This window comes from Lynx canadensis, chromosome C1 (assembly GCF_007474595.2).
Source record: "Lynx canadensis isolate LIC74 chromosome C1, mLynCan4.pri.v2, whole genome shotgun sequence".
Lineage (NCBI taxonomy): Eukaryota > Metazoa > Chordata > Mammalia > Carnivora > Felidae > Lynx > Lynx canadensis.
The window spans coordinates 114,613,827-114,902,184 of record NC_044310.1 but is presented as its reverse complement, the minus strand read 5'-3'; positions in this window follow the sequence as shown (position 1 = coordinate 114,902,184).

Below are 288,358 nucleotides of genomic sequence, written 5' to 3'. Positions count from 1 at the left end.
GAGAAAAAGAAAGGGGAATCATCATGTTTGCACATGACATTGTTCAATGCTCAAAACAATGCTCTGAATTAGTTACCTGCTGTTCACAGCATACACATGGATTTAAGAAAAGTGTCCAAGGACGCAGAACCTGGAGTCAACCAAAGCTTTCTTTCATTTTAAAACCTGTGCCGTTATGAATTCACCATTATTCCTGCTATCAGTATGATGGAGTGGAACATATCAAGCAGAAACAAAAAGGTATGAACAGTCTTGATTCTGAAGTGTTATCGGTTTTAAAGTTTACCAATATTCTGGCAACATTACAACAGAGGTTAAATGATTTGGTAAAAGTACCCATTGACGGGAAGAGCCCCCATAGATTTAAAAATATATAAACATGAAAATACACCTTGGGGCACCTGGATGGCTCAGTTGTTAGCAGCCAACTTCCACTGAGGTCATGATCTAATGGTTTGTGAGTTCGAGCCCCACGTCAGGCTCTGTGCTGACAGCTCGGAGCTTGGGCCCTGCTTTGGATTCTGTGTCTCCCTCTTTCTCTACCCCTCCCCCACTGGTTCTCTGTCTCTCAAAAATATTTAAATGTAAAAAAAAATTAAAGAAAAAGAAAAGAGAAAATACACCTTAGAATGGTAAATTTCCCATTGCGGAAACATCATTGACATCAGACCACTAGTAAAAACAAAATATGCAGTAGTTAGAGTGAAACATATGTTTTCTATGACTCTAGAGCAGGGGAATCAAGGAATGATGAGTGCTTGGAGATGAGTTTAATTCAAGAGGCAATACTGGAGTTAAGTTAATTTAGGACCAGAACTTGACTATGGTGTGACAACACATGGTTCTAAAGATGAAATACCGTTGCCATTAATCAGAAAAAACCCATAGATTTTCATGTCCATGGTTATCTCCTAATCCTTGGGTCAAGAGAAAGGGCAAGGTCAAAGAGGCTCTGGAGGAGGCTCTGGAGGACATTTTTAGATGGCCAGGCCTCTATTTTCAAATGACGGTGACTTTGAAAATGATCTGTGGGATGTCTCCCTGATCCTTATAAATGGATCCATTCAAGGTGAGGATATTTGCTACTGGGGATGTTTGCCAGATGGCAACAGAACACAGATGCTCATATGCATGCTTTCACCCCTCCCTCACACCACCACACATACTGCTCTCAGAGGCCATCAGTAGAATTTCTGATTTGCTGCACAGATAGTAGAAACTCATGAATCAGTGAAGGTCAAAAGGCTAGACATTACACAAGTGGGATTATTTTAACAAGGCACACTAAAGCTGGGAAAGATCTTCAGATACTTCCCAAATATACTCCAACATCGTGGGTATAGGAAGAAGCTTTACCCAAATGACAGAATGTGTCAAGCAAACTGCAACTTAGAATCAGTGGAGCAAATGGTAACTTTCAATTATCTGCTAGTTTTCAATGGATCAAAACCAGCAATCCAACATTCTCACTGATGATTTTCTGGAAACCGATCCTTTGGGGTGATATTTTCCTCTCTTTTTAGTAGAGATATCACAGCCAAGGTTTTGGACCTGCATATTTGAACATGTGGGAAGTCCATACTTTAGGTGCTGAAAACAGATTTTCCTGTCCTGGAGAGAGGAGATTTAACTATTCACCAGGCAACAGAGCAGATGTTATTGTGTGTTTCAACTGATAGATCAGGAATAACAACTGATTAAAAGAAGAAAAAAAAAAGAAAGAAAGAAAAGAAAACAAAGTGGTACCCTCCTTTGTGGTTGAGCCATCTTACGTCACAGTGGCAAAAAATGAAGCAATCATGAGGCATTATGGCAAATGGAGAGCACTTTATTCTGAGGTAAGAAAAGTCTGCCAAAGTCGAGGCACCCACTTAGAAAGGCCAACACAATCTGATTCATTTTATGGAAGTTTTAAGTCTTTTATTGTGTGTAGGGGGGAAAAGTTAATATTTTAATTTAGAATCACTTTTACAGCTACTGCTAGCATAGATAAAAATTTATAGTTTCACAGCTGTAGAGTTTTTAGATTTAATTAGAGAAACTGTTCCCTTTATGCAACAACTTTCTCACAGAGGTAGGCTGTGCTGATTTGAATTAATGTGCTTTAAATAATTTTTACTGAGTTTCCTGCTGTGAATAGCTAAATAGAAGTTTTGTGGTGCGTGATTTTAAAAGAATTTCCCCCCCCCCCCCCGCCTTAACTGAGTTTGGGATATTTTCCTGCCCTTAGCAACAACAGTTTATAAACAAACACTTTTATAAGGAGAAGAGGGGTCAATATGACCCTGTTGGTTAGTCAGTTCTTGGTTTTTTGAGATATGTGTGTTTCGTAATTGAAAACTAAAAAGAGAAATGTCTTATGAGGCCGCACCGTTGTCTTTATGAATTTCACAGGTTAACTATAAAAACAAAGGAAGGGAAGAAAAATAGATGATGCATGTTTGCATGCCAGACTTTGTCAAGAATCCAGAGTTCCATAAATTAGAAGCTGAAGAGATGACCATGAGATGGAGGAATCAAGAAGCCAGAAACCCACTTGGAAATAGCACCAGGGGTACACGAAAGCCATCCCAACAATGGCGGACTTAGAGGGTGCCCCAGTCCATCTGTGCATGGGAACCGGTTAGGCTTGGACTTCACCGAAACATCACTTTCAGATTCACATCTTTAATTTTTTTTTGTGTTCATTCATTTTTGAAAGACAGAGAGAGACAGAGCACAAGCATGAACCGCGAGATCAAGACCTGAGCCGAAGTCGGATGCTCAACTGACTGAGCCACCCAGGCGCCCCTCAGATTCACATCTTTAAATGTGAAATGCAACTAAGCAACTCTTGTGTACAGTTTCTTTGGGTCTAAAGTTTTACACGTAAAACTGAATTTCAACCCAACAGTATGAGCAAGAGGAAATAGAACCTTTTTTGGTAATTTGACATTATGGAGAATACAAGGTTGAAAGTAAACCATTTACTTTAGCCCAGTTAACTGGCACACCTAGATATACTACAAAAAGAGGAATTTAAAAGAACACAACCGAGCATAGGAATGTTTTGCTATTGCTTCCAGCAAGCCTACCCCTCTCTCATTTCCCGAGATGACTATTTCAAACTTTCTTCTTCGTCCTAGTTAACCTATACTTTTCTCTTCAATCCTTCCTCTCAGCTGGAGCGTCAGTTGCCATCTCGAAGAGAAAACAGAAACCTGAAGGGGGAAATTCCACAAGTTTCTACCCCCACATTCATCCATCTGCATGCACTAGGCCCATGTTCTCTGTCTTCCCTCCAATTATTGTGTTTATCTTCGTGTGTTTAAATAACACACTGATGTCGCTATAGTTGATTTGTAGGCTTCACTAATTGGTTTTCTTCCCAATGCAAAAAGCTAGGCATTTTTATGCCTCCTTATACATACAGTTTATATTCGTCCCCATAGTCCCCTAAATGTCATATTGCTAATTGGGTACAAAGGTAAATACTCTAGAATCATAATATTTAAAATTTTTTAAATGTTTATGTATTTTTGAAAGAGAAAGTACAAGTGGGGGAGGGCAGTGAGAGAGGGAGACACAGAATCTGAAGCAGGCTCCAGGCTCTGAGCTGTCAGCACAGAGCCCGACATGGGGCACGAACCCACAAACCATGAGATTATGACCTGAGTTGAAGTTGGATGCCCAACCGACTGAGCCATCCAGGTGTCCCTCTAATTGTAATATTTTATATCTATTATATTCTCCTTGCCACTGGGATTAAAATTAAACTATGATTACTTTTGATTTCTTTAATTTGTATGGAGGTGGATTTATTTTATGTTGTTTCATCATTTAGATTTCTACATGCACAAATTCAACGTGACTTCTTTGCCAAATACTGGGATCCTCAAAAGACTTTCAAATGCTTCAGATATTACATTCACTTTGTCTTTCTGAAGAAATGTACCCCATAATTTCTGACTTTCTTCAACCATGCAGGGTGTCCTTCACTCTGTGTCCACAGCAGGCTTGCAGAAATGTGTCTTTACTGCCCTCCAGAACATTTCCTCTCTCTGATGCCTATGTTGGTTTTTCAGCTTCCAGGATTTCATGTCTTCCATTTTCCTAGTTTACTCCCTTTAAAATTTTTTTGAAGAATAACCCTCCAATGACTTGCTAGAAAAGAATGCATTACAAGGAGATGTTTTGTGTGTGTGTGTGTGTGTGCCTTGCATATTAATTTTATGTTTATTGGAACTTCACACTTGATTACTTCTGTACTCATTAAATACTAACTCCTCCTTCCCTGTTTCCCCAGGCCCTGGCAACTACCATTCTATTCTCTGTCTCTATGGATTTCATTACAACTTTTTATAAGTGGAATCATGCAATACTGGTTCTTTTCTGAGTGTCTTATTTCATGTAAGAGAATGTGTGCAAGGTTCATCCATGTAGCATGTATCAGAATTATGTTTATCTATTATCTATCAATGGGCACTTAGGTTGCTTCTACTTTCTGGCTACTGTGAATAATGCTGTTAGGAACATGGACGGACAAATATCTGTCACGTCCTTTCTTTCATTCCTTTGGGTATATTTCCAGAAGTGGAGCTGCTGGATCATATAGCAATCCCATGTTTAAGTTCTTCTACAAAGTGCCATTTTCCTTAGTGGTTGCACCATTTGACATTCCCACTGGCAATGCCCAAGGACTCCAATTTTTCTTCAACCTCATTGACGTTTATTTCTGCTTTTTGTTTGTTTTTTCTCTGTTTCATGATAGCTATCCTAATGGGTGTGAAGTGGTCTCTCATTGTGGTTTTGCATTTTCCTAATAATTAGTGATTTTGAACATCTTTTTATGAGCTTATTGTCAACTTGTACATCTTTAATGATATGTCTGTTAAAGTTCTCTGGTAAAGGCAAGCGTTTGGGCAAATATTAAAAAAAAAATGGAACATTGTAATTTTGACTGTTAACTCCACTTTTTATCAAGCAAGGTTTAAAAGATAATTGAATAAAAATAATTATAAATTTATGTTCATGTGTACACAATATATAAAGATGCAATCTGTGACATTAATAAATAAGGAAAAAGCATAAAGGTGTAGAGTTTTTGTATGTGACTGAAGTTAAGCCAGTATCAATTTAAGATAGATTATTACAACTTTTAGATGTACAAAATGAGATATATACAAAATGTGACAAAATGTGTAACTACAAAAAAATCAAATAAACACAGCTAATGCAATGTAATACAGTGTTAATGAGGGACAAAAGGGTGTAACACATATAGAAAACAACAAAATGGTAAAAGTTTGTGCTTCTCTATTCATAATCACTTAAACATAAATGGATTAAACTTCGGAAACCAAAGGCACTGATCAGCAGAATAGATTCAAAAACAAAAAAAAACAGGATCCAAGCTTTATGCTATTAAAAGGACAGACTTCAGATCTAAAGACACGCATAGGTTGAAGGTGAAAGAAAGGGAAAAGATACTTCATGCAAGAAGTAACCACAAAAAACAGTGACCAAACAGAATTATATATAAGGCTACACTAATATCAAGTAAAGTAGACTTTATATCAAACATCTTTACAAAAGATAAATAAGATATACAATGGTTAGAGAGTCCATTCATCAAGAAAATATAACAATTATAAAAATATATGTATCAAACTTCAGAACCCCAAAATATAAGAAATATTGACAGAATTAAAAGAAGAAAGAGATAGCTCCATAATAATAGTAGGAGACTTGAATGCCCCACTTTGAATAATGGGTAGAACAACAGACAGAAGATCAATAAGGAGAAAGAGGATATAACAACCAGATAGAACATTCTCCCAAATCACAGCATGGTGCACATTTTTCTAAGAGCATATAGAAGTTCTCCAGGACAGTTCATGTGTTAGGCACCGAAAGAGGTCATAATGCATTTTATTCTCTTGTTTTAAAGATTTTATTTTTAAGTAATTTCCACATCCAACTTGCAACTCTAACTCGCAATCCTAAGGGCAAGAGTCTCATGCTCTACTGACTGAGCCAGCCAGGCATTCCTCATAATGCATTTTTAAAGATTGAATTCATAGAATATATTTCCAATCATGATAGTAGAAATGATAGTAGAAATCGGCAGAAGAAAGAAAACTAGAAAATTCCAAACATGTAGAAATTGAACAACACGTTCTTGAACAACCAGTGGGTCAAAGAAGAAATCAAAAGGGAAACCAGTAAACATCTAATGCCAAATGAAAATACAACAAACCAAAGCATATGAGATGCAACAAAATGGTCGCTAAGAGTTTATGGTTGTAAAATCTTACATTGTATATAAAAAATACAGCTCTCAAACTAAAGAGGTAAACTTTACTCATTAAGGAACTGGAAGGAAGAACAAATTAAACCCACAGTTAGCAGAGGGAAGGTATCAATAAAATTATAAGAGGGATAAATAAAATAGAATCTACAAAACAATTAAAAGAAACAACAACGAACGGGTTTGAAAAGATCAACAAAATGGGAACATCATTAGCTAGATGGACTAAGAAAAATCCTAAATACTCAAATAATTAAAATTGGAAACGATAGAGGGAACCATACTACTGAATTTACAGAAATGGAAAGGGTTACAAAAGAGAAGTATAAACATTTCTATGCCAACACACTGAACAACTTAGATGAGTGGACACATTTCTAAAAACACACAATCTCTCAAGCCTGAATTGTAAAGTAATAGAAAATCTGATTAAAACTGTAACTGGTAAGAAGATCACACTAGTACTCAATTATCTCCCACGAAAGAAAAACCTAGGACCAGATTGCTGTACTGGTGTGTTGTAGCAAACATTAAAAGAAGACCTAGTCCTCATTCTTATCAAGTTCTTCGAGATAACAGAGGGAGGGAACATTTTCAAATCCATTCAATGAGGCCAATATTGCCCCGATAACAAAGATGTTACAAAGAAAGAAAACTAACAAATCAATGACCACTACGAATACTGATGGAAAAATCCTAAACAAAATACTGAGAAACCAAATTCAACCACAAATTAAAAGTATTATATACCATGCACAAATGATCTTCTTAGGACACCATCTTGCTGACCTGATTTTCTCCCTTCATTTTTGAAGGATCACTCTAGATTCTGGTGTTTTGACAATATTGAGATCTATCTAATTCCTGTTAAAATTGCTGTTATAATTGTTATAGTTGCTATTTAATATTTATTTTTGTTTTATTCTGAAAAGATTAACATTTTATTTTTGTTACCTAGTATTAGAAACTTTCAGAATGATAATCACTGGGGTGTGGAGCTATGAATCAACCATGCTGAATACTTTGTACATTTTTTAGTCCATAAACATATGTTTCAATTACCAATAATCTCCAAATATTTTGTTAATAACCCACTCTGCTCTTTGTTTCTAATCTTTCTTTCTAGAACTCCTGTTATATAGAGTTTGATTTCCTAGATACTTCGATGGTTTCTTTAAATATACATATAATCTCTTTGTTTCTTTCATTTTCCATTTTTCTTTTCTTTTTAAATTTGCCCTCATTTTCAGGGGACATAAAATTTATCTTCCAATTTTCCAAAATGTGTTTTCATTTTATTCTACCATATTTTTTAATTTTTATAAACTATTTTCCTGTTTTCTAGACCTTTAATTTTCTTATTTAGCCGTTCATTTGTCATAGTTTCATATTGTTTCCTATCTATTTAAAAATAGTAATTTTGAGGGACACCTGAGTGGCTCAGTCAGTCAACCATCTAACTCTTAATTTCACCTCAGGTCAGGATCTCCCTGTTCATGAGTTTGAGCCCCTCATCTGGCTCTCCACTGACAGCACTGGGCCTGCTTGGGATTTTCTCTCCAATCTCTCTACCCCTCCCCCACTGTCTCTGTCTCTCTGCCTCAAAATAAATACATAAAGTTAAAAGAAATAGTAATTTTTTAAAGCTCTTCTTCCTCTGAGACAGTGGAAATTGCATTTATTTCGTTTCTTTCATCTTTCACATTAGGGGGTATTCATTTTATATCTGTCAAGTTACACCTATACCAAAATGAGATAAGTGAAATGGTACACTGGCTGGTCAGAACCGTGAGAGGAAATTTTTATAGCTTCCTGCTGGCATTGTCATCAACATTTTGAAGCCAAAGGAAGGTGAGCACTCTTTCCAAATAGCACCACTACCCTCAATCATATATGGAGTTACATGTCTGGACACACTCGTAAAGAATGAATCTCTATCTGAATGGATCTGTTATTAAGGAACATTTCAACTAAATCCCCTTCTTTTTACCCACCTCTTTCCTATACTTCTAGCATTACATGGCAGAGTATCTTATCACTGCCTTTTCTAAAGAGAATGACACATAAGTTATTTCTCAGTTATCCCTTAGGGTTTAAGGTTCCATTTCGTATGTATCTGTTCAATCTTTCACCACCAGTTCATTTACTTTTCAGATTAACTGTTGTTCGAGACCTGTTGCTACCCCTTCAGTTCTTATCTTTGTGTGGTTGTGTCTTTTAAAAAATCCCTTTACTGCCATTAGTGATGCTTTGGGAGATTATGATCATAGATAAATGTTTTCTATCTACAATCTCTAAACAAGAGACTTCCTTCTATTTTTTTTTTTTCGCTTATACACTGCAACCAGGCTTTCGTCCCTGTAACTCCATCAGAATTTTCACCCGCACAACTCCACAAGGTTACCAAAGACCTTTACCTTGTCAAAACCAAGGGTTAATATAATGTCCTTCAAAAGCAGTGACTTGCTAGACTCACTTCTGAAGTGTAAGTTTGGCACAACTTTGGGCCTTAAGAACTGGAAAGTATTATGCTGAGTGAAATAAGTCAGTCAGATAAAGAGAGATATTTGTTTTCACTCATATGTGGATCTTGAGAAAATTAACAGAAGACTATGGTGGAAGGGAAGCAGAGGGAAGGTGGTTACAAACAGAGAAGAGGAAAGCAAACCATAAGAGACTCTTAAATACAAAGAACAAACTGAGTGTTGATGGGGGTTTGGGGGAGAGGGGAAAATAGGTGATGGGCATTGAGGAGGGCACTTGTCGGGATGAGCACTGGATGTTGTATGTAAGCAACGAACTACAGAATCTACCCTAAAAACCAAGAGCACACTTTACATGCTGTATGTTAGCCAATTTGACAATAAATTATATTTGAAAGAAAGAATGTAACACAAGAACACATTGTGGACCTTTGGGGTTCATTATGAACACACAAAATTGCAAACATCAGATGTACCATGTTTGGAGTTGCACAATAAAAAGAAAATGGCAAATTCATTCAATTTTATAAACAATCCCTACGAGCCCATTATTTCAGATAAGCAGCTCTATGTTAATGATACACAGATGAACATTCCTGGAATTCACAACCTTGATAAAAAACACCTCCAAAAATATAAAATGGATACTCTCATTGGGACCCGGAAAACATGTCAAAAAATCAAAATTCCAGAAGAATTTAGCATTACCTGGAAATTAAAGAAGACCTCAAGATGATTCTGGGAATGAGTCTTGAAGCAAGAGAGGCCATTTGTTGGGTAGACAAGAAGGAAGGAAAGCATGTAAGCATTAGCATGAACTGTAAGTAGAGGGAGCATTTATTGTACGGTAGTGTGGCATCACACAAATTACCCTGCGAGCTGACACCAGGCAAAGGGATCTTAGTACTCAGTGGGGAAATGTATTAATCTTATATAGCTCTTAAAAATGCTTTGTCAAAAGGTTGTAAACTTTACTATTAGTTATAAATGCAAAGGGGGCTTTAAAAAATACTAAAATTAATATTCACTTAGTACATTGATCTAAAACATTAGAAACATTGTGAATTAAGTGGTTTATTTCTTTATAAAATATTTATAAATAGTACTTGCCTTCTGTTAGTCATATAACTTAGGCTACAGAATAAGCATCTTTTCTGTGCCTGTGAAAATTTTTATATATCTTCTATGTTTGGATCAGCTTCCAGCACTTTACCCTCCATTCTTTAATTTTGTGAAATAACTCTGAGAGTTCCTTCCCTGTGAAGTTTTTGGCATCACCACTTTCTCTGAGATATCTTCATCCTTTTCATTATAACCACTTTCCTCGTTTATGTTGGTAAATGCATCTTAGCTAAATTCCTCTAGCTGAATTTCTAGACTCTCTCAAATGGCAGCATTGCGGACAACGTTATTGTCAGCTATTTCTTCCGTGATGGATTTTATATTTGGTTCAAATTTCTGTTCTAACATTATCCTTTTTTTTTTTTTTTTTTTTTTTTTTTTGCTGCACTTTCCTCTTTATCGGTCACTTTTTTTTTTCTTTCAATGATCTATTTTTGTAAAATATCACGAGGTCATCCCCAAGAGACCAAGAAGCGACACAATGACATACCTTGCTGTACATTCATGAACTGAGGAACAGATGTGTAGCAACCAACCCCCACAGGCTTTAACAGTGGTTACATGATGGGTCATGGATTGGGACGTGGGATTGTAGTTGGGGACTGATGTTGTTTGAGTACACTATGGTAACTAAAATTCATTCACATCAGTGCTACACCAAATATGGACAGCCTTTGAGAACAGTCAAATGGTGGGTGCCTGGGTGGCTCAGTTGGTTTAAGCGTCTCACCTCAGCTCAGGTCATGATGTCATGGTTCATGGGTTCGAGCCCCACGTCGGGATCTGTGTTGACAGCTTGGAGCCTGGAGCCTGCTTCAGATTCTGTGTCTCCCTCCCTCTCTGTTCCTCCCCTGCCTGTGTCACTCTGTCTCTCAAAAAAAAAAAAAAAAAAAAAACATTAAAAAAATGTTAATAACAGTCAAATGAATGATATGTAAGTATAGGACAGAATATATTGGATGAAAAAGAGCATAGTTACATAGGTATCAGTCCTCTGCTTAGGTTATAACGTTTTCAGTTACATTCAATAGCTCTTATCCTTACATGTAGATACATATCCTCTCATTGTACCTTGGGATATACATTTCCTATGATGTCCTGGGAGATATAATCTATATTATTTCAGAACTTTTTGTTTGCTATTAAATACAGGCCTCCACAACTAACTCTTCTCTAAATGACAGTTGCTATTTATTTTTTCTGTTTTATTTTTTAGAGAGAGAGAGAATCTTAAGCAGCCTCCATGCTGACATAGGGCTTTATCCTGCGACCCCAGGATGATAACCTGAGCCAAAATCAAGATCCAGACACTCAACAGACTTGAGCCTCCCAGGCAACTCAATTAATGGCTTGAACGAGTAAACATTTTTAACACTTTAGAATAGTTATAAAACTATAATACTGTCAGCTATAAAAAATATCATTTTTTTATGTTCAACGATGTTCCTTTAAATATTTGGTATATTTATCTGTCAGAGAGAAAGCATAGGTAGGAAACTTCCTGGTTCGCAACTGACATCCCTCACAATTGACACCCCATAGCTACTCCTTACATTCTACCGGCCGTTGGCACTCCCTTCTAATTTCTTGCCTTTAAGGGGCTTCCGCTTATGAAAGAGTCAGAGGACCACCTGAAGGAATATGCCTTTTACCTGGGCTTCTTCCTTCAATAGACAGTGATACTTTTCTGTGGTTGCTATTGTTGTTGCTGATTTAGGTCTTTTGAGCCGAGGGTTTTGAAGCTCTGCGGGATATATATGCTCGTCTAAGGAGCTCGACAGGCTTCTTGAATTCCAAGCAAGGCGAAGCATGGAAAGATAGATATATGAGACCAAGAGTTTGCCCATCAGTCAGAAGATCCAGCCCGAAGCGCACGCAAAAGCAAGTGAGAGAGAGAAGGGAGCCTGTGGATGTTTCTGTGTCTCCTGTCAATCATCGGAAGCCATGATCCAGCTCAGCCAGTGAGGTGAGGGTCAGAGAAAAAACCCAGAGTCGGTACTCTTAATGATTCTGAATTTATAGTTCAGAAAGCAAATGGTTCCTTTACTCCTACTATATTAAAAGGGAAAGAGGATGAACTCAAAGGGAAAGAGGATGAACTCAGGAAAGACACAGATTAGATCAATATATTGTGCATTTTAGTATTTGTTCACTGACCTACGTGGCTTAGAAATAGCATCTAGAGAAACAGACGAAACAAAACAAAGCAAAGCAGAAACTGAAAAGAAAAGAAGCCCTAAGGGCAATGGTAAAATGAATGGGTTATGATGGACTCTTCACAAACGAGTGTAATTTTATGATTTTTCATTAGTCACACTATTTTTCATATCATTCTTAAACTGTGTCTAGATACTTAATAGTTGCATGTTCCTGATCTGAATCTTCATGCAGGTTTAAAGAAGGAAAGGAGTAAAATGATAACATTTGCCTAACCAATGGCCTGGAAACCTTCGCCTTGGCCAGACTGTGAAAATTATCAAGTAAATGATGTGTTTTATATTTCCGTTCATATGTGCAGTGTCCTGTCAGATTTTCTCATCATAGGCTCTTTAAGTAGCTATTTCTGGCCTTTCTATATATCTTCTTACTAAATGAGCATTCAGCTTTTTGCATCACTTGAAAGAAGGTGACAAATCAGCATTTCTCTCTAAATAAATTGTAGCTAAGGATGTAAAACAGTGTTGCTGTTGTTTTTTTTTTTTTTTCCTTCTCTCTTCCATTTCCTTATTGTGATAGTGCCTAATAGATACCTTCTTGTGGAAACTTTTCAGTGTTATTTTTAAGAGTTAATTTTTAGTTAACATTTTCTATGACTGTCAAAGACTGTTGTATACATTAGGACATTACTAAAACTTAGACTGGCATCCCTTCCTATCTTTTTCTAATGTGTTCTACAAGCATGTATTTTACCTAAAATTTAAATCTTATTTCCAAGGCTAGGTGGTTACGCAAGACAATTGCTAGGAGATCATTACGTGTTTAGGCGTCTTCCTGCCCTAGATGTTATGCTTTTCCCATTTATTGCAGTAATGAAATGGGGGCATTTTGTGATTTTTCCTTTCACATCTATGTAGAATATTTCTATTGTGACATGGATATGCCCCTTGAGATGATTCCAATGGATCATGGCCATTAGTGAAGGAACAAAAGTATATTCCAAGTACAATGACTTCTCAAGCACTCTTCCTTGCTTGCTAAAGGAAGGGTAGACTGGAAATGATTCCCTGAAAATGTTGCAACCAACCTCAATGAGAATGGGATTTCAGTTTGATACCATAGACCCTAAGTTGTAAACAACGAGGCTTGAGAGAAAATTCCTGGAGATTAGAAGGTAAGTAGGACAGTTTTACCTGTTCTGGAACTTCATGGAAATAGAAACATAACACAGGATGAACTCTGGTTCCTAGCTTATTGTGCAGCACATAGTGATTCATGTTATTGTGGATATATCCACATGTTATGGATATATGGATATCCATATATATGATTATATAGATATGGATATGGATATATATGAATATATGGATATATTCATGTTATTGTGGGTATATCATTAAAACCTGGCTCCTTTTCACTCATGAGTAGTTTATCCACTTCCCCTTGCTTCATACTTTGGTTGTTTCTAGTTTGGGTCCAAGAATTGCAGAACTCTTGGCTCATAATGACTTCATCCAAACCTTTGCAGTAAGAGATGACCATTTCCCTCATGGCTTCAAGCATCATAAGGTAGTCATCCCTAGAATGGCCCTAGTTCCCCTATCAAAATGCCTACCTGAGAAAGCTGAAAACAGCAGAATTTACTGTTCCTTCTAGCCAACACCTGACAATAGCCCCCCGACTTCCCTTTCCTAAAGCGTTTAGTAAATTACAATTGTAAATCCTTCCTCTGTCCCTTTGAGGAGTGTATGTGCCTTTTACCATTCTGGCGTGTCTTCTCAAGGAGCTGAAAGCCATTCTTTTAAAATGTAATCATCATACAGGTGTATGAAAGGCAATCAATCATATAAGCATAGAGTCATTTCTAGCTCTTCTACTATGCTCCAATGGTCTACTAATTTACCTGCCTTTAAAATAACACCATACTGCATTGATTACTATAGCTCTATAACAAGTATAGAAATCTGGTTGTGTAGTTCCTCTAAATTTGTTCCCCCCCCCACCAAGATTAGTTTGATAACACAAGGTCTTCTGCATTTCCATATAAATTTAACAATTAGCTTCTATTTTTCTAAATATTCCCACTGGGATTTTTATTGTGATGTCATAGAAGATAGTGGATGTGTTAATAAGACTGAAGTTTCTAACCCATGTCACAAATTACGAAATGCCTGAAGACTTAGAAGCATTCTGTTCAGGAGCTAGAGGAGGCAGAAAGAATTCTTCCCTAGGGTCTCCTAAGGGCTTCCAACAAGTTGATTTCAGATTTATAGCCCCCAGCATTAGGGCAGAATAATTTTCTGCTGTGTTGAGCCACAAAGCTTGGGGTAATTTCTTTTGGTGGTCCTAGGATATTAATACAGAGCATAATCCTAAGAAATAGGGCAGCCAAAAAAATAGTTTCACACAGAGAGGGAGGCTAAGCATAAGAAACTCTTAAATACAGAGAACAAACCGAGGGTTGATGGGGGTGAGGGGGGGGAGGGGAAATGGGTGATGGGCATTGAGGGGGGCGCTTGTTGGGATGAGCACTGGGTGTTGTATGTAAGTGATGAATCACAGGAATCTACTCCTGAAGCCAAGAACACACTGTATTCACTGTATGTTAGCTAACTTGACAATAAATTATATTAAAAAATAAAATAAGGGGCGCCTGGGTGGCGCAGTTGGTTAAGTGTCCGACTTCAGCCAGGTCACGATCTCGCAGTCCGGGAGTTCGAGCCCCGCGTCGGGCTCTGGGCTGATGGCTCAGAGCCTGGAGCCTGTTTCCGATTCTGTGTCTCCCTCTCTCTCTGCCCCTCCCCCGTTCATGCTCTGTCTCTCTCTGTCCCAAAAATAAATAAACGTTGAAAAAAAATTAAAAAAAATAAATAAAATAAAATAAAATAAAATATTGAACAGAGCACCTGGGTGGCTCAGTCGGTTAAGTGGTTGACTTTGGCTCAGGTCATGATCTCGTGGTTTGTGAGTTTGAATCCTGTGTCGGGCTCTTTGCTAACAGCTCAGAGCCTGGAGCCTGCTTCGGATTCTGTGTCTCCCCCTCTGTCTGCCCCTCCCCTGTTCACACTCTGTCTCTCTCAAAAATAAATAAACCTTAAAAATCTTTATTAAAAAAATAAAAATAAATTTTGAAAAAATATTGAAGAAAAAAATAGGAAAGCCAAAAAAAACCCCAAAAAACAAAAAAACCCAACAGTTAAATGTGTAATGTGTCTTCCTTTTTAGGTATCAATTTCCTCATTTGTAAAATGAGAGCATGACTAGATAATATCTAATGTGCTCTGGCATATTCTCTAATTTCCCAGCATAATGGTGAAGCTGTGATTTCAGTTCTGCATCAAGTGTAACCCGAATAATTCTCATTAGAATTTCAATTACAGTCTTGTTTTTTCCTGATTTTGAGAATGAAGGGATCCCATCCTTTGTCTTGTACCCAATCATATGACCAGACACGAGATTTCCTTCCAGCGCAATTATTTCCATTTGTGTTTGTGTCATTTCATTCCAATGAGCAGGTAGCAAGGACATCTTAAATTATACATATTTTGTATATTTGCTAATCCAGGATCAAGGTCATTTCTATGAGTCATAGTTCTGCAAAGGAAATCAAAGCCCATGAATAACAAAGAAAATTACTAAACTGAATTCACTTTGGTGAACATTCTTAGTGCCAAATGTTCAGATTGTTTTGTATGGTACAATGATGGGGAGATGCCCTTGGTGGAACTTTCTCTTTATCTCCTATAAAACTACCACCAGCAACACTTGTACACAAAAAGAAGTATATTAAAGATCATGGACTGCTCTTTTAAGAAACACATTCAATCATGCTCATCTAGAAACGTCTGTTATCCTATGTAAATGGTTCTCATAACAACACATTTTTTGCTTTTTTAAAAAAATGATTGCCTTTCAGAGTCGCACTGTCAGCTAATCATCATCAATAAAGTGAGTAATTTTAATTTCTATTGTTTATGTGAGTTTGGGCATAAGTGTATATATGCACTTACATATTTTGAAACTGACCTTTTAGAATTTGTACTGAGAAACAATAATATTGCTCTACAATAGAGCAATATTCAAGGGGCTTTGAAATTATGTTCATTGGAATTCAAAGTTTCTATTTTTGTCTTTACTGCAAGCTGCTTAGTTGGTTCGAGAGAAAACTATAAGCATGGGTAGAAGTTCAAACCCAGTTCCTCAGGCTGAGCCAACACAGAATAAAAGAGAAAATTAGTTTCAATCTTCATTGTACGACAAAATCTCCTGAGGACTTGTTAAAACACCGATTGCCAAGCCCCACCTCTAGACTCTCTGAAGTCTAGGGACAGATCCAAGAGTCTGTATTTCTTTTTTTTTATTTTTTTTCAATTTTTTTTAACGTTTTATTTATTTTTGAGACAGAGAGAGACAGAGCATGAACAGGGGAGGGTCAGCGAGAGGGAGACACAGAATCTGAAACAGGCTCCAGGCTCTGAGCTGTCAGCACAGAGCCCGATGCGGGGCTCGAACTCACGGACCGCAAGATCATGACCTGAGCCGAAGTCGACGCCCAGCCGACTGAGCCACCCAGGCGCCCCCAAGAGTCTGTGTTTCTAACAAGTGTCTAACTCCAGTTGGTGTTGATGGCCTGGGTGCTATCCTCTGACAACTACTGGGCATGTTCGAGAGCCTAAGACATCAAGATGCTAGTACCTTTAGTTGGACATGGCATCCAAACTGTAAGTAAGTGCTGACTCTTACCCAGCTGGAAGGTAGAAGTGAGCCAGTTGATAACTCCCTGTTTCTGTCAGGTTCCGGCAGAAGGAGCTGGGATTAGACGTCATCTGGAAAGCAGCAGGGTGACAGGCTGATTTGATTTGAAATCCAGCTGCAGGATCTCGCAGAGGCAAGAGATGTTTGAAGCAAGCCCCGTGGTTTGAAAGATTGCACTCCTTCCATGTCGGGAGGGAGTGACACAGAATCCATTGAAAATACAAATGACAGAAACACTGCCAAAACAGGAACTTGAAGACTCACTACAGCCAGAGAGAATAACTACAGCAAATGAACTGTGCAATTTGAAAGCACAACATTCCTATGAATGATGTAACAGGAAGGATTCACTTGCAGGGGTGTATCCTGATGTTTTTGTGAAGAAGCTGGGGCTTAGAGACAGAAGGCGGGTTACCAGGTCAGTATCTCCACTCTACCGATTGGGTGGTCTCGGATGAGTGGCTTGATCTCTCTAGTCTTTCAATGATAAATGAAAACTCTTTGTACAATGTATTTTATGGATTATAGGAAGAATAAAACATAGCAAAGAACATGAAGATAGTTTTTAAAGTTCAGTAGGAGTAACTACACTTTTGCCTTAGTCTTTGCCCGTATTGTTAGGTAGGTATTTTGAAATGTCAGGAGTTGGGGTAAGTAACCATAGCTACAACCATCCTGAAACTATATTAGTTCTTTGTAGCTTCTTAACACTGAGAAGAAAGAAGATTAAGGGCAGACATTTTATAGTTTATTTTCCTTCATTCCCAATTTTCACAAGGAGTCAATACCATCTTTTAGTGGAGTAATAAAAAGAAAATCAACATGACATCCACGATTTACTAGGCAAGCCAAAACACCTTCCCAGGGGGGTTTCGATGATGAAATACTGTCATTCACTTCATCCAATTCGAAATCAAATGGAAGGCCTGAGGGAACATCTCCCTGAAGAATTAACATTTTTTCATGTTGCATAAACGTATAATACAATAATTTTTAGAGTGGAAGCAATTTTTTCCTGAGTGTCATAAAAAGGGGAAGAGGGTAAAATGGTAAATTGGAATGAGACTGAAGAGACCCATGCTCAAATTTACATTTTCTAAGGTATATTTACAATGGTTAGTAATCCCTCTGCAAGATGATTGGCTTTTCTTTTTTCTCATATGGTGGTTGCTGTTTCTTCCAGATGATTCTCATCTTGTTGAAAATAGGCTCAGAAATAGGTGCTTTCATTTTTTCTTCTTCATATGATTAAGATCCATGGAATCCTATACATAGTAGACATTTGATACATATCAGCCCAAACCACAAAACTAGCAACAACAGCAGACAACAAATGAATGTTCTGTACTATTTCGTTCAATCTGTTTCGTGAAGGGTTCTGATCAAATAACGGTGCCTCTTAAATAGCCTGTCCTCATATTCTTTAGAAGAGGGGAAATCTCTTGGTTCGTTAAAAGTCCAAAATTATGGCGAGTGATGTTGGAGTGCCTGATACTAGCATAGAGAAGACAGGAGACTGCTATATTTTTTTTTTCTTTTCTGGATTTGTCCACAACTGATTTTTGAAGAAAGTTTCCATTTCAGAAACGTTAGTGGTCATAGAGTGTCATGAAAGAAAAAAAGACGTGGCATCTGCCCATGAGAAGCTTGCAGATATGATGAAATCATCTGGGAAATCCATTGGTTATGCTATAGCATCACACACACACACACACACAGGTATAAGAAGACATGATTCAGAGGGGAAGAAGTGTTTTCGACTGTGAGGTTCTTTCAAGGGGAGGTTATAGATAACACCATAAAAGTTGATTGAAAAAAAAAGTGATAATTGTAATTTGTATTTTAGAGAAAATATGTTCTCTTTCCACACGATAGAAAGTAGTACTCAGTAGACTCCTTTTCATCTCTACAGTCAGAGAAATTCTCTTCTCCATTTAAAAGACTCCTTCCTGCTCACATTTTAGTGGTAAAAAATTAAGCAATAAGAACAGACTACAATGAAAGGCAGTCCCCTTTTTCATCAATCTGGTCTCCCAGTCCTGCCTGCCCCCAGGAGAAGCCAGTTTTTAATTTTTGAACATTCAATAAATATTTATTAACTGTATCCTGTTCGAGACATTCCTTCCTTCATTTATTCACTTAAAAGATTACTTGCATCACAGGTATAGGGCAGCCATCATTCTAAGCACAAGTGACTTGAACTTGACAAAGACCAAATACAGATGGTGACTTTATGCTGCAAAGCAGTGCTTTTGAAATTGCCTATGATGAGAGACAAGATCTTTTCCTCCCAATTCATCATAGATTGATATTTCTATGTACTATAGCACTAGAAAGATCAATGAAAACATAACAATTACAAACAAAAGTTTCATTATTTCATTCAACAAACACAAACTCGCTCTGTCAAATTGCTATGCAAGAATTTAAACTCTTATTCTCCAGTTCTTCAAAGACATCAACTTCCCATTTGATAACTGGCAAAGTAATTCTCTTGAATGGAAGAAGCCTTTGTATTGATTATGGGACAGAAACACAGCAGGGACCAATTTTCCTCGAATTCCTCTTACCCACTAGCTCCAAGGATATTTCTTCCACCACCCTCCAGGGTGTTCAGGGCCCCTTCTCTGTCAGGGATAAGCTTCCCTGTGATTGTCCTGGGTCATTAAAGAGAAGGGTATATTCAGGAGTACCTGGGTGACTCAGTCAGTTAAGCGTTTGACTCCCATTCAGGTCACGATCTCACAATTGTGGGTTCATGATCTCACAATTCGTGGGTTCGAGCCCCACGTTGGGCTCTGTGCTGACAGCTAAGAGCCTGGAGCCTGCTGCGGATTCCGTGTCTCCCTTTCTCTTTTTGTCTCTCCCTTGCTTGTTGTTCTCTCTCTCAAAAATAAATGAATAAACATTAAAAAAAATTTAAAGAGGAGACTATATTCAATTGGAGTGTTTCAGACGGAATTCACAAAGTCCTTAGCAGAGCTTGCAATTCTTCTAGGGATTCACAGGCAATGGATCAGCGTCTTTTAATTAACTGCCAATAATATCTTTGGTGACTTTTTAAAATTCATTAACCTTAAGTTACTTATGGCTTTTCATATGAAAGTTGAAAACATAACTTGCTAAAATGTCCTCACCCCCTTTTCTCTACTTTCCAAATGTGTGGTAATATCTCTAACCTTTTTTTTTTTTTTTTTTTTGGCTGTCATCGTTATGTAGCACACACACATACACACACACTCTAATTGCACACATACACACACCTATATTTCTCATTGCTTCACTTTTATCTCTTAACTTCTTCCATTATAAATTGACATATTAGCATCCTGACATACATAAAGATGTCTCATTCTCTGTTTCTCATTGTGTACTTGTTAGTTTCCCTCTGAGTTTTCTAAAATTATTTTTTGCTTTGATTATTATTTTTTTTTGTACTCACCTTATTAAGGATGTTTTACAACACTGTTGATGTTATATACCTTACTGAAACCATTCCATTTTTATCCTAAAAAAACATGTGTCACGGAGGCCTCCGAAATGGTATTCTAATTCAGACCAAATAAAATACTTGCCAGAATTATTGACAGTGGCTACCCTGAGATTTCTCCCCTGAACTGTTATTATAACCCACGTGTTTCACTTTTGTGACAGCTGCTCTTAGTTAGCTGAAGCGTATCTTCAAGTGTCCTGTGAAAGGGTGTATGAAACTGAAAAGCATTGATTCTTTATGATAACAACATCTTGAATACCTAGTTTAGTAATGCTTAAGCTGAAGCACATGTTCAAAACTATTTTTCCTCAGAAACTTGTGTGCCCTTTTCTGCTGGTGGATCATGGGCAGTGGAGACAGACACTTTGAGCTAACTCGAAATATTAGCTTAATACCAGCTTCAATGTTACTGTAAGACATTTTTTAACAAACACATTTGCATTCTCATTTTATCCTATTTTATCTAGAAGCCTTTGGGACATTGTTTTATTGTGCTAAATTTCATAACAATATGTCTGAGTGTGGCCCATTAAAATATTTTTTTTTTTGCATATCCTCGTTGTTATTCAGTCCTTTCCATTTGAAGGGCCATACCTCTTTCCAGTTGATAAAAACTTACTTGTACCCACATATAAGTTATTACTACATGTGACTTATTTTAACCACACAGGAATTATTGTTACTGTATATTAACTATTTCTTCTAGGTCTTTTCTGTTATCATCACCTCTCCGTTTAAATTCACATGCTAGAATCATTCCTGGCCCTGGAGTCTTCCCTTTTCTCTCATATCCTGTCCCATTCTCTTCTTTCTTTCTTTCTTTCTTTCTTTCTTTCTTTCTTTCTTGGAAACAATGTTCTTTGTTGTGTGTCCTTACTGAAGTCTCTGTGCCTTTGGCTTGTGTTCAGGTAATATTTCAACAGAAACTTTATCTGTTGTGCTATAAAGTTCAATGAGTGTCAGTCAGTGGATAATGCCAGATACCCACAATTACAAACTGTATACAAATATACTGAAGCCTACATTTCCTAATTGCCATATCATACAGAGGAGTTCCACCACCCTAAAAATGCTTTGCATAGTCATGTTTTTTAACGCTCTGTGCCGCTTCAGTGCTCCCTGACCTCTGGTACAAGTTTTACATTCTTTTACCTTAATATTTTCTCTTTAATGATTTCCTTCAAATATATGTTACACTTTGGGTGTCCCCTTGTATTTTACAATGAGGGAATGAATGGGAGTCCTATGCCTAGAAGTTCCGGATATGACAGAATTATAGAGCTTATGAGCTATCTAGCTTTGCATGAGGGGACGAGTGTGAAGATACCCTGGAGTTGCCAGAAGGAGGATTCATTCAATCTAGGATTCCAAAATCCACGGCACCCATTTCATTTTAGGCAGGACAGATCAACTACCTTCTCAGGTATCGTCCAACGCATTAGCAAACCGGGGCTTTTGCTTCAAAACTTTGTTGAAATCTCTCATCTAATGAAGGATTACCTTCCCATTATATTTCATATATGTGAATTTAGAATTATCACTTATTTTTCCATGATTTCAGGATCTTGGTAGCCATGAGACTCAGGCTTGTGTGCAAAGTCTGATGCAAGGAAAGTAACATAATATTTTCTCTACCAGTATACATGGTACTTAGCACTCAACGTATGCTGTCCTGTCTTGTAAATATTTTTTGCTATCTTCTATTTTCTATATTAATTTAAGAATAAAAGCTCTCAGCGTGCCTGGGTGGCTCAGTTGGTTAAGTGTCTGACTCTTGATTTCAGCTCAGGTCATGATCTCACTGTTGTGGGGTCGAGCCCCATGTCAGGTTCAGCGTACAGCATGGAGCCTGCTTGGGATTCTCTCTCTCTCTCCCTCTTTCTCTGTCCCTCCTTCCCTCTCTTAAATAAGCAAATAAAACTTAAAAAAAAAAAGTGGATAACTTGGCAAGAGCAAGGTGTTGCCTATCTCTAATGCTTCCTCCAGTCTCAGAGGGGACTTCTTACTTCTATCTTTTCCCTAGTTCTCTCTACTAAACTTCGAGTTGGTCTATTGTTCTTCTTGTTGCAAGTGCTACCATTAGGCTACTAGCCTCCTTATTTGCTTACTGTCAGGGTGTTCTTTAGGCATAAATTTTGCCTGCTCTGTGCCAGATAAAGTCAGTGCCCTTAGAGAGAGCTCCAGAAATCTCTGTTCTTACAGCGTGGCATACCTATGGGTAGAACATCTATGCCATTGCACTGGACCTGGGCACGATGGCCTTCTTCCAGGCAGATACACCTGCTCTATGGGTTGAGGGTCCTGTGGGGATGGTAGCCCTTGGTCTTTGTGATTTGACTCTTTCATCATTCAGCCAGCAGTCTATTAGCAAGCTGGGGCAAAACCTATGAATTCCCAGTATTCTCAGCCTTCTGTGGCTGGGGTACAGCTTCTGTTTCACGAATGGGGGTTTGGCGGAGGAAGAAACGCCAGTCCTCTCGGCCACAGGTACCTGGAATAGAACTTCTGTAACATATGGTTAAGGAGGAGGATGAGACATACTGGCTACCTACCTCCCCTAGAGTAAAACCATAGCTTTACATTGGGTATTGGGAGAAGAAAGTATTCCTTGTCTTGGCCACAGGCACGTAGCGTGGAGTTTGCTTCACACTGAGCTGGGTATGAAGGTGGAGGCAGCACAGATCTCGTGTCCTATGTTACAAACACAGACACACACACACATACATACACATACACATATGCTCATGAGAAGATTCTTGTTGTTCTTACTAATATTTACTAGATTTTCTTAATTTTTTTACATGTATTTATTTTTGATAGACAGAGACAGAATACAAGTGGGGGAGGGGCAGAGAGAGAAGGAGACACAGAATCAGAAGCAGGCTCCAGGCTCTGAGCTGTCAGCACAGAGCCGGGCATGGGGCTTGAACTCACAAACCGCCAGATCATGACCTGAGCCGAAGTGGGTCGCTTCACCGACTGAGCCATCCAGGTGCCCAATTTAATAGATTTTCTTAAATAAACCTTCCTTCATTTTATATGTACTTTTAGGAAAAATTCCAGAGAATTTTATTTTTTAATATAATTTTAATTTTACCAGTGAAATGGTTGCTTCATGGGGGAGAGGGTCTGCTGAAATCCTTACATGGCCATTCTGGAAGTGAGAAAGTAAATTTTTGAATGTGTAAAATTTATTCTAAGGGCAGAGAGACTTCAGAAAAAAAAGTAAAACCAGTCTTTGCAGGCTTTACCAGCAGCATGAAGCAACAAAATGCTTTATAAAGGCCTTAGGACTGGTGCAGGGCTTTGAAATATGAGTGAGATTGTGATATAAAGATGCCTATGGCATCAATGCATGTGAGGGGTCATTAAAACACGGAGTAGAGTTTGTAAACCTTTGTCTCTTATTGGAAAACATTTATTTAATTTATCCTGTAATACATCCAGAAGTCATACTTAATAATACTCCTAGAAATTTCAGGAGGACATTAGCTGTAATTATTTTTCTAGGGTATGAGCAAAAAAGACATATCATATTTAAACGATAAAGAATGGGTAAGTACATAGTTCATTCACACTGGTGCCTGAGGATGTTTCATTTAAACAAAAATAGATGACCATGTCTGATCACAATCCTCAGAGCTTTTTGCATTGTGTAGAGGGCATAAAAGACAATCTCTTGGATAAAAATGAACGTAGACTAATTCATTAACACTTGATGATAAAATGTGTAAAATAAACTCATAGTCTTTCCTTTCCTTTGGTTTTCAGTTCCTAGGATGCAGTCATCTGTTGTTTCAGATATGCAAGTGCTTTCCCTCCAGTTTTGTAGTTTGAGTTTATTGCTTGGAATCCCAGTAATCTTTTTTTTTTTTTTTTAGCAGTTTGATAGACTATTTTCTCAAGATTTCTCTTCTCTAATTATTACCACTGATTTAACACAATGAAAACTGGTTTTTCCATTGTCATGATCTCTCCTCCATTTTTCTGGTAGCCTAGCCATCGACATTGCCATCTTTGTGACAGCTGAAACTGGAAAAACTCTCAGGTGACAATTATCCAGGAAATTGGATTCGGGTTCCTTGTGGCTAAGTCATGACATTTTTAGAGCCCCCACTCTGCTTCCTCAAGCCCTGCTCCCTTAGGCAGTCCCGGTTATTGATTCCAAATTACCCACTTTTATGGATTAAGATCAATACCTGATTCTTCATCACAAACTCTGCCTACTGACTACTGCCTTCACTTGCCACTATCCTAACAACAATAACAAAAATCTTGTCTCTTGTAGCTACCTTTGAACACACTGAAAATTGGATAAGTAAATGTGTTCTTTTTGTAGTTTCTTTGCCTACTCTCGATAGAATTCTCCATCATGTTCTAGCTATAACTTGTCTGAATTTATTGAAACTGTGAGGTGGAAATTAGGCAACTATAACCACTCAAAGAATCATTCCCTTTAGATTCATGACAATTGGAGAAAATATTTCTTTCTACACTGTGAGATACAGATGACGGATAAGGCTTAAGGTCCTCATAAGTCCCTAATTGATCAGAGGAAAGGCTTGAAGATTAAGTGGTTCTGAAGTATATATTCTGATAGGTCATATTAAAATTCATTTCATCTCTGGAGGAATTTTTGTCATACCTTCAACAGTGAGGTCAAGGCAATGACTAGACTGGTTATCTTTGCTATATAAACTGTATTACTCTAAATTAAATTGACTTTTGGATAACCCTCTTTAATAATTACTTTACTCTGTACTATCTGTCCTTTTTCTTACCTGGATTCCTGTGTGAGACTGTTTTTTTTTTTCTTTTTTCTTTTTTTCTTTTTTTCATGTTAGGAGGCAGTGTAACTGGCCTGCTCACAGCTCCACTGGAAAACCTCTTCCCAGTCTTCACGATTTTAGACTACCTAATATTTCCTACTGATATCTTATTGTCTCTTGATCATTTGGTATATTCGGTATAAAACCCAGCTCATAGAAACTCTACAGGCTTCTCAAACAAAACAAAGATGGCATGAACACAGGACTGAACCAGGATAATTTTCTACTAAGAAGTGAATTTATTTTCCAGTTACAGAAATGGGTGCACTGAGAAAAAGCAAACATGTACATTTCTAGGTATCCCAGTAAAGAACTGACCTCCCAGTCTTAATCCTAAACTTGACAGTGTTTCTGACAACAGTGAGAATTTGTCAGCCAACAAACCACCGTCCTCTAACTGAATTCACAGGATTAGCAGACAAGGAAGTCTCTTTTAGATTCATTGATATTCTGGAAAGGCTTCACAACCTCCTACTGGAACCATTCACAACACGCTTTAGAAGGTCAAATCTTCTGCCCGAGGCAAAATTTCACCCCCCATACTTGCAAGAAACAGGCCTCACATTCAATCTCTGGCTGGGCTGTCACTTAGCCATTCTAAAGAGTTGTGTCAGGAGTCACTTCGAACCTCTCTTCTTTGGGACTGCACTGGTCAGCTCAGGCTGTCATAACAAAATACCGCACGATACCATGCTGCGACTTAAAAAACAGAAATTTACTTCTCACAGTTCTGAAGGCTGGAAGTTCAACCTGAAGGTACAGTCAGGGTTGGTTTGGGTGATCTATTCCTGGTTTGCAGATGGCTTTCCCCTTGCTTTATCCTCACATGATTTTCCTCTGTGCTCAGGCGGAAAGAGAGAATCTCTGGTGGGTCTTCTTCTTAAAAGGACACCAATCACATCAGATTGGGCCCCCACCTTAATGACCTCATTTAACCTTAATTACCTCTTCCAAGCCTCATCTCCAAGGACAATCCCAATGGAGGTTGTAGCTTCAACGTGTGGACCTGGGGGGCATAGAACTCAGTTGTTAGTAGGATCCCTGGCTGTACATGGAGAACGGCTCACTTCCTTACTTCTCTCATTTCTGGCCAGGTAGAACATCACGTAAATTCATTTTCTCTGATTTGTCAAACAATTAAATGACCCCAAACTAGCCTTACATTCTCCTTCTCCAACCTTTATCTGATTTCTATTGCTGGGGGCTCAGTAAGCAAGTGGAGAAGGCTGGGGGAGCCAACCAATTAACAACAGCATGGTAACCTATTTGCAATCTGTAGTTAAACTCAGTCACACAGGTATATCTTGAAACGATGTATGCCAACATCTCACACTGTATTACAAACAGATTGATTGCATCAGCTGCCATTACATGTAGGGTCTACATGATCTCAAAACATATGTGACCAAAGGACGATGGTAATAGTACCAAAGGCTCTTTGTTTCGGAGGACTGCCGAGGGATCACCACCAGGAAAAACGGGAGGTGCTCTTGGTGAGAATAGAGCATCCCATTACAGTATCTGTGGTGTAGAAAGAAAAACTGCAGTTCACATGTCTGTGGTTTGGGGCAATTAAATTGGGATACACCAATCATTCCTTCATTCAGATGTTTATTCAACATGTGGGATTGGGTTTTATTCCATCCACGAAATATGCCTATGTAGTATCACATATAGATGGGAATACAGTTTATTACTTGAGGCCATTTGTATTGCTTTATAAATTGTTTTTATCCTCTGCTTTAAATTTGCTCTAAAGTCCATAAGAGTTCAGTGATTAAAGATGGGAGGTTTCAGTAATACAAATGCAAGAAATCAAAGACGAGCATAAAGTTTATCATTGTGCAAACTTGCCTCAAGTTATTCTAAAGATAATCTAAAGATTCATTTGATCAAAGTAATTTATTATGCAGGGTGATTCTCGTACAACAAAGACCTGTACTAAATAGTGGACATATACAGATAGTTACAGCTAATTTTTTAGTGAGAATACAATTACCAAACACATAATATGTTATTTTTAAGTAACTGCTTATAAAAATTAATCAGAAAAGATTTATTATTCATTTTCATGATTTATAAAGAGAGCTCAAAAAGTTAAGAGAAAATAACTCAAAAACTGAAGGCAGTTTTTGCCTACTGGGTTAACGTTTAATCTAAAGGTTAACATAAATTTTGGATCTGCATGACAAGATAACATTTTATAGTTAAACTTATTTCTTGACAATATAGAACAAGAAATAATTTAAAGTAGTACTTATAACTAAATAGCATGTGCTACTTTATAAAAGGGGAGTATATATTTTTTTCTTTGCATTAAGCATATTATAAAGAATTGTATTTGAGATTTCTAGAAAAATCGTTGGTCATATATTTAGCTTAAGTGCTTTTATTTTTTTAACTCTGACTACATGACAGATAATATATAAAATGCTTAAAGTTTTTTTTTAATGTTTATTTATTTTTGAGAGAGAGAGAGAAACAGAGCACGAGTGGGGGAGGGGCAGAGCTAGAGAGAAACACGGAATTCGAAGCAGGGTCCAGGCTTGGAGCTGTTATCAGAGATAGAGGGAGACACAGAATCCAAAGCAGGATCCAGGATCTGAGCTTTTAGCATAGAGCCTGATGTGGGGCTTGAACTCATGAACTGCGAGGTCAAGCCAAAGTTAGATGCTTAACCAACCGAGCCACCCAGGTGCCCCACAAATACCTTGAAATTTATCAAAATGAGTACACTTAATGATATTGTAAGATCCTCATTTTTACAGTTGAAAAAAAAGAGAGTTTTAAAAACTCAATCATTTCTGTATCTTGCGATGATAATAATACTGTTAAATGCATGAGATATTTATAAATAAGACGTTACAGTGACAAGGGTTTGGGAGACAAAATTATTAGGGAAAGTTGGATTTAGATGATCTGAAATGCCCATTTATGCCAGAAAATTTCATTATCCATGGATTCTCTGAACTTCTCAGTCCCAGACAAAGTAATGGGGAAAAAATAAAATACTTAGATATGGCCTTCCCTGCTTTCTTTTTGAATGTTAGATTATAGATGGAGAGTACCTTGTTTGTAGAAAGAGTTTTCTGTCCTTTATTTTTGATAGACAGCCATTAGATGTGTTAAGTATTATGTTTAACTGAAAGAAAGATTTGTGAATTTCCCATGAAGAAAAGGACTAACTGTCATGTTACTCTAGTGGGGGTGGATGCACACACAGCATCCATATCTAATGAAAGCCCTGAAAGTTGAGATCCAAGGAATTAAATATAATAGCATACACACAAATACATCCACATACAGAAAAATACAGATGGCACTTATCCTTAGAGGACAGCAGTCCAAAGTTTTAGTTCTCCACTGTCATAAGAGGATTGGTTTTCCACTAAACCCGTCATCTAGTTTCAATGTTTCAAAAGGGAGACACTTTTGGGGTGCCTGGCTGGCTCAGTTGGTTAAGTGACCGACTTCAGCTTGGGTCATGATCTCATGATTTGTAGGTTTGAGCCCCACATCAGGCTCTGGGCTGATAGCTCAGAACCTAGAGCCTGCTTTGGATTCTATGCTTCCCTCTCTCTGCCCCTCCGCAGCTCATGCTCTGTCAAAAATAAACATTAAAAAATACAAAAAAAGAGAGACACATTTTTTAAAGCTTTATTTATTTATTTTTGAGAGAGAGAGAGAGAGAGAGAGTTGGGGAGGGACAGAGAAAAAGTGAGAGAATCCCAAGCAGTCTTCCCACTGTCATTGCAGAGCTCAAAGTGGGGCTTGAACTCACAAACCATGAGATCATGATCAAAATCAGACACTTAACCAACTGAACCACCCCGGCACTCCAAATGAGAGAGACATTTTTTGCCACCACCACCACCAACAACAACCAACAACAGCAGCCACCACCAACAAAGAGCAAAACAAAGCCAAGAGAACAAATATCTATTTGGGTTTTAATTTGTGGTTCATTTGACTCAAGGACAATAAACAGCACACATGGTTATTCATGTATAGAGTTAGTAGTAAGTGATAAGATGCTTCATAATTGTGTTTGATCTTTTTTCTATATCTTCCATTGGCTAACTGCTGTTTTGAAGATACTATTTAACTTCACAGTCGTGGTTTCTATGTTCCACAAAATTGTATGAAAAATTTACCTGTCTACTTTTTGGTGATTTTATGTGGATAAACAACAATTCGGAAATTGCTGTGTCAAATTAAAACAAAACAAAACAAAACAAAAGAACTTAACAAAGAATATCACTTATAAGTACAAACACTAATTTCTCTTCAGGCTTATTACATTAACTTATTAAATTAATTATTAACTTTTGTTCTGATTGGAACTTGTTTGGAACTAGTTGAAATTTGTACAGGGACAGACATGTTTTTGTGTTGCAATGTGTAATAAACCACCATAGCATGTGAGATATATATAGGAAATATTTTAAAACTCCTATCTACAAACATGAGTCTCCTTATATTTACCTATTTTGAACTAATAGTTCAATTTTTTTGCACTATTCCTAGTCAAATGAGAAGGCCCCCAGCTTCTGAGAATTTACAGTCAAACGTGGAAATCACAGAGATGATTCACTCTAGTGTGGGTCAGCATATAGCAGGTAATATATGATGCACAGAAGACCTGTATCATCACTGTCATAAATAGTAGTTAAATTATGACCACAAATACACCTAGTGATCCAGAGTCACTGGAGAAGAAATTTGGGGATTTTGAAAATCCTCTTGAAAAAGGTGAATATTGAGCTGTAGAACTGTTCCTTGAAGGATGGGGAAAATTTGAGGGAAGACACTGGCATACATGTAACATTACAATGTTATCTCTGAATTTTCCTTTAAATAGCTAGGGCTTTCTCTCTCTTTCTCCAACTGTCTCTCTTTCCCTCTCTGCCTCTCTCTGTGAATATATGTTTGTGGGTCTGTGTCTTTGAATTTGTCATAAATCACTCATGGTAGAACACGATTTATGTTAGTGTCCACTATTCAATTTGACTGTCAAAGCATAAGATTCTCAGAATCCTTCGAAGTAAGTTTCTTGTCTGCTTCATCTTCGTAACCTGTATCAGCTATACACGAACTTCAAAGGGAGTTGTTTCTCTAAGAAAATGATATGTAGACCTGACAAGACTTAAACTGGATCCACCATGTGGAGTGGAGATTCTGAATGAATATCAGCATTGGCATCAGTATATGTAAGCTTTTTCTGAGAAGTGTTAAGAAAGTATAAGATCAGTTAATTTAGAAAATCATATTTATTGGGGCGCCTGGGTGGCTCAGTCTGTTGAGCGGCTGACTTCGGCTCAGGTCATGGTCTCACAGCTCATGAGTTCGAGCCCCGCGTCAGGCTCTGTGCAGACAGCTCAGAGCCTGGAACCTGCTTCAGATTCTGTGTCTGCTTCTCTCTCTCTGCCCCTAACCCACTCGCATTCTGCCTCTGTCTCTTTCAAAAATAAATAAACATTAAAAAAAAAGAAAATCATATTTATTAACTAATGCTACATCTGAATGCTACATATTATTTTTATACATAAAAACATTTTAGCAACTGGCTTACTTTTTTTTTTTTTTTATTTTTAAAAATTTTTTTTTTTCAATGTTTATTTATTTTTGGGACAGAGAGAGACAGAGCATGAACAGGAGAGGGGCAGAGAGAGAGGGAGACACAGAATCGGAAACAGGCTCCAGGCTCTGAGCCATCAGCCCAGAGCCTGACGCGGGGCTCGAACTCCCGAACCGCGAGATCGTGACCTGGTTGAAGTCGGACGCTTAACCGACTGCGCCACCCAGGCGCCCCTGGCTTACTTTTTTTAAGAATTTAGTTCCTATTCCTTCCAGCATCTAGGCATGTAGCTGTCAGAAACCAAGATAATATTGTATTTCTTTGCTAATACACATCAATTTATTTTTCTGTAAATGATGCCATAGATAATAAAAATTGTTATCTAGGAGTTGCTCATAGTATGTGGAGGAGAAATTCTAGAAGTCTCTAATGGCTCACTGAAGAATTAAAAGTTAATAGCATGGATTTGCTATGCTATCCTGAGTTTAAATTTTTGTTCTGATAAATTCTAACTATGTGACATTGGGTAACTTCATTTTACTTATCTCAGTTTCCATATTGAATTCCCATCTGAAATGAGAATTTTTGTGGCACTTGAATAGAATTCTGGAGATGTATGAAAACTTTGGCTTGAAACCTGTATAAGGTAGAGACTTCAAACGCTGTGGGCTGTGGCTGTGGCTGTGGCCTGTGTGGATGTGTGCGCACACACACATACATGTTATCGTCATCCATAATATATTTAGGACATAAAGAAGTGAGGAAAAGTAGAGAGAAGAACACAAGCTAGGTCCTGACAAAGAAATTGCTAAATATATAGAGAATGAATGAAAAATTGAGTATGTGTCTACAAACAACATAAGCAAAATAAATGTGAAAAAAAAATAAATGCATTAGTGTCCTATAAAGAGAGATGGCAGGATCCCCATCTATTGTAATCTGTGTGCCCTCTTTTTCTTTTGTTGACTTTCCTTTTAATCTCACTAATCAAAACTCCACAATCAACATTATCATTCATGCAAAGAAAGTCTCACTAAAAATTGCAATAAATAAGAAACTATGAGGAATAATTAGGCAAATGTAGGTTGGCATTATAAGCTTTGTTCAGTTCATTAAAAACTTTGAAATTTTGAGTTACATGTGGTTTCTTAGTTAACAGTTGAAACTTTATTGTTACCACATTATTCCATTAATCGGAATATCTAGATATGGCCAGGGAATTTTTTAAAAAAAAATTAATGTTTATTTATTGTGAGAGAGAGACAGACAGAGCATGAACAGTGGAGGGGCAGAGAGTAAGGGCGACACAGAATCCGATGCAGTCTCCAGTCTCTGAGCTGTAGGCACAGAGCCCGATGTGGGGCTCAAACTCAAGAACTGCGAGGTCATGACCTGAGCCGAAGTCAGATGTTCAACCGACTGAGCCACCCAGGTGCCCCACAGGAAATCTAGTTTTAAGAATTTTTCCAAAGGATTCAATACAAATCACCAAAGGACTACATTGAAAACAATGATGTAAATCTCATCCAGAAAAGGCATCTGTAATATAAGATCCAAGTACTACTGAGAAAAATGATTTTCCCAGTGCATTTGTGCTTGTTTGGTGACAGACTCTGTGCATCACCTGACAGAGTTTATTAGATGCGAGTTGTAATAAAATAAATTTACAGATATCTGAGCTGATCTGTTGTAATAGAGAACAATTTAAAAATCCTGAAACTAGGACAGGGACTGAGACAGACACATTAAGGAGTACATAATGAAAGAAATACTAAAAATTATAAAAACATAATTCAATAGGAATATTCATTGCAGGGAAAAAACATTTTGTATAAATTTGGAACACTTGAGCGTCTTATGGGATATAGATTTGAGCAAGCATGCTTTATTTTTTAAAACAGTAGCAACTGTGGTGTTTGGGTGGCTCAGTTGGTTAAGCCTCTGGCTCTGAAGTTCAGCTCAGGTCATGATCTCACAGTTTCGTGGGTTCAGGCTCCAAGTCAGGTCCTGTGCTGAAAATGTGGAGATTGCTAGGGACTCTCTTTCTGTCCCTCCCTCGCTTGTACGTGCTCTGTCTCTGTCTCTCTCAAAATAAATAAATTTTTAAAAATTAAAAAAAAAAACATAGCAGCAACTTTCTTATATTTGCTAAAACTTTGTTGGACAAAATCTTAGAGACAGCCCCCACTTTCAAGGTACTTACGAATTGAGAGGCAAAGAGAATTATCAATGGTTAATTTGAAAATCAAGCTGCTGATTAGCAGTACAAGAAAACAAGAGATGTCATAAGGTAGTAAGTGATTAATTGCCACTTGAATTACATTGACAGTAATTGATAGAGGACTTCAAAGAAAGGAGAGATTATCTGATGACCCTGAGTGATCCAAAGGTGAACCTGTACCAGGTGTCCCTTAGTTAAAAAAAAATAAAAAAATTAAAAAATTAAAAAGCAGGCAAAATGATAAAGCATCACAAAGGCCCTTTGGAAGCTTTTATAAGATGAAGTAGACAAAGAAAGTTGATCCTTTCATGCAATTAAAAATGTAGTAGTTGTTCTATATACGTTATTATGTTTTTAATCTTCATACCTTGGGGATTAGGGTGTCAGTAACCGTTTTCCAGATGAGAAAACCAAGGGAGTAAATAATTGATCTAAAATCATGTAACAACTGAAGACAGGATTTAAATCATGGTTGATGATTACAAATCTTGTTCCTGTTATATTGCATCGTACTAATATCTGGTATACTTGCTTATTTGATAGAAATGATACTGTAAAACAGGTGATGATGTCAGACCAATACATTTTAAACATAAGCAGTTGCAGTTGTGATGCATTTTCACGCTATCAGTTTCAATACTTTACAAGTTTGGATTTTTCTCTGTCCACACTCTGTCCTCAACTGACTGACTTAATTTTCCTTTCGGTCACCAGTTTAAGTATTGTGGCGATTGCTCACAAGTTCTACTCTGATTTTAATCCTATTGAGATGCTTAAGAATGTTTTTCAGTTTGGTTCATTTTCCTGTTGTGCCATTGTTCACTATGATTAAGGAGACAAGAGTGTATTTTCCTTCGAGGTTTTATTTACCTTCTAAGGTTACAAGCAATGTTTAGGTTTAGCAAGCACATTTCCTCTGGTGTAAGATTGATGGACATTTTGTCATTACTAGAACTGGGGATTGAGATCAAAAGTTAAAAATAATGGGTTCAAGTGTCATTCATGTTGAGGACATTATGTTAATTGACATAAACCAGTCACAGAAGGACAACTATGTATGATTCACTTATGTGAGGTATCAGAAGTCATCAAACTCATGCAAACAGAAAATAGAAGGGTGGTTTCCCAGAGACAGATACGAAGGGAAATAAGGAGTTGCTTTCCAATTGGGTAGGGAGTTCCAGTCATGGCAATATAAGAAAAAACTTTTAGAAATCTGCGGTAAAACACCACGCTTGTAGTTAGCAATAATGTACAGTACTCTTAAACATTTGTTAAAAGGGTAAATGTCTTTCTACGTATTTCTATCAATCTAAAAAGAAAGTTACAAATAGAAATTCACATAAGAAAAGTATTCCCTTCGAGAACTTACATGGCAAACAGGATTGTCGGAGTAGACTTTAAAGCCTTGCTTATTATTTTTGCAAGTTAACGGGCCTGATGAGTGTTTGAAAGCAATTTCATGGAAACAAGCAGGATGCTCCTTCTCAATTGGTTCAACTTAGAAAAATGCCAGTTATGCTTGTCCTGTAATGTTACTGACTGCAAAAGACAGCAGCTCACCTGAAACATAAATCCGGAAATGAATAAATAGCGCATATTGCCAACTTCCGTTTCTTTGTTTATGATGTAGATATTTTAGAGGTTAAAAATCTATCTATTTTACTTCCTGAAATTTACATTTTAAACCTTCAATATAGATTTCCACTTATGCTTATAATCTAGAAATGCACAGTGCTGCTTCTACCCTATCCATGAGAAAATCTTCATTTATCTTAAGTCCCCTTGAAAGTTGAGCCTGTAAGGCAACCAATTGAATTGACTCCTGAAGAGTGAGGACTCTAGAAGGAGATATGGGATATGAAATATCTAAACATTATATGCCAGCAGCCCACTGCTGGAGATGTTTGAAGTCTGTGCTCTCCTGAACGTAACTATAGCAAAAACAAATCCAGAAACCAGCTAAAATACTGACTAGAGAAGCTCAGATTCAATTGCCCATGCAGAAGAAACATGCCTATTTCCAAGTGTGAAACAGTTTACTTCCATCTTTACTATTCTTCTAAACACAAAGTCCAAAATTCAATAAAAAATGACAAGAAAAAAAAAAAGACCCAAATGTCATTTAAACTATCAGATATAACCTTTAAAATACCTAGTATGTTAAAAGCTTTAATGTAGAAAGTAGAAAATGCATGAATAGATAGGGAATTTTATCAGTAAACAGAATAGACAACTGTGGAAAGAATCAGAGAACATAAAGACAGGTCATGTTTATTATTGAGCTTTAAGCACATGTGCACAAAAAGAGTGGAAAAGGCATCCAAGTGCTGTGGGATATTATCAAATGGACTAATATACTTTAATTGAATTCCCAGAAAAAGAGAAAAAAAAAAAACCAAGGAAAAATAAAGATTTAAGGTAGTAATGGCCAAGATTTTTTTTCTTACTTTAAAATATACTTTAATTGAATTCCCAGAAAAAGAGAAAAAAAAAAAAAAAAACAAGGAAAAATAAAGATTTGAGGTAGTAATGGCCAAGATTTTTTTCTTACTTTTCTTTTTTTTTAATTAAAAAAGAATTCAATGTTTTTTTTTGTTTTTGTTTTTTTTATCTTTCAGGGAAAGAGAGAGACAGAGTGTGAGCAGGGGAGGGTCAGAGAGAGAGGGTGACATAGAAGCTGAAGAAGGCTGTAGGCTGTGAGTTGTCAGCACAGAACCTGACACGGGGCTTGAACTCACAAACCACAAGATCATGACCTGAGCTGAAGTTGGACACTTAAGTGACTGAGCCACCCAGGTGCCCCAAGATTTTTTTTCAAATTTAATAAAAGGGAAACTATATATAAGCATAAAGGAAATGTAACTAATAACTCTAGGGTGAAGATGAGCTAAACACTATAAGTATACACAATTAAGAAAAAAATACAATAGAAAAAAGAAAGAAAACAACAGATGGACAAATAGAAAACACCTAGAAAGATCATTTAAATACAAACAGATCAATAATTACATTAAATGTAATTTACATACATTCTAATTAAAATAATAAACGTTTCAGCTTGAATTTTAAAAAGTCAAAATCCGGTGATAATGGTCTTTACAAGAATCTCACTTTTTGGAAGTTCATTTATTTATTTTGAGAGAGAGAGAAAGAAAGAGAAAGAGAGAGAGATTAGTGATGGGGTAGGGGCAGAGAGAGAGAGAGAGAGAATCCCAAACAGGTTGTGCCCTATTAGCACAGAGAGCACAGAGCCCAACGCGGGTCTTGATCTCATGGTTTGTGAGATCATGACCAGCGCTGAAATCAAGAGTTCATCACTTAACTGACTGAGCCACTCAGGTGCCTCAAGAGTCTCATTTAAAATTTTTCTACCGGTAAAGTAGATAAAAGAGGATATACCATGAAAACTATAATCGAAAGAGAGATGGAATGACTATGTCAGCTTTAGACAAAGTAGAATTCAGAACAAGAAATATTACAAAGAATGAAAAGAAATATTATAGAATAATAATGGCAAATTCTCCCAGTAGACATAACAATTATCAATGTGTCTGATCCTTCAGGAGAGCCTCAAAATAATTGATGCAGAAATTGATAGGAACTAGATATAGGAACATGTGAAAAAACTTTATTAAACAACTGACCTAATTTATATTTATATTTATATAATATATTTATACTGTATATATTTATACTGATATTTGTAAAACACTTCACAAAATAGCAATGGAATGCATATTCACATGTACATGTTATATTCACCATCAGACTGTACCCTCAAGTCATAAAACAAACCTGAATAAACTTAAGACGATTGATATCATGCAAATTATGTTTTAGAACAAGACAAAGTTAACTGGAAATCATAAGCAAAATAGTACCTTTAAAATATTCAAAGACTTACAAGACAAGCAATATATTTATTTTTTAGATGTATTTATCTCCAATTTTTACTGAGATATAATTGATATAACGTTGTGTAAGTTTAAAGTACACAATGTGATAATCTGATACACGTATAGATTGCAAAATTGTTAACATCATGAATTTAGCTAACACATCCTTCTCCTCATAGAATTGCCATTTATCATTTTTGCTGCTTGGTGAGGACATTTAAGATATACTCGTTTAGTACTTTCAATGATTCAATATAGTACTGCTAATTATGGTCGCCATCATGTACATTAAGTCCCCAGAACTTATTCCTCTTAAAATTGGAAGTGTGCACTCTTTGACCAACATCTCATTTTCCCATACCCCAGCCTGGCCAATCACCAATCTTCTCTCTGTTTCTATGAGTTTGGCTTGGCTTTTTTAGATTCCTTATGTAAGTGAGCTCATATAGTATTTGTCTTTTTCTATCTGACATTTCACTTAGCATAACACCCTCAAGGAATATGTTTATTATCATAAATGACAGGATTTCCTTCTTTAAAAAAAATTTAACATTTATTCATTTTTTGAGAGACAGAGAGGGACAGAGCATGAGCGGGAAAAGGGCAGAGAAGGGGAGACACAGAATCCGAAGCAGGCTTCAGAGCCTGATGCGGGGCTCGAACTCACAAACCATGAGATCATGACCTGAGAGGAAGTCAGAAGCTTAACCAACTGAGCCACCCAGGTGTCCCATCCAAGCACTTTTTCATGTAATTATTGACCCATTTATGTATTTTCTTTGGAAAAATATTTTTTTAAGATCTTTGCCCATTTTCTAATGGGATTGTATAGTGGTTTTGTTTTATTTTTTATTTTGTTTTATTTTAATTTAGTTTAATTTTGTTATTGTGCTGTCTGAGCTCCTTATATGTTTTGGATATTACCATTTATCAGTTCTAGATTTGCAGATGTTTTCTCTCATCTGAAGGTTGCCTTACTCTATTGATTATTTCTTTTACTGTTCAGAAGCTTTTTAGTTTGATGTAGTCCCAGTTTATATTTTGTGTGGTTGCCAGGGCTTTTGTTATCAGATCTAAAAAAATATCAATGTCAAAGGTTTTTCCCCCCTATTTTTAAAGGAATTTTATGATTATAGGTCTTACATTTAAGTCCTTCCTCCATTTTAAATTAATTTTTTTTGACTAGTGTAAGACAGGGATCCGATTTCATTCTTTTGCATTCTAAAAGAATGGAAAAATTGGAAAATATCCAATTTTCCTGTTATGCATGAGTTTATTTCTGGGTTCTCAATTTTATTCTATTAGTTTATATGATTGTTTTTCATGCTATTATCATATTGTTTTGCTGACTTAGCTTTGTAATAGTTGAAGTCAGGACATGTGATGAACTTTTTTCTTACTCAATTACTTTTGTTATTCAGTGTCTTTAAGGTCTATATGAACATAAAGCCTGTTGGGGCTCCTGGGTGACTCAGTTGGTGAACATCCAACTCTTCATATCGCTCAGGTCATGATCTCACTGTGCTGGGATGGGTGCTTAGCATGATGCCTAGTTGGGATTCTCTCCCTTCCTCTCCCCCATGTTCTCTTGTGCTGTCCTCTCTCAAAATAAATTAATTTATTTAAAAAATAAGTGTGAATAGGGGCGCCTGGGTGGCGCAGTCGGTTAAGCGTCCGACTTCAGCCAGGTCACGATCTCGCGGTCCGTGAGTTCGAGCCCCGCGTCAGGCTCTGGGTGGATGGCTCGGAGCCTGGAGCCTGTTTCCGATTCTGTGTCTCCCTCTCTCTCTGCCCCTCCCCCGTTCATGCTCTGTCTCTCTCTGTCCCAAAAATAAATAAAAACGTTGAAAAAAAAATTAAAAAAAAATAAGTGTGAATGTAAGCTTATTTTTTTTTCCATTTCTGTTAAAAATGCCATTGGAATTTCAATCAATATTGCATTACACCTATAGATTGCTTTGGATTGTATGAATATTTTAACATTATTTTCTATTCTAATTAATGAACTTGGGGTATCTATTTGTGTATTCTCCAATTCCTTTTATCAATGTCATCTATTTTTCAGTGTATAGGTCTATTACTTTCTTGGTTACATTATTACTAGGAATTTTATTGTTTTGGATGCTATTGTAAATATTCTTTTATTTATTTATCCTTCAGGTAGTTCATTGTTAGTGTATAGAAACACAACTGATTGTTTATGTTGATATTATTCCTGAAACTTATCTGAATTTGTACATTGGTTCTAGGAGGTTTTTGGTAGTCTTTATTTAGGGTTTTCAATGTATAAAATCATGTCATTTGAAAACAGAGATGATTTTACTTCCTCCCTACTGATTTAGATGTCTTTTATTTCTTTTTCTTGCCTAGGACTTGCCACACTGTGTGGAATCATAGTGAGAGTGGGTGTTCTTGTCTTCTTCCTAATTTTAGAGGAAAAGCTTTCAGTGTTTTACTGTTAAGTATGATGATAGTTGTGAATTTGTTATATATGGTCATAATTATGTTGAGGTTGTTTCTTCTATACCTAATTTGTGGAGACCTTTGATCATGAAAGGGTGTTGCTTTATCAAGCACTTTTTCTTCATCTATTGAGATGATCACCTGAATATAATCCATTCTTTTAATGTGATCCATCATGTTTATTAATTTATGTATGTTAAAGTGCCCTTGCATCTCAGGTATAAATCCAATATGATCATGTTATATGAACCTTTTAATTGTACTGTTAAAATCAACATGCCCAATTTTGTTGAAAATTTTAACATTGTATATTTCACAGGGATATTGTCCTTTGGCTTTTGTTGTTTTGTTGTTGTTGTTGTTGTTGTTTTCCTTTTTCTTTTGCAGTGAACTTATTTGGATTTTGAATCAAACTGATGCTGACTTTGTAAAATTGGTTTTGGAATGTTTGTTCCTTTTCAATTTTTGGAAGAGTTTGGGAAGAACTGGTGTGAAATTTTCTTTAAATGTTTGTTAGTTTGTCCATGAACCCTCTAGCCCTGGGCTTTTCTTTGTTGAGAATTACTTGGTTACTTGTTTTGAGTCTGTTCAGATTTTATTTTTCATGATTCTGTCTTAGGAAGCTCTTTGTTTTAGAAAATTTTCCATTTCTTCTAGGTTTTCCAAATTGTCATATAATGGTTCATAGTAGTCTCTTACGATTCTGTGTATATCTGTGCTATTGTTTTCATTTATAATTTTTTGAATCTCTCTCATTTTTTTCTTTGTAAGCCTAGTTAAAGTTTTTTCCATTTTAGCTTTTCAATAAACCAACTCTTTCTTTTGCAGATCATTTCTATTGATTTCCTATTCTTAACTTCGTATATTTCTGCTCTGATCTTTGTTATTTCCTTCCTTTTGCAAATTTGGGCTTCATGTTTTCTTTTTTTAGTTCTTTGAGGAGTAATCTTCGGTTATTTGAGAGCTTTCTGTTTTCTAATTGTAGGCATTTATCACTATGTACTTTCCCTTACAATTGTTTTTGCTGCAACTCATTACTTTGGGTATGATGTGTTTCTATTTTCATTTGTTTCAAGATACTTTTTGATTTTTTGATCACGATTCTTTTTTGCTTTCTCCTTTGACTCATTTTTTGTTCAGGTGTGTGTTTTGTGATTTCCTCATGTTTCAGTGTTTCAATTTTCCTACAGCTGTTCATTTCTAGTTTCATACAGTTTTGATCTGAAAAGATCACTGGTATGATTTCAACCTTTTTAAATGCACTAAGACTTCCTTTGTGGCTACCCTGTGATACAACACGGAGAACATAAAATATGTGTTTGAGAAGAATGTGTATTCTGCTGCTATTGTATAAAAGTTTCTGTATATATGTCTGTTAGGTTTATTTGGTCTGAAGTTCTTATCTGATATTTCCTTATTTATTTTCTTTCTGAGTGATCTATCTATGATTGAAAGTTAAGCATTGAAGTCTCCTACTATTATGGTCTATTTCTTCCCTCAGATTTGTTTGTTTTTGCTTAATATGTTTTAGTGCTCTGATATAGGGTGTACATATATTTACAGTTGTTATATCCTCTTGATAAATTTACCCCTTGATCATTATACAGTGGCTTTATTTGCCTCATATTACAGTTTTTGAGTTAAATTCTGTTTTTTCCTGATACATACATAGCTACCCCTGCTCTCTTTCTCTTTTTTGGTAAATTTTCCATTGGCATTAAATATCCTTTTCCTTACTTTCACTTTCTCTCTACCTTTGTTCCTAAAGTTGAAGTGCATCTCTTGTTGGAAGCAATAGTTGGGCCATGTTTTTCTAATCCATTCAATTATCCTATGCTTTTTGATTGGATAATTTAATCAATTTACACTTAAATTAACTATTGATAAGTAAGGACTTACTAATTTCATCTAATAATTATTTCTACCTTTTTCTAGTTTCTTTGTTCCTTTCTTCTTTTGAAGTCTTTCTTTGTGAATTAATGATTTTCTCTCTACCAGTATGTTTTGATTCTTTTGTTTTTATTCTATGTGTATCTACTGTTGGTTTTGTATTGTGATTACCCTGAGTCTTACATAAAACATCTTATAAATATAGTAGTCTATTCTGACCTGATAGTAACTTAACTTCAATCACATATGTAGTCTCTACCATTTTATCCCCTCCATGTTTTATGATTTGGTATCACAATTTACAATTTTTATATTGTGTATTCAATAACAAGTTGTAGCTGTAGGTCTTTTTACTATTTATGTCACTTAACCTTTATAATAGACTTAGTGGTTTGCCCAACACCACATTACAGTATTAGAGTATTCTGAATTTGACTATATATTTACCTTTATTGATTGATTTAATATTTTCAGTTTTTATGTTTTTAATTGGCATCCTTTCAATTCAGCTTAAAGAACTTTCAGCATTTTTTATAAGGCAGGTTTAGTAGTGATGGACTTCTTAGCTTTTTTGTGTCTGGGAAAGTTTTTATTTCTCCTCTATTTCTGGAAAATGACTTTGCCAGATAAAGTATTCCTAGTTGGCAGTTTTTTGTTTTTGTTTTTTCATAATATTGAATATATCATTCATTCCCCCTTTGACCTGTAAAGTTTCTGCTGAGAAATCACCTAATAGCCCTTATAAGTGACAAGCTTCTTTACTCTTGCTGCTTTCAAGATTCTTTCTTTGCCTTTCGTCATTTACATTTTATTATATTGTTTCTTGGAGAAAATCTATGGGTTTAATTTGTTTGGGGACCTGTGAGATTTATGAAGTTGGATAACCACATCTATACTCATATTTGGGAAGTTATTAAATAAGGTTTCTGGCTATTTTTCCTCTTTCTTTTTCTGGGATTCGAATAGTGTGTAAATTCTTTCTCCAAATGGCATTCTGTGAGTCACATAGGCTTTCTTCATTCCTTTTTATTCTTTGTTTTTCTTTTATTTTTTCCTCTAACTGGTTAATTTCAAATGATCAGACTTCAAGTTCACTGATTCTGTCTTCTGCTTGATCCAGTCACATATTGAAGATTTCTCCTGAATTATTCAATTCAATTGTTATTCTTCAGCTGCAAAATTTTGTTTGCTTCTTCAGTGTTTTCTCTTTGTTGACATCTCATTTTGTTCTTGCGTTGTTTTCCTGATTTCATTATATACATATTTTTATCTGTGTTTTCCGGTTGTTCTGTGATTATCTTTAGAATAATTATTTTGAATTAGTCATCAGGCAATTCATATGTCATCACTTCTTTGTGTTTAGGTATAGGGAGTTTACTGTTTCCTTTGGTGGTGTTACTTTCCACTGGTTCTTCATGATCTCTGCAGCCTTGTGTAAGCATCTGTGCCTTTGCCGATGCAGTCATCTGTTTCACTTCATGAACTGATTTTAGTAAGGAAAGATCTTTGTCTGTGGGTGGGACATGCTAGAAAGTGCTGTGATTCCAATTGTAGTGGTGTTGGGTACCACGTGTATGGGTCTGTGTTAGCTGTGGGTACAGGGCCTTGATGTCTCATTGGCTCAGGCTGCTAGAATCCATGACATCAACTGTATGATTCTTGGTAAGAGCTGTGGGGGATCTGTAGTAGCAGCAAAGGCCACAGATGGCTTCAGTTGCACCTCCTGCTCCAGTGACTGGGGGCCAGGGCAGGCAGCGGTGGTAGACAGATCATGCGAGATCATGCTTGACTGCAGGAGCTGGCTTTACGTGCATATGTAGTGTCAGGGGCTAGCTGCAGACACAGTATAACAGTGAGAGCTGGGACAGCCAAGTCCAATCGCGGGTGCATTAGCAGCTGTAGAGTTCCTGGATGTTGGTGTGCACTCCTGTGGCTTCCGGGGCCAGCCACTAGCACACACACATCAATGGAGGCTGGTGATGGGAGTCACGTGATGGTGTTTATACTACTGACACATTCAAAGCTAATGGAACCATCCAACTAAAACCTGGTGTATTTTTCTGAAAGTAGGGTGTATCTCAGTAAACAATAGAAAAAAATGATACAAGACTCTCATGCTCAGAGCCTCTATTGTGGCCCAGCTACTCCTTCTTCCAAGGTTCCTGAGGGAGACTGCTTATTTACCAACTAGCATTTATTAGAAATGAATAAGTCTTCCAAGGGAATTGATATTAATATATGCAGAGATATCATAATAGAATTTGCATAAACTTTGGGGTTCCCAAAATGACCTACCTAATAATTGCATGTGTTACACTTGAACCTAGGAAAAAAAGCTCAACATCATTCCCTTCTTAAGATGCCTTAATATCTATGCAAATTATTTATATTAATTACTATCTCATTTCTCTGTCCTCGCAGCTGCCATTTTCAAACACACTAGTTCACAAAATGCTCATCTCTTGCAATTTCATGACCTGGTTTTTAGTCACTACTAAATGATGCTTCATATTTGTGTTGGTCTGATCTGTGTGTATGGCTTTTTTAACTGTAGTCTAAGCTAGTAACAGGGCAGAGTGTAAGTAGAATATCTTTTTTTTTAAAGTTTATTTTAGAGAGAGAGAGAGAGAAAGTGTGAGTGGGAGAGGAGCAGAGGGAGAGAGAATCTTCAGTAGGCTCCAGGTTGAGCATGGGGCCCAACACAGGGCTCTATCCCACAATCCTGAGATCATATTAAAAAAAAAAAATATATATATATATATATATACACACACACACATATATATATATAAATATATATACAAATATATATATATTTGTAGGTATATGAGTGTATATATATGTATGTGTATGTATATGCATGTATGTGTGTGTGTATTTAAAACTGCCTTGTTTTCTTGGAGGAATAAAAACTAAACAATGTATTTAATTATTTGTGCAGATAGGAAAATTAACTCTCATTTCTATTGCATTTTATTACACACACATGTCTCCCCACTCATCTGCTTCCCTAATGCCCATATCTCAACCAGGCTTTTACAAATTAGAGATGTGTTACTGTGATTTCTCAGCCAGCCCTGCATTACTGAGTAGTCTATTCAGCTTTGTTGCATATCCGTTGTTCTCTTTGGATATAAGTGTTTTTTCTTTTCTTTCTCTATTTTCTGCAGTTTTGGAAATAGATTTTCAGTGCTCCTGACTCCTTAAAATGCTTTTGTCAGAATGCCATTTTTCGTTTTGACTTAAAAGCTCTTCTGATCTGAAAATGTGAAGCCAAGAATCATAAAATATACACCAAACACAGTCCATATAATCACACACATACACACGTTAAAAAGTGAAATTATTTTCTATGCCACCTTAATTTCTCAAAACCAAAATTTTTTCCAGACGCTAACACACTGATTTAGAAAACAAATTTACTTCTACTCACACTTTTGTGAACAAAGGCTCGAAATTAAGTAAGCATTGCTAAGAGAGTTACTCAAAATGGAGTCTAAAGGACATTGAGGAAGTAAGGCCTACACAACCATCCTGTTTCAATTCTCAGAACACTGTGAGCTTTTGACTTTCTCAGTTGCCAGTGGATCTCATCCTGGAACACATCTTTCTACTTTGGGCTGAAATAGAAAGTAATACCTATTAGCTAAGGTATGCATTAGCTAAGTTAGCTAAATTAGCTATGTTAGCTATGTTAGCTAAGTCAAGCATGTATTAGTCAATTTAAAGTCTGCTAGAACTGATCATATTTTTTTCAGAACAAGTTAGGTACCCTTGGGTTTTTTGCCTTTATAAGCCTCCACTCCCCACTGCAATTCAGAGCACACTGATTCCCATCAGCTCTGTGTCTCCTGGACTGAACGCCTTTGAGTACAGATAAATGCTTTGGTTGTTTTACAACCTCTTGATTAACCCTTTCAAAAGGAAATAAGTAATGGCAGAAATAGAGTAATACTAAATCCACTAAAGTTTAACCATACTTGGGTTATGTAGGAAGTGTGTTATAGGGTTAAGAGGTAAAACAGTAAAACCTATGGAAACAAAACACAAGTTTACTATTTTTCTAATTTGTGGTAGCTGATTTAAACTGAAGATTTTTGACCCTTCTAAAATTTTAGAGATGATACAAAAAGTTAAGAGAAATCACAGTATTTATATTGATATGAGAGTCATACAAATGACTATTTTGTGTTGGGGCTAGCATATCTTCACACGTTTTTGCCATTTAAATGTGTTTCCTATAAAATTCCCATTCATTAAGAAAATATTTTGTAACTGAGCTGATTATGTGAAATAATTTGTGACACTGCAAAAATTATAAGGATATGTGTTATCAAAATATTTTTTATTTCTAGAAACTTTGCTATTGAGATTTATATTTTTATAAATATGTATAGTCCATTTCTTTCTCAGTCTCCTATTTTAAGTGAAATGTTCTTAACACCTATTTTAACTTCCATATTTTTTATTTAATTAATTTTCACATGTTTTTATTCCTAATTTTTAAGTGAAATGGATTTTATGGTTTAACTAACATAGTAAAATCATCTTCCTCTCTCTGCTAATCTCTAACCCCCTTCTTCAAGAGTGGCATATCTGACTTTGGCCAATCACCTTATATCTACCAATTATTCAACTCAACTAAATAAGTGTAGAGGTACCAAACTCTTAACCCATACTCCAATGGGAGCAATTTTAACAACTGGACTACAGTGTTTAACATTTTCTTTTGCCTTCAGTCTTGTGGATGCCTCTCATTTCCAAAGTTATTCATAAGGTCAGCACTCTTTTCCATCATTCCCTTTATAAATTTGTGGATAACATTGATTCTCTTGTGTTGCATTATGCATTTTGTACTGGAATTCCCTAACCTCTTAGATAACTTTATTTTAAGTTTGCACATATTAAGTTTTACTCATTTTGTTGTATAGTTCTATGGGATTTGAGAAATACATTTCATGTGTCTATCATAATCATACAAAATATTTTCACCACCCTAAATATTCCCTGTGTGCTATCAATTCTTCATCAAATTATCTTCCTAAGCCTGGCCAATGATTATTTCTTGAATCTTTATAGTTTTGTCTTGCAGAATTTCATATATATGTATATGCTTATACAGCATATAGTCTTTATGAACTAACTACCTTCATGAAGAAATATGCATTTATTTATTTATTTATTTATTTATTTATTTATTTATTTATATAAAATTTAGTGCCAAATTGGTTTCCATACAACACCCAGTGCCCTCCTCAATGCCCTCCTCAATGCCCATCATCCACCCACCCCTCCCTCCGACTCCCCATCAACCCTCAGTTTAAAACCTGATAAATATGCATTTAACTCTGTGTCTTTTCGTGGTTTGAGAGCTCCTTTCATTTCAATGCTGAATAGTACTCCTTCATATGGAAGTACCACAGTTTCTTCATTCACCTCTTGAAGGCCATCTTTGTTGTTTCCATTTTTTGTGGGTAGATGTGATCATAAATAAATCTGCTGTGAACATTTGTGTGCAGGTTTTTAGGCAGACATATATTTCCAACCAATAGAGTAAATATCTAGGAGCATAATTGTTGTATCATATGGTAATATGATGCATAGCTTTGTAGGAAACTGACGAATTGCTTTTCTAAGAGGTAATGTTGCATTTTGCACAGTCCATCAACAATGGATTGCAGCTTCTGTTGCTTTTCATTCTCAGAACAATTTTGTAATGTCAGTTTTGAGGATTTGAGCTATTCTAATATGTATGTAGTGTATTTCATAATCATTTCATTTACTAATTCCCTAATGTCAAATACCATTGTGTCAAATACTATTTAATATGCTTATGTGCCACCTGTATATCTTCTTTCTTTAGGTATCTGCTCAGATATTTTCCTATATTTATTGGGTGTATGTCTTCCTATCATTGGGTTTTAGGATTCCATTGGATACTTTAGATACCAGTCTTTTATCAGATATACATTCTGGAAGGATTTTTCTCCCACACTATGGATTTTTCTTTTCATTCTCTTATCATTATCTTTAGTGGAGCAGAAATTTTTGTATTAATATAACCCAACTCATCAATTTCTTCACTCATGGGTCTTGGTTTGGTATCGTGTCTAAAAACATGTTGCCAAACCTAAAGTCCCCTAAATTTTCTGTTATCTTCTAGAAGTTTTAAGTTTTGTATTTTACATTTAAGCCTCCAGTCCACTTTTCAGTTAATTTTTGTGAACAGTATAAGTTCTTTGTGTAAATTCATTGGTGTGAATATGGATGCCCATATTTTTCCCAGAACCATTTGTTGAAAAAGCCTCTCCTTTCTTCATTGAATTATCCTTGCTTCTTTGTCTAAGATGAGTTAACGATATTTTTGCGAATCTGTTTCTGGACTTCGTATTCTATTCCCTTAATCTATGTGTTTCTTTCACTAATACAAGGTGGTCTTAATGACAGTAGCTTTATAGTAAATATTTAAGTCCAATAGTGTCAGTCCTTCAATTATTTTAATCAATACTGTGTTTGCTTTTTATGAGACTACATATAGAACCTGTACATACTTAGCTGGATTTCCTCCCTCCCTTCTTTCTTTTCTTTTTTCTTTTCTTTTCCTTTCCTTTCCTTTCTTTTCTTTTCTTTTCTTTTCTTTCTTTTGTCTGTCTTTCTTTCTTTCTTTCTTTCTTTCTTTCTTTCTTTCTTTCTTTCTTTCTTCTCTTTCTCTCTTTCTTTTTTTTCCATTTTTTTGGTGCTGATATAAATAGCATTGTGTTTTTAACTTTAAATTTAAAATTTTCATTATTAGTATACATGAAAGCAACTAGTTTTTTTTTTAAATTTTTTTTTTTTCAACGTTTATTTATTTTTGGGACAGAGAGAGACAGAGCATGAACGGGGGAGGGGCAGAGAGAGAAGGAGACACAGAATCGGAAACAGGCTCCAGGCTCTGAGCCATCAGCCCAGAGCCTGACGCGGGGCTCGAACTCACAGACCGCGAGATCGTGACCTGGCTGAAGTCGGACGCTTAACCGACTGCGCCACCCAGGCGCCCCAGCAACTAGTTTTTATATGTTAACCTCTTACCTGCAACCTTGCTATAATTGTTTATTAGTTAAAGGAGTTTTTTGTTGTTGCTGTTTCTTTCTCTGTGAAAACTTTTATTTCTTTTTGACTTTTGAAGGGTAATTTTCCTGGATATAGAATTCTGGTTTTGCTTTATTTTACTTGTTCTAAACTATAAACATTTTTCTCTATTTTCTTGTTTGCATGGTTACTGACAAGAAGTCTTATGTAACTGTTCTTGTTCTTCTATAGGTGTGGTATTTCTCCTTCACCTCATTCCTGTGTTTTTTTGTTTCTTTGTTTGTTTGTTTTGTTTTGTTTTTGACAATTTTCTGTTTAGCTTCGGTTTTCTGCAATTTGAATATGATAGGTCCAGGTGTAGATTCTTTAGTATTTGTCTTGCTTAGTATTCTCTGGACTTCCTGGATCTATGGCTGTTGTTTATCATTACTTTTTCAAATTCTCAGGCAATGTTATTCTAAATATATCTTCTGTTTTTTTCTTATCCTTCTTGGATTCCCATTACATATATACCACATCTTTTGTAACTATCCCAGGTTTGGGCTATTTTGTTCTATTTTTATTTTCATTCTGTTTTCTCCCTTTCAGTTTGTGGCATTTCTATTGACACATCCTTAAGCTTATTAATTTTTTTCCTTGCCTGTGTCCAGTTTATTGATGAGCTTACGAATAATGTTCTTCATTTTCATTAGTTTTATTTCTAATATTTCCATTTGATTCTTTCTCAGTTGCCCTTTCTCTGCTTACATTATTCATCTGATTTTGAGTGTTACCCACTTTTTCCATTACAGTATTTAGCATATTAATCATGGTATTTCAATTTTCCTGTCTAATGATTCCAATGTCTGTATCACATCTGAGTCTGATCCTGATACCCATTTTGTCTCTTTCAGACTTGTTTCCTTGCTTTTAGATTGCCTTGTACTTTTTGTTTAGACATAGATATGATAAAATGAGAAACTGAATCAAAGGTTAATAGGTATTTAGCATGAAGTTTTATAGGAATCTGGCTAGAATCTGGGTTTAGTATTTGCTGTAGCTGTGAGTGCAAGAGACTTAATTTTCCTATAGTATCTTTTCACTCCCCCTCTTATTATTTTGGGTTTCCTTAACTCTTTCTTAAATAAAGTTTACCTTGTAGCACTTTTAGTTATAATCCACTATGATCATACATGTGCCCCACTGATATGATAGTAAGGTGTTGGGGGAAGGAAAGTGGTCAATAATTTTATGAGTAAGGCTCAATCTTTTAGTGAGTCTGAGTCCTTCACCTGTGTCCTTCAGAAGTGATCCTTGATCTTCATTTCTCCCCATCGGTCAAGACAGGAAAGCTGGGATGGGGGAGGGAGAGTTGGAAAATTGCCTTTCCTCAGATATATAAGCTCTGATAAAGTACTTTCTTTTGTAAAGCAGGCCGTTGTTATGGAAAACACTTCAGACATTTTTAATGGTGATTTTTTTCCTTTTCCCTAACAAGAGATAAAAGATTTTTCTCAGAACTTTAATATAAGAATCTGAAGTAACTATGGAAATGAGAGGAATCTGCTAAGACTGGATTTCTAGAATATTTTACTCTCAAGCTAGTCTACACTCAGCCTCCAGTAATTCATTATGTCTCCAGTGGCTTCTGCTTGAGGTAAATGAATTTCAGTTGTCTTTCTCTTCAGATTTTGAAATATGATCCATTCTCTGATAAATCTAATAAAAGTCCTTCTTTCTCAGGAGACCCCCACCCTTTTTTTTTGGCTTTGAGGAAGTCAGCAATATCTTGCAGACTCTTTACCTGTCAGAATTCAGTAATTACTGATATTGATTTTGCATCTTGCAAAATGTTACATTCTCACAGTAAAATTAATAACTGATCTTTAAATTAATTTGAAGTTCCTTTATGTATGATCATATAAATTGTGAATGATGGTGAGTAAAATTAGCGATTGCATTAGCTTTCTATTGCTACTAGAACAGATTATCACAAATTTAGTGGCTTCAAAGCAAAAATTTATTATCTTATTTTTCTGTAGGTCAAAGGTCAAGTGCAGACCTCACTGGGTTGAAATGAAGATTTTGGAACATTATGTTCCCTTCTGGGATCTCTAGGGAGAGAATCCATATCTACATTGGGCTATTGATAGAATTCAGTCTCTTGTGGTTGTAGAAATGGTTTCCATTTTCTTACAGGCTATTGAACGAGAGCTGTTTTCAGCTCCTAGAGGCTTCTAAATTCCTTGTCTAAGGCTGCCTTCTTCCATATTTAAAGCCAGGAAGGATGGGTCCAGTTCTCCTGTCGATTTCTGACTCATTCTTTTTGTTTTAAGGAATCATTACTGATTACTTTGGGTTTACCCATATACTCCAGAATAATCTCCCCATCTCAAAATCCTCAAACTTAATCAACCCTTTTGTCATATAAATTTTTTTTTAATGTTTATTTTATTTTTGACAGAGAGAGACAGAGCATAAGCGGGGGAGGGGCAGAGAGAGAGGGAGACACAGAATCCAAAGCCAGTTCCAGTCTCCGAGCTGTCAGCACAGAGCCTGACGCGGGGCTCAAGCTCACAGACTACGAGATCATGACCTGAGCGAAGTTGGAAGCTCAACCGACTGAGCCACCCAGGGGCCCCAAACCTTTTGCCTTGTAAAGTAAAATATTCACAGGTTCACATAATCAGTACGTGGAAATCTTTGGAGGCACATTATTCTGCCTACCACAGTGATAATGGTCATTCTTCTTTTACTGCAAGTATCAAAGGAAATGGTTTCTGTTGTTGCTTTTTCTAATATTTTTTAAATGCTCTTCTTAATATTGAATAAGTCTTTCAATTCCTGTTTGCTATATATTATTTTATCACAAATGAATGCTTACTTATGTCGCATAGTATTTTTGGTATTTATTGAGAAAACTAAGGTAGTTTTCTATTAATCTGTCATTATGATGAATGTTCTTGAATTGTTTTTCTAATATGAGAATAGTGTATTATATTTTTATACACAGTGCACTCTTCTTCTAAATATGTATTTATTTACTCTGAGAGAGAGTGTGTGTGAGCAGAGGAGAGGCAGAGAGAGAGGGAGGGAGAGAATCGCAAACAGGCTCCACCCTCAGCACAGAGCATGAGGTGGGGCTCAATCCCCCAACCATGAGATTATGACTTGAGCTAAAATCAAGTGCGATGCTTAACCAACTGAGCCATCCAGGCACCCCTATACAGAGTGTACTTTTAAGGAGTTAAGAGTACAACTATTTACATTAGCTTTTTTTTTATTCCTTTTCTTTTTCTTTTTTCAAATTTTTGTTTAAATTGCAGTTCATTAGCATACACTGTAATATTAGTTTCAGGTGTAAAATTTAGTGATTCATCACTCACATACAACACCCAGTGCTCATCACAAGCGCCCTCCTTAGTACCTGTCATCCATCTAGCCCATCCCCCACCCACCTCTTTTCCAGCAACCTTCAGTTTATTCTCTATCCTAAAAGGCCTGTTTCATGGTTTGCCTCTCTCTTTGTCCCTCCATGTTCAACGGTTTTGTTTCTTAAATTCTTCAAAATAGTTTCAACATGTTTTGCAACCATCAGCAATTTCTGTGCACTCTCCTTACTTCACATTCTCTCAAAAAATTAGCATTGTCAATCTTTTTGATTTTAGACATCTTAGTGAGTGCTGTTTTATTTTACCTTAACTAACTGATAGAATGTGAACTGGTTTTCACATTAGAAAATTTGCTCTTTTCGGGGCGCCTGGGTGCCTCAGTCGGTTAAGTGTCCGACTTCGGCTCAGGTCATGATCTCGTGGTTTGTGAGTTCGAGCCCCCACATCGGGCTCTGTGCTGACAACTCAGAGCCTGCAGCCCATTTTGGATTCTGTGTCTCCTTCTCTCTCTGTTCCTCCCCTGTTCACGCTCTGTCTCTCTCTCAAAGATGAATAAAGATTAAAAAAATTTTTTTTAAAAAAAGAAAATTTGCTCTTTTCAAGTAAAATGTATTTTTAAAAATGTCTCCATTTTTATTGAGTTGTCTTTTTTTTTAAGTTGTAAATGTTGTCTGTAAATTTTTCCTAGGATGACGTTTGCTGTTTATTTTCGTAGTAGTATTTTCTGAGTTACAGTTTCTATTTTTGGTAAAGCCCGGTTCACCATGTTTTTTCTTGTATGGCAAGGTTTATACTTTTTGCATGCACTTTAAGAAATCTTTCCCTACTGCAAGGAAATAACGCAAGCCAACACTTGGTATTACTGTCTTTTTTTTATTAGAGCCATTCCAGTGGGAGTGTAGTGATACCTTATTTTGATTTTTATCTGTATTTTTCTGCTAATTAATTATATTAGGCTTTTTATATGTTTATTAAACACTTTTATGTCTTCCCTGGTGATCTATATATTCAAATCTTTGTCTATTTTTGATTGGGTTATTATGCTGCTTAACATTGAGGTTTAAGAGTTCTGTGTATTTGTTGTAAAAAAGCTCTTTATCTTCTAAAATGTGTGTTGTAAATATTTCTCTCCAGTCTGTGACTTGTTTTTATATTTTAATAATATCTTTAAATAGGAAACTATCCTACTTCTTTGGTTAGGTTTATTCCTAGGCATCTTATGTTTTTTGTTGCAATTTTAAATGGGATTGATGCCTTGATTTCTCTTCCTGTTGCTTCATTATAGGTGTATAGAAATGCAACCCATTTCTGTATGTCGATTTTATATACTGTGACTTTGCTGAGTTCTTCTAAAAGCAGTTCTAGAAATTTTTTGTTTTGATGCACCTGGATGCAAAAATTCTCAGCAAGATACTAGCAAAGTTTTCCATGTACAGTAGTATCATGTCATCTGTGAAGAGTGAAAGTTTGACTTCTTCCTTGCCAATTTGTATGTGTTTTATTTCTTTTTGTTGTCCGATTGCTGAGGCTAGGACTTCCAGTACTAAGCTGACCAATAGTGAGAGGGGACATCCTTGTCATGTTCTTTCTTTTAAGTGGCAAGCTGTCAGTTTTTTCCCATTGAGTATAAAGTTAGCTATGGGTCTTTCATATATGGATTTTATGATGTCAAGTTATGTTCCTTCTATCCCTACTTTCCTGAGGGTTTTTATAAAGAAAGGATGCTGTATTTTGTCAAATGTTTTCTCTGCATCTATTGAAAGGATCATATGGTTCTTATCCTTTCTTTTATTAATGAGGAGTATAACGTTGATTGATTTGTGAATATTGAACCAGGTCTGCAGCCCAGAAATAAATCCCACCTGATCATGGTGAGTAATTCTATTAATATACTGTAGAATTCTCTTTGCTAGTATCTTGCTGAGAAGTTTTGCATCCAGGTACATCAGGGATATTGGCCTGTGATTCTCCTTTTTAGTGGGGTCTTTGTCTGGTTTTGGAATCAATGTAACGCTGGCTTCATAGAATGAGTTAGGAAGCTTTTCTTCCATTTCTATGTTTTTGGCACAGTTTGAGAATAAGTATAAACTCTTTTTTAAATGTCTGGTAGAATTCCCCTGGGAAGCCATCTGGCCCAGGACTTTTGTTAAGAATTTTCTGATTACTGATTTAATTTCTTTGTTGCTTATGGGTCTGTTCACATTTTCGGTTTCTTCCTGTTTCAGTTTTGGTAATGTGTAAGTTTCTAGGAGTTTGTGCATTTCTTCCAGACAGCCAGCTTGTTAACATAACATTTTTCATAGTATTTTTTTATAATTATTCCTTTTTTTAACATTTTTTTAACATTTATTCATTTTTTGAGAGACAGAGCATGAGTGGGGGAGGGGCAGAGAGACAGAGAGGGAGACACAGAATCCGAAGCAGGCTCCGGGCTCTGAACTGACACACAAACTGTGAGATCACGACCTGCGCTGAAGCCAGACGCCCAACCAACCGACTGAGCCACCCCGATGCCCCCTTCTATAATTATTTCTATTTCTGTGGTGTTTGTTGTGATCTCTCCTCTTTCATTCATGATTTCATTTCATTGGGTCCTCTCTCTTTTCTTTTTGTTAAGTCTCACTGGGAGTTTTTCAATTTGTTTTGTTCTTTCAAAGAACCAGTGTCTAGTTTCTCTGGTCTGTTCTACCGTTTCTTGCTTGTTTGTTTGTTTCTATATCACTTACTTCTCCTCTAATCTTTATTATTTCCATTCCTCTGGATTTTGGCTTTATTTACTGCTCCTTTTCAAGCTCCTTTAGAAAATTATAGAAAGCTTATGAAAGAAATTAAAGAAGACACAAAGAAATGGAAAAAACATCCCACGCTCGTGGATTGGAAAAACAAATATTGTTAAAATGTTGATACTACCCAAAGCAATCTACACACTCAATGCAATTCTTATAAAATTAACACCAACATTCTTCACAGAGCTAGAACAAACCATTCTAAAATTTGTGTGCAACCATACAAGATAAGAAATAGCTAAAATAATGTTGAAAAAGAAACCAAAGCTGGAGGTATCACAATTCAGGGCTTCAGGTGTTACAAAGCTGTAATCCTCAAACAAGCATGGTACTGGCACTAAAACAGACATATAGATGAAGGAACAAAAAGGAGAACTCAGAAATGGACTCACAAGTGTATGGCCGACTAATCTTCAACAAAGCAGAAAAGAATATCCAATGGAAAAAGATAGTTCCTTCAGCAAATGGTGTTGGAAAAATCTGACAGCGACATGCAGAAGAATGAACCTTCCATACACCACACACAAAAATAAATTCAAACTGGATGAAAGACCTAAATGTGAGACAGGAAACCATCAAAACCCTGGAATAGAACACAGGCTGCAACCTCTTGTCCTCAGCCATAGCAACTTTTTACTAGACATGTCTCCAGAGGCAAGGGAAATAAAAGCAAAAATGAACTATTGACACCTCATTAAGATAAAGAACTTTTGCATGGCAAAGGAAACAAACAATAAAACTAAAAAGCAACCAACAGAATGGGAGAAGATATTTGCAAATGGCATATAAGGTAAAGGGTTAGTGTCCAAAATCTATAAAGAATATGTCAAACTCAACACCCAAGAAACCAAATAATCCAGTGAAGAAATGGGCAAAAGACATGAATAGACACTTCTTCGAAGAAGACATCCAGATGGCCAACTGACACATGAAAAAATGCTCAACATGACTAATCCTCAGAAAAATACAAATCAAAACCATGATGAGATACCACCTCACATCTGTCAGAATGACTAAAATTAACAACTCAGGAAACATCGGCTATTGTTGAAGATACAGAGAAAGGGGAACCCTTTTGCACTGTTGGTGGACACGCAAACTGGTGCAGCCACTCTGGAAAACAGTACAGAAGTTCCTCAAAAAATTAAAAGTAGAACTATTCTACCACCCTGCAAGTCTACTACAAGTATCAAAAATGCTAAGACAAAGAGGCACATGCACCCCAATGTTTATAGCAGTGCTATCAACAATAGCCAAATTATGGAAAGATCACAAATGTCCATTGACTAATGAATGGGTAAGGAAAATGTGGTATATATACACAATGGAATATTACTTGGAGATCAAAAAGATGAAATCTTGCTAGTTTGAAGTATCCCGGATATCCTATGACCTAGACCTTAGGGAGTGGGAGGTAGAGGTTGGGGATGAGGCTTATGTTCGTGCTGCCTGCTCTTGTTGCAACAGTGACAATCATGAAACAGGAAACAAAACGGACTGAATACAGCACTATATTGTGTTTTGCAGAAATTGATCTGTTTTTCTCTCCTGTGGTAAATTTTGAATTTTTTGACAAAATATTCGGATAGGAGAGGGCAAATGATAACAAATATTAATAATAATACTGAGGGGCGCCTGGGTGGCTCAGTCGGCTAAGCCTCCAACTTTGGCTCAGTTCATGATCTCACGGTTTGTGAGTTTGAGCCCAGCATCGGGCTCTGTGTTGACAGCTCAGAGCCTGGAGCCTGCTTCAGATTCTGTCTCTTTCTCTCTCTGCCCCTCCACCCTTCTGCTCTGTCTCTCTGTCTCTCAAAAACAAATAAATGTAAATGTAAAATAAAAAAGTTAAAAAATTAACTGTACTGAGAACAGCTAACATTTATTGAACATTTCTCAGAGGAGAGGATTTTCTTTCCTCTTTATGCTCCTTTTATACTCTCTTCACTCACCCTTGGTTTCATTACTTAGATCTTCTCAGAAAATAAGAGACATCAGGAAGTTTGTGACACTGATGTTACATGAACATTACTCAGAAAAATGTGATTGTTGCATTAATTCAGAGTAGGTGCAAAACAAGGCTTTCCACAAGAACACAGTAGATGATTCACCTTTGTACTTACTTTTACCGAAAAAAGTCCCACTTGTCTTGGATGAATGTCTCTATTACATAATGACAGAATCCAATGACAGCAATATATCTCTTTTCCTTCCTGTACTAGAGAAAGGGGAATAGTATGAGGCAATGCCAGAAAGCATCTAGCTCCCTCCTATTTGATGCAGCAATTTCCTCTGCAATCAGTTGCTTCTTAAAGTTAACTATGATTATTTATTTTCCCTTCTTTATATTGTTAAATGCTGAAAAAGCACCTCTATCTGAGTTCCCAAGAACGAACAAACAAGCAAAAAACCAAAACCAAAATGAACAAACAAAAAAACAAAAAAGAAAAATGCCTTTCTTCCTTGCATCTTCTCTTTGAAGCCAGTAAGAGTGTTGCAAAAAAAGAAAACAATAAAAAGAATATGAGCTTTGGGCTCAGAGAAAAAGTACAGACTCAGTGGCTTAATAATGAAGTTGATGGTTTTAGGTAAAAAAGAAAATCCCATGTGGCAGATCCACATGTGGCAAAACCTTCCCAAGGTAGACGTAAACTGTTTCTGGAGTTCTTCCACATGTTGATTTAAAAAGGGACTTCATCTATTTTCATTTTAATATAAAAATGCACTTTTGTGTACCTAGTGGATCATTACAAGAAAGTAGGAAAGAAAACCTGACTCAGGGAAACATCTGAAGATAAAATATCTTTCTTCTTGATAGAAAAAATAACGTAAAAGAAAATGCATAAACTCATTACATTTGTGAAACTTATTCAGAGTGGGCGGGGGACACATAAGACAATGAATGATTAGCCTACTCTTTTAATGAGTTTATCTTTAAGATGCTTTCTGATTTACCACTTCCCTATTTCCAGAATATATTTTTTCAAGTTACAATCATGTAAAAAGGAAGCATCATTTATTTTTTAATGTTTATTTATTTTTGAGAGAGAGACAGAGTGCAAGCAGGAGAGGGACAGAGAGAGAATCTGAAGCAGGTTCCAGAGTCTGAGCTGTCAGCACAGAGCCCCACACGGGGCTCGAACTCACAAACCCCAAGATCGTGATCTCAGCTGAAGTTGGACTCTTAACTAACTGAGCCACCTAGGTACTCCTAAAATGAAGCATCCTAAGCCATCCTGGAACACAAACAAGAAGTGGAAAGTTTTCTTCTCTACAACTGATTGGAGGCTTATATTTCAAGTGCTAATAACTACTCATGAAGATTTTCTTTAAATAAAGGTGAGGATATCCTTGGGGAATTTTCAAATACCATGATGAATTGTATTTGATTATGTGTGTGATGGTTAATTTGATATGTCAAATTGATTGGGCCACAGTGGGCCAAGACTTTTGCTCAAACATTTGGATGTCACTGTTAGGGTGTTTCTGGATGAGATTAACGTTTTGATTCAGCCGACTGAGTTAAGGACATTGCCCTTCCCCATGTCAATGATCCACATCTGATCAACCGAAGACCTGAATAGAACAAAAAAGCTGACTTAGGAAGGGACTTCTCCCGCCTGACTTCGTGGAATTGCAAATCTGGTCCTTTCCAGCCTTTGGATTTGGACTAAAGCACTGACTCTTCTCTTGTTGGATCTCCAGCTTGTCAACTTTCGTACAGAAACCCACACCATCAGCTATCCTGGTTCCCCAGCTTGGTAACTGAAAATCTGGGTATTTCTCAGCTTCCATATTCATGTGAAGCAACTCATAATTATATGTGTATACATATATATACATATGTGTATACACGTATACACACACATATATATATACATATATATATGCATATATGTATATACTATATGAACTATAAATATAACTTACTTTGTTATTAATTACATATAATATAATAATATAATAAATAATATTATATTATGTAACTTATAATACAATAATTATAAATATAATTATTTTATATAATAATATAATATAATATAATATATATTTTATATTATAATAAACTATATTTATTTTATTTCTATAATTTATATATAATTAATATATTAATTTAGTATATTTATAAATATAATATAAACATATAATTTATATACAATATATAGTCTATTGCAATATAATTAATAAATATAATTATAAATTATGATGTTATTAATAAATATAATATGGATATATAATATTGGTATATATGTCATTCATGTGTAATTTATATAATATATATTTGTATATAAATTTATATATTTTTTATATATAGACGCTGACTAATACATGTGTGGATTCACTTAAAATGAAATAAATTTATTTAAGTGCATACAGATATTTAGTTAGACATGTTCATATATAGTGTTTTATGCATACTGTAATAAATATTCAAATTAGATTATGTATCATGTGTAGAGGACAAAGCAATAGAGAAAAGAAGAGGCATTAACCGGTGATGACTAAAAAGTCATCAGAAGTTACAGGGAAAAGTAGATAAGGAGCATAAATTTTGGAAAGTCACAATTCTGGATTCCATTAGTGATTTAAAATTTAGTAATAATCCAATCTGGTATATGTTGCAGGAAGGATGGGTAGCGTATACAGAGTATTCATTCCTTTCAATTTTGTACCAAAGTAGGACATTAGAGGAATTCAAGCTGCTGGATGGTGCCAGCATTGGGAAACTGAGCAGTGAGAGCGTCTTGGACCGTCAAGGTCAGTAATCATTTTCCATTAGTGGTAGGACCCAGGTGGAAACCCACAAAAAAAATAAGGGAAGCACAAGAATAACCAGACTGCAAGGCCTCACCATCACTCACGGACTAAGGCTTTGTTACAACAGGAAACCAAGTTGACCAGAAAGGTTTTCGTAATTTAATTGTGCTACCTCATAAGAAGGCCCTTCCTGAAACCTGGAGTTCACATTTGACTGGGAGCATATTCAAAAAGTCACAGATCACCAGAGCCCTGGTGTGGCTAATTCCAGGTCGTGATTTGGCTCTTAATTATCACCTTTTCCATGAAGAAATCTTCTTTCCTTCTAGTTAGAATTGATTATTTCTTCTTATTTTTATTAAAAATATTTTCAATTACTTATTTTATTCTTACTTAAGATATACATAACTTAAAATCCATAGGTATGGATGTTATACTATATAGTAGACTATGTGATATCAGTATGCATGAATTCCACTCCATTTCTCATGACTCTGTCTCTGGAAATTTTATTTTATTTTGTACTTGCTTTCCTACCTTTTGCTATAAGTCACAAATAATAAAAGTTACTATATATATATATATAAGCATAGGTTGCTGAGGAAAGATGGGGATAGGGTATGTGAATATTTATCACAAGACGTTCTACATGTTTTGCAACATGTGCATGTAGTTTTTATTTATAAAAATACAAAAAGAGATACAACCAAACACATTGGACATACATAAATAATTATGTCAATTTCACTACTTTGGAGGTTCCATGATCACTTTCTTTTATTATTTATTTATTTTTGTTTGTTTATATAATTAACTTTGAGAGAGAGAGACAGAGAAAGACAGAGAGAGAGAGTGTAGGGAAGGGGCAGAAAGACAGAGAGAGAGAGAGAGAGAGAGAGAGAGAGAGCCCCAAACAGGCTCCATGCTATCAAGTGAGAGGCCCAATGCGGGGCGCTAACCCACAAACCATGAGATGGTGACCTGAGCTGAAATGTAGAGTCCCAAGCTTAACTGACAGAGCCACCCAGGCACCCCATGACCACTTTTTTGTGTGTGTGTGTGTGGAAAAGAGAGAGAGAGAGAGAGGGAATGGGAAAGGAGCAGAGGGAGAGATTCTTTTTTTTTTTTTTTAATTTTTTTTTCAACGTTTATTTATTTTTTTGGGGGGACAGAGAGAGACAGAGCATGAACGGGGGAGGGGCAGAGAGAGAGGGAGACACAGAATCGGAAACAGGCTCCAGGCTCCGAGCCATCAGCCCAGAGCCTGACGCGGGGCTCGAACTCACGGACCGCGAGATCGTGACCTGGCTGAAGTCGGACGCTTAACCGACTGCGCCACCCAGGTGCCCCGAGATTCTTAAGCAGGCTCTACACTCAGCGTCGAGACTGACCAGACCAAGGCTCAATTTCATGACTGTGAGATCAGGACCTTGAGCTGAAATCAAGAGTCAGACGCTTAACCGACTGAGCCAGGCGTCCCTCCTCATGTGCCTTTTAAGAATAATTTCCTACATAACTATAACAGCATTATACCTCTGCCATTGCAATTAAATTCTGTTATCACCAAATATAAAGTTCATGTTCAAATCTTCTCAATTATTGTCTTTTTTATTTTCAAATTCAGGGTCCAGTAAGGCGTATATATTGTATTTGAATACTCCTCATAATCCTTCTCTTAGTATTGACTCTTATAAGGTATCAAATAGCCATTATTTTGTGTAATCGATCATATTCTGAATTTACCACGGTGTTTATTCATAATCATTTCACATTAAACATTTTTTGTCCAGGAAGCTATACAGATGATAGAGTACCCTTTTTGCTTTGTATCAGGAAGCATATAATTTGAAAAAGTCCCGAAACTGTGATGTTAAATTTGATAAGATGGTTAGGCTGGTAAACATCAAACATCTCTGTTTTAAAATAATGTTGTCTCTTTATCATACAATTTGGAAGCAATTTGTGAGTTGACATTTGAGACAATGTAATGTTTTATTCCCCATTTTCACCAATGGTTTTGCATATATGATGATTCTCACCAAAGTATTCCTTCAGTGGTCAAAAAATGAGAGTTTTCTTATCATTTTTCCTCTTTTTCATAACATTAGGAGTCTTTGAGAACCTCTTTGCTTTCTGGTAAAACAAAGTGCTTTAAGCTGCCACTGTATTTTTCTTAATGCAGACTCAAGCTACTTTTGTAATGGTTCAGTGACTTTTAGAAGGGAATGGTATTTAGAAAAAATATCTTTGCTAAATGATTATTCTAGGGTGTTTCATTAGGAAAAAAATATGTATTTAGGGCACCTGGGTAGCTGAGTAGGTAAGCGTCCAACTTCTGCTCAGGTCATGATCTCACCGTTCACGGGTTTGAGCCCCGCCTCAGGCTCCATGCTGACAGCTCAGAACCTGGATCCTGCTTTGGATTCTGTGTCTCCCTCTCTCTCTGCCCCTCCCCTGCTTGTGCTCTGTCTCTCTCAAAAAGAAATAAGCATTAAAAAAATTTAAAAAAGAAAAATATATATTTATATTTATACTTATAAATATTTGAGTTCATGTTGACATTTGCAATTCAGATTTATCATTGAAAGATAGAGGTTCTTCCTTTCTTCACATTTTAAAATTATTTGTAATAATTTTCTCTTACAAAGGAAATCCTGTTCCTACTAATATTTTCACTTACTTATTTTACATTCTGAAGCTCATAAAATAATTTCAGAATTACAATACAGTATTCTAAAAATAAACCAACTAATTAAAGTTTAAGATTTCTTTGTAATTATGTTTGCCCTTGGAGTATATCCCTCTAAGGATATGAAATCATTCTGCTATTTTAAAAATTTAGTCGAGAGGATGTTTTCACCTCAGAGATGTAGAAAGAGCAAGCAAAAGCATTGCCCTCACCTTAGAATGAGTAGAAAAAGCTGGACAAAATGCAAATCAAGTCCCTTTCTGGAATCCATCAGAAAGCCGAAGTTGAAGGGTAAACAACTAACATGAAATCTGGGAAGAGGCAGGCACCTGTAGGGAGATATCAGGCCCAAGGACTTGTTTGTTGGGGCAGATGCTGCCAGAATTACTAAATTAATAAGAAGATTGAGCAGCACTTTTTAATGAATTGCTAAAGGCCCGTTATTGGCTGGCTGGAAACCTTAACTATAGATGATTCTGACTTTCTTGAGGTTTACCTCACAGGAGAGATCAGCAAAAATGTTGAGATAACCTATCACATGATGATGGCTGGAAGAGGATTATGGCCCCAAGGGATTATCCCTCTTTGATCTATGAAGCAGAAGCCTTATGTTGCAGAGGAAAGAAACAAAAGTGATTTGGAATTTGGTGCAAACCCACTGCAATCAAGGGATGAGCCTAGGGAAATAAAAATGTGAAGAACTCTACCCATGGGAGCTGCAAGAATATATGCTAAGACCAGCACTCCAACAGAAGGAGGAGAGGAACACACTGGAAGGCCACAGCCCCAAGCGTCTGCTTCATTCTAAGACATGATCCAGGTCCCTAAGAATGCTTCCCTGTGCCAACCACCATGCAACAAGGCAATGAGAAGAAATATGATATAGATCAGAAACTTGGATTCATACAATGGAATGAAATGAAATGGAATGAACATATTGAAAAAGAGGTTAGTTCTCCAATCATATATGAAAACACTAAGTTCTTCTCTGTACCTAATAGCAGGGCTTCATATATGAGACACACAGATCTGAAAGGTGGTATAGATATATGCACAGTTATGTTGGAGATTTCTATACTCTTCCCTCTGTAATTGATAGGACAGCTAGGGAGAAATGCAGCTGGATATAGAGACCTAAACAAAACGGTTGGCAAAACTGACAGGTAGGAACACACTACAGATAACAGAACGTAAAATTTTCTTAACTGTACAAGGAGCCTTGACCCAATAGTCCAAAATGTGCACCATAAAACAGATCTTAGCAGATTTTAAAGGAATTAAATCATATTCATTAATTTTCAGTTCAGAACAATATTAAAATAGAAATCATAACAGAAACATTTTTAGAAAATCCCCAAATAGCTGAAAGTTAAGTTACAGTACTTCAGAGTAACTCCTAGGTCAAAGGGAATGTGTAAGGAAATAAAATTTAGTTTGAACTGAATGAAAATAAAAATGCAACATATCTAACTTCTTAAGCTTCAGGTAAAGAAGTGCTTAGAGGAAACGTAATGGCACTAAACTGTCATGTAAAAAAGGACAATTTAAAATTAAAAAAAAACCTGAGCCTTTAATTTAATAAACAAGTGAGAGAAGAACAAATTAAACTCAGAAAAAGTAAACAATAAAGGCAAAAGCATAAGCAAATAAAACTCAAAACAAATCAATATGTAAAACCAGTGAAACAAAGATTTATTTCTTAATACAAGGTCCAGCATGGAAAATATAGTCAATGGTATTGTTGTAGCCCTGTGTGGTAATAGGTAGGTAGATGGTAGCGACATATATGTTGAATACAGCATGATGTATAGAGTTGTTGAATCACTGTGCTGTATACCTGAAACTAATGTAACATTGTGTGTCAACTGTGCTAAAAAAAAAATACAGTTATTTGAAAGAACCAATACAATGTATGAACTCCTACCAATATTAACCAAAAAGAAAGGTAAAGACACACATTTCAAATATCAGGAAGAAAAGAAGTGCTATCACTACTGACCCAACAGACATTCAAAGAATAAGAAGTGAATAGTAAAACAACTCTATATCCATAAATACTAAAGTAATTCTATGTCTGTAAGTTTCATGAAATGGAACTTAATGGTTCATACAATATTTGAAAATAACTCAAAGAAGGTTTTTCAAAAGGGAGAAATGTACCATATCTGTGGCACGGGAAACACAATATTATTAACTGGTGACTTATCTCCAATTTGATCTAGAGGATTAATAGATTCCTATTTAAATTCTTACAATTTGTGCATGTGTGTGTCTGTATGTGCATTTCAACAACATATTCTAAAATATAAACAGGAAGGCAAATAAACTATAATAACCAAATAATTCTGTAAAGAAAAATAAATATAAATAAATATTTAGGACCCACACTATCCTTCCACAGTTCTTAATGTAAAGCAACCATTTTTAAGACTGTGGTCTTAATAAGCCCAGAAACCTACCCATGCAAATATGGTGAAAATTTATGACAAAGGTACACAGATAATGTAACAAAGATCCTATTTTTGACAACTAGAATAGAATAATCAAACATCTATCGGCAATGAGCTAATATAAATAAAACAAATATTATTGGCTTATATCTCACACCTGTGCAAAACTTAACTCATAAATGATCATAGACACATGCAGAATATAGCTATAAAAACTCTACATGAAATTATAAGAGATAGTTTTATGATCTTGAGTTTGACAATAAATTATCACACTAAAGGCATTATCCATAGAGAAAAAAATGTAAGCTAGATTTATTAAACCAGGAGATTTACTGCTTAAAAGAAATTGCTACGATTGAAAAAGAAAAGTCACAGAATGAGAGGAGATGTTTGCCAATTCCATATCTTCTCAAAGACATTATACAGAAAAGTTTTAATCCCTTAAATTCCAATAGGAAAGTAAACAACACAATAATAAATACAGCATCAGAACAATTTACCAAAAATAATATTTATGTGGAATATAAGTATGTTAAATGATTCTCAGCATCATCTGTCACCAGAGAAATGCAAATTTAAACCATAATAAGATGCCATAGACATATATTAAGATGGCATAAACAAAAGAAAATAAAGCAAATGACAACGACAACAAAACACTGACAATATCAAATGTTTATGAGAAGGCAAAGCAGAATAAACTCTCATTCATTTCTGATTCCAGTGAAAAATGTCACTGTCAATTTAGAAAATGATTTGGCAATTGCTTATGTATACACTTACCAGAGGGCTCAGTAATACCATCACTAAAGTGAACAAAAGTTCACCTGATGTAAAACCATCACAAGTGAACTGAAACCAGAGGTACACCAAAACCTATATGAAAATAGATATAGTAGTCGTGATCAAAAACTGGAAACAGCTTAAGATGTCCTTCAACAACTGAACACATAAATAAACTGTGGTCCACCCAGGCAATGCAACATCACTTGGCAATAAAAAGGAACATACGGTTGATTTTTTTATTCATTCACATGGGTAGATTATAAATGCATTTTAGGGGGTGCCTGGGTGACTCAGTCTATTAAGCATCTGACTTTGGCTCAAATCATGATCTCACTTTTCCTGGATTCAAGCCCCACATTGGGCTCTGTGCTGACAGCTCAGAGCCTGAAGACTGATATGGATTCCATATCTCCCTCTCTTTGCCCTTTCTTCACTTGTTCTCTCTCTCTCTCTACCTCTCTCTCTCTCTCTCTTAAAAATAAATAGATAACTTAAAAAATAAATAAATGCATTTTGACAAGTGAGAGAGCAAGACTCAAATGCTGTTTACTGTGTGACCCCTTTTATCTCACATTCTGAAAAGGTAAAACCATCAACAACAGACGCAAAGGTCAGTTGTCACCCAGGGTTGGGGCACCGGAAGGAGGCTGACCACAAGGAAGGGGGTCACATAAGGAGATTTTAGTACTGATAGAACCATTTTTATATACCATGGAGGAGGATACATGACTGTACTTTTCAAACCCATAGAACTGTATATCGAAAGGTGCAGAAAATGAATTCAGAACATGTTTTTAAGTTTATTTATTTTGAGAGAGAAGGGGGGGAAAGGAGAGAGAGAGTACGTGAACAGGGGTGGGGCAGAGAAAGAGGGAGAGAGAGAATCCCAAGCAGGCGCTGCACTGTCAGCACAGAGCCCCACGTTGGGCTCAAACTCATGAACTGTGGGATCATGACCTGAGTCAAAACCAAGAGGCAGTTGCTTAATCAACTGAGCCACCCAGATGTCCCAGGCACGCAGAAAAGTTTTAAAAATGAGGGTGCTGTGGACTCCCAGAATGTGATGTGAACTGTGCCAAAAGGAATGCACTCTTTTGCAAATGTATGACTTAGGAAAAGTGTGTGCTGACTGTTTCCTGTAAGGCTAACAACAACAACAAAAAAGTACATGAACTCTCTGCTTAATTGATAGCTTTGTTTCTCTCTGGGGGATACGGATTAGCGATTTTGGAAATGCTTTGCCTGTATGCTAGAATTGAACAAACAAGCAAATAGATTACAGAGGAAAAAAAAAAAAGCCAGGTTTCTCACTACATACAAAGAAGTTATAAATGATCCTGGGGGAGGAGGTTAGAATAAATACTGTGGTACTGGATTGGAGTTAGACACCAGTATGCGCTCCGGTTTATATTGTACATACAGGTAGGGAAAAAAATATACGTGAGTGTCCACATGGGTTATGATACACACATATATTTCACGGCTCTCTCTGCTCAGGTAAACTAGAAACAAGGATACCACTGGTAATAATGAGTAACGCCTAGTGCGCAGATTTGGTTCTTAAACACTATTCAGCTTAAAAGGAACCTGATTCATTGGAGAAATGGTTGGCTGTAGAGACGGAGCACGGAAAAATAGGAGTCTGATGCATCCAGAAAATAAAGAATTAGAAAAAAAAAAAAAAAAAAGGTTGGGGGGAATATGTGAAGCCCCAGAGAAGGGCACAGAAGCCAGGCTAAAAATGGCCAAAATGGAAAAATTGAAGTCATAATATAAATAATGATAGACTTATGATCAAAATAAGAAAATAAGTACCAGGGAGTTCATACTGACCTAAATAAATGGCAGCGCAAACGAATAAATGAATGGCGAGAAAAGTCCAATTTACAGGCATAGAAGAAACGAGAGATACTGAAAATCGCCATGAGAACGTCAGTGTAATAACTGCCGGAGGCAAAATGCACTCATGAATGCGATAACTAGGGGGGTCGGAATCCTTTTGGAGAAAACTGTTGTTCGAGTGGAATCAAAATATCCCCTTGAATTATTTATTAATTAACGGGTTGCTTTTAAGCTATGTCCATAAATTGTTTGGCAACCCGCCCTCCAGGAGGTGGAGTTTAATTCTCTCCCCCTAAGTGGGGAAGGAACTTAGTATCTCACTTCTAACACGTAGCTTCTGGCAAAAGAAAACCAACCGTTTTTCAGCCGAGAAGCTTGGCACACACCGCCTTCACCGAGCGGGTCAATGCTCGCATCACCAGCCATGACTCGTACTCATCTATGCCCCCTATTTGGTACACTGAGAAGGGTGTCTCACACTTGTGGAACTCTTCCCAAATCCCTACTCCCAGTTAAAACTTCAGACGAATCCAGATTGAGGGATCTTGTAAGAAACAGCCGAGTGTTGAGCGTGGACTGTAAAGAGTAACTGCAATGGCATCATGGATTGGATTTTGACCCCAAAAGGAACGTTAGCAGGAAAACCTAGGAAGTTGGGGTAAACGTGTTAACAGTATTGTGCTACTGTTAATTTCGTGGTGTTTATACATCTACCACCATTATGTAACACTAGGGAAAGTGAGGGAAAATCAGTATTGTCTTTCCAACTTTTCAGGATCTAAAATTATTTTTTTGGAGGGGCTCCTGGGTGGCTCCATGGGTTAAGCATCAGAGCCTGGAGCCTGCTTCGGATTCTGTGTCTCCCTCTCTCTCTCTCTCTCTCTGCCCCTCCCCCACTCATGTTCGGTCTGTTTCTGCCCCTCCCCCCCCCCACACACATACATATACATACACGTATATATGTATATATATACACACATATATAAGTATATATATACATATATGTGAATAAAATAAAATTATTTTTTAAGTTTATTTATTTTGAGAGAAAGAGAAGGAATGAGCAGGGGAGGAGGAAGAGAGAGAATACCAAGCAAGCTCTGCACTGTCAGTTCAGAGCTGGATTCAGGGCTTGATCCCATGAACCATAAGATCATGACCTGAGCGGAAGTTACACACTTAACCAGCTGAGCCCCCCAGGCATCCCCTAAAATTGTTTTAATTTGTATGTTTAAAATACCAGGGAGATAATTCTGTTGAACTACTTTTATAGTCTGTATTGTATTGTCAGTCTTACATATACAGATAACCATTTGTTTCTTTTTAACTGAAGACTCATTGTTTTTCATCTTCACGATTTAATTTTCTTTTTGAAGTTATAATTAATATCCTTCAAAACTCAAAGCTATAAAGAGTAATATCAGACAAATCTTATGTCTCGTTCTCTTTTACCTTGTTTCTACCCATCCTCTTGATGTAAAGATTTTTATTAATTTACAGTTGATCCTTGAAGTACTACTTAAAAAAAATACTATTTGCTTTTCTGGTGTTTATTTTGCTATTTAGAAATCTAATTTCACAGACTCATGTTTAATTTTATCCTGAAATCCTAATATTATAAAACAAAAGTTTCCTTTGGCCCTCTCCTGATGGAAAAGGCCTCTTCTGTTATATTTCTCAGAATGGGTTAATAAATAGAATATTCCACAATTTCTTCCATGTTTGAAATTGTTTTTCTATAACCTGGATTATTTCAATCAATTTTCCTGAATATGACGTGTATTTTTAATTAACTTCCTTTCTTATTCATCTTTTCCCCCAATTTCTTCTTGTCTCTCTAATAGGCACATCATAATGTGGCAAAGGGCAGAGCAATCACTTTCTCCCTGAAAATTATTGAACTGATTGTCTGCATTTCATTTTTGTTGTACTGAATCATGTACTATGGGATGGAGCTGTTACATTATTACATGAAAGCATTAAGTTATGCAAGAGTTGTTATAGATGACTATTGTGAGGGTAGGCATTGTATCATGTGTCTGCCACTCTGCCTCATATATTTGTTTCTTTTCCTTCTTTACCTCCATTTCTTCACATTCTTACTTTAAAAATATAGAAATATGCCTTTTGTGTCATCCTCAGTTTTACTTCCTAAACTCCAGGGTTAGAAATTTATGTCACATGGCTTTTTTATGAATTATCATGCTCAGAATATGTTGTTATTTGGTTAATCAGAGTCACGTGTCTGATGAATATTTACCATAGGAGTCAAGCAAATGGACAATGACTCAGTTAATTCTTCAACAAATTACTAATTAAAAAAAAAAAACAATGTGGTGGTGAAATCATTCACTTTGCTTTTTCTGTAGCATATGGATATCTTCCACAGACACCCAGTATACAGCATCTTACATTTCATTGGTAGCTGTCAAAAATGCCTAGCTAATCCCTTAGTTGATGCATATTTATTCATCCAGTCCATGACAACTTTATTTTGATCTCTTAATATGTTCTAGACCCAAGAGGTACAGCAGTGAACAAGAAGAAGAAGAAGAAGAAGAAGAAGAAGAAGAAGAAGAAAAGAAGAAGGAGAAGGAGAAGAAGGAGAAGAAGAAGAAAAAAAAACTATTACTCTATGTAGAGAAACAGTACATCTCAAGAATGGAGTCAGGTGAAGTTAGCATTGAAAAGAGATCATATTAGAGGCACAGACTATGTATTAAGTTCCAATGCAGACTCTTATACACAAAAAAAGTGCGGACGAGAAATCTCAGAAGGAAAGGACTGGGCTTCTGCAATCTGAATGTGTAAAGAAAGTAAATGCCATATATTATCAGACCTTAAGAAGGGGTGTGGACACCATGAAGAATCTTTACATGCACTGATGCACTTATTGGATAATAAACAAATATCTAAGTACACACTCTTATATTTTTATTGCTAAACCAATGTACTTTACGTGGGTCCACTGGATCTAATCATATATATATAAAATATTATAATACCATACATATATATTCATAAAATTATGTGAATTATAACAAGTTGCTAGAAAGTTATAAATACAGTGGGGAGAGGTCTCATGTACCCTTAACCCAATCTCCCCCAAAGGTTACATCTTGTATAAGTACAGTACAACTTCAAGTCCAGGAATTTCACTTTGGTATATTGTGTACACTTAATTCTATAGTTTTATTACATGTGTATATTTATGTAATCCCCCACCATACTCTGTAAAGATGCAGAACTATTTTATCACCAGAAATGTCTCCCTCATGCTATCTCTTTTTTCTTTAAGTTTATTTATTTATTTATTTTGAAAGAGAGAGAGCAAGCACGAGTGGGGGAGGGTCAGAGAGAGAGGGTGAGAGAGAGAATCCCAAGCAGGCTCCACACTATCAACAAGGAGCCTGATGTGGGACTTGAACTCACAAACCATGAGATCGTGACCTGAGGCAAAACGAAGAGCTGGATGTTCAACTGACTGAGACACTCAGGCATCCCAACCTGTCTCTTTATTGTTATATGCACACCCCTCCCCAAACTATCCCATAGCTTCTGACAACCACTAATGTGTTTTCCATACTTATAATTTTGTTTTATTGGGGCTGTTATACAAAGTGAAACATGCAGTTTGTGACCATTTTGAGACTGGCTTTTTTCACTATTCACAATATCCTTCTATGTTGATGGGTGCATTGGTAGTTCAGTCCATTTTACTTCTAGTTAGAATTCCATAGTATGGATGTACCGTAATTGTTTAAGCATTCACTTATTGATTGTTTCCAGCTTTGGCTCTTCCAAATAACCCTGCTATGAACATCCATGTACAGGTTTTTGTGTGGACATATGGATTCATTTCTCTGAGATAACTGCCCAGGAGTACAATTGTTAGATCATATGTGAAGCATGCATTTAATTTTTTTTTTTAAGAAACCACCAAACTTTTTCCAGAGTGGTTGTAATATTTCACATTTCCACCACCAGCAATGTATAAGAAATCCAGTGTCTCTGTACCCTTGCCAGCATTTGGTATAAACTGTTTTTAGTTTTAGCTGTTGTAATAGGTGTGCGGTGATATCTCATGGTGTTAGATTTGCAGTTTTCCTATGGAGAGTGATGTTAAGCGATTATCAGTGTTCATTAATCATCTGTACATCATCCTAATGAAATGTTTCTTCATTTTCCCCCATTTTCTAGTTGGATTAAGTTTGAAATTTTGATAAAGCTAGATGAACATCCATTTTTTTCTTTAATGGATTGTGTTTTTAATGTCATGTCTAAGAATGCTTCGCCAAACCTTGGGTTCAGAATATTTTTCCTCTTTTTTTTTTCTAAAAGAGTTATATATTTAAATTTTTACCTTTAAAGCTGAAATCCATTTTTGTATGAATTTTGGGGCTTAGGTCAAGGTTTAATTTTTGCCTAAAGATAGACATGGTTCAAGCACAATTTGTTGAAATGACTTTTCACCTTTGTCAAAGTCTGTTGGCCATACTTGGGTGGAGTTATTTCTGAATTATCTATTCTACTCAATTAGATGTGTCTATCTAATTATGCATACTACACATGCTTGACTACTGAAACTATACAATCAGTCTTGAAATTGTTTAGAGTTATCCCATGTTATTCCATTTTTTTTTAAGAATGTTGGCTTTACCAGTTCCTTTGACTTTGTATAGAAATTCTACACTGTTCTATACACACACATATACACACACACAGACACGCACACAATCTTGCTCAGGTGTTAATAAGAATTGCATTAAACCTGTAGTATATCAATTTGCAGAAAATTGACATCTTTACTATGTTGAATCCTTCAATCCATGGTATGTCATCACTTATTAGATCTATTTTGAAGCATGATACGTCTCATCATTTAGACTTTATTTCCTTCACCAACATCTTATCATTTTCAGCATACAAGTACCATAGATGATTTGTTGGATTTAAACTTCTTATCCTCCTTCTCTTTCTTCTTCTTTCCCTTCTTCTTCCCCTTCTCCTCCTCCTCCTCCTTCTTCTTCTTCTTCTTCTTCTTCTTCTTCTTCTTCTTCTTCTTTCTTCTTCTTCTCCTCCTCCTCCTTATTCTTCCTCTGTCTTCCCCTTTCTTCTTCTTCTTCTTCTTCTTCTTCTTCTTCTTCTTGAATGGATGCAAGTGGTATTGCATTTTTATTTATCTTATTATTATTTTTTGTTTTTTTTGTTAGTTATAAAATGTAGCATCCAGCTGGTGGTTAGTAGTCAAACCAGTCCATATTAGTAGCTTTGAAGTGTGCACATGATAGATTTTAAATAAAGGTGATAAGTACCAATCAAATTCTAACACTGATCTAAATAAATGTGGTTTTGGATATAATTCAATCCAAAAGGCTAATCAGATGATAGTGCCATCATCAATAGTTAAACCAAAGGCATAATTTTCCAAATCACTTTTAGTTAAATGGAATAAATTCTAGCTTTTTAAAGTTTAAATCTACATAAAACTGAAAGCAATCTAGCAATGTTTCTACCTGAGATAAAAACGAATTTGTTTTTTTCTATCTATACATAATTCTCGGCATTGAGGTAAATCAGAATTCACATGATGTGCTTTGTCAAACTTTTCCAAAAAACTGTAAGCCCTGTTCAGAGAGAAATTCTCATGTTACACATACATATTTACATAATTTTTCTTCAAAGACTAATGACAAATTGTGAGGTTAATAGGCACGTAATAGGACCAGGATACCACTAATAACGTGGGGGAAAAAAGCCATTCATTTACGCAACATGAAATGCGATCACAGAACCTATGTACACACATGAATCACCAAAAGTGCAGAAACTCAGCTCACTTTGAGAAAATTCATTCTATTATTTGGAGCAGAGGTTGCCAAGTTGTGATGTATAACCAAAACATTGTGCATAAAAGCTCCAAGGCCAAGTGTTAGCTTAAATTGGCAATAACTGCAACTTATGTTAAAAACTAAACCCAACTAAACGTTTACTGTGACCATGCAACTCTGCTTTGTGGCCTGCAGGCTTTACTGGGGAACGGCCTCTTCTCTCTTGTCTCCCCTCTTTGGGCTCCTCTTGCCCCTAGCTTCTTTTTTCACGGCTGTCTTTGGCAATGCTTCCAAATCTTGAAAGCGAAAATAAACCCCAAACAAACAAACAAAACAAATAAACAACAACAAAAAACCTGCTAAAGAGAATGTGGAGGGTGAAAAATAATACTATATATGATGTGCAAAAACCAAGCTAAAGGTAGGAACTGAGGAAACAAAATACTGGAAGGAAGGCTGAGCAGTAGTCTACCCTCAAGGGAAAAGAGAACATAAAAAATCGGGGGTCTGTACCCCTAGTCCTTCCTGCACATCATCTCCTGATTAGAAGAGTGTGGGACCGAACATCAAACTCTGGAAAGGTAATCAGTTTGAAGGAGGAGCTGAAGAAGTGGATAACTGATAACAAAGTACAGCAGCACCTTTAGCTGTCCATGAGTTTCTTTTCTCAGGCTTTGCCAACGTCAGTATGAACATTGTTGATGTCAGCCTTCTCTGCGATCCCATGTATTTGTGGATCTGGAGCCTCGATCTCATTGCCCGTGTTCAGGGCCATGTTTTTTAGATTCCCTAGGATACTTCCCACTTGAGTCAGGTTCTCTTCCATTTCCTCTTCTCTCGTCTCATTATTAGTGCTACATTTAATGTATCCACTGCTGGCTGCTGCAGTGGTTGCTTGTTGAGGCTGACCGTTTGTCCCTCGGCCTGGCTGCTTAGATACTACATTACTAGATTTGTCTCTGCCATCCCCCCATGTTACTCTGTAGGTTAGTTGGACTCAAAGTTCTTTGTCCAAGCAGTTCCAGCCACTCTACTCCTGCCCCAGCAGCTGGGACACCCCCAGACTCGACCAGGGGCTATGTCCTCCTAGCACCTGCGTGCGCTCTGGTATTGCTTTTTTAAGTTTGGGTTCCATACGTTCATTGCTAGTATATAGAAATACAATTAATGTTTGTATATTTATCTTCTATCCTGGGGTTTTGCTGGACCCCATTATTAATACTTGATGGTTTTTTAAAAAATAAATTCCTTAGGGATTCTTGTATAGACCAGTTTCCCATGTTGGGTCACCACGGAGACCATCCTGGCTAGGAAGCAGAGAGACTTCGCATCACCACTCCCAGCGTGGCCTCCATGGATACCGTGGAGAAAGTAGCATTGTTCCCACGAAGCATTAGTGAAAATTTTGACTCTTCGCTAGCTCTGCCCTGACACCTCTGTGACCACACAGGATAGGAGTGAAGTGTAGGACCCTCACCATGGTATCCCCTTCTCTGAACAGAGGGGCGGGCGCCTAACTACTCATTGGTGATGAGTGTGCTGAGTCCTTAGGAGGCCTTCTCTGACCTTGCCCTGACCATGAGTTTGGGGAGCCTTGCTGCATCCTGCTAAGTGTGCACTTTCGGGTCTCTAGTTTTAGCTGGTGGAATTGAGAGTAGGACCTCACTTTTTTTCTGTGGTGTTTGAAACAGAGTGGTTATTTCCAATAGTTTCTATCCTGCTAGGCTGCTTCCTTCTTCACCCTTTGGATAAAACAAAAACAAAAACAAAAATAGCCTTTTATTATTGTTCATTTTTATTTATTTTTGCTTGTATCTGTGCCCGCTGATGTATCCAGGTTGCTGGCATCTCCAGCATTTAGTCTGAGACATATGAGACAAAAAGAAAACCCATTACTACCATGCCATTCCTCAGTGACCAATGTCCTTAGCCAGGCTGTCAACTTTTCCTCACCATGTAGAGTTTGTAAATATCTACGTAAATATCTGAGATGTCTATCTGTCTTTTGAGAAATAAGGAGAAATACAGGAAATAAGGAGAAATAAGGAAAAACATGCCTAATGCATCTCACCAGAAGTAGAAGTCTCTGTAATAAATTTTTATCAAACTATTTACACAGACAGAGATCCCAGAAAAATATTTGCCTGGAGCCCTGAACAAAATGAGGGATAGGCCTGTCCAGAACTGTGTAACACGGCCATACCCAGTAGCCATGTGGGCTGGAAGAAGCCGTATTTTTAGCAGAGCATAATGCCACCTCAATTAGAACTGGGGCTCTCTTAGTACGTACAAAGAGAAAATGGGATTTTAATAGGCAACCTGCTGTGTCTGCCACATATTCCTATTGCTTAACAACTTATTTTAAAATAATAAGTGCTGTGGGAGGCCCCAGTGAGCTTTCAGTTAAAATTAAAAAATAAATTTATATTTGTGAGTAAATATGCATGATTCAAAATGGGTTAATGACATGTTATAATGTGGAGGAAGCCAAACCAAAACGTTGGAAACATTCAAAAGACCAAATCTATATTTCGTACAGCAACCAGAATGCAAAAGATGATCCCAGTCCCAGAGTCCCAGAGTCCAGAGGATGTGCTCTGTGCAAGGTTAACTGGCCTGACGAGCCTCAGAAATCCCTACTTCGTTCAGGTTCAGGAGAGTCACAAAAGAAGCAGATAATGTCATTCGGGGCTTAGCGAACTATGGGGGAAAAAGGAAAGAATGTTAGAAATGTCAGAAAGTTGGAGAGCACTTGATAATATATTTGGCTTGTATGTAGGTCAATGAATATTTGTGCAGCCCTAAGAAAGTTCTGGAAATTCACAAGAATTGTGGAAGCCTGATGACAATAAATATAAAGATTTATTGATCAACTGATCTTTAGAAGGACCTCCTCAACTAAATGGTAGTAACAGTCAAATACACTGCTTAAAAAAAAAAAAAAAAAAAAAACATTTATTGAATTTACTTTTATATTACATTTTACATCAAAATCCTCTTGTCAATAACATTTTCCTATATTATACTTTCAATTCCTAAATTTGTTATAAAATTCTAAATAGAAAATATTTTAAAAGATTTACAACCAAAAAGCAGATTTCCCTTTCATTTCTGTACCCTGGCAACTCATATCTTTCCTCAAGGATATTATATGTGTTACAAATGTGTATTTCATTTTACTCAAATAGCATAATCGGTAAAATCATTTGTATCTCTATCACTTCAAAAAATAATATATCCTGAAGGTTTTCTCTTACCCTGACAATGAGAAGGCCTCATTTTTTACGCAAATTTAAGATAAACTTGATGTAGACAGTGGAAGAAAACATCATAGGAAAATTGCATTTCCTCTCTACCTTTACAGTTAGTTGCTTGTGTTATCATATTCATGATTTTACAACTGTTGTGTTATAATTATAATTCAACAAGCTGGTTATAATGTGGTTTCATACTGTTTTTCCACTAGACTATTTTCCCATCCAGTTCTTTGGGAGTTGGTACAGTGCTTTCATTGTGGTCCATTTCCCTGTCATCTGACACAAAACCTAGACTACAACAAGGACATTAATTGCCATTTATTGAACACCATGCACGAGAAACATGGTTATATGCTTTGTAAACGTTATTGTATGTAACTTGCTGAATAAATCTAACAGAAAGGTATAGTTATCATCCTGCTTTTAAAGCTGATGAAAATAAGGTTTACATATGTCAGATTTTTTTTTTTTTGTATAAATAATGAGTGTTTGCATCATGTACCTCTCTTCCTCAAAAGTTAATCCTAAACCCTGATCTGTCTGGAATGTGTATGCGCTCCATGCCTCACTTAAAACACAAATTAATAGAATGTGGAAGGGCCAGAATCAGTTCTTATCAAATCATGAACATACCATTTAAACATGGCCTTCTTTATCATGTGCACTTTTTAGTAAAGGTAATTTATTTTTTTTTAACGTTTATTTATTTTTGAGACAGAGAGAGACAGAGCATGCACGAACGGAGAGCATGAACGGGGAAGGGGCAGAGAGAGAGGGAGACACAGAATCGGAAGCAGGCTCCAGGCTCTAAGCTGTCAGCCCAGAGCCCGCCGCGGGGCTCGAACTGACGCGGGGCTCGAACTGACGCGGGGCTCGAACTGACGCGGGGCTCGAACTGACGCGGGGCTCGAACTGACGCGGGGCTCGAACTCACTGACCGTGAGATCGTGACGTTGAGCTGAAGTCGGACGCTTAACCGACTGAGCCACCCAGGCGCCCCTTTAGTAAAGGTAATTTAAACCACTACATAGGTGTTAAATATTATAATAGTAAAATTTACCCAGAAAGTTCAAGTTCTATACATTCACATAGTATCCAGTTTATCTGAGCCCTAATATTTCCCCACACAATATATTTTAATTTAAATCTCACGGTTTACATTAAATTTATGTAAAGATTATATATTTAGTTTGCTGCATAAATCCAAAGTCTTGTATGGAATCAAACTGGCATGGGCGTGAGTCCATAGTTTTTCATTTTGTTGCAAGCTTCCTTATCACTACCAGGAAAATGCATAGAATCATGTTCCTTTCAGCCAAGTATACCCTCTTTTGCCATCTCTTCTGCTAAAACTCTAAACAAGATGCAACAAATGAACTATTTGAGGATCCTTCAAAGTAAGTTGTAGGGAAGACCAAAAGCTCAGAGAACCAACCTGGATGTGGGTAAGGTCTTCACATTTTGTTTCTTTGTTTCTCTTATAGCTTTACCTTGAGAAAAACTCAAGACGTGAACCTATGTGAGCTGTAGTTACCACTGAAATACCAACTTCCTAGACACAGGAATCTAGCCAAATGAGACTGCTTATTCCAAAGGGGCAGGGAGGCATCCGTGTTTGTTCTCTTTCTCCTCTTGTGGCATTTCCAGTGGCGAGACTCAGCTCTATGACTCGGGTGGCACATGTCTGAGTAAATCTAAAACAGTATTGTTTTCCCAGGTCCTTAAACATGTACATGAATATTAACAGGAAAAATTGTCACCTTGTCAGTAGGGTTCATATTATATGTAGATGTAATATATATGCCAACTACATAATAAAGGAGAGCAGGGATGGTGAAGACTCTTAAATATTTTAAAGACAGGTTCAATAAAGTGATTAAACATTGAACCAAGGAGGCTATAATAGACAAGGCATATGCATATTACAATCCTGAGAGAGACCACTAAGATCATAACACAAAGGAAATAGCCAAAAAATAGCATATAAATTAAAAAATTAAAACTTATTTATATAAAGAAAGAGGGGATAGAGGGACAAAAAGCATAATAAAATGATAGATCTAAATACAACTATATACATAACTGAATTTATGTAAATTATCAAAACAGCATTCTAAAGACAGGTATCTGGTTGGATAAAGAGTAAAAACAATTCAACAGTATGCTGTATAAAACCTCAATTATAATATAAAGACATACAAAGGTTAGGAGTAAAAAAATTGTAAAAATATATACCATCCACACAATAATCAAAAGAAATCTAGAATGACTATATTAATATGAAGCAAAGTAGCTTCAGAATAATGAATATTACCCAGGGTAACAAAAGACATTACACAATAATGAAAGAATCACTTGTCCAATGAGTGTTACCATTCCTAAATGTATAACAGAACCCTAAAATAAGTGAAAGAAAAACTGATAGAACTAAAATTAAAAATAAACAATTCTACAGCATAGATGAATACTTTGATACATTTTTCCATTAGCAATAGAACAAGTAGACAGAAAATTAGTAAAGGTGTAGAAGATCTAAATAACAGTCAACCACCTATACTAAATTGATAATTATATAAGATGACAATGACAAAAATAAAAAATAATTATTTTCTAATGTGCATGGGAAATGCACCAAGGTAGATCATATTCTGCACCATAACACAAACGCTAATAAATTTTAAAGACTAGAAACTATACAAATTCTTTTATCATACCATAAATACATTAATATAAAAATCAATAACAAATGATATCTGCTATATCCTAGAATGGGAATTAATCAAGTCACATCTAAATCACTACAAGTTAAAAGGGAGGTCACAAGAGAAATTATAAAGCTTTTTACAATGAATAAAAAATGGGGGCGCCTGGGTGGCTCAGTCAGTTAAGCATCCGACTTCGGCTCAGGTCATGATCTTGCGGTCCGTGAGTTCAAGCCCTGCATCAGGCTCTGTGCTGACTGCTCAGAGCCTGGAACCTGTTTCAGATTCTGTGTCTCCCTCTCTCTCTGCCCCTTCCCTGTTCATGCTCTGTCTCTCTCTGTCTCAAAAATAAATAAACGTTAAAAAAAATTAAAAAAAAAGAAAATTCCATATATCAAAACCAAAGAACATAACAAGAGATCAAAGGGAAATTGATAGCATTAAATGCTTAACTTAGAAAAGAAAAATGAAGTTAAATCAATGATCTAAGCTCTCACTTTAAGAAACTAAGAAACAGATAACAACAACAACAAAACTAAATACAAAGAACACAGAAAAAATATTAAATTAATAGAAAGCAATGAAGTTAAAAGAAAAATAGAGAAAATCAATGAAAATTGGGATAAACTAATTTTTTTAGTTTTATTATATGACACACACTTTAAATCCATTGTTCTTCCAACTATTATCGGTTGAAAAATGTAGAATATTTTTAAAAGCTATACTTACCAATGGTTAATATTTTGCTCATTTTGCTCATAGTCTCTCATCTCTTTCTTCCACACACATACACACGTGCACACACACACACACACACGCACAAATATACACATATCCACCATTCATTCATTCCTCTTTGCTGAACCACTGGAAGTAAGTTGCATGCATCAGGATGCTTAAAAATGAAACACATCACTATATGTCTACTGAGTATAAGGATATTCTTCTACATAACTGTAGTAACATCATGACACTAAAAATTAATTTTTACACAAAATATTTATCTGTGTTTAGATTTATGTATGTATGTATTGTGTATGTATGCATGTATTTATATTTGAGAGAGAGAGAGAGAGAGAGAGCACCGGATAAGGGCAGAGGGAGGGGGAGAGAGAATCTTAAGTAAGCTCCATGCCCAGAAGAGAGATCCACACAGGGCTGGATCCCACAATTGTGAGATTATGACCTGAGCTGAAATCAAGAGTTAGATACCTAACAGACTTAGCCACCCAGGCACCCGGTTAGATTTTCACATTTATATAAAATCTTATATATGTATAACCCATATTCAAATATCTCTAATCTCTAATCCTGTCCTTTATAACTAATTTAAGTTCAAAATCTAACCAAGCTCTCTGCCCCATATGGTTAATAAGGTTGAGACTAACAGGAAATTTAAAGCTGATTTTTCAGAGACCTGTTCTCCCTACCCAGGTATTATTTCTCTTCAGACTCCATTAAAAACTCCACTAGCCATCTCCCCAGAGGGCTAGACCTACACAAAAGGAGATCACTAATATGGTTCCAGTATATAAAGAAGCAAGGCCCTACATTCCTAAAACAAGATAACCCTAAGACCGCATCCAGTTTATAGGGATTCTTGGAGCATATGCATGACCCTCTTCCTTGTCCTACAAATGACCTCCTGATGTCAGGGGAGAAGTCAGCCTCATTTTGATGTTGAGTCTCCACCCCAAAGCAAACATGGGATATATGCTACATATATGTTTGCTCTGTGTACACGCTCCCATCTTTTCTCATGAATAGTCATAAGCTGCTCCGCCTTTTTCTTCAATATGTGTTTAATGCCCCCCTTATGATCATACAAACTGGTAAACTCATTTGGGTGAGGCATATTTGAGGTCTGCCCTCCAAGGTCCTCCTTTGGCTGCCTCTTGAATACATCCTTTTCTTGCTGCATTCTCCTTGTCTCAGTGGTTGGCTTTGCTCCACATTGGGCATACGTACTTGGGCTTAGTTATAACTATATGAATGCATCATCGTTTATATGGTCTCCTTTACATAGCTATTTAGCTTGTTTCCAATATGTTGGGTATTTTTTATGGGTATATATTCATGGTAAATTCCAAAAAGTGGATATGCTAAGCCAAAAGAGCCTTTGTAAGTGAAGTATTGTTAGATTTTGGTCAAATTCCACTCAAGTGTATTGTATCCCTTTGGACAGCCACCAGCAATGCAGAAGAGTGTTTCTTCATGGATTTGCCAAAAGAATGTATGGTCAAAGATTTGATTGGTGAGAAAGGGTCTCAAATTATAGTTTTAGTTTATAATTTTCTTGTTATCAATAAAGTTCAGTAATGTTTCATATTTTTAAGATTCACTGGCTATTAGTTTTTAAGAAACTTGGGGCGCCTGGGTGGCTCAGTTGGTTGAGCGTCCGACTTCAGCTCAGGTCACGATCTCGCGGTCCGTGAGTTCGAGCCCCGTGTCGGGCTCTGGGCTGATGGCTCAGAGCCTGGAGCCTGCTTCCATTCTGTGTCTCCCCCTCTCTCCGCCCCTCCCCCGTTCATGCTCTGTCTCTCTCTGTCTCAAAAATAAATAAAACGTTAAAAAAATTAAAAAAAAAAAGAAGCTCTTCATGCATTTTGCCCATTTTTCTAATGTTTTTTTTTCTCTGTTGGTTAATAATTTATTGTATTTAAAACATTATCTTTTTTATATAATATAACTGTAACAAATATTTATTTCTGACTTTTCTTTGGTCTTTGATTTTACTTAAACGTGTTCTTTATGTAGTGCATTCAAAATCTAATTAAACTTATCAATTTTTACTTTCCTTGCCCTTGTATTTTGAGTTGTAGGTAAAGACTTTTCTATACCCAAATAATGAAATAATTAATTTATCTTTTCTTTTATTGTTTGTGTTGCATCATTTTTTTCTACATTTGTATCTTTTACATTTGAACTTTATTATGATGTATGATGTGAGTTATGGATCCAATTTTACCTTTCTCTAAATGACTATCCAAATATTCTAACACCATGTATTAAAAGTCCAATCTTTCCTCCAGTGCTTTGAAATGCGATATTTTGTCTTATGAGAAATTTGTAACATTTTGCATCTAATTCTAGATTTTTTATTCTGCTCACCATTCTCTTTCTCTATGTGCACTACCAGGGTTTTAATGGTGGAGATTCCTTAATATGTTTATTGGCTGATTGGGTAGGTCTATTCTACTTCCAGGGGTTTTGTAGATATTGTTAAAACTTGATTCCTCTGAATGAATTGTAGAACATTTTGTCTCTAGAAACAAACAAACATAAAAAGCTCTCATTAAACACATATTTTATTTTAATTTAGAGAGAAATGGCATTTATGTAATATATACTTATCCTATTCAAGATTAAAATAATGCCTTTTCCTCTTTTTGAGTCTCCTTTTGTGTCTTTCAGTAAAGAATGTTTTAAAGTTTTCCTCATACAAATTTAGCATATTTCTTGTTCAATTTATTCTAAAATGCATTTATATTTTTCTTTTGATGTAGCTATCTTAAATGACATTTAATGTTTAATTATGTTCTTTAACTGATTGTATACATGAATTATATTGATTCTTGTTAGTTAATTTTATGTTCTGTTATCCAACTGAATTGTCTCCTCATTGATATCTTTGCAAATAGAAATCATTTTATTTATCCTTTCCACATTTTAATGACTCTAATTGTTTTCTCTGGTTTAATTGTCTGATACTTCCAAGATAAAATTAAATAGTAATGGCAATGTGTGCATCCTTATCATTTTCTTAACTTTGGTGGGCTTTGGGGATTCCACATTGGTTAAGATAAATGCTGCATCTTTTTAATGACTGCTTAGTATGATGATGGAGATATCACATAATTTAATAATCATATCCTTATAGAATCTTAAGAAATTTTTATCATTAGATATAGTAGAAACTGTTGAAAGGAAATATCTGCTCATAAGCCATTGCACATTTTATGAATATATATGTAGAAGATACAGCTGAACTGCTGGGTCAAGCAGTGTCTTTTAAATTTGGACAGAGGATGGGGTAACTGGGTGGCTCAGTTGGTTAAGCATCTGACTCTTGGATTCAGTTCAGGTTCTCATGGTTTCATGGGTTCGAGCCCCATGTCGGGCTCTGCGCTGATGGTGAGGAGCCTGCTTGGGATTCTCTCTCTCTCCCTCTATCTCTGCCCCTCCCCTGCTCATGCTGTCTCCTTCTCTCTCACAATAAATAAATAAACTTACATAAATAGATAGATAGATGAAAATTATTTGTTTAAAAAGAGATAGATGATAGATAGATAGATAGATAGATAGATAAAAGTCATTTGTTTAAAAAAATTTGGACAGAGTTTTCAAAATTTTCCTCAATATAATTTACATTATTCAAGCACTGTGTGTGATTCCCTGTTTTGTCATCTTTGCCTACATGTTGTATTATCCAATGTTTTATCTTTGACTAAGTGATAGGCAAAAAAATATGGTATTTTGTTGTATTTTCAATTTTAATGTAATAGGAAATGTGCAAATAATATGTACAGTTGACCATAAAAGGAATTGACATGGAGCTAATACCATCAAAGCATAATCAATATCCTTCATTAAAAAAAGGGGAAATGCTTACTTATTTGAGGAAGCACTATATTTATTCGATACTTTTTGCGCTTCGCAAAACATTATCAGTTTTAAACATTTTTTAAATTTTTTTTGGGGTGATTGTGTGATGCATTTTTTATTGTGTAATAGACTTTTATGGCTGGTTGTTATGGCATCAGGGGAACTGCCTTCTACATCCCAAATTTATTAAAAATAAATAAATAATTCAAATCTATCCACCTAGGATATTTATGATTTACAAACCTTTATTTTTCTGTCTATAGGGTCCAATAATTTAAACCATGGGATAATGATCTGTTCAGAAAGAAAGTAATAGGTAACCAATGTGTAACTCACTGGGTGCCATAGACTCTTCTAAGATCTCTCATCCAAACACTCATTCCAACAAGCTCTGTTATTATCCTTGTTTCACAGATGAGGAAAGTTGGGCACAGAGTGGTTCATAATGTGTCCGTGTTCATACACTCAGTAGGATGGTGTTGGGATGCAAACCCAGTTATTCCAAGCCTTTGTAACATCTCTGAGCTTTTTAGTACAAGATAATCACTGGAAGATTTCCCGTATAAATTTGCTAATTTTTTTCCATGAAAATGTGCTACTTATTTTGGAAAGTTGTGTTATATGGCCTTTACTTGTGATTGGTTGCTGCAGGGTCATCTTACAGAACTTTTCTTACGCTGCTTGAACACTACCTCATTTAGAGGCTCTCCAAACATCTTATCAGGGCTGATGTTACAAGTACTATGCCTGTCCCTGAGCTTAAAAGGGTTTGGTGTTTGGTTTAGTGCTATGCTGTCATGGCACTGATAATTTTTTTTTGTATGTTTATTTATTTTTAAAAAAATTTTTTTTTCAACGTTTATTTATTTTTGGGACAGAGAGAGACAGAGCATGAACAGGGGAGGGGCAGAGATAGAGGGAGACACAGAATCGGAAACAGGCTCCAGGCTCTGAGCCATCAGCCCAGAGCCCGACGCGGGGCTTGAACTCACGGACCGTGAGATCGTGACCTGGCTGAAGTCGGACGCTTAACCGACTGCGCCACCCAGGCGCCCCAGTTTATTTTTGAGAGCCAGAGAGACAGAGCGTGAGCAGGGGAGTGGCAGAGAGAGAGGGAGACACAGAATCCGAAGCAGGCTCCAGGCTCTGAGCTGTCAGCACAGAGCCTGATGAGGGGCTCAAACCCACTGACCGTGAGATCATGACCTGAGCCGAAGTCAGATGCTCAACTGACTGAGCCACCCAGGTGCCCCCACTGATAATCATTTAAAAAAAAACAGTCTGACATTTCTATTTTGCACTGGACCCCACAAATTACATAACTGGTCCTGCATATTATGTCTCATGCGTACTCCCATCTCTTTGTTTTATCGACACAAGGAATCCATTTTTCCACTTTTCTTGTTTCTTTTATATAATTACAGAGACAAAAGAAAAATTGGTATTCTGCTTTGCTATTTTTTTTATTTAAAAAAAAATTTAACGTTTATTTATTTTTGAGACAGAGAGAGACAAAGCATGAATGGGGGAGGGGCAGAGAGAGAGGGAGACACAGAATGGAAGCAGCCTCCAGGCTCCGAGCGGTCAGCCCAGAGCCCGACCTTGGGCTCAAACTCACGGACCGCGAGATCGTGACCTGAGCTGAAGTCGGACGCTTGGACTGAGCCACCCAGGCGCCCCTCCTTTGCTATTTTAAATCAAATCCAAAAAGTGTAAACAGTGCCCTTGCAGTGACAAAATCATAAGTTAGAATTCAAGCCAGAGTGCTTTATCCCAGAAGCCTTTCTCTTTCCCCTTTACCATGATGTTGTCCTAAGAATAGAGACCTCATAGAATTTTAGTAATTGGCTTTTGGGAAACAGAACCAAATCAAAATAATATATAAAATGGAGTCATGATTTTGGGTCACATGACAGACTGAATAAACATAGATGACCTTCCACCCCACCACACCGAAATCTTGAGTACATTAAAAACACACAAATGATTACACTGTTGAGCTTGAAAGATAAACAGGCACAATCTTCCTATATTAGAGAATATAATAACTAACAGCTATGGATGTAAGTGATACCTGACATTACCCAGGCTCAAGATGTTTACAGACTACATGTTGAGCCCAGGGAGGGAGACTGGGGTCCTAATGCTGGGACAGGAGTCCCAGGTGGATTATTTGACATGAGGAAGCTATACCTCAGGTGCCTTCTCAGAACCTGGAGCTTCAAATGATATTCAGTCCTCAGAGAATACAAAATTCTCAACTCAAAGGTAGGGAAACGGTGAGGAATCTTGAGAATGTTCTAGAGCTTCGTGTAGAAAAACAAGATGTTACCACCAGTCAGAAACTGAAACCCCGAGCAGCACTTCATTAAGTTTTATAATCCAAACTTACAATGATTTTATTATGCATGAATCCCCAGGTCTCCAAATTAAATGGAAACTGATCCTCAATTATCGCAATCTCTGGACCCTGGAGTTGGAATAAACTTAAAGTTGCTTTATATTAAGTTGTTTATTTTCCAGACTTTGCAAGACTCCGAGGAGTTACGAAATCCTAGTGAATAAAAAGAAGATCATAAATATAAATGAAATTCTATTTGGGAGAGTTAGTGGGTAAAATACACAGCAGAATTAATGCCCTGAGAATGAGAAGTAATGAAATCATCTGGAGGATGCTACAGAATCACTGCTTCAATGATTAAATAGGTAAAAGAAAAAAATAGTATTCATAATGAAGGAATAGGATGATGTGCAAAAGAAAAGTTGAACGGGAGGTGAATCAACTAGAAAAATTACAAAATGAAAGTTTAGCAGCTGAATATGTAAAGATATTATAAGTGATCTAACAGCTTTTCATACTCAAATAATTTAAGAATGGACTAATAGATTTAAATAAATTATTGCACATAGTTAGAAAATGTCATTTATGAAAAAAGGGAGTTAAGAGACATGAAGGACGGAAGCAGTAGGACGAGGAAAACTAGGGTTCCAGAGGAGCGATCAAAAGAGTAAACCAAATAAATGTAATATGTAAAGAGCTAAAGCTAGAGATAATCAATAATTCAAGAGAGAGATAAATATTTAGGTTAAAGATGTACATCACATCCCCAGCAGAATCAATAAAACCAAATGTATACCTAAACACACCTCACTGAAACTGCAGAGCATCGCAGACAAAGGTAAAATACTTACATGAAACTACCAGGTTATGCTTTCTAGTCTGACATGGAAAGAGCTTAGAAGTCATCAGTCCCATAGCCAAAACAAGAACGAAGGTGGAAAACACTAAAAATCAACAACTCTTAGATTTTTCAGAGAATTGAAGTCACAGGACAAACCATCACCTCAAAATCTACTGACTACTTTGCTAGAGATTAAGGATGCACTAATTAAAGAGACTAAGACTTCTGGGGGTTCGGCCTTAAGAGGACCCTCTCTCACTCTAATAAGTTTTACCCTCAGCAGCCCTACTAGGTTCTCAGGGAGAGGATCAGAGAAAAATTCCCACCAGAATTTGAAATACACTGAGAGCACTCTGTTCTCCTTAACAAAGGTCTGCCTTCGAAGAAAACTATTTTATCAGAGCCTGATTGATCTGGAAGAACAGATATACCCAACGCTAGCCACTTTTAGCCTTCTTTTCTCACCTCAGGAGGGGAGGAAGCTCTTTTGAAGGTCACAGCCCCATAGTCCCAGGCTTACAAAAAGATTTATACTCAATCATAACACTAGAACATGCTTCTTTCTCTTCCTTCAGTATCTTACCACTACATCAACAGGATTCCTGTATAATAACAAGAAATGACAGCTGAAAGAATTGTAAATCTCAGACCTTATTTAACAGAGTCTCTGGGAATGTCTAAAGAAAACAGAGGAGACACACAAAAAAGTGCATTAGAGGTAATTTAAACCTGGGACAGAACACCTCTAGCAAACAATAAACACTGTCAGGTTCCTAGCCAGATAAACATAAAACCTCGCACTGAAGATTGACTTACCTCAGTATCTTTTATTTGATATATAATTCCTAACTTTCAAAAATATTATAAAGCAGAAAAAATGCAAATGAAAATGCAATGTATATATTTTTTTTTCAAAAGGCTAGAAGATAGGTCATTTATCTCTATCTCTATCATCTATTGCCTTTTGTAAAGAAGTGTTTGAAGAAACAGAACAATTAGAGCCAAATAATGGTAGAGCTTTTGGAATTATCATGTCAGGAATTGAAAATAATTATAATTAACATGCTGTAATAGAAAAAGTGGACAAAAAAGCAAGAATAGGTGGGTAATGGAAGCAGATGAGCAATAGAATCTCTAAGAAAGAATCAAAATGAAATTTAAAAAAAAATCATAACAGAAATAAGTAATGTCTTCCACGGCTTATCATTATAATGGAGGAAAAAGGAGGTAGAATTAAGGAGCTTAAAAACATATTAAGAGAAATTTCTCAAGCTGAAAGGCAAATGTAAAGAAATAGGAAAAGATATTCAGGAAAGATGGGGCAATTACAGAAGGTATAAGAGACCTGTAATGGGATTCAAGGAAAGAGAGGAGCAGGGGAATTATTTGAAAGAAAAATGGCTGAGAATTTTCTAAGTTGATGTCAGAACCAAACCCCATCTGAGAAGTTCAGAGAACACAAAGCAGGATAAATAAATAAAATAAATAACAACTATACTTTGGTTTAACATTTCAAACTGGAGAAACCCAAGGACACAGGGGAAAACCTAGAGAGAAGTCAGAGAAATTAAAACCCCTTGGCTAGGAACAACGATAAGAATTACATCAGAGTTTATTTTAAAAAATGCACAAGCAGAGTGAGATCAGCGTCATGGTGGCTTGAGTTACTCCTTTTTTCTCCCATTTGATTTACAATTAATCAGATATCCATAACTGATAAAAAGTGTCTCTGCACAGCACACCGGGACACCTAGAAGATCCATCCAGCAGCAGTTGGAAACCTTATTCTCTCAAAAAGAATCTGAGTTCTTTGAAAATATAAACAAAATGGGAAAATTATTAGTTAGACTAATAGAGAAGAAAAAGAGGAAAGACTCAAATCAAAAAATTAAAAGTGAGAATGGAGATGTTACAACTCATAGTACAGAAATACATAGAATTATGAGACTACTACAATTATGAGCCAACAAGTTATGTAACCTAACAGCAATAGATGCATTTCTAGAAACACACAACCTACCAAGACTAAATCAGGAAGAAATAGAAAATACTATCAGACCAGTAACAAGTAAAGAGATTGAATCAGTAATCAGAAAATTCCTAACACAGAAAACTCCAGGGCCAGAGAGTTTCACTGGAGAACTCTATCAAATAATAAAGAAGAATTAACACCAATCCTTCTCACAGTCTTCTAAAGTATCAAAAAGGAGGGAACACTCTTGAACTCATTCACTGAAACCACATTACCTCGCTGCCAAGATTAGAAAAGGGTACCCCAAGAAAAGAAAACAGTAGACTAATATCTCTGACGAATACAGATACAAAAAATCTCAGCAGAGTATTAGCAAACCAAGTTCAAGCATGTATTAAAAGGATTATATACCATGGCCAGATGGGCTCATCCCTGGGTTGTGAAGATGATTCAACATGTCCGCATTAATAAATGTAATGCATCACATCAATAAAATGAAGGATGAAAAATTAACATAATCATCTGAGGAGAAACGGAAAAAAATTGGGGAAATGCATCCTTTCATGATTAAAATCCCTTAATGGATTGGGTATAGAAGGAGCCTACCCCAACATAATAAAGGCTATATATGACAAAACCACAGCTAACACTATACTTGATGGAGAAAAATGTTTTCTCTATAATCAGGAACGAGATAGGATCCTTACTCTCACCCCTCCTACTCAATGTAGTAGTGGCAGTCCCAGCTACCGCAATTAGGCAAGACAAAGAAATAAAAGGCATCCAAATTGCAAAAGAAGTAAAATTGTCACCACTTGCTTATAATTGGATCCTATATAGAGAAAATCCCAATGAATTGGTCAAAAAAAAAAAAAACAAGAAACAAACAAACAAACAAACAAAAAACAAAATGGTTGGGATTAATCAACATTTTTAGTGAAATGTCAGGACACACACAAAAGTAGAGAAATACAGGCGGAACAAGAAAATTGGACCCCTGTCTCACACTGCTCACAAAATTTAACTTGGAATAGATAGAAGCCTTAACTGTAAGAGCTGACAAACAAAACAAAACACGAACTTAGAATTTTGTATCCAAGACTCATCCTCATTTGCGAAAGAAACATAAAGATATCCTGAAAAATTAACAAAAAACAAATTGAGAGAATTTGGTGCCAGGGGAGATTTTCCCTAAGAAATATTAAAAGAAGTTCTTAGAATCCTGAGAAACTTGTATATATACAAAAAATGGAGAAGCATCAGAGAAGGAATAAAGGTAAAATAAAATCTTATTTTTCTTATTCTTTATTAATCTAGAAATAAAGTTTGTTCAAATAACAAAAGCAATGATGTGTTTGGTGATTATGGCTTGTGGGCAAGCAAAGGGATTGACAGCAGTGTAATCAAGGATGGAAGAGAGAAATTGGGAATACCATGGCAGAAATCAAGAGTCAGATGCTTAACCCACTGAGCCGCCCAGGTGCCTCTAAACAATTTTTTTTTAAAAATAAGAATAATTTTTATGGCAGGAAAGAATATTAAATTATATTAAATGGTCACGTAAAACTATACATGAGGTAGGGGGTGCCTGAGTGGCTCAGGCAGTTAAGCATCTGACTTCGCTCGGGTCATGATCTCGCGGTTTGTGGGTTCAAGCCCTACGTGGGGCTCTGTGCTGACAGCTCAGAGCCTGTAGTCTGTTTAGATTTTCTGTCTCCTTCTCTTTCTCTATCCCTCCCCCCACTCAAAAATAAACAAACATTAAAAAAAAACTATAGATGACGTAAAAAATGGAAAATTAAAAAAAAAGAGTAAAAAAATACTTATAAACCTGATAGATGTTAATTTAACTATATCAATAGTTACTTGAATGTGCGGACCTAAATACCTGAATTAAAAGACAGAAACAATTAGGGTGCCTCCTGGCTGTATCAGGTAAGTGTCTGACTTTTGCTTAGGTCATGAACTCAGGCTCATGAATTGGAGCACTGTGTCGGGCTCTGTGCTGACAGCTCAGAGTCTAGAACCTGCTTTGGATTCTGTGTCTCCCCCTCTCTCTCTGTCCCTTTCCTGCTCTTGCTCTCTGTCTCTGTCTCTCAAAAATACGTAAACAATTTTTTTAAAAATACAGAAACAAAGTGGATACCAAAAATACAAGTTTAACTTTTTCCAGTTTGAAGATAAAGACACAGAAAAATTAAAAATAAAAGTATGTAGAAAGATATACTATCCCAGCACTAACTAAAAGAAAATTGGAATTATTATTTCAGAAAAAAATGGGTTTATTTATGTTAATTTAAATTTTAGTCAACATACAGTGCAATGTTGGTTTCAGGAGTAGAATTCAGTGATTCATCAATGACACACAACACGCAATGCTCATCCGCAGTGCCCTTCTTAGTTCCCATCATCCATTTAGCCCATCGCCCTGCCCACCTCCCTCCATCAACCCTCTGTTCTCTATCTTTAAGAGTCTCTTGTGGTTTGTTTCCCTCTCTCCTTTTCCCTCAACCCCTCCCCATGTGTTCACATGTTTTGTTTCTTAAATTCCACATAGGAATGAAATCTTATGTTATTTGTCTTTCTCTGGTTGACTTTTTTCACTGAGCATTATAGCTCCATCTACATCATTCTGAATAGCAAGATTTCATTTGTTTTGATGGCTGACTAATATTCCACTGTGTGTGTGTGTGTGTGTGTGTGTGTGTGTGTATATATATATACTTCTTCTTTATCCATTCATCAGTTGATGGACACTTGGGATCTTTCCATTGTTTGGCTCTTGTTGATAATGGTGCTATAAACATTGGGAAGCATGTAGTCTTCAAATTTGGATTTTTGTATCCTTTGGATTCATACCTAATAGTGCAATTACTGGATCGTAGGGTAGTTCTGTTCTCCATTTTAGTGGGGTCTTTAACTGGTTTTGGAATCAAGGTAATGCTGACTTTGTAGAATAAGTTTGGAAGTTTTCCTTCCATTTCTAGGCTTTTTGGAACAGGTTGAGAAGAATAGGTATTAACTCTTCTTTAAATGTCATAGAATCCACCTGGGAAGCCATTTGGTCAGGACTCTTGATTGTTGGGAGATTGCTTTTTAATTTTTTAATGTTTTTCATTTATTTTTGAGAGAGAGAGGGAGAGAGAGTACAAGTGGGGGAGGGGAAGAGAAAGAGATGGAGACACAAAATCTGAAGTAGGCTCCAGGCTCCCAGCTGACAGCACAGAGCCTGATGTGGGACTTGAACTCATGAACTGCGAGATCATGACCTGAGCTGAAGTTGGACACTTAACTGACTAAGCCATCCAGGAGTTTGCTGGGAGATTTTTGATAACTGCTTCAATTTCTTTGCTGGTTATGAACCTATTCAAATTTTCTATGTCTTCCTGTTTCTAGGAATGTGTGTACGTTTCTAGGAATTTTCCATTTCTTTAAGTTTGCCCAGCTTGTTGGCATATAATTTTTCATAGTATTCTATTATAATTGTATTTTGGTGGTGCTGGTTGTGATCTCTCCTCTTTCCTTTGTGATTTTATGTAATTGGGTCGTCTCTCTTTTCTTTTTGATAAGCCTGACTAGGGGTTTATCAACTCTGTTTACTCTCCAAGAACTAGCTCTTGGTTTCGTTGATCTGTTCTGCTGTTTTTATTTCCCTTCTGCCAGATTTAGGCTTTATTTGTAGTTCCTTTTCTAGCTCCTTTAAGGTGTAAGGTGTAAGGTTGTGTATTTAGGACCTTTCTTGCTTCTTGAGATAGGTCTGAATTGCAATATAATTCCCTCTTAGGATACCTTTTCTGCATCCCAAAGTGTTTGGACTACTGTGTTTCCATTTTCACTTGCTTCTATGTATTTTTTTAATTCTTCTTTAATTTCTTGGTTAACACATTCTTTCTTTAGTAAGATGTTCTTTAACAGAATCTGTGTGTATGAGGGCTCCCTAAATATTTTCTTGTGGTTGACTTCAAGTTTCATAGTTTTGTGTTCTGAAAAGACGTATGGCATGACCTGCATCTTTTTGTGCTTGGTGAGGGCTGATTTGTGACCCAGTATGTGATCTGTTCTGGAGAATGTTCCATATGAACTCAAAAAGAATGTGTATTCTGCTGCTTTAGGATAAAATGTTCTGTACGTATCTGTCAAGTCCATCTGGTCCAGTGTGTCATTCACAGCCAATGTTTCCTTGATGACTTTCTGCTTAGATGATCTGTCCACTACTATAAATGGAATGTTAAAGTCCCCTACTCTTACTGTATTATTATCAATGATTTTTTTATGTTTGTTATTAATTGATTTATATCTTTGGGTTCTTCCAAGTAGGGGACATAAATATTTACAGTTGTTAGATCTTGATGGATAGACTCCTTAATTATGATATAATGCCCTTCATTTCTTGTTACCATCTTTGTTTTAAAATCTAGTTTGTCTAAGTATAGCTCCCCTGGTTTTCTTTTGATGTCCATTATCATGATAGATGGTTCCCCATCTTCACATTTTCAATCTGCAGGCGTCTTTAGGTCTAAAATGAGTCTCTTGTAGGCAACATATAGATGGATCTTTTTTTAATCCATTCTGATATCCTATGTCTTTTGATTAAAGCATATAGTCCATTTATATTAAGTGACTATTGAAAGATATGAATTTAGTGCCATTGTGTTACTTATAGAGTTGTTTCTGGTGATGCTCTCTCGTCCTTTCTGATACTTTTTGCTTTTGGTCTTTTTTGTTATTTTTCCTCCTCTCAGTGAATCCCCCTTAAAATTTCCTGTGGTTGCTCATAGAGCCTGGTTAGCTAAGGTGTAAATAAGGAATGTTTTCAGCATGGGAAATGGCTGGTTGAGAATCGGCAAAGCAGACTGGGAAAACCAGGTTTCCTCTGAAATGTCAAGGCTGAAGACAGCATGACATTACCTGTGGATCAACATGTTTTCCCACTCTGTAAACATTTAATCTAAACTAGTAAAACAAACCCCTTCCTATGACATATACACTGCCTCTGTGGTGTATGCCTGCATGCCACCACCCGAATGTACTGTTCCCTATAACCTATGAGTATGCTTTGTTCCTGCTTTTGAAACCACACATTCCTTTCCCCTGCACCCCTTGAAATGTACTGATAAGATTCTCAATAAAAACTGGGGAAGAGCTTTGCTGTGGGCCATTGCCACTAGAGCTCTTGACCTCCTTGCCCTCTTCTTTCTCTGATTCAGAAGTTTGGGGTAATTTGTCATCTGCTATGAGGATTCTTTCCTTGTCTGTGTATTTTGTGAATTTGACTATCATATGCCTTGGCAATGGTCATCTTTTCTTGAATTTAATGAGAGTTCTCTGAGATTCTAGGATTTTGACGTCAGATCATTTCCCAGATTAGGGAAGTTTTCAGCTATAATTTGTTCCAATAAACCTCCTGCCCCTTTTTCTTTGTCTTCATTCTGGGACTCCTATGATATGAAAGTTATTACATTTTGGTAAGTGCTGAGTTCCCTAGCCTTCCTTTGTGATCCATGACCTTGTTTCCCTCTTCTTTCCAGCTTCATTATTTTCCATAGTTTTGTCTTCTGTATCACTAATTCATTCTGCTGCTTCATCCATCCTCTTTGTCACAGCAACCATTCAGGTTTGCATCTCATTTATAGCATTCTGAATTTTGGCCTGAGTAGATTTTAGTTCTTTTATCTCTGCAGAATCAGATTCTCTGTTGTCCTCAGTGCTTTTTCAAGCCCAACTAGTATTCTTATAATCGTTGTTTTAAATTCTAGTTCAGACATCTTACTTATATGTCTATTAATTAAATCACTGGTCATTTTTGTACTTCCTGTTCTTTCTTTTGGGGTGAATTTCTCCATCTTGTAATTTTGTCCAGAAAAGAAAAGAAGAAAGGAAAACAAACAAAATCCCCAAAGCAAGAAAACATAAGAGAAACACACACACACACATACACACACACACACACAATTAAATCCTGTGTGTGTTTTAGTCTGCTCTTAAAAGAATCTTGATCCAAAAATAAAAATTAAGTAAAATAAAATGAAAACAAACATATATATATACACATATGCATAATTTCTATTGTTTATGTTATTTATTATTTTTATTTTATTATTTATAATATAAAATAAAAAATAATAAGAAATAAATTAAAAAAAGAAGAAACAAAATGGAAAATAATAATAAAAATAAAGAATAAAAGTAAATAACAAACTAGATCCTATTTCCCCTGGAGCTGCAGCTTTGTAGCACTCTTTGATCAATAACTTGGTGCAGGTGAGACGTTTGTGCAGGTCCTTTGGGAAAAGGTCCCGCTGAGAGCATTGAGATGATTCCCATGCTGACTTGTTTGAGAGGAAAGCCGCCTTTAGGGTGGAGCTTGGTGTACGTGGCTCTGGCCTCCAGTAGGTGGCACTGTTTTGCCCTCTGAAGGCTTTCAGAGCTGCCTAGTGGATGAATAGCCCCAGAGCTCTACATCATGACCCCCACTCTTATGGGAACACTCACAGAACAATCAATCACCCCTCTTGTGTCCCTAGTCTTGTCAGAACACTGCATTCACCCTGAATGTATCTAAGCTCTTTTCTGTCAGGTGGGAGCCTGAGTTTCAAAACTCCACATTTTAGGGACTCTTGCAGTGTAGATCTCCTCTGTTCCTCTGAGGAAGGGGTCTCACCTTCTTTTGCTGGCTGGATGAGGAAAGTGGACTCAGGACTGCACAGCCACTCAGTTTGTGTCAAAACAGAGCAGAAAATCAGCACCCAGCTTACTGCGCTCAGCCTCGGTCCTCAATTCTATGCCTGGAAGCAGCATAGCTTGTTGGAGCCACCTGTCCTTCTTGCAACCAGAGGACCCTCAGACCACACTGTCAATCCTCGATTCTGCCCCACTTCACCACTGGCGTGCCTTTAACCAGGCACATCTTCCACCGCACAAACCTCTCTTCTAAAAGTTTAGATTTTGTGCTTTGTTGCCTATAATACTTGGCATCAGTAAGCAGGCTCCCACCACACACATGTACCCGCTGCTATGTCCCTGCAAGTCAACTCTCTGCACCCCCTACCTTCCAGAAGGTGGGCACTTTTCTACTTGGCGATTTACAGGTTTTGTTCTCCTCCGATTGAATTCTTGGGTGTTCAGATGATGTGATAACTAATATCTAGCTGTGTTTGAGGGATGAGACAAGCTTAGGGTCTCCCTGCTCCTCTCCCATCTTAACTCCCTCCTTTTCCCCAGACAAAGCTGACTTCTGAGCCAGAATAATTATCATGGATAAGGATAGGGCATTATGTGGGGTGCCTGGGTGGCTCAGTCAGTTAAGCCTCCAACTCTTGGTTTTGGCTCAGGTCATGATCTCATGGTTTCCTGAGTTCAAGCCCGCATCAGCTTCTGTGTTGACAGTAAGCAGCCTGCTTGGGATTCTCTGTCTTCCTCTCTCTGCCCCTCCCCCATGCTCACTGTCCCTGTCTCTCTCAAAATAAATAAATAAACTTAAAAAAAAAGAGGAGCATTATGTAATGATGATGGGGTCAATTCTCCATGAAAGTACACATCTTTAATATATATGTGCCAAACATATACGTGTGTCAAACACGTGAGACAAAAAGATATAACTTCAAGATGAAATACACAAAATAATATTATAATTAGAGACTTCAAAACCCTTCTGTCATTAATAAATCCAGCAGTCAGCTGGGAGAAAATCAATAAGGATATAGTTAACTGAATGGCACCCTCAATGAATTGAATCTAATTAACATTCATGATATACTTCATCCAGTAACAGTGAATACATATTCTTATACTCATCAAGATAGAATATATTCTGGTCATTAAGAACAACAATGAAAAGACGTTAACAAATTTAAAAGAATAGACTTTGTGAAAGTACTCTTAGACTGCAATGGAATTAAACTATAAATCAGTAACAGAAAGATAACTGGAAATGTATCAAATATTTAGAAGTTAGACAACACATTTATAAATAATAACACATGGGTGGATCAAGAAAGACGTTTCAAAGATCATTTAAAAATTTTACAGCTTAATGAAAATGAAAATACAATACATGAAAATCTGTGGGATGTAGTGAAAGAAATGCTTAGAGGAAAATGTAGGGTATAGATACAGATATTAGAAAAGAAGAGAGATCTAAAATGAATAATCTTAGCTTTAATTTTGGGAAACTAGACAAAGTATAGCAAACTAATCCAAAGGAAGTGGAAGAAAGACAATAATACAGATTAGTCAAGAAATTAATCAAATGAAAAATAGAAAACAATGGAAAAAAAGCATCAAAATAAAACCTGGTTCTCAAAAAATCAATAAAATTGATAATTTTCTAATCAGCCTAACCAAGGAAAAGAGAGAGAACACAAAAATTAATATCATCACTGAAAGAAGTCCTTCTTTTCAGATCAATACTGCTCTCATGGACCTTAAATGATAATAAAAATTCAACATTTAAGAACAATTAATTTCACCTATCAAATAAACAGGTTAAAGAAGAAAAATCATATGAGCATATCATTAGGTGCAGAAAAAGCATTTGAAAAAATCTAGCATCAATTCATGATGAAAAAAAAAACTCTCAGTAAACTAGAAATAGAGGGGAAATTCCTCAACTTTACACAAAACATCTCAAAAAATCATCAATGACAATACCAACAATGACTCCTGGAACTATTACCGATCACAGTAAGTAAGCTTAAAAGATAAAAGGTTAATATATAAAAATTGGTTGTTCTTCTCTATGTACTAGCAATAGGTAATTGGAATTTGAAATTAAAAGCACAAAACCATTTACATTAGCACCAACAAATGAAATACTTAGGTATAAATCTAACAAAACTTGTATAAGAGCCATATGAGGAACATTTCATATGAAAAAAAGAAAGCAAAGAAGACCTAAATAAATAGGTAGCCCATGTTCAGTGATAGGGAGACTCAAAATTGTTTAGTTGTCTGTCTCTCCCAATTTGAGCAATAAATTCAACCCAATCCCAATCAAAGCCAGAAAGTTATTTTGTGAATACTGACAAACTAAATCTAAATGCTATACATAGATGCAAAAACCTTAAATAACTAACATAATATCAAAGGAGAACAATGTTGAAGAACAGCCAAAACAATATACATGGAAGAAGAAAGAAAATAGTAAGTTGGATTTAATTAAAATTAAAATCTTCTGCTCCACAAATGTCACTGCTAATGCAATGAAAAGACAAAAAATAGACATGGGAAAGTGTATGCAAAATACATACCTGATAAAGGTTTTATATCTAAAATAGCAAAGCACACACACACACACACACACGCACGCACACACACAAACAAGAAAACAGACCTCTTAGAATACATCAATAAGAAAACCTGATTAAAAAATGGACAAAAGATCTAAACAGTCATTTCACCAAAGGAGAGAGATCGATTGTAAGTAAACATAAAAAGCAGCTAAACTATGTATGCCATTAGAGAATTGCCAATTATAACAAAAATTTGATGCTACTTCACATCTATTAAGATGCCTCAATCCAAAAACACTGACATAACCAAATGCTCGAGAGGATGTGGAAACACAAGAACTCTCATCATTGCTGATGGGATTACAAAATGGTACAGCCACTTTGGAAGGGAGTTTGCTAAACAGTCTAAATATATGTTATGCATTTTATCGCACCCTTCCACCGAAATTACATTTAAGTCTGAACACTCGGTACCTCAGAATGTGGCTTATTAGGAAATACAGTGTTTTTAGAGGTAATAAAGGTGAAACAAGTTCATCAGAGTGGGACCTAATCCAATATAACTAGTGTCTTTACAAAAAGGGGAAATTTGGACCTAGAAACAGAAAATACATCAGGAGGACAGTGAAGCTGGAAGATTGGAGTGACTCATTTTCAAGCCAAGGAGCACCAAAGATTACTGGCAAACCACTGGAAATTCAGAAGAGGCAACAATGGATGCTTCCCCTACCAATTTCAGAGAGAGCATGTCTCTACCCACACCATGCTTTCAGTCTTGGAGCTCCCTGAATTGGGTAGTAATAAATTTCTATTATTCCAAACCATCTCATTTGTTAACTTTGTTGTAACAACAAAGTAATACACCATAAATTCAAACAGTCAAAACCTAAGAATTTTTCAAAGTGAGCCGAGAAGGTATGTCCACACAAAACCTGCACATGAATATTTATAACTGCTTTATTAGTGATTACCAAAAGTGGAAGCAACCAAGATACTTTTCCATAGGTGAATGGATAAATAAACTACTCAGACAATGAAGTACTGTTCAGTGATAAAGAGAAATGTGCTATTGAGCCAAGAAACATAGAAGAACTTTAAATGTGTATTGCTATGTGAGCTAAACCAGTCTGAAAAGGCTACATGCGTGATTCCATCTATTTGACATTGTGGAAAAGAAAAACATATAGACAGTAAAAAGATCAGTGGTTGCCCAGGGTTCAAGTGGAAAGGAGAAAGGGGTGAATAGGCAGAGTATAGGGGATTTGGGGGCAGTGAACCTGTTTTGTGTGCCACTTGAATGGTGAATACATGAAATTATGGATTTGTCAAAACCGATAGAACTGTACCACACAGACAGTAAATTCGAATATACATAGACTGTGGTTAATAATCATATGTCAATATTAGTTCACCGATTACAACAAATGTAGAACACTAATGGAAAATGTTGATAATAGGGGAAGTTACCAGGTTGGGGAATAGTATATGAGTTCTGTGTGTACTTTCTTCTTAATTTTTATGTAAACCTACAACTGCTCTAAAAAAGAAAATCTATTGATTTTAAAAACAAAATGAATAAAGCTGTCAGAGAGAAAATATAAATTACATAAAAAAGTGTGTTCGTGGGGCGCCTGGGTGGCGCAGTCGGTTAAGCGTCCGACTTCAGCCAGGTCACGATCTCGCGGTCTGTGAGTTTGAGCCCCGCGTCAGGCTCTGGGCTGATGGCTCAGAGCCTGGAGCCTGTTTCCGATTCTGTGTCTCTCTCTCTCTCTCTGCCCCTCCCCCGTTCGTGCTCTGTCTCTCTCTGTCCCAAAAATAAAAAAAACGTTGAAAAAAAAAATATTTAAAAAAAAAAAAAGTGTGTTGGCATTATGATGCTCTTTTTCAGTTCTGTGGGTTTTGACAAATCCATAATTTCATGTATTCACCATTCAAGCGTCACACAAAACAGGTTTACTGCCCCCAAATCCCCTGTACTCTGCTTTTTCATCCCTTTCTCCTTCCCACTTGAACCCTGGGCGATATACTGGAATGATCCCTTTAAAATACTCAGGAAAACCATGGGCCCCAAATTCCCCATTTTATTGAAATAAGTATAATTCAAGAGCAGGTCTGAATAAAGATATAATCTGGAAACTACGCCAGGTTTACTACACATAACCTTTCCTGAAAGAAATGCTAAAGGATATATTTCAAAATTTGATTATGTCTAGAATATATTAGTCTTTGGATGGGTGAATATACAAACTTGATACACTAGTGGTTAATTTCCTATATCACTAAATGCTACCAAGTTTATATTAAACTTCTGTGAAAAGTAGAAACTACCCAGGATATTTTGAGAAGTTTCATGAATCCCAACACTAATGTCTCATCTTGTGATAAATATCAGTTGCATTAGATTTAATCCAGGACAGGAAGACATATAACAGGGAAAAATATCACTCAAATATGTATATTTTTTTCCCAGTGTCACGTCATGCCTGAGATTTCTGTCCCTCCTGGCTAAATGTGACAAACTAAGGACGGGTCCTGATTATCTGGGCATACGAATGATAGTAGACAAGGTACTCAAGTTGGGTCAATCGGGCAGCAACTCATTTTCTTTGGCACAACAAAAGACATGTCAAGAATACACAGAAGGCAGTCATACAGAGACTTCTTCACAGCTGTGCTCGCATATGGGTTGAGCAGCACATATTTAAATGCTTTAATTATTATCTAGCTCAGCGAATTAATTGCTCTGCAGCCATGAGGACATCTTGGAGGCAGAAAATGCACGGTGGATAGTAAAATAATTTTGCAGTCTCCCCCAGCGCTTCCCTAATGAAGATGCTGTTATAGGTGCCCAGATAAACCTCCACTGCCCCTAGGAGTCAGCTCTGGTCTGAATACTGTCATATGCTCATGGGCCAGAGATTTGTTTTTAATCTAATTTTTTTTAAACCAGTTTGGCCATGGTAAGCGCACATTACTGAGACTTATCTTCAAATTCTGAATGAGGCACTATAAATTATCTTTTAAAGGTCTGGGAAGAAAAAACTATCAAGAAGAAAAACATGAGAAAAAGTAAGAAAAGACAAATATGATGGGGGTTACGAAGGTCTCCTGTTTGGAGGCATGATTACTTCTGGCTCCGCTATTAAGTCTATAAGGGTTCCTTGGCCATTCCAAAGCGTGGGCTGGGAGGCCAATTAGTAATCAAAGAAAAACACTCTGAAAGGACAAAGTGTCATATGAATTTCATCATCATAATTATTTTACAACTAATGTGTCTCAGAAATATTAAAATTTTCCAATGGCTTAGTAGCAGTGACAGCCACCATGTTTCATTACCTGATTTTATTTTTTACATATTATTTTTATTATTTACGTATTTGTGTATTTATTTAAATTCAAGTTAGTTAACACACAGTGTTGTCGTGGCTTCAAGAGTAGAACCCAATGATTCATCTCTTACATGACATCCCCAAAAGTTCCCTCCTTAATGCCCATCATCCATTTAACCTATCTCCCCACCCACTTGCCCTCCAGAAACCCTGAGTTAGTTCTCTGTATTTAAGAGGCTCTTCTTCAGGGGCACTTGGGTGGCTCAGTTGGTTAAGCTTCCGACTTCAATTCAGGTCATGGCAGTTCATGAGTCAGAGCCCGGTGTTGGGCTCTGTGCTGACAGCTCAGAGCCTGGAGCCTGCTTCAAATTCTGTGTCTCCCTCTCTCTCTCTCTGCCCCTCCCCTGCTTCCACTAGTTCTCTCCTTCTCTATCTCAAAAATAAATAAACATTAAAAAATGTGTAAGAAAATAACAATTAAGAGTCTCTTATGGTTTGCCTCCCTCTGTGTTTTTATCTTATTTTTCCTTCCGTTCCCCTATGTTCATCTGCTGTATTTCTCAAATTCCATATATGAGTAAATCATATGATATTTGTCTTTCTCTGCCTGACTTATTTCACTTAGCATAATACCCTCTAGTTTCTTCCACGTAGTTGCAAATGGCAAGATTCCATTCTTTTTCACTGCTGAGTAGTATTCCATCATATATATATATATATATATATATATATATATATATATACACACACACACACACACACCACATCTCCTATACCATTCATCAGTAGATGGACATTTGGACTCTTTCCATAGTGTGGCTATTGTTGATAAAGTTGCTGTTAACATTGGGGTGCATGTACCCCTCCCAATCAGCATTTTGTATCCTTTGGATTTTCATTATTTGATTTTGGTGAATGACTTCCTGTATTTTGCACAAGGGATCACAAACAAACACAAACATGCAACACACACAAGAATATGCACACTAGCTTCTCCACTCTCACCTACCTGTTAATCCTTCTTCTAGTTTGCTCTGAAGACAAAGTTGGTATTTAGAAGACCAGAAAGCTAAAGCAAATGGGAAAAGGTGGACTTAGAAAACAGCTCTATACAAAGTAGAAGAAAGTAGTAGAAAAAGAGAAGCAGAAAATCTAACAGTATCTGATAAAGAGTTGTCTGATTTCTTTGCTCCAAAATCAGAAAGAATTTGTAGATTAGAAGTCACGATTCAAAAGCCAGAAAAACTAGCCTCTACCGACTTATTCTTGGCCTTCAAAGGTTCAGAAAAATAGAACTCTACCAGATCCTAGCAAAGTACTTAGGAAGCGAACCATGGCAGTGGGCAATACTAGATGCAGAATTTCTGGAAGAGTGTGAGGTTTGGATGTTGGAGAATGTAGTTGTGGCATGGGGCTTTGAGAGTAGGAGTTGACACAGTTTTAATTAGAATATTACATAAGGTTTAGAAAATACTAGCTGTCTATGTCAAAGAAAAGATACATCTCAGAGTCAGAGATTATAGGTGTGGGGCAAGGGGATCTGGGGGGTGGAGAAAATGTCACTGGTACGATCAGGGCCCTGAAGCCCTACAACAGACCCATATCTGTGTTTCCCTCTAGTTTGGGTGTTTCACTTCTGGCAAAATAATTAATGAAGGCAATTTAGGTGATACAAACTTCAATGCTTCATGAAGTGGACAGTCTCCACACAGAGAAACGAGGCAGGGAGAGACAGTGGTAAGCCTTTCTGGAGGAAAGAATAAGGATTAAGGAATAAGGGGGAAAAACGGAAAATGAATAAGACACAAGGAAGAGAAAAAACACAAAATCAATAAGGGACAGGGAAATAAATATGGCGCTGAGGGTCAGCATGGCCTTTGGGGATTGGCTGATGGGATGCATGGATTGTCAAGTGTAGCAGAGCATTTGTAGAGGGTGCCAGAATTATTCAAGTTTCAATTTGCTGGTGTGATACACTGGCTGGAAGAGGCTCCCTCGAGGGCCTGGAAGTTTATTTCAACACTCCCAAAGACCCCTCACTTGCAATTCTTCTTTAGAGAAAGCTTGGGCTAAGGAGGCCTCTGCCAATGAGTACGGAGATCTGAGAGTAACCAAGAGTATATGTCCCCTGGGAGCTGCCCTTAGCCAGTGACTCTGCTCAGCAGTGAGAAAGAAAGCCCAGCGCCCGTGCTTTACATGAGGTCACACACAGCATAACTGGAGCTACCTCTGTGACCCCATCAACCAACATGCACCCTGGCTTGACTTCTTTCCCTTCCCCATCCTGCTCACTCAGTCTTTCCAGTTCCTCTCTCAAAAATGTCTCCGATGAATCACTTGCCTAAGGATGGTCCTTCTGAGCATCTCCTTCTAGATATCGGTACCCAAGACAGAGGTGACATTGCTGTTTCTCTTCTTGGAGCCTCTATTGTTCCACGCAGGGGATGTTCTGACCATCTCCAAGATCTGGGACCTCTGTGTGCAAGGCACACTAGTGTCATCTGTGGAACAGGCCCTAGGCAGGGCGGACAATGGTAAACTTTATGCGTCAGCTTGGCTGGGCCACAGTATCCAGATATGTGGTCACATGTTACTATGCATGTTTCCACGAGAGCCTTGTAGGGGAGTTTAAGATTTAAATCGAGGGACTTTGAGTAAAGCAGATTTCTCTCCACAATGTGGGTGGGCCTTATCCAATTGGTTGAAACCCTGAATAGAACAAAGCCTGACCTCCCTAAAGAAACAAAACAAAACAAAACAAAACAAAATAAAACTTTTTTTTAAAGTTGATTTATTTGCACACACATTAGGAGGGGAGGGAGAATCTGAAGCAGACTCCATGCTGTCAGCTCAGGGTTTGATCATGACTTGAGCTGAAATCAAGAGACTTACGCTTACCTGACCGAGCCACCCAGGGGCCCAAGAAAAAATTTTGATGCCAGACTGCCTTTGGGTTTAAACCACAAAATTGCCTCTTCCCTGGGGCTACAAATTGCCAAACTGCTCCGCAGATTTTGGGCTCTGAATTTTGGACTTATGTATATCTAAAGAGCCCCACCCTAATACAGAGCATGTAAGATAACTGTACAGTAACTTTGACATTTGGTGATGCCTCATGGATTCCTTCCAGCTGGAAATACATTAATAATAGGGAACACAACCAGTATTTTCTACTAGACAATGTAATCTGACCTCCTGTAGAGAATCCTTATTTTGTATTTTAAATATTTTGAAGAATTTCAGAAACTAAGAAATCAGCAGCCATGGGTCTGGTTGTCTCTGGGAAATTCATGAAGATTAAGTAAGAGCTTGTACCTGTATTTGTATCTTCTCAACTATGAGATTGGATTTTCAAATATTTTTTGAAACTTATTCTATGGCTATCTTAAATATCTTAACGTCTCAGGTATATGAGAATATAAGATTTCTCTTCTTGGGGATTCCCCTGAAATTGTTACTAAATTGGGGAAATCTTCCATAGCCTTATCGCTTCTTCTCAACCTCTTTCAAAACCCACTACCTTCTGGAAGCACCTAGGGCCAGATCCCACCCAGGGGATGTCCACTGTAAGGCAGCACACAGGTTAAAGAAAAGTCTGAGCTTCTGTTCCTGCAAGGATTTCTTTGCCTCTTATTCAGTTATACAGAATCATTCATTTTAGATCATCAGCATTTATCTTAAAACAAATGCAAATCAACCTATCTATGAGTGATCATTAAATTTCTAATGTGCTCTTCCTTCTATTCCACACCACACTTCCCACATACAAACACCACCATTGTTTTCTTGAGTAGGATTTATAAAATCCTTGAACTGCAATCTTTGAAAGGTCACTAAATATCATTAAGCTTGACTCTTTCATTAAAAAATGAGGCTCAGAGATGTTCCCTGACTTTTAGAAGTTACCTAGCTAATAAGTGGAAAAACCAGAAGCAAACACTTAACTCATGTTTTCACTCTTATGTGGATCCTGAGAAACTTAACAGAAGACCATGGGGAAGGGGTAGGAAAAAAAAAGTTAGAGAGGGAGGGAGCCAAACCATAAGAGACTCAAAAACTGAGAACAATCTGACGGTTGATGGGGGTTGGAGGGAGGGGAGGGTGGGTTATGGGTATTGAGGAGGGCACCTGTTGGGATGAGCGCTGGGTGTTGTATGGAAACCAATTTGACAATAAATTTCATAATAAAAATAAAATAAAATAAAATAAAATAAAATAAAATAAAATAAAATAAAATAAAATAAATGATTGTCTTTCCCAGAAAAAATTCTTACTTTAAAAAAAAATAATGTCTGACTTACTGAGGTATAGTCAATAAATAACAGAGAATTCCACTGTCATAATCTACCAGAAAGTCAACTATGCTTGTACGATTTTCTTTTAAATGTATTCTATTCTTCCATAAAAATATACTTATATTAGATCGAATAGTGGGGACATTCTAGGCCTCCCGTTTGTATCTGCACCCCTCCATTACAATCATCAAAAACCTTCACGTTTCTGCTTGATATTTTATAGCAAGAAATAGAAATGAAATGCCTCAGATCAAAATTTTTTTCAAGGATTCACTTTTGCTGATTAAAAAAAACCCCAAAAACTTAATTTCTGGCAGTTTAAATACCTTAAAAATGCAATTAAATGAATGATAGGCATTATGGCAATTAACTGTTTGTAGACATGTAGGCAAATTGCCGTTTCAACCACTTTCAATTGTTAATACATAGTCACCAACCCCATGTACACACAGAAACCATGGTGATCAAGCCTATTTCAGTATTTTGGACAGTCTTCCTCTTTAAGAATGGTTAGATCTTCAAAAAGAAGTGAAAAATTTATCTCACTGTTTTGTTTTCCAGGCATAGCCCTCTGTCTGATGTCTTATGTGCTTAGGTGACAGCCACCCAGGAAACACGTAGATGAATGATTGATTAGCTATAGAGACTGCTCCCCAGAGTGAATTAGGCAGCTAAAGAAACTGAAGTAGACAGGATCCGTGATGAATGCCAGACATTAAAAATATTCATATCTCTTTCCTAGTTGACAAATCCAAAAACTGTCCACAGTAAAAAAAAAAAAAAGTGCAAAGATTAAAAAAATAATAAAAAGTCTTAAGAATGCAAATGTATAAGAAGATAAATACTACCATGAAATTGAATTTATTAATTTCATTTCATTCCTGCATATCCACCTGCATTTTTTTATAGTGACTTGACGATATCCTCCACAGCCCCTGGGTATCACAGATAATAATGGGAAGAGATTTTATTATGCAGCACTCCCATGGAAGCTCCATGTTTGGTGAATATCTATTTTCTTTCACACGATGGAGGTAAAGATTTAGGCAGAAAGATGTTTCATTTTGATCATCAACACTGGCGTTGTGGGTATAATGACATCCAACCAGACCTACCTGAAACTGTGATAGACCTGATAAGTGAATCCTTTGTACTTTTAAAATCATAATTTGGGGGAGATTTAAAAATTAATATTCATGGGGCGCCTGGGTGGTTCAGTCGGTTAAACGTCCAACTTCCGCTCAGGTCTGATTTCAGCGCTGATGAGTTCGAGCCCCGCATGGGGCTCTGTGCTGACAGCTCAGAGCCTGCAGCCTGCTTTGGATTCTGTGTCTCTCTCTCTGCCCCTCTCCTGCTCACACTCTGTCTGTCTGTCTGTCTGTCTCTCTCTCTCTCCCTCTCTCAAACATAAATAAACATTAAAAAATTATTAAAAAAATTACTATTCACTACACTGCAAAGATGGACCCATACCGATGTAGCAAGCAAGGGCCCCCAAATCAACTGTTCCCAGTTAATATTTAATCTGATTTTATCATCTAAGGCCTATGTGAAAAAAAGCATACTGAAAGGATACCATTAATTTGGCATTTTCTTATGAGACCCTATTGTTTCTTCCTACAGAACACATATTTCAGCTATCACTTATATATATTATAGGTCTAGACAACAAAGATATTAATAAAACCCAGGGCTACTAAGTACCTCTTCTAAGTCCTTTCCATACTGGTTCCAAAAGACATATAACAACAAGCTACATCTAAAAGGGGACTTTCCAAAAATATTGCATTAATAGGAGAAAATTCTCAAAAAGCTCATCGGTATAAATTTGCAACTTTCTACAAGTACTTGTATATTTATTCAAACCCAGACCTCATTAATTTATCACATTCACTCAAATCTTTAAGGTTAAATATGGTAGACCTAAGAACAGAAGCAAGTGGAATATTTTCCTAAGGATTGTCATTATTAAAGCAATATTTTTACTGAAGCAAAATTCATTTAAATAACCAGGGCCTGGATTATCTTCATAGTTTTATGCTACTGGAGAATCATAAAGTAATGTAATTAACAAATATACACTTAAAGAAGGCAACTTCATTAATAGACTTGTTATCCTTAAATCTTTCATAGCACTGCATAGTTTTCTGAGTGCTAATATACATGACTACCTTTACTCTTAGGACTTCTGCTGTGTGGTCGAGAGACATATTTCACAAGCTGTATAGAATATTGTCAAATGAGGGGGAAACATTGACTTGAGAGAGCAGAAATGAGTGTGCAGTCCTAGCCAGAGGATATAATATACGCCCTATGGACAAGACATAATTTGAGTTGGGTTAGATCCCTCAGGTTACAATTGAAATAGCTATTAGGAAATAAAGGGAAATTGGACAATATTCCATAAATTAAGATATGAAAATATATTTCACGTTTATTCATTCATACATATAAATGCTTAGAAATAACTGTTTAATTAAAAATGCTTCCTAGAAATTCACACACTGGTATGTATATATAAACACATTAAATTACATCTGTGAAATGTAAAAGAATAATATCGTGCTGTAGCTTTCCTCTGAATACACTTTCATTTTTCCACAAATAATACCCTGAATGAATGTAAATAAATGACACTTTCCTCCATCTGTTAATTTGAGCATTCACAGAAAAAGGAAAGAAATTAAATTTTATGGAAATAGTGCCAATGAATTTCTGTTGCACTTCTCATTTCAGTGGATGACTGAGAATCCTCTCAGCCCCGCTCCACGAGGCAGGATACAATCCCCTAAACACCTGCATTTTTCACACTTAAGTTAACTGACACCTAATTCTGAAAATTATTATTACTGAACAGAGAAAATATTATTTATCTATTTTAAAAGTTAATGCTTTTTTAGAGGTAAGGTATGTGGTCACTGTCTTTTCAACTGCCCTTACATTTGATGCTGACCCTATATTTACCTAATAAATAAAAGACATTCATTTAGTAGCTGAGCTGATGGCCCCTGAATCATGGTTGATAACATGTGCAAACATCATCATTGATACAGCCTCAGTTATAGCACCAGCTGGGGCTGAATTGCAAATAAAATGTTCCGAATTTAGAAGATCTTAACTGCCCCTCACAAAACACACTAATATATCCAATTCAGTGTAATGTTATTAATACCTACTATATGCCTGAACCACGAAAATTCTGGGGCAATGGAAGGTCACAACACAGGCCTGGTGAATTTCACATTTATAGAGAAATGCTGAACTTAGGAGAGAAATGCATATCTTCTGTTGTTCTATCCTTCACCACACACATGGCATCTGTTAAGTATGGAAATGGTGCTTGTCACAATACTGCAAAATAATATATATATATATATATGTGTGTGTGTGTGTGTGTATATGCATATATGTATATACTATGTCCATTAAATAGGTATTAAATAATGTGTATGTATATATACACACATATGTATATATACACACATATACATACATATATACACATATAGACATACAAATATGTAGACATTTATATTACATATATATATGCATATATAAATATACACATATACATATACATATACACCTTCTCACCTATTATTTATTCCCCTGGACCCTGCTGCCCTCCCAACCTAGGCTTCAGATGAGCTGAATAGCATGTAGTTTTTGAAAGTGCAGTTTTCTATGTGTTCTGACTTTGGCATGAACCGGCGTTTCGTAGGAGCAGCAGGAGCAGAAGAAGTGTTTATTGACACCCCTCTCCACTCTCTCCTCCTCACTTGGATAACTGCTGCTCTCATCTTTAGATTAAGTTAAGGTATAGGCTCTATTTTTGTCCGATGTGATTCTTACCCAGAAGCAGTTAAGCATCCTTAATGGGGCATGTGAAAATTCAAGGGTATGTTATTTGTTGGCCCAATGATTGGGAAATGCTACTGCCATTTAGTAAGCACAGAGAAGAGCTGCTAAATGCATTGTACGGTCCCGAACAAAAATGAACGGCCGCATCCCGAGTGCTGCTGTTGTGCCTTTGGAAACCTCTGAGGAATTGGGGAGGCCATTCCGCAAGGATGGACCAGCATCCATCAGGCCTCTCTGTGGCTAAGATATCAAAATGAATTTATCCTGAGATGCTTTACTTCCTGGCATAGAGTAGACTTTCACTAAGTGCACGTCGAATAACCAAGTGAACGAAGGTACTTCCTGGCCAACCCAGTGTGCAAGATGTTCTACACTCTACAGGTACTAGGTGCTTACCCTTGAAGTTATTTTTTTTTTCTTTTAAAGTAAGTACACTCAGGTACCTATAGTGCTTTTTTTTTTTAAGTGGTACAAAGCAGGATGGTAGAAGTACAAATATCTAAATATCTATCTATCATCTCTATCTAACTATCTATCTATCCATCCATCCATCCATCCATCCATCCACCTCGTCGTCCACCTATCTATTTACCTATCTATGAAGCTAGCCAACCATCCATCCATCCATCACCTGTATCTATGTATGTATGTATGTATGTATGTATCTATCTATCTATCTATCTATGTATCTATCTATCATATATTTTCTCTGTCTCTCATCTGTTGGGAAAGACTCCAGAGGAAAAGAAGATAAGAAGATGTATTCAGGGATGCATTTACTTTGTACCTTAAATTCAGAAATGTGTCTGGAGCCCTGAATCTGAGACAGATGCCTTTTCTAAGTGTCTGGGAGAGTCAATGATAAAGCAGACACCATTGGAAATGGATATTTATGCAGCTTTTTTGATTGTTGGGCACCATAAAGAACCAGATATTAATTCACAATACTTCCTGAGCTGCACTGAACAAGGACATCTGTTCTAATTATTCAGTTTGATGTAAATGTCTCACCTTTGAGTGCCCACAGCACCTCCTGCAACTTTCTGTCACAGAATTGTTGTGTTTAAACTGTTTTTTTTTTAAAGCAGGACTTCACCAGGTTTCTTTATTTAATGAAATCCATCCTTACATCTTGCTGTGTTAAACCAATCCTCAGACATATCAAGCAGTGGTAGAATCATGAGTTTTTTAAATATGTCAAGGACGACAGGGGAAAAAGAGGTTTGGTTCCAGCTTATAAAATTGACTGCCACTGAATTGAAGAAATCTTCACATTTGTGAAGGCAATACATACTTGGGATCCCATCAATGACATAATTAAACTGGCTTTTGCCCCTATTTTTCAAGGGAATAATTGGATGTTAATATCATTTCAAGAAGATTTCTGGATTAGTAGACTTTCAAGTTTCCCAAACATGTCTTCTGATATAGTCTTTAGAATTTAGAATTTAGAGTCAAGCAGACTTGGGTGTGAATTATGATTATGATCTTAGCTTTGTGATCTGGGATGCAAAATTCAATCAAACCAATAAATTTATGCTTATTTATATAAATATATAATAATGCCTCATAATTGAAGTTGACTGGAGGTATTTCTCAGCTTTGGTTTGCAGTCAAGCTAAGACTTCACAGAAGGCATAAACTTGTATATTAATCTCTGACATGCCACCTTATTCTTAAGACTGTGCTTGATTGATAGAAATAACAATGAGACCCCTTGAAATTCTAAAATACATAAAATTAGCAAATGATATTAGCATTATATTTAAGCCATCCTGTGGAATAAGTCATGAAATAAATATTTATGAGGTAAATCTCCTCCTACAACTTTACTTTTATGAAACACTACAAGATCAGTATCTTTTTTTAAATATTTTTTTGGGGAGCACCTAAGTGGCTCAGTCGGTTAAGCCTTCGACTTCAACTCAGGTCATGATCTCATGGTTCGTGGGTTCGAGCCCCACACTGGGCTCAGTACTGACAGCTCAGAGCTTGGAGCCTGCTTCAGATTCTGTGTCTTGTTCTCTCTCTGCCCCTCCACTGCTTGTGTTCTGCCTCTCTCTGCCTCTCAAAAATGAATATATGTTAAAAAAATGTTTTAAGTTTATTTATTTATTTTGAGGTAGAGAAAGAGAGAGAGAGAGAGCACAAGCAGGGGAGGGTCAAGAGAGAGAGAATCCCAAGGAATCTTCACACTGCCAGCATACATCCTGATGCAGGGCTTGAGTTTATGATCTGAGATCATGACCTGAGCTGAAACCAGGAGTTAGACGCTTAACCTACTGAGCCACCAGGCATGCCAACAAGATCAGTTTCTTAAACAGCTCTGAAATACACAATGGCAATAACTGTTGACTTCCATGACCAGTAGAAAACACATTCAATAAAATATGACTATTAAAGTATCCTAGTGGCGCAACTGGGTGACTTGGTTGGGCTTCCAACTCTTGATTTTGGCTCAGGTCACAATCCCACAGTTGGTGAGATCCAGTCCCACACCAAGCTCTGTGCTAATAGTGTTTGGGATTCTGTCTGGCCCCTCACTCTGCCCCTCCCCCTACCTGTGCACATTCTCTGTCTCTCCCTCTCTATCAAAATAAATAAACGTTAATAAAATAAAGTATCCTAGTACCTGAGTTAACACCTTCTTCATGAAAAATGGCAGTGACTGCAATTCGTTTTTAAAAATTTTTACACATATCCTCAACCCAGTCTGGCCAAGTTTGAGTCATGGTTCTCTTAATACTAGTTGTTAGACGCTGAGAAAGACATTAAAAAAAAAATCTCTCTGTGCCTCAGTTTCCCTCTCTGCAAATTGAGGTAATGACAGTAAGTAGCTAAATCATACCTTGCTATAAGCATAAATTATAGAGTCCTTAGAAGAGTATCTGACACATAGTGAATGCTCATAACTTTCTAATGACACCTAATTTTGTGGTCTTTCTGCAAATGTTTCAAAATGACCCACAGATGCATCCTGGAAACTCACAATCCCTATAGCCTTTGCTATGCCTTGATCTGACTTCCTTTGTTCTGGGCGCTAGTGCTTTTCACCAGAAGTAAAGAGGATGTGCTTCATTTGTGTTTTCAAGTCCAGATAAAAACATGTTATGTGAAGCACATAACATAGTGCTTCATACATAAGGAATGTACATTAAAAAGAATTAAAAAAGAAATAACAAAAAACCAGTTTCTTTCTTTCTTTCTTTCTTTCTTTCTTTCTTTCTTTCTTTCTTTCTGGATTTTCCCATTAGACTGGCACAGCCTCACTACAGAACGTTGGTCCATTTTTCTATTACTCATTTTTGACCATGTCCAATAGCAAATATTGATATCTCCTCAGTTTATTTAAGAAAGGAGGTATAATTCAGGAATTGGCTCTGCTCAGAAGCATGGCTGGAAAGCAAGAGGGCCTGCCAGCACCCAGCTGTTTTTAGGAGATATGGTTTCTCTCCACCTACAGGCTCACTCTTCGTCTTTCTCAATGACAGCAAGAAAAAAAAAAGTGGGAGGGGAAGGGGCTGGGTGATAAACAGCAGGAACAGATGGGCACATGTTCCTCTGGCAAAAGATTCTGTTATCACACTGCTTTCGCCTTGGTTGAATTTCAGGGTTCCAGATCTTGAAGTCCTTGGGTCAAAGTTTTCATTTAGGTCAATGAAAAAAAAACAATTACATTGGATGACTTCACCCTCTCACTGCGCCTGCCTACAAGACTGATGGGGAGTGGGATGAACGGAACGCAGGACGCTCTGGCAAACCTATACAGGTGTGTTTTCAAGTTCAGAGTAGGGAAGCTACAAGATTGACTTCCACTAGCAATTCATATGGTGGAGGAGTGGGTTGATTTGCTGTGATGTAGTCAAATAAAACATGTGTGATTTAGGTAGGCAGACCTGTCAAGGGAGAAAACTAGTTTGGAGAGATTTAATTGCTGTCAGGATTGAGTGATAGAACAGAAATGAGCAGGTGTTTCACTCGCTTAGAGAATGTTTTAAGACACGCTACCTTTGCTGCCTGTTTTCTGGCAAGAGTGGAGTGGGTCCCATGGGTTAATTGACGGGCTAATCTATCAGCCACTAATCCCACTTCTTTTATCACCACCCTTTCGCGTAAGTCCTGGGTTAGAGATAATTGAAGTGGACCAGATGGACACTTGATGAAAACTAGAAAGGAACATCCCAAGTCCATTAGTCAGGACTGTTCTAGTTTGCAAATGATAGAAACCCAACTTGCACTAATGTAAGCAAAAGGGAAATTTACTGGCTCATTGGCTCTGTGCTGGGCATCTTACCTTTGTCACACGTGATTCATTCCTGCTCTTTTCTATCTGCTTTGTCTTAAGGACGCTGACCCACATGAATTATACCAATGGGATCCCGTGTACGTTGGCATCTTGTTTTGGCACTGGTAGGATATTACAAAGATGAAGAGAGTGAGGTCAGAATATTCCATCTTTTTGCATCACTTGGTTTTGGCTACATTCTTCTATCCAAAGGTTGCAGTTACTGCCATAAAGTTCTCTCTATAGAATTTTCTTTCTGCTTTCTGGTGATCTTTCCCTGCCTTCTACTCCTTCAGGGCCAGTTAGGAGAGGCAACGGCTTTCCCCACTTACTAACCTGTGCCTTGTGCTTTTTCCTGGTTCCGTCTTTGTAAATTGTCTCTTGATTAAAATGTCCTCAGTTACCTATCTTGAAGAAAGTGTGTCTGACCCATTTGTATCTTGATTAGCATTAACTTCATGTGAGAACTGAACGACCCAAACTATGCAAGTCAAGGATGTAGTTGTGCTTTGGAGTAACTACAGCCAGAGACCAAAAGTCACCAAAAATTATTGGTTGAAATTATGTTATTTCTCTCTGGGGTGCAGGCTTCATTTTTTTGCACTGCAAAAAATTAAAACTGGGCTCCCCCCCCCCCAAGAAGGAGAAAAAAGAAATACCAGTGTTAATCCTGGGGTCCCACCGTCCTGCAGCTTCCCTAACTAATGTGAGTGGCTCTATTTCTGAGCTCCTTTTTATAAAATCCTGAGTGGCCAAGTGTGAGATGACCTCTCTGCCTTCCTTGATGAATCAAATTGGACAAGGGGCCGAGTTAGATGCAAATAAGACAGCTCTTCCCAGATCTCATGACTGACATAGTGGGAAAAGCAATTCTCAAAAGAAGGTAGATGTTTTTCACAAAATAAATCGGATATAGTATATGAAACGAGAGACAACCACTATATCAAGGGTATATAGTTTTGTCTTATGTGGAGGATAAGTCAAATAAACATAATAAATAAACTTCACTAACCAGCAAAAGATTTACAGGGAAAGTTGTATCATGCGTCAAGTTGCAGGGCCTTTTTGAAATGCTCAGTGTTTGTGTTGCCAATGAGACCTACCATGTACACGTGCACACACAGACACACAAGAGTGAGATCTGTTCTTATGAAATCCTAGTCTGAAACCTGCCCTCTCATAATGATCGAATAAATATAAATATTTCAAATCATGGTTTATTCTTGGGCCAATACATAAATAACTAAATAAATCTTATCTTTCCACAACTATATCTATTTATAATGCCAAAGGTACAGTGGCAACAATCAGTATCAAAGTTTTCCACATGCCCAGAGTCCAGCTAATAGGTGGCTTTACTCTCCTTTTTCCTTACAACTATTACAGAAGGTGATATCTACACTAGCCAATGAATAGAAGGCTAGAGGCCATTTTGAATTATAGCACACAAGTGCAGAAAATACAAACCAGTAAGAGTGCGTTGACGGATTGTATTCTCACCGGAGCATACAAATTCTTGAGATTTCATCATTGGCTATACTTACATGGTCGTGGTCTGCACTTCTGACTAGTGTAGTAAGAGTGGCCATTGGTAGGTATTTGATGAGACCTGAGAATCTGCCGAAACAACACCTCAAGATCTCATATCCACTGGCCAGACACCAGTGCTATTATGAAGGGTAATATATACCCTCTTCTTTTATGGGGTAGTAATATTTGCTTTTAGCAAAAGCATAAAGCATAAAGGAGAGAAGTGATCCTACCATGTATACATATATACATATATGTATATGTATATGTATACATATATACACACATATGTATATATGACATATACAACAGGAGAGAAATGATGACATTTGTCTTATTGAATAATGATGGAACCCTGTGCTAACACACATGAAGATTCTGAAATCTGTACTAAAGCTCAAAAACTCAACATTACCATTCTGGTAAGTCCCTGCTACCAAGCTGGGTCTGGAGCTCATCTTAGAAATGCAATAGGGAAGATTGATGAGCTGACATTTAGTGAAGACCAACCAGGTGTCAGTCCGTCTTTTGAGAACTTATAGGAGACATCTCATTAGTCCTTATAATAGCCCTAGAATTTGAGCATTTGTAACTATGTCCATTTTCTTTATGGGGAAACTGAGGCTTAGAAAAATTAAGTAATTAGTCAAATTCATATAGACGGTGGTGGAGCTGGGTTTTGATTCATTCTTTTTAATTACAGAATCTCTGTGTGCTACATTGTTTGAGTTGTACCACTTGAATGCTATATATGATTCACCAAATGCATAGCAAAATAGTGTTAAGGTAAAATTACCAAGGTGATGCCTCTCTTGGGACGCTTCATGGTAGATAGACAACACACTCATCTAAAGCTTATATATGAAGCCTCAGAGATCTTGCTTTGCTCATTCATCTAGCACAAATGCATCTTTCTCTGTTATACTAACAGTATCTTAGATTCTGTGATTAATGTAAAAAGTCAGAGTGCCAATATGGCCATTTACAATGAAAAACGTATTACGTTACCTAACCTTAAGGATACACAGCCAAATAGCAATCAGAAAGTTGATGTTGACTGTGGAATTGTAATTAAATAAATTAAAATGAAAACAGAATGCTTAATGATATACAGATAACATAGTCTGATGAAGCTATTTACCCAGTAAGGATAATTTTTCCAATGTTTTTTTCTAAGGGCTTCTTGCATAGGTTTGGTCAATGTTCATATGTGTGACTCTTTTTCACAGTTTCTATGGTTAAACAATCCCCTACTATTGATCTATTTTCTTTTACACTATATTAACCAATATTTAATCAATCATAGAGATTAAACTATTCCATCTCTTTAAGAATTCTAAGCAATTGCATTCTCCACCTTTCTTGCAGTGTGTGTCTTAACATTTCAAGTTCCAGATACAAATTTATTGTTAAAATCAGGTGATTGGGAAGACGAGTGTAGAACATAGCCTCCATGTAAACCTGTAAGTGGAAATTAACTGTTTTAGACTCCAAGAGTCTTAGGAGTTTTAAATTTTTTTTTTTAATTTTTTTTTCAACGTTTATTTATTTATTTATTTTTTTGGGACAGAGAGACAGAGCATGAATGGGGGAGGGGCAGAGAGAGAGGGAGACACAGAATAGGAAACAGGCTCCAGGCTCTGAGCCGTCAGCCCAGAGCTTGACGCAGGGCTCGAACTCACGGACCGCGAGATCGTGACCGGGCTGAAGTCGGACGCTTAACCGACTGCGCCTCCCAGGCGCCCCTTAGGAGTTTTGAAATGAAAGGACTGAGGGCCGTAAATGAATTTTTTGACACATATGGAGTTTTTTTTTTGTTTTTGTTTTTTTTTTTTAATTTGAGACATGAAGTTTGGCTAAATCTCAGAAAACAGAGACTTACTGTTACACAATTTGCATTCCGCATTCCCCACTCGGTTACTCAACCTTTATTTATCAACACTTACTATGTTCTGGGCGCTGTGCCAGGAATGGGGAAATGTAGTCCTGTGGCTTCATGGTTCACAGAGGCAGATACAAAAGAGTCAAGCGTTAACGATAAGTCAATACAGTAAATGTAGTGATAAAGATACACCGAGTATGTTTCGGGATATGAAGAAAGCACTGAATGTAGGCTAGGGCACGAAGAAAGGATTAGTAGAGAAACTCAGGCTCCAGAAAATGGCAAATGGGCAGATTCAACATAAGAAAATCAATCAATGAAGTATACCGTAACAATGAAATGGAGGGTGAAAAAACAAATACACGGTCATCTTAATTGGCATAGGAAATGTACTTGACAACATCCAACACTCATCTATCTAGGAAAAGATGTCCTAATCCTGGATATCTGTGAATGTGAACTTATTTGAAAATAAGGTCTTTGAAAATGTGATTATTTAGGTCATAATGAATTGGAGTGAGGCCTAAATTCAATGACTAGTGTCCTTGTGAGGAGGTCATGTGAAGACACAGACAAAAGAAGAGGGTACAACGCAGGCCACGTGATGGCAGAGGCAGAAATTGCAGTGATACAGCTATACGCCCAAGAATGCTAAGGATGGCCAGAAACCACCAGACGCCAGAAAGAGGCAAAATAGGATGCTTCCCTGGAGTCTTTGGAAGGAGTACGGTCTTGCCGAAACTTTGATATGGAGCTTCTAGCTTCCAGAGCTGTCAGAGAAGAAATTAATGCTATTTCATACCAGGTTGTGGTATTTCGTTATGGCAACCCCAGGACACTAATACACATGCAATGGTAGATTACTGAGCCATAAAAGGAAGGAATTTCTGATATATGTATGCTACAATGTGAATGAGCCCCAAAACCATTACACTAAGTGAAAGAAACCAGATATCAAAGGTCATATATTGCAAGGTTTCATTTACATGAAATATCCACAGAAAGTGAATCTATAGGGACAAAACAAAGTTTTGGTGATTGCCAGTGCCTGGGGGGATAGGAACTATGAGAGGTAGCCGCTTAATGGGTACAAGGTTTTATTTTGAGTGATGCAATAATTTGCCCAATGTTGTAAATGCCAGTGGATTGTTTGCCTTAAAGTGATTAATTTGACATTTTGTGAATGTCACTTCAATAAAAATAAAAACATTGGTTCTACATTGCAACCACAAGGAGTTAAAGGAGAACAAGCAAATCACAGATGAAAGTTCATCGGTAGATGAGTTACCAAGTGCACACGCGTTCTCTCTGGACTGCCTCAATTTCTTGAGTCTTCTCATGTGATATATTTTCTCCTATATTTAATTTGGACACATCTAAAAGCATTCCTCTTTTAAAAAATAGATGAATACTTGGAGATGTTACAAATGATCGTTAAGCTTTAACCAATACCTAGAGACAGATGTCACTTGCAAATTTAGACTCTACTCTTTGGTGGAATAGGTCAGATTATGATACAGCATGGATTCACAGACTGACAGTGTGTATCTTTATAGCCTGTGATAAATGATCATTCTATGTTTTGAAGTGAAAGTTTTCTGAAATGTATCAAATTATTGATCTGAGCCTAAAGTGACAAAACTCACTGATGGAAATGTCTATGTTTGCTTTAGTTCAATAACTTATACATGTGAGCTCATGTTGATTATTGATGAACATTAAACAGCTTAAAAAAAAAGGTTTAGTATAGAGGAATAAATTTCAGCATATCCATTATGATTGACTTGATTCCTTCCAAAAGCCCTAATGGATAAGTTTTGTCTCTTCTCTTTTATTCTGACAACAAATTTGCAGTGGGCAAGGATTCACAGGTAGCTGTATTTCCAGCTATGAGAAGGGATCTTCAGATATGGAGGTAATCTTTCCTAACTCCAGTGGTAGATGTGGTCAAGAGCACAGGATTTTAGACTTCTCACCAAGAGCACTTACTCTTAGATAATATTTTGGATATTTGGTATTCTATGCACCCAACCTCAACAACTAAATATATATATGATCTATATCTATATATCTATATCTATATCTATATCTATATCTATGTCATATATATATCATATATATCATATATGATATATCAGGAGGAGATAAAAGCTTGACATTTGATGCCTTTGTCATATCTGATTTCATGTAATTAAACAGAAATTTCTGGGTGAATGGAAAAATAATTTGGAACTTTGAAACCTCAAGCCTTTTATATTTTCTTTAAAGGGATATAAAACTTACCTCCATTAACAAACGATCTTTTTGTATGTGTGTTGAAACAGTAAAAAAAAAAAAAGAATAACTGTAACAATCATATGAATCCCTCTCTGGGTAGAAACTCATTATACCAATGAACACTTCAATATTCAAAGATCAAATGTTTTCACCTACGTATAATGTACCAGAGCTGAGAACTACCAAGGGAACATCTTCTGAGATGAGACAATCAAGTGTGATATCAAATCAAAGCCAAGGAAGCCAGAAGGAGACACACAGGGATTCGATGGTTGCTTTACCATTGCAGAGAGTGAGTGACCTCAGGTTAGGGACCGTCTAAAGGAAACTAAACTTTTGGCTATGTTTTGATGTGTATCCACTCAGAAAGGATGTCTGTTTTTGCTGTCCTTGCTTTTATGGCTTCACCTATGTGCCTTTGGAAAGATGTTCTCTGTGCCCCTCACGTGCCTCCACGGATTTATTTTATCAGAAAATCTTGGGGCTTTTTAAATTATAGCATCTTATTTGTGAGTAGACTTTGTTGTCAAGTCAATGAGTTACAGCATATGAAACATTAAGAGAAGTAAGAGCATAAACATATACTCAAGAGATGCTAGTTATTTAATAGTAACTCATGAATTATTATCCAGGGCTTCATGATCAGTAAGAAAGTGACCCAATGCCTGCATCTGTCATTCAAAACTAATATCAAATCCCATTCTGTTTTTCCAAATTATTCCTCATAGGTTAATCTCATCAGCCATATTTGTTTATAAGAAAGCAGAAACACATAGCGTCCTTCACAGCCTCACTTTTGCCTATGTCATTGTCCCTGCCTCTGTGACTCTGTGTCCTTCAACACTGCTTAATAAATGTTAGCTACTGTCCTTGGGCTGGGTCAGAGCCAGCCTCTCCCTGACCACTCAAATCACACTTCTCTCTGGCTGAGATTTTAGTATGCTTGCTATGCAGATTGGTAAATTTCTGCTAATACTATGCTTTGAATTATGAATCTTTTCATTTTCATCTCTAAAGCTACATATCTAGATCTTTGAGTAGAAACTTATTTATATTTTTCTCATATTGCATCTTTCTAATATTGTCCTCTCTCAATATCTATTGATATACATTAGTTTTCTAAAATATTTATTTGTTGAGAGAGAGAGAGAGAGAGAGAGTGAGAGTAAGTGAGGGGAGGGGAAGAGAGAGAGGAATCCCAAGTAGGTTCCGCGCTGTCAGCTCAGAGCCCCATGGGGGGCTCGATGTCACAAACTGTGGACAAGGATCAAGAGTCGGACACTTCACTGAACCACCCAGTTGCCCCTATACATTGGTGATCCATCAGTATTTACTGATATGACTTGGAAAATTAATGCATGGGATAGAAAATCATGTGTGGGAACCTAATTTATGCATGGCCCAAGATTCTCAGTCAAAAGCTTTGGGTGCTGCCGATCTTCCCCACTCCCCTCTCTACGTCATCAAAGTCAACTCACTCAACCTTTCTTCTAGGACCTCCCTTTCTTCAGTCAACTAGCACAGACTCCCCCATTCTCATCCTCGGCTGATGACCTTGTTCTTATTTCCAAATGGAAACAGTCTGAAAACGTCCCACAAGTCCTCACAAGCACACCTACCCAATTTCTCAAAGGAACGCCCCCCCCCCCACCAAAGCTCCATTTGAGGCAAGAGCTTGAGCAGTTGCAGAAATAGGGACATTCTGGCTTCTCAGATAAGGCAGGTGCCACAGATAAAACTATGGCCTTGGGATCTTTCTGGAAGGTATCTAAAAGGAGTGGGTGACCCACCCTAACAGTGTGGGGGCATCAATCTCTTGGGAATGAGATCAAATGAAACATAGGAGGTGTGGGGGAGCCACCAGATGCGTCCTGATCCTGTCCTTTCTTTCAACAGCTGTTACTAGTCACAGTGGCTTCACGGGGCTTGTTTGCAGGACATGCCATGGACACAAGCAAAGGTTAGGGCTTTCTCAAGACTGTGTACCCAAATTGCTTGTGAACCACTTTGCATCTGAATTTGCTTTTTTTTTTCCCTTGCTGGGCTTCATGTCCCATTTTCCCTTCCGGTTTGCTACCCTGAGATTGCTGTAGTCGAAAAGCGTTGGCATGAAGGACATACCTCCAGCTCTATTTTCTAGGACTCCTGCTCTATGACTTTCTAGTCGATTACCAGCATTACTGGGACATGAAATGGAAAAGCGAAAATAAGTAACTTTAATAGAGAATCAACAGTACCACAGGTTGTTCTGTGCATTGACAGAACTAAATGTTTGCAGTACTCTCTACAACGTTATTGCCTCTCATAGATGAGGAAAATGAGCCACAGAGAGTTACAGGGAGTTCTTCAAAGCACCGTTGTTTGAATCCAGGACTCACCAGCATCGACATACTTTACCACAAACAGTATTTCCATGACTTAAGAGATAAAACTTCCTCTTACTACTTGCCCATCACCACCGATGGCATTTTTAGGACACCTAGTTCTCACATTCTTTCCATGAGGCAGGCCTCCTGGATTAGTTTCTTTCCTACAGGCAACACAGACCATTTCATACAGCCTTCCACGCTTAACCATTGTTCAACATTTGGGGAGGGTATCTTGATATTTCCTTTTACGTCTCTGTAGGTCTCCACAAACCAGTCAGTATGTGTGCTTCATAGCCGATCTAGAGATTTGCAAAAATATTAAATAAAAATCTGGATATAATCTGGCATACAGTTTAAGAGTTCTCTCCTCTCTCCCCTCCAGACAGTTAAAAATTTTCCTAAATGGTCATAAGCATACTTAGCCTTTTATGTAAGATCTCAAGGGAAGATCACTTCAAAGCTTTTTCAGTAGCTAATTCAGAGGCTAATAACTTTTTCTAGTCAGTTTTTCTTGAAGCTGAAACAGAATTTCTGTAACAATCCAAACTCATTTCTCTTCAGCATCTCTGCTGGGACACAACATGCACTTGCAAAGTATTATGATAGATTATCTGCAGATGAATTTCAAAAACACCAATGGTAATAGACTTATAATTTAATAATAAGGTCAAGAAAAAAGCACTTGAAGCAATAGTTTACGAAAAGCTGCTAATTGAAGCTAGTGCCCCAGAAGGCACCCATCAAAATGGAAAATGTCACCATTTGCTACCATTGCATACAAGGAACAAGGTATGAGAGAGAGGGAAAAAAAATATTGCTACAAATAACAAGAGTTCATAGCTGTGCTGGGGCTGACACAAGATCATAGAGAGTAAATGAATTGTTCAAGATCACTCTGCTATACATATACAAAACCAATATCTAAAACCCTCTTCCCAGAAAGAGTGTCGAGGTGAGGCACTCCATGACTATTCCCTCAGCAATTCATAATGAAGAGAAAAAATCTAGAAAATGAATCAGGTCATTGGGAAACTTGGGGTCAGTTTATGGCTTCTGTGATATATGCCACTCCAGACATGACAGGACCATGGCAGACAGTATTGGGTACCTGGGCAATAGGTATTTCCCCTTCTTCCTTTGAAACAGAACCATAATTATTTACAAGTATTGGGGAGAGAATGTATGTGCTTCAGGTAAGGCTGTATCTATGCCCAGCCCCAGGAGGTAAACTTAGATTAATCTAAGACAACACTGGTAATTCTACCTCTCATGACAGTGAAAGTCCTGGCCAGTAAGATAAAAAGTGCAGTCCCCTGGAAACATTTCTATCTCTCTTCAAAGCCAGTTGAGGAGACACTTGCTTTTCCTTATCTTGTCCCTGTACTTGGTTTTATGAGGGTATGATTCCTGGAAGAGTAACAGCAATCATGAAACCATAAGAATACATATCTGAATTCCAACAAGCTAAGTAGGCAGGATGGAAATATGGTAGCATACTTTCAGCTTTATGAATTAACTACCCTAGAGATCACTGACCTCCAAACTGAGGGAAAACTTCATTGAGTGTTGGGTCTCTGACACATGGCTTTGATAAGCAGAGCTAGTGAGAAAATTAGCTAACTTTTTGTATTGTCTTTCCTACAAGAAAGGTACTCCAGGAACGAAAGGAAGAAAGAAAGAAAGGAAGGAGGGAGGGAGGAGGGCAGTCAGTAGGCAGGAAGGAATTAAGCAGCCACTTTAACCTCATCCTCTTATTCTTTCCTTCTTTCTTTCCTGACTTCCTTCCTTCCTTCCTTCCTTCCTTTCCCCCTCCCTCCCTCCCTTCCTCCCTCCCTATCTTCCTTCCTTCCTTCCTTCCTTCCTTCCTTCCTTCCTTCCTTCCTTCCATCCTTTCAGTGGAGGAGAAGTGGTAGGACAATGAATGTGAATCTATTGCTGTGACACATCCAAGACTATTTATACTTTCTAATCAAGAGGGTTAGAAAGAGAGATGATGTTCACAAAGGAAGCAGAAAGCAAAAGTTAGCCAAGGGCTGAGCATCAGTGGAGTAGAAGAAAGAGTCTAGATGAATGAACACCTTTTGGATGGGATTTATGCTCACTGACATGGAGGTCTGGGAATCCATGAAGAACACACAAAAGCACATCCAATGAGATAGTAACATAATTCACTTAGTAATCAATTTGTAGGAAGAAAGAAAAATGGGGAGAGAAAAAGAACCAAACCAGGAGGAAGGAGTGATCCACCTTGTCTTGTTTTATTCACGCAATCGTAATACAAGGAGGACAGAAGCTCCTCTCTGCACACAGGGATAATAATGCATATTGTAGTTATTCTTAAAGCATTCTTGGTGTTAAAATAATGCATGGAAAATGCTTCAAAAAGCATAAAATAAATCATCATCATCATCATCATCATCATTACATGGTTATAACCAGAAGTATATTCCATTTATGAAACACTTACTTAGCTCATGACATTTGAAACTTACATTCCTGCAAAGAAAACATTATGGACATCATTTCAGATAATAAAACTGAGGCTTAGACAAATTCTTATTTATTTAAATGTGCATATCTAATCAATGGGAGAACTATTTCCAACCCACAATTTCATATATACACAAACTTAGTGATATCATCTTTCTTTTTATTCACTCTCTCCTTTTACATAGGGCTTGTCCCGAATTGCTGCCTTTTTTTTTCCCCATTTACAATAAGGTAAAAATTGGACTACAGAATCTATTTCAACCTATCTCTTGCTAAATTCAAGAGCGGTTGACTCAATGGAAGTTTATAATAGCAAGTGTTTTTCAAGAGCAGTTGACTCAATGGAGGTTTATAATAAACAGGTGTTTATTCTTTTATCCCTCAAAAGCAGTGAGAGATTAGAACTTCCAAACACTCTGGACACATTTCATGTGTAACTAGATCAGAGTGAGCTTCTGCACGAACTCCTCCATACATTTGTAGGAATGCAAGTCTGTTCATTATTAATCTTATGATATGGAAAGTAGTTCATTTGTATGGAAATAGGTGCATTTGGATGATGTGTTCCATGTTCCAAATGAAACACAGATTTCTGATTAAAAGCCAAATCATTCTTTGAAAAGGTCGAAAACGGTGGCTTCAAATGAAATTATTTCAGCTCTATTTTATGTGGGTCACTGATGAAATGCCCTGCCAAAATATGAACACTAGTTTTCTGGTGTTTCTACGTGATTGCAAATTAAGAAAATCCCCTTCCACTTAAAAGTTTTAAATGTAGATACATGTTGAATGCTAGGTACATTTTAAATGCATATATTTTGTTTTTTTATAAATGTATATAAATGTTATATATATGTATACACACACATATATATAATTGAAATGCATCAAATAGTAAAAAAATAAATTACATATGAAATTGTGATCACAAACTATCAACACTATAGAATAAATGATTATGTATTTCAGAGTCCTAGTGGGCAGTAAAATACACTACTTAGTAAGGATGAACATAAGTTACTTTATAATCCAGCATTTCTTCTCAAAATATATGGGTACATATCTATAAAAATGGATATACACACACTGAAAAACATGAACAAAAATGCATATGGAAACAATTTTCATAGCTAAAACCTGAAAACAACCCAAATGCCCATTAGCAGTAGATTGGAAACATGAAGATGGACCTCATAGGCACCGTACTGTCCAAAGAAGCCAAATACATAAAAGGTATATATGTATATATATATATGTATATATATATATGTATATATATACATATATATATATATATGATTTCATTTATATAAAGTTTAAAAACAGACCATTTTTACCTATCGTGTTAGAAATTAGCATGTATTTTAGGGGAGGCTTTGGAAATATTACCTGATGGGGTAATGAGGAAATGTCTGGGCTGCCAGAAATGCTCTTTTGTTGTTCTCTGTACTGCGCATATTTGTACAAATTCACAACATCGTACACTGGATTTGTGTGTATTACTGTATTTGTGTGTATTACAGTATTAACCGGATACCTAATGAAAATGACTCAACCAGAACTCCTGATTTCACAATTCTATATTTGAGAGAAAAATTGCACGACTTTTGTCTTAACTAGATCTTTCAAAAAGCTGGTGAATGGGCGATCCTGACTGGTCTGGTTTAGTTTCTCAGGACCAGCTCTGCAGTGACTAGTAGCTGGAGTTTTAGCTTCTCATAAGTTGCAATAGCTAGCCAGCAGTACATTTGAAACCGGTGTTTATGCAGATTTATAATAATGAGCTTTTTTTTACATTTCACTTCAATAGTTTTCCTATTGGACCAAATGTACATTTACCATCGTCTTTATTAGAAAAGCACTCTCAGGTTATTTCTGTTAATATAGGTCTTCTGTATCTGGAATGGACTTCCAATCTACAATTACACTGCCGCCATAATAATGATTAAAATAAGACTATTTATGTATAATCGGTGTTACATTGTGGGCTGCTTTTCTTAATTTTACAGAAAGAAAAACAGGAATCCTTTATAATCATTAAGGAGACACTGGTTCTTATGTATATTATTTTGTATTCTTCGTTTGTCATGCACAATGTGCAGAGAGGTCTTTGAACCAAGCAGTGTTTCACAGTTTTCTTTAAATAGCTATGCTTTGAAGGATAATGGTTTTATTTAGGAAGCTATTTTTAAATTATTCCTTTTATTTTCACACCAACGTCCTTAACTGGTTTTTTAATGATTTTGATTTCCAGATAATGATATTCATTCTCATAGACCACAGAGCTCCAATTTCAACCAAATATTTTATTCATTCGTGGTTTCTCATTGCATTATCTTTTGATTTAGAAAAGTTTTCTGTTGTTGTCGCTCTTGTTGTTTGTTTGTTTGTTTGTTTGTTTGTTTTTTAAGCCAAAGAACATTGACTGTTGATTATCTAAGGGTTGTTGAGTTAGCTTAGTTGAGTGGAATGTGTACTAATGAAGTCAAGGTTTGAGGTTCCATAACTGAAGAGGAAATAGACTTTCCCCACAAGTCAGATGAGTTGTCCTGTCAATACCTCTCAGGAGCCCAGGGACTAGATGTCAGATTCCTTCATCTACAAACAAATGAATAGATGGATAGATAGGTAAAATTCAAGTTATCTCTTAATTGATGAGAGGCCTCACTGCAAATATCTCACTTTTCAGAATTCCGACAGCATTGACAATAAATGTCTTGCCATTCAGTATGTGTTATATACTCTTCAATTTATCATTCCAAAAAGAAATCACAAATTAAGAGCCTAAAATATGGCAGGCACTATGCACGGTGCTTAACATGTAAGGGCAAATATGACACAGTCGAATACCTCAGGTAATTCATAGCTAATTGAGGGAGGGGGCTGTGTGTGAAGACGCATTAATCTAGAATTAGCATTTAGAGTGCACTAGAAAAAATTGCATGCAAGAAGAGAGGACAGAAAGGAGGAAGTGAGTAACTTTATAGGTATATGTATGGGCAGGTGGGGAAGTCAGACAAAGCTTTTTGAGAAAATCGGTCTTTTTCTGACACAACACCTTCCAATTTCTCTACTTACCCTTTCCATACTTATTTCTGCACTGCAATAAGTATTGTTTTACATTCTTCCCACATTCTTTAGTGTCTCCTCCTTTCACAGGCCTCCAGCCCTTCTGTGTCCACCCTCTCTCTTTAGATGTAATATTTTCCCCTTAATCCTGAAAATTCTCAGTTCTCTCATATTTTTCTTTAAAACAACAATGGCAAAACACTTCCTGATGCCCACTCTGGACCCCGCCCTTTGTTCTATTTAATTATTTCCTTACTTAGTAAGCTGAAAATTAGCCTATGTACCCAGGTTCTGTACCTGCATTCTGTGCAGACGTTGCTTTCACGAAGGTCACCAATACACTGCATTTTCAAAGTACCTTGAGACGTTTTGGCATTTTTTGAACCTCCCTATTCTGCTCGTGCTGGATCATCCCTCTTTCTTCAAAGGGTCCCTTCCTTCAGCTTCTGGGCCAGGAAATGTCCTGGGTTTTTTTCTTGTGTTTGAGAAATGCCTCTCATTTTCTCCTACCAATCTTTCTTTGTTGCTTCCTAAATATTAGTAAAACACTTTGTCCTTATCCATTCCAAGTCTGTACATTCTCCACTTAAATTACTATCCCTATGAGTAATTTCCCTATGAGTAATTGAAGATGGTCTTCAATTTATGCAGCTCCACTGATCTCAGACTTACTCTGCAAAATGTTTTTGATACTCGTGCCTGCGCGTGCGTGCAGACAGACAGACACACACACACACACACACACACACATACACACTTGATGGAGGAACGTTGGAACCAGCTTTTGAAAGGTAAATGAGAAGTGGCGAATGGAATGGGGAAAGCGAAGTATACTTAGCAGAGAATATGAAAATCGAGTCAGTCTAGAAGCACGAAATGGCATTTGGATTGGACAACCACAGTTTGCTTTTTAGTGTCAAAAAAAAAAAAATTAGGGACATGGCAAGCAAAATGCAAGCAAGATAAGGAGAACCAAAACAAAAACAAAACCAAAAAAAATGTGTATAACATTCTTAAGAGTTTGGAGTTTTTGTTGTTGTTGTTTGTTTGTTTGTTTGTTTTGTGCTGCAGGGGACACCATTTGTGAATGCAGTTTTAGGAAGAAAAGAAGTAAAATCTGCTCCCTTAGACTATGTGAGGCAGGAGGTAAGGTGTGTGATAGGTGGAAGAAAGTCAAGTCTGAGTGAGTCTAGAAACAGTTGTAAGGTGCTTTGCCTCCAATGCTATCTTGTCCTGTCCATCAACATCCCCTGTGAGGACCATGGTGTTACATCCTGAGTCTTCTGTAACGTTTTAGGAAGATCCAGTCCATACAGGGTTTCAAGCTCAGCAGTCTTTTCCCTATTTTGAGAATAGCTACTCATCCCCGAGAGAGAAATGGTCTCCAAACTTTTCCCTAGTGTGCTTGTCAGTAGAGCAAACCAACAGACACAACTTTAGAGTATTCCAACAGATGCATATTCATGTACATATTCCATTGTGAAAGAAGGTTCCAAAATGCAGTAAGAATCGCTAAGAGAGTCATTCAAAATAGCATCAGGAGGATATGGAGAAAGCAGGTTTTCTGCATGTCTCCTGTTTCAATTCTCAGAACACCATGAACTTTTTTGGCTTTTGTCAATTGCAACCGCCTCCTTGAACACATGCTTCTACTTTGGACCAAATAGAGCTAATGTAACATCTGTTCATTGCATAGCTAATCCTGTATTAGATAGTTTAACTTTGCTAGCACCAATCATAAGTCTTTCTAAACAATTCATGTAACCTTGCGATTTTCGCCTCTGTGAGGCTCCACTCTACACTTGGAATTCAGAGCACACTTCCCATTTCAATGAAGTCTGTCTCCTGGATTGTAATCCTTAAAACCTCAAGTAAACGTTTTTGGTGGCTTTACAGCCTTGCAGTCTTCTTGGTCGGCAATGTGCATGTCCTTTTAAACTAATACACAGCAAAACTGACAAAGTATGCAAGAGAAATTTTAAAATGATAAAATAAAGCCAAAATTAAGTGTTTTCAAATGATTAATATCTTGTAGTTCAAAAGTCTTTTTAGCTGAAATGTATGTATGTATATACATTGATTTCATATATATTTGAATATGTGTAATTGCTTCATACACATGTGATGCACACTTGTCTATGTACATATATATGGTTGTTTATGCTTAAGTTTTTTAAATATTAGTTTATCATTTACAACATATTTCAAGGAGCTGGTTCTAAGTTTATTTTGTATTGTTTTAATGATTGTCAATATGAAAAATACATCTCACCAAGGCACAATTTACACAATATCTTCTTAGATGAATCTTGTTAAAAATGGTGGCTATAGGGGTGCCTGAGTAGCTCAGTCAGTTGGGCATCCGACTTCGGCTCACGTCATGATCTCGCTCACATTTGTGGGTTCGAGCCCTGCTTTCAACCCTGTGCTGACAGCTCAGAGCCTGGAGCCTGCTTGGGATTCTGTGTCTCCCTCTCTCTCTGTCCCTCCCCTCCCCCCTTAAAAAAAAAAACCCTCTCTATTTATTTAAATAAATAAACATGAAAAAAAATTAAAAATGATAATGATGCCTAAGGATTTGTATCCATCTTTCAAGTCAATTGTATTATTTTTAAATACTTTTGCTGAGTTGCTGTATACATGATTAGATCCTCATTTTTTTAGCCTCCGTGTTTCAAGTGGAGAGTTTACAATTAGAAGTGTCAGCTTGGCCAATTTTTATTGTTGGCTTAGCTTATGTTATTATTATGGTCTTTAACTTATAATTTACTTTCAGGTATCTTTTGCAGCCACATGTTTATTTTTTAAGAGTTATTTTAGTTGCGATTAGACTCTATAATTATAAATTTATTTAACCAGGCACTTAAAAGCCACAATATGTTAAAAGTAGATGAAAGAATGAGCATGCCATTCTGAACCTTTTGCCCTTCTGACCAATAGACCCCAAGCAAAATGAGATTTTTAAAATTATTTTTGAGAGAGAGAGAGAGCACGAGTTGGGAAGGGGCAGAGAGAATGGGGGACAGAAGCGGGCTCTGCACTGACAGCTGTGAGCCCCATGCGGGATTCAAACCCACAAACCGTGAGATGGGGACCTGAGCTGAAGTCAGACATTCAAACGACTGAACCACCCAAGTGCCCCAAAATGAGGAGTTTTAAAATATAATTTCAAAAATAAAAAAAAGTGTCTCCGAACATTGCAAAATAAAAATGTGTCAAAGATGCTATTCAAATCATTAATTAATTATTGTAAAAGGGGAAAGGTGGTTCAAAGAGTAGTTAAGGAGCTAAATATTTATAGCCAATGTAATAAAGGATGTGAGAATAAGATAAGATTACTAACCATATTCCTCAGAATTACCTCCTTTGCCTGGCATCTGTCTTTGTACTAGAAAGAGTGGACCTATATGAACATGAAATTTCACTAAGTTTTGGACTTCTAATGAAAACCGGTAATTTGAACAGAGCACTTTCCAGGAAATGATAATTCTTACGTGTACCTATGCTCCATGTTGATCCCCTTTAGGCAAATCTCCAAGTTATAAATTACTTTCTCTTACCACTTTGAAATGTGTTATTTTAAACATTCATAATATGGATAAAAATGCATGAATACAACTGACCTAATCTAAAATACCAATGCACAGAATGGCACAATCAGAACCAGTAACGATCAGTGTTCTATTTCCCTGTTACCTGAATCTGCATGATCACAAAAGATACTCTGTAGCTTATTCTTGAGACAAACAGAGAAAGAAAGGCAATGTGCAATTGTTTTTATTATTTGGGTCATCAGATTTAGTTGTGTGTCCTCTGAGAGCAAGACCTCTATCTTATGTACAGAAATATCAAGACAACAGAAAATCAAGCGAACGAAAGAAACCCCACATAACTCCATGGAAGACACAGCAGGGGGCACAGCAAAGAAAAGTTGAAGCAGAATTCTGTCTTTCCGGTTTCTATTATTTTGTCAACAATTTATTGTAGAACTGTTTTGGTTTTGTTTAAGAAACATATTTCTCTGTGCCTGTAATATGTGTCATTACTAATCTTATTTATATTAGACAGAGAGAGAGAGAGAGAGAGAGGCCGAGGCATAGAAGTCTGGAAGTTTCCAGTGTGGCACACAGTAGAATATGGGTAAATATTCCTGGGTATGTGTTAGGAATAGGTTCATAAGGGAGGGGACAATTAAGCTCTAAATCTAGAAAGGTTAGAAAACATTTTATAGGTGGACAAGATGGAAAGAGGCATGCCAACTGGACCTGGCAGTGTAGACACGTATGAGATTGAAAACATTCTGAGTTTGGGGAAATGGATGTGGGATCTAGGTGTGAGATGGAGAAGTTCACAGAGGACATGACAATGAGGATTTTCTAAACCACATCAAATATTTTGTACTGTGTCAATGACACAGTTCAGGCTCTGGTTGGGAAAAATGGAGAAGTAAAGTAGCTACTTCCGTTAGAATCACGGGTAGATTTCCGTTATAAGTCTCTCATTGACCTTTGGCATATGGGTTACTGCCAACGCTACTACTTTGGCTCCTTCTACCTTCCTATCAATTTTTATCAGTAATGATCTTCATTATTGCTAAGCTACTGGGCAGGTTAAAAATTGAGCTCAGCAATTTATACATTTTATGCCCTTAATAGCTGAAAATTGGTATTACATGTTCTCAAAGGGCTGCTATGGGACAGTGTGAGAATAGTGCTTAAAAAAGCATTGTTTTAAAAACGCTGGATTCTACTCCACACTTAATCACTTTGCATGAATCATTCCATCTCCTCTTGTAGTCAGCGTCTTCACCAATGAAATGGAAGTTAGCAGCTGTACATGGAGAACACCATTTGAAGCCCAGAAGAGTTAAGCTCCAATGGCTACATACGTGTGAAGGGAACGTGCCTTGTCAGAGTCAGGGTGACTTATTTTATTTTATTATTTTATTTTATTTTATTTTGGGTGGACTTTCACTTAGTGGATAACAGCTATTTAGCTAAAAGCAAAACCATTTCAAAATAAAAGGGATAGGCAAACAAAGGGCAAATAAATCTGTAAGAGCCTAGTTGGCCTGTATCTCTCCAAAGGTCATCCAAGGAGAGATTAGGTCTCCCAGAGTGAGTGGAGGTATCACTGCTGACCTTGAAGAAGGCACATATTTTAAATATATATCTATTAGCTTTTGTTCCAAAGCCTCTCTTACACAGCAACTTTGAATTGTAATATAACTTCTCAATTCTCTTTCTCTACATGGAGAGGAAAATTAGGAGCCCAGGGATAGACTTCCACATTTTCACACAGCTACATTGCTTATATGTTGTGACAAAACTGGCAGTCTGAACTTGAATCTTGGCCCCTTGTAAGTCGAGCTATGTTTACTCTTCTTTGGATGTACCGTTGTGAAACTGATCTCATGTTGCTATATTAATTAATGTGACATATTTGTGCCTGTTATTGAAGACTAGACCATTCATGGTAAATGAAATACATAAATTTTGCAGTGAATTACCTTGGTGGCAGACTTACCCCAAAGACTATAGATGTTTTCTTTCATATTTCAGAGGCTATTACATCTGTGTTCATTATTCCACATGATTGATTTGAGGGACAAGTATATTGAAGGGTAACATGAAAGTGAAGTATTACTCCCACTGTTTTTCCAATTTCATCTAAGGTGTTAAAAATTAGTGAATTCCAGTTAGTACATTTATTGCCTGTAACATCTAGACCACCATTATTCACAATTTAAAAGAGTGGATGATTGTTCTACTACTCTAATGAGTATGTGCTTATTAAAGATGTTTCCAGAAACTTAAAATACTGAAATAAAAATAATAAATCTTGTTGTGCAGTAGTAATCACCATTTTGGTGAACTGATAGGAGAAAAATGAGTCACAAGTTCAGATACTGACTTGATTTACTTAACAGTTGAACCCAGATTCCATGCAAGTTCTGCAATCTTTCAATTATACCTAAGAAGAATATACCTTTTTGTAGAACTTTGTGAGTAACAGAAAATGCATAGTAATCATCATTACATTTTTAAATTCTTAAGAAATATTATCTTAAATTTGGAAATAAAGTGGATGGATAGGTTTTCACTTTAAACATCAGATGGTTTTCACTTAGCATAATATTCTCTGGCTCCGTCCATATCATTGCACATGACAAATTCTCATTCTTTTTTAGGGCTGAGTAATATTCCATCACACAAACACACACACACACACACACACACACACACACACCCCACACCTTCTTTATCCATTCATCAGTTAATGTACATTTGGGGAGGGGGATGGGTTAAATAGGTGATGGGGATTAAGGGGGGCTCTTGTGATGAGCACCAGGTGTTATATGAAGTGTTGATTCACTATATTGTATACCTGAAACTCATGTTGCACTGTATGTTAACTAAATGAAATCTAAACAAAAACTTGGAAAGAAAAAATATATATATCAGATGGTTTTCTGTTTAGCAGGCTAAACAAAAGATTATTTCTTTGTGTAGAAGAATGTACCTGGGTCAGATTTTGTAATTTACTGTCTGATTAGAGCTCAACATTGTGAAGTCGCATCATAACTTACAAACTTCAGTCATAAATGTAAGCCCCAAGTTTATATTTTATATGGGACTATCCAGTTTTATTCTAACATTCTTTTATTTATTTATTTATTTATTTATTTATTTGGAGCACTGCAAATCTCCAGTTCCTCCTCAAATGCTCTTGGAGCCAGCTCTATTATTTTTATTACTATTTTTATTGGTTGCTTCACTAATAATTTGAATAATTAAAATTATGAGTTAATATATGTAAACCACTTATAACGGTATTTGGCACACAAAAATATTAACTATTAATATATCCTTTTGGTAACATAATTTAGGAATGCAGGATTTGGATTTTAGAGTGAGATAGATTGGATAAAAATCCAAGCTTGGGTCATTTTAATTATGTAAATTTGGGCAGTTCCCTTAATTTCTGCAAAGTCCCACACCTATATATGACACATAGTAATAGCAATTAACTCCTTTTTTTATGGAAAAAAATTTTTGTGTCAATTTTTTATTTACACTGCAGTCAATCGATGTATGGTGTAATATTGGTTTCAGGAGTAGAATTCAGTGATTCATCACTTACGTATAACACCCAGTGTTGATCACAGCAAGTGCCCTCCTTAATACCCATCACCCATTTAACACACCCCCCATTCAGCTCCCCTCCAGCAACCCTTAAATTGTTCTGCACAGTTAAGGGTCTCTTTTTTTCCATCCCCTATGTTCATCCGGTTTGTTGCTTCCATTCCACATATGAGTGAAATCATATGGTACTTTTCTTTCTCTGATGGACTTACTTTGCTTAGCATAATATATTCTAGCTCCATTCACGTCATGGCAAATGCAAGATTTCATTTTTTAGGGCTAAATAATATTCCATGACATATATACATAACCCTTCTTCTTTATCCATGCATAGTTGATGGACATTTGGGCTTTCCATAATTTGGTTTTTGTTGATAATGTTGCTATAGACATCAGGGAACATGTGCCCCTTTGAATAAGTGTTTTTCTATCCTTTAGGCAAATACCTAGTAGTGCAATTTCTGGGTCATAGGGTAGTTCTATTTTTTATTTTTTGAGGAACCTCCATACTCTTCCCCAGGGTGGCTGCACCAGTTTGCATCCCCAGAAACAATGTAAGAGGGTTGCCCTGTCTCCACATCCTCGTCAACATCCGTTGTTTCCTGCATTATTAATTTTAGCTATTCTGAAAGGTGTGAGGTGGTATCTAATTGTAGTTTTGATTGTATTTCCCTGATGATGCATGATGTAGAAAACTCAAAAGACTCTACACAAAAATTGCTAGAGCTTATACATGAATTCAGCAATGTCATAGATACAAAATCAACTTACAGAAATCTGTGGCATTTCTATACACCAGTAATGAAACAGCAGAAAGAGAGATCAAGGAATCGATCCCATTTAAAATTGCACCGAAACCCATAAGATACCTAGGAATAAATCCAGCCGAAGTGGTAAAATATCTGTACTCTGAAAACTATAGAACACTTATGAAAGAAATTGAAACAAAGAAATGGAAAAATACTCCATGCTTATGATGGAAGAACAAGTGTTTGTAAAATAACTATACTTACTACCCCAAGCAATCTACACATTTAATATAATCCTTATCAAAATTAGAAGAACAAATATTTGTAAAAAGGCTATACTACACAAAGACATCTACACATTTAATGCAATCCTTATCAAAATACCACCGGCATTTTTCACAGAGCTAGAACAAACAATCCTAAAGTTTGTTTGGACCACAAAGACCCTGAATAGCCAAAGCAATCTTGACAAAGAAAAGCAAAGCTGGAGGCATCATAATTCTGGACTTCAAGCTATGTTACAAAGCTGGAGTCACAAAAACAGACACATATATCAATGGAACAGAATAGAAAACCCAGAAATGGACACACAGCTACACGGTCAACTAATCTTTGACAAAGCAAGAAAAGATATTCAACAGAAAAAAAGTCTCTTCCACAAAATGCTGGGAAAACTGGACAGCGACATGCAGAAGAATGAAAATGGACCACTTTCTTACACCGTACCCAAAAATAAATTTAAAATGGATGAAAGACCTAAATGTGAGATGGGAAACCATCAAAACCTTAGAGGAGAACTCAGGCAGCAACTACTTTGACCTCCGCCACAGCAATTTCTTATTAGACACATCTCTGGAGGCAAGGGAAACAAAAGCAAAAATGAACTATGGGGACCTCATTAAGAAAATAAAAATCTGCTCAGCAAGGAAAACAATCAACAAAACTAAAAGGCAGCCTATGGAATAGGAGAAGATATTTGAAAATGACATATCTGATAAGGGGTTGGTATCAAAATCTATAAAACCTTAACAAACACAATACCCAAAAAACAAATAATCCAGTGAAGAAATGGGCAGAAGACATGAATAGGTATTTCTCCAAAGAAGACATCCAGATGGCACATGAAAAGATGCTCAACATCATGCAACTACCTCCTTTGTTTGTTGTAAGGATGAAATAACTTGAAGCATTTTAAAGCTCTTAGCAAACTCTCACTAAGTGCTCAGTAGGCATTGGCTACTGTTATTCAATAAAAGAAACTTGTTCTTGGAATGCACATGCAATAAACAATAGCTATGATGGATTGTGCAGTTCCATAATTACAAGAGGATGGGGGAGGACAAAGCACCCACTTATACATCCAGTGCTGTAATAACTAGAATAAAATTGCCTGTGTTTTACTGGAGGATTCCCCTCTCCAATGGCAATGAAATTGGTAAGGAAACATTTCCCGTTTCCTTAATGTGCGAATTGCTGAAATGGATTTTCTTAAGTGAAAGATTTCTGCTCCTAAATCCTTTTAAGTGTGTCCCAGTTCCCAGAAGACTAGGTGGAAATTGCTCCCAGGCACCAGCCACACATTTCAAAGTGCAATATTCAGTGAACCCTTCAGAATCTGCTTAATAATGAACCCTTGTGTGTTGACATGAGGCTAATATAGGTGATATATTGATTATAGTCCTGCTGAAATATGAACTTTTTCTGCATAACCAAGTGTCCTCAAGTAAGAAATGTAGACTCTCTGCCTGGACCAATTAGCAGGTGCATGAATTTGACTTGTCCTATTACCTCCCAGAGTTAATATTAATAAAGGAACTAGAGACGCTCACTGAATTTTCCCTTTTTTTTTTTTTTTTTGCTTTGCCCTTGTGAAAAACAAGTAAAGAATAAGTGGCCAAGGACCAGCAGCCCTGCTTGTGATTAACTGGTGACCAATAAGGGCAGTGCTAATCAAGGTAGGGGCAGAGTTCAAATAAATGATTTAGTTTTGACCCAGCATAGAAAAGATTATAGTCAGGAAGAGGGGCAGAATGAAGAAAGAAAGACCAAAGAGTCATTTATACAGTGTATCATCTCCATGCTTGGAGAGATTTTAAACCTAAAATGTTTTCCATTTACCGCCCAGAATGTTCCTAGGTTTCCTCCTTTTACTACCAGCCGGTGTGTGCAAATATTGCTAACTCTAGCATTACCCTACCATGAGAGCGATTAGAGAGGTAGCCTACCATCGGACATGTGCATGTGTGGGAGTGAGGGCATATACCACTAAAGGTACTCCAGTCAAGAAAGGGCTGTTTGATATCATAAAAAAAATGAATGGGATTTTGAAGGAGAAAGACTCTCTTTTCCAACAGGTGCTGTCCTGTATCCTCTATATGCTCTGTCCCATGTTAGGGATCTCTTTAGACTATCAAAGCACAATTCCCTTACCTGTGAAATGTGAGTAATACTAGCAAAATGTACAGGGATGTTGTTGGGACTGAATGAGAGCAGAAGTATTGAGATGATTCAGTGAGATAATGGAGAGGATAGCACAGTTCCTGACACTGAGTATATAGCTAATTGATGTCGCTTTCCATTCATTAATCTATGTGAGTGCTCCCTATTAATTAACCCTAATTATTGTTCCTTAATAATTAGCATAGACCTTATTGCAGTCTTTTGCTGCACACTTGCTCCTTGAAAAATGTGTTCCAAGATGTTTGGCTATCTAAAATATTTAACTCTGCCTTAGGACTCTGAACAAGGAAATACCTCGCAAGGCAGTAATGAGCCTCCCTAATATTGATGGCATTGTTGGCTTATCTAGAACAAAAATGTTTCTGGAAGCACCATTATCAAGTTTGTAACAGGTGTAGTTTCTAAAATCTATAGCCTCAGATGGATATCGTTTTTGCTTTTAAGGAAACATTTTAAGCTCAGTGTTACATAAAGAGTAGAGGGCCAAGACACCTGGGTGGCTCAGTCAGATAAGTGTCTGACTCCTGATTTTGGGTCAGAATCTGATCTCACCGTTTATGAGTTTGAGCCTCATGTGGGGCTCTGTGTTGGTGGTACGGAGTCTGCTTAGGATTCTCTATCTCCCCCTCTCTCTGTCCTTCCCCCTCCTCTCTCACTATCTCTCATTCTCTCAAAAAACTTAAAAATAAATAAATAAAAACTTAAAAAAAGAGTTGAGGACGAAGTAGGAGATGGCCCATTGGAGAATGCCCCACCATGCAAATTCCCTGCCTCTGTAATGAAAAAGGAAGAGTATATTTTATAAAGTCTTCTGCTAGACTCACAGAACGCGGCATAAAGATTATGGGTTCTGCTAGAATATATCTAGTATGAATTAGAAAACAGATCCCTTTCCTCTAGAGGCAGAATTAGACTGATGCCAAGGCACAAGACTTAGTGAACAGAACCTAGACTGATTTTAGTGCCCATGTGCCCTATCTTGGCATGTGTGCAGAGCAGGATGTACAAATCATTTGGGACAGAGTCTCTTGTCTGGTGTTACTGTTTCCAAAGAGGCTACTTATTTGACTACAGACCCCTTTCTTTTGAAGCGTTTGTATTAGATGCCTGGAGAGTAATAACACAAAATAATTTTCAGGTTGGCAGGAACTCCATTTCCAATTAATGCCATTTTTTTTTCCCACGGGTATAATGCAATCAACATATCTTTAAGTTACACGAGTGAGCTTCTCTTTGGAGGGAGCTCAACGTTTATTGTTTTTCTATTTCTTCTGTTACGCTCACTTATGGCATTGAAAGTGAAACTCTTCTTACTGAAATTTAACTTTCCTTCAAAAATTTGTTTACATCATAATTGCAAGTATCAATGAACTTCACTAAGTGACCACACCTGTAACCAGCTCCCCCTCCCCCAGACAGATCAGTCATTTCTTGAGTAAATAATGTGTGCCTTGATGCAGGCCTGAGGGATTTTTGGTTTATTTGTTTCACAGTTTTATTACAGAAAACAGTGACTAACCCACTAGTTAGAGAATACGGAAGTCCTGTCTGTATGAAATGTTGACAGCAGCTAGAAGAGTGTATCCTCTGCATGTCTAAAGCTTCATTCATGGATGGGATTCGAGGATAGTAATGAGAGAATGTCCACCCACTGAATGGAAATTAAGGCAGCACATCTATTTGTCCACTTTGTGTGGAAGGAGGTAAGGTCTGGGTGAATGGATTACTCTGATTAATAGTTGTCCACTGATTCAGAAAAGAACAAGATCGGAATATAGTTGACAAGGGGATCTGAAGGAAGAGTACATAAAGCGACTACTTAGAGTGGACACAGTTTCTAACGATACGCAAGCTTCTTATAAGTGTCCACTGGAAGACATTCACTGTAGCAAAGGGTCTTGGAGAAGATGAGCCATCTTGTGAATGTCTTTGGCATTTATTTATTTATTTACTTACTTATTTGTTTCCAATTTTATTGAGATATAATTGACAGACAACATCATGCAAGTTTTAGCTGTACAACGTGTTGATTTGATACGCTGATCTATTGCCAAGTAGTTTCCACTCTAGCATTAGCTACCGCCTCCATAACATCACATGATTACTATTTCCTTTTTTTGTGAGGACATCTAAGATCTACTCTCGCAGCACTTTCGAGTGTAGAGTTGAGTGTTATTAACTATAAATGAATACCTTGGTTCTTGCTGACAGGGTCCATGGAAAAAACGGTCATGGCATGTAAAACAGAGTCATGCATGAACTCAACAGCTTGGAATTGCCCATAAGGCAGTTGCTTTGGGAGGCTCTAGTACTGAGTGCTTTCACTTGGAGCAACAGAGGCCACCACTGAGCCCCCAGTTTATCCTATACTATTATAAATTATAAAAACCATTTGATATAAGTTGATTATTTTGGTCCTTTTATTTATGGAGAAAACGTTGATTTGTCCTTAGGAGAATATGAACTTATTTTAAAAGTGATTTCTGTTTTCATAATACAGGACTTCTGCCAGTGCTAACATTCTGCTTCATGAATTGTCATTGAATTCCATATATAATCACCTCTTTTTAAAGTATTCATTTTATGGACAAAAAGACTTAGGAATGGGCTCAAATCTTTGGAATTCTCTGTCATGAACAGATCAGTGAATAGAAAACAGATCGGGGCTCCTGGGTGGTTCAGTCGGTTAAGCATCCGATTCTTGATGTCAGCTCAGGTCATGATCTCACGGTCGTGGGTTCAAGCCTCGCATCAGGCTTTGTGCTGACGGCATGGAGCCTGCTTGAGATTCTCTCTCTCTCTCTCTCTCTCTCTCTCTCTCTCTGCTCCTCTCTCTCTCTCAAAAATAAATAAATAAACTTAAAAAAAAAAAGGAATCAGGTTGGAAGGAAACATCTGAAATGGTAAAGAATTTTCCCCTGAGATACAATATAAATCTTAAATTAGCATCCAGAGTCTGGTAATGTTTCCTCCACACATCAAAGGGTGCGGGTGGGAATTCTACCTCTCACTATTACATATGATACAACATGTTAGAAACTGTTTCGTTTCTTGTTTCCCCAGTCATTGGCTTTATGAGTTTGAAGTCCTTGTCACAGAATCCTGCCACCACTGAACACAGTTATGGTTTCAATAAATTGAATTTTAGGAATGAGCAATGACCGTTTGGAGTTCTTCATGTCACTGAACTGAGAAGTGAGAGAAGGAAGCCTCTGCAGTGGCTGAAATGATTGATCATAATTATCGTGGAGAAACTGATTGGGTGCTACACAGTGGGTACAAGAAGGAATATGTGCATATCCTGAAGGATTTATTTCGGTGCCTTTGAGTGCACTCATATTAGTAATAAAGGTCTATTGTGAGAACAATAACGAAACGCTTCTGAGAACTGGGATCCTACCAAAATAGAATCATAAGTATAAAGGTTTGGAAGAGGGTAACACTAGAGGTTATTCAGTTAAATTACGGGGAAGTATTATCAGATATCTATATATAAGCTATGTACTCACATTAATAAGACTGACCTGACTCTGTATGTGCCAGTGTGAGTGTGTCTATGTGGATGTGTTTGTACCTCAGATTGTATTTAAAGATCAAGAGAGTCGGGGCGCCTGGGTGGCTCAGTTGGTTGAGAGTCCGACTTCGGCTCAGGTCACGATCTCACAGTTTGTGAGTTCGAGCCCCACATCAGGCTCTGTGCTGACCACTTGCTCAGAGCCTGGAACCTGCTTCAGATTCTGTGTCTCCTTCTCTCTCTGCCCCTTCCCCACTCATGCTCTGTTTCTCTCTGTCTCTCAAAAATAAATAAATGTTAAAAAAATTTTTTTAAATAAATAAAATATAAAGATCAAGAGAGTCTTGATTTTTCTCTTTCGAACACTGTCTAAATGCCTAGGAAAAATTCTGTCGCAAGTCGTTAACATTTAAAGAAAAGGCAAATCCCCCACCCTTTTTTCACGAGATGGAATCGTGAGTTGCTCTCAGTTATTAAACACATTAGCCATCACTCTCTTCACAGCATGGTACTAAGCCGTAGTGAGAGATAAACTCACATTCTCCCACATTTGAGAGGACAAAGAAGTGATTCAGCTGATCAGCTGTAACAGAAGATCAACTATCACAGAACACTTTGGTGGCAGTCCTCATACAAACAATGAGTGCTTCATGTTGGCTAAAGAATATTTTCCTAATAGAGGAGTATATCACTAGAGACTTCACAGCTGTATCTAAGGCACATCATGAAAGAGGAAGTAATAGGAAAGGAGTCTAGAAAGAAGGGCCAACAACAGCTCAGAGGGAAAGGGCAGGGAGTGGCCTAGAACAGTGAAGAAGCCTGAGTCTGCAGCCTGACAGGATGTGTGGAGCGGACTGGAGAAGCCAATGACAGAGTTCTGGAGAACTCTGTTTTTTCAAAAGAGTGGTTCTGGTGGGGCACCTGAGTGGCTCAGTTGGTTAAGCATCTGATTTTGGCTCAGGTCATTATTTCACGGTTCATGAGTTTGAGCCCCACATTGGGCTCTCTGCTGTTGGCACAGAGCCTGGAAACTGCTTCATATCCTCTGGTTCCCTCTCTGTCTGCCCCTCCCCAACTCACTTACACACACACACACACACACACACACACACACACACTTTCTCTCTCTCAAAAGTAAATAAACATTAAAAAAACTGTTGTGGTTGTTAGAGTTAAAGCAGCAAAGACAAGAGAGAAACAATAGTAGACAAATGACATGCAACGAGGGAAAACACAATTATCTGTCTATTATAAATGTGGATTCTGAAAGAGGAGAGGTATTTACCAACAGCTATGTTCTGAAATTCTAGTGTTCAAAAGCAATTATAATTATTGCTGTTATTTTGCAGTCTTATAGCCGTATTTTATTGATAAGAGCTTTACAACTGTGTCTGCAGGTGTCTTTCTATTTTCTTTCTTGCTCATCAGCCCTGCAAAGTATGTCAGGGTTATTGGCCTTATTGTGTAGATTAAATATCTGAAGCAATTAAGATTTGAAGGGAGTTTCAATTTATTTTTGGCTTTGCAAGAACAGTTCACAGGTAACGAGAGGTCCATCGAAAAGTGAAAAGGGTGGATTTACAGAAAAGAAAAACAAATACAGTTTGCTTCGAGTAAATTGGGATAAGCCCATTTCACCTTAAAAGCCTTTCTAAACTCTGAAGCTTCTGTTCTGTCAATCGCAAGGATATAATGAACTTGTGCAGGCCAAAAACTTTTGATGCCAGAAGATGTGCTCAAATTCTAACCCGTTTTTTAGCTGTGGAGTTTTGGGAAATTCCTTAATTTCACTGAGTGTCAAAGGATAAAGCATAAATAATAATATATTTAGCTGACTTTTCTTAACATTAACATCTTGTTTACACAATATCTGACAGGTGTACAGAACATTGTGAAGGAAAAATGCATAGCATTCATTACTAACATCATTGTCCTCGTGACCAAAATTTATTCAAAATTCAGTTAAAAGAGTTTAGCTTTAGTTTCCTTATCAGAATAACACAGTTATGCACCAAAATATGCTACAGCATTTTCAAAGGTGACGTGATATCCTTTTATTTAAGATTTTTTCAACAGCTAAGATATCTTAACAATGTGCACATAAATACGCATGTATTATGTACAGTTGTCTCATCCTTAAGAGTTGACTTATCGAAACTTCAAACCATAATTTAATGATGCACACCGAAGTATAGCAATGTGTGTAACAAATACGATAAAAATCTACTAAGAAATTATTTTTTTTCTAATCAAGAAAAGCCTCAGAAGTCCCAATTTTAGGAAAATAGTATTATTAAAGAGCTCATTCTCAGAAGAAATGCAAATATCCGTAACATGAATAGTGTGGAAAATAAGACTATAGATTGAGTGTTTAAGTATCAGACTTTCTCATGTCCCTGAACTGTAATGTTAGAGAAACAAGCACAGATGGTAAGTGTCCTGTCATCACATGTGTCACGTGCCAAGATTGAAGAGTGTCTTTGATACCTGAGCAAATCCTTCACTGCTTGCCCAAACTGACATGGGCACACGGGCAGCCCAGGAGAAGCAGCTGAGACCACTTTGAGGAAATGAGACTTCATGACGCCAGAAAGGAGTTAATACCAGGTAAGCGACCTGCACCCAAACTTCCGAACACCTTCTTTACAAACCAAACAGATCATAAGGGACAGAAAATAAAACTGCAGATACCCCACCCCTAGAACTAAACTAGGAGACTTTAATTCACTTGCAGAGGGGTAAATGAAAATCTGAAGTTACTAGAATCAGGCCGGGAGAGTGGAAAAAAGACTGCACTGAGCCAGGAATGTGCTGTGGGGTCTGGGAGGTGCCCTGAGACACATAACCTCACACGCAAGAGAGGGCCCACTTTGAGTGGGAGACTAACCGAACCCATCTCTGAGACCTGATAGATGAAGCCACACCTACAGAGGGTTAGAAAGTGTAAGGGATAGAGCAGGCCCTCTTGGAAGGCAGAGCCTCTGGGAGAAAGGGATACAACTCAGGAGAAAGCTATGCCCCCAGGATTAGCAGGAAAGGAATAAAAGAAAACAAGAGATAGGAACTGAATGATCTGCAAAAAATGAACAAACAACAACAGCAACAACAACAACAACAACAAATGTGAGCCCCTCGCCCATGGGAAAAAAATCACAAAACCCCACGTCGCTCCAAAAGCAACACAAAAAGTAGTTTAATACATAAACTCTACTTCACATTTCCGACACAAGAGGTTGGATTTTAGCTACACAAAAAATAAGCCAACTCCTATTTTTACCAGTTGCCATAAATACATCAGATATTGATAGCCCAGAAAACCTTAAACGTCTATGAAAACAGATAGACAAAGACAGGCAAATTTGATACATTGCCTTTCCTAAAGACAAAAAAAGAAAATGAGGAACAAAGTTTTCACAGATGAAAATACTATTTGCAATGATCAACCACAAACCACACAAAACGTAATAAAACGGGAATCATATGCCATTAAAAAGCCAATGGAAATGTATAAATGTAATATATATTTAACATAATTTACTACAAATAAAATTTAAAGCATATATAACTTTAGAAATTCAAAATCTCACAATAGAAACGAACAAAGAAAATTATAACATAAAATTGATGGAACCAAGAAAAATTGAAGAAAAGGCTAAATTATCTGAGACATAAAGTCTGAATTACAAAGTGTTAAAACAAAGAATAGCTTTGAGTGAAAGCATAAACTGAGATTGAGAGGATAAATGAAAGCATTCAAGGATTTAAAAACAAAAACTGGGGAGGGTGCCTGGATGGCTCAGTTGGTTAAGCAACTGACTTTGGCTCAGGTCATGATCTCACATCTCCATGAGTTCAAGCCCCGCACCCAGCTCTGTGCTGACAGCTCAGAGCCTGGAGCCTGCTTCAGATTCTCTGTCTCGGCCTCTCTCTGTCCCTCTCTTGCTCACAATCCGTTTGTCCCTCTATCAAAAAAATGAATAAACATTTAAAAAATTTAACAAAAATAGGAGCACCAGCGTGGCTCAGTTGATTAAGCATCTGACTCTTGATCTCAGTTTAGATCTCTTGACCTCTCGGTTTGTGAGTTTCAGCCCCTCATCAGGCTCTGTGCTGATGTTGCACAGCCTGCTTGGGATTCTCTCTCCCTCTGTCTCTGCCCCTTCCCCACTCGCAGGTATGCTCTTACTTTCTCAAAATAAATTAATACACTTAAAAAATAAAAATAAAAACAAAATTATAGGAGAAGTAATAGAGGAATTGAAGGGAATATGAAAGAGAGAAAATGGGCATGAACATATACAAAAAGAAATAAAAGTACCTGGAGAAGGACAGAAAAACAATATATGTGTAGAACCTTATTTAAAATTTTAACATAAAACTAAACTCTCTGGAAAGAAGAGGCAGGTGGATTCAGACCTATGTAGGAAAGGGCTCTACAATTTACCTGAGAACGGACCTGGACTGGTCAACTCTAAAACACATTTTCAAAGAACTAACAGACTTTGAAAAAATATTTTTTTAAATATCTAGGACCCCACACAAAAGGAACGAGTTACATATGAGTGAAAGAAAATACAGAAGAGGTAATCTTGCAAGAGCATCACAGGAAGCAAGATAAGAGTAGAAACATAGTTTTAAGAAACTCAAAGAAAAGTGTGACGCAAAGAGCTCACCGATCTAGAAATACAGTGACCGGGTCATGGGTTCCTCCTCCCAGGTATTACCCCTGCCAAAGTTAAGCACCATCTTGATTTCTATCCCCAGAGATTACTTTTGCATTTTTTGAGTTTGCTATAAATGGAACCATGCAGTAAGCAACCTTTTATTTTTGTTTTCTCTTGCTCGGCCCCATGTTTGCCAGACTCACTTATGGTTTGGGGTAGCAATCATTTATTCCATTCTCTTTGCTGTGTAGTAACAACTGTGTGGTATCATAATAATTGATTGGTTCTATGGCTTATGAGTGTTTAGTTTCAAGGTTTGGGGTATTATGAATACGGCTATCATCCTTGTATGTGTCGTTTGATGAACGTGTACATCCATTTCTGCTGGGATACGCTTAGAATGGAATTGGTGAGTCACAGAAGATCGTGCCAGGTAATTTTGCACAGGTGTTTGACCATTTGTTCACTCCCACCAGCGGAGCGTGAGAGTTCTGCTTCCCCCACTTTCTCGCCCAAGTTTGGTATTTTATTTTGGCCATTTTGATGATTGTGCCAGTTATAGCTTACTCAAGTTTTCCTTTGCGTCTCGCTGATGACTAAGGAGACTGAGCACCTCTTCGTGCATACTTGTCATTTTGATTTCTTCTTTTTGAGGAAGCTGATTGAAACTTACTCATTTTCAACTTAGTTGTCTGCTTTTTTCTTTTCTTTTTTGTTTTTAATTTAGGAGTTACTTATATATTTATATATAGCACCTATTATATATTTAGGAGTTAGTTAAATTTGTATGCTTATATATTTATCTATATTTATGAGTTATTTATATAATATAATATGTATTTGTATTAACATACACAATATTAACAGAAATGTTTATCACAGATATATTTATTTTAAACCACATGTGCCTGTATGTAGTTCAGAAACCCCTTGCTTGCCAGTCTGTGGCTTAGGTTTTTACAATCTTCATTTTTTTAATGTTTGTATGTTCTTAATGTTAATAAAGTAATATCCACATTATTTTTTCCTTTTAGTTAGTTTTATTAAAAAATTGGTTAACTCATGGTCATGATGATTTGCTCCCTATGTTTGCATCTAAGATTTTTTCTTACTTTCCGTTCACATTTAGACTTAAAGTTTTTAAAACACTTTTTAAAAACATGCTGTGTAAAATAAAATTTCCATATGATGAACTTCAATCCTAAGTATACATGCAAAAATTGGAAAGAGCAACTCAAGTAGACATTTGTACACAAATGTTCATTGTAACTTTATTCACAATAGTCAAAGGTAGAAACAATTTATGTGTTCTTCAACAGATGAGTAGATAAGCAAAATGTGGTGTATTCACACAATGCAATATTATTCAGCTATAAAAAGAAATGGAATTCTGATAGATACTACAAAATGGAGGGAGCTGGGAAACATTATGCTAACTGAAATAAGCCGGATCACAAAATAACACGTATTGTAGGATCCTACTCTGTTTGAAATATACAGTATAGTAAATTCTTAAAAGTGAATAATAAATTAGAAGTATCAGGGATGGGAGAAAATGGAGAGTTATTGCTTAATGGGTACAGAATTTCTGTTTAGAGTGAAAACAGTGTCTAAGAAGTAGAAAATGGCAATGATTGCCCAATATTGTGAACATCAGTACTACTGAATCATACGCTTAAATGTGGTTAAAATGGAAAATTGTGTATGTATTCTCAAAAAAATTGTACAGAAGTGACTATTTGCTTTGAAAATGTAACAACAGGCGTATCCCAACACTAAAATATTCCATGCTTAGCAGGTAATAAAATCTATATTGACAATTGCACTGTTTTTTCCCTTTATTTCCCCCTTTTTGGGGGTTGCCACTGAAACTCTTTGTTATTTGCATTTGCTTTTTATATTTAAAATTAAACAAGAAAGTACAATTATGTGTGAGGTATAATTGACTGATAAAACTGTAAGATGTTTAAAGTATGCACAGTGATAATTTGATATACATTGAATTGTAAAAAGGAGTCTTCCCATGAAGTGAATTATCGAGTTCATCACCTCACATACTTCACTTTTCTGAGTGCGAGAACATTTAAATTCTACTCTAGTAAAAAGTTTCAATTATGCAATACAGTGCTATTAACTAATGTCACATCCTATAGATTAGATCCTCATACCATATTCATTTTATATCTGAAAGTTTGTACCTTTTCCTAATGTCTCCCAATTTTCACCATCTCCCAGTGCCTGGTAATCACTTTTCTCCTCTATGATTCTGAGTTCACTAAGAGTTTTACTTTCTATTTAGATTCCATATGTGATACCATACAGTATTTAGCTGTCTCTGTTGGCCTTATTTTACTTAGTATATTGCCCTCAAGGTCCATTCGTGTTTTCACAAATGGCAGAATTTCCTTCTTTCTAATGACTGAATAATATTCCATTGGGTGTATTCCATACACACACAAGTATGTATCATGACTTCTTTATCCATTCATCTGTCGATGGACTCTTAGGCTCTTTCATGTCTTGGCTATTGTAAATAATGCTACAATGAGCATGGGAGTGAGATATTTCTTGAATAACTTATTTTTGCTTTTCTTTGGATAGACAAACAAAAATGGGATTCCTGGATCATGTGGCAGTTCTATTTGTAAATGTTTGGGGAACTTCCATACTCTTTTCCACAGTGGTTGCACCAATTTACATTCTCATAAAGAAGACGAAAGTATTCCCTTATCTCCATATCCCCATCTACACTTGCCATCTCTTAACTTTTTTATAACAGCTTTTAACAGGTGTGAGATGGTATTTCATTGTGGTTTTGATTTGCATTTCCCAGATGATTAGTGATGTTGGGCACCTTTCAGTACCTGTTGGCCATCTGTATGTCTTCTTTGACATAAGGACTATTCAGTTTCTCTACCCATTTTTAAATCTGATTGTATTTTTTATTATCGAGTTGTGTGAGTTCTTTATACATTTTGGATATGAACTTCTTATCAGATTAATGATTTACAAATATTTTCTCCAACTCCTTAGGATGCTTTTTTATTTTGTTGGTTTTTTTTTTTTTTTTTTTTTTTGTACAGAAGCTTTCACTTGATGTAGTTCTGCTTTTTATTTTTGCATTTGTTACCTTGGCTTTTGGTGTCAAATCCAAAAGATCATTGTCAAGATCAATGTCCAGGACCTTACCCCATGTTTTCTTCTAAGAGTTTTATATTGTGAGGTCTTAACTTTAAGTCTTTAATTTATTTTTTTTAATTTTTTGTATGGTGTAATATAGAATTCCAGTTTTATTATTTTGCATGCAGCTGTTCAGTTTCTCCAGCATCATTTGTGGAAGAGACTAATCTTTCCCCATTGTATTGTCTTGCCTCCTTTGTCATAAATAAATTGGCCATGTAGACTAAATAAAAAAAATTGTAAGTAAAAAAGGTATTACAACTGATACCACAGGATTACAAAGAATCATAGGAGACTATAATGAACAATGATACACCAAGAAATTAAACAACCTACAATAAATGGATACATTCTTAGAAATATACAACCTACCAGAACTGAATCATTAAGAGACAATCTGAACAGACCAATTGCTAATAAGGGGATTGAAGCAGTAACCAAAAACCTCCTGACAAAGTTAAGTCCAGGATCATGGTGCATGTTACCAAGTATTTAAAGATAAATTCATACCAATCATTTTCAACCCTTCCAAAGAGAAGAAGAGAGGGAACTCTTCTAAACTTGTTTTCCTGTGTCAGCATTACACTGTCAAAACCAGACAGGGGTACTACAGAAGAGAAAATTACACACCAAGTGCCCTGATGAGCAAGCATGCAAAAATCCCAGCAAAACATTGGCAAATTGAATTAAACAATATGTTCAAAGGATCATATGCCATGATCAAGTGGAATTTATCCCATGATTGCAAGAACGGTTTAATCTTCACAAATCTGTCAATACCATTCACCACATTAACAAAAGGAAAGATAAAAATCACATGACCATTTCAATAAGAAGAAGTATTTGAAAAATTCACCATCCATTTACAATAAACACTCTCAGCAAAGTGGGTATATAGAGGACATACCACATACGACAATGCACAAACTATCATGGCTTTATGTGGAAGATGTTAAATAAAAGTTAGTTTATTTGCTTTTTCTTCACATATTACTGTGTAAGATGAGTACCCAAGACATATTTTTAAATGACTTATATGTCTTCCTCATATAAGTTTATCGTTACAAAAATTTTATTTTAAAAGTTGACTTCTGGGGCGCCTGGGTGGCGCAGTCGGTTAGGCGTCCGACTTCAGCCGGGTCGCGATCTCGCGGTCCGTGGGTTCGAGCCCCGCGCGGGGCTCTGGGCTGATGGCTCGGAGCCTGGAGCCTGGAGCCTGTTTCCGATTCTGTGTCTCCCTCTCTCTCTGCCCCTCGCCCGTTCATGCTCTGTCTCTCTCTGTCCCAAAAATGAATAAACGTTGAAAAAAAAAATTAAAAAAAAAAAAAAGTTGACTTCAAAAATGGTGATTAAGTAGGTTTTTAAAAAGCATTTACTGAAGGAGTTTAAAACATTATCATGGATCTTGGAAATTCACTTTTCTTAATTAGGATTTTGTAAGTAATAAATTTCTGTTTTTGGACACATTTTATAGAAAGTTCATATTCCACCTCAAAGTAAATTATAAATTTTCAGCCGTTTACAATTGCTCAAAGAAATTCAATTTGGGATCATATTAATTGCATTAATTAATTATAATACAATTAAAAATGTAGATCAAATAATAACTGCATTTTAAACTCATCCTTAAGTAGCCAATAAGTTAATTGAACCATGCAACTTTTAAAAGGAGAATATCATATCAGCTTAGATATTGTAATGAAATAAAGGAATGAACAGAAATCACACAATCACCAATATCACACAGAAAAATGAATTTAGGAATGTGGAAACAAGAGAAGTACACTCCGCTTTGGGGGACTCATTTGTTCTCATTTTTCATTTAAATGGGAAAATTTAACATTATTAACATTATCTAACGAGCATTTCGTACTATATACCAGGTATTGTACACAGGATTACTTCAATATGAAAAGTAACATTCAAAAGTGAGTATTCTTATCTTCATTTTACATGTGAGGAAACGAAAACTTGAGGAAGTTAAATTGCCAAGTTCACACAGATGGAAAGTGGCAGAGCAAAAAATTCCAACAGTATTTGATTTCCCTCAAACTTGTGTTTTCTCCATTCTACTTCACTGCCATTCTTTTTCTTTTTTTTTCTTTTTTTCTTTTCTTTCTTTTCTTTTCTTTTTTTTACTTTTCTTTTCTTTCTTCTCTTTTCTTCTTTTCTTTCTTCTTTTCTTTTTTCTCTTTTCTTTTTCTCTTCTCTTCTCTTTTCTTTTCTTTTTTCTCTTTCCTTTTTTTAAGAGAGACATAGCACACAAGAGCAGGATAGTGGCAAGGAGAGAGAGAGAGAATCCCAAGTAGCTCCACGCTGAGCATGGCGATGACACAGGGCTCAAGCCCATGACCCTGAGGTCATGACCTGAGCTGAAATCAAGAGTCAAGTGCTCACCTGACTGAACCACCCAGATGCCCTGCCATTCATTATTAAAATTTGAGAAAAAAAAGATAAGCTGAATCTTTCAATCAGAAAAAAATAAATAAGGTTTATATCCATATATTATTTTAAAAGGAAAAAAGAATTTCTGTTTATGGGAACAGTGAGTCGATATATGTTTGCTTATTTTTCCCACAAAGTGCAACTTAAAATCCTGAACATTATACATAATGTACATATAAGAAGGCTGAAAGGTAGAGATAAGAAAACACGTAAATACACTGTGAAGAGCTGGAATTCTCCCCCTCCTTGCATTAATGAGATACACCTTTCTTCTTAGAAGGGGTAGTATCATAAGAAGTCTGGTTAACTTTTTCACAATTGCTCAATGATAGCAAGGCCATTCTTACCACTGTGTCAGTGGCAACCACATGGAGGGCCAGAAGTCCAAACTCAGCCAAGAAGTAACCTGGAACATCCTCCTTGGTTATCAGCAAAGACTGAACCTAGACTTCTAACTCTTTTCCCCTTCCATAATGGTGTCACTGAAGCCAATTAAAAGAGAAGATCTAAACAAGACTTAGAATTTAATAATATTATACAAAATGTCCATGTTTCAATAGAAAATCCTTTTTCATGCCAAGAACTTGGAATTTCTCAAACCAGATGAAAAAAAGGCAATCAACAAATGTCAACACAAAGATGATAGCGATATTAGAATTATCTAATATACATTTTAAAGCAGCCATGATAACAATATTCAATGAGAAAATGTGAACAAGATTGAAACAAATAAAAAAATAGAAAGCTTAAGCAAAGAGACAGAAGATGAAAAGAACTTCATGGGAATGTTAGAACTAAAAATGACCAAAAGAAAGGGCTCTGTGGATGGGTTCAATAGCAGCATGAAAGAAGAAAGCTTTAACAAAAGAAATAAAAAGCCCCAGGGAAAAATAGAAGATAAAGAGAACAACCAAGTGGAGAATTTAAAACTTAAAAAAAAGCGTAACTAAATATAAAGCATAATGGCTAAGCGCAAGCGACAGCAGGAGTAATAAATGCACACAATCAGCGAGATTGGAGATAGAACAAAAATTGCACAAGCTGACCGACAGAGATCTGTCAGACTAAACCAAAACACAGAGTCACAAAGACCTGTTCCGTTTGTACTTTAGGATCCTAAAGAATAAAAGAAAGAGGGTAAGGCTAAATATGTACTGAAAGAAATAATGACTAACACCATTGACAACTTGGAAAGACATGGTGTTAGGGTTCTGCAAAGAAACAGAACTAAGAAGATAGATTAGATAGATGATAGCTAGCTAGCTAGACAGACAGACACATACAAATGGAGATTTATTATGGGAATAGTCTGCCATGGTTATGGATACTGAGAAGTTTTACATTTGCTTTATGAAAATTGGAAACCAAGAATGATGGCGGTGTAATTTAGTCCAATGGACTGAGACCAATGGCCCGAGATCCAAGGAAAAAATGGTGGGAATCCCTGAGAACTGGAGACCTAACATCTAGCAGGTCACTGGTGTAAGACCTAAAGACTGAAGGCCTATGCATAAGGAATGTTGATGTCCAAGGGCAGAAGAAGATGTATGTCCTAGCTCAAGAAGAGATGAAGTGATTTTTTGCCCTTCCTTTAACTTTTTCTTTTATTTGGGTGCTTAATTGATTGGATGATGCCTACTCACATTGGAGCAGGTATTTCTTCCTTACTTAGTTTACTGATTCAAATGTTAATCTCTTCTGGAGACACTCTCACAGACACACCTACAAATAATATTGTACCAGTTACCTGGGCATTCCTTAGCCCAGTCAAGTGGACACATAAATTAACCATCACAGACATGAACATACAGATTCAAGAAACTAAGTAAATTCTAAATGAAAAACTCCAACAAATTCATATTAAGACACATCATAACTTTTGACTGCTACAGAGAAAGACAAAACACCTTGAAAGCAGCCAGAGAAAAATGACACAGGAAAACGTTATAGAAAAGAAAATAAGAAAAGAGGTTTTCTTATCAGAAACCATGTAAACCAGAATGAAGTGGAACTATATATTTCAGGTGCTGAAAGAAAAGGACTGTTAACTTAAATTCTATATACCTAGGAACATATGTTTCAGAAATGAATTTAAGAATTCTAAGGAAAACTAAAAGATTTTGTCTTTAGCAGATTTGTCTTTAAATATTGGATAAAGAAAGTAGCAGAATAGACATTCTCCTCAAGTGCACATGGAACATTCTCCAGGACAGATCATGTGTAAGGCCTCACAAAAAAGTCTCAATAAATAAAGGAAGATTGAAATTATATCTAACATCTTTTCTGACTATAATGATATGAAACTAGAAATCAGTTATAAGGAGAAAACTCAAAATCTCACAAGTATGTGGATATTAAACACCATATTACTGAACAACCAATGGGCCAATAAAGAAATCGGGAGAAATTGAAAAATAACTTGAGACAGATGAAAACAGAAATTCGATATATATAAAAATCTATGAGATACAGCAAAAGCAGTTCTAAGAGGGAAGTTTATAGTGATGATGGCTTATCTCAAGAAGCAAACAGAACATCTCAAATAAACGAGCTAACTGTACGCCTCAAGGAAGTACAAAAAATGAACAGAGCCTAAAGTTAGCAGAAGGAAAGAGACACTGAAGACCAGAGAGGAAATAAATAAAATAGAAACTAGAAGGACTATAGGATCAATGGGGTTCTTTGAAAAGATAAAACAAAATTGACAAACTTTAGGTAGACTCATTAAGAAAACACAAAAGAGAAGGCTCAAATAAATAAAATCAGAAATAAAAGAGAAGGTACAGCTGATATGAAAGAAATACAAATGATCATAAGGGATTACTATGAACAATTACAAGCCAAAAAATTGGGCAACCTAGAAAAAATTGGACATTGGTCGGCAAAACCCTAAAGCTTGATCTAAGGGCAAAATGCTTAAATAAAACAATTCAAGATGAATCAAGGATTAAAATGTAAAATATAAAACCATAAATCTTCTAGGATATAAATTGGATAAATCTTCTAAAATATGGCTAGGCAAAGAATTCTCAGACTTGTCACCAAGTCCTTTCATGATCCATAAATGGAAAATTGACAAATTGAACATCATAAAAATTAAAAAACTGTTGCCCTACAAAATATCTTGCTATGAGAATGAAAAGGCAAGTTACAAAATGAGAGAAAATTTTTGTGAACTACATATCAGAAAAGGCATATTATCTAGCTTATATAAAAACCTCGAAATTCAAAAAAATATTGAACTGGAAAATGGACAGGAGACCTGAAGGGACATTTCCTTAAAGAGAACATACAGTTAGCCAACAATCACATGAGAGATGTTCAACCTCATTAGGCATTAGGGAAATGCAAATTAAACCATAATGAGATATAACTACACACTTATCAGAATGGTTAAAATAAAAATAGTGACAGCACTCTTCATTGGGAATTTATTACGTTCCGCCCCTCTGTAAAACACTTGACAGTTTCTTAAGAAAAGCTAAACATGTCGCTATAATCCTACCCGTCAATTATACCCCTAGGAGCTTATTGAAATTAATGAAGACATAGCCACACTAAAACCTGCATATGAATGTTTATAGCTGATTTATTCATAAAAGGCCCAAACTGGATACCACCCAGTTCTTTAATGGGTAAATGACTAAACTGCAATGCAATCATACCAAGGGATACCATTCAGCATTAAAAAGGGATAAACTACAGATACGCGGAACGATCTGGCAAATCTGGGAATTATGAGTGAAACAAGCAAAGACAAAAATATTACATATTCTGTGATTTCTTTTACGTAACATCATGAAACAACAAAATTGTAGCAATGAGGAACTGATTGTGAGTTTCCAGGGGTTAAGGAGGTGGAGTATGGGATCGGAGGGAGACAGTTAAGGCTATTAAAAATTGACACAGCATTTATTTTTGTAATGTAAATGTTCCATATGGAGGCTGTGTTGAAGTCAGCATTCTGGTGGTGATATTGTACAATAGCTTTACAACCCGTTACCACGGGCGGAAACTGGGTAAGGGACACACAAGATCTCTGTATTATTTCTTACAATTGCATGTGAATCTAAAAGCATCTGACAAAATTTCAGGGAACAGACTTAAAAAAAAAAGGAATGCAACAAATTAAGAAGTTTCCAAGGGAGCCTAGGGAGGTGACGTAACTGGCGGAAGTCAAAGTCTAACAATCATGTTATGAATTAGAGAAGAATCCCCGTAATCTCAAATCCCTCCAAAAGCAAAAGTGAAGCAAATTTATCCCAAGTTGAGTTGCAGTTAATCAACACATCATCATCAAATGGAACCTAAGTGTGCTGTGGCAGAAGCACAGAGAAAACCATATCCTTTCATTTTGCTCACTCTTGAGCTCAATGAATTAATGAGTGTAGCTCTCGTGTGACAGTCATCCTGAGATTACATCTCTGAGAACTCTCAGCAGAGAGAAAGGAGAGAGAAGTGTAAGCCTCAACTTTGCCGACAGTCCCTTCAGCTCTGAAACTCTGCTATATCTCATGTGTCAAATGCGGAAGAAAACAGTACTTTTCATAAAGAAATGTGAAATTACCTGTAAAAGATAAAATTATTGAGGTAGATGAAATTTATAGGTGTGAAAATCATTAAAGCATGGAAGCAAAGTGATATATTATAAACATCTAAATTTTTGCACCATGTATTTTTTTAAGTTTTTTAATTTATTTGGAGAGAGAGAAAGAGAGAGCCTACGTGGTGGGTGGGGCGGAGGAAGAGGGAGAGAGACAGAATCCCAAGCAGGCGCCACACTGTCAGCACAGAGCCCCACGCAGGGATCAAACTCATGAACCCATGAGAACCATGACCTGAGCCAAAATTAAGAGTCAGCTGCTTAACTGGCTGAGCCATCCAGGTGCCCCCATAGATTATATACTTCCATATATATACTTCACATATATATATGTACTTCATATATATACTTCATATATATACATATATGTATATATATGTGTATATGTGTATATATTTGTGTGTATATATGTGTATATATATATGTGTATGTATATATACGTATATATATACATGTATATATATTATTTGATTATTATAGATATTATATATCAATTATTTTAACACTATCACCAAAGAAACAGTCATTATATATATTATATATATGTAATTATATATATAATAGTCATATATATATTATATATATGTAGTCATTATATATATTATATCTATAATTATAAATATAATAGTCATATATATAATTACAGATATAATATATATAATGACTGTTTCTTTGGTGATGGTGTTAAAATAATTGAAGAAATTATCACATTTGCACCTGAATCTGTTTTATTCTACATCACCATGACAATTGAGAGCAAATTGTATTGACAGGCCCTTCTCAAACAGAATTATGCAAAAAAGTACCATCCAGAATCAATTAATATTGGATATCATATTCAATTTTATGGAAATCCAGAACTCAGTAAAACATGTATTCAAGCTACCCAGAGGATAAAGCTAGTTGTAGTAACAGGCAATGTTTTCTTGCTTGCTTATATTTATGGTTAAAGGGTAGAAAGTCTGTAAAGATTTGAAGATTGCTCATAGAATATTGGTAGCATAGAATTTAAATATAACTGCCTGTGTGTGTGTGTGTGTGTGTGTATGTGTGTGTGTGTCATAGTAATGGCTACACAAGGAATGTATACTTTGAGAGATCCAAACAGAAACACTGACAAAACAAGAAAGAACTTTTCCTTGGTAGCATACACACAAATACCCTGTAAAAATAAGGACATTATTTTAACAATATCAAATAAAATATATGGCATAACATTTCTCCAACGAGAAAGTAGTAACAGTCCCAAAGGCCAATTTCAAACGTATATACCGTGTGTGTGCATGTGTGTGAGAATTAATTAAGGTACAGAAGAGCCTAAACTTTATTCTAGGGCTTCCAGTTTATGCATTAGCAAATTTAGGCAAAGTTTCCAATATTCTAATTCTTTGCTACTTATTGTAACTTGGCAATAACTTGTTCCTATTCATATTTTGAATAGTTACACCTACACTATAAACTCTAATCCTCTGTGTCCAATCTTCTGCATCTTAAACTACATCTGTTTCTACACATTTGAAAGTTATATATTCTGAACGTAAATAGTAAACTGTTAAAATCTGATTAACAAGTGTGGTTTCTATTTTATGCTCTCAAATTCTCTAAACGGAATTTTAGAATGTTGAGATTTGTTTTGTTCAGTTCTTTGGGTTTCTTTCTCGCAAGATTTCTTATAACATTATTATAGGTATAATATTATTTGACTGGGTATATTCAAGAGAACAAAACATGATATGCATATAATACATAAGTCTCCACTCCCTTTTTCTGAGTTTTAAAAGTCACAGAGGATCCACTATTATAATTCTATTTCCACTGCCTTTTACTTATCACATATCCCTGTCTCCAGTCTCCTACAATTTCTGGTCATATTATACAAAGTCACAGGAATCATCTTCCTTAAACCCTGTCTTCATATTGACAGTTTCATGCCCAAGGGCCTCTAGTATTTTCACAGCCTCAGACGTAGACATCAGTGTTATTCTTGTGCGGTTCAATTAGCTAATGTGGAGGAAATTTTGATTAACCCAAAGATTCATATTGTTTTGTTGAATATTCTTAATGCTGAAATTGAAAGTAGATAATTTTTCTTATATTTCTGCTGATCTGTCCTGTTTGAAGAGGAATTCAAATTTAGTTGAAATGAGAAATCGTCCTTGAGTTTTGTCTCAGTTTTAGATAACCTTTGCCATACCATACCCATTCTGTTATTTCTCTTTCTGTCTTTACTGTAATTGTTGTTAAAACCCACCTCGGGGTATATTTATCATATATACCATTGTCTTCCTCTTCTTTTATGCTATTAGAGTCTGGCAAGCAGCGGTTATGTACGAGCTATTGAAATAACCTTTTTGAATGTCAGATAGACAAGGGCTAATAGCGTATTTGTTTCTGGCTCACCCGGTTCAGCCCCAAAGCCCGAAGTGTACCAAGGAGAGATTCCAGATCATTTGTGCGTGCCCCTTTGCAAAGAGAGTGAAGAAATTCTTATTTGGAAGAGAGTTTATTATGTTAGCTGTAGTGATAGAAAACAAATCTCAGAAGTAGGTTGAAAAGAGAGTAAGAAAAGTCAGCTGCGATAACTTGTGGCTGATAGGACATCACTGACTTGAAGGGCAGGCATGAGGATATGTATAAATAGTGGTGGCCAAATGCATTGTCCTCTCTTGTACTTGGTCAAGCAGCTTAGGCTGACTGAAGACCCCATGGCACTTGGAATCAAAGAAAGCCATCCATTTGTGACTGGCACACATTCAACAGCAATCACCCGATGATTAATTTTCTGTAATCTTTATCGATCATTTGATATAGTGGTTTGGCTATTACTGTATTGAATAAGGACATGGTCAAGATCTCATGTGGACAGAAGATCTACCTTACAACATCTCACTGAGTAAGGAGTCACAGTCTTTCCAGACAATAGGTTCTCAAAAATATGAAATATAATTAACGTTTGGATTTCCAATATTGCATATCAGCTGTCTCTTTCTATCCCAATTTGCCATTTAGAGAATCTTTGAAAATATAGGCAATTCTACACAAATTTTGCACACAGTAAGACTTTTTCATCTGTTAATTATATGTGCAGAATATTATAATATGTTACCTTTTGCTTTCAAAAGTGTTTTCTATCTCTTTATAATGCACATAGACATTTGAAGCTAATTATTTTGGGAATGTAAGCCATTATTTTTTTATTTTCAAATGAAAAAACTGGCCCAGTGTCATGGACTTTGTCTGTTGCTAATAACAAAAATGAGTAGAACTATTTTCTCCTTCTGAGTTCTATTTTCTTTCATATTTGGCTATTTGAAAACAGGGTTTCATTTTTTTACATAGAAGTGCTTTATATATTTTTTTAAAGTTTACTTATTTATTGAGAGAGAGAGAGAGAGAGAGAGAGAGAGAGAGAGAGAGCACAAGCAGGGGAAGAGCAAAGAGAGAGGGAGAGAGAGCGAATCCCAAGCGGGCTCCATGCTGCCAGTGCAGAGCATGACAAAAGGCTTGAACTCACAAGCCCCTTGACTCATGACCTGGTCAAAACCAAGTGTCAGATGCTTAACCTACTGAGCCATCCAGGCACCCCTAAAAAGGGTTTTAGAAGAAACTTTAATAACATTCTTAATATTATACTATCACCTTAAGAATTTGTATTTATTTGAATTTTCTTCTACATGAAAAATCAGAACCAAATGTTATATGAGGATAATGAGCCACTTTTTATTATACTATAATGTAATAATCAGTATTTCTAAGTTTTCAAATAAAAAAATGCACTGAAAATTCAAATGAAAAGCTAGGGGAAAATGTGCTTGTTTCTAATACATATTACCCCCAAAAAAGCCAAATATATTTACAAGCACCTTGGGAAATGGTGAAGCTTTTATCAAGCAAAGGATAGGAAATAGGAAGTAATCTACACTATTGCTTATTACTAATCCAAGATGTATAATTGTGCTTGAAATTCTCTATATGGTGTTGTCTTCATTGATTTACTACACATTAAACAAAAATGGAATATTCATAATTTCATTACTTACCAGTGACCACCCCCCTCTTATTTAGCTTGTAGCAGTTTAAGTTTCTCATTTGTTATAGAAACATAATAAATACACCTCAAGCAAGAATAGCTTACTTCCAAAATGGTAGACGTGCCTTTGAGTAAACAAGGAAACCTGCACTCACAATTTGGCCGCATATTTGAATTGTCTCAGTCAGTAACTATGTAATTCACTAACATCCTCCTGCCAATATGTGCTTGGGACAAAATGTCAGCTAGTAGTGACCTGCCTTTTAAGTGGTAGATGTGTTGTTTGACCTTGTTATTTTTCTGTATTTTTATCCATGTTTAAAAATAATAAATACAAATTAAGAAAATAATTCCAACAAAGTTATCATAATGTTGATAATGTTCCAATAATGTTCCAATAAACATTATTCCAATTAATGAAAATATACAAACATCGTTCTACTTACTCTTTCTACCCATTTAGCAACTTTTATGATAGTATTTGTTCGGCATTTCTGAATTTATCCTGGCAGCTCAGCATATATGACTTTTTTTCTGAGTAAAGGATCAGATTGTTATGGCCGAGGGCTGAGTATTGGAGCGGCTGACACGAGACAGTTGGAATTGGCTGTGAAAGGTAAATGACTCATGAAAAGAACGAAATAACAAGAGCAATAAACTCTGCCAAAGTTACTTTGACCGCCCATCAGATACAAAATTAGTCTGAGTATACTCATCTTAATTATGTAAAAAGCCTGTTTTTCTCAGTTCATGCCAGCCTGGAGGCAAAAGTAGTGTCACAAGAAGTTTTTTTTTTTTAATGTTTTCATAACAAAAATACGTGTTATATAATATTAAAAAAAAAAGTCTTAAAAAGTAACAGGAAAAAAATACCTCTAAAACCTGGGCAGAAGATATAAGCAATTCATTCATAGAAGAGTAAGGCAAGTGTCTAATAAATATATTTAATTTATTTTCAATCTGATTGATAATCATACAAATAAAATGAGGTGCACTCATAATGTGAGGGTGATATCAGAATGTCGCCGGGAGTTCTGGAAACTACTCCATACGTGACTGGTGGCATTCGGAAAACACAAACAAATCAAAGGGCTGAAGTTTGCACACCCTGACTTTGTAATTATATTTTTTTATATTTATTATAATCAAGTAATCATAGCTGTACCCAAAGACTTATTTAAATTTATACATATACTTTCTTTTTTTTAATGTTTATTTATTTTTGAGACAGAGAGAGACAGAGCATGAACGGGGGGGGGGGGTCAGAGAGAGGGAGACACAGAATCTGAAATACGCTCCAGGCTCTGAGCTGTCAGCACAAAGCCGGACGCGGGACTCGAACTCACTGACGACGAGATCACGACCTGAGCTGAAGTCAGACGCTTAACCGACTGAGCCACCCAGGCGCCCCTATACATATACTTTCTTGAGATAATGACGACATCTCTAAATGTCTGGCAGCAGATAATGGGTTACATAGATTATGGCATATACTTATTAGTAAATTGTTAAACTCCTATGCAAAGAACTATTTACTGGCATGTTGAAATGCTTTCAGTAAATATAGCTAATTTTTTAGAAAGGTCACAGATGTCATATACAATATGGCCTATTAAGTCAGTAGACTTAATTGAGGTTTAAAGAAGTGACTGCAGCAAAAGTCAGTTCTAGATTTGACAAAGGAAAACGTATATTATATGTCATATGTCAAAAAACATAAGTCATAAAACACAAACATCATAAAAATTCCAGGAATTTTATTGAATATTTTAATTTTTTTCAGGGACTTTTAAGAAATTCACTTTAGAAAAATTTTAGAATAATTTTAAATTTACACAAAAATTACAAGGACAGTATAGAGAGTCCGAATATCCCCCAAGCCCAGTTTCTCCTATTAACAACTTCCCATAGTAAGATTCATTAGCTACAATTAATGAGTCAATAGCGATACATAATTATTGACTCAGGCCCAGAGTTTATTCAGATTTTGTTATTTTTTACCTGTCTTTTTTTTTCCTTCTGTTCTAAGATCCCATCCTGGATACCAAATTACACTTGGTTGTCATTTCTCTTTAGGCTTCTGTCTGCTCTAATAGTTTCTGAGATTTTCCCTGTTTTTGATGAGCGTGACAGTTTTAAGGTGTGCTTATCAGGTATTTTATAGAATGTTTTGAATTGGGATTTGTCTCAGTTTTTTCTCATGATTAGACTGGGGTTATAGGTTTTGAGAGGAAGATCACAGAGGTAAAGGGCCAATTGCATCATATCATATCAAGGGTACACACAATCAGCATGATTAATGACTTGATGCTGACCTTCATCACCTGACTGAGGTGGTGTTTGTCAGGTTCTAGAAAGCACCTACATTTTCTCCCTTTCCATGCTGTGCACTTTGGAATGAAGTCAGTAAGTCCAGCCTTATGCTTGAAGAGGGAGGGTTCTGTCTCTTCCACCTCATTTATTCAATCATTTATATCAGAATGAACTCATGGGTATTTATTTTACACTTTGGATTATAATAAAACAAAACACCACATATATCACTCAAATTCTTCCAGCTTTGGCCTTGGTTGTCTCCTATGTACTTCAGACACACCCTTCATCAACATCGGCTCTTTTTTTTTTTTTTCCTTTCCTCCCAGCATTTCTTTACTTTCTGGAAGGCACTTTAAGATGCTCCAGGGTCATCTTACATATTTCCCACCCCAGTCCTAGAATTAGCAATTTCTCTAAGGAGGCTTGGTTCTTGTTATTGGAGAATGAGAAACCACAATCCGGGTACTAGGAGTGCCTGTTGTATTTGAGGCATCATTGTTTCTAGATCCTCCAGCTGGCAGAACAAAGAAATGAGTGTGTGTGACCCAACTCATCTATATAATCAGATCTAGAAATATCTTTATATTTATATATCTCTATATAATGGAAAATGAGTTCATAATGGTATTTCTAACACTAATCCATTACGATAGATATTCTATGTAAACTCCTGCTCCAACAGTAAGAAACCTGTCTCTCTCCTCCGGCATCCATTTACTTAATTGTTCAATTCCAACATGCAGTGGTATCAGAATTATTAACTTGTAATTTCATGACAAATGTCTTTATTGACTCTATACAATTTTGTTTGTCTTTAGGCTTGCAGACTCTACTCATTTCCAGTTACTTAGGTCTCCATCAATGAGACCTAAGTATGAGAACCCTTCAATGAGATTGGTTTCTACATCTATAATACTATTAGATTGTTTTGTCATACTCTGCTTTCCATCCTGGAATGCTCTGACCTCCTAGGGATATATGATTTAAATTTTCTTACATTAAGATTCATTGTCTTAGCTGTAAAAAGTTCTGTGGATTAAAAAAAAAAAAACATAGTGTCATGGACCTACCATCACAATATTAAATAGACTACTTTCATCCCCCTATAAAATCCCCTGTATTTCAACTAGTAGGTCCTCTCTCTTCCACCCAAAGACCTAGAAACTGCTGATGTAGATGATCGATATAGATATATAGATAGGTAGGTAGGTAGATAGATAGATAGATAGATAGATTACCATCCCTATAGTTTTTCTTTCCAGAATGTCATAACTCGGTGAGATTTCTGGACATAAAATCCATGAAAGTGTTGGTGCCACCCAAATCTGCAGACCTCAGAAGCTTCTTCATCCCAAGGTAGTGCAAGTGGAACCTCCAAAAATTTGCCAAAATTGCCATTAAAGTATTAATATCAGTTTATGGTTCCAGCACCTTGTCTCCAGGTAAGTGGAACGCCACTGTGACTCTCTGGCTTTGCCTAACAGTCCAGATTTGGGGGGCAGAAATTTGCCTTGAAACTTCAGTTTTCTCAAGATTCTAAGAATAGTTATCAATTTCATGTTTGATTGACTTTTTCTTGTTATAAGCAGGGGGGTGAAGACTTCCAAACTCTTTACATGTTGGAATTTAAGCCATAAGTATTAAGGAGCTTTTCAAACATTAAAGGAAAAATATAGGCTTATTAAGATATGTGGATTTGGAACTTTTGAAGAGATCTGAATTATTGATACATTCATGTGTCCCTGGTACGTGGGTGGTGATTAAAAATAATGGCATGGGTAGGATTGTCTTAGGGAGAACTGTAAGAATTGGAACCAGATTCAAGCCTGACCAGTGTCAACATTTAATAGCCAAGTAGAAAATGAACCAGCAGTGGTGCTGGGGTAGGAAGAGTGTTAGAAGGAAATATAGGACATTGTGATAATACAAAGGGCAGTGTTTCTGTACAAATCAAGTGAGGACTAAAAAATTAGCCATTTGATTGGTAACATAGTGATTATTGGTGATATTAGAATTATTCAATAATGTGCAGTGCTGGTTAATTTTTCAGGGTTAATCAATGCACAATAATAAATGAAAAAATTGTTGAACTAGACCACATTTTAAAGACTGAAGACCATTTATATATTTGAATTTGTGGGAAAAAGATATAGTTGAGAAATAAAGATTTGATGGAAGAGACACAGAAGAAAAAAATTGTTGTCAATAATTTAGGCAGGTACTGATAAAAGTATTTGTAAAATTAGGCCTATAAAATCACAGATAATAAGGGAGAAATGTATAAATGGGATATATTCCTGTTGGTGAGGTTATACTATTTTTTTCTAGAGTTACCCCCCCAAGATTATCTGGCATTGATCATATTTTATAGTTAGAGGGAAAAATTGATAAAAACAACAATAATGAAAACAAAATATATAACAACAAACAAAAACTCATCTGTAGCTTTTCTCTGACTTGAAATTACATGAATCATAGTTCCAATTCCTACTTTTATGTTGCCTACTTCCTAGAAGAGGAAATAATGACATATATAGAAAATCTTAATATAGGGTGATACAAACAAAGGTTTGCATTGGAGGCTATGAAAACAGCCTGATTATTCAAATAAAAGAGTTTTTGGCATAACTTAAGTGTCCAATCCATGACCAAAGTAGACTGACTTACTTTTGGTAGTTGACATTTTGGTGAAACTTCTGATTTTTATGGATGTCCAGGGAATGAGGCTCTTCTCAATCATTTTGTCTAGTGGTTTGTTCCCAGTCATCTCAAGGTTGGTACTGACTGATAAGAGGGCCAAGGAGTATCCAACTGCTGTGAAGGAACCATTATGTTTATTCCTTACGAATTGAATCGTTGGATGCAGAAATGCAGATCTTATTCAAAATGCTTTATTCACATAGTTGTTTGTTCACAAGGTCTGCTTGCAGATGTAAACAATATCCAGTGTTTAGAGCTCACTGAGAGACACAGTTAGTAGGCCACAAGATTAGATTTTCCTTCTACTGACAGAAGAAAAGACAAACACATTTTTTTGTCATATATGATGCTTTTAATAAACATGATTTTTAACAACAGAAAACATTGGCTGTCTTTCTTTGATACTTAGTTTGTTTAATTTGTATACTTAGCCAAACAACTGATAGCATCCAGAAATATTATGCTTTCCTTATTTTTTAACTTAGTTATGTCTACATGTATGGCAGTTTTAACTTTCAAATTATTTTCTAACATATTTTTATGTGTGTTCCAGCCATACTTTAACTGGTAGTAGTGAGTATTGGAACGTAGACAAATATTTTTCAAACATGAGTATCTTCCATTGGCAACTAAAAACTGGTACATCTAACGTGGTGGTGTTCACAGATTTTTATTATGAATATTTGAAAAGACAGATGACTTGATCAAAATCTTGTGACTATGACCTCTCCTTTCCAAACTAAGCCAATTCCTTGGCCTGTAACTAGAGATATGTTGTAATTTGGAGAGAAATTTCCACCCCAGCATTGTTTATCCGTGTTTCCCTTCATGTGGTAGTTACACCAAATAGAACTCAGTCTCAGTCCCTATGGGAATTATCACACATATTGCGATAATAAGGTACAGTTGATGCAATTTTACTGCATGGTCAAAGAAGACTTGAATCTCAAGATTCAAACCATGGCAGGATCATAGAAAAGAATCACATGTAAATAGAATGACAGTGCAGTGCGAAGCTCAAACAACTTTATCAATCAGTAGCGTCTCTGTTTAAGTCACTGTTAAGTGTCCCTGTTAAATAACATTGCTTCTCTGGTGCTGCTCATTATCTTAGATGATTAAAAAGCCTTTGGATAATATCTGTACTAAAATTAAGCTCACCGAGCAATGTATACCTCTGAGTTCTGGGGACCAAAGGAAACAAAGTTTCCGACTGTCAAATTAAGTAGAGTTAAGTTATAGGAAATTAGGAATGTGCTTCCCCAGGGATACAATAGATACATTCTATTGTCACTGGCTTTTTCTTACTTAGTTTCTGAAGACAGATACTGACAGCTGTCTGTGAACAAGCACTGAAAGGGGTCTTTGGAGTAGAAGAGTAGAAAACAAATACAAATAGAATATGTATTCCTTTTTGTCTTACATATTTCATTAAATATCAATTGCCAAGCCACTAAGCTAGAGTTAACAATATATTTCTTTGTGTATTTTTCTTGGCTTCAAAAAAGAGAATTTTACCATGTGAGCATTCACATTATTGAAATAAAAGTGTTGAACAATGTTTGATATGTTATATCCTGTTTTTCAAAAGGGTAGGCATTAATTTCACTGGACTGTGCCCAGAAAGCAACAAGCTTATTTAGACTCAAAATTTACAAAATTTGTCCTCTGGGACTTCATTGGTGGGGCCAGACTTTAAACCAATCAAGCATTTTGTTTCTTTTTAGTGATGCAAGAATAAAATGCCATCTAAATTATAAATATGTAATAATAATAATAATAATAATAATAATAATAATATCACGTATTTAAAGAGATCCCACATTTTTTTTATTACTTTGTAATATCCTATTGTCCTAGAAGCTGGAAGTTTGGCAAAAGCAACCCTGAAGCCAAAGATCTCAAGGTTCATGAAGAGATTTCATTGTAGAATCATTTGCTTAGAGACTGGTCATGCGGGTCTGTCATACAGGAAACACACCTAATGTCATCAGAAGAGCACAGTCCTGAAGTCAGACCTGTGCCTGTGTCTAATGCATTACATATTAATTTTGAAGGCATTTAAAGGGATATCCAAATCCCAACATGACCATAGACTATCTTTCTGCATGTGACACTAGACAAGATGCCTAAACTCTCAAAGCTTCCTATTTTTCCTTTGTTAAAAATAAGTGGGGAAACAATCCTGCCCCATGGAGTTATTGTGAGGAGTAATGAGCTAATGATCTTAACACATCTAGCATAATCCCTGATTAGGCTCCCAATAGATACCATTTTCTCTTTCTGTCCTCTTCAGTTTTTTTCTTTCATTCTTTGCAATCTTTCCCACGATCGGGTGCCTGGCTGGCTCAGGGGGTAGAACATGCAACTGTTGATCACAAGGCTATGAGTTCAAGCCCCATGTTGAGGGTGGAGACAAATTAATAAAAAATAAAATTTAAATAAATAAATAAAACTCTTCCCATGATGGTTCAAATCGAGATGAAATCATTGTTGTCGCAAAACTGCTATAATTATCAAAGCATGTCAAAGGTTATATGTGATACTGTTTAATAGTGTAATAGGGTTACGTTATCCAGAATTGTGAAGAAACTCTATTACTCAACAGTCAGTGCAGGTAGAGAAAAGATGTAAATCAACTCCAATATATTTCCAGCTTTGGTACATATTTGTTTAGGGCGCATAATGATTGCGTGTTTGGTAAATATCTGCCTATTTCATTGTTTTTTATCTGCACTCAATCTCCTGTCACCAAATCCACAGCCCATCTGCCCCCAACTGTTGTGGAGCCTAAAGCAACAGCTTTTGAAATTACCTCCGGCCTCATTATTGTCTTCTACAACTTGGCTTGGGAGACAGATTTCAGTTTGGCATTAGCAAAATAGACATTTGCTTACCAGGGATTCCCCAAATATCTTCCCCAATGGCATTCCTAAGTATCAATGTTTTTATTTTTGTCATTTTTAAAAGTTCCAGTATTTCTGGGGAAAATAGGAAGAAGCAAAGTGATTATATTTTTTTCTTGGCATTAATTCAGTTGTTCAAAATAAGCACGTTCATTTGAAATAGATGGTTTTAGTGTAGAGAAGAGAGATTTGAAACATGAGCCCTGACATATGCATATATATATATATATATATATATACACACATATATATATATACACACACACATATATATGCACAATTCATATTTATATGTATGATGTATGTGTCTATATACATATCTATGTAGGTCTATATATATTATGTAATATCTACCTATATAATCTCTCTATGTCTCAATGAATATGTAGGGAGATAACTTGTCCATAGTCACATAAGTGATTAGCAAACAGAGGATAAACTCCCTCTCAATGCTATTTGGCCACAAAACCTGAACTTGGTATGGAAACTTCTTTTTTTTTTAAAGAAAGTCTCTGCACACTTTTGATACCTGATATGTAAGACCTCTGTTTTTATAAAAGAGAAAGAAAAAGATCAGGCATTTTAAAACCCCCAGATGTGGGAATTCCCTTCAAGCTTTAAAAGACAAGTCAGAAGAAGGAAACAGGCTGCAGGAATTTACTATTTCCAGATACTGTTTGTAAACTCACCACTCCAAAAGATTTTTGCTTCAGAATGCTTTGGCACAGCATGGCAGGCTCCATAAGACCAGCTAAATAATTTCTATTGACTGTTTCCTTTAAATGAAATTTTAGGTTTATATATCCAAGCTGTCTCTATCTGTGGGTCTTCACAGAGCTGCTGAACATCGTTAAAAATATTTGTTTTCATTAAAAAAGAGAAAAAATTGAAGCAGCACTTAGTGTAATGCACCACTGGACAGATACAACCAAACAGTTTGCAATTACTCCCCAAAAGATACGCAATCATTATGTGCACTAAACAAATATGTACCAAAGCTGGAAATATATTGGAGTTGATTTAGATCTTTTTTCCACCTGCACTGACTGTTAAGTAATAGGGTTTCTTCATAATTCTGTGTAACGTAAGCCTATTACACTATTAAACAGTATCACATATAACGTTTGACATGCTTTGATAATTACTAGGTAATACGTGTTGTCCATTCCTCCACCCAGACCTCATTGTCCTGTCCTGAGGCATGTGAGTTCACACCTGGAACCACTCGACATTCCAGGTGCCTTGGAAGGAGATCACTGTCTTAGTTTTCTTTCCTAGGGGCATCTTCGAAAGTTAACATGACTGAAAAATTGAATGACTTGATTATTGTTGTGTGCCTGTACATTTTAGGGCTTGTCTGTATTTACATGCCAGCAGCAATTAGTAAATCAGGGAGTTTAAACCGTTACCATTCTTATCCAAGTATTCATCATGGGAATATATATTTTACTTAATTCTATTGGTACGGTTTCCATCCATTTCAACTTTGAAGAATTGTATTTCTACTTAGTATCTTGAAGTTAAAAGTACGTATGCTCCTTGAATGATTGTTTCTTTTTCATAATGGATTGAGAACGATTGAGTTAACCATCTGTCCACAGTACTTCTCATACTATGTTCAGGATTTTATGTCCATTTTGGCTCTGGGAACTGCACAAATCTTGGCACATGACTCTACCCAAACATCTGCATTAAGAGATGACCAAAATCTAAGCTGTGTTCTAGAAGCATAAAGCTGTTCCCTAGGAAGACCTCAGGTCTGCCTTAACTGTCTGCTTGCGGAAGCTTAGCAAATGGAGGGGAACTGTTTGTTGTAGCCAACGCTAAATGATAGACCCCCCCCGGGATGTCTTGTATAGAGCAATTACTGAAAAGAACTTACAACTGTGAATATGTATCTCTGACAATTCAGGAATGTCTTTCCCAAGGACCTAGAACCCACTCCTTTGAAAAGTAATCATCAGGAGACATCGGACGTCTGCCTCTCAGTCTCAGTGGAGAGAAGAAATCCTAACTTCTGTGATGGCCGATGAGCAGACACAGCCGACTTAACTGCATTTACACTGACTAACCTTTTATGATTTTTCACTTCCCTGACTCTTCCTGAGCCCTGCTCGCCTCCTCCCAACTCTTGCATTCCTTCAGAGTATCCAGTCATCCTCATGTGAGTCAGAATGGAGATCAGTATTATCCCTTAAGGTTGGTAGTTACCGAATGAAATCTTTTTACAATTTTAATTAATGTCTGTCTGGCATTGTTTATCTGGGACCACTCTTAATACTCAAAAGAATTTCTGATAGAAAGTATCCCCATTTTACAGGTGAAAAAACAGAAGGTTAAAACATTCATTATCTCAAGACCACCACATCTAGACTTTGGAAGAGCCATGGTTTTAACCTAGATTTGTGTTCATCCCAAATTTTGTCTTTTTTTTTAAATTCTCCTGTGGCCAACAGCCATTAAGATGCATTTTATTTTTTTCAATGTTTTTATTTATTTTTGAGATATAGAGAGACACAGCATGAGCAGGGGAGGGGCAGAGAGAAAGAGAGGGAGACACAGAATCCTAAGCAGGCTCCAGGCTCCAAGCTGTCAGCACAGAGCCCGACATGGGGTTCGAACTCACGGACTGTGAGATCATGACCTCAGCTGAAATCAGACTCTTAACCGACTGAGCCACCCAGGCGCCCCTAAGATTCATTTTAAAGTGATAGTAGAAAAGACACACTTCCACTCCATCCATGCATTTAACAACTAGATGGAATACTTCATATAGGTAAGGCCTCATCCCGGACATGATAAATAGAAAACTAAAATAAACAGTCATTGACTTTAAAGAGCTTGTTTCCCATCTAGGATTCAATAAGCCAAAAACTATAAGGAGGCACTTTTAATTATTGCAACAGGGGCAATTGATTTATTAAAATTGACACAACTTTGGACTTGGGAAATGAGAAAAATCCAAAAATAACCCTGAAAAGATTGGATTTGCTTGCTCTAATTAACAAAATATTGTAAGGGTTTACAGTACTCACCATTTCTAGCCCAACTATGACTAGACTGGCTCAAGTCAGACTCTGAGTTTGACCACCTTGAACCAATTTTCACTCCTCCGATCTTGTATCTGTTTAAATACACTTAGCACATTTTCCATCCCTTAAAACTAATCTTAGAAAAAATGTCACTCACTCCTTAAGGTAAAAAAAATCCCTGAGCTGCTTTTTCCTGTGGAATTATTACCTCAAATGTTTTCTGAAATGTGTAAGGAAAGGTGTGTAACTCCAAGCCACAAAAGAATTTAAGGTATCAGTGAGTGGAGGTCAGAGACAGGAAGTAGGTGCGGAATAAGACAGTGGAGGGAGAGAACAAGCCACAGTCTAGAAATTCTGGAATCATTACGTATGTTACTATGTTACATCCCTTGGAATGAAATCTAGGCCTAGCCTTTCTCTTAAATAAATTATACCTTCTTATCCTATATACCTCTCACTGGTGCAATGTAAGCTAAAATTATAGGGGTAGTTTTATTGGCCATTTCAAAGCAATCTCAAGTCAGAACACCCAGAACACTTCTTAAAGACCTTGCTATTGCCATCCTGTGATACCAATAAAGTAATCACCCAAATATTAAATAATACAATAAGGACAGTCAACTCTGATGGTTTAACATTCATCACAAATCTGTCACCATGAACTGCCTCAGAGTTAGGAATAAATAGCTCAGTCCCATCTGGCTCTGTTTTCCTCTACTGCAGAAAAAATACAATTAACCTCATTCTTATTGTTTTACCTGTAATGATAAAAGCACTCTACATATTACGATTCCAAAACATGTGTTTAATTACTTAATTAGAGCATGGAGAACTGCAGTAGTTAGTTAACAGCAAGGCAAAGAGAGAAAAAAAGCCGAGGAGCTTGTTCAGTGAAATAGCCCCGCATTTGTGTGAAATCGATTACTGTGAGATCATTTAGTGTCAAGTAATTTACTTCCATGAAGGAAAACCAAAATTTTGATTCTAGCTTAAAAAGTGGATCAAAAGGACTCCTGGAATTTTAAGCATGGGTTAATGACATACGGATTTTCTGAATTATCAGGGAAAATGTCCGGCCCTCCCACCTCTTAGTAAGGAAGTCTCAAACGTAAATGCAGAGTAAGACTTAAGAAGGCAGTAATAATCCAACACAGAAATACAAGACAATGTTTGCAATTTAGTGAAGAATCAATTTACAGTAATTGCTTTGCATCATTTGTAAAGCTTGTAGATAAAGAAGACTCCCTCCAGAAGGTGAGGATACACTTGCTACTCTGAGCATGCCCAGGGCGACAAGAAATCATTAGTACTTGGAGTGTGAAGGAGATGTAGGCTTTTAAGCTCCACCTAGAAGTACTCAATCAAGTCTGCATTTTAATAAGACTATTTGGATACATAATTACATTTAAGGAGCACTTGTGTGGACTCCTCCTTTTCCCACTTCTTTGATTTGGGTAAAGTTGCAATACATATTGCAAAATGGTTAAATGATGAACACTTCTGCACTGTGAGGTGAACATATATGTCACATGGCATGACATTCGTGACATTTATCATTCTTCCCAGTGGGAATCTACCATCACCATCAAAACAAAACAAGTTCCTTGTATTTCACGGTAGCAGAGCAGCCAATGCCTTTGCATAAAACCACTAAATTGAACATTCATAAGGAAACTACTGCAGAATGGAAGAAAAGGTGTAACACCAGAAAAAGAAAAAAAAACATTCATTTAAAGTAACTCATTTTAGGGGCGCCTGGGTGGCTCAGTGGGTTAAGCATGGGGCTTCAGCCCGGGTCATGATCTCGCGGTGAGTTCAAGCCCCGCGTCGGACTCTGTGCTGACAGCTCAGATCCTGGAGCCTGCTTCTGATTCTGTGTCTCCCTCTCTTTCTGCCCCTCCCCTACTCATGCTCTGTCTCTCTCTGTCTCAGAAATAAACATTTAAAAAAATTAAAAAAAATAAAGTAACTCATTTTATTTCACATTTTGCCCATAATATTTCTTGGATTTGTCATCATCCCTTTGGATTTATTTTTTTTTTTCCACTTCATATGGGCCTTTCACTAAATGTTTCACATATAGGTGTGAGTGACAGGCTCTCATACTTTGTTTTTCTGAAGAATCATTCTCATCCTTGAATGATAATTTAGTTGTAATATATTTTCCCATTGTCTATGGAGTACTTTGCAGCTGTTTAAAAAGTAGTTTCTTTATCGCGCATTTTAGGGAAAACATTTTTCCTTTTTTCAAAGATTCTTTTCTTTTTTACTTTCTTTGACATTCTTTATTTGTGTACCAGCATATTTAATTTCAGATTGTGTCTTTAACCAATCCTGAAAAATCTTTAGTCATTATGTTATCAAATATCTATTTAGTGATAGAATATATTAGGCTTTTTTTTTTTCCTCTGGAATTTAGTTTAGACTAAAGTTGAAAATCTCATGTTGTCTTCTATACCTCTGAACTTCTTTCCTTTAGTTTGTGAGTTTGTAAGTCTTAGAGTTTCATTTTGGGCTAATTTCTTCATATTTACCTTAAAGTTTACTAATCCTTTTATAGTTACGTCTATACCCTGTTTATTACATTATTTTTAAAAATATGCCTATCTTAGGGGTATTTTCTTGTGTAAACTCATTGCATACACACGAGTTTAATTCATTTTTTCAGGTTCTTACATTAGCTTCTATTTCTTACATTCCAATCATCCGCTCTGATATGGTTCATGGTTCATATGGTTCATGATGAATCATTTTTTTCATATTTTTGCTGATTTGAGGCTGAGCGTATCTTCAATTAGGATTCAACCCTTGATACATCAACCACTGGAGAATCACGTCCTTGGGTAATGAACATGTGTTTTGCAGCATTTTTAAAGCTTTGTTTTTGCCAAATGAGTCATACAATACCTAGCCTAGAACGATTTTTATGTTAATATGTAATTTTATGATTTTATACTATGTAAGTAAGGTAAATTTGAACTTAAAATTTCTTCAAGTATTGGGGAGCCTGGGTGACTCAGTCGGTTAAACACCCAACTCTTGATCTCGGCACAGGTCATGACTCATGGTTTGTGAGTTGAAGCTCTGTGTTGGGTTATGTGCTGACAGCACAGTTCCTGCTTGAGATTTGGTCTCTCCCTGTCTCTGCCTCTGCCCTGCTCACTCTCTTTCTGTCTCTCTAAAAATAAATAAACTTAAAAAAAAAGAAACTTCTTCAAGTATAATTTTCTTGGCCATGAGAAAACATACTCTTTCCTGAAGACAAGGTAAATGGTACATTTCTTTTAGTTTCCATATCAACCATAGCCCTGGCAGAGAATATATGGTGCATTTGTATTGGGATTTTCGAGAAGAATTAATAAAGGATTGTTAGAAGATGTACACAAGCTGTAGGGAAATCAAAACTATAACACCTCAGGGATGGTAATAAGAAGGCTGACTGACTGAGGCTAAGTCTGAAGAAGAAGACAGAGCCCTTTTGTAGAACCTGTAGGAAGATGATAAAACTGTATTTGTTGGCCTCCTGACCTTACATCAAGAAGGGCCTGCATGTGGCAAATGGAAAGTGAGAAGCTAGGGGACAACTAGAATTCAAATGAAATTTTGACTAAAGAAGCTAGGTAAATAAATATCCACACCTCACCTCCATTCCTTCGTTTTCTTGCTGCACTCTCCATTGGCAAACTCTAAGCAAAATCCAGAAGGCAAGTGAGTCAGGTGATATCATTCCCACAGTTCAGGATTACACAGCCCAGCAGGGTAGGGAAGGATGACGGAAAACAGTAGGATTCCATAACAGTTACCCTGCTGCTCTTTTAGAGAGATCCTCTCATTATGCAGGTGCATATAAAGGTGCATAACCCTTTAGAGTATCATGATTTTATTGTGTCTTCCAACCATGCTATTAATATTTCTTCTCGAATCATTGTATGCACATTAACATCTGATCCACAGCATGTTGCTACAGAATTGAAAATGTAAGTGTATTTCCCCTTAATACGCACATTTACAAAAATGTAAACAACATAGAGTCCCTATATTTATTTATGTTTGTTTCTGGCATTTCGAGATTTCTCTTTGTCTCTTAGTTGCTTGGCCATACATAAAAGTTATATTTTTATCCAACACGTTTAAGAGGGGTTCTGTTTTCGTTCAGACTGCCTGTTTCTGGAAATTTAAAGTCCAGAAAAACTTGGTTCAGACTTGTATCCTAACTGTTTTACATCCTAAAAGGTACAAGTAATCGACAGCCATGCCATTTAACATTGTGTGTATTAGTGCAGGTTTATTTTCAAATCGGTTGCGTAAGGGCAATGAAGACAGATGATGGGCTCTGTGGTTTTCCAGCTCTGCCTTCATGAATTGTGTAAGAAATCATCCTAATAGAATGTATTTAAAATTTCTTCTCCATGTTGTTCCCCTCCTCCTCAATCCTGAAATGGAAATGGAGCCATCAACATAGGCAAACGCTCAGATCAAAATGTGGGCCCGGGGATAAAGCCACACATAAATGCTATTTCAGAACAATAACAACAAAACAAAGCTAGGTAACATAATATTAAATTTATTATTGGAAGAAACAAATCTCTCTCGATGTTATGATGAACATGTAGTTCTTACCTTGAGGTTTAATCACTTAAAGATGTAAATCCTTAAAAAAATAGCAGATAATAATGGAGATCCTAAGAAAACAGAAGTAGTTGATAAATTTGAGGATGCAATGTACTAAATCTGAACCATAAGAAAAGAATAAGAACCTGGAATGGTTCAGAAAACAGAGAACATTAGGTGGAAGAAAAGATTAATGTAAATTATAAATAGCATATATTACAGATTGAAGTATTATAGATTCCTATATTATTATTTATTGACCAAAAGTTTATAAAAATATACTACACGTCACTTAAACTATTTCCAGAGTTTATCAGTTCTGAAGCTGAATAAATGTCCTCATAATGGTATAGATATAATTATATATAGATATATATAATTATAATATAATGGTCTGTGTCATCCATATGTATTTTAGCACAGACTATGATGATTACAGTGGACAAAAACCAGTTATTATAAAATATTTCAGCAAGTATCTTAGTAGGGTTCATTACTTCTCCTGCATAGGTATATGATGTTATGCAGTCATAATGTTTTTTTTTTTAACTCCCATCAGCAATATTTAGCAAATAAGTGTATGCCACAATAATGGATTTCAGAGGACCTATGGGTATCAGATAGTAGGGTGAGGTGTAAAAAGTGGAGAAGATAATTGATTATTCAGATTTAGTTAGAGGAATTCTGAGACACTGGTGAAAATATTACCTGAAAATACATTCTGATTTCCAAAATATTGTCTGGAAAACCTAGCCCCCAGAATGTTGCCCCTTTAAGAACAAAGTAAACCCATACAGAGTCTCTCCCTTTCCCTCATAGTAAAATTAAACTCAACTCGGGCTTCTTCACATAAAAAAGAATATTGCTTTAGATCAGAAACTTTATGAGTGTGACTCAAGTAGCAGGTTTTTTTTTTAATTTTTTTTTCAACGTTTATTTATTTTTTGGGACAGAGAGAGACAGAGCATGAACGGGGGAGGGGCAGAGAGAGAGAGAGACACAGAATCGGAAACAGGCTCCAGGCTCTGAGCCATCAGCCCAGAGCCTGACGTGGGGCTCGAACCACCGCGAGATCGTGACCTGGCTGAAGTCGGACGCTTAACCTACTGCGCCACCCAGGCGCCCCTCAAGTAGCAGGTTTTTAGGGGCAGGTCCCTCTGGGCACTGCTCAGGGGTGACCTAACTACGGGAACTCCTTAATTCATAAGATCCGTGGCTCTTTCCTTGCACTTCTAAATCCTTGCTTAGTCGACTTGCTTTGCCCAACCAGACCTTATCCTGGTCCTCCTGTTCCGGCTGCCGTGGCATCACTCACTTCTAGATGAAACTTTTCTCTTCTGGATGTAATAAAATTCAGCAAACACTCATGCTTCACCCGTTATATTATAGACCCTGAGCTAGATGTTGGAGATAAAACAGAGAAAAAAAATAGATTAACACACTTACTTCTGGAACTTACAGTCTAATGGAGACAAAGATTAGGTAGCTAATTAAATTTATGATTCCCAGCATGATAGTTGCAATGAAGGAAACAGGTAACACTCTATAATACAATAACAGGGGATTAGTTGGAGGGAGGCATGGTCATTTAATTAGTCTTACACTGGAACATGTTAGTTAAAATGTTTTCTAGAATGAACTGAAAAATGAGAAAATATGACAAAGAAGAGAGAAAGGAAGGAGGTAAAGATAAATAGGTTATTGTATTTGTGACTGTAAAGATAGATTATTGCATTTGTGATAATATTAATTAACTTGTATGACCCTGAATGCTTGTGTCTTCTGTCTCACACTTGTCTATTTTTTAATATTTAAATTTTAACTTCTTTGTAATATTTTTTTTTATTTTTGATGTATACAATTCTTTCTTAAACGATATATGTTTAATGTTTATTTATTTATTTTGAGAGAGGGAGAGACAGAGAAGGAGGGAGAGAGAGAATCCCAAGCAGGCTCTGCACTGTTAGTGAGATCCCACCGTGTGGCTCAGTCTCATGAACTGCCAGACCATGACCTGAGCCGAAATCAAGAGTCGGACACTAACAGACTATAAACATAGGCTATAAAGGCTTGTGCAGTTGCATTACTTGCCTACAAAAGAATTCTTCCAGGTGTCACTCTTAAGAGGATTCCATAAAAGTGACTGATTTTTACTACTGCCAGAACACCCTACACTCCAGACTATGAATTGTCACAGACTAAAAAGTTCAGCAGCACCACAAAGAAATAAAAGTGGGATACAGTGGAAGCAATTAGACTAAAGAAAGTCCTTCCCTAAGCTTTTGGTACGGCATATAAAGTTTTTAACTAAGATCCCTGCATGAAGGGTTATACTTAGATTAATGTAAACTGGCAGGTTATTTACCAAAGGAAGGCATAAAACTAAGTGTGATTTACATTTAGAAGTTCCCTTGAGCTGTTAGATGAACATCACCTATGTCATAAGAAGCCTATGGGTTTTCACCTTGATGCTGAAGGAACAAGGAATTTGCGAATTTAGGAGGAAAAAAAGGGTGCAAATTAGAATTGTCAATTTCACTCAACAAAAAACTTACTATTTTTCTAAGCGGCAGCCTTAACTATGTTATTAACTAATGATAGAAAAAGGTCTGGGTATTTTGTTATTGAGGAACTACAGGAAACATGGTTCTTAATTATTCAGCAGCCCTAAGGGCAACCTCCAATGTTAAGATAAAAATAAACTTCTATCAGCTACAAGACTGAAACCGGCAGAATGGGGGAACAAATCATACCTTTATTTCATTTGTCTGTTGCAAAATGTGCCTGGCAAATTATCTAAAGACTATTATAATCAGAACCTTGCTGCAGGGTGACTTTCCACGAAGTGACAAATTATACTTTCATGTTTCACATGACAGTGTGCTAAGGTTTAAAAGTGAGAGATCCACGGAGGACTTGATTCTTTAGTTCTGTCTGTCTTCAGGGGGTTTCTTAGCACAGGTTCTAAATAGGAATCAATGTAAGGAACATATGTGCAGATCCCATCTCCAGAATCCCAAAGATTTTGTACCACATTTCCAATTATTGCTTGCTGTGGTCTTTCATCATGAGGATATGAATTTGTGAAACAATTCAAGGCAGAAAATGATGATTCTACTATAGAAACTCTCAAGACAGAATTTGCAGTCACTTGATTGCCTACAATCTGGTTTCTTCTCAAGCCACAATGTACACACAAAGTCAAAATGGACCAAAACTTAGAGAAATGGAGTTCTAGTCCTCTGTTTTTGAACAGCTACGTGGCTTCAGGCCAGTGTTGTGAAACAGAAATAAAATATGAGTTGCAAAGGCAAGCGGCATATGTTATTTAAAATTGTCTAGTCAATTTATTTAAAAAGTAAATGGTAATAGGTGAAATTAATTTTAATAAAATATTGCATTTAAATCAATATATCTTAGATATTATCATTTTAGCATGGAAGCAATATAAAACTTATTCAGGATAACTGTCACGTTTTTTAACTGTTTGAAATTCTGAGTGTATTTTATCATTAACAATACCTCCTGATTCAGATTAGCCACATTTCAAGAGCTGAACAGCCACCTGTGCCTATCAGCTATAGTATTAGACAGTCAGCTTTTGGTAAATCTCCAGTTCTCCAACTTGTCATGTCTTAGTCAGAAATGACATAGAAAGAATTAACATTGTGGATATTTCCCAGAGGTGAATGGTTGAATAATCAAAACAAGAGTAAAAATATAACACTGAGAAAGAGCTATTAATATTTGAATGAACACTGTAACATGAGAGTGGGATAGAAAAATTCAAATTGGTAGTTGGCATAGAAATGTATTAAAAAGAAAATGAAAACAATTGGGACTCAATCAGTAGACAACTGAACTGGGAACACTTAACTTGTAGAGAAAAATACCTCCCAATAATGATTGGAAAGACTGTTGCAGAGGACGTTTAAGCTTTTCTAAACTAACTGACAAGGCAGATTTACGGCCAAAATATGGCCATGTATTTGTGCCTTAACTAATTCGAAAAACATATATTGCAGACCTACTGTATAAACACAATATGCTGACTGCTGAGATGCAAAGATATGAATAATTTTAAAAAGTAGACAGGTTTGGGGCATCTGTGTGAGTCAGTTAACACTTAACAGTGTCTGACTCTTGATTTCGGCTCAGGTCACGATCTCATGGTTCTTGAAATCAAACCGCGCATTGGGCTCTGCACTGACAGCCAAGATCCTGCTTGGGATTCTCTCTCTCCCTTTCTCTCTGCCCCTCCCCTCCATTCTCTTTCTCTCCTTCTCTCAAAATTGAGTAAGTAAAAGAAAAAAATATTTTAATTTTTTAAATATTTATTTATGAGAGAGAGAGAGAGAGAGAGAGAGAGAGAGATTGCAAGCAGGGGAGGGGCAGAGAGAGAGGGAGACACAGAATTGGAAGCAGGCTCCAGGCGCTGAGCTGTTGGCACAGAGCTGACATGGGGCTTGAACCCACGAACCCAGAGATCATGACCTGAGCCGAAGTTGGAGGCTCCACAGACTGAGCCACCCAGCTGCCCCGAAAAAAAAAAATATTTGAAAAAAAGTAGGTAGGTTTGAAAAATGGGGAAGTTAACGTAGGTAATTCTTCACTGTAGAATTTGCTCCAAAATGGACTGGAGGGAGACTTGATAAGCATGGGATTGTAGAGTTTTAAGTATCCTATAAAGATATTATACAATATTGCCACGGTTAACAAGGATCGATTGGTGTATTTCAAACCAACTGCATTGCCAAGAAATACATAAAATGCAGGACAATTTCTTTTAAACAATTTTTTTGAAAGTTTATGACTGAAGCCATCAGAGAAATTCCCAGACTGTAAAGATTTGTGCATCTGAATCCAGATGAAAGGGGGATAGTTGAGAATGATAAAGAAGACGTTTGTAGATATTTTTCTCTATGAGGATACTATCAAATGAGAGGCTGAGAAACAAAACAACTTTTTAGACATTCAGATAATTAATTAATTAATATCATATAAATATTATTAATTTGTGTAGTTCTGATAACATAAAAATACTACATTCAAAGAAAATTTTTATTATATTTGGTGATAATATTTGATTTAAAAATGTTTTTTTTTTTTTTTTTTTTTTTTTTTTTTTTATGAAGTTTATTGACAAATTGGTTTCCATACAACACCCAGTGCTCATCCCAAAAGGTGCCCTCCTCAATACCCATCACCCACCCGCCCCTCCCTCCCACCCCCCATCAACCCTCAGTTTGTTCTCAGTTTTTAACAGTCTCTTATGCTTTGGCTCTCTCCCACTCTAACGTCCTTTTTTTTTTTTTTTTTTTTTTTTTTTTCCTTCCCCTCCCCCATGGGTTCCTGTTAAGTTTCTCAGGATCCACATAAGAGTGAAACCATATGGTATCTGTCTTTCTCTGTATGGCTTATTTCACTTAGCATCACACTCTCCAGTTCCATCCACGTTGCTACAAAGGGCCATATTTCATTTTTTCTCATTGCCACGTAGTATTCCATTGTGTATATAAACCACAATTTCTTTATCCATTCATCAGTTGATGGACATTTAGGCTCTTTCCATAATTTGGCTATTGTTGAGAGTGCTGCTATGAACATTGGGGTACAAGTGCCCCTATGCATCAGTACTCCTGTATCCCTTGGATAAATTCCTAGCAGTGCTATTGCTGGGTCATAGGGTAGGTCTATTTTTAATTTTCTGAGGAACCTCCACACTGCTTTCCAGAGCGGCTGCACCAATTTGCATTCCCACCAACAGTGCAAGAGGGTTCCCGTTTCTCCACATCCTCGCCAGCATCTATAGTCTCCTGATTTGTTCATTTTGGCCACTCTGACTGGCGTGAGGTGATACCTGAGTGTGGTTTTGATTTGTATTTCCCTGATAAGGAGCGACGCTGAACATCTTTTCATGTGCCTGTTGGCCATCCGGATGTCTTCTTTAGAGAAGTGTCTATTCATGTTTTCTGCCCATTTCTTCACTGGGTTATTTGTTTTTCGGGTGTGGAGTTTGGTGAGCTCTTTATAGATTTTAGATACTAGCCCTTTGTCCGATATGTCATTTGCAAATATCTTTTCCCATTCCGTTGGTTGCCTTTTAGTTTTGTTGGTTGTTTCCTTTGCTGTGCAGAAGCTTTTTATCTTCATAAGGTCCCAGTAATTCACTTTTGCTTTTAATTCCCTTGCCTTTGGGGATGTGTCGAGTAAGAGATTGCTACGGCTGAGGTCAGAGAGGTCTTTTCCTGCTTTCTCCTCTAAGGTTCTGATGGTTTCCTGTCTCACATTTAGGTCCTTTATCCATTTTGAGTTTATTTTTGTAAATGGCGTGAGAAAGTGGTCTAGTTTCAACCTTCTGCATGTTGCTGTCCAGTTCTCCCAGCACCATTTGTTAAAGAGGCTGTCTTTTTTCCATTGGATGTTCTTTCCTGCTTTGTCAAAGATGAGTTGGCCATATGTTTGTGGGTCTAGTTCTGGGGTTTCTATTCTATTCCATTGGTCTGTGTGTCTGTTTTTGTGCCAATACCATGCTGTCTTGATGATGACAGCTTTGTAGTAGAGGCTGAAGTCTGGGATTGTGATGCCTCCTGCTTTGGTCTTCTTCTTCAAAATTCCTTTGGCTATTCGGGGCCTTTTGTGGTTCCATATGAATTTTAGGATTGCTTGTTCTAGTTTCGAGAAGAATGCTGGTGCAATTTTGATTGGGATTGCATTGAATGTGTAGATAGCTTTGGGTAGTATTGACATTTTGACAATATTTATTTTTCCAATCCATGAGCAGGGAATGTCTTTCCATTTCTTTAAATCTTCTTCAATTGCCTTCATAAGCTTTCTATAGTTTTCAGCATACAGATCCTTTACATCTTTGGTTAGATTTATTCCTAGGTATTTTATGCTTCTTGGTGCAATTGTAAATGGGATCAGTTTCTTTATTTGTCTTTCTGTTGCTTCATTGTTAGTGTATAAGAATGCAACTGATTTCTGGACATTGATTTTGTATCCTGCAACTTTGCTGAATTCATGTATCAGTTCTAGCAGACTTTTGGTGGAGTCTATCGGATTTTCCATGTATAATATCATGTCATCTGCAAAAAGCGAAAGCTTGACTTCATCTTTGCCAATTTTGATGCCTTTGATTTCCTTTTGTTGTCTGATTGCTGATGCTAGAACTTCCAGCACTATGTTAAACAACAGCGGTGAGAGTGGGCATCCCTGTCGTGTTCCTGATCTCAGGGAAAAAGCTCTCAGTTTTTCCCCGTTGAGGATGATGTTAGCTGTGGGCTTTTCATAAATGGCTTTTATGATCTTTAAGTATGTTCCTTCTATCCCGACTTTCTCAAGGGTTTTTATTAAGAAAGGGTGCTGGATTTTGTCAAAGGCCTTTTCTGCATCGATTGACAGGATCATATGGTTCTTCTCTTTTTTTTTGTTAATGTGATGTATCACGTTGATTGATTTGCGAATGTTGAACCAGCCCTGCATCCCAGGAATGAATCCCACTTGATCATGGTGAATAATTCTTTTTATATGCTGTTGAATTCGATTTGCTAGTATCTTATTGAGAATTTTGGCATCCATATTCATCAGGGATATTGGCCTGTAGTTCTCTTTTTTTACTGGGTCTCTGTCTGGTTTAGGAATCAAAGTAATACTGGCTTCATAGAATGAGTCTGGAAGTTTTCCTTCCCTTTCTATTTCTTGGAATAGCTTGAGAAGGATAGGTATTATCTCTGCTTTAAACGTCTGGTAGAACTCCCCTGGGAAGCCATCTGGTCCTGGACTCTTATTTGTTGGGAGATTTTTGATAACCGATTCAATTTCTTCGCTGGTTATGGGTCTGTTCAAGCTTTCTATTTCCTCCTGATTGAGTTTTGGAAGAGTGTGGGTGTTCAGGAATTTGTCCATTTCTTCCAGGTTGTCCAATTTGTTGGCATATAATTTTTCATAGTATTCCCTGATAATTGTTTGTATCTCTGAGGGATTGGTTGTAATAATTCCATTTTCATTCATGATTTTATCTATTTGGGTCATCTCCCTTTTCTTTTTGAGAAGCCTGGCTAGAGGTTTGTCAATTTTGTTTATTTTTTCAAAAAACCAACTCTTGGTTTCGTTGATCTGCTCTACAGTTTTTTTAGATTCTATATTGTTTATTTCTGCTCTGATCTTTATTATTTCTCTTCTTCTGCTGGGTTTAGGCTGCCTTTGCTGTTCTGCTTCTAGTTCCTTTAGGTGTGCTGTTAGATTTTGTATTTGGGATTTTTCTTGTTTCTTGAGATAGGCCTGGATTGCAATGTATTTTCCTCTCAGGACTGCCTTCGCTGCGTCCCAAAGCGTTTGGATTGTTGTATTTTCATTTTCGTTTGTTTCCATATATTTTTTGATTTCTTCTCTAATTGCCTGGTTGACCCACTCATTCGTTAGTAGGGTGTTCTTTAACCTCCATGCTTTTGGAGGTTTTCCAGACTTTTTCCTGTGGTTGATTTCAAGCTTCATAGCATTGTGGTCTGAAAGTATGCATGGTATAATTTCAATTCTTGTAAACTTATGAAGGGCTGTTTTGTGACCCAGTATATGATCTATCTTGGAGAATGTTCCATGTGCACTCGAGAAGAAAGTATATTCTGTTGCTTTGGGATGCAGAGTTCTAAATATATCTGTCAAGTCCATCTGATCCAGTGTCTCATTCAGGGCCCTTGTTTCTTTATTGACTGTGTGTCTAGATGATCTATCCATTTCTGTAAGTGGGGTGTTAAAGTCCCCTGCAATTACCACATTCTTATCAATAAGGTTGCTTCTGTTTATGAGTAATTGTTTTATATATTTGGGGGCTCCGGTATTCGGCGCATAGACATTTATAATTGTTAGCTCTTCCTGATGGATAGACCCTGTAACTATTATATAATGTCCTTCTTCATCTCTTGTTACAGCCTTTAATTTAAAGTCTAGTTTGTCTGATATAAGTATGGCTACTCCAGCTTTCTTCTGGCTTCCAGTAGCATGATAAATAGTTCTCCATCCCCTCACTCTGAATCTAAAGGTGTCCTCAGGTCTAAAATGAGTCTCTTGTAGACAGCAAATAGATGGGTCTTGTTTTTTTATCCATTCTGATACCCTGTGTCTTTTGGTTGGCGCATTTAATCCGTTTACATTCAGTGTTATTATAGAAAGATACGGGTTTAGAGTCATTGTGATGTCTGTATGTTTTATGCTTGTAGTGATGTCTCTGGTACTTTGTCTCACAGGGTCCCCCTTAGGATCTCTTGTAGGGCTGGTTTAGTGGTGACAAATTCCTTCAGTTTTTGTTTGTTTGGGAAGACCTTTATCTCTCCTTCTATTCTAAATGACAGACTTGCTGGATAAAGGATTCTCGGCTGCATATTTTTGCTATCTAGCACCCTGAAAATCTCGTGCCAATTCTTTCTGGCCTGCCAAGTTTCAAAAGAGAGATCAGTCACGAGTCTTATAGGTCTCCCTTTATATGTGAGGGCACGTTTACCCCTTGCTGCTTTCAGAATTTTCTCTTTATCCTTGTATTTTGCCAGTTTCACTATGATATGTCGTGCAGAAGATCGATTCAAGTTACGTCTGAAGGGAGTTCTCTGTGCCTCTTGGATTTCAATGCCTTTTTCCTTCCCCAGTTCAGGGAAGTTCTCAGCTATTATTTCTTCAAGTACCCCTTCAGCACCTTTCCCTCTCTCTTCCTCCTCTGGGATACCAATTATGCGTATATTATTTCTTTTTAGTGTATCACTTAGTTCTCTAATTTTCCCCTCATACTCCTGGATTTTTTTATCTCTCTTTTTCTCAGCTTCCTCTTTTTTCATAACTTTATCTTCTAGTTCACCTATTCTCTCCTCTGCCTCTTCCATCCGAGCCGTGGTGGTTTGCATTTTGTTTTCCATTTCCTTTAAAGCGTTTTTCAGCTCCTCGTGACTGTTCCTTAGTCCCCTGATGTCTGTAGCAAGAGATTCTCTGCTGTCCTGTATGCTGTTTTCCAGCCCAGCGATTAATTTTATGACTATTATTCTAAATTCACTTTCTGTTATATTATTTAAATCCTTTTTGATCAGCTCATTAGCTGTTGTTATTTCCTGGAGATTCTTCTGAGGGGAATTCTTCCGCTTGGTCATTTTGGATAGTCCCTGGTGTGGTGAGGGCCTGCAGGGCACTTCCCCTGTGCTGTGGTGTATAACTGGAGTTGGTGGGCGGGGCCGCAGTCCGACCTGATGTCTGCCCCCAGCCCACCGCTGGGGCCACAGTCAGACTGGTGTGTGCCTTCTCTTCCCCTCTCCTAGGGGCGGGATTCACTGTGGGGTGGCGTGGCCCGTCTGGGCTACTTGCACACTGCCAGGCTTGTGCTGCTGGGGATCTGGCGTATTAGCTGGGGTGGGAAGGCAAGGTGCACGGCGGGAGGGGGGGCAGGCTTAGCTCGCTTCTCCTTAGGTGATCCACTTCAGGAGGGGCCCTGTGGCAGCCGGAGGGAGTCAAATCGCTGCCGGAGGTTTGGCTCCGCAGAAGCACAGAGTTGGGTGTTCGCGCGGAGCGAGCAATTTCCCTGGCCGGAGCCGGTTCCCTTTGGGATTTTGGCTGGGGGATGGGCGGGGGAGATGGCGCTGGCTAGCGCCTTTGTTCCCCGCCAAACTGAGCTCTGTCGTCCGGGGGCTCCGCAGCTCACCCTCCCTTTGTCCTCCAGCCTTCCCGCTTTCCGAGCAGAGCTGTTAACTTATGACCTCCCAGACGCTAAGTCGCGCTTGCTGTCTGAACACAGTCCGTCAGGCCCCTCCGCTTTTGCAAGCCTGACTCGGGGGCTCTGCTTGGCCGGCGAGCCGCCCCTCCGCCCCGGCTCCCTCCCGCCAGTCCGTGGAGCGCGCACCGCCTCGCCGCCCTTCCTACCCTCTTCCGTGGGCCTCTCGTCTGCACTTGGGTCCGGTGACTCTGTTCTGCTAATCCTCTGGCGGTTTTCTGGGTTATTTAGGCAGGTGTAGGTGGAATCTAAGTGATCAGCAGGACGCGCGGTGAGCCCAGCGTCCTCCTACGCCGCCATCTTCCCAGAATCCCGATTTAAAAATGTTTTGATTTCATTATTTTATTTTATTTTTTCCAGTTCATTTGAGATATAATTAACATATAGCATTGTATTTAAATGAAAGCATAAAATTTGGTAATGTACATATCATAAAAGAATTAACACAATCAGTTTAGTTAACATCAGACACTTCACAGAGTTGCATTTTTTTTATTTTTAATGAAATAAATATTTACTTTAAGATCTATTCTCTTGCTAAGTTTCAGATATGTAATATAGTATTGTTAAATATGGTCACCATGCTGTACATTACATCCCCAGAACTTATTTACTTTGTGACTTGAACTTTATATATTTTGATGGCAACCAATTTCCCCCACCATCTACCCCTAACCTTCAACTCTGGCAAGCTCCAACTACTCTCCACTTCTATGAGTTTAATTTTCATTGATTCCACACACAAGTGAGATCATACAGCATCTGTCTTTCTCTTTCTGACTTATTTCACTTCATGTAATGCCCTCAGGTCCCATCCATGTTGTTGCAAATGGAAAGATTACCTTCTCTGTTATGGCTCAATGCTATCCCATTGTGTATACAGGCAGGCTTCCTGCATTTTACTGTGCTTTCCCTTAATGAGTTTCACAGATCTTACGTTGCTTACACAATTGAAGGCTTGTGGAAACCCTGGGTCAAGCAGTCCTTGACGTGCATTTATCCAAAAGCACGTGTTTACTTCATGTGTCTCTGTCACATTTTGGCATTTCTTGCAATATATTAAATTTTCTCATTTTATTATATTTTTGTGGTGATCAGTGATCTTTGACGTTATTGTCATAATTGTTTTGTGCACCATATTCCTTCCCAGAGAAGATGATGACCTTAATCAGTAAATGTGTGTGTTCTGACTTATCCACCGACCAACCCTCTCCTCAGGCCTCCACGAGGATATGTCCCTGAGACACATCACCATTGAGGCAAGACCCTTCATCAGCAAATATATTACAGCTCACTATAAGCTCAAATGATGATTAGCATTATTTAGCAATAAAGCATTTTTAATTAAGGTACATGCATTGTTTTTAGACATGATATTACGCACTTAATACCCTTCAGTGTCATGTTGACATCACTTGCGTATGCACTGAGAAATCAGAAAAAAAATTATTAATTTGCTTTTTTGAAATATTTGCTTTATTGCAGTGCCTGGAACTGAACCCACAATGTCTCTGAGGTATGCCTGTACACCACGTTTTCTTTGTTCATTCATCCTTTGAAAGTCACTCAAGGTGTTTCCATGTCTTAGCTATTGTAAAAAATGCCATACATGGGGAGCAAATATCTCTTAGAGATGGTGGTTTCATTTCCTTCAGTATATACTCAGAGGTGGAATTGGTGGATCGCACAGTAATTCTATTCTTAATTTTTAATTTTTAAATGTTTATTTATTTATTTATTTATTTATTTATTTATTTATTATTTTGAGAGAGAGAGAGAGAGAGAGAGGGAGAAAGCACAAGCAAGGGAAGGTCAGAGACAGAAGGAAAGACAGAATCCCAAGCAGGCTTTGTGCTGTCAGGGCAGAGCCTGATGTGGGGCTTGATCCCATGAACGGTGAGATCATGACCTGAGCTGAAATCAAGAGACGGACACGAAAACGACTGAGCTACCAAGATGTCCCCATTTTTTAAGAAAATCTCCATACTGTTTCTGACAGTGGCTGCATCAATTTACATTTTCATCAAAGTGCACACAAGCTGCTTTTTCTCCACATCCTCACCCGAACTTATTCTCTCTTCTCTAGTTGATGACAACCATTCTAACAGGTGTGAGTTGATATATCATTGTGCTTTTTATTTGTATTTCCCTGATGATCAGTAATGTTGAATATCTTTACATGTACTTGCTGGCCATTTGCATGTTTTCTTTGGAAAAATGTCTATTTATTTCCTCTACCCTGTTTTTAATCAGGTTTTTGTTGTACGAGTTCTTTATATATATATGTGTGTATATATATATATATATATATATATATATATATACACATACATATATGTGTGTGTATATATATATATACATACGTATATGTGTGTGTATATATGTGAGTATATATATATGTGTATGTGTGTATATATATATATATATATATTCCTCTTAACTAATTAGAAATATAATTTTCAATTTGTTCTTTTATTTTGTTAGTTATCTTTTCATTTGGTTGAGGGTTTTCTTAACTGTGTGGAAGCTTTTTAGTTTGATGTAGTCCCACTTGCTAATTTTTGCTTTTGTTGCCTTTGCTCTTCGTGTCAAATTGAAAAAATTACTGGTAAGACTTTTGTCAAGGATCACACCCTCTATACTTTCTTCTAGTTATTTAAAATTTCCAGTTTTATATTCAAGTCTTTAATCAGTTTTGAGTTGATTTTTTTTTTATTAATATATTGTGTAAGACAGAGGTCTGGGGTTATTATTTTTGCATGTGGCTATCCAGCCTTCCCAACATTTATTAAAGAGGCTATCCTTTTCCCATTGTATATTCTTGGTTCCATTGTCAGGAATTAATTGGTCATATATGTGTAGCTTTCCCCCCCCTCCCAGGCTTTCTATTCAATTTCATTAATCTGTGTCTGTTTTTATGTTTTCATTACTACAGCTTTGTCATATACTTTGAAATCTGGAATTGTGATGCCTCCAACTTTATTCTTGCTTCTTAAGATTAACTACTTGACTATTTGGGGTCTTTTATGGTGCCACACAAATTTTAGGATTGTTTGTTCTATTTCTATGAAAAATACCATTGGAATTTTGATAGGGATTACATTGAATCTATAGGTTGCTTTGAGTAGCATGGACATTTTAATATGATTAATTCTTCTATTCCATGAGCATTGGATATCTTTCCATTTATTTGTGTCTTCAATTTCTTTCATTAATATATTGCAGTTTTTAGTGTACAGGTCTTTCACTTCCTTTGTTACATTTATTTCTAGGCATTTAATTATTTTCAATGCAATTGTTTTTTTGTTTTTGTTTTGTTGTTGTTTGTTGTTGTTGTTTGAGAGAGAGAGAGTGAGAGAGAACGAGCACAAGAAGGGCAGAGAGAAAGGGAGAGAGATAATCTTAAGCAAGCTCCATAATCAGCCTGGAGCCGGACATGGGGCTCTATTCCCATGACCCTGGAACCATAATCTGAGCCAAAATGGAGAGACGGACACTTAACCAACTGAGCCACCCAGGCACCCCTTAATGCAATTGTAAATCAGATTGTTTTCTTAATTTCTCTTTCTTCTAGTTTGTTATTAGTGTGTAGAAATGGGTTTTTGTGTATTGATTTTGTATCCTGCAACATTATTGAATTTATTTGAATAGTTTTAGAAGTTTTTTGATAGAATCTTTATGATTTTCTATATCTATATCATGTCATCTAAAAATAGTTATACTTTTATTTCTTCCTTCCTAAATTGGATGATTTTTATTTGTTTTTCTTGCTTAATTACTCTGGTTAGAACATCCACTATGATGTTGACTAAAAAGGGTACAATTGGGCATCCTTTCCTTTTTCCCTGATCTTACTGGAAAAGCTTTCAGCTCTCCACCATTGAGTATAATGTAATCTGTGGGGTTATCATATAGCTTTTATTATGTTAAAGCATATTCCCTCTGTACCCATTTGTTGAGTTTTTATCATAAATGTAAAATCTTTTGAGAAATCCATGGATATTATTAATGCTGTTCTGTATAAATAAGTTTTAATTGTAATTTCTGGTTACATTTAGGATTACTTACTTATTTTTGGTTTTAGAAATTTACAATCATATGTCTATTTTTTTAAATACTCCAAGCGTATTTACTCATGGAGATGGTTGAGCTTCTTGTTTCTGTGGTTTTCAAATTTTATTACATTTAGGGATAAAAAAAAAAAACAACTATTACTGACTTGTGCATATTGCGTCCCAATTTCTGTATCTCCTCTCCTTTTGTTAGTTCGTTTACTCATATTTTTCAACTGTTTAATATTGACCCAGAAGGCAGTGATTTTTTGTTTATTATTTTTTATCTTTTTTCTCTATGTTTAAAAGTGGATTTCTATCGCTTTGCTCCTCTTTTTCTATAATTTCCATCTGTTATTAATACCATTCAGTGAATTTTTAATTGTAGGCATTTTATTTTTAAATCCATAAATTTTGTTGCTTATAATTTCCATTTTCTGCTAGAAGCTACCCATCTATTCATTCATGGTGTACATCCTTTTCTTTATATTCTCAAACATTTACATTCACAATAACTGTTTTCAAGATTTTGTTTGTTAGTTCCAGCTATTGTGTCATTTCCATTTGTTGGTACTGAATTTTTCTTCCTAGCTATTGTTATTTTTTAAAATGCCCTTACATGGGGCACCTGGGTGGCTCAGTCAGTTGAGCGTCCTACATCAGTTCAGGTCACAATCTCAAAGTTTGTGAGTTCGAGCCCTGTATTGGCCTCTGTGCTGACAGCTCAGGGCCTGGAACCTGCTTCCAATTCTGTGTCTCCTGCTCTCTCTGTCCCTCTCACCCTCATGCTCTACCTCCTTCTCTCAAAATTAAATAAAAGTTAAAAAAATAAAAAAAAATGAACATTAGCCTCGTGTCAAGGTTAACAGTGCTAAACTGTCTTTACATATCTAGTTTGTTTTGTTTTGTTTTAATTTTTATGGTGGTCATTATTATATCATATATTAAACATTTGAATTTTGTTGCCTCTCTTTATACTTAGCTTGATTTGGCTGGCAATTATTTATTGTATAATGAACATTAGTATGTCAAGGCTTGTTTTTTTGGCTCTATTCAGAGGGATATTCTTAAAGTGAGATTTTTGTGGGATCTCACATTAAATACTTAAGATGACTGATGAGACCTCTCTACTCTTACAGAATGTAACACCAGTGACTTTCAGCAGTATTCTCCAGAATATTGACACATATCAGAACATTTTACCAGCTCTTCTACACCAGGCCTCAATAAAACTTGACCTTGACATTCACATGTTTGTATTTAGGCAAAGGTTAAGGTCACCCAGTACAGAATTCTGGACTTCTTTCTCTATCCAATAAATGATACCTGTGTCAATACACCTAAACTTCAATCTTTATTTCTTTTATACTGCAAAGGTATTGATTTTTCTTTGTGCTCTATTTCTCCATGTTATAAAAAGTGTCCCTGGGCATATACTCTGAAGGAATAAGGTACTTATCTTGTGTAAGTCTTCTCTCTCAGAACACCCTCCTGCATGGTCTTATAATCAATGCCTGAAAACTTATTCATACATTTTATAAAATATTAGGGTTGTGTATAACAGGGGCATAAATCTAATATCTCTTAATTTGTCATGATCATGCAACCATAAATCATATATATATATATATATATATATATATATATATATATATATCTCATATGCCTTTTTATAATCTCTAGCCTATTCTCTTTCACTCTATAAAATTTTTCTCTTCCAATCCATAGGTTCTATTACTTTACAATGAATGCAAAAGATACATAAGACCTTCCCTCCAAGTATATGAAATGAAGAGAACTGGAAACAAGGTCAAAGGAAAGAAAGTCACTTCACAGATAGTAATTTTAAAAATCAGTTATATTTGTCATTAAACAATACAAATTTCCCATATTTATCAGAAAGATAAAGAAAAATTATGAGTCTTGTGTAGAACTCAACTGACTAGATATTAATTATATTTCCTACCCTGTTGTGGTACTATTCTGTTACTTACACAAGTTTATTTGGTTGACATTTCCTAGCTCTGGATATCTACATATTCATATCTACATCCATATCCATACTCTATTATTACTCCTTTTATCATTCATTTTGTAGCCAGAGATGCACTTTATTTCTTGGTAACTCTGATCATGTAATGATCTCCAACAATCTCACTCTATTATTTTCTCTCTTCTCTTCCTCTCTAACCTTATACTTTACTGTGAATTTTCTTTTAATTGGTTTAGAAATCTCATGAGGGATTTACTAAGTTTTACCAGTTTCCTAATGTTAAGAAAATAATTCTTGAGTCTGCATGAGTTATAAGAGGAGCATGGAGAGTCACACTGGGGCTCACTTCACTTTCTGCCTAGATAATTTCTATCAAAAGGAAAAAAAACAGTAAGAAGAGTAAATAAAATGAACTGAAATAAAACTATTAATGCCATCTGTCTATGGATGTTATGATACTAGTTTCATCAAGCAAAATTGTTACGTTGGGTAGACTCAAAATCTTTCTGTAGGCAAAAAGATTGTTATTTCTCCCATTGCTACATTGTTTAACCTTCTGTCATAAAAGAAAATTAAAATTGCTTATGAAATACACTTATCAGAGATCTATGATGACTGTTCTTTAGGATGTTATACTTTACTACAAGGTTGTGCATTGATGTATATTTTCAAGAGATATTCCCCAAAATATGGATATCAGAGAGATTGGATTGTAAATTTTATTGTTACCTGACATTTCTAGTGTAAGAATCTCACCTTCAAAAGGTTGTAATAAACTGTTATATGAATTGATCCTCAAGAGGGGCTTCATACACTTTGGGCAGTGGAAGAGATATGGTAGACGAAGTTGTAGAATGGATTTTTCTCGGTTTATGGTCTCACATCTGCTAGAAAGTTTTAGAGGTTATTTCATTAAATTGTTCAATTTCAGCAACATAGTATAATATGAAATACACTACACTGGAAGACAAGAAGCTATACTGGACATTCCTTTCCCAATAGTTCTGGATTAGTATCATTTTTACCCTTGTAAACTATGACTAAGTTTACAGCCCATGATATCCCTTCATGATCTTTGTATTCTGGACAATTTATTTACAAAAGATCAAATTTCTAATGCAGTTTTATAAAGCAGACTTTAAAAAATATTTTATTTAAACAGACTTTAATTTATCCTGGATAATCTTGTTGCACTAGAATATGCTTTTTCACAGTTCTAATAAAATCTTTCTCAGATTCAATATTCCTGGACAAATGATTTTAAAAAGTAGTGTTAGTACATATCAGCCTGAAAAACCATCCCAACTTGACTACAAACAACATTTTCATTTCACCTACCCATGTCTAGGTAAGTGTATTAGTAGCATTCAATTTTACACTAAAATTATGGGTTTTTTTTATTTGATTGTTTTTTTTTTAATTTTTTTTTTTTTTTGAGAAAGAGAGACAGAGAGAGAGAGAGAGAGAGGCAGTGCAAGCAGGGGAGAGGCCGAGAGAGAGAGAATATTAAGCAGTCTTCATGCTCAGGGTTGAGCCCCACACTGGACTTGATCTCATCATGATCTTAAAATCATGATCTAAGCTTAAATCAAGATTTGGACTCTCAACTGATTTAGGTGCCCCTAGATTTTTTTCAGTAAGCATTTTTTGAGATACTTGTAGATTCACATGCAATTGTAAGAAACAATACAGAGATACCAGAATCTATTACTAACTTTCCCTACTATTAATACTCCTAATGTAAAACCACAGCACAACTAGAATATTGGTAATGACAGTGTGAATATGTAGAATAGTTCCGCCACCAAAACAATATCTTGTGCTGCCCATTTATAGCTATAACTGTCATAATTATCAGGCCCACTTTCAATCTCCATTCCTAAATGGAGACAAGTATATATGTATATATATATACATATATATATATATATGTATATATATATATATACACACACACACACAAGAATGTTTTAAATATATTCAAGAATATATATATATATATATGTGTGTGTGTATATATATATATATATATATATATATGTTTCAAGAATATTAGATAAATGAAATGATAAAGTAAGCAATCTTTTGAAATTGTTTTTCATTCAACATGATTCTCAGGATATTTGTTCAAGTCAGGGTGTGCATCAATATTCCATTATTTTTTTTTAATTACTACATAGGATGTATCAGAGTTTGTTTACCATTCCCTCATTTGAAAGGGATCTAGGTTGTAACCAGTTTCTGGCTATTACAAATAAAGCTGATGTAAACATTCAAGTAGAAATTCTATGTGAACAGAGGTTTTCATGTCTGTGGTATAAATACCCTAGACTAAAATTCCTGGGACGTGACATGTTGTAGTTGCACGTTTCATTTTAAAACCACCTGGAAAAAAAAAAGAGGAAAAATAAGAGAACCTGGGAAAACATTTCCCAGTGTGACCATACCATTTGTATTCCCACCAGCATTGCATGTATAATCCAGTTTTTCCACATCATCCAACATTGTCACTACATCTTTATTTTAGTCATTCTGATGGGTATATACTAATATCTCATTGTGGTTTTAATTTGCATTTTCCTAATGGCTAATAATATTGAACATCTTTTCATGAGCTTATTTGCCATCTGTATATCCTACTTAGCGAAATGTGTCTTCATGCCTTTTGCCCATTTTTAAATTGGATTGTTTGAATTTTTTACTGTGGAGTTTTGAGACTAACTTATATATTCTACATGAGGCTTCATTACCAGGTATGTGGTTTTGTAACTATTTCCTCCCAGTGTATATTTTGTATTTTCATCTCTTAACAGTGTCTGTGGCAGAGAAAAATATTTTATTTTTCATGAGGGCAAATTTATCAATTTTTCCTTCTTACAGACTATGCTTTTGGTTTCAAGTCTAAGAATTCTTTGCCTAGCCTTAGATACCAAAGATTATATTACTTTTTTCTAAAAGTTTTCTAGTTTTATGTATTACATTTAACTGTGATTTCTTTATATTAATTTTTCCATAAGCTATGAAGTTTAGATTGAGTTTCATTATTTTCCTCATGGATGTTCAATTACTTTAGCACTATTTTTGAAAAAACGATTTTTCCTCCATTGAATTGCTTTTTCAACCTTGTAAAACTTTATTTGAGCATATTTGTGTGGATTTATTTTGGTCCACTCTATTTCGTTTATTTTTATCTATGTGTCTATACCTCTATAAACACTATGCTGTCTTGATTACTGTAGCTGTATAATAAGTGTTAATATTTGGTTCAGTGATTTACTTTATTCTTCTTTTTAAAGGTAGTTTTAAGTCTTCTAAGATGTGTGCCTTTTCATATTAATATTAGAATAAGCCTGTTTGTGACTACAAAAAAACACACAACTCCTTGCTTCGATTTTGATAGAAATCTCATTAAACCTGTACGTCGATTTGAGGAGAACTGATATCTTTACTATATTTTTTCAGTTCATGTATCCCCATTTGCTTAAGTTTTATTTCATTTTTTTCTTAAATCAGCATTTTGTAGTTTTTACCAATGGACCCTATACATATTTTCTAAAGTGCGTATGAAAGTGTTTCATATTCTTTGGTGTGACCGTGCCTTTAATTTTTATTTCCTCAAGGTCATTGTTAGTCTATGGACATGTAATTAACTTTTGCATCTTGATCGTCTACGCTGTGACTTTATTGAGCTCATTTATTAGGGCTAGATTTTTTAAAAATAAATTCCTTGGAATTTTCTTTAAAGAGAGTGAGGGTTTCCGCAAACAAAAATGCCTTTATTCTGTTCCACGATGCCTTTCTCTTATTTTTCTTGCTTTATTGCATGATTAGAAATTACAGTACTAGATCAAGTGTAAGTGAAGTTGTGAGAGTGGACATCTCCCTTGTTTGTAATCGAGGAGGCCAGCATTCAGTCTTTCACTATTAAGTATAATATAAGCTGGATCCTTTTTGTGCATATGAACCTTACCAAGCTGTTTTATTTTCCCTCTATTTCTATTTTTCTGAGAGACTTTTTTTTGAGAGAGAGAGAGAGTGAAAGTGGGGGAGAGGAAAATAAACTGTTAAGTAGGCTCCACACTCAGTCTGCAGCCTGATGTGAGACTTGTCCTCACAACGATCATGACCTGCGACCTGAGCTGAAATCAAGAGTTGGGCACTCAATCAGCTGGGCCACACAGGTGCTCTTATGAGAGATGTTATAATGCACATGCTGGGTTTTGATAAATGTATTTATGGATCAATTGGTATAATCATATGATTTTTCTTTTCTAACATATTGTTGTGCATTATCTTGATTGGCTTTCAAATGTTGAACCAGACTTGCATACCTTGAGTTAATCCCACTTAGTTTTGCTATACAAATTTATTCATTGTTGGGTTAATTTTTAAAATATATTATTTTATTTTCCCATCTAAATTCATGATATTTACTATTTCCTTTGTCTTTTATTTTCTATTTCTTATTGTTTTTGTACTATCTTTCTTTGATTTTGTTGTCAGGATAACTATAGCTTCATAACATATTTTGGGAAGAACTCTCTTCTAATTTCTGGAAGAGATTGTGTAAATTGGGTATTAATTCTACTTTAAATCTTTAGTAACAGTCTTTAGTAACATCATGTCAGGCTGGGGTATTTATTTTTTGGATTTTTGAAATTATGAATTCAATTGTGTTATTACATCTTGGTTGGATTTTGTTAATGTGTTTTTTGAAGAATTTGTCTATTTTTTGCAGTTACCAAGGTCATGAAAATAAACATATTTTTAGTATTCCCTTATTACCTTTTAACAATAACTGTATAATCTACACTGATATTTCTTGTTTCATTCGTGATACTGGTAATTTGTGTCTCTTTTTATTCTTGTCAGTATTATGAAGGGTTTATAGATTTATTGAGTTTTTTTAAGTACCTGGTTTTGTTTTATTGACTTGTTTTCTTTTTTTCCTAATTTTGTTTGTATTGATTTATTCTTCCTTCTATTTGCCTTAAGTGTGTTTTGCTAAAGATTTCTGCTGTTGTTTTATCTATGTAGGCATTTAGATTATTGATTTAAGACATTTCTTGTAGTTTACCTCTAATAACATACATGACCATAAGTTTTCTCTTTATTACTGTTTTAGTTATGTCTCACATAGATTGATACGTTGGATTTTCTTTATGTATATATTTGGCTATATAGATATGCTATGTATTTTATATTTAGTAAGTATGGGTGTAATATTATTATTTTGTATTTTTTATATTTGATACTTTTTTTTTGATATCTGATTGGAAAAGATGTCCCAAGCACTGATTCCTTTTAATGAGATATAGTTTTTAGAGCCTGCAAGCTGGATTCAGTCAGTTCTCATTGTAAACAGAATTAGTCATTGTTTTTATGCCATTCAGTAAAGAGAATTGGGAAATATGTATTGTAGGTTTCATTTTTTTTAACGTTTTGAACCCATTCATCCATTTGTTCCACCCCCTAACCCCCATTTCTGGCAGCCACCAATCTGTTCTCTGTATCTATGAGTTTGAATTTTTTTTAAGATAATACATATAAGAGAGATCATATGGTATTCATCTTTGTCTATGTTACTTATTTCACTTAGCTTAATGCTCTCTAACTCCATCCATGTCGTCGTAAATGGCAAGATTTCATTCTTTTTATGGCTCAACAATAGTCTGTTGTGTATATATATATATATATATATATATATATATATTCCACTTTGAGTTAAGTTTTGTGTATGATATGATACAGGGTTCTAAAATCACTTTTGCATATGGCAGTCCAATTGTCCCAAAACCATTTATTGAAAAGAATGTACTTTAACCATTTTATATTTTTGGATCCTTCATTGCAAATTAGTTGACATATATGTGTGGGTTTATTCCTAGGCCTTCTATTTTGTTCCAATGACCTATGTGTCTGTTTTTTATGCCAACACCATACTGCTTTGATTACAATTGACTTTTTTTAAATTTTTTTTAAATTTATATCCAAATTAGTTAGCATATAGTGAAACAATGATTTCAGCGGTAGATTCCTTAGTGCCCCTTACCCATTTAGCCCATCCCCCCTCCCACAAGTCCTCCAGTAACCCCCAGTTTGTTCTCCATATTTATGAGTCTCTTCTGTTTTGTCCCCCTTCCTGTTTTTATATTATTTTTGTTTTCCTTCACTTATGTTCATCTGTTTTGCCTCTTTTTTTTTTTTTTTGGGTTTTTATTTTTATTTTTATTTTTTTTTCTTTTTTTTATATATGAAATTTATTGACAAATTGGTTTCCATTCAACACCCAGTGCTCATCCCAAAAGGTGCCCTACTCAATACCCATCACCCACCCTCCCCTCCCTCCCACCCCCCATCAACCCTCAGTTTGTTCTCAGTTTTTAACAGTCTCTTATGCTTTGGCTCTCTCCCACTCTAACGTCCTTTTTTTTTTTTTTTTTTTTTTTCCTTCCCCTCCCCCATGGGTTCCTGTTAAGTTTCTCAGGATCCACATAAGAGTGAAACCATATGGTATCTGTCTTTCTCTGTATGGCTTATTTCACTTAGCATCACACTCTCCAGTTCCATCCACGTTGCTACAAAAGGCCATATTTCATTTTTTCTCATTGCCACGTAGTATTCCATTGTGTATATAAACCACAATTTCTTTATCCATTCATCAGTTGGTTTGCCTCTTAAAGTCCTCATATGAGTGAAGTTATATGATTCTTGCCATTTGCAACTAGGTGGATGGAACTGGAGGGTATTATTCTAAGTGAAGTTAGTCAGTCAGAGATTACAATAGACTTTTAATAGAGTTTGAAATCAGGGAACATAATTCCTCCACCCTTGTTCTTCTTTCTCAAAATTACTTTGGTTATTACTTTTGTGGTTACATACAAATGTTATGATTGTTCTATTTCTGTGAAAAATATCACTGTGAAAAATATCAAATGCGATTTGATAGAAATTGCATTGAATCTAAATATTCCTTTGAGTAATATGGATATTTTAATGATATTAATACTCCTAATCCGTGAGCATAGAATATTTTTCCATTTATTTGTATCTCTTTCAATCTTTTTCCGTAACTTATACTTTTCAGTATACAGTACTTTCGCCTTATTGGTTAAATTTATTCTCAGATATTTTATTCTTCCGTGATGCAATATTAAATGGGAGTGTTTTCTTAATTTCTTTCTGACGGTTTATTTTCAGTGTATAAAAACACAACAGATATTTCTCTCTTGATTTTTGTACCCTGAAACTTGACAGATTTTGTATATTACTTCTAACGACGTTGTGGTAGAGATTTTAGGATTTTTTACAAAATCATGTTGCTCATAAGTAGTGAAATTTTACATCTTCCTACCTGACTTGGATATCTTTATTTCTTTTTCCTACCTAATTGCTCTGGCTAAGACTTCCAATGCTAAGTGGAATAAAATTGAGAAGAGTGAGGCATCCTTGTTTTGTTTCTGATCTAAAAAAAAATTATTTCAGCTTTTCATTATTGTGATGTTTACTTTGACTTTCTCAAAAATGGTCTTTATTATTTTGAGGTATGTTTCATCTATACCCATTTTGTTGAAAGTTTCTATCATAATTGGATGTTGAATTTTGTCAAATTTGTTTTTGCTTGTATTCAGATGGTATGATTGTTTACCCTTCATTTAGTTAATGTGGTGTATCATGTTGATTTATATGCAAATGTTGGAACCATAATTGCATCATTGGAATAAATTCCAGTTCATCATGGTATATGATACTTTCAGTGTATTGCTGAATTTGTTTTTCTACTATTTGTTGAGGATTTTTGCATCTATGTTCATCAGAGATATTGGCCTGTAATTTTCTTTTGACGTGGTGCCCTTGTCTGGTTTTGGGTTCAGGGTAATGCTGGTCTTGTAAAATAAATTTGGAGGCATTTTCTGCTCCTCAATTTCTTGAACAAATTTGAGAAAGAGAGGTCTTAAATCTTCTTTGAATATTTGGTAGAATTCACTGGTGAAACTACCTGGTCTTGGAATTTATTGTTTTGGGGGAGGTTTTTTCATTGCTAATTCAGTCTCTTGCTAGTAATAAATCTATTCAGATTTTCTAGTTTTTCATGATTCATTTTTGGTAGATGGTATATTTCTAAGAATTTGTCCATTTCTTCTAGGTTGTCCAATTTGTTGGCATTAGTCATAGTAATTTCTTCTTTGTATTTCTGTGGTAGCAATTGTAATATTTTCTCATTATGATTTTATTTCTTTGATCCCTCCTCTTATCTTAGTACATCTAGCTAAAAATTTGCCAATTTTATTTATCTTTTCAAGTAACCACATCCTCCTTTCATTGATACTTTCTTTTTTCTTTCTTTTTTATTTTTTTTTTTTGGTCTGTATTACATTAATGTCTGTTATAATCTTTATTATTTACTTCCTTCTACAAACTGTGGGCTTAATTTGTACTTTCTCTGGTTCCTTGAGTTGTAAAGTTAAATTGTTTATTTGAGACTTTTCTTTGTTTCTTGAGGTAAACATTTATTTTTTTTAATGCTTATTTATTTTGAGAGAGAGAGAGAGAGAGAGAGGCAGAGAGGGAGGGAGAGAGAGAGAATTGAAATCAGGCTCCATGCTGTCAGCACAGAGCCCAATCTGGGGTTTGAATTCACAAACCATGAGATCATGATCTGAGCTGAAATCAAGAGTTGGATACAACTGATTGAGATGCCCAGGCACATCTGAGGTAGGCATTTATCAATATTAAATTACCTCATAACTACTTTTACTGCATTCCATATGTTTTGGTATATTATACTTGCATTTTTGTTTGTCTCAATGTATTTTTTTATCTCTTTTGATCTCTTCTTTAACCTATTGGTTATTAAGCAGCACATTTTAAAATCTCCACATATTTGCTAATTTTCCAGTTATCTTCTTATAATTGATTTCTAGTTTAATACAATTGTGGTCATAAAAAAATGGCTCATACAATTTCAATTATTTTAAATTTATTAAGACTTGTTTTGTGTCCTATTATATGATCTACCATGGAGAGTGTTTCATGCACACTTGAGAATAATGTATATTATGTTGCTGTTGGATTAAATGCTTTGCATATATCTGTTAAGTCCCTCTGATCTAATATGTTATTTAAAGCCCATGTTTTCTTACTGATTTTTGTTCTGGATAATCTATCCATTGATGTGGGTGGGGTATTAATGTCCCCTACTACTTTTGCATTGTTATCTATTTCTCCCTTTATGCCTGTTAATAGTTACTTTATATAGTTAGGAGCTCTTATGTTGGGTGCATAAATATTTAAAAATGTTAAATCCTGTTGTTGGAATGACCTCTTACTCAATATGTAATATCCATCTTTATATCTTTTTGCAGTATTTGTTTTAAATTAGATTTTGTCTGATATAAGTATAGCTACTCCAGCTTTCTTTTGGTTTCCATTTGCATGGGATATCTTTCTCCATCATCTCACTTTCACTCTATGAGTTTTCTTACATCTAAAATGAGTCTTTTGTAGGCAGCATATAGATATGTCTTATTTTTTTAACCCACTCAGTCATGTGATGCTTTTGATTGGATAATTTAGTCCATTTACATTTAAAGTAATTATTAATAGATATGTATTATTGCCATTTGTTCATTGTTTTATGGATGTTTTTGTAATTCCCTATTGTTCTTTCCTCTTTTCTTGTTTTATTTTTTTGTGGTTTGATGACTTTCTTTAGTACTATGCTTATATTTGTGTATTTATAGTAGGTTTTCACTTTGTGGTTACCAAGTGGCTTACGTATAACAACTTATATCTGTAACAGTCTACTTTAAGCTTATAATGACTGAATTTGACCACATTCTAAAATTCAAACTTTTTACTCACCCCGTATTCTATATTTTCCATCATCTTTTCATCTTGTGTAACCCTTAATTAATCATTATAATCATAGTTATTTTTACTACTTTTGTCTAACCTTCATACTGGATTTATAAGTGATTTATCCACTATTTATGGTATATATTTACAGTTTTTTTCTAATGTTTATTTATTTATTTTGAGTGAGAGATATATATAGAGAGAGAACTGGGGAGGGGCAAAGGGAGAGGGAGATAAAAAGAATCCCAAGCTGTCTTTGCACTGTCAGTACAGGGCCTGATGTGGGACTCGGTCTCATAAATCATGAGATCATGACCTGAGCTGAAATCGAGAGTCAGCAGCTTAACCAACTGAGCCACCCAGGGGCCCCATATATTTACTGTTTTAATTAGATTTGTTTTTTTCATGTGTTTTCTTATTACTAATGAGTGACCTTTTATTTCATGTTAAAGAATTCCTTTTAATATTTCATGTAAGGCTGATATAGTGGTTAGGCACTCCTTTAGTTTTTGCTTGCCTGGAGAACTTTATTAATTCAATATCTGAATGATAACTTTGCCAGGTAGAATATTCTTAGTTGAAAGCTTTTTCTTTTGGTACTTTGAATATATTGTGCCACTCCTTTCTGGCTTCAACAGTTTCTGCTGAAAAATCTGCTCTTACTTTTATGGGATTATTTTGTACATATGAAGGGTTTTTTTTTTTTTTTCCTTTTGGTCCTTTTAATATTTCTTTATCTTTCACTTTTCACATTTTCATTGTAATGAATGTTGGTGTGTGTCTCTTTGGTTTCATCTTCTTTGGAAGCTTCTGGGCTTTTTGAAATTGAGTGTCTATTTTCTTTTTCAGATTAGGGAAGATTTCAGTCATTATTTCACTAAAGAAGTTTTCTGCCCCCTTCTCTCTTTTTCTTTGGAAAGTCCTGTCATGTGAATGTTAGTCCATTTGTTGTTGTCTCATAAGTTACTTAAGTTATCCTCTCTTTTATTCATTCTTTTTTTCTATTTACTGGTGTGATTAAATTTCACTGCTTTGTCTTGGGTTCACTAATCCTTTCCTCAGCATCATTCATTGGCTGTTGAATTCCTCTAGCATATGTTTTACTTTAGGTATTTTTCATTTAGCTCTGTGATTTCTGTTTGGTACTTTCTTATATTTTCCATCCTTTGTTGAAGTTCTCTCTGTATTTATTCATTCTTCTTCCCCTTTCCCTGAACACCTTTATGGCAATGACATTGAAATTATTATCAGACATATTGCTTATCTCTTAATTAAGTTTTTTTCTGAGGTTTTCTCTTGTTCTTTCATTTGGAACATAGTCTTCTGATTTTTTTTCCATTTTGCTTGACTTTTTTGGTTTCTATACCAACTAGATGAATATGAGACAACTACTTCTCCCAGTTTGAAAGAGTGACCCCATGTGAATGAACATTGCCATTCAACCCTTTCCCTAGTTCATGTCTCTCACACTTTTGTGCTTCTCAAAGCAGCCTATTATATTTTAATAGCTCTCAGTAGTTAACTGAGTGCCATGATCTATCAGTGTCTTAAAAGTGAGATTTTAGCACCCTCGTTTAGGCTGATGGAAGTCAGACCTTTAGTCAGCAGCTTTTAGAAATATGCAAATATATACAGTCCTGTAGAACCACAAATGTAATCTCCCTTGGCCATCAGATCCAGGTGATCCGAATATGTCTCCCTGGAAACAGTGGCAAAAGTCCGGGCTGTAGTTATGTATATAAGCACTTTTCTGGGAGATAGCAGTGAGTTGGAGCAAGGCAGAGAGAGAGTGCCCAGATGGTATCCATTCCCTACATTACTTGAGAACAGCTCTATGGACTACTAAGTGTATGCCAAACCTGAAGCCTTCTCCTCAGCTTAAGCTCCAAGACAAGTGAAGAGATCTCCTTCACAGAAAAATTGGGTGGTATGCCCTAGGCTGATCTCTGTGCAGTACTCAGGGGGTGGTAGCCTGACAAGAGCTATCTCTGTGATCATGATTGTCCCATGGAACCCAGGAATGCAAGTCCCCTGAACTCCGGATCATGAGGCATCCACTGGTCTGCAACTATGGAAACTGGGACACTAGATATAAAAATTTGGGCACCAGCTGCTTGTAGAGCTCTCTACTGGGCAACACTGATCCTCTGGAGCATGGCAGTGGGAGAGCACTGGACAACAAAAAATTGTTCCAGCCCTTTGAGATCTGGAAAGGATTAGCTAATCCCTAGGTGCATGTTTAATTAGAAACCTATCCCAAAAGGAAGGAAGGAAAAAGAAGGAAGAAAGAAGGAAAGAAAGAAAGAAAGAGAGAGAGAGAGAGAGAGAGAAAGAGAGAGAGAAAGAAAGAGAGAGAGAGGAAGGATGGAAGGATGGAAGGATGGAAGGAAGGAAGGAAGGAAGGAACAAAGGAAGGAAGGAAGAAACAGATCCCTTAGGCCACAGGCATGGTAATTAGTTAATAGGTTTCCTTCATAGGAAGTCCAAGACCCTTGGTTTGTTTCCTCTTGATCTGCCCTGGGAGCAGCAACTATTTAGAAATTCTCTGTTGGTCACATCCTGTGGGACTTCACTGGCCACCAGACTCAAGTGATGTCCCCTGGCAGAAGCCCCCAAAATTAGGCATGAGGCAAATCTACAAGATCCTTTCTGGGTGAGTTAGTGATACTGGCTCCAGTGGAACCTGGAACAGATGTTCTCCTGGTCTCCAGAGACAGACAATTAAGAAGCATTCCCTGGGAAGCAGCCACAAAAATCAGGGCACCAGATGTCTGTGAAAGCTCCCTTCCAGGAGATATCAGTGGTCTGGAAAAGAGCAAAGGGTGAGTGCAGAAGATGGTAACTTGCAGTCTCCATCCCTGGAGAATGCATTAGCAGGCTCCTAGATTTGTGTGTTAAATTAGATACTTGCCCCTTAGGATTACACTTTAATATAAGCAGGTGAGCACCCTTCACTTTGAAGCTGGGCCTGAACAGCTGCTTATGAGTTGGGCACTGGGGAAAGTAAATCTAAGTCCATGAGTTTTGTAAGTCATTTTTCAGATTGCTACAGTCTCTTGGATCTTGAGACATAAGTAAGCCTTCTTGATTTTCAAAATTAGATGTTTTGGGCGTTCATCTCTTAGGTGCAGGTGTTAAAAGTTGGGTTGCCCAATGTGAAGTTTAAATTCATCACTCCTCTTTGAGAAGCTCGGGATTTGGGTTTCTTCCTGATTGTGAGTTTCTGTACCGGGAATGGGGTTTATGGCGAGTTTGTGTCATAACCTCTCCTACCTGTTTCAGTAGGTTTGTTTCTCACTTGCCTAATGTGTAATCATTACTCAGCCGGGATTTAGGGTTTTTTTTGTTTGTTTGGTTTTGGTTTTTGTTGTTGTTCATTTTTGTTTTTGTTTTTGTTTTTGTTTTTGTTTTCGTTTTCAGAGGAAAATTTTCCATATGTAGCTGCAGAGTCTTTTCAAGGAGGTGAGTTCAGGATCTTTATACATCACTATTTTGAACCTGTATTTTCATTTGATTCAGTTCCAATTACTATGTCTTATTCCCTTTAAGATTTAGTGTCTGAATGATGGATTTCTATGAGTGCATTATTTAATTTCTGAGTATTCAGAGATTTTATTGTTGTTTTTCTGTCATTTATTCCTAGTTTCATTCCATTCTGAAGAGAAAATGTAGTCTTTATTAGTTCAATTATTTTTAAACATACTGAGGTTTATTTTATGTCCCTGGATATGGTCTACCTTGATAAATGTTCCGTATGTACTATTGTTGGATGGAGTGTGTGATATACGTTAATTAGATACTATTGTTTGATTTTGTTGTTCAGATCTTTTATAGTTCTTCTGTCTAATAATTTCATCAAGAAGATATTGATGTCTTCAGTTATAATTGTATAGCTTTTTATTTCTCCTTCCACTTTTTACCTTTTTTTTTTCTCTACTATATTTTTAGACTATGTTGTTTGGGTCATACACATTTAGAATCATTATATCTTTTGAGGGGCGCCTGGGTGGCGCAGTCGGTTAAGCATCCGACTTCAGCCAGGTCACCATCTCGCGGTCCGTGAGTTCGAGCCCCGCGTCGGGCTCTGGGCTGATGGCTCGGAGCCTGGAGCCTGTTTCTGATTCTGTGTCTCCCTCTCTCTCTGCCCCTCCCCCGTTCCTGCTCTGTCTCTCTCTGTCACAAAAATAAAATAAACGTTGAAAAAAAAATTTAGAATCATTATATCTTTTGGATGAAATAATGTTTTCATCATCCTATTATTGTTTTTTGGGTCTAGAAATTTCTTGTTGTAACTTTTACATTATTACATGTCAATATAGACATTCCTGAATTTTTGAAAATTAATTGTCATCTGATATAACTTTTCTTATCCTTTTACCTTCAATCTAACTATTTAGTTGAATTTAAAGTGAGTTTCTGGTCACCTGGGTGGCTTGGTCAGTTGAGTGACCAACTCAATTTCTGCTCAGCTCATGATCTCATGGTTTCATGAGTTGGAACCCCACATTGGACTGTGTGCTGAGTGCGTGCAGAGCCTGATTGCAATTGCCCCTCTCTCCCTTTCTCTCTGCTCCTCCCCCCTCATCCTCTCTCAGTCTCTCTCAAAATAAATATCTTTAAAAAAAACAAAAAGTAAAGTGAGTTTCTCATAAACAACATATATTTGAGGCTATTGAAAAAATTACTCTACCAGTCTCTCCCTTTTAAATTCTATATTTAGATAATTTAATTTTAAGGTAATTATTGGTATTCTTAAGGATTTCTTCTGACTACATTAATTTTCTGTTCTTCCTCTTTTCTCTCTTCTTTGTTTTTTTAAAATCTTTTTATTGATTACATAATGTTTACAATTTCATCTTGATTTATATATACTATTTATGAATGTGTCAATTTTTTATTTCCTGATATATTGCTTCTAGTGATACCAATATACCTGTGTGACATCAAAGTCCACTTTGTATTGTGGAAATTTTTCTTCTCCCTAGGTCTGTTTACAATTCACAATTTTATTTTTTTTCATGTTTATTTTTGAAGGAGAGAGACAGAGCATGAGTGGGGGAGGGGCAGAGAGAGGGAGACACAGAATCTGAGGCAGGGTTCAGGCTCTGAGCCATCAGCACAGAGCCCGATGCAGGGCTCAAACCCACGAACTGTGAGATCATGACCTGAGCCTAAGTCCAACATTTAAACGACTAAGCCACCCAGGCACCCCTACAATTCACAATTTTAAATATCGTCTTGGATATCAGATTGTTTTATCAATTTTGTGTCAATCATCACATATGATTTACCAAACTCATTAAGAGAAGGTTGGTCTAATACGACTCTCCATATTTCTGTATCTTGTTCTCACTCTTCCTCCAATATTTCTTCTTTTATCATTTCTTATGTTTTTGAAAAACTTCTTTTAGTAATTCTCTTTTAGTGACATATTATTTTAGTTATACTTTACTGGGTACAGTCTTTATTTCTTCTTCTTTCCTGAAGGAAAGTCTTGTCAGATGTAGTTAATGTCGTTGCCATTTCTTCATTTTCAGCACCTAAAAGACATGCTGCTGCCTTCTGAGCTCCATGGTTTCAGAGGAGAAAACTATAATAAATTGAATTGATGTTCCTTAACAGGTTATACATTATTTATCTCTGACTGCTTTTGTGACTTCTTTTGTGTGTACAGCTTTCAGAATTTTAATTTTGACATGTCTTGGCAAAGACTTTTTGTTTTGATTTCTATTTGACATTGCTCAGTTTGTTGTTCTGTGATTTTTGCATTTTTTTTTTACAGAATGTAGTGATTTTTTATTTCTATTTCTTCAAACACTTTTTCAATCTTACTGTATTCCTCTTCTTATGAGTCTCCAATCATAAGAATTTTGAATATTTTATATTTGTACCTTCGGTCCTTAACCCTCTATTGATTTTTAGTTTCAGTGTATTTTCAGTCTGCTGTTCAAATTGAATAAATTATTTTGATTCATCCTTAATTTCACTGCTTCTATCATCTACTCTACTATTGAGCACATCTGGCTTTTAATTATTTTTATTTTATTTTTCAGTTGTATAATTTCCACTGAGTTCTTTTTTTTAAATAGTTTTCATGTTTTGCTAACATTTTCATTTGTTTCAAGAGAATTTGTAATTGTCTTTTGAATCCTCTCTTATAATGTTTCCTTAAAATCCTTGTTAAAACATCTGATCCATCTTGGTTTTTTTATGTCTTTTTTCATTTGTGTTGTTAATTTTCAAATTCTTTGTATGGTGGATAGTTGTCTATTTTATACTGGGCATTTTGACTTTTATATTAGTAAGTTCCAGAACCTGTTTACATAGTGTATTTTAGGATGTAAACACTCTGTTTAGGTTTAGAACATGAGTTCTGGCTTTTTTTTTTTTTTTTTGGTGGGCTGTTTCATGTGACATTCTAATTTTCAGAGAAATTTTCATGTAGTTTGGTGTGCTTAATTTATCTCACGCTGCTAGTGTTCCTATTAGCTTCCACTGCTGCTGCTTGAAGAGACACTGCCTGGTGCCCTCTAATGGAAGAGGGGAATTTCTAGCCCAAAGTGCCAAGGATAGCTTCATGGGTAGTTTTTTGTTGTTGTTGTGGTGGTGGTGGTGAAATCTTCATGCTTGGAGCCACCTGGCTGTCTTGTATCTCTTTGTGGGTAGAGGAGTTTTATGCCTACAATGGCAGAGACTCTGTGGACTGGGTGCTTGTAGTGACATCTTCATTGCTCATTATCCCCAAATGTGCAATTTCCCTAGGTGTGGGAAGAGAGTCTCAGTCCTCTCCGTGAAAGACAGCACTTTCCGCTTGTTTTCAGTTATTGTTAGTGTGGCTTCCAATGGATCATCCTTGCTCTTTTTGTGGGACTCACTTTGTGTTGATGGTACTCCTGTTCGAATTGCAGTAAGAATAATTCTATCTGGATTGCCTTGGATGCTCAATTGGGAGGCAACAAACCCCAGGCCTGGGTCAACTTTCTCTGTTGGGTGTGCAGGTTGTAAGACAAATGAACACTATGTTGTTCCTTCAGTTGAAGGGCCTTCTTTTTTCATCTTTTATATTTCCCCTTTGGTTGTCTCCTGCATTATTTCCAGGGTTTATAATTGGGGAGAAGCAGGAATAGATCAGTCTATTCCATATTGGCTGTGATGGAAGTCCCTGTGACATATATATTTGAGGTTCCTTTCTCATGGATTTAGTAAAAAGTAATTTAAGAAGTAATCGCTTTTTTCCTCTAGACATTTGACATGCATTTTAACCATGTTCTCAAAGGATCGAATAGCTTTATATTCATAGTCCTGTTTCCCTGTGTGAGGACTGACGGGATATTTAATTTTTCTAAGAAAACGTCATCACTTTTTAAAATTCACCAGTTTATTCATTCTTATCTTGAATTCACACACATTCCAATTACCTGAACACATTCTGATGTATTTTTTAAATCTAAGGATGTGTATTTCTTCCACTTTCATGAAGCTTTTTAGAGATGATTAAAAAAAAGGAAAACATTTCTGTTTTCAAAAGAGATATTGTTTTGATTTTATTATTTGGCTTCCTTTTTCTATCTAAAAGGAATAATTCAGATGTATGGCTGCATATTATGAATCATTCGGTAGTTACCTGCATACATTTTGGCAGTGTAATAATAAATATATTACTAGTATATTTATTTGTTTAATCTAACAGAATACTAAAATAAAAATTGAGCAGAGAAAAATCTTTTTCTTCAGAAATAGAGGAAAAGGAGATATAAATTGGTGATTACATTGAATTAGTAATATTGAGCACTACAGTTATTCTGTCTTTATAATGTTAATTAGTAGGGAGAGGAGAATTAATGATAGGAAGATTAATGAAAATGACAAATTTTAAATAGTCCATATATCATTGACAAGTGAAGTCTAGAAAAAGTAGAAAGAAGATTCATGTTATAATGGTAGGAATTGAAGAATTGAAACCAAATAATACTGATTTTTTATCTGAATGTCAAACTCACTGAAGGACTTTAGGCCTATCACTGATATTTAAAAAGAAAACAAAAGCTGGAATAGTATTTACCCCTCATATCTTTAAGATTGATATATTTAATAAAACGACATTGAAAGACACTATACACAAAGAGAGAGTGAGAGAAGGAGAGAGAATTAGTACAAGAAAATAATGTCCCGAGAAGTTGAATAGACCAAATAATATACACCGTGAACAACAACAGCTGTGATAAATCATCAAGATCAAGACAATGACCCAAAATGAGAAAAAAAAAAAGAAATAGTAAATATATTTAAAAAAATGTTTAGAGACTAATTCATGGCTTATAAAACTTAATTCTACTTAAGGAGTGAAGAATTATGTTCCACCACCTTGAGAAACAAGTATATATATGTATATATACTTATATATATATATATATATATATATACTTATATATGCTTTATATATATATATATAAATTATTTGAAATTCTTCGTTAGGGAGGGCTTGTATATTTTTACCCATTTTATGTATGTATCCAATATTTATGCATCCTGCCTCATGGATATTTATTTTATAATTTGATTTACATATTTTATTGCTCAAATAGGCCAAGATTTGGTCCTGTTGCACCCTCCCTCTATAGTCCAGGGAGTAACCGTCTCCATATAACACAACTCCCTTTTGGCTTAAGCTGGCTTCATGTTCTTCTGTTGTTAGTGACCAGTAAAATCTTGATAAAGATGCCCCTCCTGCTTTATTTATCCTGTGTACTAGCTAGCAAGTATTTACCCTCTTGTGCCGTCAGTGTTCCCAAATAGCATCAGTGGAGGAACCAGAATCCACCCCAGAGTGGGGCATCCCAACAATGCTGATGTGTAAAAAGTTCCTGAATCATAATTACACTAAGAATTTTAGTTTTGACTATTTCCATTCTGCTCCTAAAATAGTTAGACGACAAATATGTAATATAATTCCTAGTCAGTGGGCTTTTAAGACTTCTTCCTTCTCAATTTGAGCAGACTAGACTAACAACCAAGGGACCAAATTATTCACAGCAAATGTTAGATGTATAATCTATACTCTCCCTCAGGACATAGGTTTTAAAAGAGAAAACACAAAATACATTTTTGACCCTTGATATTATTGAAATAGAATACTAAGATCAGCGACATATGATGATGTCAGGAAATTTTCCCAAATTGTGTAAGACTTGTTAATTCTGCCATAAATCTCAGGCTGTCAACACCAGTGAGTTTATGAGATCCTTCCAGTTTATAGGGTGTATTCAAATTCTTCTTGCAAAATTAATTTCTTCAAACTCATTTCTTTGTTAGGCAGCCACAGATGGCCTAGTTGTAAAAATGTATATGATACAAAGGTGCCCCCGGTCAGAAACTGTTCTCTGGCATTTTCCCTACAAGATGTCGCTGCCTTCTTCCCCCTAAGATTTTAAGTGTCTTCTCTTCCACCCCTTGAGATACAGTTCCAAAAGATTTCTAGAATGTATGTATCAGAAAGCATAAATTTATTTCAACCTTAAAGAAATGCAATTCTTCCAAGCATTGGTGAATGATTAAAGACTGACTTAGATCTGAATGCTTGGATTTTCTCCCACCTGCCCAACATAGAAATCTACAGTAGCACTTGAGGGAGATAGCCCTTAGGCATGGGAGTGCTTCTTTTTGTATTCTGATTTTTATTTCTGTCTGTATTTATGATGAGGTTTTAAAATCTGTTTCCAAACAAGTAGATTAATGGGGCTTTAAGGGTCTTTATACCTGATAGGAATTTTTGCTTAACATTTCTGCTTGCTTTTCCCCCTAAAATGTAAAGGCTTTTACATCTCACTCAGCCTTAAGCAACTAAGCAAGGAGAATTGCAATCTTACCCTTAGGAAAAGAGGTATCATTGAATAAATGTATTTTCAGGAGTTCTGGGAGACACATGAAATAAATCTACTCTAATAACTTTCTTTGACACCTGAACTACCTAACTACATATTTATTTTCTTAAGGTCAATAGTTTGAGGCATTCTTTATTCAAATAAAAAATACAGTATCTCCTTAGGCAGACATCATGTAATATCTCAACAGAGATTAGTAGCTAATCACCAAAAGCAAAGTACTTAGGGAGGAAAAAAAGCACAGTATCTGATGAAACATCATGGCATGACCTAAAGGAATCTAGCAGAGGACCAAAGGCAAGCTCTTTCCACCCCATATCCTTCCTGGCAATTATTATAGGTGCAAGCCAGCCAAATGATGTAACATATCCATCTATGAAGAGAAGGCTTTTGTCTAAACTCTCCTGATTCTGTGTCTGCATGCTAACCCCTTGGTCATTTCCTTAATTCAACACATAATTGTTTTTTTAGCTCCAAATATATTGAAGAAATTCAAAGTGTGTCACCCCCAAATATGCCACGTTGGCATATTGATTATCTTGAGTTAAGGGCACTTGAGAAACAGCAGGTGCAAAATGGGCATTCTGCCCCTCTTTTATATTTCCCAAAGTACAAGATAAAATTCTTCTATGAAAGATGTTCTTCCTCTACCAAGAGGGAAGTAACATTTTTTATCGATGATGCAAAGTTGAGACAGAGAATTCTATATAAGCTGACCGTGTTAAAATAATTCTCATCTTCCTTTAGCTTTCTCACATCATTTCCTTACTTTTCCACAGAAGCTCCCATGGAAGCTCCCATGGAAGGTTAAACTTACACACTTCTGTGTGCTTTTCTCTTGTGAGCTTAATTCTGAATCCCAGACAAAAAACTCTAAGAAGGTAAAGGTAACATTTTGCCTCTCCTACAGGGTGAATGCATTTAATCTGGATAAGTGGAGTCACCTATATTACTTTAAAAAAATGCATTCCAAAATAAATACAACAAACATGGTTATATAACCATTAAATGAAATTTAACATATAAAATAGATCAAAGAAGTTCGTTTTCAAATTCAACTATAATCCCATCATTTAAAATCAGTATAGAACAGTTCCTTCTGTTCTGTTTCTACTCTAATATCATACTGTGTTAGTAAGAAGTGTCCTGATTTTTCATATGCTATTATATTTCAAGTGATGTCCAATGATTATATAGTAGTGTGGATAACATTTCTAATACATGCCTACTGTTCTATTACGTGAAAGTACCACAGTTTTCTTATCAACCTCTTGCTAAAATTTTAGCTTGTTTCCAATCACCCTGTCTTAAAGAACCACAAGGCATTGACTTTAAATGAATATTATACTTTTCATGGCAATTTCAGCTTGACATATATATTCCTTCAAATGCAACCATTGTATTAAAACAAACAAACAAACAAACAAACAAAAAACAGATATAGAGACACTGGGATGGCTCAGTCAGTTAAGCATCAGACTCTTGATATCAGCTGAGGTCATGATCCCAGGGTCATGAAATTAAGCCCTGTTTGGGATTTGTGCTGAGCACAGAGCCTTCTTAGGATTCTCTCTCTTTCACTGCCCCTCTCCCACTTACCCTCTCTCAAATAAGCAAACAAAAGAAAAAAAATGTATTTGCTAAACCCATATAGTGTTTGCTAAGTTTTTTGTAATTCTTTCCAAATTGTTTACAATTTTGTCCTCTACCCTCTGTGAACATATATAACAATTTAATTACGCCTAAGAAAATTTAGGGAAATATAATTTTTTGAGAATCTTTTAAAAGTATGCATGGACAAAATTTAGTTTTATTTTGAATTTTATTTTTTCTCTTATTATATCCTGTATATTTTTGAATCATCTATTCCTCTCCCTGTCTCTGCTTCTTTGGAATATCATCAGCTAGAATTTAGAGGGTGTTTTTTTGTTTTTTTTTTTTAGCATCCCAGACATTGATACTAAAGTATCCGCTATGCAAAATGATGAGACCATTACCGAGGAACACGGTCACTGGACCAAAGAGAATAGAATATACTGGAAAAAACTTACGAATGAAAAAATAATGACATGTACGATGGCCCCTTTGCCCATCACATCCTAGGGCATTGCTCAGAATTCTAGCAGTAATTTGGGGCAGACTGCAGGGGAGAAACTACAATCATGGGACTATGAAGCTTCTAATCTATATAATTATGGCAATTCCTGTCCTTTCCATGCTGTGATCAGGGGCTAGTGTGCCATGACAGCATAAGGTGATACTGACAAGACTACTGCCTTTTCTTTTCAGCTCAGCTTTATTATGGTCTTAAGCAATAGGTCATAACTGGTTTCCATGCACTTTTGTTCAAAGCTAACTCCTTTGTGGGGCATATATCTTGCAGTATATAATGAAGAGTTGACAATTATCTCTCCATAGTCCAATTTTAACTTTACTATCAATTGATTGAATTACTCATGTAGGTAGCTATCCTCTGTTCTTTAGTTTCTTCATCTCAGTAATGTTGATATGAAAACTTCCTACATACAGAGCACACAGGAATGATTTTGTGCAGTTTAATTAGAAAATATTTGTGAAGTTTAATCACGGTTTTTTAAATATGGTGTCTCTCTTAAATCATGATGCAATGCATTCTAAAGTTATTGTATTTTGATATTTTAATGAATTTATCACCTCTTACAATGGGCCCAGTATATGAAAATGGGCACCCAGTGATCATGCCATCAGTTAAATGTTATCACGCTGGATATGGGTGACTGATCCAAGTTAGGCCAATTATATTTTTTCATCCTAGAATTTGGAACTGCATTCTAAATTCCAGTGCAGTGAATGCAGAGGGAATCTGGGAATCACTGTGCTTAATCTAAACAGAGGGCCGCATGCTCACTCCTGCTGCTGATGTCTCCTAGGTTCATTTTTACCTTTTTTTCCTGACTCTTACTTGTTCTTCTCCCCCCTTTAAGAACAGCAATCGAACTCCTTGTTGTCCATTATATTTTCATTTTCTAATGAAGCCAGTATGAGTCTGACCCAGAGTCAGAGTCATTTGCATATAAAAGGAAAATAACTATTGTGGTGCATATGGTCACCCATTATATTAGTAATATTGAGCCCATAAGGGGCATACAGGAGCACACAAGTCAACATTACTCACTTTGTCTTGATGTTTCCTTTTAAACATCTGCTTGATTTATTAAACGCATACTAATTATAAGACCGTGTGCTAAATACTTTGCGGTATATGCTTTTTTCTATTTTCATTTTTACAACCTTTTTTTTTATCTAATAATATATCCTTCACTTTCACTTTTCAGGTTTCAACATAAATAAAAATAAATAATTCATGACTCTGTGAAAAGCTCATAGGTTATGAAAATTTTATTTTGGATTCCCAAGGAACAGACACTGAGATAGAAAATAGTGTGAACAAATTTTCTTAAGAATTGCCCTCAGAAAATGCACCTGTGTAGATTAAAGAACGTAGAACGGAACATAGGAGTAGAATAGCATAGAAAGAATAAAATGAGCAGTCTGGCACCTGAGTGGCTCAGTCGGTTGAGCACCTGGGTCCTGATTTCCACTCAGAGCCCAGGTCATGATCTTATGGGCATATGAAGATTCTCACTCTTTGTCTCTTCCCCTCCGCACACACATGCTCTCTCTCTACCTCAAAAAAACAAACCAAAAACGAAACACCACCACAACAAAACCTTAAAACATAATAAACAAACAAACAAATAAATAAATAAACCAGTGGATTCCACTAGGAGTCTAGGATGTGGAATGATTCTCTATATTTGTCTCACTTTGGGGCAAAAGAAGATGTCTTCTAACCGCACGTGAACCAGACATCAGGTGAGGCTGCAAACAGCTAGAAGGAATGATCTTAGGTGAAGTACTTTTTTCCTTTCTTTCTTTTATTTATTTATTTTTTGAACTGAGGAAAATTCTCTCTCTAAGCGGGATGCCATGGTATCAACTACAAGTTACCACTTGTGCTATTTAGATTTGCCCCTTCGCATAATAAAATTGAAGGATATCTGCAGGATTCTGGCTGCGGCCTTTTCACGGGGGAAGTATAAAAAGACAAAATCAGTGGGATTAGGTGTATACTTTGTCATGGGCTGAATTATGTCCCACAAAAGTCATATGTTGACGTGTCAGCCCCCAGTACTTGGCAATGTAAACTTGTTAGGAGATACAGACTTTAAAGATGTCAATAAGTTAAAATAAGGTCCTTCAGGGGGGGCCTAATATAACATGAGTAGTATCCTTCTGCAAAAAGGAAGAAATGTTAGAAAAGTATGCAATCATAAGGAAACGAAAATAGTGAGGACACAGAGAGAAGGTTCCCATCTGCAAGTCAAGGAGAAAAGCTCCAGGAGAAACCCAACCTGCTGACTCCTTGATCCTGCACTTCTTGCTTCCCTAAGTGTAAGAAAATAACTTTATGTTGTTTAAATCACTTAGTCTGTGATATTTATTATGGTGGTCCATGGAAACTAATGCAGACCACGTGACTGCAGCTGATGTCAAAGCTGTACTTGATAAATCACTGTGTCTCTACTACAGATCTAGACATCCTTTATCTTTGGCTACCAGCAACGTTCAGGGAGGTGGCTTACCCCATAGGGTAATTGGCTCACCCTAACTAATCTAGATTCTTCTACCACTAAACCTTGACTTAGAGCAGTGACAAAATTGCAAAAGTTTGGGATATGATGTTAAGGATATAGTTGAAACAATAACTGAGTTTCATCACAGTTATCTTTGATAAGGGTTATCAAAAGCAAAAGTAGAAAACCACAATATAACTATTCATTCACATTAATTAATCCAGAGGAAAAATATGGTTTGTTTTTTCCTTAAAGAAACAACAGAACTATGAAATGTAATATATTGGCTTCCATTTTGACTAGTGTTTCACCTATTAACCAGTGAGTTGACAGAATTCAATAAGAAGGGTAGAGAGATGTCTGGAACATTTTCTAATTTTATCAAAAGATGACTAATGGATAAGACATAACTATATGATTGTCCTCTCAATACAATATCCTAAAAACAACTTTCTATTTTAAGTTCTGTGACTGTGAATAACTCTGCTTAGCTTTGTTTAACATTAAGGGTTGCATTATTGCATTTTGTTACAAATAGAAGCGTAGTCTGTATCCTTGAAGAAGAAAGAACTTTTATTCATATAAAAGGAATTATCCTTTCAGAGTTAAAATGGCCAGAAGATATTGAAGTGCTTCCTGTAAAATTCCAATTAAAATGAGGGGGAAGAAAAAAAGAGAGTAAACCCTAGAATAGTTTTTTTTTTATTTATTTTTTATTTTTTTTATTTTTATTTTTTTCAACATTTATTTGTTTTTGGGACAGAGAGAGACAGAGCATGAACGGGCGAGGGGCAGAGAGAGAGGGAGACACAGAATCGGAAACAGGCTCCAGGCTCTGAGCCATCACCCCAGAGCCCGACGCGGGGCTCGAACTCACGGACCGCGAGATCGTGACCTGGCTGAAGTCGGACGCTTAACCGACTGCGCCACCCAGGCGCCCCTATTTTTTATTTTTTTTAACATTTATTTATTTTTGAGACAGAGAGAGAGAGAGCATGAACAGGGGAGGGTCAGAGAAAGAGGGAGACGCAGGATCTGAAACAGGCTCCAGGCTCTGAGATGTCAGCACAGAGCCCGATGCGGGGCTCAAACCCACGGACCGCGAGATCATGACCTGAGCCGAAGTCCAAGGCTTAACCGACTGAGCCACCCAGGCGCCACCCCCCCCCCCCCAGAATAGTTTTGACAAAGATCCATTACAAGGAATAGTAATGTCCATACACCGAGAGAACGCTCCTCAGGTGCATAGGCATGAGGAACACTTAAGATGGGGTCTTCAGGGAAAATTCAAAATGTGTGGATTAGAGACTTCTCCAAGGCCCAAATGTCTTTATTTTAAATAATAGCTAAATGCTGGTTAATTCAGACAGATTCATTAAAATTAATGAATACATTTTATTGATGCATTGATTCATTAAATATTTGTTTTATGTATCCAAATGTATTCCAAGAACTAAGCACTTGGAGTGCTGCATGAATAAAGGCAAAATCACTATATTCAGTGCAATTATAATGTAGAGTTGGATTCCGACAAGTACATTTTAAAAGTATAAAAAATTTAAAAAGTATAGTGTTGGATTCCAATGAATACATTTTAAAAGTACGTGCTGTTGGATCCTAGCCAATGCATGGGTGACTTAGGCTAGCCTCTACGAAGAGGACATATTTGGAATACAGAATAAAGTAACACTTGTCACAGTCTGCTGATGAATATATTTAAGTTTTTTCTTTTTAATTAAATACTAACTCTAATTGGAATATTTAACAGTTTACAAAAGTGAATTTCATTAAACATGCTGCTGTCTAAATAAACCTTTTTATGTGCATATTTGTGAGATTCTGAGACACAACCTACTTTGTCAGATACTCCTATCTTAAGAAATTTAAACAACTTTCTACACTGTATAAATTAGTCTCTGGAGTCTAGAAATATAGAATGTCTGCTCCATTACCCCCAATATGGGAATAATAATACTCTCCTTGCTCGCCTGATTAAAATATTAAGCATGCGTGGGCAAGCCTTTTCCAGGTTCTTCTTCATTTGCCTGCCCCTTAAAGTTTGGTATTTCTCAGACTTACATTCTTTTTTTTAACTTTGTTTTGAGAGACAGATAAGAAAGGGAGTGCAAGAATGTGTGTGGAGGGGGGGCGAGCAGAGAGAGGGACAGAGAGAGAGAGAGATCTGACAGCGCGGAGCCTGATGCAGGGCTCCATCTCACTAACTGCGAAATCATGACCTGAGCCCAATCAAGAGTCTGGCACTTAACCAAGCCACCCAGACGCCCCTCTCCTAGTTACATTCTTAACCTCATCCTCAATATTTGCTCACTTCCTCAGGTTATACTACCCACTATACGTACATTTCTCGATCGTCAAAAATGTCTGCTCCAGGTCTCTTTTCCGAGCTCCAGGCACATCTCAAGATACATATTCCTGAGTTTCCTCTGTGTCTTCAAAACTGGTAGGTTAAAAAATTTAGCTTTTCATTCCCCACCCCACCTCCCCAAATTTGGTCTTCCTTTTAGAACCCTTAGTGACTCTAAATCTGTGGAAGACATGTAAGAATCATCCTTGACCCTAGACTTCCATGTGACACATTCACAAGATGTATAATGACTCAAATTGAAAAACAATACGATTTCCTTGTCACAAAATAGAAACCAGTATCCCTGGACAAAATGCAACTTAACTCTCAATCGTTATTTAAGGATTCAGGTTCCATTCAACAATTAGGATGACCCTTTTGCATGATCTGCATCCAGCTGGTAATGGGGAGAAGATTTAGAGGAAGCACAGACTACAGGAGGGGCCCCGTATTAATCTGTTCACATGTCACTGTCAAGAATTAGACACACGGAGGCACCCAGTTGATTGAATGTTGGACTCTTGATTTCATCTCAGGTCATCATCCCAAGGTCCTGGGATCAAGCCCATGTTGGGCTCTGTACTGCCTGCTTCAGATTCTCTCTCCCTCGCTCTCTGCCCCTCCCCCACTTGACCTCTCTCTCTCTTCCTCTCTCTCTCTCTCTAAAATAATTTTAAAAAATAGACACATCTTCTGTTCCATTACAGCTTCAGCTTGAACCACAGGTTTCTCGTAATTGTTTTATGCACTCTCAATCTCCCCATCTGACAGCAAGCTCAGGTTAAAGCTGTAGTACATTTTATTGCACGCATATTACTAGTACAATATCTAAAATACGAAATTCAAGTACCCTGATATACAAATATGCAGCTATTTTCCATTCTTTTATTGGTTCTATAACTATAATTTGGGTATTCTATCCAAACAATGCCTCAGAAGCTAGGGACATATTCATGAATAAAGACAAACTGTTCCCTGCTGGAGCTTACTCATTAAAGGATGGGGAGGAGAAATATACAAAGAAGTAAATTTATGTCACAGGATAATGCTATGGATAAGGGTAAAGAAGATAGAGCATGGCAATGCTGTTCTGTATAAGGTTTTCTGGGTAGATCTCGGAACAGTCACATTTAAATAAAGATTGCCTAAATGTTGGGAGGCCATGAACAAAGCAGATGCCCCAGGTAAGAGGATTGTCTTTAGAGACAACAGCAAGTGCAAACATCCTGAGGAGGAAATGCACATTCTGAATTCATGCTCTAGTTGGGCCGGCCCATTGGTGCAGAACGAAAGAGGAGAAAATTGAGTACAAATGAGATCCAAGAAGTAGCTAGCATCCTGGTCTCATAGCTCTTGTGGGCCAGAGTAAAAGCATTTCAGTCTGAACGAGTTGAGAACACATTAGAGAGTTTGAGAGATGAGTATGGTAATCAGACTGGTTTTAAAGTACCAGTACAGTGTTGTGTGGAGAACAGATTATAGATGCATAAAGGCAGAAGGAGAAAGCCCGATTATGAAGCCATTCTAGTAATAGAGGCTGGAGGTCATGGTGGCTCAAACCAGGGTGGTGGGTGTGGAGCACATAATATGGTCAGATTCTCTATATATTTTGAAAGTAGAGCCAAGGAACTTTGCTGGAGGGCTGGAAACAAATTGTATCAGTGATATGAAAGAGCGAAAGAACTCGACGACGCCTCTAATATTTTAGGTCTGGTAATATGGTCAGTAATGCTTACCGATGCTTCTGTTCATCCTTGAACCAGCATTATATCTTTTCTATTCTTAGTATATAGGAGGAATGTACTCTATGACCTCTTGCATTTGGATATGGCCCGCAGGATTTTTTTGCCCACAAAAACATGCCATGTGACTCTTTTTGGTGGCATCTCTAACTGCCAACATGTTGGTTCACAAATACTTCTCATCTCCTTGCTAGCACTGGCAATGCTATGGCTATTGGCTACTTCACCAGCTGAGATTCTGGAGTGTGAACAACAAAAGGCAGGGCTCTCAGCCTACCCCAAAGTTGATATAGCATGAAAAAGGAAAAAAAAAAAGTTTTAACTCATTGAAATTCTGGAACATACTTGTTACTACAGCATTTCCTAGACCATTTGTAACTAATAGAAGGATGGGATCTCAATTCACTAAGATTAGTGTGAACAGGGTAGAAGGGACAATCAGAAATTTGGCCAGCTTAAGTTCCAGTTAAGTCTATCAGAAATTCAAGTCTAAATGTCCCATAAATAATCTGATATGAGTGTAGAGTTTTGGGTAGAGATATTTCCTGGGACTAGAAACTTGGAATCTATCAGGACTCAGTATTTAAAGCCACACGATTGTGTGAGATCACTAAATAATTAAGTGCAAGGAGGTTGGAATGAACTTGTAAGGATGAAGCCTGAGGCATGTAGACATTTAGAAGTCAGAGAGAGAGATCAGGAGGAAGCAGAAGTGAAGACTGGAAAAAGTTACCAAGAATGAAGAATAGATAAGGTCTTAGAACTTAAATATTAAAAAATATTAAAATGGAGGAAATTATCAACTATGCCAAATTCAGCTGAAACATGAAATGTGATGAAATTTAAAAATTTACCATTGGATTTAGTGAAGTGAATATCATCAAAGACATTAAAAGGACTCTGTCCATGGATGGTCAAGCAAAACCCTGGTGGAAGTGTTTTCCCAGGAGAAGGGGGAAGAGGGATTGAAGGTAGGAAGGTTAGACACTTTTGGGGAACAATTTTGTCCTAAGTGTTACCTTAAAAATGGGAGTGGGGTACTTGGGTGTCTCAGCCAGTTAAGTGTGGGGCTCCTGATTCAGTTCAGGTCATGATCCCAGGATCATGGGATAGAGCCCCACATTAGGCTCTGCACAGAGCATGGAGCCTGCTTAAGTTTCTCTCTCTCCCTCTGTCCCTCTTCCCTGCTTGCTAAATAAATAAATAAATGAATAGGAACAATATCTGGAATGGAATATAGATAGACTATTTTTTAACATGAAGGATGTTTGTGTAGTGTGAAGCAGCTGGGAATTATCTAGCATAAAGGCAAATATTGACAGTGGCGCTTGGAGACAGTCGTGTGAACAATGGCATCTAGTAGACAAAAATGGCATCTAATAGACAAAAATTTGAATAAGAATTCATGGCTTATTTTAGTCCATGAATTCTTCATTTATAATAAGTCAAGGAAATTCAGAGGAAAAGAGTACAGGTGTAGCTATGGGTTCTTAGAGGGGATGTAAAACATACAGGGACAGATGCAAGACGGTGGATACATGTAATGGGGAGTGTATGGAGGCATTGCTTTCTGACTGCTTCTCTTCCTTCATTAAAATACAAAGCAATCAGCTTAGCTTGAGGGTGCCTGAAGACTGAATGAGAAGATGTGAAAGGTATCCAGCAATATGAGACACGAATGGATGAAGGAAACGAAATCAGAATGTCAGGCAGCATTTAACAGAAGTGATCATGAATTAAAGTCGGAATGGTCGTCCTAGTCGTATCTTTTTTTCTAATCCAAACTTAGCTGAATGGTATAGATGCGGAGTAGAGATGGAGAGATAGATGTTGCCAGGGATGGTGTATTAGCATGTATTATGAAGAGCAAAAGGGGAGAGCAGGTACAAGACAGTGGTGGATTCCTATGTGGGTAAATAGGAAAGAGACATCCAAGGCTGAAAAAGACAAAGAAAATCAGTGGGATCAATGGGTTGTTAGTTCAAGATGGGTGAATGCATTGTTTAGTCCATGTTAGTGGAGGCAGTAAGAAAAACAAATTAGTGGTTAATAGTCTGGAAGTTGGAGGAGGGATAGTAGTCACTGCATTTGACAATTTTTCTTATCATTATTACTACTGATAATGAAAAGGCAGAGGATTTGGGTGCTAGTGCTACTTGGCTGCAGACTTGCTCAGCAATCCCAGACCTTGCTAACGAGGGAAATAGTACAAGTGTTAAATAGGTCATGATGATTCGATCTTTGTGGTTAAATGTGCTTATGGACGATTTCCCTTCATAATTCCTCAATTCAGTTCTCATTTTGTACAAAAGTGATTGCTGTTGGTAACAGAAAAGAAAGCCCTAGAGGAAGAAAATAATCTTTTTCATGCCTATTTAATTCCGAGCTATCTATATTTTAAGGAGGAATAAACCAACACACAAAACAGCTATTTAAATTAATGAGCCCTGCCAGCTATGGTCTAAATACTTGTAACTAAATACATATTCTTTTATTCATAAAAACTCAGAAATAATTATCCTAGAAACCTTAAGAATACATTGCTAATTTCCAACATGGATGCGATTTCCTTTTGAATCTTATCATTTAAATTGTAAAATGTTTCCCTATTTATACAAGTGTGTATGCATATTTTTACGGGAAAATATTTCAATAGAAAACGCATTCTGATATGGCAAGTGTTTTTTGTATGCAACAAGAACCCCGAACACAAACTGTAATATAAAGCTGCGTGAAATGTAAGGTAATGAATTTATGTCATGTGGGGACAATTAGGCTCACTGTTTTCTGTCTCTCACAAAAAAATAATTTAAGTGAACGTAAAAATGGAAGCCATATTAATACAATTGAAAGAATGACATGGACCTGGGATTAAATTGTGTCTTCAACCATTTTTACGTGGCAATTCCATAAGCCTATATTTTATTATTTATAAAATAAGAAAACCTGTCTCTCTTTCTCCCCTCTGAAAGTGCCTGAATTTTATAGAGAATTAATCAATGTCTGTAGGTATAATGTTGCTTCATATTTTTTAAAAATTTTTTAATGTTTATTTATTTTTTGAGAGAGACAGAGACAGAATGCAAGTGGGTTAGGAGGGGAGAGAGAGGGAGACAGAGAATGGGAAGCAGGCTCCAGGCTCTGAGCTGTCAGCACAGAGCCGGATGCGGGGCTCGAACCCACAAGAACTGCGAGATCATGACCTGAGCCGAAGTCAGCTGCTCAATCGACTGAGCCACCCAGGTGCCCCAGTGTTGCTTCATATTAAATCAGGTTTCAGTAGGAGTTGTGAAATTGTCCATATTTAATTTAGTCTGCACTGACTGTTTACCTTGGGACAACCCTTATTCTACTAAGGCTGCTTGTTCTACTAATTCTGAAACATTTTGCTGCTGTAAATATTTCAATATTCAAATAATCTCAGGAAAGAGCAAAATTGTATTAGATATATCATTTACATATAAAATTATACTAAGCAGCTACTGCCAGATGCATTTTCTTGTCAGGACTTCAACAGATCTGGTACCCCAAATATTATCCTCATGGGGTTGGGAGTCATTATTTGCCCTACCTCTTTTCAGTCAGCATCTGGTGAACTTATCTGTTTACAGTAATCACTAGGCAAGAAACATCAAGAGATCCATTCCTTGATTTTTATATCTGTTCGTCACTGCTTCTGTTCTATAGCAACCTTACCTCCTTAGGTGACTTACAATCAATGACTCCCTCCATATCTTAATTATTTTATTTGCCTTTTAGTTCATTGGCAAATCATATAGCTCAAATGGCTATGATCGTCATAACTTCAGGTTCAGTAAAGCTCTTATCTGTGCCCCTATGGAGGATGACCCCCTCTGGAAACAATGACTTACAGTTTGGTACAACCTAAATTGCCAGTACAAGATGCATAAGTTCTGCAAGAGTAATGGGAAGGACGTCATAAAGTTTGCACCCTTTGCTCGCTAGACCCATGTATGTTTACTATTTTGGACACAGTTCCATAAATAGGTTGTTGGTACAGTGCAAATATTACATCTGTTACATCTCAATTTCAGGGAGTGCATAAAATAAATGCTTTAGGCTATTTTTAATAGAACATTCTATCATCCTATTAGCCTAGCTATTTTCATGACATAGTGTATAAGAGGACAAGTGGTCCTTGTGGCCATGTACCTACCCTTGTACCCCTGTGCTAGTAAATAGTTTCTTGGGCTGGAACTATGTCATTGGGGGTTTTGTGTTGTTGTATTGGACAACCTGTAAGCCTTCGAGTGCTTGTACCGATAGACACACTGCAAACAGGATTGACAAATCCACGTTAAGAGTAGATGTCAATTATGATACATAAAAAATACTAACCCCCCCCCCCCAAATGTCTGGCTGGATTCCTAAGGGGACGGTGAAATAAGGAGTGCTCAGTTTTGGTCCCTGCTGTTGTCACATTGTGCTATCAGCAAACACAGTAAGTGTATGAGCCTTGGTGAAAAGGAGATTATCTTTGGGACCAGTACTCCAGGTTGAGAAAAATGGCGCTAGAGGGCTTATTGGCTTTATGAATGGAAAAGTATCACCAGGTGAACCGTTCCATCAATAAATAATTCCAAAACATTTAAGAGTTTGTGAGGACTAAGTAATTTATGTGCATTAAATTTTATTGCCACATGTATTAAGTAGGATATTGCCATTTCAAATTGAAGAATCTAATCAAGGTTTCACTGAAATAGCAAAGGAGAAAATCTGTTATGAAGGATATGCTGTTAGAATATGTATGTGTGTGTATATACATATATATGTTTCTTATTTACATGAACGAAAGAAAAAAAGTTCAGTGAGAGTGTTATATGAAACTGTTGAAGGAAATTCGTATTTTTAAAAATAGTTTTCATAGCATCAGGACACAAAATATAATGTTGGAAAAGATTATTCTTTTCCAGACATCTAGAGACCATTAGCCTTTAGGATATGTACAAAATGCTGAGAGGCTGATCAAAGCAAACACAGAGAAGCTATTGAACAAGTATGTCCACGGACGTGATGTAAAGAGGAAGTAGTAAATAGGAAAGAAAATGAAAAAAAAATCTTCTGCACTAAATCATGTCCTTCATGTCAAATAAAATACCTTCATGTGTTGACAAAGGGTGACTTTGACTGATGAATTCTGCCATGGTTTACATGTCGCTACCTACGTCTGTCAGTCAGCTAATACTCATCAACTATCAGCAAAATTAGAGTTTCAGCACTCTATTGACCCTTCTTTTTCAAATACAGTGGTTTATTTGTATCATTGATGTCTCCTATTTCTGTGAAGGGCAATTGGCTAAACCCGAGAAAAAATGATAGATTGTGTTTATCTCTCCTCATCTATCTCGAAGTCAATCCTTAATATCTGTTCTCTTTTATTTTTTATCCCTTTCAAAAAGAGCAACCCCAAAATAGATTGCCAAAGTGTGTGAGCTATAAGCTAATTCATGTAGGGATTCTCAACTAAGTATCTACTATGTGCTAGATACTTTGCTTGACATCGGTGAACCAAACAAAGAAACACTACTTTAGATTTTGTGGCACACAACAAGTACCACAAGTACAAGAAAAAAATGTTTTGAAAAATACAGAGCAGGGAAAAGGATATCTGGAGTTTTAAGAGAATAAAGAGAGTTGCAATTTTACATAATGAAATCAGGAGAAGTCTTATTTAGAACATGAGACTGAGTGAATGTTTGAAAACTTAGAAGGGTTATCCTCTTACAAGCAGAGAGAATGGCTTATAACAAGATTTGGAGGCGGAATCATGTCTGATGTATTTGAGTAACAAGGAGTGTGGGAGATCAAAGGAGAAAGCAGCAGGAGTGAGTGAAGGGAAAGATATTGGAGTAGCAATGCATTAAGAAAAGGCCAAGTTCAATAGGTGAATATATTGGAAAAGAACTACTGTCTTCTCAGAGATGAAAAGTATCATTAGTGAAAGAAAGTACAGATTTGAGATTACCATAGTGAGAAACGTATTGAACATCTTAAAATCTCATTGCTCACAAACATATCTTACCCTATCCCAAGCACTTTTCTATTCCTGTGCATGTGATAAAAATTATTCATTACCTTAAGAGCTTTCCCCATGGTTCCCTATTCTCCATGGTCCATTCCATGAAGAGCTACACTTTTCAGTGTTTCTTAGACAGTGCAGTATTACTTTGGCTCCCAATTTATGGTGGGTGACAAATAAATGAACATGTAGAGTGAAGTTTCATACAACATGGCAGTGAGACAAATAAGTTAGGCCCCTCCTGCACTGGAAATGTAAAAGTGGAAGAGATGTGAGAGGCAGTTAACAAAGTGAATTTACCAAGAATCTCTAGAGTTTGGCAATGTGTTTAGTAAGTGGTCCTTAATTCAGAGATTATATAAGAATAGTCGTTGTATGAGTAATTAAAATGTCCTGGAACCTTCAGCACACAATAGAAGAAATTTGATAGAATTCTTCTCAAATTTTACTGTAATCAGAAGTTCCTTTTTTTTTTTTTAGAGAAGTTTTAGGTTTACAGCAAAATTGAGGGAAAGGTACAGAGATTTCTTTCCCATTTACCACCTACCCCTACACATGCATACCCTGCCCTATTATCAACATCCTCCACCAAAGTGGTACATTTTTTACAACTGATGGATCTACACTGACATATTCGTATCACCCAAAGTTCACCGTTGTTTAAAAAAATGTTTTAAAGTTTATTTATTTATTCTGAGGGAGGGAGGGAGAGAGAGAGAGAGAGGGAGAGAGAGCGAGCCAGGGAGGGGCAGAGAGAGAGGGAGGGAGAGAGAATCCCAATCAGGGGTTCGAACTCAGGGACCATGAGATCATGACTTGAGGTGAAATCAAGAGTTGAAATTAACCCACTGAGACACCAACGCACCCCCCAAACTCCACAGTTTATATTAGGAATCACTCTGTGTTATATTTTATGGGTTTGGAAAAGTATATAAAGACATCTATGGCCTGTTATAGTATCGTATGGAGTAGTTTCACTAACCTAAAAATCCTCTCTGTTCCACTCATTATTTTAGTATCTTCATCGTTTTGCCTTTCCTAGAATGTCCTATGGTTGGAATAATAAAGCATGTAGCCTTTTCACATTGATTTATTTCACTTAGTAATATGCACTTAAGGTTTTCCCATGTCTTGGTAGCTCATTTCTTTTGACACTGAATAATATTCTATTGTCTGGATGTTACAAAGTTTATTTATTTATTTATTCACTTACTGAAGGACACCTTGGTTTCTTCTGGGTTTTGCAATTATGAAAAAAAGCTACTATAAACATCTCTATGTAGGTTTTGGTGTGGACATAGGTTTCCAATTCATTTGAATAAAACCAGAATGTGATTGCTGGATCTTATAGTAGGAGTTTACTGTTGTAAAGAATCGCCACACTCTCTTCCAGAGTATTTGTACCATTTTGTACTTCCAACAGCAATGGGAAAGAATTCATGATAATTTATATCCTCATCAGCATTTGTTTTCAGGGTTCTGGATTTGGGCCATTCAATAGGTATACAGTGAGAGTTCATTTTAAAAGGCATTTCCCCCGTTGCATACAGTAAGGACCATCTTTTCATGTGCTTGTTTGCCATTTGTATACCTTCTTGAATAAGGTGTCTATTAAAGTCTTTGTCCTACTTCTTAATAAGGTTGGTTGGGGGCACCTGGGTGGCTTAGTCGGTTGGGTGTCTGACTTCAGCTCAGGTCATGATCTCACAGTTCATTAGTTCGAGCCCCACATTGGGCTCTGTGCTGACAGCTCAGAGCCTGGAGCCTGCTTCAGATTCTGTGTCTCCCTCTTTGTCTGCCCCTTCCCTGCTCACACTCTGTCTCTTTCTCTGTCTCAAAAATATATAAACATTAAAAAAATAAGGTTGTTTTGTTTTCTTTTCAATGAGTTTTAAGGATTCTTTGTATATTTTGGACAAGTGTTTTAATCAAATATGTCTTTTGCAAATATTTCTTCCTAGTGTGTTTTTGTCTTCCCATTCTCTTGGCTTTCTTTAACAAAGCATTTTTTTTAATGCAGTACGATCTATCAATTCTTTCTCTCATGGGTCTTGTCTTTGATGGTGTATCTAAAAAGTTATCACCAGATACAGTCATCTAGATGTTCTCCTATGTCATCTTCTGGAAGTTTTATAGCTTGTGTTTTAACTTTTGGTCTGCAACCCATTTCAAGTTAATCTTTGTGAAGGGGTAAAGTCTGTGTCTAGCTTCATTGTTATCTTTTATTTTATTTTTTTGTATGTGGTGTCCAATTGTTCAACACCATTTGTTGAAAAAACTTATTTTTGTTTATTACACAGCCTTTGCTTCTTCATCAAAGATTAGCTGTCTATGTTTATGTGGGTCCATTTCTGGGCTCTCTATTCTGTTCCATTAATATATTTATCTTTACTTAAAAACTGCACCCTCTCGAATAGTGTAGCTTTATATTAACTCTTGAATTCAGGTAGTAACAGTCCTCCAATTTTGCTATTCTCCTTCAATATTATATTGACCATCTGGATTTTTTACCCATCCATATAAACTTGTTTATATGGAATCTGTTTATGAATCAGACCAGCTTCACCTCTCCATGTAAACTTTAGAATCCTTGCAAGTTGTTTTGTGAATATTGGCCATATAACAACTTGCTGGGATTTTATATGGGATGGCTTTGGATCAAGTTGTGAACAATGGACACCTTGACTATGTTAAAGTCCATGAACATGGACTTTCTCTTTATGTATTTAGTTCTTCTTTGATTTCATTCATCAATTTTTTTTTTATTTTCCTTATATGGATGTTTTAATTTAATCTGAAAATTTTTACGGATTTTCAAAACCAAGTTGTCACACTGAAGGAATACTTATTTAAAAGTTAACCTTTGTCACAATGCAGGAATATTTATTTAAAAATTAACCTTAAGCAAGGGAGGAAAGAAAAAAAAGATGATAGAATCTTTTTTTCCAGCTATCGAAAATTTTATTTTCAAATTTTTGTCATGTAAAGGACAAAGAATAAAAATCTAAAAGTGTAGGAAGAAAACATATCACAAAGGTGCATAAAGGCTTAATTAAAAATAATTGTACCATCTGTACATTGCAAACCTTCTTTCTTGTACATTTATAATATTGTGTTTGTGGTTTGTATTTTTCCTAAATAAGGATCCATTTACATAACTACTTGCATATATTTTTTCCCCGAAAGAAAGATCCTAAAAATGATATAGGTTCAGGCCTACTAAGATTTAGATCTACCTCTGTTAAACAGACACCATCTATGAGGCTGACTCATTGATTATATACGGAGGGGTCATTGAAAATTCATCAGTGAAATTACAAAATCCAGCTGATAATACGTGTGATATTTGGACACACTCCACACCATTTTAGACCAATTATTACGTAGTTAACCACAGAGATTCGAGACAGAAAACGGAGATTCTAGACAGAAACTGGACTACTGAAACACAGGCTATTAAAAGTTTATACATGTGATTTGCATTATAAAAGCTGGTCATGCCATTATCCAGAGGCCATGCCTTTTTTTGAGTTTACAGGCTCTTCCAAAACCTCAATCTATCTAAAAGTAATGAATCAAAGATTCTTGTTTCAAATCTGTATTTTGCAAAATAAAACCCAAAAGGTAATTATAATTGGAAATCTAAAAGTATCCAAGGCAAGGCTATTTTAATTAAAAAGACTGTATATAATGATAGTCATTATATACCTCTGTTTATTTTCTCATTTCCCCCCAGATTTAAAGAAATTAACTGCTCCATAGTGGTACATTAATAGATTCAAATACTTAATTTACTCAATTCACTTTTAATTGCTCCTCTCTTTTTTTGTAACTTATTCATTCTGTGAGAAACCTAATCACTGAAAAGCATTAGGCATAAAAGGTGGTTGGGTTAAATTCTGTATATTATGAACAAAGCATACAAGGGCAGTTAATAGCTATCGCTAGGAACAACTATTTGGAAATTAACTAACTAAAGACTTCTTTTGCACTTCTAGAGGAAAATGTTTCCATTTTAAGTAATCGTATATCCCTGAGTTGGAAATTAATGTAAAGAAACTAAATGGCAAACCCTAATTTGAACAATGAAAATTATCTACATATAAATTAGAAATGATAACATATAAAGTAATCATAATATATAAGGTAATATATAACTGTAATCAGACATGGGTATATAATAAAAATTATTATGCTGTATGTTGAAAAAGATAAATTTACCTATAATATAGTATGCTATATAATAATAAATAGCAGCCGTAAATAGTAATCATAAATTGCTAAATTGCTATGAAAAATAATATTAACAGTTCAATCCCTAATATTTCTAAATATTTTAGAAACTGATGAATATAATTCTCATAGGCCATTTATATCTCTTTTCTTTCTAGGTTTCTTCTTTTGTTCAAACAAGTAGACATTTGCTGAGCTTCAACTTTTGCCCAAGATCATCAGCAGGTCATTTTGGATGAAATATGGCCATGAGCGACAGTGTCTGAGAATTAGACTTGAATCCGGCACTTAAAGCTTGTAGTACATGATGTGTTAAGTGAGGGGGGAGTGGGTACAAGACTTGTTTTCCTGCAATAATGCATTTATCAAAGTTGTTTCATCTGATACTAAGTTTGCCAACTTTCATTTCTATGCTCTTGAAGGTGTTACCTATCAATCTCATATATTTATTTACTTTGTATGCAATTAGGAAAAAATATTACTTTTCTATTGCATCCTATTCGGCTCTACTACTATCGAAACATTGGAATTTATGTAAAACATTGCATATTTTTACTTTCTTGTTGCCCCAACGTTTTCAATAGTTATTTTTACTTATTTTTTGTATTGATAGTGTTTTCTTTCATCCTTCCCTTCTTTACCCTGTTGACTCACTAATAGATAATATGAGTAATAGCATTAATAATAGATCACAGTAGATCATACTTTGCACCAAGCACCATCCCAAGATATTCACACAGATTAAGGAATTTAATTATCAGAATAACTCTATGAAGTAGGTACTGCCGTGATCTCCCCCTTATTCTGCAGATGAGAAAAGAAGCAGTTTTCAGGGCTACATTATTCCTATAAAAAAGTCTGTTTATTTACCTGGGCTAACAAAGTTTAAAAACACCTTAAAAGGATCCAGCTTCTGTGAGTAACATAACTGTCTGCCAGAAGAAAGTCTTCCACGCGTAAGGAAATGAAAACATCAGGCAACATATTATTAACAGTATCCATCACCCCGTCATACATTACTGGCTATACAAAAGAGCTAAACAATTTGACCTAGAACCTGAAATTAAATCAGTCAAAAGAAACAAACGTAAGAATCCCAGAGGTGCAGAGTTAGCAGAAAAGAACTTTAAAAGGGTTGCCTTAAACATGCTTAGATTTCAAGACAAAGGCCACATTTGTCATCCTGGGTAGCTCAGGATGTGCTTAAACAAATCCTATAGACGTTACCCATTTTCTAAAGTTCTCATTGATAGACTTGACTTGGATTATTACCATGTCTACCATTCTTGAAAGTGGAGACCTACATTTAAATGTTAACAGATATGGGATTGTAGAAGTCTTGAAGTTGATATTTTAGTCACCCACAACCAAAAAAGGAAAGGAACTTAAGATCCTTTATTCTTTTTGTAAAAGGAAAGTATTTTATTTATTTATTTATTTATTTATTTATTTATCTAATGTTTCATTTATTTATTTTCAGAGAGAGACAGAGAGTGTAAACGGAGGAGGGATAGAGAGAGAGGGACACAGTATCCAAAGCAAGTTTTAGGCTCTGAGCCATCAGCACAGAGCCTGATGTGGGACTGGAGCCCAGGAACCACAAGATCGTGACCTGAGCCGAAATTGGACGCTCAACTGACTCACCGCAAGACCCTTTAAATCTAATAACCCCTTCCATGCTTTTATCTTGTTGATTCTTTTATTGCTGCATTGTTTGTTTTTACTTCCAAAATCTTTAACTGCTTATATATATATTGTTTATATTTACCTATATCATTATAAATAAATGTAAGTGATTTGTTTACCATTCTTTCTACCATCTTACTCCTTATTCTGTATTTAATTATTTTTCTCACTTACATGTTTCTTTTTTATTAATAAAGGAGGCATAGAAAATCACTAAAAAGTGCATAAAGTGTGATATCATTAAATTTACTTTAACGATGTTATCATGTGTTTACTTCCGTGTGTCAACTGCTGAGACAACATATAAAACATGTATGAATCTCATAAGGTGCCTTGTATTTTTTCCCAGTCTATAACTCTGTCACATCCACTATTATAACTTTTGTCATTATTAGGTAATCAAATAATTTATGTTAGTTAATACTGTCAATCAAATCACAGTTACTTACTGATTTTTTACCTATTCTGTCAGCTGCAAAGACACGTGCAAAAATCTCCATCTGAGTGTGAATTTGTCTATTTCTTCTTTTAGTTTATTACTTTATGACATATATTTTAAGTTATATCTTTAGATTAATACTTAGCATTATCTTTCTATTTAATGCTTACTATTAGTTTTTTTTTTCCTGGATGATTTAAAGATTTTTCTTTTTGTTTTGTTTTCAGTAATATGACTGTGGTGTATTTGTTTTTTTGACTATATATTTGATTTGTATATTTGGGTTTTTCTTCCTTTGGGAGTGTTGTATTTAATTTTGCTTGATACTAATCTTGTTCACTAGGCTTTTTCAATGAGTGGTAGATAATGTTCATCCTCTTAAAAAAAAAACTTAATTTTTATCTTTTCAAATATTGCCTCTACTCCATTTTTTTCTCTTCACTTTTTGAGACTCAGTCAACGAATTATTTGATATACTGTGTTTATTTGTCTTAGTTTTCTTTCTCTCTCTATTTGAATAATCTGTTTTAATATATCTCTGAGGTTACTAACCCATTTTCTGCTGTGTTCAGGCCACTGTGAAACATATCAAGTGAGTATTTAAAAAAATACTACAGGGTCTCAACAGTAAATTTCAACTGGCAGAAAAAAGAATAAATAAAATTGAAGATATATTGATAAAGATTATACAAGCTGAAGATCGAAGTTACATGAGCTAAAGAACAGAAAAAACAAAAATAAAGACAAATAGAGGCCCAGAAAAAAAGTAGGTTACCATTAAGTGTACTAATATATAGAGAGATATATATAGATAGATATATAGATATATGTATATATGTATATGTTGATATATATATATATATATATATATATATAATTAGAGGACAAGAAGGAGGAGAGAGAAAGGAAAAGAAAATATCTTCAAAGAAATAATGCTGAACACTTCTTGAATTTATTGAAAAACCAGAACCTATAACCAGAAAGCTTGATGAATTCCAAGTACGATAAACATAAAAAGATTGAGAAACAGACTTATAGTAAAAATGTTGAAATCAAGAACCAGGAGAAAAATCTTGAATAAAACAAAGGAAAAAAAAAAAAAAAAAAACCTTTGCTTGCAGGGAAACCAATAAGAGAAACAGTAATTTTCTCAACAGAAACAATGAGTGCCAGAAATCCATGGGATAACAGTCATAATACCCAGAGAAAGAACTATCAACCTTGCAAGTATCTTATATCCAGAAAGGCTATTTTTCAAAATGAAGATAAAATAAAACCTTTCTCAGATTAAAAAAAAAAAAAACAGTAGAAAATGTGTTGCTAACAGATCTGCCTTACAATAAACAGTAAAGGAAGTTCTGCAGGCTAAAAACAAGAGATCCTGGACAGTAATTCAAGTCCAAATAAATAAATAAATAAATAATCACTGGTAAATGTTATCATGTAAGCATAATAGTTTAAATGAATTTTCACCTTTTCTTACTTAAAATTAAATTGCAGAAAATCATACCTATATAATTTATTATTGGGTCCATAATATAAATGTAATATATGTGAATTTTTAATGCGTCTCCTGGGTTGATGGTAATCCCACATTAGATTGTATTTGCTTCTGTCAGCTGCCCCAGAGGTGTGCCAGAGGTATTCAGATCCAGGACCCAACACAAATATTAAAATGCGCTCAAATTAAGTAGCTATCATGGAAATGCTATTTAAAAAGTAAAACTCTGGGACGCCTGGTTCAGTCGGTTAAGCCTCCCTCTGACTTCGGCTCAGGTCATGATCTCACGATTCATGAGTTGGAGCCCCATGTCGGACTCTGTGCTGACAGCTCAGAGCCTGGAGCCTGCTTCGGGTTCTGTGTCTCCCTCTCTCTGTCCCTCCTCTCCCTGCTCATGGTCTGTCTGTCTCTCAAGAATAAATAAACATTTAAAAAAATTGACAAGGAAGGATATCCACTTTCAAAGTCATATGACTGTTAAATTCATTTGAGATGAAGTAAATTTTTGTAGAGACATATGTGGTTTTAAAAGAATGCTAGAAGTTCATAACAGAATAAAAAGTTGCTTTCAAAGGGAGTTCCTAGAATTGTAACAATTAAAGAAAACAGAATTGCTTTCAATAATCAAAGCCCAGAATACTCAGTAATTCAAAGTGTCAAGAAAAGTAAAATTCTTTCAAACTTAGACATATCTATTCAGCAATTAATCCAGGACTTTATTGTATCTTGAGATTTCAGTAGCTTATGAAAAAGGTTAATGAAGAGATGAGCTTTCCTATGTCTCACCTAATTAATTTTAAATTGTGTTAATTTTCAGTTGTTAAAATATGAAAGTCTAACAAAATATATAGCCTATTTCCTATGAATACTCTATTAGGATAAAATGATCATGATGTTGACAACTGATATTTGCCCCGCAGTGCATGGATACCTTTTTGCCTTATTATTGAAATTTCATTAATAATTAGAGTTGTGAAATATACGTAGATGTAGGTTGATACTCAAAAAAGCAGTGTGTGTTCAGTCATTTTCACACATCTAAAACCTTGCTACGTATATTTATATTTCCAAGAATATTAAATGGGTACAGTAAATGGCAAGGTGCTGTATTATATATGGGGAGAAGGGGTCAGAAGGGTCCCTTCTAGCAAATGGCAAAAGTCAGGAATATTTGTTTTGTGCACATGGAAAAGGAAAATACAGATACGTTTGACTGTATTAAAGACCAACAAGCTGAAATATAAGCCTTGGAATAGAGGAAAATATTTGTAGCTCTCTTAAAAACTGGTATCTACATCATATATTAAAAAAAATTTGTATGTTATGAAAAGTTTTGAGAAAACTAAAATAAAAAGGGAAGTGAATAGGAAAACACATACAAAGAACATGAAAAGTCAGTTTAAAAGAAAAATTTGAATCTCCAATAAATATTGAAAAAGTTTATATCCCTATGAATCAAAGATATGCTATTTCATAGCCAGAAATTCAAATAATAAAAAACCTCTGATAATACCAAACATTATTTAAGGGTATGACAATCTAGGAATACTCATATATGCTAGCTTAAAAACTGTGAAAATCACTTTTCAGGACTAATTGTGTTCTACTATTTTTTACAGTTTTCTTTTTTTTTTTTTTTTATTCTGAGACAGAAAAAAGAGAGCGGGAGCAGGGGAGGGGCAGAGAGAGAAAGAGAGAAAGAGAGAGAGGGAGAGAGAGAGAGAGAGAGATAATCTCAAGTAGCCTCCATGCTGTCAGCCCGAGGTAGGGTTCAATCTCAGGAACCATGAGATCATGACCTGAGTTGAAATTGAGGATAGAATACTTAACTAACTGAACCACCCAGGGGCCCCTGTGTTTCACTATTTTAATCAACTAGGAAGCATAGACTTGAGAAGCAGCACCTTCGTTTGTATTCTTACGAAAGTGGAATTTAATAATGTTCCAAGCATTGTTTGTAATTAAGATCATGGACAAGCAGGAATGTCCATTAAAAGAGGAATAAATGCATTTAAAATTAATAAATTCAAAATAATCAAATTCAGCAGCTGAATTAAATAAAACACATACACACGAATCCTGAAAAGATAATGTTGACAAAAATAAGCAATTTGTTTAAAAATATGTGCAATAAGATTCTGGTAATTAAATTGTTAAAATTGTGATATATTTTAATCTTAAATGATACTATAGTTTCTATTTTAATGAATATATTTAAATATAGTGGGAGTGATACAATTAGCTTTGCTGTTTTTCTTTTGGGGAGAAAAATATTGAGAAAGGATTGAGAGAGATGTTTGCGCTTACCTATATTTTCCATGCTTAAAATTAAAAAGGTTTAAATTAAATATGGTAAAATATTAACACTTTTTAAACTAGTTCCTGAGTATATATTTTCTTTAATATTAAGTATGAATTAATTCACAATTTAAAATATAAGAAAATCACAATGCCAAGCCTACCTTTTATTCCCTATACAGAAATCTCTTCTTTTTTCTTTTTATATTCTTTGCAAATATATGGGGAAAAATGCATTGGCAGCTTCACAGAGTCAGAGTTTCTAATGTGTCTAAAATTATTTTCATTATAAACAAATTTCACAGTGGGCCAGGATCATGTTGCTTACATACCATCTTCTGTCTTCAGGGAACTAAACCAAGAAAATGACAGATAAAGTTTTGTGCATAAATATGACATTTGCAAATAAAAATTCCATGTAATCTTTTTAAATAGTGAAAAGATAAAATAAACAACTTACATTTTTGAAATAAAATGTGTGATTTTTAGAATCCGTGTGGGGAGAAGCTATATTTAATTTCAAGTGATGATTCAAAGCAACAGATCATTTTGTAGCATAATTGAGCTGTCTATAGCTTATCATTCTTTAATCTATATGCTTGATCTAAATTTATAATCAAATTAAATTTATATTTATTATCCTTATTGTAACTTAAATAAGAATATAAAAATAATTGATAGCCGTAGTGTGTTTAAATGGTTTATTTTCTATGAATAATCTATGATGTCCAAGTAGCTGAAATTTTACCTTATAAAGAGATTTCAAATGAACATACTAACAGTTTCATACCAGCCTTGGGATAGGGCACAGTTACAAACGAAAGAGCCAGAATCTGAGCTTTTCCACTCACCAATGACCTACATATGCAGGATATCCCGTGGTTTACAAACATGAACTTTGGAGTCAGATTGACCAGGGTTCATTTTTTTAGTATTATCTCACATCATATCTGTCATTTAGTCTCTTAAAGTCATATCTTAATTGTGAATTGAGAATAATAATAGTATTTTTATAGGTTATTGATGATGAAAAAAAAGATAAAGTATAAGGTGGTTAGAGTGTGGGTTCGATGTGGGCCTTGAACTCACAAACCGTGAGATCATGTCCTGAGCCGAAGTCAGACCCTTAACTGACTGAGCCACAGGTGCCCCTTTTGATGTTTCATTTAACCTTTCCTGGAATGTGGACAAGGTACTCAAAGGAGCATGGGCTATCTTGGTTCCATGAGGATGAAAGTTACATATTAAGAGTGGCCCTGTAGAAAGAAACAAATAGCCTGCCTATACCCGAAACAACACCCTCAAGTAACTATTCCTGAGTGATATAAGACTGGCTACTTTTAGGTTGTTACCATTTATTTGATCAAGCCACTATCATCATATTTTTATACTTACAATGTAGCACAATGCTAACTGATATAATTTCTCCCAATCATGGCATCTTAACTTACTACATGAGGTTAGAAAAATCTCCACAAAAATGAGGGATTGGAGTATACTACTTAAAAGTGTTCCTCTAATTCTAAAATTCCATTAATCACCCTATCTGAATTTAAAATCTTTTGTCATGAGTGACTTTTAAGACATTATTAAACACTATGCTAATGACATATACTTCTAGTTACTTGTTCATGCCTTCTGGAAATTTGCAAAGTTCTTGATATTCTTAAAATAAGAATGTATCATCTGCTGAGAACTATGTGTGATATCAGAGATATCTGAAACCTAAACATGCATTCAACTTAATTATTCTGTATTTATCATCCTGGTGACCTCATGATGTAATTAACTTCTATTGAATGTGATGGTCTGTTAGAAATCATATAGATAAGTGAGTTCTGCATTTACTGTATCTGCTGAAATTGACTTGAGCGTATTTTTAAATGAAGATAGACTTTCAGACATAAATATAGGCAGGACGTTCCCAATGGATCACATGCCCAGTCAAAGGAAACTGAGAAAACAATATCGCTTCATATATTGACTAATGTGTGTATACGTATTTTCATGCTAATATTTCCTTTCCTTTCCCCTTGTCTCAGCACTTACTCTCCCCACCATGGCCTAAGGGGATTTAAATGATTCCAACTTTGGAATAAATTCTTGGAGAATTCTTGTGAAAGAGATTAAGGTACCTCTAGATGAAAGGCAAAGATGGCCTCTCCCAAACCAAGGTGCCAGGCAGAGGGGGAGAAATACAGGGAACAAAAAGAGAGTAAAGATGAAGTGCAATTTAGAGACAGGGTCCCAGCAATGCTGGATTGAGATTGTTAGTGTTCTCAGCAATTAAATAGTGATGGAGTGTTTTTAGTTTCTGAGGAGCCTCCAGACTGTTCTCCAGAGTGGCTGCAGCAGTTTGCATTCCCACCAAGAGCACAAGAGGTTACCCTTCCTCCACATCCTTACCAATACCTGTTGTTTCTTGTGCTGTTAATTTTAGCACCACATGGGTGTGAGGTGGTATCTCATCATGGTTTTGATTTGTATTTCCCTGGCAATGAGTGATGTTGAGCATCCCTTCATGTCTGGCTAGCCATCCAGGTGTCTTCTTCGGAAAAGTGTCTATTCATGTTTTTTTCCCATGTCTTTACTGGGCTGTTTGGTTTTTCGGTGTTGAGTTTTATAAGTTATGTATATATTTTGGATACTAACCCTTTATAAGATATGTCATTTTCAAATATCCTCCCCCATTCTGTATGCTGCCTTTTAATTTTGTTGATTGTTTTCTTCACTATGCAGAAGACTTTTATCTTGATGAGGTCCCGATAATTCATGTTTGCTTTTGTTTCTCTTGCCTTCAGCAATGTGTATAGTAAGAAATTGCTCCAGCTTCCTCAGAAAACTAAAAATAAAACTACCCCACATTCAGCAATAGCACTATTATGTATTTACCCAGATTCAAAAATACAGGTTCAAAGGGGTACGTGCACCCCAACGTATAGAAACATTATTGGCAATAGCCGAACTATGGAGATAGCCCGAATGTCCATCAACTTATGAATGGATAGAGAACATGTGGCTTATATATACCATGGAATATTACTCAGCCATTAGAAAGAATGAGAACTTACCATTTGCAATGATGTGGACAGAACTAGAATGTATTATACTAAGTGAAATAAGTGAATCAGAAAAAGACAAATTCTATACGATTTCACTCATGTGTGAAATTTAAGAAACAAGACAGATGAACATATGGGAAGAGGGAGAAAAAAAAGAAGAGAAGGAAGCAAACCACAAAAATCTCTTAGCAATAAAACAACTTAAAGTTTGATGGAGGGAGGTGGGTGAGAGATGGGCTAGATGGGCAATGGGTATTAAGGAGGGCATTTGTGATGAGCACTAGGTGTTGTATGTAAGTGATGAACCACTGACTGTTACTTCTACTCCTGTGTTATATGTTAACCAAAATTTAATTTAAAAAAGTGATGGATCATTTTCCTTTATGGAATTGAAGACAATAACAACATAAATCCTAAAATAAAGAAGGAATTTGAATAAAATTTGAATATTCCATGACCACTATATCAAGCTAGTCACTAGTTTGTAATACTAAAATCAAATAATTTTAAATTAGTATTTATGTAGTTATGTATTTATTTGTGGTCTTGCTTTACTGTGACCGAAACACTTCCTTACATGCTGATGCTTCTGGGCATAATTCATGGTATTCTACAGATAGATTGGTGGAAGCAAGAAAAAATTGAGCCCTGAATTGAGCCTTGAATTGTGGCAGACACAGATAGGGCTTATTTTTGCAAGAACTTGAACTCAGACGCTCCTGATTCTAAGTTCCACATATTTCCATTCTTTTTCTAGCAAAGTAATTGCAACATCAAAGGTCGATAGTAAAGACAATTTAGAAATATAAAATAAATTTGCGGGGGGGGGGGGAGCAAATGGGAAAAGCGGATGTTGGAGTCTCAAGCCTGAAATCAGAAAAGAGGAAAGTTGGGGTTAAAAAATGGAAAAAGGTCTTAGTAGATGAGAGAAGAGAAGGAAGAACCAACACAAAAGCCCCAAGCTGTAGTCTTCAGCCAAGAACTTTCTTCGATAGTGTAGTACATCCCTTGAAATACCGAAGCAAAATTTGATTCATCCCCAAATCAAAATCCCCTTCGATCAGCATTTAAACATGCTACAGTGTACACTATCTCCACAAAATACACCATCACACACATGATTGAAAGACACAACACAATGCACAAGCACACAGACCTTATAAATTTCCAGCGGATTGCAGTGTTCTGAGTCAACACATGCCCATCTGTATACTTTGTTTAACTTTCAGTCTTTCAAAGTTATTTGACCATGGAATGCTTCATTCTTTAGAATGGCTATTAATATAGCACAGAAGTAGTGTATGATGAAACACTATTTGAGAAATACTGCATTAGCTTACTTTTCTAATACAATTTCTAGATCACCATGGGAGGAGTTAATGCTACAAAATACATTTAAAACACAATCAAGCTGAGTAATATATGTTATATAATGTAAAGATAGTTCAGAAAACCCAATTAGGATGCAAATGACATAAATGTATTTAAGTAAAAATATTAAGTCTAAATCCAAAGGAGAAAGAAAAGCCAAGAATTGGAAATAATAAACTCTAATGGCTAAAAGGTAATCTGCTATAATTGGCATTAAAAAAAATAAAAACCTGCTAGCATTTTGTGTTTAGCACATGCTCTAAAATAAATTTGCCTTGAGTGAGATAATTAGAATGTTTTGTATGCTAATATTATTTTCCAGTGGTTCAAATTGTTCAGGGTAATTTATATTTCCTTTTCATTTCTATTTATGCAATTGAACTGCTCACTGGTGGTAGATTGCCCTTTTGTTGAATTTGAACATGTAAATCACTAATCAGAGCTGGTCTGCACAGCCATTAGATTGTATTTAGTCAACTCTGTTACCAACATGACTAGTATATAAGTAATTTTTGGTAAATGGAACCATTTCTTGAATATAGTAATATGCCGTCCAAAACTATTAGTTATCTAAGACTCTGGACTGCTGAAAATCAACACAACTGACTTAACACTGATTTAATAACATTAATATTTCCTTTAGGATCCAGAAATTGTTTTGGCACATTTTAGTGGTTTAGACTTATCTATGAAAATAAGCTTTAAAGTTACATTCCCCGCATACAAATTCAAGAATAAAAATTCTATATGGCAGACTACAAACTAGTCATTCAAAAGTACCATTTTCAGGGCACCTGGGTAGCTCAGTCGGTTAAGTGTCTGACTTAGGCTCAGGTCGTGATCTCACAGTTTGTGAGTTTGAGCCTCGTGTCAGGCTCTGTGCTGACAGCTCAGAGCTTGGAACTTGCTTTGGATTTTGTCTCTCCCTCTCCATCTCTGTCTCTCTCTCTCTGTCTCTCTCTCTCTGAAAAATAAATAAATTAACATTCTTCGAAATCACAAAAAAAATTTTAAAGAAGTACCACTTTCTACCACCATATCCCATAAATACATATTCTTTTAAGTTACTCCTCAAACATAAGTGGCTGTCATTCATCCAATTTCTAATCCATGAGATTTTGTATTTAACACAAAATGTCTGTATAATTATTGGATGCATAAATAACCATCGTTTTGGAAATCTTTTTTATTCTTTTAACAATTTTGATTTAAATTCAAGTTAATTAACACGTGAATTAACATTCAAGTAGCATTGGTTTCAGGAGTAGAAACCAATCACTTACATGCAACACCCAGTGCTCATCGCAAGTGCACTTCTGAAATCTCATTACCCATTTACCCCACCTCCCACGCACTTTCCACCCAGCAACCCTCAGTTTGTTGTGTATAGTTAAAACTCTCTTATGGTTTGCCTCCCTGTTTTTTTTTTTTTTCAACGTTTATTTATTTTTGCGACAGAGAGAGACAGAGCATGAACGGGGGAGGGGCAGAGAGAGGGAGACACAGAGTCGGAAACAGGCTCCAGGCTCTGAGCCATCAGCCCAGAGCCCGACTCGGGGCTCGAACTCACCGACCGCGAGATCGTGACCCGGCTGAAGTCGGACGCCCAACCGACTGCGCCACCCAGGCGCCCCTCCCTGTTTTTTTTTTTTTTATCATATTTCTTAATGAAAAGAGAAAAGACATAATTTACCAATTATCCAAACAAAAAATAATAATTCTAGGAATACTAGATCCTCATAAGTATCAATAAAATAAGAATATTGAGTTTGTAAATAATCATTTATCAAAAGCTTGTCATATGCCTTATTTAAGTGTGTAGTCTTTAAACTACTTGTCCATTGTCTTACAGATACTGATAAAGACCCTTATGTACAAATCATTGCGGTAGGTAAGTGATCAAAAAACCTATATGAAGAAATAAAAAGGCCATTATACTACCCTGAAAAAAGTGAACAGTAAATATACACAAATATACACTAAATATACACAAATGTTACCAAAACAAAACAAAAACAACAACAACAACAACAACAACAACAACAACAAAAAACCCAACCAACCAACCGAACAAAAGAATCTGAGGAAAGGAGAATATAATAATAATGATTGTAAAAACAACCTGTATCTCGTCTATATTTGTGCATTTGTTCTCATTCTGAGAAGCTGACACCTACTAATTCTTTTACTCTTTTCACAGCACTGTGATTTAGGCAACATTATTAGCTGATCTTACGTGGAAAAAGCACTGAGACACAAAGAAATGAAGTAATTTGCCTATGGTAGGTAAAGTGACCAGGTTCAAAACTCGAGAAGCAGAGCTCCAAAGCCCACATGGTTAATGATTTTGTTACATTACATTTGGGAATTTGAATGGAGGAGGATATTAAAAAAAGACAAAAAGCTGATTGACTTTGGAATCTTTTTTTTAATGTAAAGATACATATATTTTATACATATAGGATATATGTGACATATGCTTACATATGGTGAATTTACAAAAACCTAGGGCTGTTTGGTAAACCAAGATATGTTTTTGGTTAACCCACCATAACTAATCTATTTTTCAGAGACATTTCACATCCATTTCACATGCTTCTATCCACTTAGTTCATAAACAATGGTATATAAAGCCCAAATGACAATCATTTATATGAGGCAACGCATCCAGGAACTAACACATAAAACCATGGATTCCATTTATGGAAGTATATCTAAATTGGAAGATGGATTATAATCACAAAATTGGTGAATACAAATTCAGATTGAGTGAAATTAATTGGTGATGGGAATGGTTGATGTCACTGGGACATGATGTCCAGATTATATATTCATATTCCAGCATGGAAACTTTATGAGTATAGATGCCATTAATAGGAAAGATAATACATAAATGTGTCGCCTAGTACATCATCTTCCAGAGAGAGATCAGATGTGAAAATCTTCCTGGATACCTTCTTTCTGGGTATATGTATGTATGTTAAAAGCAACAAATTTTACTTTTAAGAAGAAAGTCAAGAATGTAGGAAATTTTAAGTAATCTCTACACCCAACATGGGGCTCCAACTCATAACTCTGAGATCAGAGTTGCATGCTGTACTGAATGTGGCCTCCATGTGCCCCTGAGACTGCAGGAAATTTTAAATAAGAAAATGACAATTATCAATATTCATACAATTGAACAAATTTCTTTCACCATATGCACACCCTGTTTATGAAAATAAGAAGTCAAAGTGAACACTTATCAGGGCAATAAAATAGTCTTCAACATTCTTATTTTATAAAACCACATAATCGTTTATTTAATTTAATTATGTATTTCCTTGTTTTTAGACATTTAGATTGTACCCACTTTTTCACTACTATAAAACATTCTATAATAATCATTACTCTAAATAAATTTTAATCTAAATTTATGATTTTCACTTAGATTATGATCTTAAATATGTAACCAATAGAACAAAATATGTGTATGACCTTATTCATTAAAAATATTTTTTTTCAGAAGGAAATTTTATCCAGTGTATATTTCCTTTTGTGTTTCTTTCATTTCTAATAAGGTTAACGTTTTATCTTTATGTGTATATTAGTCATTTGCCATTTTTATTATTTGAAATGCGTTTTCCTTTTTTAATTAATTTTTTCTTTTTTTTTTTTTTTTTTTTTTTAAAAGCAAATGCTTTATTTTTTTTTTTTCAACGTTTATTTATTTTTTGGGACAGAGAGAGACAGAGCATGAACGGGGGAGGGGCAGAGAGAGAGAGACACACAGAATCGGAAACAGGCTCCAGGCTCTGAGCCATCAGCCCAGAGCCCGACGCGGGGCTCGAACTCACGGAGCGCGAGATCGTGACCTGGCTGAAGTCGGACGCTTAACCGACTGCGCCACCCAGGCGCCCCATTTTTAATTAATTTTTTAATGTTTATTTATTTTTGAGAGAGAGTGAGACAGAGTGGCAACAGGGGAGGGACAGGGAGAGAGGGAGACACCGAATCTGAAGCAGGCTTCCGGCATGAATTGTCAGCACAAAACCTGACATGGGGCTCGAACTCACAAACCATGAGACCATGACCTGAGCTGAAGTCAGACGCTCAACTGACAGCCACCTGAAGTGTATTTTCTAAAACATTATTTATTGAAGTCAATTTGTATGAACTCCTTATACATTAAAAATTAGCTTTTGCTCAGATTTGCTTTTCCACATATTTCCTCCAGCATATGGTTTTATAACATTTCAGTATGCTTTATGACATAGACTGATACGCTCCCCAAAGAATTTAAAATATCTACGAAGATTTAAGTAGCTAAGATTTCACAAAGCTAGACTGCACTTTATTTCACAAAACACTAAACTCTGTGATACGAATGTTAAAGGAAATAGGATAATGGTAAAGGAAAAATCAGTGTAGCTTCAAGACGTTGTGAAGTAAATGAGAAATTTCATTTTTCTATTCAACACCTACTTATAGGCTGGGAACCTTGTGTTAGACACTGACTGGGTCCTAGGAATGTAAGTTGGGGATGGAATAAGAAAATCAATGTCTCTTCCTTTAAGAAGTTTAGTTTATTTCAGGAGGCAAAATTTAAACAAGTGAAGATAAGTATAAGTGCCTTGGATATAATAGGTGCTGTTCTGGTTACTTAGGCTTTTAAGTATGGGGAGAATTTGACACAGTAAAAAAAAAAAAAAAAAAAAGAAAGAAGGTAACTTTTATTTGGTGAATGCAAACCAAGAGGAGATGCAGACATCAGTGTGATATGACTTGAGCAACGAGAAGTCTTACCGGCAAAAAGAGTAAAAAATACCAGGCAAGTGGCATCAGGTATAGACAGAAAGGGTTAATTTTAGGGGCACCGCATCAAACATCAAGATGAGGATTTTAGGTTTTGTTCTATAAGCATAGGGACCATCGGATATTTTTTAAAACAGTCGCTTTTGGGCCGCCTGGGTGGTTCAGTGGGTTAAGCATCTGACTTAGGCTCAAGTCATTATCTCACAGCTTGTGGGCTCAAGCCCCGTGTAGGACTCTGTGCTGACGTCTTGGGAGCATGGAGCCTGTTTTGGATTCTGTGTCTCCTCTCTCTCTCTTTCTCTCTCCCTTCCCCCACTCACGCTCTCTCTCTCAAAAACAAATAAACATTAAAAACTTAAAAAACAACAACAAAACAACGTTGGCTTTTGAAACTGCGACACTTTTTTTTTTTACCGATTTAATCCTAGACAAACTTTCAGCCAAAAAATGTTTTAAATAATGGTTTAATTTTCTCTAAAATATCCAAATACTGTTTAATTCTGCTCTTGATTTTGTGTTGTTATAAAAACAGAAAAAATTCTTTGCGCAAATGAATATATTAGAAAGAAAGAAAAAACTAGAATTAGTTGATATAGGAGGAATCATGTGTTTACAGAATAGAATTTTATGCTTTCAAATGTTGTTCAACCAACAATCCTGTTTATAATTTTTAGAAAATTATTGTCTTTCTTATTATCTATCCTTTATTAATAAATGTAGATAATGATATATAAATCTTGGCATTATTTTGAAAATTAGGTGGAAAATATGATGTTGAGCATATAGAAATATTAATATAAATTTATGACTCTTTTTCCTAACAAAGGTTACTTTAGAAAATAGCCACTGAATCATAACGTTTGAGTCCATTTTTCAGTTTGTATTGAATTCAATTCAATATTCAATTTTCAAGGTCATTTTTCATTGTACAGTTGATTTAATTAATTAACAGGTTATATTGGTTTGTTGATTGAAACATTATGTCACAAAATTTAATTATTAATTTATTTTTAATATTGTAGATGCAATTAGTACTTTGGAAATGATACCATGAATTTTTATAAAATAAAACTTTCAATTTTATTAACATCTTATCAGTTAAATCTTTTATTAAAGAATATTCTTTTGGGGCCTATGGGTGGCTCAGTCAGTTAGTCGTCTGAATCTTGATTTTGGCTCAGGTCATGACCTCACAATTTGTGAGATTGAGCCCTACATTGGCTTTGTGCTGACAGCGTAGAGTCTGCTTGGGATCCTCTCTGTCCCTCTATCTCTTTCCCTCCCTAGCTTATTCTCTCTCTCTCTTTCTCTCAAAAATAAATAAATATTAAAAAAAATTAAAACCAAAAGAGAAAAGAATATACTTTTAACAATTTGGTATAGATATTTCCTGATTAGTTTCTATGCAAATAAATATCTATAGGCTGAATATATACATATATTAATTTTCATTATTACAGGCAGAATACATGCATATGAAAACAAAAGTCGTGAGTATGAAATGATATAAAATATCATCACAACTTTTTCTGTCAAAACTCCCAATTTTGTTTCACTTTTAAGCATTATAATTTTAAAATTTTACTACTTAATTAATCCTAATTATTAACTAATAATATGTTATTACAAATATAATTCAAATGCTAATTTCTTCCTTCATCATATGACAAAAAAATCACTATTTTTTCACTCTGTCAAAAATTTATTATGTTTTCCTCTTTCCATGTTTGAGATTCATATGTTTTTTGCACCTATTAATAGTCACATTTTATTGTTGTATAAACTCCACTTTTTTTTAATAGAACACAGTTTACATATCCATTCTATGACTGAAGGATATTTAGATTATTTCCAATTTGGAGCTATTATAGAATACAAGTATTTTGGAAACCATTAGCACTTGCTTTTTTTGTTTTGTATATTGCTAGGTATGGAACTGATAGGTCATAAATTATCACATGATTATATTTCATGATATGGCCAAGAATTTGCTAAAGTGATTGTACCAATTCCTATTCACAGCAATTGTTAAAAATCCTTGCCAGATCTGGCATTTTCTGTTTTTTTAACATAATGTATTCTGGTGGTTGTGTAGTATCTTTTTAAGTTTTTATTTCTTATATGATTAATGTTAAACGTTGTTTAGTATGTGTACTGCTCATTTGAATATCTTCTACACAATATAGATTTGTAGTAACTTTTACATATTGTGGATAAAAAGGTATTGTCATATATGTAAAGTGTAAATATCTTTTCCCAGTCAGTCACTTCTGTTTCCACTTAATAAAGCACCAATTATTGATAGGATTTATAATATGAATAAAGTCCAATTTATCCAAATCATTTTAGGGTTTTACTTCATAAAGTTTTGCTTACCTTAAAATCATGAAAATATTAAATTCTCTAAGCTTTCTTTCAGATGCTGTATGTAATAATTGTCAGAATACCATCTATATTCCTAGTATTTTTTTTTGCATGAAAAACTTCTTTGTCTCCTATTAAGTAGCTTACTAACTTTCCATAAGTTAAACATTCTAGTATCTGTATAGTGTATCTAATTATGTTTTATTTTCATTGTCTGATAATTAATTATATTGTTATGCTTATTAACCACTCATTTATCTTCTTTTTCACAGTGAATATTGAAACTTTCCCCAATATGGGTAAAGTTGATTTTTTTTTAAGTTTGAAGCATAAGAATTCTATATATGCTCTAGGTATAAGTCATTTGTTGGTATATGATTTAAGAATTTTTCCCCATCAATGGCTTATCATTTTTATCTTTGTCTTTTTAAGAACAAATGTCTTTGATACTGATTAATTCCATTTCATTTTTTTTTTCAAAGACTGCAAAGGACCAGAGAACATTACCAGAAATGCCATCTTTACAGGTAACATAAAGGCACTAAATTCATATCTTTCAATAATCACTTTGAATGTAAGTGGACTAAATGCTCCAATCAAAAGACACAGGGTATCAGAATGGATAAAGAAACAAGATCCATCTATATATTACCTATAGGACACTCATTTTAGACCTAAAGACACCTGCAGATTGAAAGCATCCATCTATCATGCTAATGGATGTCAAAAGAAAGCCAGAGTAGACATGCTTATATCAGAAAAACTAGATTTTAAGGCAAAGACTCTAACAAGAGATAAAGAAGGGCATTATATATATATCATGATTGAAGGGTTAATCCATCAAGAGGATCTAACAATTGTAAATACTTATTCCCCTAACTTGGCAAGACCCAAATATATAAATTGATTAATCACAAACATAAAGAAATACATTGATAAGAATACAATAGTAGCAGGGGACTTTAATACCCCATTTATAGGATTGGACAGATCACCTAAGCGGAAAATCAATAAGGAAACAATAGCTTTGAATGACACATTGCATGGGATGGACCTAACAAAGATATTCAGAGTGTTTACCCTAAAACAGCAGAATACACATTATTCTCAAGTGGGCATGGCACATTCTCCAGAATAGATCACATGCTGGGTCACAAATCACCCCTCACCAGGTACAAAAAGATTGAGGTCACACCGTGCATATTTTCAGATTACAATGCTATGAAAATTGAGGTCAACCACAAGAAAAAAATTGGAAAGCCCTCAAATACATGGAGGTTAAAAAACATCCTACTAAAGAATGAATGGGTTAACCATGAAATTAAAGAAGAACTTAAAAAATGCATGGAAGTCAATGAAAATGAAAACACAACAGTGCAAACCGTTTGGGATGCAGCAAAGGAAAGTATATTGTGATTCAGGCCTATCTCAAGAAACAAGAAAGTTCCCCAATACACAATCTAACCTTACACCTAAAGAAGCTAGAAAAAGAAAAGTAAATAAAGCCTAAATCCAGCAGGAGGAAGAAAATAATAAAGATTAGAGCAGAAATGAATGATATATACACAATAGAAAACACAGTAGAACAGATATATAAACAAACAGAAAACACAGTAGAATAAATCCACAAAACAAAGAGCTGGTTAGTTGAAAGAATTAACAAAATTGGGGCGCCTGGGTGGCGCAGTCGGTTAAGCGTCCGACTTCAGCCAGGTCACGATCTCGCGGTCCGTGAGTTCGAGCCCCGCGTCGGGCTCTGGGCTGATGGCTCAGAGCCTGGAGCCTGTTTCCGATTCTGTGTCTCCCTCTCTCTCTGCCCCTCCCCCGTTCATGCTCTGTCTCTCTCTGTCCCAAAAGTAAATAAACGTTGAAAAAAAAAATTAAAAAAAAAAAAAAAGAATTAACAAAATTGATAAACCCAAAGCCAGACTTATTAAAAAAGTAAGAGAGAGAGAGAGAGAGAGAGAGAATGGACCCAAAGAGATAACATCATGAATGAAAGAGATCTCAACCAACACCGTAGATATATAAACAATTAGAATATGAAATATTATATGCCAACAAATTCAGCAATCTGGAAGAAATGGACAAACTCCTAGAAACATACAAACTACCAAAACTGAGACAGGAAGAAATAAAAAATTTGAACAGACCCATAACCAGCAAAGAAATTGAATAATCAGTTATCAAAAATCTCCCCACAAGCAAGAGTCCTGGGCCAGATGGCTTTCCAGGGGAATTCTACCAGACATTTAAAGAAGAGTTAATACCTATTCTTCTCAAACTGTTCCAAAATACAGAAATGTAAGTAAAAGTTCCAAACTCATTCTACAAAACCAGCTTTAGCTTGATTCCAAAACCAGACAAAGACCCCACTGAAAAGGAGAATTAAGGTCAATATCCCTGATGAACCTAGGTGAAAAAATCTTCAACAGGATACTAGCAAATCAAATTTAACAGTACATGAAAAGAATCATTCACCATGATCAAGTGGGATTTATTCCTGTGTTTCAGGGCTGGTTCAATATTCACAAATCAATCAACGTGATACACTACATTAATTATAGAAAGGATAAGAACCATATGATTCTGTCAATAGACGCACAAAAAGCATTTGACAAAATACAGCACCCTTTCTTAATAAAAACTCTCAAGAAAGTAAGGACAGAAGGAAAATACTTCAACATCATAAAGGCCATATATGAAAGACCCACAGTTAATATCATCTTCAGTCGGGAAAATCTGAGAGTTTTCCCCTTAAAGTCAAAACTACAAGGATGCTCACTTTCACCATTGGTGTTCAACTTAGTACTGGATATCCTAGTCTCAGCAATCAGACAACACAAAGAAACAAAATGTATACAAATTGGCAAAGAAGAAGCAAACTTTCACTCTTTGCAGATGACATGATATTCTATGTAGACAACCTGAAAGAGTCCATCCCAAAAATTGTAGAATGGATACATGAATTCAGCAAAGTCACATGATATAAAATCAATAAAGAGTAATCTGTTGCATCAGATTTCTATACATCAATAACGAAGCAGCAAAAAGAGAAATCAAGGAATCAGTCCCATTAACAACTCCATTTGATCTTTCAAAAGTAGGTTTCCTTTCTCTTTTATAGTATTGTTTCTTGCTTAAGAAATCTTTCCTGTGGGGCGCCTGAGTGGCTCGGTCGGTTGGGCATCTGACTTCAGCTCAGGTCATGATTTCACAGTCCGTGAGTTTGAGCCCCGCGTCAGGTTCTGTGCTGACAGCTCGGAGCCTGGAGCCTGCTTCTGATTCTGTCTCCCTCTCTCTCTGCTCCTTCCCTGCTCATGGTCTGTCTCTCTGTCTCAAAAATAAACAAAAACATTTAACAAAATTAAAAAAGAAAAAAAAAGAAGTCTTTCCTGAATCCCATGTCACAAAATTTTATCTCTTTTCACAGAAATTTAATAATTTCACATCTTAAATTTATGTCTAATTTCCCATTTTATTTACTTTATGTGTGCATTCCATAAAATAGTGATTTGGCATTTTTTACATTTTTATTCAAATTCTACTTAGTTAACATAAAGTATAATTTTAGTTTTGTATGTAGAATATAGGGATTCTTTTTCCCCTTATAGCTATGTAATTGTTCCAACATCATTTGTTGAAAAGAATATCTCTTTCCATTGAATTACTAAAATACTTTTTGAGATTTAATTGAACATAAATGTGTGTGAGTGTACTTGTTTCTTTTTTTCAAATTTTTAATGTCTATTTATTTTTGAGAGAGAGACAGAACACAAGTGGGGGAGGGGCAGAGAGAAAGAGAAGGAGACACAGAATCTGAAAGAAACTCCAGGCACTGACCTGTCAGCACAGAGCCCAACGTGAAGCTTGAACTTGGGAACAGCAAGATCATGACCTGAGCTGAAATTGGACCTTTAACTGACTGAGCCACCCAGGCCCCCACTTCTTGTTTCTCTATTCCATTCCGTTAAACTTGATCTCCATCTTTATGCCCCCACTACAATATATTAACTAGTATGACTTGAAATTTGGTGAAGAAGCTCAAAAAATTTGGTATTTATTTCAAATTGTTTCATATATTCTATGCCCTTTAAATTTCCGTATACACTTTAATACAATCTTGTCAAATTTCCCCAAAAATGACTGTTACCATTTGAGAATTCATGGGGCTAATAAATTTGAAGACTATTGCCATGTCAATAATATTAAATCTTCTTATGCACAAAAAATATTTATACCTCTATTTATTTAGATCTTATTTAATGCTTTTCAAAGTATTTCATAATTTTCAATATATTTGTCATGCAACTTTTTCTTTAAATGATTGTTTCTTTCTTTAATTGACTACTATGTAAAAATCACAATATGTTTGTATGCATACTGAGCTTATATCATAAAACCTAGCTTTATTGATTTCCTATTTATACTAGCTTTTTATAAATTCAGTAAGGTTTTTCACATATATGATTGTGTTGCCTGCAAAATTAGAACAATTTTACATTTTCTATTCCAATTGAATAGCTTGTTTTTCCTTGCCTTATCACCATGGCTAACACTTCTAATACAACGTAAAACACTAAGGTTGTGGATTGCAGTTACCTCTCATGTCAGTTTCTCTGTCTGAAGGACTACCATTAGTATTTGTTATAGGAAAACTTTGATGGGACAGTTCTCTCAATTTTTTTTAAATAAGAATGTTTTGAGATCATAAATTGGGATCATAAATCTTTGCCTTGTTCTTGAGCTTAGGTAAAAATAATAATAATAAGCACTTAATTATTGACTATGATGCCAATATCATCATAGTTTTATTAACATTTAGGTTTTTTGATAGACACTTTGAATCAGGTTGAATCTCTTCTTTGTTTACTGAGAGGTTTTGTCCTGAAATGGCACTGAACTCTGTCAAACTACATTTTTTTCTCCCATTTATTGAAATGAACATATGGTTTATCTTCTTTATTTTATTAATGTAAACAAATTTTCATTCATTTGTGCATGCTAATTTACATTTGTATTGTTCTGGATTAATGTCACTTTCCATGATATTTTACATTTCTTATATATTGCTGGATTTAATTTTATAATAGCTTATTACTTATTTTTATGTGCAAACTGTTGAGGGGGAAGACTGTATCTGTAGCTCCTTAAAACCCCATCCTTTGTGCATCAATTTCTCTTATAGCTCCCTGGAGAAGCCCCACCCACAGGTATTGTGGTTACATAGCCTGACTCAGGTTTTCTATCTAAGAAATATCCTATGCCAAGAGTTTTTGTTGAAAATGATTAGTGGCAACTGTTAAACATCACAGTTACTTGAGAGTGAAATTATCTGTTTATGAACACACACACACACACACACACACACACACCAAAAAAAAAAACCAAAAAACAAACAAAAAAAAACCCCAGCTTACCTAAAACTGAAAATGGAGAATGAAAAATCTTTGGGTGACTTGGAAAGGCTGTGATTTATTCCTGGGGTTTAGAAGATTGCATGCTTGTGGAGAACTGTTGAGATGTCCAAGAAACACCAAAAAGGCCCTAATCTCACAACTGTGGCTGATGTTGAGGCCATGCACAATTCCGAAGTGAATGCTACGGCGTAATTGTAAACTGTTTTGTTAAAATGTGCCCAACACACATGCAGAGCTCCTTGGGAAAGTGTGAAAGACTAAATGTTCTAAAACTCAAGGAAATCTATATTCAATCTTTACCTGATCTGTAAGTTAACCAAGCTGAAGTTTTAATTCTAGAATATTACATGGAATGCAGACATCATACAATTAGTTCAAGCACCCAAATCTAAGAAGCAATATCAACAAGTTGTGGGGATTGGCAAAATACGATTTTCAGAGCTACCACATATTATTTTCTGTAATTTCCAAGATTTAACCAAAGCTATGAGACATGCATATAAACAGAAACTTATGGTCAAATACTTAAGGCCAATTGATAGACACTGTTTCCGTGAGGGCTCAGATATTGAACTTACCAGACAAAAACTTTAAATCATCTATTTAAATATATTGAAAGAAGTAAAGAAAACCCAATATGAAGAATTAAAGAAAATAACAAAAACAATGTCTCACCAAATATAGAATATCATGAGGTAGAAAATAAAAAATACCCAAATAAAAAAGTGAAGTAAAGAAAAATTCCTAAGGGACTCAGCAGTGGACTATAGAAGAGGGAAGACAGTATCAGCAGAACTGAAGATAGGTTATTTGAGATGATCAAGTCTGAGGAACTAAAAGAAAAGAATAAAGAAAAATGAACAGAACCTCAGAGACATTTGGAGCACCATTAAGAGTCGTATAGAAGCATTATGGGAATTTTAGAAGAATAGGAGAAAGTAATAGGAGCAGAAATAATTTTTGAATAGTGTATGTAACTTACCAAATCAAATGAGATTTTAATTTTTTTTAATATTTATATTTAATTTGAGACAGAGACAGAGCATGAGCAGGGGAGGGGCAGAGAGAGAGACAGAGAGAAACCGAAGCAGGGTCCAGGCTCTAAGCTGTCGGTACAGAGCCCAATGCGGGGTTGAACCCAAGAGCCATGAGATCACGACCTGAGCTGAAGTTGGACGCTCAAGGGACTGAGCCACCCAGCCTCCCCAATGAGAGAAACATTAATCTACTTACACAACAAGCTTAACAAAATCCATATGGAATAAAGTCAAGGGTATTTACACCTAGACACACCAGAGTCAACCTGTCAGAAACATAAGATAGAGAGAATTTTAAAAAGGAGCAAGAGAAAATGACTCATTGCATACAACGAACCGTCAATAACATTAACAGATGGCTTCTGCACCAAAACCATTGAGGTCAGAAAACACTGGGATGACAATTTGAAAGAAAAGGACAATCAAGAAAAACTTCATTTCCATCAAAACTATCTTTCAAAAATTAAGCAGAAATTAAAACATTCTTATTTAAACAAAAATTGAGAGAACTGTCCCATCAAAGTTTTCCTATGATAAATATTAATGGTAGTCCTTCAGACAGAGAGAAACTGACATGAGAGGTAACTATAATCCATATCAAAGAATGATTGCTCCGGTAAAGGCAACTACATAAGTAAATATAAGTGACAGTAGAAATGTATTTTTGTAAAATCATTCTTCTCCTACCTCATTTAAAACATAGCTGCACAAAGAGATAATTATAAAATTGATTTTGCTGGCAATACCATTTATAAAAGTATAATTTGCATGGCAAAAAATAGCGCAAGGGAGGAGCAAAGGTATGAAACTATATTGGAGAAAAGTTTCTATATTTTAGCAAAAAAAAAAAAAGGAATAATCTAAACCATAATTAAACTTTAAGACAAAATTGTTCCTAGAGAAAAATAGGGACATTTGAGAATAAAAGTGTCAATCCATCAAAAAATATAAACATATATGCACATGAGGATATATACACATGATAAAAAATGAAATTCAGAGGAACAATCGATAATTAAATTGTAATCGCTGCAGATATCAATATTCCACTTTCAATAATGGATACAAGTAGCCAGAAGACCAAGAGGGATGAGAAGGTTTTACCAATAATGTAAACAAACTAGATCTAGGTCAAATCTATAGAATGCCTCACACAATAACAAACACACACTCTTCTCAGACACACCTGAAATGTTCACCAGAATAAACACTAAGCTAGCCCACAAAACCAACCTCCGTGTAATGAAGCTGACTGAAATCATGCGAAGTACGTGGTACAATAACAATGGAATTCATTAGACATTTATATGAAAAGTAAAGTTAGGAAATTTAAAAATATGAACTGATGAGGGAAATTAGAAAGTAATTGAGGTGAATGAAAATGAAAACAATAAATAATTTACAAGATGTAACTAAGTAGCACTTAGAGCATCCTTAAAGTGTAAATAACTCTTAGGGCACCTGGGTGGCTTAGTCGTGGTAAGCTTCCAACTCTTGATTTCTGCTCAGGTCATGATCTCACAGTTGGTGGTTTCAAGCCCTGAACTGGATTCTGTGCTGACAATGTGAAACCTGCCTGAGATTCTGTCTCTTCCTCTCTCTGCCCCTCCCCTGCCCATGTTCTTTCTCTGTCCTTTCCTCTCTCAAAATAAATAAACTTAAAAAAAAATAATTCAATAACTTTATTTTAAAATAAAATCTCAAATCAATAACCTAACTTTTTACTTGTGAAACAAATAAGTAAAGAACCAACTAAGAAAGGGGAGAAATATAGAAAGGAAATGAATGCTATAAAAACAATAACAAAGTCAACAAATAAAACCTTAGTTCTTTGAAAATATCAGTATAATTGATCTTTAGCTACACTGACCAATAAAAACATTAGACAAGAGTCAAGTTACTGAAATCAAAAATGAAAGGGGACATCACTACTGACCTTACACAAATGGAAAAGGAGTGTAAGGAACTACTATGAACAACACACATCAACAAATTAGATAATCCATGGGATGCTTGAGTAGCCCTGTCAGTTGAGCATTTGACTCTTGATTTCAGCTCAGGTCATGATCTTAGGGTCATGAGATCAAGTCCCACACCAGGCTCGGCACTGAGCATGGAACCTGCTTGAGATCTCTCTCTCTCTCTCTCTCTCTCTCTCTCTCTCTCTCTCTCCTCTCTCTCTCTCCCTCCCTCAGCCCCTCTCCCCTGCTTTCACTCTCTCTAAAAACAAACAAGCAAAAAAAAAAAAAAACCCACAAATTAGATAACCCAGATTTAAAAAAAAAAAACCTACATATACAATAACTACCAGAACTGATTCAAGGAAAAATATGGTACCTGGATAGACAAACCACAATTAAAATGTTTGATCAGTTATTTTAATCCTCTAACAAAAAGCTCAGGCCCAGGATTCACTGGTAAATTCTACCAAATGTTTAAAGAAAAATTATTATTGATCCCTCACAAGCTGTTCTAAACATAGAAGGTATGTTCCCAACTCATTCTACGAATCCAGAATTAACTCTGATGCTAAAGTGAGCAAAGACATAACAAGACAGATTAACTTCTCTTAAGAATATAGACATAAAATTTCTCAAAATGATTCCAGCAAATGGATCCAAGCAATAAATAAAGTGAATTATGTACCATGACCAAGTGGGATTTATCCTGTGAATGCAAGTTTAGTTTAGAATTTTAAACTAAAGCAATGTTTGGACGCCTGGGTGGCTCAGTCGGTTGAGCCTCTGACTCTTGGTTTTGGCTCAGATCAAAGACTGGTGGTTTCGGGGGATTGGGCCCTGCATTGGGCTCTGCACTGGCAGCACAGAGCCTGCTTGGGATTCTCTCTCCCCTGTCCCTGACTTGTGCTGTCTCTGTCTCTCAAAATAAATAAATAAATAAACCTTAATTTTTTAAAAATTAATTACAAAATTAAAAAATAAAACAAAATAAATTAATGTTAATACCAATCACTAGGACAAAGGGCAGAAACCGTAAGAGTGTCTCAATAGACACAGAAAAATCATGTGACAAAATCTAAAAACTTCTCCCAATACAAACACTTAACAAACCACTAATAGAGGGGAACATCCTTACCTATATAAAGGGCATCTATCAAAAGCCATAGTTAATGACATTATGGTTCATCATAGTAAAACTTATACTTCATGATGAAAGCCTGAATGCTTTTCCATTCCCATCGGAATGACAAGGATGCCTGTTTTCGCCACTTCTAGTCAACATTGTACTTGAAGTCCTAGCCAAGGAAATCAGAAAAGAAGACATTTAAGCAGGGATCCAGTTTGGAAAGTGAGAAATAAACTTACCTTTATTCGCAAGTGATATGATCTTGTGTATGAAAAATTATAAAGAATCCACAAAAAGTTATTAGAAGTACTAACCAAATTGACTAAGTTCACAGAAAACAAGATCTTCATAAAAAATCAGTTGTTTTTCTGCATACACGCAATGTATAATCCAAAAATAGAAAATCCCTTTATAATAGTATCAGAGATAATAGAATAATTAGAAATTGTTTTAACAAATATGCTAGACTTGTACACTAAAATCTACAGAACAAATTGGAAAGAAGTTAAATATCAATATAACTGGAAAGACATCCAATGTCTAAAAGTCAGAATTAATATTATTATTATTAAATATTTACTTATTTATTTTGAGAGAAAGAGAGAGAGCAGGGAGAGGCAGAGAGAGAGGGAGAGAGAGAATTCCAAGTGTCCCAAGCTGACAGAACAGAGCTCGATTCAGAGCTTGAACTCACGAAACGTGAGGTCATGACCTGAGCCAAACTCAAGAATCAGACCCTTAAAATGACAGAGCCACCCAGGTGCCCCCAGATTTACTATTATTAAGATAGTTATTCTTCCCAAGTTGATCAACAGATTGGACACAATCTCTATCAAAACTCTAGCTGTTTTTTGTTTGTTTGAGGAAATTATGCTAAAATTCACATGCAAGACATCTAGAACAGCAAAAAATCTTGCAAAAGAAGAACAAATTTGGAGGACTCACCCCACTTGATTTCAAAATTTAACACAAAGTTAAAGTCATGAAGACAATGTGGTAAGATTTTTTTGGTATTTTTTCTGCTTTCTGGTTGATGAGCTTTTCACTAGTGGCTTCTTATCTTTTATTAGCAATGAAAATTTTTGCCATTATTTCTACCAGTATTACCTTTACTCCATCGTGTGCCTTCTCTTTGGGAATCAGGTTACATAGAGGTTACACCTCTGGTTCCCATGTTTCAGTTATACCATGCTTCTTTTTCTCCAATGTGACTTTATATCTAGTTTTCTTAGTTTGACTTAATAGAATCTAAATCTGATTCTTTTCACATCCCTATACCCTTTTCAAATTCTCCATTTTTACATATTAAACCTCTATTTTCTGCTCAACCTGGTACCACATCATTTAACTCCAAATCGTACAAAATTAGAAGTTAGTAGTGCCTTTGAAGACACATTATCATTCCTTTTACCGTCCACGTTTTGTTAGTTATGTCATGTTATTTACATTATTACATGATATGTATATTATGTACATGATATTTACATTACTATTACATATTGTACTAATTATTTTCATTTTGGATGGTATTTTTAGCTACTTTGGAGAAAGTCTACTCCATTTACTCTTGGAGGAAATGAAAATTAGACTTTCTTTCTCCTTCTGATCTCTGGGTTGGGATTGTGTCTCTCATGTTAGGTCATTTGTTATACATCATGCCCAGGGCAGTAGAAATCACTAAAGGCATGTGCAATAGATTTTGCTGGTTATACACTGTGTTGGAACAACAATGTCTGACTCCACTGGGGTTTTGAAGTTTGGGGACAAAATCTTGGGCTGGTGAAGGCCATCTTTCCTGGTATATTGAGGAAACATAATAGTAGAATTACAGAGGAGATTATAGTCACAGAAGAATAAACTAAAAGAGCTGAAAATGTAATATGGATTCTCACATCCAATAATTCATAAATCCAGGTCAAGTCCTGGACTTCCAAGCTACTTGTGTCAAGAGATACCCTTTTTTCCTGAATGTATTTCGAGTTTTGTTCGTGTTATTTATCAAAGTGGTCCAATCAAAATAAATATCAAGACTATAAGGAGGGGTGCCTTGGTGGCTCAGTTGGTTACACGTCCGACTTTGGCTCAGGTCATGATCTCAGGGTTTGTGAGTTCGATCCCTGTGTCAGGCTCTGTGCTGACAGCTCAGAGCCTGGAGCCTGCTTCGGATTCTGTGTCTCCCTCTCTCTCTGTTCCTCCCCTGCTCACACTCTGTCTCTCTCTCTCTCTCTCTCAAAAATTATTAAAGATTAAAAAAATTTTTAAGATTATAAGGATGTTTCAAACTATATTCTTTAAATTGGGTATCCTAATAGATATTGATTGTTATCATTGTGTAAGTGTTCTTTACCGCAGAACCAAATAGTGAGATAGAATCCTGTAATCCTGACATCCAGTTTGTGCTATCCAAAGATAAGACAAGCAACACAAACAGACACGTTAAATTTATTGTCTTGATAAATTGATCAAAATGGTGTCACATATTTGTTTTCCTCACCATTTGGACAATTATTTTTCATTTCTTTCAGTGACAACAAATATTAAGACTCTGCTTTTTTAATCATGCTGTTTTCCATATGGATCTGCTTTGTTTTGTTCCGTTCTGCTTTGCTTTTTGTCTCAGAGCCCTTGACTTTCTTTTTAATATGGTAATTGCTTTTGGTATCTGTCTTTCTGCTCCTAATTTTTTGAGCTCACATCCATTGTTTTCTGAATTTCATACGTAATTTTTTTCAACTTTGTTTTATTTTCAATTTGAATGAAGTAAAATTCCTTTTCACAAAAAAATGGGAAAGTAACTGAATTCTTATGTAAACAATTTAATGTACTTGAACATTTCATTTGGTAACATTTTTATTTACATAAATATTTATGTGTAATATTTATTACAGCTATTACTTGACGTTTTCTATTAGTTATAAGAATCTGTGAGGTAAGCCTTGTCACATTTGTTTTTATATGTAAAGAAGCTGTGTATTAAATATGTGATTCTTTATCTAGTTTGCCACGGTGTCAACACTGATTCTATTCAAGATCTCTGTGACTCTAAACATACAGTAATTTTTATAGTCTAATATGTTGAATAGAAGTCAACTGGATTTTCAGGTTTTTAACCAGGTTTAAAATTTGAAATTGCTGTTAAGTATTGGGAATTGGTGAATATGTCATCATGCTTCCTGCTTCCTGCTTACACCTAGATTAAAACCTGAATCAACTTGTTTAATTTTCCCGGATAAATCATATTATTAGCTCTCATATTCGTAGGTTAAAGTTTAAGCTGAAATATGGTTTAATATGTCCCATATGACTTGCACCCTTCTATGTCTAGTCTCAGTTCTGTTATGCCCCCATTTGTACTCAAAGGTCCAGCTATATTAAGATTTTCTCTTTCTTCCACTTGCCATGCACCTTACCATTTGCAGGAAATTTTACATGGTGTTATTTTTGCCTGAAACACTCCAGCTAACTATTTATCAAATGAATTCTTTTTTTTTTAATTTTAAAGTTTATTTATTTATTTTGAGAGAGAGAGAGAGAACGAGCAAGCAGCAGAGGGAAAGAGAATCCCAAGCAGGCTCCACACTGACAGTGCAGAGCCAGATGGGGGGCTGGAACCCACATACCGTGAGATCACGACTTGAGCCGAAATCAAGAGTCAGATGCTCAACTGACTGAGCCATCCAGGTGCCACTTTACCAAGTTAACTCTGAACCAACCATTCAGTCTAAGATGAACCATTACTTGTGCCTATATATATATATATATATATTTTTTTTGAATTCCTAAGGCTGGAACGTACATTCTCCATACAAGTTTCAGTAGCACACTGCACTTACCTTTTTACTTCACTTATCACACTGCATTGTGATTACTAATTAAGTTTTTGTTTCACCTGCTAAATTCCTTTTTTTTTTGTTGTTAATGTTTATTTATTTTTGAGACACAGTGAGAAAGCACGAGTAGGAGAGGAACAGAGAGAGAGTGAGACACAGAATTCAAAGCAGGCTCCAGGCTCTGAGCTGTCAGCACAGAGCCCAACATGGGGCTCAAACCCATGAACCATGAGATCATGACCTGAGCCGAAGTCAGACAGACACTTAACTGACTGAGCTGCCCAGGTGCCCCTCACCTGCTTCTTAATTACATGAGGCCAAAACCTCCCACTTTTGTTCAACTTAAGCCCTGAGTCCGGCATCTGGTTTCAATAAACACTTGCAAAACAAATGTTTCCTTTAATAACACCAAATAATTGATTTCAAACAAAACTCAGCTGAGCTCCAAGTTTCTGAATGAAATAGGAAAATAGCAATGATTTCTATTGTAAAAACATGATCTTTTAGGGAAACTTAATTGTATGATTCTATAAATTTGCTGTGGAATTTATTTTATTATTCAATAATAAACGTGACAGTTCAAATGAATGCTGCTTATTTATCTTTCTATACATATTAAAACACCAGGATATTGTGTTGTATAATATGTATTTTAACAGTACAATATAAATCAGTAAGATTTGGAAGGGAGAGTATCAATTCATTTTAGAATAAAAATGTAGATATCTAAATCTCTTTTTATCCTTTTACATTGTGTAGATATGGGGACTTGTTGGCCTAAATGGACACAAAAAAATAAATTATAGACAAAGGAAGTAAATTGTATACATTTTACAGAAAAAAATTAAAGTAGGTTTCCTTCTGGTTTAATCAAGGGTTTTCTCATGTCAGTGACTAGAAACTTAGAGAAATCAGATGGCTTATTCAAACTGTACGTGTTGCAATCTCATTAAGAAGAGTCAATTCTAAAATGTGCATGTTTCTGAAAAGATAAAATTATGTCTCTGCTAGGTCAACATATTCAGGAGGCAAGTGAATTTATTTGAAATTTCAATGAGAAGAGGGAATTTTCCTAATTAACAAGATCACGCAAGGAGTAAAAAGAAAAAAAATTCAGTTAATGTAGTCTGCCATTAATCAACTAATTTCACTACAAGTGGCTGAGTCATTGATTCTCATCCCTGCTCGTGCAGGTTTCCAACATTGACAAACTGTAGTGAACCAAACTTCTAATTTATGGCATCCACTCTAGAATTCATGACTTTCAGCTCTACTGAAGCAAGTCTACTTTTCCAATTGAAGAACCTATTTTTAGTTTCCAAAATATAATAATGTTTTTGCCATCACTCCGTGGTATGCATAGAGGATAAATCTAGTATACAAGTAGATTCAAAAGGAAAACATTGTACTCTTTCTTTTTCTTTGTTAAGAACATTTATTTTAACATGATCTTTGAATAATAAATAAAACATAGCTGGTCAAGCAGAATAAGTATTTGGAAATGAATTAAAATATTGTTGATCACAGGAACTATTTACTGAATTTCAGTATCTGTGCTACTTTCTTTTTAAACCGCCTGAATCCTTAATTTCATAATCTGTAGAAGAGGAAATATAATGGTAGTAATTTACTAGATTGTGGTGAGAATTTAATGAGATAATGAAGGTAAATACTTGGCACAATGTTTTGCATATAGTAACTCCCAACACATACTACCTGTAATGATTAATGTTAAATATTAAGAATATTATTAATATTATCTTTGTTCTTTTGATAGATTTACTATGTATATGCTTGGTTTTGTGTGACTATATAACTGAAGTTATCAGTCATTAAATGACTAGACAAAACTGAATACCTGGGTGTTGATCTATGATATCTCTTAGTGCCCAAGTGTACAGATAATTCAAATGTCTGCTTCTTTTTGTTTTTTAACCTTCGCTTTTGACCTGTAACCATATCTCCCCGAGTTTAGCAGCAGCTGATTTCATTAAAAAAGTGACAACTCAATTTTCATCTATATATATTGCTAATTAACTTAATCTTTTGCTATGCAGGAAACCCCTGAGCCCTTGGTCACATTTGGTGTGACTTCCTTAATGAAAAGTTTTATAACCATAGTTGTCAGTGGGGATACTAAGATAATAAGATGTTCTCTCAGAACATGTAACATAGTGAGATATTGAAAAATGAGAAAGGGAAAGATTAAAGAACAGAACAGGAAATGGAATGAATGGAGCAGGTCAAGGTGCACAACTAAGAATTTTAGAATTTCTTGAAACACCGGGTCTCAAACTACGAGAACGTGAAACTCACCTGGGAGATTTCCTAAAATAGTTATGTTTGGTAATTCCTGGCCATTCTTTCCCCATTCCTGCAAATCATAATTTCCCAGAGAATGTCTCTGGAATTTTTCAATTCATGACTTTTTGCATTCTATTTATTTATTTATTGTTTCTGTTTGGAAGGCTCCATCCCTGGCCTCCTCTGGGAGTTCCTTTGTTAAAAGCTGTTCCCAGAAGAGTTAGAGCTACTCTCACTTTTAGACCCTCTTGCCCTGGACCAAAAATGTTACATGGTAATGGTAAATTGTGTCGTAATTGTTTACTTTTTCCTCCCAAAGAACCACGTACATATTCATTAAAGGTCCGTGTCTCATCACCCAGATCCTGCTGTGCTGCTCGACTTTTGGTAGCTACCTCCTAAAATGCTTGTGGACTGAACAAACTGTCTTGCTACCGGAGCATGAACACCCACTCCACCAGCTCCGTGCATTATAATGTAGGGATTATTGGGAAGAGTTTACAAACATTGCCATAGAAGATGACACACCATTCTTTGAGTTCTCCACCTGGTGGTATAACATGAAATGAACTGGCTAGAGCATACTGACTTCTTAATACTACATGTTTATAACAAAAGAGCAGAGTGAACTCCTAGGCAACTTGGTAGTGCCTGGAGTTTCCTGATTGCGAAAGTAGACCACTTAGAAAACAGAAGTCTCCTGGGTTTAGTTTTTGAATGAGCCCATTCTTGGAGTGACCAGATGAGTACCTCCGTGCTACCTTATAAAATGAGGGGAGAAACTGATTTCCATAACCAGCCTCTTTCCTCCCCTCATGAACATTTCCTGTTGCAAAAGCACACAACTCCCTGCCCATGTCCCAATCCTTGCTTTCTTCTGAGCATGTTCTCTTGAATTAATTTAGGATAAGCTTCAGGTGAAGTAAGATTTTGAGCATTCTTTTAAATAGTCAGTAAAAAATAAAAGTGATGGGGGTGCCTGGATGGATCAGTCAGTTGAGAAACTGACTCTTGATTTCAGGTCAGGTCATGATCTCATGGTTCATGGGTTTGAGCCCCACGTTGGGCTCTGCACTGACAGCAAGTAGCCTGCTTAGGATTCTGTCTCCCTCTCTCTCTCTCTGCCCTTCCCCTATGTGCATTCTATCTCTCTCTCAAAAATTAATAAACATTAAAAAAATAAAAGTGATAGAAATTTAAGCACTAAGGTTGCCAGTGAGAACTTGTAGGGAACACATCCATGCATTACAAACAATTAGGTTCCTAAGCCGATGCACATAGCAATCCTGTTTGGTTTTGTTTTCTGGGAAAAAAAAAAAAAAAACAAAAACTCTGTGTGTGTGTGTGTGTGTGTGTGTGTGTGTATTCATTCTCTTCTGTTCTCTGCAATGTGAAATACAAAATAAATAAATAAATAAATAAATAAATAAATAAATAAATAAATATGTGTAGTTCTCATAAGAAAAAAATTTGGGTCCAAGATTTGCATCAGAAAAGAAGTAGGCAAGAAAAGCCTTTGATATTTATGAAGGTTACCTTAGTTTCTAAGGTCTCTTGAGTTCTTATTTTGAAATTTTTCTTTGCATTAAGTCCAAGAGATAGTTTTCTCCGCCACAACATACTAGCATTGAAGCTCTTTATTTAATCTCACTAAGCTTCTGTTTACTAGAATTTCAAAAGCAAATAATACTACCCGCCGCTTAGCAATTTCATGGTTATTATATGAAGTCATATTTTAAAACATGTAATACATTTCCTGAATTGATAATGAGCATTGAATAAATGGTGGATGTTATAGTAAAATATTTTTGGCAAATAAAAAGTAGATCAGAGTTTAGAAAGACGTAAGTATGACGTGACACTACACTAAACCAAGAAAAACACATTTCCAAAGGCATTAATTAGTACATAAATGTGTAAGCAAGGAATCCTGTAGGAATTCACAAGAATGAAAGCAATTTACATTTAGTCAATGTATACTGTGGATAAACTTGGATTGGAACTTAGCCATTTAGATATTGGAAACATGATAGGTGGAGCTCATGGGAAAAGAGGAAATGAACTGAACTGATGAGAAAAGGTACGATTTTTATGATGACTCCCATATCCAAAAATAAATCAATATTAATGAATATTAATTTCAAAATATAAGTAATTTTTGAACTAAGCATTCTGAAAATTATGGGAAGCCTTTGAAAATGTGGACAGTGCCTCACAGTGTCAGAAAATGTTTCCTCTAACCACACGATACTGTAATATAATAAAAAGGCATTATGTATTAAACTGGCAGCTATAGATTCTATATACAAGCTGTACCTCTCTAGGAAATCAAAGGATCTCTTTGAGATTCAGCTTCTACGTCCATGAAATGAAGATAATAGTTCCTGTTCTGTGGGATGCTTAGTCAGATAAAATAAAATACCACATGGAAAAGACACACACATATTAAATAGTCAACAAAATGGATGAAGACTCCTGACCTGAAGGACTCTTCAGATTTCTTGCCTTTGCTACATTATCATGGTCAACCTTACATTCAAGGGCCAGCCCAAGTTCCTGTTCTTTCACTGACTTACTTTGACAGAAGGCTAGCCAGGTGACCAAACCTAAACCCCTGACGATGGCTGAAATGTAGCATCACCACTACTTTCTTTCTTTTTTTTTTTTCTTAAGTTTATTTATTTTTGAGAGAGAGAGAAAACATGAGTAGGGGTGGGGCAGAAAGAGAGGGTGGGGGGAAGAGAGAGAGAATCCCAACCAGGCTTCCACACTGTCAGCAAGAGCCCGATGTGGGGTTTGAACTCACCAACCAAAAGATGAGATCATGGCTTAAGCTAAAGTTGGACGCTTCACTGACAGCCATGCAGGGGCCCCACCACTGTTTTCTGAATGTGATGTTGAAAGTCAGGCTGCTCTGAGTATCAGCTACTCATCTTAGGGCAAATTCGGCCTGCTTGAGACATCTTTTTGGGAAAAATGTATATGTTGATGAACTGCTTATATCATAAATATTTTCTAGGGTTTACTACTATGAAAAAAACCTTCCTTCTGTACAATGATTTTTCCCGCCCTCTATCAGTAGCCCTTTGTTTTGTTTATCACCTTGCCACAAATTATGAAACAAAATTGCTGCTTTTAAATTTCTGGCTAAATTATTAGAGGGCTAATTGGTATTTATCAGTCAATACATGGTTTCTAGTTTTAGGGCTTTTTTGTAGAGATTGACTTTCACTAACACTGGTAATGTATTTTTCTTTTGTTGGCCAGCATCGCTTCCATGAACTTGAGTTATTCAGATGAGATCCATGCATTTCAAATTTTAGTTAGGAAAGGAATAAGGGATTCAAACAATATTGTCTCTAAATTAGAATATGCTTCAAAATTAAGTGAGAATTCATAAAAGTAGATTTTTTTCATTGAGAAATACTATCTATTTATTATTTTTTAAAATGTCTATTTATTTTGAGAGAGAGAGAGAGAGAGTAGGAGCAAGGAGAGGGGCAGAAAAACAAAGAGAGATAGGATCTCAAGCAGGCTCTGCCCTTTAGCACAGAGCCCAATGAGGGGCTCAAATCCACAAACCATGAGATCATGGCCTGAGTTGAAACCAAGAGTCTGGTGCTTAACCAACTGAGCCACCCAGGTGCCCCAAGAAATACTATCTAAAGGAAAAATTGTATATAGTTTTTTGGTAGGGAAAGAGAAAGTAAAAGTCTTCGAGTGTTTTCGAGAAAGTAAAGGTCTTTGAGTGCTTTCCATCAACATGAACTTAGAATACTGCTACTTTAATAAATTTGGGGAATAATTTTATACATAATTTGTACCTATTTTACTCACTTAATAATGTATCTTGCACATACTTCCCATGTCAGTAAGCATGTTTCCATAGTATCTCTTTGAATGAATACCTGGTGATAATTATGTAAAATGTTTACTACTTAATTTAACCAATTGGACATCCAGATTGCTACGAAATATTCACTTTAATGTGGAAAAATCATAGTTTACTTTTAGAAGTATTTATTGGAATCCTAGAAAATAATAAATCTGTATTTTCTAGGATTCCAATAAATAAGAGGGCACGACTACACTTTCACTGGCAATAGATACCTCTCTTCGTATTCCTGGATTTGTGGTCAAAACTGATAGAATCAATGATGCGCAGTTCATGTGGCAAGATTTTAGGATCTGTGACCCCTTTAACATTCTCCACAGCCCACAGAGCATTCTTGAAAGTCACTCTGCTAATATTTCATCATTTGTTCGTGTTAATATTCAAACACCTTATGGGAGAATAGAGCAAAGCTTTTAATGGTTACACATAAATAATAATACCTACAGGACCATGTGATTAGGAAAACAAGGGCTTGATTGAGACTCCGTGCAGTGGCTCCAAGGGGTAATGTAGCCAGGAACATGATTCCCCTGAAAAGAAATTTTGAACAATCAGTGGAGGGCGTTCTTATTAATATCAGCCTTAGTAGAATCCACAATCTATTAGATGACTTTTCCTTTCCCTGCACAGACAGCCCAAATACCCTGTTGGCTCTGGAATTTCGACTTGTGGTCTCACGTTCACTTTATCTTTGTGAAGTCTGTACTTTGCTTCTGAACAAACTTAGCAAGAGGTTGCAGGAAATATTTCCTTAAGTTATATTATGCTTTAATGATTGCCAAGTGGTATTAGGAAGGAATATGCTCTCCCTTTTCAGAAGGAAAGAAATAACACAGACACGTCACAAGATTTATCTTTTGCATAAAATAATGTAATCTGCTTTTTGGATTAGGAAATGCAATTATTCAGCCAAACTCTGGCACAAGAGATGTTCCCCTGTTGAATCCCCTTCTGTTTCGGGCTGAAAAAGTAAGAGTTGGAAAAGGGTTGACATATTTAATGCATGTAAAACAGTAAAGATAATATATTTTTAATAAGTCTCTGTCTTTCCTGTCACTTTTTAGAATGATGATGCTATATTGCATTCATTTCAAAACAGGAATGAAATGGAACTGATTGTGTTATGTATATATATATATATATATATATATATATATATATATATATCTTTTATTTGGCCAAGCACAGTTTTATAGGTATCCAATTCAACAAGCATGAAAACATCACTGAGGGATAAAAGAGGAAAAAAAATGTATAGTTGGGTCATTGAACCAGGTTCCAAAATCATATTCATCTTCAAAAGAGTAGTAAATAAACAGTACTGACCTTTTACTTCAAGAAATTATCTCTCTCAAAATCTAGTCTTCTGAACTCTCTAAACTGTGCCCTCATGAAAGCGTTAAAGAACAAAAAGTCAACTGAGGAAATTTGAAGATCAAATTGGCTTTATTCAACAATTCATGAATTAGGCAGCATCCCTTCTAGACCCTAGACAGGTGCTCCAAGGAGTACAAAACAGCTTTTTATAGGCTATAGGCAGAAGGAGAGTGGAACAGGGAAGTGACTAGCAGAAGAAAAGAAAGGGTTGTTTCAGTCTGGGTCATTGTCTTTTGGGAGACATGGAATGATGGGGTTATATCATGCTGAACACCTCACCAGCCCAGATCAGGAGATTGCAGTTGGACTGCTTAAATGTCACATTTCTGGAAGAATTTGAAACTGCAAATTAGTCTTGGTTTGCTCTCTTGGGGACAATTGAGTCCAGTTTGGGCCTGTTTTTTTTTTCTTTTCCAACAATAGGAAAGGCGAAGTCCCTGTGACAAGTTCAGATCCTTCTAGTATGTTTACCCTGCCATACCAAAAAAAAAAAAAAAAAAAACAAACAAACAAAAAAAACAAAACAAAAAAAAACCAAAACACAGGACAATTCCAAATAATTGACTTTCAATCATTTATTTGTGAATTTTTGATATGCTTTATCAGAGGATGTGGGTATGTTTATATAAAACAGAAAAATATCAGTTAAGAGAAAAAAATCTGTGAAATAACGAAATGGGATACTAAATCTTTTTTGAAGTTGGTACTAGAAGCCGAACAATGATACCGAGGTTGTAAAGAAATTTACAGCATTTCAAACTGAATCATAAATTTAACTCTGATATCTAGGAGGTCAATGCGAAATGAAAGCAGTGATTACATGATTCATAAGTTCAAAAAAATCCATAACAAACCTCTCAGTAAACAACATATTTTCTTGGCATTTAAATATGACAGTGTAGGGGAGGAAAAATATAATTTTCCCTCTACCCCTCTGAATTCTTGTCTGAAACCTTCTGCACTAAAAGAGATTATCAAGAGAAAAACAAACAGAGGTGTGCCATGTATAATCCATGTACACACAGGAAATAGCGAAGACAACTGAAAAATTCTGAAGTTGCCCAAAGTGCCATCTTAAATATCAGCTTCAGCTGAAGGCAAAAAAAAAAAAAAAAAAAAAAAAAAAAAAAAAAAAAAAAAAAAGATGTTGGGGAAGGGGGAGAAAGTCATGGGAGTTTACTAGGAAAAGCAGAGTAAACAAGGGTAAGGCTGTTAGACAGATTGAAGTCACTATCTCTTCCACAAATAATACTTTCTTGTGACTTAAAATCATCCTTTTCTTCCTAGTAAGAAGGAGAGATGCGTTTACAAATGGAGATTTCCCCTATAAGTGCAAATGTTCCTTCCAAAAGTGTGTTTTCCACTGTTTTCCTCACTTCAAAATAATATCTATGCCAAAGGGGTGTATTTTGGAGTGCCACATTCTGCTCCACATCGAGAGTTATTTTTCCCCCTCTTATGGTCTTTCTGTAGAGGATTCAGAGTGCATAACTTAGTATTTTTGTGACTTGCTGAAGAATTGGAATAAAATCTTTCATACGAATCCCTTAACACTCAACATGAGGTAAAGGAAAATTCTCTTACAACTCAGGGTGAGTCATTTATTGAGAGGCCAAATGGCCCCAGTGTAGAGAATTTTGGTTATATTGATTGATTCAATAACAATACCCGATGATGCAAAGGAGCATCAGTATTCTTATAGAAATGTACGCAAGCCTTACTCTGGAGAGAAAATGTGGTAAGATCTAAAACACATGTTAAATTAATTAAACAAGGAGACCATTGGAACACAGTGGTTCCTGTGCCTTGGCAGCCTATGTAAGCAAACCAAAATCCAAGCCGGTAAATACCTAAGGGACAACCTACCACAGCCAACTATATTCTAACCCGTAGCCAATTAGTAATTACCTTGTTGTTCATCTGTCTATTCTCTATAAAGGTACCTCCAGCACCTATGGTTTGATGCTTCCAAATTCAAATAAAGTTTGGCTTGAATAAACTCAACATGGTTAATAATGCCTCAGTGTATCTTTTTTTAAGTTTATTTATTTTAAGGGAGAGAGAGAGAGAGAGAGAGAGAGAGAGAGAGGCAGAGAGAGAGAGAGGGAGAGTGAGAATCCCAAGCAGAGTCTGTGCTGTCAGCACAGAGCCTAATGGGGGGTCTGATCCCATGAACCACGAGATCCTGACCTGAGCTGAAACAAGAGTCGGATGCTTAACCGACTGAGCCACCCAGGTGCTCCCAATCAATGTGTCTTTTAACAGAAGTCACGCCATATTCTTACCATAGCCCAGATCTGGTACCAACGACTTAAGTCTCATCGTTTGTGTAAACTACAAACAATCCTGTGTCTAGCTCATATGTGTTATATGGTAATTGCAGAATGTTGATTAAGCCATGATCTTAGAAGATAATTCATAGAAAGTTAAGTTTTAAATGGAGGAGTGTTCTAAACAAATAGTATGGATTAGTCCCTCCCTGGTATCTTGCTGGTGAAGTTATAGAATAAGTTATAGAATAAGTTATAGAATAAGTATTGATTATAAACAGTAGTTGTATGAATGAGAGGGAGCTATATTTGTTTAGATATAGATGTATACCAACTATTTACTGAAGATGTAACTAACCATTCACTGAACCATATACTTTACCTTGATGGAATAATCAAGTTAGAGTTATTTACAGCGTATTATTATATTATTCCTTATACACTTTTCACATATTGGTGTTATTTGCCCAATTATTTGGTGAACTACCTGAGGTCTGGACTTTTGTTTTATACACCTCAAAATTCCTTTTTTATCTTCTTTTCTAAAATTTATCTCTGTGTTTTTAAATTTTCTTTTTTCGAGTTTTTATTCAAATTCCAGTTGGTTAACATACAGTGTAATATTAGTGTCAGGTGTAGAATTTAGTGATTCGTCCACTTACATACAACACCCAGGGCTCATCATAAGTGCCCTCCTTAATACCCATCACCCACATGCACCTCAAAATTCTTAGCATATATTAGATATTTAATACTGTTAAAAAGAGTTTGAGCAAGTTGACTGCTTGATCTAACCTAGCATGGATTTTCTCGTTTTTCTTAAAGATTCTCTTGTATTTGTTTGTGCCATAAGAAATCGCCTTAGTCTTAGTCACAGGAGAATTTGTATGTGAAATTTAGCCATATGGAACACTAAAAAGAAAATTAGTCCTCCTGCCCTTACAGAATGGGTTCATATTTAACTTCAGTGCTGCAGATAGAAATTCAGTTTTATGAACCAGTTAAAGAAGAAAGTGCATGGTGTGCTTTTTGCAGCACTTAGATATTGATATATGATTTTTTTTTCTTTTCCCAAGGCTAACAGGGGAAGCCACAGCAATTCGACCTTTTAAATGTGAGTGAAACTCTCATTTGAAAGCTTTCCACTACATAACTCCACTCAATTGGCTTGATGACTCAAATAGACACAGGCTTTAGGTTAAAATAGGAACACAGCACTGAAAAGTCTTATAATAACACTAAAGTTGAGGCAGAATATTACATACACAACCTTCTATCTTAGAGTTCTCCTTATGCAACCTTCACACTGGTTAGTCCTACGATGCCTCCATTATGATTGGACTAGAGAACTCGGGGAATGAGGAGGAATCAAGAATCTTCTAGGTCGACACTCATGTGCATAGTTCACATAGTTGAGACAGCAGTATCTTGCCTGGGATGTATATTGTCCAATTCCTATAGCCCCACAGACAGTAAATGTGATTTATCAGATGTTTGGCTCAGTATTTATTATAAAGTTATTCAATTTTCACTACTTACAATCAAAAGCCACCTGTTTTCAGTACAGTTACATAAATATACTAGTCTACACATACTTTTTTTTCCTCTTCTTACTATGTGAAAATTGAATAAAAATAATAATTTACCTACTATATTCCATGTACTATGTTATATGCTAGAGACTAACGGGTCAAATACACTTATTTATTTATATATTATAAATTGATTACACTTGATTATTTAAGTATTAGACAATAATATGCACTGCATTGGACATTACACTTTACCAGGCATTGAGGAAGGTAGTCAGGATAGAGTTATAAACAATAGATAGGTGTGTGTCTTGCCTTCAGTGGCCAAGCAGGCCATAGTCTAATGGAAAACAGAAAAGTAAAGAGATGATGCTATCCAGTATGATAACTGGCTCATGAACATATGAGCAATAACCAGTCACACAAGCTTTAAAGAGTAGAGTAGAAGAATATGAACTTAGAGAGCAAGATGTATTCCATTTCCCTGAAAGTCTAAAATCCTCTATTTTTATTATCCTTTCCTTCATAAGCTATAACTTATTATATAAATATTTATTTTCTTATCTACCATATTTCTTATGTTTCTAGGAAGTTTCCTCCTTCTAAGCCCCTCTTACCTGTATAACCTCCACAAAAAGTTGAACTATATGAGATTTTCTTTTGAAAATAATGTTTATATTAATATGGTACCTCACTTCTTCTAGGAATTAAATTCCCTATTCTATATTCCCTATTCTATAGGGAATTCTATAGGGAATTATATTCCCTATTCTATGTTTATATTCTTCTATAATTCTTCTAATTAACTATAATTATATTCCCTATTCACTATGATTATTTGATGCCCATTTTCTTATATGACATCCTGAAACTATTAAATCAAAGCTTGACAAATAGGCTAACATAGACCCACTAGAGCCCTTCTCTAAGTCTTTTTAGCAGAAACAGAGACAGTCAATGTCTCTCTAATTATGCAAACATTGGAGATAAAGATAATGAACTTCTCAGAGCAACAAGATGTAACTTCTTGAAAAGGTAGACACAGCATGGAGAAAGAAGCAAAAATGAAATCTAATTAAATAGGTCTGAAAAAATTCCGGACCTGAGACGACTTATTCTTAAGGTCAAGCAAGGTACATTCTTTCCTTTTCAATATTTGATTGTTCAAATTCTTGAAATTTATGAAACAAAAATGCTACTTGAATGGCAAGCTAATTCACATTGGATTTCTTTCTCTTGCCAACAAAGAGTTCTAGGTAATACATCTACACCATGTTTTATTTTCTTCTTTCTTCTTCACAACACAGTCCTCAAGGTAAATTCCTGAATAACCCTCTATATTTGAAATTTTTGTTTATGCTATTGATGTTACAGTATCATGTTATGATAAGAAAAACTGGATAATTCCCACACAGTATTGAAATTATTCTTGGAAAAAAACTATACAGCTCATTATACTTTGTCACTTAATCTCCTGGTATTTTACAAACACAAATTATTTTATGTCTTTATTATCATAAAAGATCAGTTTTTCTTCATTATCACTCCAGATGGATCTAACTTCATTATCAAGAAATTGGTATTCAAGTAAATACTTCTAGGTTCCCTTTTTACTTACTTATGTCCTCCTTCTTCAAGAAGGGAAACTGATAATTGGTTCGTTAGGATCATACATCCACTGAGACATACAAAAATCTTCAGTAAATTCACTGCTTTAAAAGAGCAATGCGTGTCCATTCTTTTCACTTGATTCTGTTGGGATATGCTGTTGTTCTCACAGTAGCCCACAGTTTAGTAACACCCAAGTAAAATGTAAGGAGATACTAAGGAACTGGTTTTCCCTCAGACTTAGAGACTAAACTATCTACTGCAGGCTGTTTCTTCTGGATTCCACACTAGTACCTGTATTTCTTCAAAAATGTTTGGTGAGGGAGGGCCTGGGTGGCTCAGTCAGTTGAGAATGTAACTTCAGCTCAGCCCATGATCTCACGGCTCATGGACAGCACTGCATTGGGCTCTCTGTTGTCAACACAGATGGCTTCACATTGTCTCTCTCCCTCTCTCTGTGCTCCTCCCCCACTCACATTCTCTCTCTCTCTCTGTCTCTCTCTCTCTGTCTCTCAAAAATAAATAAACATTAAAAAATTTGATGAGAAAAAGTGGGGAGATAATCAATTTCTAAGCACCCCTTTTATATTTGTAAGCCATATGGATGCCAAAGTATACTAAGAAAAAATAAAGAAACTAGACTCCTTGAACCAAATCATGGGATGAGCATTATTTTTTTAATTTAATTTAATAATAATTTAATTATTATTTATTTTTATTGATTTAAATCCAAGCTAGTTAGTATACAGTGCAATAATGATTTCAGGAGTGGAATCCAGTGATGAGAAAATGACAGTTTTGATGAGAAAATGGGGAAATTAGAACCATACATATATTCCTAAAATAATTGAAACTAGGGACTGAAAGAGATATTTGCACACTGTTTCATACTAGATTACAGGCATAGACAAAAGAAACACTAGGCCATGTGATTGATAATAGCGCATTAACCACATTACTTCTCCAATTAAATATTTGGAATCCTAGCTCCTGGACCATCCATACTTTAAAAAGGATGAAGTATGGAAATATGAATTTTGAGATTAACCTAACAATTTGTGAGTTTTGCAGTCAATGGAATTTTAAAGACATAATAAACCTTGCATAAAGAGAGTGTATTGGTTTCTTATTTTTCCTGCAATAAATTAATAAATTAACAAAGAAACAACACATTTGTACATAATCTTGGTCAAATAAAAATCATAAATATACTGGAAAAGTTGAATTGAATGTTATTGAGCATATGAGGTTTGAAATATTTAACTCAATATCAGTAATCATTAAGAAAATGAAAATCAATGAACATTAAAAAAGGGGGGGCGGTACCTGGGTGGTTCAGTCAGTTGAGTGTCAGACTTCGGCTCAGGTCATGATCTCACAGTTCATGAGTTCCGGTCCCGCATCGGGCTCTGTACTGACAGCTCAGAGCCTGGAGCCTGCTTCAGATTCTATGTCTCCCTCTCTCTCTGCCCCTCCCCCGTTTGCACTTTGTCTCTCTCTCAAAACTAAATAAACATTTAAAAAAGTGAAAATCAAGAGGTTCCTGGGTGATTCATTCTGACTCTTGATTTCAGCCCAGGTCATGATTTCATGGTTCATGGGAGTCAGGCCCTGCATGGGCTCCATGCTGAGAGCGTGGAGCCTGCTTGGGATCTTCTTCCTCCCTTTCTCTCTGTCCCTCTCCCCCATCATGTGTTCTCTCTTTCTTTCTCTCTCTCTCTCTCTCAAAATAAATTAATTTAAAAAAATAAAATGCAAATCAAAATTGCAATGAGATACCATGTACACGTAGTGCAATGAGAGTTATTTTTAAAAATTTATTATTATTATATTTTTTTACTTAAATCTAAGTTAGTTAGCATACAGCACAACAATGATTTCAGGAGTGGAATCCAGTGATGAGCAAATAACAGTATTGATGAGAAAATGTGGAAATTAGAACCATAGGTATATTCCTAAAATAATTGAAACAGAGACTGGAAGAGATATTTTCAAACTGTTTCATAGTAGATTACAGGTATAGACAAAGGAAGCACTAGATACAATTGATAACTTAAATACCCGTATTACTAAAGAAAAAAGTGTTAAGGTCAATGACTTATGTTACCACATTAAAAATCTCTAAAAAGAAAAAAAATACAAACCTAAGATAGGTAGAAAAAGAAGAAATAAATTAAGAACAATAAAAAAAATTACCAAGTCAGAGATTTGGGTTTCTTTTTCAAAAGAATAGCAAAACTAAACTCTAGTGGGGCATCTGGGTATGTCAGTTGGTTAAGCATCCGACTCTTGATCTCATGGTTTGTGAGTTTGAGCCCCACATTGGGCTCTGAACTGACAGTGTGGAGCCTGCTTGGGATTCTCTGTCTCCCTTTTTCTCTGCACTTCCCTGCTTACTCTCTCTCTCTCTCAAAATAAATAAACATTTTTTAATAAGTTTAAAATAAAATCTAGAAAATCTAATTAAAAGAAACACAAAAAGCACAAGTCTTCAATATCTAAAACAGAGGCCTTTCAACAAATTATACAGACATTAAAAATAAAAACAATAGATATTACAAACTCATTCATGTAAAGATGAAATAGACAAATGCCTTGAAATTGACATGCAAGAAATGGAACATATGTATCTTTACATTCACTAAATACATAGATATTATCTTATTAAATGCATACACATACACAAACACATACTGACCACATAGATCAAATGTCTTTATTGGTTAGTGCTATGAAATACATAAGTGTAAAATAATATCAATATTGTACCAATTCTTTCTGGAAAATAGAGAAGGAGACAGCTTTTCTCAACTCATTTTATGGGGTTGACCCAATCTTTCTTTAAAATCCAGAAAACGGGAGTCATATAATGGAAGACGGTAGACCGAGTAGGAAGCTTTAGGGATTGGTTCTTCTGCTAAAACAACTATTGAGTTGTCAAGAGCTGTCTGAAGATACTTTGAAACCCTAGAGTCTTTTGGAATACTTGTAACATCCATTTCTTACTTAGATGAAGAAAGGCTGTATATTTGACTGAACTTTACTGTTTTGCAGAGTGCCTATCATCTTCTATTCCAACTTCTATGGTAGACAGTTATAGGAGTCATGGTCCTCAAACCTCCATGGCTTGCTGGCACCATGTTGGATAGTGGAGACCTTGTATCACATAAATAGAGGTTGTGGGTTTTTATCACTGACTTTGACTATTGAGAGCCTGGAAGAGGGACTAGCCTTGTTCCAACAATCCACCTCCACCCCAAACACACACAAACTGGTTGAATTGTCTTTCCTAGTGGCATTAGTCAGGGTAGATTTTTTTTTTTCTTTCCTTAGTGGATCCAAGTAATTAAGGACATCACTGTCAAGACACTGGTGACCATGGAATAACATAACATCATTGATCATATACAATGAGGGATAAACCCTTTGTGAAATAGTTCAGAAATGTCACTAAATAAAAGATAGGAACCAAGCCATTATTTTACACCATGCACAAAAATCAACCCAAAATAGATAAAAAACTTGAATGTAAGCCAAAAAATTATAAAACTCCTAGAAGAAAATATAAGGGTAAAGGTAAACTCCTAGACATCTGTCTTGACAGTAATTTTTGGGGGGGTTGACTCCAAAATCATATATATTTAAAAAAAAAAGTTTAAATCAACAAATTGGACAACATAAAACAAAAAAGCTTCTATACAGCAAAGAAATCCTCAAAAAAACGAAAAGGGAGTCTACTGAAAGGAGAAAATGTTTGCAAAACATACATTTAATAAGGGGCTAATGTCCAAAACACATTAAAAAATTTGTACTACTCAATAATGAAAAACCAACAACACAAACAATCCAATTAAAAAGTGGGCAAGGTCTGAATAGACAATTTTCCAAAGAAGCCATGCAAGTGGTCAACACGTACATGAAAAATCTCTCAACATCACTAACCACGTCGGAAATGTAAATCAAAATTACAATGAAATGTCATTTAACACCTGATAGAATGGCTATAATCAAAAACAAAAAATAACAAATGTTGGCAAGCATGTGGAGAAAAGGGAACCTTTATGCACTACTGTTGAGAATGTAAACTGGTACAGTCACTACAGAACACAATATGAAGGTTTCTCAAAAAATTAAAACTATAACTAGCATATAATTCAGCAATTCCACTTCTGGGCTTATCCAAACAAAGCAAAATCACCATCTTAAAAATATATCTACACCCTTATGTTTATTATAGCATTATTTACAATAGCCAAGACATATAAAACAATATAAGTATCATAGATAAATACATGGATAAACATGGACAAACATGTGATGTTTGTGTGTTTGTATAGTATTCCATGGTATATACACAGACACACACATACACATACATACAATGGATTCCATGGTATACATACATGGAATACATGTATACATACATACATATGTATATATACATACATATATACCATGGAATATTTTTCAGTCACAAAAAGAGAATACTGCCAATGGACGAAACTTGAAGCATAACGCTAAGAGCAGCAAGTTATCCAGAAACAAGAAATACTGCATGATGTCACTTCACATGAAATCTGAAAACATTGCACTTACAGAAATAATACAGACTGATGGCTGTCAGGAACTAGAGGGGTGGGGAGGGAAATGGAGAATTTGTTGGTCAAAGATACAAATCCCCATTATAAAATGAACAAGTTCTGGAAACCTAATGCACAGCATGGTGACTATAGGTAACAATACTATATTGTGTAGTTGAAATTTTTTAAAATTTTTTATGAGATTAAATCTTAAATATTCTTTCCATAGCAACTACAACAAAATGGTAATTACATGAGGTGAAGGATGTGCTATACCTTACTGAGATATATTTCAATATATATGCATCAAATTATCACATTGTACATTGTAATTTTACACAATGCTGTATGTCATACATATTTCAATAAGCCTGAGGGTGGGGGAAGCCCAAATTAAACCTTAAAAAATCCAAGGAAGATTTTTTTGGAATACATTGTTGAATTGATTTTAAAGTTGCTTTGGATATGCAAATGATGTAGGACAGCCACACTGTCCTGAAAAAGAACAAGAGAAAGTGGGTGGGATAAAATTAAGAAAGACCAATGGCAATACTTTTGGCCAAGACAGGTGGAGGGTCTTCACAAATTTTCCCAATTCAGTTTATGGTGCTATTGGTTTGCCCAACCGGTTCTGACTACTGAGGATAATAAGCACACCAAAAATGCTATACAACTGTCCAAACAGCACATACACGCCATCATATTTGGCCAGTTGAATGGGCTCCCTCGTTGCTATGAAGCTCATGAAGTGGCAGGTAGGGATAATTTTTTTCCAATAGGATTTTAGCTATTGAAGAGATAGTAGCTTATCTCCATGGGAAAGCTTCAACCTATTGGGAAAATATATAAATTATTACCGAGACATATTTGTATCTATGAGATAGGGGTAGCTAAATAAAGTCAATTTGTTAAACCTCAAATTGTCCATTAAGCTATTTAATGTGACCAGGAGCAGTGTAGACAGGTTTCCTTAGATTGTATTTTAGGCATACGAGGCAAGCAAAGTAGGCACTTTTTGCAGCCTTGTTAATATTTCCCCACCAGTGATGATTCACAATCATTATCATTTTATTAATAGACTGATGGATTAATAAATGTATAGTAGTCTATAGTGAGAAGTTTCAAAGTTCTGCTGGACCGGTCCAACAGAACTAGGTGTTTGTTTGGTCCAAATCAGAGGTTTCTCTTTTTATCATACCAGCAATCATTTGATTGCCAATATTGTTTTTCCTGTTCTGGTGCTGATTGTTGGGTGTGTAGTTAATTTCTCCAGATCATCGTATGGAGGTAAGTTCCTTTGGACAAGGACAGAGGTTTGACTTTGGATCTTTTGAGGGCAGCATTTTTGCAGAAATTTCAGCAAGATGATTTCCTTTATCTTCCCAAGAGTCAAGCTTAGAATGTCCCAGGGATATTAATAACTGCTGAACAGTAGGTCAGAATATGGCATCTAATAATTCTTGAATGTAAGAATCATTTATAATTTTATCTTCACTGGAAGTAGGGAGCCACATTGTTTCCATAACATTCCAAATTTGTGAGCCATTCCAAAGGCATATAGTAATTTTGGCCTTGACAAGAACACAGGCCTGTGTGTATATAATTTGATTTGTTGGACCTAAGTAGCCAAAGGCAAAGGTGCCACTTCACTGATTTCAAAAGAAGTTGATATTGCAGATACAACACAATATTTACCATTTTCATCTTTAAAATAAGAACCATCAGTGAAACATGAAAAGTCCACATTTTCCAAAGGATTTTCTATAAGTCATCACAGGGGGTCAGAAGGTACTCTGTCAGTACTAAGTAATCATGGGGGATTTCATCAGTAGATGACGTGGGGATGAAGATTGCAGGGTTAAGGTTATTACCATGAGCAAGAATAATATAAGGGGTAGTTAATAGGAGAAATACATAGGAAATGAGGCTGCTTACTGAAAGATATGGAGTGTAATGATAGATAAGAGCTACAACAGCATATGACACAAACTTAAATGGGATTCCATGATTATTTCCTATTGGGTATGTGCAAGGTGGTTTGATAATTAACTAAGTCTATACTGGACATAGTTTCCCACTTCATCTTGGGACTTTTAATTTGAGGAGAAAGATCCCAGTTCATCCTTAATGAATATAGATTTAAAAGCTTCCTGAGTGAGAGGAAGGCAAACCATAAGAGACTCTTAAATACAGAGACAAACAAGGGTTTCTGGAAAGGTATTGGGTGGGGGACTGGGCTACATGGATGATAGGCAATAAGGAGGGCAGTGTTTGTAATGAGCACTGGGTGTTATATATAAGTGATAAATCACTAAATTCTACTCCTGAAATCATTATTATACTACATGTTAACTAACTTTGTATGCAAATAAAATAAAAATAGAAACCAGAAAAATTAACTAATTAATTAATTAATTAATGCTACCTGAGTGATTCAATATCCAAAAAACAAAAAAAAAAACAAAAACAAAAACAAAAAACCCAGAATATTCTTTAAAGACAATTTTGAGCCAGCTGTAATAGTAATTCATGGGCTCATTTAGTTTCTGGTTACAGGCCTGCATCTTATTCCAATCTACTGGCTCTGGGAAAGTCCAAGGAATTACCAAATGTGATCACTGGGCAAACTATCCAAGCCTGATCATATAATAATGCAGTAGATATTTCTTTGTCCCTGGCTTGTAATTCTGAAGACTTCTCTAGATCAATCCAATTGGCAGTTTCATTCAATATTGGGCCTAACCTTTACCAACAAGCATGAGGACTAGCTGATATAAGTCAGAGAAGTCAGGTTGATAAATTTGAATGACTTTAATAAAATCCTTAGGGAATATGTGGGGACCCTCAGTTATTTCAGAGAGCACAGGGGTTCAAGTGGGTTCTGCACACAGTTTCAGGGGTTATTAGTTCCTCAGGAAGTTGTCACCATAAGATCCCACTTATGACACCATGAAATATCAACATTTAAATTAAAAGGTAAATTATTCGGCCAGCAAAATTGAGTTTATGCAGAAATAGCAAATGAATTGCAATTCAGGTCAAGAAAACTATCCCAAAATATAGGCAAGTCCAGGGAACAAAGGAGGAGAGTCTTCTTATACAGGAAAGGAGGAAGATGGAGAGGGTTGTCTTGAGAGTTCAATGAGAGCTCAATGAGAGTTCAAAGTGGTGGTGGATTCTAACTGGCAGTAGATAATCAAAGTGATGGTGAGCTCTTATTGGTTGCAGCAAGTGAAGTTTGCTTTTGCTTGGTTTTTGCAGTTTACTATTGTGGGGCCAAGAAAAAAATCCTTTTTCCTGATGGTCTTATGGAAGCTGCAATAAAAGGTACATGAATCAGAGCCCTTTATGGATTCTAAATTTCTTTTTTTTTTTTTTTAATTTTTTTTTTTCAACGTTTATTTATTTTTGGGACAGCGAGAGACAGAGCATGAACGGGGGAGGGGCAGAGAGAGAGGGAGACACAGAGTCGGAAACAGGCTCCAGGCTCTGAGCCATCAGCCCAGAGCCCGACGCGGGGCTCGAACTCACAGACCGCGAGATCGTGACCTGGCTGAAGTCGGACGCTTAACCGACTGCGCCACCCAGGCGCCCCGATTCTAAATTTCAATATTGAGTTAGGTTTTCTTAATACATTTTCTCACACATACGGCAATACATAAAAACCTGAAAAACATTCTCTTTAGTGAAAGAAACATCTTAAAATATGTACATACTATTTAATTACATCACGTTTTTGAACAGATAAAGATCATGTATGGTGATTTTCATCAGAATAGTAGTTGCTTGAGTAGAGGCTAAAGGACTATGAGGGGGAACAAGGGAATCTTTTGGATTATGGAAATGTTCTATATCTTAAAATGGGTATGAGTTACAGTAGTGTATATATTTATCAAAATGATAAAACTTTAGGCATACTTGTGCATTTTACTATATAGAAAACATACTAAAAAAAGTCTCTCCTTTGCCAGTTTCATTTATTCCTAAAAGATTATGATGTTTATCTAACATATGAAACAGGATAAAATTAGCATGAGGAGGTTCAGATTAAAAGTATACAAAATGTATAAAAGAACAGAAGGTGAGATTTACATTGCTATGCTCTAAACTATTATTGTAAATAAAATAATGTGCTAGAGATGGACTGTGAATTTGGAATTAGATATCCTTTTTTCCCCATTTTTCTTCTTGTAGACATTAATGAACTATTAATAAAGATTTTTGGTGATTCAGACCCAAAGGGGCAGTCCATATGGCAGCCTTTCATAAGCATTCTTTTTAAAGTAATTTATTTATTTATTTATTTATTTATTTGTTTGTTTGTTTGTTTGTTTGTTTATAGTGCAAGCAGGGGTGGGGTGGGGCAGAGAGAGAGAGGGAAAGAGGGAGAATCTCAAGCAGGCTCTGTACTGTCAGCGTAGAGCCTGACACTGGGCTTGAACTCACAAACCGTGAGATCATGATCTGAGCCAAAATCAAGAGTGGGACAGTTAACCAAGTGAACCAACCAGGGTCCCAGCCTTTGCTATTCTTAACATCAGTAAGTGTCCCTAATGTCTTCTCAGCCATTTACATTAGGAATCTTCCTAAATTTCCCTTCTTCTTCATTTCTCACATTTAATCTGTAGCCTGTTTTTTTTTCCTACATCTAAAACATACCCTTCTTATTTCTGTAACTCCATATGTTGCTAAACCTCTCATTTTTTTATGCCTTCACTAATGCCCTAAGTTCTGACTTGACCTTACAGCTTTAAGACTTGATTATATCAAATTCATCTACTGTGGCCACCAGAGTAATTGATAAACTTACTAATAATGTGATTATAGCAAGCAATATTGCTTGGGTTAAAAGTGAGGGCTTTTGAGCTTTATGTGAATCACGACTCCACCGTTTACTAACCTTGTGAAACAATTCAAATTAAATAACCTCATATTTTCTCAACTCAAAATGATATATTTAATTAGTTATGATATGAAAGCACGTAGAAGACACACATTTTGTGTCTTTTGGAACAGCAAAAGGGATAACAATTATTAGCTATTATTATTTTTGTCAGAAAGAACTAGTTTCCCTGAATATCTGAATATCTGTGTAACATATTATACAAGACCTTCCATGATCTATGGTCTTACTCTCAAGTGTTTTGTCTTTTGTTTTTTAATTTTTTTAACATTTATTTATTTTTGAAAGATAGAGATAGAACATGAGCTGGGAGAGAGAGGGAGACACAGTATCCAAACAGGCTTCAGGTTCTTAGTCATCAGCACAGAGCCTGACCTGTGTCTTGAATTCATGAATCATGATATCATGACCTGAGCTGAAGTCGGATGCTTAACCAACTGAGCCACCCAGATGCCCCCCTAACTCTCCAGTTTTATCTCTGCCACACTTTGACTACCACAATTTATATATTTAAATATATTACAGTTTTTTTATATAGAATTTTATTTTAGGCATTTCTTTGCTCATGCTTTATCTCTTACCCTATCACTATTTATAAATAGCTTTTCATGTATCTATTTTCTTTATAGATAAACAAGGGCAGAATACATGAATAATTCTTTATATCTCACAATTTTGTAGCATGTGTTACACACTCAGGAGTTGCTTAATTGAAAAAACAACTTTAGGGGCGCCTGGGTGGCGCAGTCGGTTAAGCGTCCGACTTCAGCCAGGTCACGATCTCGCGGTTCGTGAGTTCGAGCCCCGCGTCGGGCTCTGGGCTGATGGCTCAGAGCCTGGAGCCTGTTTCCGATGCTGTGTCTCCCTCTCTCTCTGCCCCTCCCCCGTTCATGCTCTGTCTCTCTCTGTCCCAAAAATAAATAAACGTTGAAAAAAAAATTAAAAAAAAAAAAAAAGAAAAAACAACTTTAAAAATCCAGGATCACACACACACACACACACACACACACACACACACACAAAGGTAAATTAAATGAAGTAATCAAAACCACTATCTAGGAGAATTACATACCAAGTATAAAATAATTTTCTAAAATTATATCCAAAAGGAAAATTATAACCTGGATATTGGAAAAAAATGTAAACCATCTGAAAAATAATACAAGATATAATTTTGTTCAAATTGAGTTTATGAAAAACAGCAAATGTGTTACTCAAAGTACTGGGGAACATGAAGATTTTCCAATTGTAGACAAAACAAATGGTTTTCTTAGATTAAGGATTTGTGTGTACTATGATATTAGCAATCAGATAACAAAGGTGTTCTTGCTACATAGCATCACGATGAGGAGTGAAGACTTTGGAGCTAAACAGAAGTTTGGAACTGGATATTGTGTTCACTAGTTATACAACCTTGAGCAATTTATCTGAAGACTTGGGAACACCCCTTTTCCATCTGGAAAATGAAGATAATAATAATTCCTATCACTTGGAAAAGATAGCAATTAAAAGAATTAAAATGTCAATCATTGGTCTTCTGCATCTTTTATCATAGTAAAATATACATCATGTAAAATTTACCATTTTAACCACTTTAAATATACAATTCAGTGGCATTAACTCTCTTTGCAAAATTATACAATTACCACTATCCATTTCCCAAAGGGTTTTCATCATCCCCAACAGAGACTTGTTTTTTTTAATTTTTTTAATGTTTATTTATTTTTGAGGAAGAAAGAGAGACACGGCACAAGGGGGAAGAGGGCAGAGAGAGAGGGAGACACAGAATCTGAAACAGGCTCCACGTTGCAGGCTGTCAGCACAGAGCCAGACACCGGGCTCGAATCCACGAACTGTGAGATCATGACCTGAGCTGAAGTTGGATGCTTAACCAACCGAGCCACCCAGGCACCCCGCCAACAGAAACTCTTTACCAATTAAATAATATCGTCTCATTTTCCTAACCCAAATTCCAGACTCTATCACACTTACAGTTTCTGTGTATTTGCCTTTTTGAGGTACCTCATATAAGTGTAATATTGAAACATGTGTTTCTTTGTGTCTGGCTTATTTCAACAAGTATGTTTTCAAGGTTTATCAAGTTTTAGAATATATCAATTTTCCTTCTTTTTAAGGCTAAAGAATATTCCATTATATGTATATATTGCACATTCTTCATGCATTCTTTGATGGGCTTTTGCACTGTTTCCAATACCTGTTATTGTAAATAATGTTAATATAAACATCGATGCACAATTTTCTGTTTGAGTCCTGCTTTCAATTTTTTTTTTGCATATATAACTAGAAGTCCACAGAGACTGCACCATTTTACATTCTTGACTGCAAAACACCAGGGTTTTGATTCTTCCACATCTTCCTCAACACTTGTTATTTTCTGGTTTTTATTTTGTTTTGTAGTATAAGAACCATCCTAATAGTATGATGTTTGGGTTTACCATTCTTTTTTTTTTTTTTTTTTTTTTTTTTTTTTTTAGTTTTTTTAACGTTTATTTATTTTTGAGACAGGGAGAGACAGCATGAAAAGGGGAGGGTCAGAGAGAGAGGGAGACACAGAATCTGAAACAGGTTCCAGGCTCTGAGCTGTCAGCACAGAGCCTGACGCCGGGCTCAAACTCACCGACTGCGAGATCGTGACCTGAGCCGAAGTCAGACGCTTAACCGACTGAGCCATCCTGGCCCCCCGAGGGTTTACCATTCTTAAGGGTTGAGATGTTGAACATTTTTTTTATGTGCTTCTTGGCTATTTGTATTTCTTTATTGGGGATAGATTCTTTATTCAAATTCTTTCCATTTTTTAAAAACTGGGTTGTTTGGAGTTTTTTGTCGTTCTTGGGTGGTAAGAGATCTTTAAATATTCTGTATATTAAACTCTTATCAGATATGTCATTTGTAAATATTTGCTTCCATTCTATGAATTGTCCTTTTATTTACCTGATGTTGTGCTTTGATTTGAAAAAGCTTTTAATTTTGATGAAATAAAATTTATCAATTTTTGTTGTTGCTTGTACTTCTAGGTGTCATGTACAATAAATCCCAGCTGAATGTAGTGTCATGAACATATTCTTTTATGATTTCTTCTAATAGTTTTTATTTGGTTCTAACATTTAAGTCTTTGACAATTTTGAATTTATTATTGTAGTTTTGTGGTAAATTATGAAATCAGGAAGTATGAGTCTTCTTCATTTGTTCTCCTTTCAAGATTATTTGGGCTATCTGGTTTTCCTTGGGATTCCATATAAATTTTAGGATGGATTTTTTATACCTGAAAAAGATAAGTCCTTGGATTTTGATAGGGAGTACACTAAATCTGTGATCTCTTTGAATAACATTGTTATCTAGGCAATATTATGTCTTCTAATCCATGAACATGAGATGATTTTCAATTCATCTGTCTTATTTAATTTGTTTCAGCAATGTTTATTAGTTTTCAATGTAGAAGTCTCACCTTCTTGTTTAACTTTATCCTTAATTATTTATTCTGTTTGATGCTATTGCGAATGAAATTTTCTCATTAAGTTTTCTTTTCAGATGATTTATTGTTAGTGTGTAAGAAATGCTACTAATATTTTTGTGTTGATTTTATATCCTGAAACTTTGCTGAGTTAGTTTGTTAGATATAATGATTCTTTTGTATCCAGAATATTTAGGTATCAATATATATATTATATTATCTGTGAACAAGTACCATGTTGAGTAGAAGTGATGAAAGCTGGCATTCTTGTTTTCTGATATTATGGGTAAAAATAGCAATTTTTCACCTTTAAGCATGTTACTTATGGGTTTTCCATATATAGTCTTTATTATGGTTGGGAAGTTTCTTTATATTTCTAGTTTATTGAGTATCAAGAAAAAATGTTGAATTTTATCAAATAAATTTATGCGTTAATGGACATAATTACAACTTTGTTTCTTTTATTCTATTAATATAGTATTTTACATGGTTTTTCACATGTTGAATAATCCTTATATTCAAGAAATAAATCCTTGGTCATACTGTAT